General features: G+C 41.7%; 1 protein-coding gene across 9 annotated transcripts; it reads right to left on the bottom strand.

The window, feature by feature from the left end:
• Window positions 1-83,587: 83,587 nt before the first annotated feature.
• Svil (supervillin) lies at window positions 83,588-231,723 on the bottom strand. 9 transcript variants are annotated; one of them, XM_077802869.1, is made up of 41 exons: window positions 231,156-231,723; window positions 181,149-181,206; window positions 176,813-176,904; window positions 170,828-170,852; window positions 169,026-169,080; window positions 168,767-168,918; window positions 165,556-166,261; window positions 151,906-151,986; window positions 148,759-149,634; window positions 148,227-148,397; window positions 147,497-147,531; window positions 146,873-146,934; window positions 146,027-146,166; window positions 144,114-144,209; window positions 142,151-142,394; window positions 141,143-141,716; window positions 140,100-140,325; window positions 132,079-132,208; window positions 127,347-127,394; window positions 126,234-126,311; window positions 120,806-120,953; window positions 116,575-116,664; window positions 116,400-116,486; window positions 114,862-115,039; window positions 112,564-112,736; window positions 110,778-110,933; window positions 109,404-109,540; window positions 108,817-108,964; window positions 108,543-108,688; window positions 107,141-107,316; window positions 104,438-104,582; window positions 103,775-104,051; window positions 98,101-98,252; window positions 95,533-95,638; window positions 94,644-94,851; window positions 93,317-93,450; window positions 89,817-89,972; window positions 88,109-88,252; window positions 86,963-87,087; window positions 84,735-84,890; window positions 83,588-84,639 (listed from the first exon to the last, which is right to left on the bottom strand). In XM_077802869.1, the coding sequence occupies exons 5-41, from the start codon at window positions 169,031-169,033 to the stop codon at window positions 84,553-84,555; spliced, it is 6,756 nt and encodes a 2,251-aa protein (XP_077658995.1). In that variant the 5' UTR covers window positions 169,034-169,080; window positions 170,828-170,852; window positions 176,813-176,904; window positions 181,149-181,206; window positions 231,156-231,723; the 3' UTR covers window positions 83,588-84,552. The 9 variants fall into 9 exon arrangements, with proteins under 9 accessions (XP_077658995.1, XP_026258121.2, XP_026258125.2 ...); XM_026402336.2 differs by lacking the exons at window positions 170,828-170,852; window positions 231,156-231,723 and adding an exon at window positions 218,897-219,055; XM_026402340.2 differs by lacking the exons at window positions 170,828-170,852; window positions 176,813-176,904.
• Between the last annotated feature and the right edge of the window lie 56,635 nt (window positions 231,724-288,358).

Genomic DNA, 288,358 nt, shown 5'->3' with positions numbered 1-288,358 from the left:
GGGAGCAATGCAAGCAAGGCATGAAGGGCAGGGGGTTTCCTTGGGCGGGAGAGAAGACGGGGATCCCCTCTGAGGGATGAGTGTTGAGAAATGAGGCAAATCCAACCTTTTCATCATGTTCCCTGAGACAGCAGAAGGGGGGCCACTCAGAGAGGATTCTTGCTTGCTCTGAGTTTCCAAGCTCCTTTCTCCTTTCCAAATTGCTTGCTGCAATTTAGTTCTTTCTTTAGGGACAGGCGGGGCTCCCTGTTTTTTTTTCGGTTTCCAGGGTGTGCCCTGTGGGTTACTCAGGGTGGGTGGAGCAGGCCTTCGGAATAGCCTGGGGCAGCTGCTTTCCCACTTGTGGAATCGGCAGATCCCAAGCAACCAACTACCAGGCAAAATCTGGGGAGTCCACAGCTTCCACTCTCTTGGGCATCTCCACAGATTTTTGTTCAAATATTAGAAATGTGCCCAGAGGCTACTGCTTAGGCTAGCAAGTGTCTAATGCGTACCCACTGTGTGCCAGGTTCTGAGCTGGACATTGGCAGAGAAGACAAGTAGTCAGGACAGGCCCAGGTCCTGCCATCAAGGAGCTCACAGTCCTGTGGCAAGGTCCCATGACACCAGGATATCTGCCTGCTCTGTGCTCTCGGGGAGGCAAAGCTGTCCGTGTTGCCTTGGTTTCTCAACTTTTTATCTGCTAGTCTGTGACTGGCCAATTCCCAACTGCCCCTCTTCCTTGACTGCTATGGGGAAAGAGTCCCCTTACTGGGGTGGCTCTTGGCTCTTCAGGGTTTCCTAAGATTCCAATGAGAAGAGATGAAAGTTCCTCAGACTTTCCCAGCTGACAGCTCTTCATGCTGAGATCTACAAAGTGGCGACTTCCTGTAGCTATGCATATGGGGAAGTCTGAAATACTTCAAACTTTGGGTGGAGAGAACAGGGCAGGTGGAGGTATATCTTTCACTTAAGAATTGGGGAAAAGGGCTAGGGATATAGCTCAATTGGTAGAGTGCTTGCCTTGCGTGCACAAGACCCTGGGGTCAATCTTCGGCACCAAAAAAAAAAAAAAAAATTGTTGGGGAAAACATAAATTAAGAAGAATAGGAAATATCATGGGGTGAGGACGCAATCATGCAATTGTTTAATTGAATATCCCCAATTTAAACAGGAATTTGGAGGTGAGAAAGCAAGCAATTCAGACAACCAAAGGAGTCCACATTCCCAGAAGAGATGCAGAGACCTGGAGGTGGGAGCATTCTAGGCCTAGTGGGAGTGAGAGGGGAGCAACAGCTGAAGTTGTGGAGTAGCTGGGTCAGTTAGGGGCCTTTTGTTCTTGGCCGGCCCTTGGAGTCAGTGTAGAGGAGGGCCATGATTGGCTGTCATGGTAAAGGGCTCCTTTGGGGCCGAGCAGTGGGGAAGCGAGTATAGTAGCGCCACATTAAGGAGGCCCCAGTGACTGTCCAGGCTGAAAGCCTTGGTCATGGCCTAGGTATTAGCCATGGAGCAAAGAGCAGGTTTTCAGTGGAAAACTTCCAGAATTTGCTTCTAGATTAGATATGAGGTGTGGAAGAAAACAAAAAAAGACTCAATTGAAAGGTATTGGCATCAGCTGAGAATGGGCGAGATGGGCAGGCCTGGCATAGGGCCATCAGGGTTCGGGCATGTGAAGGTTGTAGACATGGATCTGGGAATTTTGAGGAGAGGTGCTACTGGGCAGAGAGACTTGGACTCACCATCAGGTCAGCAGATCCATGAAAGGGAAAGAGGCTGGAAGAGGCCAGGCTGAATGCAGGGCAGGCCACTGAAGCCTCTCACTCAGGCTGCAGGATCTGGTTCCCGCTTGGCTCCTCACCAGCTCCCATGACCCCAATCAGGCCCCAGCCCCCTCACCACAGCTCAGGGCATGTTGTGGGCCAGGAGCAGCAGTGATGGCTTGCAGAAAGAATGCCACACGGGCCCTCCGGTGAGTGGCAGGAGGCTGCACTCTGACCCATAGAAACACTCAATGCTGTCACCCAGGCACCAGAGCTTCCAGCACAGACCCCAAGGCCTGCCTGGATTCCAGGTTCCAGGGAGCAGTCAGTACATGCGGGCATTTACACTTAAACACACAGTGTGTCCTTCTTATGCACTGATAAGGATCAATAGCAGGTCACAGAAGTGTCCCACCAAACCCTCAGTACCCACACTTGGGGTTCCCTGGGTACTCCCCTGCAAGGCTTGAGCTGGCTTTCTCTTTCCTGCATCGGACCTTAGTACAAAGATTAAAGAAGGGCCTCCCATCTTCCCACCTACCTCTTGTCCTTCTCCCCCAGCTTCCTAGATCTCCTTTCTTTGGGCAGGCAGTCAAATGCCTAAAACCCTCTCACCAGGAGAGGCATCTAGAATCTCAAGCTAGTCTATCCTCTATTCTAGAGGATACTTTTGATTATCTGAATTGATACTAAAAATTCCTGACTATAGAAATCCATACATTTTGTGTTTTTCTTTTTTCTTTTTCTTTTTCATTTTTTTTTTTTTTTGAAAATTTGAACACATGACCAGAAAGGATATAGCTCCTGAACTTGATCCTTTGGGGAGACAACGTAATGGTTAAGAGTTTGAATCCCAGCTCTGCAATTTAACAGCTCTGTGACTTTGAGTGAAATTTAACCTCTCTGCACCTGCAAAATGGGTATAATAACATTCCCTACCTTACAGGATTCAATGAGTTAATAAATGTGAGTTCTTAGAATAATGCTTGACATCTAATGAGTCCCAGGGACTGTTATTATTCCCTGCAGGAGAGTGATAAATGGGCAGAGCTCTCCTTCCTAAACCAGGTTGGAGCCATAGTCAGAAAATAGAAAGCTTTACATTATTTAAGCCCAGCCACTTGCGTATGCAGTCTTGTATCATGTTAATCTGCAGCATTAAAGGGTCAAACAGAGACCTATTTTGAGTTAACCAAAGGAGTTCTCTCCTGCATTTTAGTTTAAATACAGCTTCTTCCAAAATTGTGCTTGTGAGTAATGCGAATTAAGATAATCTCATCAGTGAATTAAATGCAGTTCTTGAAATCCAAGGGGACAGAAGTCAGATCTGAAGGCTTTGGTGAGCAGGAAACTACACACCTTCTGTTATTTTCTTTTTGTCCCCGGACTTTCTTACATATCCTTGCAGGGGACAGAGTAAGCTGCACCTCCCTAGCCCAAGGCCAGCTCTGAAAGGCAAACTTTCCAAGCACTCCAAATTTCCCTGTGTTTACTGTGGTTTTCCTTTACCTGTTCTCATCATTGCTACTTTTGTCCCCACCTGCAGAGAGTGAGGAGCTGTCATGTGCAGCCCCTGGGTCTCCCAGCTCAAGCCTCCATCAGAGAAAGAATATCTGGGAGAGGAGGGACTTGAAGTCCTCATTCATAAATGGTCAAGCAAATACAAAGTGATTAAAATTAAAATGTGTATCTGAGTGCCAACTCCCCAGCACACCTCAAACAGAACAGCTGCATACGGAGGACCAGCAGTGCAAAACAGGGCCTCACCTTGTCTGAATGGAACATCCATGAACCACCTTTCCCAGTCAACCTTCCTTTGCTTGCTTACTTTCTCCTGCTAAACAGAAGGCTCACTCTGCCTCTCCTCAGTCTTCTGGGAGCTCTGCTAGGGGGTATCCTCCTGGCCATGCCCCTACATTAAGGTGAACCCACATGTATAGATGTCTCCTGAGAAGCCACCCTGAATACACAAGGGAATGAAGCCCAGTCCCCACCCTGCACATGCAGGACTATGGGGAAGATTCCTCACACCTGGCCATTGGGGTAACCCTCTAGCTCAGCCTCTGCACCAAACTCACTGGGCTGGCCCAAGGTCTTAACCAGGAACTTTCTGGAATGGTAATTCCAGAGCTGTAAGCTCTTCGTAACTGGTCATTTTGGGGAACCAGTCCATAAAGGACAGTACTTTCTCTGGTTAGAGACTGAATAAAGTACTTGAATAGGGTTTGATCGGTTAGCTGCTCCCAGAAGCTAGAGTCCATGGAAATTTCTAGTGTCCCTTCCTTGAAATGTCCCATGACAAGTAGGCTCTGTGTGACATCAGGGAAAACTGGAAAGAACTACTGACTATACTTGCCTTTTGAGGAGTTACAACCACAGTATCTTAGAATAGACTGTAAGAAATCCCTCAGGAGAGAAATTTGTTTAACATAGCAGTTCCCTAACATGTCTGATCACAAAATTCTTTTCTTCCAGAACACTGGATTTATATTCAGGTCCTTCCAGCCCAATGCCCCAATATCTTGCCCCCTCTGGTCTGGTGGTGAGTGCTCACTCAACATTTGGGACAAACATACTGTTTTTTTTCTGGGAAGGTAACAATTTTACAATTAGGATCTTGGAAATTTTCCTTTCCCATCCCTCCCATAAGAAATTCAAACATAGGGGGAAAACACAGTTCTGTCCTCAAATGGAAGTAAACAGTTGGAGCTGATGAATTCCAGAAGTATCTTTTTCTCTTATAAGCATGAGAGAGAGAGAGAGAGAGAGAGAGAGAGAGAGAGAGAGAGAGAGAGAACACACAGAGGCTATGTAAATATAATTATTTCTGAGTACCTTCAACACTTTCCATTAGGTAGCAAGGAGGTCAATGTGAGGCCAGCTGTCCAAATATGGCTGTTGATTCCCCTGAGTCAGCAAAGTATATAAAAACATTTCTCTTTGGGGACAGAAATTTCTTGCTACACATGCAAGTAAGTATCTCCAAATGTATGGGGCATTTTATTTAGGAATGTGGTTTTCAAACTTTTTTTTTCAAGGCAGGAAAAAAAACACCTTTTTTCAGGGGAAATTTTACAGGAAACCCCTTTGCACATCCGTCAGTCCTGCTTCTGAGGCATCTTCAAGACACCCCTGGAATCTAGCCTGGAAACCTGTGGTCTAGGGCCTCGAAACTCAAAGTGTGGGTCACAGACGAGACACTTACACATCATCCTGGAGCTTGTTGGAAAAGCTGAATCTCAGCTCAGTCAGACCTACAGAACCTGAATCTGCATCTCCACGCTGTCTCCAGGGGATTTGTGTGCACATTAAAATTTAAGAAGCAGGCCTAGGGGTTTTAGTTCTGAATATTTCTTCTTCTTTTGGCTTATCCTAAATACCTGAATTCAGCTTCTTAAAAATTAGTCTGGAAATGTGAGCCTCCCAACCCAGCTACAGCTGTCAGTAGGGTAATCCAGGATGGTGATGAGATGGGCTTGGTGCTTTGCATCTATAAAATTGAAACCTTAACTCTCCTCTCACAGACACAGAAGCAGGAGTAGTAAAGGCTTAGACAGAGAGAAGAGACAGAAGAGAAGGTGAAACAGAACCCCCATACCCTCCTCAGGGTGACCTTGCACAGGTTGAACTCTCTGTGCCCATTTATCCCCAGGGGTCCGCAGGGGTAGGAGGTGATAATGGTGATGCTGGTAATAGAGGCATCATCAAATGAGCTGAGAATCCCATAGGTCTTTGATAAGGGCTTGCATTCCTGTATCAGAAGGAGCTAGCTCCACCCAGGGGGCCCCACTTTAAGGAACGGACAAAAGAAAATCTGGGTCTATCAAGCAGATAAAATAGAAGGAACTTAAGACTCCCTATGGGCTTCTTCTTTGTCCTGCCACTTACAGTAAGATTGAAAGAACGAATATAACTAAAACTTTTTGATTTACATGTAACTTTTTTTTTTAGACTAAGTCAGAAAAATCTGGGCTTCTCTACTTATCATCTCCATGATCTTGGGCAAATCCCTTAGAGCGCTTATCTCATTTTCCTCAGGCAGTGTTGGGGTAGTGATCTCACTCCATCCAGCTCCCAGGAATCCTGGAGGGTCTGGGTTAGAGGGGACACCAGACGCCTGTCCTGGACCACATCAGAGGCAGACGGAAAGGCTGCCCATCCCCTAACCCCTGGCCTCTGATTCATCATCCAGAGAACTGAAGAGGAAGAGCACACCAGGGTCCTCCTGCCTTGAGGGCCTAGGCTGTGGCAAGGAAGAAAGACCTCACAGGAGAGTAAAGAAACCCATGGGCATGGATTCTTTATTCTGTCGGAGCTTCATCCTTTGTTCTATAGAATGCCAGGTGGGGCCACCTGTACCCTCAGCCTTCCTGCTTTACCTGAGATGAAAATAAGCCTCCTCCCACCCCCACTAGAACCATGGCTAAGGAAGCCACCAAGAGCCATGACTGGGAGAGCTACCAGACCAAGCCAAGGAAGGGTCCCTGAGCAGTCCTTATTCATCTTTGAGCTGTGAGCCCTGTGGGACCTGGGTGCATGAGCAGCATCACCCCAATTGACCCCAGGGATCACATGTACCTGCTCCAAGGGCAGCTCCTTCAGCCAGGTAGTGCTGGCAGCCAGGAAACTTTGATCCATGGTGCTCCGAGCCTCTGCAGCCTCTCTAGTTTCTTGGCACCATGAACTGCTTGATCTCAGTCCAATGATTTGCTCTCAAATAAACAACAGAGAAAAAAAAATTTAAAGTTGTGAAAAACAGATACAGGGAATTAGGTCACCCTCGACATTCTAAAACATCAGCAAAGCTCTTGTTTAGCATGATTAATTCAGTGACTTCTGGCCACAGCCAGACCTTGAGCGTGAAGGCAAAGCAGAGTCAAGACTAAATGGGGCAGGCGGAAGAAGGTCATGGGCAGCTGGGGAAGCGCTGTTGTTCTGATGCATGGACAAGCAGCAAGGCACACTGGAATGGGGAGTGTGTTAGATGCTATTTTGAATCTGGGGGTTTTGATCCCGAGATATTAACTGAAGCAGGCTGGACCCCTTTACACCATTCAGCATCATGAAGCTCTGTGACTTGCAGAACACTCAGCCAAGATGTTTGAATGGGAAGGCAGCCCTCCCCCATCTCTGTGAACTTCATCACTGGACTTCCTGTTTCCTTGATCTTGATGCCAACAGGCTATTTACAGAAGACAGAGCAATTCCCCAGATTTGCCCTGCAGAAACAAGGCTACGATGGAAGACAGGCTTTCACTCTGCTGCCACTTAGTAGACCATTTTTACTCTCAATGCATCTTTCTGTAGGCAACTGTGAGCCGCAGGGAACAACACATTTACACCTTGGAGCAAGGAACTCATTTTAATTGAGTTAATAAGGGTTGGAGCAGGAGTAAGGACAAAAGGCTCATTCTGTACCAAATTGTTTCTTTGCTCAAGATCCTGTGTGGACAAGAGCCCAGGAGGGCAGCAAATGAAAGATCTGAGAGGTAACAGAGCTGCCTGGTAGCTGCTAAGGCTCTGGGGGTGAGGGGCTTGCAGGGGTGGCTGGATTTAACCGAAGGGGAAAATGCGTGGTGATGTTGTAAAATGTGTACTGGGCTTTAGATTAGCTTGGAGGTAAGTTATTTAAGCTCTCATATTCCTTACCTATAAAATAGGTATAATGATGGTTATTGACTAATATGATGAGATGAAATGAAAGGAGGGATGGGATGTGTTAAGACACATTAAATGCACTCACACACCATACGACAATGTTTCTGTCAACAACAGGTCACATATAGGATGGTGGTCCCAGGACGTGACAATAGAGCTGTAAAGTTCCTATCACCTATTGACACAGCTGTCACAATGCACAAGGTGTTCCTTCTGTGCTGGTGTAAAAAGATCTACATCCCTGCTGGTCATTTAAAAGTAGAGCATAGGGGCTGGGGATGTGGCTCAAGCGGTAGCGCACTCGACTGGCATGCGTGGGGCGCTGGGTTCGATCCTCAGCGACACACAAAAATAAAATAAAGATGTTGTGTCCACTGAAAACTGAAAAATAAATATCAAAAAAAATTCTCTCTCTCCTCTTAAAAAAATAAAATTAAAATAAAATAAATAAAAGTAGAGCATATGTGAACATACTTGATGAGGGTAACAAATGACCATGTGACTTTTCTACATATTTTACTGTTATTTTAGAGTGTACCCATTCTATTTAGGAAAAAAAAAGTTTACTGTACCTGTGGTACATCAGCAGCAGCCTCATCCAGCTCAATTGTACCTGGTCTCTTCCTTGCATCAAGAGGCCATGAACAGTGATGGACACACCCATCCACCACCCAGGTTTGTGTAAGTACATTCTAGAATGTTTGCATGATGAAATCAACTAACAACACATTTCTCCAGACATCCCCTTTGTGAAGTGACATGGGACTGTACTATGGACAAGCGATACTCTTTTTCCCGGTCTTCCATGGATCCTGCACTCACCATGAGATGGGCACTGGGCTGCACAAACAGATTTTATCCCTTTTCATGTTTTCAGTAATACTGAAAGGAAGACAGTTTTACAGATGAGCAAAACAAGCAGGTCAATTAGCTGTCCTGGCTGTTCCGTGATGGAGCTGAGCTTTGAATGTGGGGCTGCCTGACTGGCATTTCATCTTGGGATGGGCATGTTCATACTGTGCTTTTCTAACAACTGCAAAGGGGCCCAAGTGCCATGGAACCAGTCTATGAAGTAGCCTCCTACCCTGCTTCTGCCCCTACTTCCTGTGCCCACTACCAGGGCGTAGTGAAGAGCTCTGCTGTTGCTCCCTGTGCCAGTCCCCAGCCGGGACCATGAAAAGCTTGACTCACGGAAGCCCATTCTCTACCAGAACCATTTTTAGCCTTGGTTAGACTTCACATGGAACCAGAAGTCTCCAGTCCCTCCCTGATCTCCCCTGGTGCACACTGACTCTCTGATGAGTCTACATTTCCAGGAAGGAGACTGCAAACCATCTCATATCCATGCTGGGCAAAATGACAACCCTGGTCGTGGTGATGTTTCTTTAGTCATTCCCAAAATGCCAACTGAAATCTACTTCTTTCAAAGGTAATCAGCATCAAAAGATTCTTGTCCCCATTTTCCAAGAAAGGACATCAGGAAGCCACCCACACCCAGTCTCCTCTCCTGTTAGCAAAACCTCCCTTTCCCCTTCATTTGTGGAGCTTCCAGACCCAAGTTCTCAGAATGGGCTCTGCCAGGGAATGGGAGGGCCCCTTCCTGCATCCAGGGCTCCTCTCCTTGCCCTCTCCACCAGCAGGACTGACCCCCATTCTCACCAGCCACATGACCTAGTGAAAATACCTTACCTGGTGAAGCCTCTGCTGCCTCATCTGTGACTTGAGGACACTCACCTGAGGCAGGAAGGTGTGAAGGTCCAGGAATCTTGAGGCAGAGTTCCATCCCCAGGATGAAGATGGGTCTGCTGGAATCATCCATGTAGTCATGCTGATTCTCCTTCTGCATTTATGGAAGCTCCCTTCCTCCCTTAGCCACAATTTCTGGAAAGTTTGGAAATTCGGGACACCGGATCTGGAAATCTGCCAGTCCTTCCTCTTCCAGAGCCTTTGGCAACAAAGATCAAAGTTGCCCCGAACTCCATGACTCTATGTGAGTGAAGGGTGACTTCGGATTTACCGAGGACATTCTGTGAGTGGGGCATGAGAGAGAGAGGTTTTCCCAACAGTAAATGAATGAGCAGGAAATCAAATCCAGACAGACTCCAAATCCCATGCCTTTTAATCACTATAGCTCCTCTGGGATGTGCAATTTGTTCATTTAATGAGAGGCAAGTCATATTGGGGGACTAAGTCCCACTGGGGGGGTAGGTGGCTCTCTGTGTCTCTCAAGCCAACTGAAGGAGAACAGGTCGCCTTTTCCCTTCACTTCCTCTGAGGTTATTTAAGTACCGTCATAGAATTAAAACGCAGTGAACTACAAGTGATCAGTTTTGACCTGTGTGGCATCCAGGGTCCTCTCCTGGTGCATTGAGTGGCAGACTTGGTCCTGCCTAGCCTTGCCCCTAAGGAGCTTACTGTACTGGGAGGGACTGAGGAGGACCAGGGTCTGGCCAGGACTCTTGGGAACCAGACTTGGAGAACACTCCAGAAGCAAACATATATTTGCTGGTTTTCATTCTTAAAGGGAAGCCTTAAAGGAAAAAGTAAGAAGAGAAGAAAGCAGAAACCCAACAGAAGAAAGGTATAATGTGAATTCAATTAAACCAGAGTTCCAGTTTTGGTCAAATTGTAAGATAATGCCTGTCTCCTAGAATATTTAATTAAAGGCCAATCCCACAAGCCACCTGTTGTTTTAACCAGGGTCCCCCCACCACCCCGCCTCTGACAGAGACACTGGGACACTTTGCAACAGGAAACATCGGGCAATACCCAATGCTTGGCTTCTCTTGGGGGAAATGAGGGATGAAATGAATGACAGGCATCTTGTCTTAGAACATGTTACATTTTTCAATCCCAGACCCAAAACGCATTAGATTTTCATCCTTAATTTGAATGCAAACTAGCTTAGATTTCCCACATGTGTGTTTTATTTGCTTTAGGGGGTGAAGAAAGAACGAAGAAGACAGACCTATCCCTCATTCTGTTTGTGTCTGCACAGTGTTACCTTCTGCTAGTTTTCTTTGATTAAATCATTATCTCCTCTCACTTTGCTTCTCCACACAAGGGAGGAACATGAATCCGTTTTGTATGCTTATATACATACCCTAACAACAAAGATTTACATTTCCCATCTGTTTTTCATTTCACCCTCCTGAGTCCCAGAAGAGAATTCCCCAAACCAGGACAACCATGTGTGGCCCAGGGGCTGAAGTTCTCAGCTAGAAGGTGGTCTTCCTGCTGGACACCCTGGGAAACAAGGGGCCAGGATGAGTGTTCATGTTTCTTCACTTCATATTGTCAATAAGCAGTTATCCCAAACCCAATGGCTAGTATGAATTCAAATTTTAATGACATGGATTGAACACCTGTTTCAACGGGCCCTCCTGCCATGTGGTTTTGCAAAGCAGAATTTAGTTCTCACAACAAGCTTTGAGGGTCAGAGAAATGAGGCCTCCTGCCATGACCTCTCAGAAGGAAGCCACCCCAGGCCTTGTGCCTCGGTTCCCCCACCTTCCTCTGCCAGAGCCCTGGTAGCGGAACTTCACTCCTTTTGAATCATGACTTGCTCTACCACGTATTGTCTTAATAATTTTTGCTACAGGATTCTGATAGTCACTCCATCTTTTTATCTTTAAATCGACTCACATTTTACTTCATTGTTTTCTAAGGAAACTTCCTGCTACTACACTAAATGGGAGAAGCAGGTTTGTTTTTTTTTTTCATAACACAAAAAAATACAAGATGGTTAAATTCTGGAGGCTCACTATATAATGTCGTGCTCATGGTTAATACTGTATTGTGCACTTAAATTTGTTCAGAGGGTGGCTCTCCGGTTAAGTGTTCTTACCATAACAACCACGGCAAAACCAAACCAAACTCAACTAAGTCTAGAGATCAAATTAACAGCAGGGAACACTTAGAATATCCTATTGTTTATTGGAATTTTGCTAAAGAGATTGTAGGTGTTCTTTACCACACACATACACAAGATGTGTACATGAGATGATTGGTATGTTAATTGTCTTTTCGGCTGCAGAAATAATTTCACTAAATATACATATAGCAAAATATCATGTTGTTTACCATAAATACACACAAAGAAAGGTTTAAGAAATCAGGAGGGGCATAAGGAAACTTTGGGAACTGATGGGTGTTTGTTACCTTGATTATGGCGATGGGTTTAAGGCTGTTTAAGTCCAAACTCATCAAATTGTATACTTTAAACCTGTGCAGTTTTTTGTATGTGAATTAGACCCAATAAAGCTTTTTTTTTTTTTTTTTAAGTGCATTGGGGAGCTAAGGTGTAGCTCAGCAGTACAGCACTTGCCTTGCATGCATGAGGCCCTGGGTTTGGTCCCTAGCACTCCCACACCAAGCGTACGGCTACTTCTAGAAGACTCAGGCGTGAGGCCTGCTCTCTGCTGGTCATAAAGACAACTGGCCAGTGAGGAAGGCGTACTAGGGACACTGTCACCTGAGCAGAGGACTTCTGATGTCACCAGGGGACTGGAAGAGAGGTGAGCTCTGTACTAATATTGGGGATGCTGTTCCATCCCCAGCATCCTGGCTTTCCACTTCTCCTCAGATGACTGCAGTGTGACTTTGGCCCCTCAGGTATCAGCCACTTCCTGGCTATCCAGTTTTATGCCTTCCATATAATCTCATTAGACTCCAGCTCCTTGCAGTGTTCAACTCTCCTCCCTTCCTAAACCCCTTTCCCTGGGGCTTAGCATGCTCACCCTCCTTTCCAGATGGTTCCTCCTGTTGACCCCACATGTGCAACTCCTCCCTCTCTCCCAGTTGGTTGCATACTGGTGGAGCCAGTTGCTCAGAGCTAATCAGTCTTCTTTTATCACAAGAACCATGAGACTCATGACCTCTCACTGCCCTTGGATCACTACCTATAAGGCTGTGTTCTGGGTGCACAAGCTGGATCAGAAGGGTGACAGTCTGTGGGTTCCCAGTCTCAGTCAATTGATTCTGCAGTTGACCAGTGTGGTTTGTGTTGGCCATAGAGCCTGTCAATGTTCAGGCTCTGCCTCATGGCTTCCGCCCAAAGGGTGACTCTTTATAGGGCTGCCGCTGACCACCAGACTGTCTGTCCATAGCATCAAAAGCAGAACCCCATGCTGTTGGCTTCCTTGGGCCAGACTCATGTTTATCCAGGATACAGGAGCTTCTTGTCCACCTGCAGGGCCTCCTTCCCAAGTAGCGTTCCTACTTTCAGAGTGTGGCTGGAACCTTCTGGCAGGTCCAGTCCCCTATGGAGGTCTTTCCTGGGTAGACTAAGGGGTTGTCTCCTTTCCTGCCCTTTCCCAGGGTTAATATTCTGCAGACTTGCTTAGATTGAGCTTGGGGACTTTCTGTCCCCTGCATGCCCAGCATTTGTCCAACCCACTCACAGAGGTACAGTCTTGCCCCTGAGGGGACTGGGCAGTGTCTGTCCCCTGAGAGCTCCCTGAGGAAGGAGGGCCACTTGGACAATACCTCTTTCCAGTGCCTCAGCAGGCTCCCTATTGGGTCATGAACAATGAAAGTGGTGCCTCTTCAGATCCACTCAATGATCTGTTTTTTGTTTGTTTGTTTGTTTGTTTGTTTTTTTCCCCCAGAGGGCTGGGAAGGCCCAGACCTGGTGATGTGAGATGCACAGAAATAAAACTTGCAGAGGTCAGCTCTGGGGACTGTAAAACCTCAGGTGGATGCTTCCGAGGTGCTTTTCAGTGACCGCTCCTTCTCACATACCCGCCTTGCAGCTGCTCTGCGAGTCTGTTTTGAGAACAAGATGACTCACCCCAGCTGACAGTCAGGGCTTAACCAGGGGCATCTGATCCCAAAGCCCTAGCTCTCTCACCCTGGCGGGTACAAATGAGCTCAATGTGAATTTCATGTTTTGACACTATCGAAATGTTAATAATGCCAGAGTATTAACATCACTAGCTTAAGATGCTAGGTAATTGTATGAACTCCATTTTCTTTTGCCTAGCCAGTCTTTTTGCTAGGCTGTCCTTGCCCAGGGACAAGAAAAGGAAGTACGGGAACAAGGCCAGGGCAGAAATCACCATTCTCCTTTAGGTCTGCATTTGAGAAGTTGGAGGGAAAAAAAAAAAAAAAAAAGATCTTTTCCTATTAGACTTGGGTTACCTGCATATTGAGAGCCTGCGGGGGAAGGGCTGGTGTCAGGAAGTCTATGTGCAGAGCTTCAGGGTGCTATAGAACGCTCACCTCAGTCTCCATCTATTGTCACAATAACCCTTTAGTCAGTGCTGCCCCACCCCCAGCCCCTTGTAAACTACTCGGATCTTCCAGGTCTCCAGCTTGTGACCCATGGAGCCTGAGGGCTTAGTTAGCTGCAGGCAAGATGCTGGGCTGACACAGTGCAGCCTCTAGGACCCTTGGAATGGATTGTGTCGACCTGGGACATGGAGATGGCAAGAAAAACACAGCATTCAGCTGGCCTGATTTATAGACGTAAGACTTTAATAAAGCAGTTCTTTGACACAAAACATAGTAATGGTTACTTGGATCCATTTCAATATATCATGTCACCCTTTGCTTTTGGAGATGTTACAAAGCTGTAATGGACATGGTCCAGAGCCTGGTTTTACAAGTTTGTTGCTTAGAAGTGCAACTGTGTGTTGGCTCAGCTGATACTCAAATCTTTGGAGGAGTGCAGGAGGAAAAAAAAAGATTAAAGTAACTATAAAACCACAAACTATGTACAAAATGTATTATGAACTTTAATTTAAAAGCTGTTCTTTTTTTTCTTTTTTTTTCTTCTTTCCTGCTTCATACAGCTGGAGGCAGCGGCTTGCACAGAGTCTGGTTTACATTTAAAACTGCTCTTTAGAAATGCTCCATTTTCAAAGGTTCTGTGGGTTCTAAAACAGTTGGTCTGAGTCCTGGCTGGGTCCCCAGAGGTGGTTCTCTGTAATTCAGGAGTGTGTTGAGGCTGCGCAACATGTTCCAAGAGCCCTTCCACAGAGGAATCCTTCCCACCCGGGGAGGCTGCCTGGGTGGGGACAGGTCATGTTGGGGACAGTGCAGAACCTGAAAACCATTGTGTTCTAGCTCCATGCACACCCTTCATCTGCCTCCCTGAGTTTATACTGAAGAAATTAAGTCCTAGAGTTTCGTCATTTGGTTGGTTTTGTTATAAAAAGTTAGGATTCCATAAACCTCATAAACTACTCTGACCTTCCAGGTCTCCAGTTGCTTAGAAGGCAATTGTGAGCGTGCAACATAATGTCAGGGGGACAAACGGGGCAGGAAACCTCAGTTTTTTTTATCGATGGCGCTCAAACCTTATACTTCTGGACTTTTCCTCCTCTCTGATTCGTGGGAGATGGGAGTCTCATAGATGGCTATATGGATGTTGCTTATTCCCCTGGGAGTATGTCTTGCTTTAACACACAGAAGGTAAACTTTATCACATAACCATCATTTCTTACTTTGCCCTAAATAGTAAAAGGACTCAAGCCACCATCTGGAGTGAATTAAATGTCCAGGACCCAGCGTTCCTGTCTCAAGACATGTGGGCTTGGAGAAGGAATTCAAAAAGAGTCCAAATGCTGGTCACAGACTTGCATTTTAGTCTTCACTAGAGAATTCTACATTCAAGGGCAACATGGATTCTTTAAGCCTGCACTGTGCAGTTCACCCTTGTGAAACTCATGCTCAGGTTAGAGAATTTTTAGCACCTGTTTTCATCCATGAATATCACCTGGTGATTGAAGCCCCTTCAATTCCAGTCCAGGTTTCCATCTCAATTTGGCTGGAAATTCAGAGTAAGTTGTGTCCCAAATATGAATATCACACAAATCTCTATTCAGAGAGGGTCCAAGAGTTTATTTACCTGAAACCTCTCCTAGACACCTGCTGGATGCTCAAGGGCCTTAGCACTGGGCTGAGAGTCAGCGTGCCTGGGTTCTAGGCTCTGCCTCCCTCCTGTATTCATCCATCGGCAGGACAACTGTGACAAAGCACCGTAAGAGGGGACCACAAATAAAGGAGCTTAACAACAGAACTTGGTCTCTCAGTTCTGGAGGCCAGAAGTCCAAGAATAAGCTGTCAGCAATATTGGTTCTTGGAGGGCTGGTGGAGGGGGCGACCTCTCCTAGCCCTAGGTGTTGGCTGGCTAGCTTTGGCATTCCTTGGCTAGTGAATCCATTGCCCCCAATCTCTAACTTCATTGAGTTCCAGTGGCATTCTCACCGGGTGCATGTCTGTGCCCAAATTTCCCCTTCTTATAAGGAAACTGGTCACACTCAGCCAGTCGTCGATTGGATTAGGTCCCATCCTAATGACCTCATCTTAACTAATTGCATCTACAGTGACAATTTCCAAATAAGGTTATGTTCTGAGGAACTGAAGGTTAGGACTTCAACACATGAATTTTGAGGGACACGATTCAACCCTTTACATCACCCACCTCTTAGACCTGCGTAAGTGGGTAAATACTTTGGAGCCTTATTTTTTCCATCTGTGACATTTCTGATCTTTAAGATTCTTTCTAGTTCTTAAATACAGTGATTTAAAAAGTCATTAGAGTAAGTTAGCCTATTTCGTTTCCTTTGTTAACAGTTTCTAAGCAATTTTATTCATTGAATGTCAATTTTGAAAATACTTTATCCTGGCTTTAAGAAACTTTTTTTCTTCCTATGACTTTAGCTCTTTGCATGGGTGATTTTAAATATGACTATTAACTAGTATGTCAGAGCCCCAACCCATCAAAGGACGGATGGCCACATGGCTACACGGGGACATACTGGAAGATACAACTGTATACTGACTGAATAACACCACTGGTTCTTTTTATATTGCCTTAGTTTTCCATTTAGATTTAATATTCTTCTTCCAAAAAAAATCAGATTTTTTTTTCTAATTTTTTTTTTCCCTTACAGTTCTTGGAATGAAACCCAGGGCCTTGAACAAGTTAGGTGTGTGCTCTACCACTGAGCTATACCCCCAAGTGGTGTTCTACTGATTTTAAAATAGACATGTAATCATAATGAAAATTTTAAAGGGATAAAATAAAAATACCCTAAAATACCACTTCTCAGTGATATATTTTGGAATCAAAGCAGATTTTTGTGTGCATTCTACTTTTTCTGAAATTCATCCCAGATTTTTTTGTGTGTGCTATTAAGTATTTTGAAATAAGATATTTTTTATTTCTGCAAAAGATTCTCTTCTATGAATGTTCCCTTTCTATTTTTTGATACTACAAATCACTCTAACATCATTGGACTTGATCTTTGTGCACATCTCTGATTATTTCCTTAGGTGAAGCTCCTGAGTGATAAATTACTAGATAAGAATCTATAACATATTTTAATGTATATTCTTTAATGTATATTTCTACTCTCCAGAAAAGTAAACAATTGAGTACTCTTGCTGCAGTACCTGAAATTACTTTTGTTTTCTATAGAGATATTTGCTCTTTTTGATTTGTAAGAGCTCTTTTTATATTTAGGATATTAAATCTCTCTCTATAATCCACATTGAAAATATGGACTTCAAACTTCTTAAAGTAAGTGTCTGTGCCCCGTTTAGTGGGTTTCCCACCATATCAAGTTCTTGTGATTTGTGAACAGTAGCACCTAATAAATGTTCTTTGGATGGAAAAGAACAACTCCTTCTGTAACAAGGCATGTATTTTAGTCAAAGGGAGATAAACAAATACCAGAATGCAAAATAAAATAAACACCATAATACAGGCACCAAGCACTGTAGCTCGATTGAGTGCTGCTAGGAAAACTGGGGTCACTGTCATGGGAAGTTAATTTCATTAGGTCATTTTTTTTTTAAACCAGAGAAGACATTCTAGGCCAAGAGGTGAGCATAAATATAGCCCATGGCACAAAAATGCCTGCAGCATTTGGGAAAGTGGGCAGTTCACAGCCACCAATTGCTATGAGGGCCTTAAAAACTATACGGCTCTAAATAGACAAAAGGGACAGGTGGAGGGCACCCTATTTTGTCCAGTGTTCGGGGAAGATAGTGCTGGCAGCTATGTGAAGGAGGGATAGAAGAATGAGACTCTTAATTAGCTTCAGAAGAAACTATGTAACATCCACAGCTAGATTGCACACACCATCTCCCAATTGCAGTACCTTCAATTCCTGCTTCTCTGGATGGGAGAAGGCTGTGGCCTCCACCCACCTGTAATTCCAGCCACAGAGGAGGCTTCCAAGTTTGAGGTTAGCCTCCACAACTTAGTGAGACCCTATCTCAAAATAAAAATACAAAGGGTTAGGAATGTAGCTCAGTGATAGAACCACCCTACGTTCAATTCCCAGTAGCATAACAACAACAAAAACTCTATCAAATGTATAGGATCACCAATTGTGATTCTCTATTACATGATTGGCAGTGTTCAGTCCTCTCCCATGAAGCTTAGCAGCAACTAACCTACTCTACAGTCATCCAGAGAGCCCCCTGACATTATGCACAGTCTGTGAGAGTGTGTCTTATACCCCTCTGAGCCACTTTCTACAGTATCTTGGAGATCCTTTTTAAGAAGGCAGAGTTGTCCCTCTAATATGTCAAAAATGTTTCTCCTTGAGACAGTTGAAATGTCTGTGTGGAAAAAAACCAAAGCAAGCCTTGTTGCAAGTTACCCTGTTTGTTTATTTCAAATTTTCTCTCCATTCAAGAAAGAGACTCATTCACATTGAAACCATTGCCATCTGATATAAAATAACCACAATGTTAAAATAATTGATGTCACCTGGTTACCTAATGAAATGGGTCAACACACTATGGATTTGAAAGTAGTTGTTCTGTTATTAATGATACAGTCCATAAGACTTTGAAAACAATTTGAGTGATTTTGAATATGACTATTAACTAGTATGTGAGGGTCCCAACCCATCAAAGGGCCGATGGCCACATGGCTATACATATAATCAGAACTTTAACGAAAACTTCCATGTTTAGGCTCTAAAGAAAATCCTATTTTGGACATATGATTACAATGACTAAATTGTGAATAACAAATTTTAAACAAGGGCACGTCTGTCATGGCCTCTAATAAACACTTTAGAAAATATACTTAGATCCAGAAAATATATGTCTTTATGGATTTCTGTAGATTTTTCTTTAGGTGCATTTCCCTCCAGACTCTCCATGACACTTGCCCTAAACTGTCCCTCGTGACTCAGTTTCCCCTTCAGCTCTTCAACGGGACTGAGAAACACAAGGGTGATGTTCAGGATGCTGACATGTTTACAGGATTCACACCCCTTGGCAGAAGGCAGGACCTGTCACTGCAGTTTCTCAGGGTCTTGCATCTTCTCTTACTCCTTCCTTATGTGGTATCTCTGTATTAAAATAGTCTTCTTCCTCCATTTCCCTCCAGAGCATGATGACAAGGAACGGGGAAGAAGATATGAGGTCAAGGGTTGGATTTGGACCTGCCATTTTCCATTAGTGTGACCCTCAGCAAATTATTTAATCTCTCTGGGTTTCCAAACCCTAAGCTGCAAAATGGAATAATAATGGTGGCCTTATCAGATCACGGCTAGATATGTTGATGGGTACAGTGCTAGGGACAAAGAAGCAGGTAAGCTGTGTGTGTGTCTCTTCCTCTTTTTATTTCTAAGAAACAGGTAATTAATTACCCTGTCATCCTAATTTCTAGGGGACATGACATTTATACTCTTGCATTATTGACTATTGCCCCTGTGGTCAGAAACCTTTCTGTCCTGACTTCTCCCAGCTCCCAGCTCCCAGCTCAGGCCTGCACACCCTGAGGATACACAGGCAAGTCCTGCCAACCAGGTGACAGATCACTCTCTTCTCCCCTGTCCCAGGGAGGGAGATCACTGCTTAATGTCACCGAGCGTGGAGAGTATTCAGATGTATGACCAAAGCCTCTGCCTGAATCAATTATTTTAGCAGGATTCTAGTGTCTACACATTTCCCTTCCCCTCCTTTTCTAGCTACGAGGGTGAAAAATCCCCCAGATTCATCTGTGTGCCATTTCCTGCTGTTCGAGGAGAACAAAAATGAAGAGCAGGCTGCGGTTCTTGTGAAATAAATAGTTCTTGTAAAGCCGAAATAAGTAAGGTGATTTGCAATATGGATTTTTCCCTCCAAGTTATTAGAATATGTTCAGTCAGCACATTCAACCTCATTCTCTAGAGATCCATTAAATGAACAGCACTCACCTCCAGGCTTTGGATGGGGCCCTGCGTTTGTCTTGGCCTGTGGGGCTGAGGGAAGCAGGACGTGTATGGTGGGGTTGGGAGGGGCTCTCTGGCTCCCTGCTCTCCTGAACAGCCCAGCCTGGCTGGGAGCAAGCAAGGAGGAGGTAGAAAAAACACTGCAGTGTCCCCACCCTGCCTGCACCTCACTCAACAAGCCTTGCACATAGTAGGTGTGATCCATCCAGGCTTCTGCCCAGCAGGCTTGCCTGGGGTCCACAGAGTGAACCCTCCAGAGACATTACCCACCTCATTGGCCTGGGCCCCTGAGAGTGTTGGGGGAGAGGAAGCAGGGCAAGGTATCAAGCTGGGTTGCAAATTCTTTTTCTGTTTTTCAGTGCTGGGGCTGGAACCCAGGGCTTTGCATATTCTAGGCAAGTGCTCTACTGCTGAGCTGGGGATACCCAGTCCAGTGTGCAAATTCTTAAACCAGAAAACCTGATACGTAACAGTTCGGATTGTCCTCTATAGCTCATATGGAATCCATAACATATAAAGAACCAATAATAATAAAAATGAATACTAAAGAGCCAAGTTCTACATGGGGCTGAGCTGGAGGGCATGGGTGCTGCCTCTCTCTGGGCTGATCACCCACCTGGCTTCCATCCCTGTGTCTGTGAGTGGGGTGTGTTCGAATTCTCAGCACACCATGATGCTTGGCTTAGCTTCCCCACCTTCTGGCATTAGTGGATTCCATGACCTTTATTTTCTTCAATTGGCCTAAGTGGTGTGTGCTTTCCTTTACTTTCACTGAAATTGGTGTTATGTGCACAGGCATCTTTCATCATCCTGGAAAAACCAGTTGTGACTTGCAGGCTTCAAGTTTGAGATATCTCCTTTAATAAGGCTCTTCTTGCACTTACTGGGGGGGGGGCACATAGGTTTTATTATACTCTTATCCTAGAATCCCAGGACATGAGGGCATCCTACTAGCAAGGATATTCTTGATGTCTTTTGATGAAGTGCCAGAGTACCCCTGTACTGCATCCTCTGCTATCACAGACATCTTGGTCAGCAGAAGCCACTAAGTTGACCCTCTGATCTTCAGAGCTATATCAAGGATATCAGGTATATGAGGTCTCAGCAGAGCTCTGGGCTTGCCCCATACAGCAAAGACCTGGTTTGTGGTGCATATTGGCTTCCCTGAGAAAACAGCCCAGCAGTTGGAAGCAGGGTTGAAATTGTGAGTTCTGATGGGGGTGGGTGAGTGGGATGGTGAGTCCTGAGAATTAAATAAGACTGGTGAGAATAAGGTAAAGTCTGACCTTGCTTCAGGACCCTAGGAGTCTGTGCTAGACTTTCCTGATGGAGCTCATCTGAGATTCAAAACAGCATCCTTACTCACCCTAGTTACCCTCAACAGCATCAGATCTGCTGGATCCAAATCTGTAAATGGCAGGAGATATTTGCAATGAAACCTAGATCTGCTGCTGAACTTCTTTACTTCTCAGCCCTACTTGGAAGTCTTCCAAGGTACCCAGTAAGTAGAGAATAATGGGATTCCCAAATCCAGTAATATATTGCCTCCAAAATCCAAAGTGGCTCACCAACTGGTTCACCAAGAAAAAGGAATGATGTGCTGCAACTTGTCTGTCATCTTACAAGAGATGTTCTGGAATATCCCAGACGGATGGACCATAAAAACTTCAGCAATGTGACAGTATCCTGCGCATTCTCTAGCATACCCCCATTTGACTAGGCCTTTTCACTTTTTGCTCACTAGGTCCAATTAGCAGGATGTCAATATGGTAAATCAGCAGGTTGTTCTTTGGAATGTCAAGGTACTCAAGGACCCTTTGACTCATGTCATGTCAGAAAGATGGAGAGTTAACACAGCTCTGATTTTGATTCTTCTTACTGGTAATGACTGAAAATAACCCAATTTGCCAAGTGCCAGAGGCTATGTTAATATGCTCCAGTAAACACACAGCTTTGTTGGGACTGCCACTTGGTCAGCACTTGTAATAGTTTGTTTTCATCCAACCACGATCCATCTGGTTTTTACACATGGGCCAAAGAGATGAGTGGAATGGGGAAATGAGGGGAACAATTTCCCAAGCATCTTTAAATCTCTCTCTCTCTCTCTCTCTCTCTGTGTGTGTGTGTGTGTGTTTTATTCTTTTGTGGTGTCAGGGATCAAACCCAGGGGCCTTATGCTTGCTAAGCAAGTGTTCTACCACTGAGCTATATTCCCAGTCCTCTTTTAAATCTTCAACTTTAATTGCATTAACCATTAAAGTTTCTCCTGAGATGCTTCTGATTTGCACAAGGTCAGAGACTTCCATGTAGCCCTTCTATCAATGTGAGGGGTCTGCTAGCTCTTGAGATTATGTATTCCAATATATCATCAGGACTGGGAAAGTAATCAAAGGGTGAATTATCTGAATACACTGGATATATTACAGGTCAGTCTGAGGCCAGGACTAGATTTATCACCTGTATAACTTTCCTAACTAGCTGGAGCTGACTTCCCTGGGGTCAGCATCCACCCAATTCCCATACCCAATTGTCTTTGAAAAGACTGGGCATCTCCCTTTCCTCACTGCATAGCTACACTGGTAAAGGTCCTTTTGGAGAAGGATTAGGGGAGTATTTATTGTATATACTTGAGGTTATGGTGCAATGATCTATCTCCAAAGTACCTCTCCCATCTTTTATTATTGGGCTTTGGGACTGAACCAACTCAGACCTACAGACTGTGAGGGACTGTGATTTTCCACACTGGTATCTAATCACATCTCAAGTGACCACCCTGGTCAGCTATACATGTAGCTGGCCTCTCAGAACACCAAGGTCTATTGGCTTGTAGGTCAAGGTACTCTGCCTACCACTCTGACCTCATTGACCATTACTGAATTTACATTCACCTCCCTTTTCCCTTTCCAGAATTCTATCATGTCTGTTAATAGAGTGAAGTACAATTTCATGGAAGTTTCTAGCTCTCAGAGGAGATTCACCACCAAGCTTCTTAAAAATTTCACTGCCTTCACCCTTCCATCTTCACCTGATCACCATTATAGCCCCTTTTATTTTCATGAAGGAACTGTCCTCGGTGTCTTCTCAGATAACAGAATCCAGTGAAGAATTAAATAGGTTTTCCTAATAAGTCCATTCTAATATTCCTACATCCCTGACCTTCCAGCCACTTTCTCAGTATTATGCAAGGGCAACTTCACATCTCTACCTCAAACAATAACCGTCTACCATTATGCCTAAACTTCAAGAGGGCTTCTGGCAATATGATGACTTGCTCCAGGTGTCCTTACTGTGACCTGAAAACCAAGTCATGAATGATACCCCAAATCAATTCAATAAATTTGTCCCCCACTTTTAGACATTTATTCTACCTACTCAGTCCAACACATTCAAGAGCTCCTCCCATACCTATTCCTTCAGTTCTTGCCAGATTTAAACTATTTTTCTCCTGAAGCAGAAACTTCTTCCTCACTTGGCCATAAGTATCTTCTTGAATTAAAAGAGAAGGATGATGAGGTGAATCTGGAAAAGGAAAGATGTGTCCTCTTGCAAGTTATTTGCCTCAAGTAAGGTCCTTGCAAGGCCTCCAGGCAAGCAGAGACCACTTTCCTCTAGTTCATAAAAACTTGGAACCTTCAGGGAATTAGGGTTCAAAATTGGGGGGTTTAACTACATAAATGTCTTCATTTCAGACTTTAGGGCCCCACACTTTTCCTGTAAGTGCTCTGAATTTGAAATGGGAAGATCTCTCAAAGCTGGGAATTCCATTTTTCTTTGTGGTTTGGCCAATCTTGCAATTAGATCATGGGTCCAGTTTTCAGTACATTCTTCCCTGAGAAGTGCAGGTGATAAGTGTCACATTCAATGCTTCCACACAGGTCCTTTGATTTCTACTCTGTGCCTTGAGTTGGTAACTGACCAGGACCCAAATGGTAACAACACTTGGCCAACTCCACAATCTTTATAATTACCATTGTCTCTGTACTTATCAGGTGTGACAACCACCACACAACCTAATACTTTACCTTCCACCTGCACTACATCCCAAAACACCTGAATAGATATGATGCGATTATAATCACATGTTATCCTCATCCACTTACTACTTACCACTTGGCTACCATCACAACCAACTGGTATTCTTTTCCAAGGGAGTTTTGAGAAATTTATAAGAGGTGTCTCAAAACTGTTGGCCAGGACAAAAATAGAAGCTTTTATTCATCAGTTTCTGTCCCCATTTTTGAGGATAAACCCACAGTCTCTCATATTGCTAAGTTGCACACGTGTAAAGTCCAGCAGTTTCCTGCTGTGGGCACAGTAGAGGCTATGAATCAGGAATGGAGAGGTTCACTGCAGGGGCCTGAGGTGATGTTGTCAGATTGCACCTGTCAAAGCCAGTCAGCATCTTTGTGGAACTGGCCACTGCATCAGGGACCCAGGGTGAGAGAATTGGAAATGATACACAAAAGGATGTCTGATACAACTGGCATGCCAATGGATGACTATATCATCACAAAAAGTATATGTACCATACTTAATTTGGGGGAGGTCTTTAGCATTTCTTTTCTATGACTCCTGCCTTTTCAATTGTTTGGCTCAGATTGTTATTAAATGAAATTGCATTCCATCTGCATAACCAGTGGCCAGGATGGGGATCAAGGGGACATCCAACCTACTTTGTGAAATGCCCTGCTCAAAAAAAAAAAATCCATATATGAGTCATTTGTTCATCAAGTAAGCACTGTTCTAAGCATTAAGATTACAATAGTGATGGAAACAGAAGGAAAAAAAAAACTCTCTTACAATATGGGGGGTAGAGATGATGAAAGCATAAATAAGTACATTAAGTAGAACACTAGGAAGTGAGAAATGCTTTGGAGAAATATTAAGGCAGGAAGAGGGTAGAAAGTGCAGGTGAGAGGGGCTGTCATTTTAAGCAGATGCTCAGGGAGGGCCTCCCAGGAAGATGACATTCAGAAGACACTTGGAGGGAAGACATACCAATACACGGAGACAGCTGTTCCAGACTGGAGACACGGCAAGGACAGAGGTCTTGGTTGGGAGCACGCCTTCCTGGTGGAGAAGTGCAGTGTGGCCAGAGTGGATCAGGAGAGAGAGCCAGAGCATTGGTAAGAGCTACTCCATGTGGCACCTGAGAGCCAGAAGCGCCTCTGCTTTCACTAGCCGTGAGGGAGGCAGGAGTCCGCTGGAGGGTTTTGAACAGAGGTGAAGGTGAAGCTCTGGTCTTATCTGAATTGTACACCACTTACACACATCAGTGTGAACACACCTGGGTCCAACACAGTTCAGTCTGACATTCCCCAGCTTTGCCATCCTGCAGGTGCAGCAACTAGGCTCATCATCTGGGCATCCAGACGATGGGGGGACTTTGGTCATAGATGAGTCAGGGCTGGTGCTGAAGAATCCAAGACTCTGATCAACTTCCAAACTGCAGAGATGGTCCATGTGGAAGGGTCCAGGTGTTGACATGGACACTCAGGGAAGCCCTGGCCACCCCTCGCACTGGGCTCATGCATTAAATCTCTTGGCCTTTCGGTGGCTTCCCTGTCCCCAGCAGGAGGTGCCTCTGCCCTCCAATGTCCTGTAGCATGTTGTGCACAGGATTGTAACTTGTAAGCTCCCTGCCAGCGACAAGCATGGCCATAAAACTTGATTGTTCCTGATGGCAGTAGTCTGTTTCCTTAACCTTTGGCTTCCTTCTTTCCTAGTGCTTCTATACATCTGGTTCTGGTAAAATGAAGAGGTTCACTCCATTTACAACTGTGCTTTTTGTCCGGGGTTGAGTTTTTTTACTCTCAAACTCTCAGCAGCTGAGGTAGAAGGGACAGAGCCCCTTGCTGCAGAGGAACCTGTTGGAGACAAGACAGGAGAGTGCCCCACCCCCCACCAAGCCCTGGTGTCCAGAGAGGCTATCGGACACCATCCCTCCCTGGGATGGGCCAAAAAGCCCTGTGGAAGTCACCATTCAGGAGTCCAAGGTGGTACACAGGGCCCCTCCCCATCTTTACCCAGACCCCAGGCAGCACTTGGCTCTGAAACATCTTCCTTGGTACCATGACGCCTCCTGAGAATGTGGGTCCTTGGTCCTGTGCAGCTTCTACCTACTATTTCATATACTTTGCTGTGTTTGCTGATGTTTGCACAAAATGCAAAGTCTTCAGTGGGGGAAGCCTCTTACCTGCAAGTGTCCCTTAAAGACTGTAGAGAAAGAAGAAGAGAGCTGCCAAGAGAATGTGGACCTCCTTCAAGGCCCAGTGACTACAGCTCTATGGGGAGAGGAAGCCAGGAGAGAGGTGAACAAAACCTCCTGCTCTTGATGAGGCCCTTTAACTGTGAGTGAGCTCACCTTCCTCTTTTGACCCCCTAAAGAGGTTCTGGCAAGGTTCAGCAAGCCATCTGGCAGGCCTCTGGTTGTCCTTCAAGGGTCACTCTGCTAATGGGAAATTTCTCAGACACCTGGGCTGATTGTGGGAGAAGCACTTCTCCAGCAGGGTTCCACAGCCAATTGCATCTGGTCACAGGAAGCCCCCACTAGGGGCGGGAGTTCTGGACATGCATCTCTGAAACACTGTCAAACTAACATAAAAAGACAGGCAGATGCCCATCTCCTCATTTTACAGAGGAAAAGACTACCTGAGACATAAAGGCTTAAGTTTTCACCAATCCATATGACCCCAGAGTGTGTGGTCCTAACATGAGTGTGTGGGCATAAATGCACCCAGTAGCCACCTCCTCTAGCCATGCCCTACCTGCCTATAGTTACCAGCCAGTCAGTTCAGTCAAACTAGAGTAGATTGATTAAGCTACAGCTCTCTAATCTAATCACTTCAACTCTAAATATTTCTGCATCAATAGGAGCTTTAGGGGGATACTTCATATCCAAACAATAACACATACCAAGTGGTCCAGTAACTCCTATTTCCAGAGGACATAAACAGAGATGTACTCACAGTAGTATTATCATCATCATCATCATCATCATCATCATCATCATCATCCTGGGTATTGAAGTAGGGGCACTCAACTACTAAGCCACATCCCAGCCCTATTTTGTATTTTATTTAGAGCAGGGTCTCACTGAGTTGCTTCGTGCCTTGCTGTTGCTGAGGCTGGCTTTGAACTTACTGTCCTCTTGCCTCAGCCTCCCAAGCCGCTGGGGTTACAGGCGTGCACCACCATTTCCAGCATGCACAGCATTATTAGTAGCAAAAAAAAGAAAAACATGGAAACAAAAACCTAAAGTTTCTGAACCCGGAGCTAGAGTATGAGCTATCCTCCAGGGCTGTTCAAGCAGGAAACCTTGAAAACGTTCTTTGTTCCTCCCTGACATTCAGTGAACAATCAAGTCCTGTTGTTTCTACCTCCTCTCTCAGGAATCTGACCACTTTCTGCGTTTAATCCCCAGGGCTCTGCTTGGCCATGACTTCCTCAGTGACGCTGTGCCACCCGCTGTCGGCCACTGACCCTGTGGTTGCTGGTAGAAGGCTCCATCCTTTTCTCTCTCACTTGTCCCCTTTGTAATGATCGTGCCCCACCTCTGCTTCTCCCACCAGATTACAAGTCCCACAAGGGCTGAGATGCTGTCTTATTTGCTATTATGATCCCAAAGCCTATGGCGGTGCCTGGCACACACAAAATTCCCTGACTGAGGAATGAGCATGTGAAAGAAGGGATGGGATCCATTCTCCAGCCATACTGTCCAGGAATCCATATGGCAAAATGCTCCCAACATAATTTTAAATGAGAAAAAAGTCTGCACAATGATATACACAGCATGACATTCACATTCTTATACATAAATATGTGTATAAAAATCCAGACGAGAGGCACTAAATTGTTAGCAGTGGTTAGTTCCAGTCACTTGCATTTTTTTTAATGGATAAATATATTTTCCAGATATTTTAAAATAACCATACGTCTCCTTTATAATCATGAAAACAGTGAGTAAGATACATCTAGTGAAGGATCCGGGACTTTTGGAATGAAGCATAGTTTGAACCAAAGGCCTGACCAGGTATCCACATTTGAACTTGGCCATGACGGACAGCTATTGCAGCCACTGTTTGCAGACGGGCTCTGCAGGATCGCCAGTGATCCTAACTGTCTCCTTCCTTCCTTGTGGGGACCCATTAGGCTGCGTGCAGTGAGATGACAGGTAGTGGTTTCAGAAAAAGAATATAAATTTCCTTTTCCTTAACAAAAAAAATCAGGGTAAACAAGTGTTGTCCCCCCCGCCCCCCGCGCCCCAAGTCAAGACACTCACATGCTCAGGGGAATATCTTAGAAGCTCTCATAGGAGGCTTATTCCCATGATCCCACTTCAGTGTCTCTTACTGTTTTGCAACAACAGTTGAAAGATGCCAGTGTGACAGCAAGCAGGCCAAAGTTCCTTGGGCTTGGGAATTGTGTGGCTCTGGAACTAGCACACAGACTGGGAGTCCCCTGAGTGGGTTCAAGATTGAGCCAGGTAGAAGCAGCATCTATATGAACTTGGAGGTGTCCATGGTTTCACATCTTTGATCCAGACCCCAATTTCTTCTATTTCCTCGACTGCTTGGTGTCTCAGTTCTCCCATATGTCAAGCTGGAATTTATAAACCTCTCTGAGACATTTTTGAAGAGTAGTGAAATTTCAGCACTACCATTTGGGGACATACTATAGAATGAATTTTGAGTCACCCAGAGGCCCATATGTTAAAGACTTGGTTCCCAGCTTAGCACTATTAGAGGTGGTGAAAACTTTAAGGAGGAAGTTAGGACACTGGGGGTACCTCTCCTTCAGTCATGTCCCACCTGCCCACAGTTACCATATAGTATAGTTGTCCTCTGACATTATTAATATTGGGACACTGGCCTCTTCCTGTCTCTTTGCTTTCTGACTGCCATGAGTAGGTTGCTGTACCACATGTTCCCAATGTAATTATGCTGCCTCACCCCAGAGGCCCAAACAAACAGAGCCAATTATCACAGACTGCAACCTCTGAAAACATGAACCAAAAGAAACCTTTCCTGTTCTAAAGTTGATTAGCTCAGGTATTTTGTTACAGTAACAGAAAGTGGACTAACAGAATACATCCTTCTGCCCTTCTGCCTGAGAAATGGAGTAAAAAGGATGTTCATCCTAGAAAAGGAGAAAAAGAGGACAGGCTGGTGAGACATAAAAAATATGTCATATGCATGAAGGGCAGATTTGTTCCATGTGGATTCCCAGGGAAGAAGAACTCAGGCTACTGGCAGGAGAAAGCCAGGTGAGTGCTAAACAAAAAAAGAAAAAGGAAAGAAATGAAACTTTGAAGAACAAAAAGTGATCCAAAAGCCTGCCTTGAAAAGCAGTACTGAGTCATCTAACCCCATGAATAGTTTCGAGGGACTAATCTGAATGCAGGACAGCTTTGGCAGAGGGGATTCGGTATTAAGTTGGAGATTTAAACAAAAAAACTTTTAACTTCCTCCCAACTCTAAGAACCTGTTTTTGCCACTTGGCCATTTCACTTTTGGAATTTGTCTGAACATAATATATAATTCATCCTCAACATCATTTGATCTAAGTCTTGTCAGAGCTGAAGTTGCCAGGGGGGCTCCTTCCCTGATCACTTGCAAAAGGGGACATTTGTCTTGTTCATGGCTGTCTTTTTTTTTTTTTTTTTTAATGACTGTCTTCTATCTTCTCATTACAGAAAAAGCTCACAGTGTGAGTCCTGCCTTCCCAGAATAAAAGTCAGAACTCAAATTCCCATCCTCCTGAGCAGGAAGAATGAGGTCTTGCAGCTAAGCCCACACTTCAAATGTTCTCGTGCAAAACTTGAACTTGGAAGCAAATAACCCTGTGTTAGTCAGTTTTTCATGGCTGTGACAAAATATCCAACAAGAACAATTAGAGGAGAAAAAAAAATATTCTGGGCTCATGGTTTCAAGAAGTCTCTATCTACGGTGGGCCCGTTTCCTTGCTGTAGGCCCGAGGTGAGGCAGAACATCATGGTGGAAGGGTGTGGCAGAGGGAAGCTGCTCACCTCATGGCAGCCAGGAAGCAGAGACTTGGGGAAGGGGGCTGAGGGAGGAGGAACCTTCCAGAGTATGTCCCCAGTGACTCATCTCCTTCAGTCATGCCCCATCTGCCCACAGTTACCACACAGTACATTTGTCCTCTGATATTATTAATCCATCAAATGGATCAGTTTACCGATGAGATCACAACTCTACCATCTAATCATTTCACCTTTGAGCATTCCTGCATCAACACAGGAGCTTTTAGGGGACACCTCATATCTGAACCAGAATAAACCCAAAAGGAGAAAAAAAAATGGGGCAGGAAAGAGAGTCATCCTGGAGCATCAGCATGTTTTGGGTGATGGTAATAACAGTGGCTTTCAGAAGTGGCAGTTGGTTGTTGTCTTGCAAACATCGCAAGGTCAAGCTCCGGGACTGGATGTATCATTAGCTCTAGCAGAGGTAACATTTGCCATAAAGCTGCTTTCCAGTGTCTAGTGCTTGCAAATGGCACAGGCTACTGTAATTGCCTCATCAAGGTCTGGGATGGGGTTTGGCAGCACTCCTGGAAGTTGAGCCTCAATGTCAGCTCTCACCTGCCTGTGACTCTGAGGTGTGCTTCCTAATGTCACCCAAGAGCCTTGTCATCAGAAATATTTTCTCTTGTTTTTAGGCACACAGAATTAGAGTGCCCTTCCCAGCCTTGAGGCTCGTAGGTGTGGCCACATGACTGATTTCTGACTAAAAGCAGGTAGGGAGAAGTAATGGACTTCTATGCCTGGTCCTTAAACCCCTCTGAAATCCTCCATGCTCTTACCTCCTCGCAGGGTGTAAGAGGACCCAGTGGGACCAGATCCCTAGAAGATGGTGAAGCCATTAGAAGGAAGAAGCCTGGACCCTTAAATCAACCGAGTGGATGTGAACAGGAAGTTAACCCCTTGCTGTTTTAAACCACTTTGATTTTGCCATTGTTAAACGGTAGGTCCATCTTGACTAGTACACAATGAATTCATTTTCTCGAATAGATTTCATTTCCCAGGATCGAGAACTCTGTTTCCCTTCCCTATTTGATCTGCCACAGCGAGGTCTAAAGTGCAGATTTGATGGTCACATCTGTACACAGGTCCCGCTTCTCTCAGAACTGGAGGCATTGGGCTCATCTTAGACTCTCCTTGTAATGCAGAATGGAGGGGAGAGACCATTCTGTCCTTCAGGCCCAAGTCACAGAAGCTTCCCTGAGGAGAAAATCAGCTCTCCACTGCTTCTCTGCTCTGGTCATGGTGGGGACCTCCTGGCTTCCTGCTAAAAGCTGAGGGAAATCAGCCATGTATTCTTAGTGACTCTGAACTCCACATAGGAATTCCTGATCCCTCCTCTTTATTATAAGATGAAGCCAGCTCAGGATCAGGAGCCCAAAGAGTTGCTTTGAAAGAAACACTTAGTACCTACCTGAAATCCCTTGGCCTTGCCTGGCCAGCTCACCCTTTGAGTTCCCTACTCACCCATAGGGGCAGGCCTCTGGTGCCTAGTATCATGTGACTGGCCCTCTGGCCTCAGTTGATTGGACCAGGGCTGAGCATGTGACCTAAGCTGGGCCAATCCAATATTTTATGGTTCAACCCTGGAAGTGCAGTTTTAGACCAACCCCACTGTTGAACAGAGCAAAAGTAAATGGTTAAATGGGAGGGGAGGGGACCCTCTCTTATCCTACCTTCTATCTCATGTGAAAGGAAAAACAGGCCTAAAGGAGGGCCAGTCTGAAAACAAAAATAAAGCAGCAGGAATAGAGAAGAGAAAAAGGCTGACTGCCTCAAAGCAACCCTTCTGTCTGTAAAACACATTGGCTCTAGTTTGCTTAAGCTAATTCAAATTCCTTTGTGAAGTGTAAAATGTAAGGACCTTAACCCAAGAAGTAGAAAATGTTCCCCCACACTTTGTCACCTCCTGGGAGCCTCGGCACCTTCAGGGATTGTCAGGAGCTAAAAATTATTCAAACAAAGCTGGGGAAAATAGGTGGGTTGGAGACATCTCTACATTGTGTCTGTAGGTGGAAAGGACGTGGCCATTTCCCTTGTCCAACAGCCTCACGTCCTAGCAGAGCAAACACAGAGAGCCCATAGAGGTGGAGTGACTTCCCCAGGACCCCACAGTCAGTGGTGCTGGGGGCTAGAACTCTGTTCCCCGGCTCCCAGTTGCAGACAGAGCAAAACCCCAAGCCTAAAAGCCCGCTTTGAATTAGCATCCCTTTCCCACATTCCTGGGGCGCAGAGGCCAGGCTAAGTAAGCACATGTTGCTAGGCTGGCGACAAATGACGCGGCTAATTCTCTTCGCCCGCCCGGATGGTCCCCGCGCCCCAGGGACGCCCTGTCCCTGTGCACAGGAGCAGACGCAGGCTTGGCCCCCGGGAACAGCTGCAGAGGCCGGGCGGCTCTGGAAGTCGCTGCGGGGCGAGGGGGCCAGGGGCTCCGTGTCCCCACCCACCCCTGTGCCTGGCAGACTGCGGCGCTCGGCCGCCAGGTGAGGGCCAGCCCCTCCGGGCCTTTCAGAGTTAATTAGCCTTCATGAATATGGATGCCACCGCCGATTTAATACGGTAGAGAGGTCATAACCTGACCTCGGCGAGGCGTGCATAAAGAAAAGGCTACTTTTCTCAGCTCGGTTCCTAATTGAAAGGCCGAGTTGTCAGACGAAGCGCAGTGGGTGTGATCGTGCCGCCACCCGGGTTTTCTGCCCACTGGGGACAGTGACCAGGGCCTACCAGGAGCAGTGGCTCTAATCACCTACAGGTATACCCAGGCCGTTCGCGGTTCCCAGTGAAATGTTGCTGTAATGGTATCTGAACTGGGAATTGATTCTCGAGTTTTCCTTTTCCATGATGGTTTTCATTTCCTGTAATTTAGAGCTGGAAGCATTTATGGAATATCACATGGTTTTCGTTTACACAGGAAATCAGCTGCAGTTGTGAGAAGATACTGACTTACTTTTTTTTGTTTGTTTTTTAAATCCAAAAAGAGAAGAGAGGGCGGGAGGGAGGGAGGGAGAGAAAGAAGACTAGCTTGCAGCATTTGGTTTTGAAATAGTTTTCCTTTTTGATCCAAAGTCACTGTTCTCCAAAGTGAGCTGTGATTACAAGGAAAGCAGCAGTTTATTTCTGACACGTGGTAATCACTTTCTGTGAAGCAAACCCAGCGCCCGATAGATATTTTGCTTTTTTTTCCCCCCCAGAGCAAAAGAGTGAGCCAAGAGGGGGGCGGGGCGCGCGCAGCTGCCGGCTGCTTCCCTTCTGGGACCCGAACGATTTCCAAAGGAACGCAGAGGACAGAGGCTGAGATACCAAACCAGATTAAGCCAAGAACCAGGCCGCTTTGGGGGTTTACTTTACATCCTCCCAGAGAAAGACAGCACTCACTGCCCAGTTAGCCCCATTATGATCACTGTTTAAAACCTGAAAATAGCCAATGTCGCCACCGGTCCAGTTCCAAGGACCACACTATAAAAGTCTCTTCTTAATCCAGTTTTAACCAGTCTCCCCAGAAACCATCAGAGAACTGCAGAGCTCCCTAACAGAGGTTGAGAACGATGCGGAAGAATTCGCGACGTGTCTTTTAATCAGTGCCCTCGGGCTGCCACAGCTAGAAGCACCCCATAAAGCCAGCGCACTATTTACCTCCGTCTCTCCCCCGGCTGGTTGGGAGCTACTTCTTTCTCCACCCTCAGCTCTGAGGGCAACTAGTCCGCCCTGGGCAATAGCACCACCCAGTGGCCAGCATCCCTCCCCTAGCACTTGATCATATTCCTTTTTCAGGGTCCTGGACAATCCGAGTGGGCGAGTGGGCAGAAGGAGGCTGCTTTTAAAGTTCAGAGTGCCCCGCCTGGCTTTAGGGTGGCTCAGGCGCCCCCCTTTTTCTTTCTGTTCCTGGATTGCGCTGAAACACAGGGGGGATCAGTGGCTCTCCTTTCATGTCCTCTACTAAACATTCCACAATTACAGATCCGTTTCTTTGATTTAAGGTTTAGCTCCCAATTAGAAGAAAAGGGCTCATGAAGAGATATAATCCAGGCACCTATTTTAGGGTGAACCAGCTCATTATCTTTTCCCAAGGGCAAGTGGGCTCCTAGAGAAGGGAGAGAACAAAGAGATCCAGTGGGGGGCAGGAGCCAGACCTAGGTCATCTTTCAAGGACAGGGGCTTGTTCATTCCAGGGGAATAGGAGTCTGGTAAGTCTAGGAGTCTGGGTAAGAACCGAGTAGTGCCTACATATTAGAGATGGGGAGGGAGCCCTCAGAGAATGTCCGGTTCTTATTGGGCCTCTAGGACCTAGGTGGACCTTGATGGTTGCTGTGCCCCTGAGCAGCTGCGACCTATTTCACTGTGACTTTTAGGCAGCCTCACCATGACCATCTTCTTCCGCCCCTCTCCCCCAGCCCATAAAACCAACAGCCATCTGTGTGAACCTGAGCCCCACATTTTTATGGGCTGTCTAGTGGCGGCTGCAGACAAGTGGGGGATGAAGGCTTATGGCTGCAGCTCTTCCAGTCTCCAAATATTAAACTGTGTAACATGATCCATTCTCTGAAACTAAATATTTGCAAGGACACCCAGCAACCACCTGGCTACCAAATCTCTTCATCAAGAAGTTTAGTTATTTGTGCTGTGAAAACTCCACGTGGGGATTTTTCTTAGCTTCTGTGGGGTCAGAAAGCGATGCTCCCTTCCATTAAGTGGGGGAGCCCACCCTGGCTTGTCCTGCTTCTGCAGGCAGGCACCTGATTTGGGGTGCACAAAAGAAATCTCAGTTGGGCCTATGAGCTGAATGAAAGAAATCCTGTCCCTTTTTGAATGGTGGCTCTGGTCCCTGTCTGAGACTCTTGTTTTCCTCCCAAGAAACTGCATCGACCTCTTGTTGCTTATTACCTAATTGATGAACTATTTGCATCAGTATGATGCTACTTGGAGCTTTTGTTCAGGAGCTCAGAGAGCAAGAAGATTGTGGACAGCAGCATCTTCTCTCCCTCTCTCTGTTTTGATTTGAGGGTGGTTCCCAATAAGTTGCAGGCACCTCTTCTCTCGGTTCTGTACCCTTCCAGGTCCCCTTGGCTGGACCTTTTGGAAAATGGAAGGATTTTTTTTTTTTTTGAGGGAGTGAGAAGTTTTGAGAAGAAAATTAGATGCCTCAGAACCTCTCTCCTTCCCAACCCCACAGACATTTGAGCAGCCCCCATGTTCCTCGCCAAGTATGGGACTGTCTCTTAGGACCAGGACAGACACAGGTCTGGGGTCTCACCCAGATGGCCACTCCCTATCCTAGAGAAAGTCTTCTGTGGAAGGGTGAGTGAGGAGCCAGGGGCTCCTCCACCTATGGCTTCACTTCCTGGGCTCAATGTTGCACGAATCAACGTTTCAATATGTATTTATTCCTGTTGAGTTCACCAAAAAAAGGGGGAGGGGGAAGCCTTGCTGGAAGTATGCCAGAATGAGATATGTAATGATGTTGTTTAGCAGCAACTGTGTCATTCCGTGTTGTTGACAGTAAAATAAATTAACATAATAAACATAATTTGCTCAAAAAAACGGCTAAGGGAAAGCAGATGGTTAGCACATTCCGGCAGGACCTGTTGGTCCAAGTTTGCACGGATGTTTAGACGTTTGTGCTGCCTGCGACAGATGCTCTCTCAGGTTCCAGGCGCGCGCACGTGATGGGCACTGGCGGGCCTGGGGTTGCTGGTCTGGGAGCCGGCGCCTCCCAGCTGGGGGATCTGGTTCCTGGAAAGGGGGCGCAAGGCTGCCGCGCGCACAGCGGTGCGGGACTACAGCAGGTCCAGCGCAGGGCGCCCGGCTGGCTTCCCGGTGGCGCGGAGCCTGGGCCTCCAAGCGCCAGGGCCATTAGCATTCACGGCCTGTCGCCTGCCTAGTGCCCATCCTTTGTGCGCCTGGAACAAGGGAGCTTTCTTCCAGGGAGGAGGAGGATGGCGCTGAAGCTCTCCCCCTCCTGCCGGCAAGCATCCATTGGCTTCCGGAGCCAGTGGGTTTCTATTCTGCCCTCAGTTCCTGCACCCATAGCACCGGAAGGAGGAGAAAAAGTTATTTATTTATTTCTTTTGCAGAAAGCTATGTGGTGCCCGTTGGGTTCTCGTTTCCTTCCAGTTTGAAGGGGCTGAGACCATTGTTAATACTGACTGAAAGATCAGATGATAATGTTGGAAGGACAGCCTTTCCTCTGGGGTGAAAGGATACTTAAGACCTTATCCAATTGTCTAATGGGCCCCTCAAAGACAGCATGGCCAAGTCTTGAAGATCTGTCCCCAGGTTTGCATCTCACTGGATTTTCCCCGCTGCCATAAAATATCTCCATCTACTGTGATGTTTAGCAAAAATTTGCCATCTTCCCATCCTTCTGCAGTCACCTTCCTCTCCCCAGATTCCTGCAGCAGCTCCTGAAAGATTGATCTGCTTCATCCTGCAACCTCCAAATTGGAACATCTCTCTCATCTGCTTAAAAACCTGCTATATCAGGCCAGATTCTCTGGGAAGTAGAAGGCAAGATGGAATTAGAAATGAAAGAGGTTTGCTAAGGGAAACCTGTGAAGGATAAAGGAAGAGGAAATAGGAGAAGGCAGGGAGAGACTTCAGACCAGAATGCAGATCTGATCTCTGAGAAGGGTCAGCTGAAGGAGAGAAGATCATGAGAGAGGAGGTTTGGCTCACAGTGCAGCTCTGAGAAAGCCTGGCCAGCCCAGAAGGAAGCTCCGTAGTGTGGTCCCAGCTCTTGTAACCCCATAGGGGTCTGGCCTTGATAGAGTATGGCCTCAGGTCGAATGCTATGAATGGAGCCTGGTGACACTGGAGCTGGAGGCCTTTGGCTGACTGCTCTGTTCCCTGCAAGTTCTCTCCTGCAGGAGAGCTAAGTGGTGCACCCCCTGTCCGTCACACTCACCATTGGGTTGCCCTTGCACTTGGAGTGATACACTCTGGCTCACCAGGCTTTGCCTGCCTTATGCTGCCACTCCTAGCTATGGTGCTCCAACCCCACGATCCTCAAACAAGCCAAGCTTCTCCCATTGTTACTGCTTTTATGTCAGTGTAGGGCACTCACCTCATCTTCCAGTGGCAGTTTTCATTTCAAGTCAAATGTCAGCAGGGCCTTCTCTGGAAACTTCCTTTTTAAAGCACCACCCATACCCCATCACTTTTCTGTAGCATCTTATCTTATTCTGGTTATGTGCAGTCCTTATCATGGTCTCCCCTTTGTTTTTCCTCCTCCTCTTCTTCTTTCCTTGTGTTTAAATATGTATGTGTATTTATGTTTACATATGTATTTAGTGCCACTTTTCAAGATCAGGGGATTTTTCTCACTTGTGTTCCTAGCACTGCGTTGGCACACAGTAGGCACAATCACACATGCTATAGGCTTGGCATGCAAGGCCTGGAAGAGTTCTGAGCACCAAGATTTGGTGATTAAGTATTCTAGGGGAGGTTCTGGGCACTTTTCAGAACATAAAGAGTTGGGAGCTGAGAGTTTATAGGCCTCGACTTAGCTCCTCTCATCCCTTAAGCCAGGCTGATAAGAAAATTGAACAAGGAAAGTGCTTTAAAAACTCAGGATGCTGGGTTGGGGTTGTGGCTCAGTGATAGAGCACTCACCTAGCATGTAGGAGGCACTGGGTTTGATCCTCAGAAACACATAAAATTAAATAAATAAAATAAAGGTATTGTATCCAAGTATAACTAAAAAAATATAAAACAAATAAACAAAAAACTCATGGTGCTACACACTGAAGGCATTATTCTGGATCTGAACTATTCAGGATTTTAAGCATAACAATTAGTGTGATTTGCTGATAAGCGAATGAAGGATAGATTACAACCTCTTCCCCAAGTAGCTTTTGAACAATTCTTTAGCATAAAAGGCCGTGTTTTTTGATGTTTAGCACAGAAGCAAGGCTTACCTGTTGGTGATTTAGTTGCTATCAGCAGACTTAGTTCTAGAACATTCCAGCACTACTGTAGTCTGAAGGTTGGTGTTCCTCCCAAATTCATCTTTTGGAAACTAATACCCAATGTGACAGTATTAAAAGATGAGGCCTTTGGGAAAGTGATTAGTCATGAAGGATCCATCCTCAAATGGGATTAGTACCCATGTAAAAGGCTGAGGGGAGCTGCCTTATCCCTTCTGCTTCAAGAGAACACACAAGAAGACATCTCTGAAGCAGAGAGCAAGCTCTCATCAGTCATTGAATCTGCTGGTGCCTTGGTCTTAAATTTACTTCCCTCCAGAACTATGAGTAATACATTTTTGTTGTTTATAAATTACTCAGTCCAACGCATTTTGTAATAGCAGCCCGGATGAATTAAGACAAACAGTCTGCTCTGTGTCCTTGGGCAAATTACTGAATCTCCCTGAGCTTGTTTCTCTAGCATGGCACTAAAGGGGTTGTTGTTTTATTTTATTCTGTGTCCATAGAGGAAAAGGGAAGATGTGTGGAAATGTTAAGAAATGTGGAAAGTAGAATCATGTTCTCCTTGTCTCATGGTCCCGGAGAGGTGGCTGCCATATGCCTCCACTTGGAGCCTTCTCCAGGGCCATAGATGTGATGGGGTGGGAGGCAGATGGCGGAGATGGAGAAGAGCAAGCTCCCTACAGTGCCCAATTTAAGATGCCACAGAGTATACGTCTGTAGAAAAATTCTTGGTTGATTCTGTGGGGGCAGTGGGAGGGTAAATCTATGTGAAGTTCTTTCTGACATTTACAAATGTTTCCAATTGATCCTTGTATACCTCCAAATAAGCAAAACTTCCTTGCTGGAACCACACCCAACAACATCCTTAAAACCCCTGAAATTTCCAATTATCCTAAATCCTCCTGACTAGCAGAACATGGTCCTTCCAGTACTGTATGTACTGTGCTAGCGAATCATCCCAAAACTATTACAAAAATCTCAGCCTGAGTGCAGCAGCTGTGACACAGATGTTCTGCACAGCGGCTGGAGCATGTTTAGCATCAATAAACACCATCTCTAAGAAATAAAACCTGAGAGTCGAGCTGCAAATGGTGATAACAAGAGCCATGAAGACCATTTGCCGGGAGGTGGATTGAGATGCGGGACTGAGGGTGGACGCTGCCTTCCCACGTTCCATGCCCTCATCCAGAGCACGCTGTGATGGAGGTGCTGAGTGCTGCTGGTGCCAGGCTCAGCTCTTGGTGCCACATGGCCAGCTTACTCTTAGGGATGGAGGTCCAGAGCTGTGTGCTAAGCATGAACACCCTAATTTGTGCTCTCCAAGCCCTGAGTCCACCCTTGGCATGTTGTCTGAAGATTTAACTCTGCATGTGCTGGTCTCAGAAGCACCTCAGGCTGGACTCAGCTCCAGATGTTGTGGACTGGGCCACAGTCAATTTAAAAGCAGTAACTCTCCAGGACACCCGGTTCATATCTGATTTCATTTTCCCCAGAGCACCCTTTAGAGAGAATAAACTGCTGTGTTGAACCCCAAAGATGTTGAACCTCAGCTGTCATTGGCAAGATGATCAAGCAGTTCACATGCCAACCAGCAGGGGGCGTTGAAGCCAGAGCTTTGTCTCAAGAGTCACTGGACGTGAGCCCTGAAGAGACCTAAAGCATGGGCCCGCCTAGTCCTCATTTTGTAGATGTGGAAACCAGGACCAGAGCCGGGCCATGACTGTCCAAGGTCCCACGGCCAGGTAGAAGAAGCTAGAATTGGATCCCAGGCCTGATATCCATGTCAAAATCCATTTTCCTTCCGTCCTTCCGTGTTTGTCTCCCTTCTTTTAAGTATAAATCATTGTGAGGTGATTAGCACATCATTAATTAAAGGAAAATTCTTCAACCATTATCCTGACATTAAAACAAACAAACAAGCAAACAAGAGTCAACAAAAAGTGGGGCACTAGCCCTGAGGCCTTGGGTTAAAATGTTCTCCAACTCTGTGACACGGGAAGAATGCAGGAAGAAGGAATGAGGTCTGGTGACAAACTCCAAGGACACGTCCCTAGGAAGTATCGATCTAGGGTCCTCCAAATTTCTCTGAAAGGTTTAAGATTCCAGAAGGTCTTGCTTGGAGCTATTTGAGACTATGCCAAGGTGAGTCCAGGCCCCCTATTAGAATATCATGCGCTGCTCTGAATGTTGGAGGTGGATCAAAGGAAGGCACCTTCCAAAGGATGGCCTCCTCAGGCCCCTGAGAAAGGCCTCCTGAGCCTATTTTCAGGAAGACAAGGAGCAGTTTATGCTTTCTGATCTGTTATCCTGTCTTGTCTGCCTGCTGGTACCACTTGGAGAGCTACCCAGCTTTGAGAGATGTCCTTGCCCTTCCCTGTCCCAGACTCTGGTTGGAAACCCCTTTAAAGGCCATTATCCTCATTTCACTTGCATCAAGACTTCTTTCAGGAAACATGCCATGTCAGCCCCAAAGAGGCCAAAACTTAGGACTTCTCCTAGTAAGGAACAGGAGGTCCCAGCTGCACTCCGCTTAATGTCACTAGGGACTTAAAAATTCTGTATCTCTTAATATCCCAGCATGTGGCTCACTTTGGTGTTTATTCAATCCTAGTTTGTCTAATAACTCTCAGCCTTTTAAGAGTCACCAGCAAAAAGTATCTTTCTCAGGACTCTGAAGCTACAAGTTTGCAGAAATGTTGATGTGAAATCTCTAGGAAAAGGGAGAAGAATTATAATCGACAAAGCAGCTGGTAAGGAGTGAGGGTGCAAAGGACACTCGCACAAGGACAGCTTCTGTACTTCTCGGTGATGACAGCCCCAGCATGAGGTGAGGAGTGGGGCTGATGACCCAGAACACTGTGGCATGCAATGCTGAGGCTCATGGAAGACAGGGCTAGGAGCATCTATCCTCTTTAGCTCAACATTTGTAGGAGCATCTACTATGTCTTATGCATTGTGCTGGGGGTTGGGGCCATAAGAACTGGGAAACAAGCTTCAGGTCCTACCTGTATAGTGAACTCTCTGTTACTGTGATAAAGTACCTGAGAAAATCAACTTAAAGAAAGAAAGGTTTATTTTTGCTCTCAGTTTCAGAGATTTCAGTCTATAGTTGCTTTGCCCCATCATGTCAGCTTGTGGTGAGGCAGAGAGCATGTGATGAGATAAAATTTCTCACCTCATGGGAACCAGAATGCAGAGAGAGACAGTGAGGAAGGGGTCAGAGATAAGAGATACTCCTCCAAGGCATGCCCCCAGGGACCTACTTCCGCCAACTATGCCTCCCCTCCTACAATTTCCACCACCTCCCAATAGTCCTTTCCATTGTGAACCTGTCAGTTGGTTAATCCATAGATGAAATCAGAGCCCTTAAAATCCAATCATTTCTCCAAATCTCTACCTCTGAATATTCCTGCATTGAGGGCCAAGCTTTCAACACATGATCTTTGGAGGAACATTCTAGATCCAAATCATAACATTGCCTTTGGTAGATGCAGATTCCTATTAGAACCACAGTTCATCAAAAAAAATGTCCCTATGTCCCAAAGAACATCTTGGAGGGTTGAGGCTGGAGCTCAGTGGCAGAGCACTTGCTAGCATGTGTGAGACACGCGGTTCAATCCTCAGCCCCACATAAAAATAAACAAAACAAAGGCATGTTGTCCATCTACAATTACAAAAAAAAATTTTTTTAAATAACATCTTGGAAAGAGGAGGCAACTCAACTAAGGTGAGCAAGGGCGGGTACAGGGCTGTCAAAGCTGGTTCTCCTCTGGACCACTGGGGTAGGTCTGGGGACAGACACCCTGATGTTGGGCCAGATTTCCAGGTGTATTTGTGCCTGTCTGTTCTCCTTGCACTAACTTAAATGTTTGCAGGCCAGAGAGAGTTTCCCGAGTGTCTCCCCCTGAGTTCTCAGAAGGCGGGCAGCACTCAAAGGCCCTCCCTGCCTCCTTCTCTGAGCAGGTGCCTAGGGCAGGTGGCTGAGTCCCCACGGTAGCACCCAGCCTTCCTTCCAGAGCAACTTCTCTTGGCTGGTTGTGCAGAGGACTAGCCAGGACAGCCTCTGCACAGGTGAGACATACATTTGGGGTGCCAGATTTTGCAGGTTTATTGGATTAAATGGAACCTAAATTATGAGTGAGACCAAAGGCCAAGGCTGAGCCCTCCCAGGGGGAGGTCTGGGGTTTGATATCAGGCATAGATTAGCTGAGGCCAGAATCTTCCCCTCCCGGCTTCTGTGTACTGCTCCTGGAAGACCAGCAGGCACTGGGGATGACCACCTGGACCTGGTCCTCACCACAGGCAGGGCCCCCTTCTTTGTCTCCTGCCAAACTCCAGCCAGCCTTGGTCAGGGTCCTTCCGCCTCTCAGCGATGGGTCCTGGGTGCCGCTGAGGGAACATTCCCCAACACAAGCACTTCCCCAAGCCTTGTGGATTAATAACTGCCATTTAAAAATAATGAGAAGTGATGGAGAATTAATTTCAGAAATAACCCTTGCCAAATAACTCATTAAATGGGATCTCCCTGGGTGTCACTTCTGCTCAACGTCAGACTTTCAGCACTCATGAGAAGCAATGCTGAGTTGGATCAAAGTTTCCAGTCAGAATCTTTGCCTTCTCTGGCTGCTTTTCTTATCCCCAGGGCCATTGGATGTCCAGGCAGGGTCCTCTGCAGGCTGGGATTACAGGGGGTCTCACCAGGAGTTGGGTAGAGGGTACATTGTGTTTTTCCCTCAGGGACCAGAAGCAAGTGAGAAATTCTCATTCCTAGGTTCCTGTTCTCTTTGGTATTTGCTCCCAATTGTTGGGCAAAATGCCGATGCGGGAACAAAAAATCCAGGCAACCAGGACATCTTGGTGACCCTTCGGCGTCAGTCCACAGGTTAAGTAGAAGCTGAAGTTATTCGGGAGCTATGAACGGCCCTCTGCGCTTCTGTCCTTTGGAAATGTTTGGTGGAACAGTGATTCTCAGAGGGTGGACTCCCACCCACGGATGTCTATTGAGTGAGAGGGTGAACTTGGACCAGAGTTCTGACCGTGCCATGGAGGTGCACAAGAGCTAGAAGGAGGTGGCTTGGTGGACTACTGTCATCTTCTTCCCTTTCTAGAATGGCCAGCAGTTGGCTGTGCTGGTGCCAGATGTGTGGCCTCTCCGGAACAGGCTGGCCCTGACACACAGACCCCAAGAGCTGTGACCCAGTCCCCTGCCCTTTGGCGGCTCCTACCCTAGTTGGAGAATAGGATGTATGCACCACATGGGAATAAAAACAACAAAATCCCTCCATGGACAGTGGAATGTGATGTCCAATGAGTGGTTTGGATAATTGTTTGAGTGAAAGTTCAAAAGAGGGAGAAAGTCTTTATTTTGTGATCCTGGAAATTCTTCATAGCAGAAATGAGATTCAAGCTTTGTTTTAAAAACATGGTAGAATTTGGGAGAGAGAGAGAGAGAGAGAGAGAGAGAGAGAGAGAGAGAGAGAAGGGGGTGAGGTGGGACAGCAAGAATAAATACCCCTGGGGACAGGACAAGGCACAGCAGGACTGTGGGTCCACCTGTGAGTGGTGTGGAAGAGGAGAAGGAAGGACTCAGGCTAGGAGGTGCATCAGGGCCAAACCCTGAGGGCCTTGAAGACTAAGAAACTTTGTTCCGACGGAGGTGACGAGATCAGAGTGTGGGACCAGGGCTCTTATGATGGAAGGACCACAGGAGACTGTCTATTACTCCTGTGTTGACAGTGTGGGATGGGAATTCTGGTTATGGGGTGTGGGATGGGTTGTGGAGGTGCAGAGGATATACTAAACCCTCAAAAGTTAATGGTAGGTATTGGGTTCTAAGTGACAAGGAGTGGTCTGAATAGTAGTGACTTAAAAAGGTTTATTTTCTGCCATGTTTTAAAATTTCAGGGATTATATGGGGTTCTGAGACTCAGAGTGCTTCTCACTTGTTCATCTGAAGTGAATGCCTTTTTTCCCCCACAGCTCCTCGTGGTATAAGATGGCTGTTGCAACTCCTGTTTTCACATTGTCATTCAAATCCATAGGAAGGAGGAAGGGAAGATGTAGAAGTGTAGAAGACTAGAGATGACTAGACATTCTCTCATTAACAAGTGTGGTTTACACTTTGGGCCATTCATTACACCAAAGTTTTTTTATTCTCATTTTTCAGGTACGTAATAAATACGTCTCTTTAGGAACCACTAATTCTGTGACAATTCCAGTACATCCTAACTGTGCAGGTGGAAACTCCTTCACCTCTGTCGTCTGTAAAGTGATCATTATGCTATCAAGGTATGTTTTCTCCTCTACTCTCCCAAATTACTCCCAGTCAATTTTTTTTGCAATTCTTTAAGAAAATGAGGTGTTTTGAATCAATTCATTTTAGATAATATTCATATAATGTATACAATGAAATGTCCAGATCTTCTTTGTACTATTGAACGAGAGGGACCATCGCCTTCATGACCAACCTAATGTAGACACAGGACATTCCCATCACTTCAGCAAGATCCAAGGGGACACTGCTCTCAGTCATCCCCCACCTCCACCCACCACACAGGGTCAACCACTTTTACCATGGCTTTCTTATTCTTCTGTGGCGAAAAAAAATAAAACTTAAAATGATTTTATAATTTAAAGCAGAAAAAAATAGCATTAGGAACCATACACTTCCATCTTGTCCATAGGTGTTCTTTTTCTCAGGGGTGGGGGAGTCTTCAGGGATTGAACTCAGGGACACTCAACCCCTGAGCCACATCCCCAACCCTATTTTATATTTTATTTAGGAACTTGGTCTCACTGAGTTGCTTAGTGCCTTGCTGTTGCTGAGGCTGGCTTTGAACTCACAATCCTCTTGCTCAGCAGGTGCTCTTAATATGCTTTAATCCTCTACCCAAAATTTTCTGATGTGTGATAATAAACAATGCAAAAAAAAAAAAAAAAAAAGAAGCGTGATTTATGTCCCTGCCCTTGAATCTGTGGCTACTTTGTCCTTTGGGAGATGGCAGAAGTGATGTGATACCAGTTTCTAAAAGCCTTAAGAAAATGGCAGCCTCTACATTCTCTAGGAACATTCTCTCTGGAAGCCTTGAGCTTCCATATGATGTACCCAGCCACTCTGCAGTGCTGGAGAGGGCACTTGTAGGAACTCTGGTTGACAGTCTCAGTTGATCCTAGCCTTCCAGCCATCCCAACAAAACATCAAGTATGCAAATGAAGCCACCTAGGCCCCTTTAGAACAGCCCAATCCACTATTAGAATATCACCAGGTGACCTCAGTGGAAGAAAAAAACCTCACATCACATAGTTGAGCTCTGTCCGTGTTTTTCATCAATAAAATTATGCAAAACAATAGAAATGATTGTTGTTTTGGGATTTTAAACACTAAGTTGTGCAGAAAAAAAAGGTAACCAGAACAGAATTCGGTACTTGGAGGTGGGTTGCTGTCATAACAACAATAACAACAACAACAACAACAACAAAAAAAAAAAAACCCAAAAACTTGCACATGGCTATGACTTTGAGATGAAGCACTGGGCAAAAGCTGGGGACCTCAAGAAGATTGTCCTTAAGGCTATTATGAATACTTAGAGAAAAGGAAGGAAAATGTTACTGAAGGATGGAGAGAAATTTTAGTCATGTTATCACCCAATGAACTGGTGATGGGGTTGAGGAGACTCCAGGAGATTCCAGGCAGAAGATAGAAGTTACCACTGACTTCTTCTAGGTGCTGTAAGCTACAACAAGAGATGAATGCAAGAGGGAACTATTATGGTGCAAAGCAGAGTTCAGAGAAAATATAAAGGAGCTAGGGTTTTCTAGCTGTAATAACAAATGTATTCCTCATTCCTATTCTCTTTCACCATAAGTATCACAGTAAGAAATGAACAAAGATCAAATCTTGGTACCACCTGGCCTCAGGCTGATGGTCTCATTCATGTGGTTGTAAGCCTTTTAAAAAGATCTCTAGGTGTAGAAAGAGCTGACTTAAAAAACAGACAGTACTTTGGTCTAATGGAATTGACCATCAATGGATTCATATGTAACCCACAGAACTTTTAAAGGAATTGTATCAGCTTGAACTGAAAAGGCAAATACAATGCAAAAGGAAAAGAGGCCTTTGGACCCCAGGCTTTTAGAGTGGGAAAACAGTCTGAGAAGGCTACTCAGCTGTACGATGTTACATTTCCTACCAGGAAACAAGAGTCCAGAGCTCCCTGGGAGTCACTCCTAGAGGGTAGGACTTTGCTTTCATTAGAGAACTGGGGACATATTCTTGGTTGAATTTCCAGACTGCTAAGGACCAATCAATGCTAATGCTGCAACTCTCTCTTCCTCAATTTTGCACTGAGTATATAAATTGGAGTCTTTCTATTCTGGTATTACCATCGTTGGTTGATCAGAGGTTGGGGAGGGGCAGCAGTCATTGTTTCTCTGGTTCACAGGTCTTTAGCACAAGAAGAACCAGATTTGATGGACTAGTCCCTGAAGAACCTGCTACAGGAGATGAGATCCTGACCCTTCGGCCTGTGTCTAGAGCTGTGATGGGAAGAGACTCTGTGGGGATGGTCTTTGTATTTCATATGTGGAAATAATGTAAATAAATGGTGCCTAAGGGTGATCTGATCTGCAGCGAACTACATAGAATGATTTCCCTGACAGCCCCAGGGTTCTGAAGTGCAGAACACTAACTAGCTGGATTTGAGTGGTTTTCATTTGAGATGATTTATAGCCCAGTTTAAATGAAAATGAAAGCATTCTGAGTTAATCCTTGAGGTCTTGGGATAACCTAGCAGCACTTCAGTTCTAGAAAACCCAAGCTGGGCCCTGAGGGCTAATAAATCAGCACCACTGCATGGGGGAGAGAGTGGCCAGTACCCAGGTCTGTGCATGCCATCTCAGCTGGCTGGCTGCCTTTCCTTCTTCTTTGGTCCTGGGATGGAGCCCAAGTCCTTGTGCATGCCTTGCAAGTGCTCTCCCATTGAGCTACGCCTCCAGCCCAGTCTTAGTTGGGGCTACTGAGGATGTAGAAGGGGACACAGTCCCACCAACTCTGCGGTAACCCTCCAGGAATAGAATGCATGGAAGTTTGGTGTTAGCAGTTTAAGAACTGTGCACAAGCTTACAGAGAGCAGGGCAGCATGTGGCTGGATTTCTAAGAAACAACTTAGAAAAAATGGTGTTTCCAGCTCCAGTGGGCTTGTTCCTGAGCTCTCTGCCATGGGATTCCAAATATCCATCCATGGGAACACGAAGTACCATGTGAAGGTGACCCCAGGACAAGGCGGGACCTACCCCCATTGGACAGTTCATATTGCTCTGTAGTCCCACTTTAAATATCACCCCCCTGCAGCTCTCTGACTGCATCTGGTCCTATCTGCTCATCTGTTTTTCTAAAGACACATTGACCTCTCTCCAAAGAGCAGTTTAGAAGCAACAGTTAATTCAGAATCCTCAGGTCAGGCCTTTGTGATTTCCACTGAGGAGCAAGAGGTGCATATGGAGGAGAGAGTCCCTGAATTCTATTCCCCTTGCCTTCTGGAAATCACTGCTCCTGCTCTCTGTCTGCCAGAAACTTGGTATTTGTTTTCTAAGCCCTTCTTTAAGTCACTGAACTAAACGGATTATGTTGCACACAATCATAACTGCCTCGAGTTAAACTGCAAAACAGTTCTCCTCCTCGTACGCAGTTTAGTTATTATAAGGAAAAATAAAGCAAAGTGTGCCAATTTAAGAGCCCAGAACTAAGGTATCCCTGGGGAACAAAGGCTGGAGCTGCCAAATACCCAGTTGCCGGTCATGGCTGCGTGTCTCTCTTTTAGAGACGTGACAGCAGAGAACTGCAGTGACAGAAAGAGGACAAGGAGGCTGGAGAACTGCCCCTGGTCGAGGACAGCAGGCTCCAAAGGACTGGCTCAGGGATCGAGGCCTCATCTTCTCTTCGTCATTTTTTCCTAAATGAGCAAATGTTCTGCTATAGAAATGTCGAGCATTTTCCAAATGACGTTCCAGGGAGTCAGTCAACCACATTTCTGAGAAAGCACTTAAAACTAGGCTTCGGGAGCAGATGCCAGCATCTTGGACCCTCCTGATGTTATTAAAGGTGCAGGTGACAGCTGGCGCTGGGGAGGGGATGGGGCCAGAGCCCACAGGGTGACATGGCTCATCATCCCCCCACAAAAACACTACCATTGGTTAATGAAGGAAGCTGGGGAAAAGTTGGCTATAAATTCGAAAACACATATTTTTACTCAAAATTAGGTGTGAACGCCCGTTAGAAGAGGGAAATGGATCATCCCAGATGGCTGCTGCTCAGGACCCCCCGGTGACGGAGCGCAGGCTGCCTCTTCCTGTGTTGGTCTCACAGACCTGGACAGTGCTCAGGGACCCCAGCCTGGCCCATTCTCCCTGGGCCTGTGGGTCTCAGACAGAGCGTGGCTGAAGGGAGCAGCCAAGCGGTGTCTGTCACCTCTGGTTGGAGCACAGCGAGGGTCTCAGCTCTGAGCCCTGTGCACACACTGGATCACTCCAGGGGCTCTTCCGTCCCCCTAATGATGCTCCAGTAGAGAGTGCATCCTGCCTGGAATGAGGGGCTGAAGTGCAGGTCTTGTTTCAGGAAGAAACACAGCCTCCCCCCCCCCCCCCCCCGCCCTAATTGTAGGGGTGGGAACACAAAAGCAACCACAGTCCTTGTGTTTGCCAACAAAAAAAAAAGGCTGCAGTTTGGACCTCTGTGGTTTCATTTCAAAGAGAGCTTAAAAAAAAAAAAAAAGGAAAAGGAAAAAAAGCACCCAAAAACCCCTCATTTTACTTAAGTGCCGCCTTCGCAAAGTGAAATGCAGACTTTTATTTGTCTCTGTTGCTTTTCCACCCCACCTGCTTCTGAGGTGGTCTAATGGGTAAATTACTCATGTCCTGCTAATCAGTTCCAGGGACAAGGACAGGAAAGTGAACAAGGCCAGCGACCGCAGGGCGGGCGGGCAGGCACGTCATTATACGCTCCTCCCCCCACAGCCCTAAACTGGTGCAGCCCTCTGCCCTGGGCTCCCTCTGAGCACCTTCCGGGGGACCTCTGGTTCTGACTGAATGATGTTTAACTCAGTCCCTCGATAGAACTGGTGTTGGGATCTGATCTGAGGTAGCAAGAAGCAGTTTCTGGACACCCTCAGCAGCTGCTGATGAAGGACCTGGGCAGGGCTACAGGGCAACGTGTGACTGGGGTGGATTCTATTTTCAAAGGAATATTTGATTCATTAAAGTCAGAAAATTTGAGAACCTCGTCTTATGCACGGAAGCTCAACTTACAATAAATCTAGCGAGTGAACAGCATCCATTTTCAACTTAAAATGTGTGATCCCATTCTGAGCCGTCATCTTTCCCAGCTGGTCCATTTGAATACTTGGATACCATCATGGATCCACTATAATATTCTTAGTGTTCTCTGTAGTTCCATCCAGGCAGCCATTCTCTGCCTCCTTCTCTGCCCGAATGCCCATGATCTCAGAGGAAGAGATATGGCTTAGAAAATAGTGCACAAAGGTGAAGTTTCCACAAATGGAAATGTTGAGACTTGGCTCTTGGTGTGCTCCACTTGTAGCAAGTGTGTCCAGACCAAGCCACCTCATTCTCTACACCGTCCAGAACACCTTAAGCGGGGGGGCTTCTCTTTCTGTGTCCCTCCTTCTGGCTCGTTCCCCATCTGGAAGGCAGGTTCAAGGTGGTCCATGGGAACTACACACCTCAGAAACAGTGACCCATTCAAGTGGCCCACTTTGTCCATGCCAGAGCTGATTGGAGGGACAGACTGTGTCCTCAGCTGTTCCAGTCTCCTTCCAGGCCTGGGACTAAAGTGAGATGACTTGCTCATCTTGGGGTATCCTCTCACCCCACCCAGCCGTATTCTTCCGAGCGTCACTTCTGCACCCTAACTCAGCTGTTATTCAATATCTTAGTTTCACCAGCACATGGTTGATGTGTTAGAAATTCTCCAATGACATATGTTTTGTAAAATTATCTTTTCCATGGGAAGTGATTTTTCAGGTCTGATTTGGAGGAAAAATTCATGGCTGGAAAGTCAGGAAATCTTCAAACTTTAAACACGTGCGCCATGAACGTTTACAATAATAGATTTCTTAAGGAGGACTTTGGAGGGTTTTTCACGAGTCCCCTTCCCACGTTGTCCCTGGACTATGAACAATAATCATTAAAAGCCATCGGGGGAATTGAGTTACAAGTTAAGGCGTCCAGGGCGTACCCCACTGTTTACGGGCTGGACCATAATAACAATATAGGGTTGGTGTGGAGCGGCCTCGATGGGGTCTGTTGAAAACCAGTAGTTGTGTAACACTCCGACTAGTGAATCTGAAAGCCGCCCATTGGGATCTATATATTTAATTTCAAGACCTTAATTCATGAGAAAGTTTATTCAATGAGGAACAGGCCTGGGGAACTGAGCAGAGCGAAGGAAAATGTCCACCAGGCCCGTTCCACCAGCTCTCTGTCGTTAACAGCTCTGTACTAGACACGTCGTGGCTGCCAGAAAGTGCGCGGTCACTTCTCTGTGTGTTTGTGTGCGTGTGTCAGGAAACGGGGTTTCTGCTTTCACTCAGGTTGATTTATTTTGCTTTTCCTTGGTAATTGTAAAAAACAAAGTAAAATCTCCTGTGAGCTTTTGGGAACTTGTGGGGGAAAAAAAATCTCTCTGCTGAGGATTGCTGAATCTGAGAAGAGTTCTGAACCCAGCTAGAAACCACTTTTCCACAACCCTTTCTTTCCTGGGGTGTGTCTGGGTGCTAACAGTTGCCCCTAGATGCTCTGAGCAAGCAAGAGGCCATTGCTGGGCAGCCAAAAAAAAAAAAAGTCAAAACAGACGGAGTTTGTATTGGCAGGAGGTACAAGAAAACCTTGCGGATGGCATGCAAGACAGCTATGCCACAATGGGAACGAAATCCTCCTCCTCACCTCTAATTACAAAGAAGAAAAAGTCACTGAAAAAAATAAATGTTGAAAGTGTCTTAATATGAGGGCCACATATAACCCAAAGCCACCACCTTAAGCTTTGAAGGCGAAGTCCTTGGGAGGCACTTCCCAGTCACAGCCCATTTTCAGAGGATTTGAATTGGTCACGGTGGGGACCATTTTCATTCCCGGGGTGGGATTCTTTGCTCTGACTCCATCGGTGACATTCAACAGCGACCACCAAAGATACCCAGGCACCTTCTGGGACTCTCAATCCAGTGCTTGACGGATGTCCTCGGAGCTGGAGGGAAGTGTAGATTCAGTCTTTCTCCCTCTTCTCTTGGATCTGTTTGGATCACTGGAGGCTTGAGAAGACCTTGAGATGTGAGGATGATTGTGGCCTCAAAATACCCAGCCCCTGGGCTCTGTGTAGCTCCCAAGAGTCAGAAATTTTCCATCTCCTCAGAATTCCTGGATTTCATTTTTCTACATTGATGCAGCTCCATAGCTCTCAGTATGACCTTGAGAAGGCAGCAGGTGACTGGATAAAGTGCTTCCATGCTGATTGTGTGCAGTGATAAGAGGACCTGGGGTCAATAAGGGTCATCTGACGTCAGCATTAGCATCTTAGGCAGTTAGAAGATTTTTAAGTGGTCCCTTGTGCATCTGATTTCAGTATCTATGGCATCATCTTGATCCCCCCCAGTGCTTGCATCTTCTGAACTCTTACCTTCTTTGTTGGCATAACTACCTGATTTAGGCTGTTGGGATTGTCATAACAAAATGCCAGAGACTGGGTGGCTTATAAACAACAGAAATTTATTTCTCACTGTTATCTGGGAAGTCCAGATAAAGATGATGATACAGATTTAGTGTCTCATTGAGGGCCAACTCCCTGGGTCATAGATGGCCCCTATCTTCTCACTGTGTCCTCACATGGTGGAAAGGATGAACAATCTGTCTGGGATCTCTCTTATAAGGTCATGCCTCCCATCTTTAGGAGTTGACCTAATTACTCCTGTATTGGTCAGTTTTCCCTTACTGTAACAAATATCTGAGCTAGCCACATTTTAAAGAGAAAAGGTTTATTTTGACTCACAGTTCTGGAGTTTCCTTTCCAAGATCCTTTGGGCCAATTTCTCCAATTGCCTCATGGCTAGGAAGCACAAAGAGAAAGAGGAAGAAGCTAGAGAACTGCTTTTGAGGGCTTATATCCATGACCTACCGGCCTCCCAGGAGGCCTTACCTCCTAAAGGCTCCACAACTTCCCAATAATGGTACTTTGAGTACCTTTGGGGGACATTTGAGATGCAAATTATAGCACTTTCCAAAGGCCCCACCTGCCAATACCAAACCTTTGGGGGCTAGAATTTCAACATATGGATTCTGAAGGAACCCAGACATTCAGACCACAGCACCACCCATGGGACATTTTCTCATGGGCCCTTGCTTATTGGAAGACTATGTCACATCTTTCTATGAAATGAAGTCCTGCTCTTTTTTTTTTTTTTTTTTTGCCATCCTCCTGCCTCTGTTAACCTCCCAACTACATAAGACTGGGTATGGTCCTCTGTACTCTGAAAGTGAACCACAAATATTACTGAATCATTTACTCTTTTAAAAAATTCATTTGTACCCACCTTCTTTTGAGAAAGCATTCAAAGTGATTCATAAGATTTACAAAATGCAGCCAGCTGGGATAGATTATTTTCTGGCCAGATTAATTCTAGTGCTTTGCAGATCTGAGAACCTGAAGAGTTGACACGTGAGAGACCCCTTCCTCACTAAAACAAAGATGTAGTGCTGAGAATGGTTCTCCTGAGTCTGAAAAGAAGACTCCCATTCTGGCATCTCACACTTGATTATGTAGAGACTCACATTTTTCTCTCCTTTCCTATAGGTAAATCTTTTTTATTTTTATTTTATTTATTTTTTACTCCTTGTAATATATGGCACTAGGAGAGAGGTATCACCAACTACATTTTTATTCACCAAAGGGCATATGGAACTCAAACATGGGCCCACAGAAGGTGTTCGAACCACACTTTGGCCTGATTTGAGCCTAGAGATAGAAGTTGCTCATAAAAACGATGGCGAACGATATGACATTTTCATTGCCTGCTCCCATGATGGGGGCCAGTTGTTACAGGCCCCTAAGTCCTTTTAAATGTTTATAGTATTTAATGGAATATCCAATTTCTGTGCCAGTTAGGAATCTGGATTTCAAGAACAGAAACTAAGTCTTGAGTTAGTTTATACAGAAAAGGAATTTCTTGGAAAGATATGTGGTAGCTCACAGAATCTGTGGGAAACTCTGAAATCAGACTCGAGAAATGAGCAGAAAGGAGTGAGTGGGTTTGGTAGCAAGGCCACACTGCAGGGACATAGTCTCATTGCTGCTTTTGATTTACCACCAGGGGTTCCTGCCATTGCCTCTCTGGAGTCACACAACTGTCATTGCTACAGTACTTCCCCAACAGTCTCAGTGACCACGGCTTTCTTCCGTAAGAGTTAAGCCCTGAGGTTTCAGTCACGTCTGGAGAAGCAAAGTTAGTGATTTGATTTTGTCTATCTCTCACATAAGCTCCCCAGTCCCATGATGATCCACCTCCACACCCTATAATCCCGAGTCCTTCATGCCCTTTACACCACCTAAGGCAGACCCCCAAGCCCTGTCCTCAAGGAGCATTTCATTTCGGATGACTCTTATAATAATTCAGCCAGCTATTTCCCATGGTGATTCTGAATCCCACGTTGGAGCAATGGAGTTTTTCTATCCTCAACCAGATAACAACCTAACATCTCCCCGTTTCCCCAGGAATTGGTAATTGTCAACCCACGCACAGTTTGCAATGTCTCCCCTGCTAGATTGCAAACTTCATGGAGGAGGAATTTATTTTTGTTGGTTAGTGTGGTGCCATTGGTTAGATTGCTGTCAGATAAAAAAAACAACAGGTGTTTGATACAAGTTTTTAAAAAACGAATGAATGGTTTCAATAGCATCACAGAGCTATGTTTGGAAATTATTTACTGGAATTCTGAAATTCCCCAGGTATAGCCAAGGTCAGCCATCAGAGAGCATGTATATGGCTTTAGGGAAATAGAAACATTGAAAGTAGGAAGGAATCTTAGTTCTTTCTTAAAGGCCAGTGAGTAACAATCTCTGGTGATAATCCCCAAGTCCACCACTATTTCAAACCAGAGCCTGGATATATGGTGTAGCGGGTTTGTTAATCTGAACCCCTCTGCTAACCAAATTGGAGGCTATTTGCTTACCTCCACAAATGAAGTAGATTCAGGCATGGCCTGGGCCTTGTGTCCAGGTGGAAGCTCCCAGTCCTTCATGCTAAGCTATGACTGCTAAGTGATTGACTGAGACCACCAAGAGATTCAAATCTGTATTTGTAGTGGCAATTATTTGCAGAGCATTGCTTAGAAATTTCTGTAGATAAATGATGGACTTGAGTGTTTTGTTGAGTCTTTGCTGAGTGATTTGTAAGGCATTACTTAGAAATCATCCAAACAAAATTCCATCAGTTCTGCACATATATTTGTTCATTCCAAATATCAGCAGCACAAATAGTGTTCATAGTAGTCTACTCATTGGTATCTGACTTCTCCATTTCTGGGGAAAGAGTAAGTCAAGTACTACCCAGGGGAAATTTACTGTGGGTTAATGCAAATCCATAGAAAGCTACTTATTGGTCAAACAAATCACAGTCAAATTTGGAGTCTTTGAGAGACTTAGAAAGTGACCACAGAGATTATCCACTCCAACTTCTTGATTTAAGAGGACACTGAGGACCAGAATAGGGTGATTTTACTTAAAGGCCTACGCTGGACTGGAACTCAGATTTACCTCTTGGAATTCTAAGACTGGTTCTGGTTTTGGCCAATGGGACTGTGTTAGTCAGCTTTCTGTCTCTGTGACAAAACACCTGAGGAAAAACAACTTCAATAAGGAAAGATTTATTTTGGCTCTTGGTTTCAGAGGTTTCAATCAAGGGTCAGCCAATCCCCCATTGCCTTGGGCTTGAGGTGAGGCAGAGCATCGTGGTGGAAGGGTCCGGTGGAACAAAGCTGTTCACTTCATGGCAGCCGGGAAGCACAGAGAAAGAGAAAGCCAGGGGCCAAAGGATAAGAAGATAGTACCTCCAAAGGCACTAATGATAGCACTTACCCCTAATATATAACTAGGCCCCACATCCTAAAGTTCCCACCACTTCCTGTGTTGCTACCAGCTGGGGAACAAGCCGCAACACATGAACCTTCGGGGAACATTCCAGATTCAAAGTGACAAGGATTGAGGGATTGATGGCATGAACAACCTCCTTTAAGCCTAAAGTCTAAGCAGTTCTCAAGTACCTTCTAATGCTTTCATGGGTTCTTTTCTTTTGACCAAATGTTTGCTTTTACTGGTTGCTCTCTCCCTGATGCACTGCCTTTGTCTCAGGAGCCCCCCAGGGCTCTCTACAGTTGGCCGGGCTGCCCTCTTGTACAGTCAGATTTTTGCTTCTGGCCATGACCCACCTGTTCTCTGTGCCTGTTTCCTAAATGCCCCGGCATTAGGCATTAGGGAGGGGGAACTCTTCTCTCCGAGTGGGTGGAAGGCCTTCCGTGGGCCAGAGTCTGCACAGCGGGGATTCATTCCGTGTGGGCCTGGGGAGGGCAGGTCCATCCCTAAGTGGAAACTTGTTCTCGGTCAAACATGAGCCAAGTCCATCTGCCCCACACCTTCTTTACACGAATGTTCTCCCGGCTTCTTGGGAAAGTAACTTTATCCTAGTCCCTCCAAGCTGAGGCCAAGAAGTGAAACGTTAGCAGAGGCTCGCCGGGAAAGCAGGAACAAAAATTAAACAGCTCTGAGATGTTATCCTTCTTGCCCATTCCAACCCCGGTGGCTCGACCTCCATCAGGAATGTGGAAGGCATACCTCGTGGCACGCACTGAAACGGCTGGAACTCATACCTGGATCCCACACCAACCCCTCGTTACCGGGAAGCTGAGATTTCCTGTACCCAGAGCACTGGTTTTTGTCATTTTTCTTCCTTTCTTTCTGTTTTAACCGTTCCTTTCTAACTTTTAAGGAAGTGAGGAATGTGTGTGGGCAGAGAGGCCGATTTGGTTAGCAGCAGATTTCTCCTCCACTTGCTTCGTGCAGTGAATTTAGGAGCTCAGAGGGAAAGGAAAACACAATTAGAGTAGCCCACTCACTTATTGTTCCTGGCAGGTACGCTGAGGCCTCTGTGTTCCTGTCTAACACAGTACCTTCGCCTCTAGCCTTGGGAAAACAAAACCCTGAATAACATTGACCTCATCACCCCTCCCTGAACGGATGAAATAAACAAGGAAATCTTGGCCTGGAGAGATGAAATTCTCCTTCTCCCAGGAGGGGTAGAGGCAGGTCCCCGGAGAGCAAAGCTCCCCCTGCAGCTGGACCTCGTGCAAGCCAAGGCCGAGGACCGGTCAGTGGGTGCACGAGCTGGTGTAGTCTGTGGGTGTGGGGGTGTCCAAAGAGGCCAGAATGAAATAGGCACTCCTCTTGTGCTCTTTGGCCACTGGTTTAATGTTTCTCTTGTTCCCTCTTCAGAGAGCAGCATGGAGCTCACCGAGCGCTGGCTAATGGTGAGACCATTAAAGGAAACAATGGTGGGTTTTGGATGGCAAATTCCCACCCTAACCAGGTGATCTGTTTCCACATCTTCAAAACAGCCACAGACTCCCCCACCCCAAGTTCTGGGGCCACCGTGAGGGATAACCTCCTACTCCAGGGTGGCGCACATCCACTGGGGGCCAAATCCATGGCAGCTCTCACCGCCCACGAAGAGGTTTCTGCACCTTGAGTGGAAACTTCCCCACTGAAGGTCAGCGCCAGGTTCAGACGTGTGGTTCTGCGGTCCAGCTGGTGAGTAAGTATCGCCGGTCTTTTCCAGTAGGCTGCAGCTGCTCTGCGCTCAGGGGTGAGCTCTGAGCATGCCTTGCCCTCTTTTACTTTTGCTGCCTCTTTCTTAGCCACCCCGACTCGCCTTTTGTGGGTCCCTGGAGGCAGAAGGTGAGGCACCAGGAATTTGTGAGACGGCAGAGGCCTGTTGTTGGCCTGTAGAGTGGGAGATGGGGAGAAGGAGTTCTCACACTGAGTATGGGGCCTTTTTCAGACTTGTGTTCTGGGGCCTCGGGGATTCCATGCACATGTGTGTGAAAGGCAGCTGACTGGTGAACACAGTGGCCCATGTCCCGGTTACAGGCTGGGGATGATGGACAAGGGGGTGGAGCTAAGTGCTGCACCACCACAGGAGGGACAGAAGAAAAGAACTGGAGAGGGTGTAGGGGACAGTGGCATTGCCACTGGGTCCAGGGCAGGGGACCCTCTGGGCGATGTTCCAAATGCTATGACATAAGGGACCCAGGAAACAACCAATGGCTGATGGCCGTTCTCCATTCCAGAAATGGTAGCGTGGGTGCAGAGCTGGGTGTCCCGCCCTCTGGGAAGGGCACGTTCCCCAGGAAGGAGGCACTGTGGAGACCTGTGGGTTTCCTAGGCCATTTTCCTCCAGGACAAGAGTTCTGGGGTGTCGATGGGGAAAGGGAAAGAGAGAAGAGAGGAGAATGTGCTGCCATATTTTATTTCCTTTACAGATATGCCCTGAGCAGTCCAGAGTCAAGTGGTTTTGAAGACAAAAGAGAAGGAAGCAAGAAAAACGAATACTTTTTTGCTCAGTCCTGGCTTTCATTTGCCTGTGAGCACCCTAATGACAACCGAGATTTATGTATGAGATCAGGATGATGTATAAAGAATTAGAGAAGCAGACAGGAAAACAGCAGCCCGGGCAGTCTTGTAAATGAGATGGGGAAACGTGAGCCCCGGGCAGCTGCTGGAGACTTTGCCTCAGCACCCACCCCCCCTACCCGGGGATGGGCTCCATGTCTCTGTGGGGGTTGGAGACAACAGAAGAGATACCCAGGAAGCCAGAGGCTGGCCACACTGATGCCCAAATGCCCACAAATTAGACACCAGACCCACAGCCTCATTACCAGGCATAGCACCAGGCTGGAGGTAAAATCTGTGAACTTGATGCTAGTGCTGCTTGGAGATCTGCTCTGATCATTAATAGAAAAGAAAGGTAGAGAGTATTGAATTTCTGATTAGGCTTGCTGCCCGATGCTCATCAGCCTGGCTCTGATTCCTCAGGTGCCATTTATCATTTTTATTACTAGTAAATAAATCATTATTATCTACATAATGTTGCTTTTGCAAAACAGGCTGGGCTTGCAGGAAGTCTAGCCTCATCTTGTGGTGGGTAGGAGGTGGGGACCTGCAGGGTACAGCAGCCATTCTGTGCTCGGTGGTGGCTCCAGGGCTGCCCAGCAAAATCTGACCTGGGATGGTTGTGGGTGCTGGCAGCCAGGGCCTAGCCAGGGAGGGATGGATTTGGAAGTGGGCTGTGAGGGGCGAGGGCCAAGGTGCTGCCCATCGATGAGCAGCTCTACCCGTGTTCCCGCCAATGCACCATGAAGGATTCAGGCTCCCACCCTAACCTGGGAGGAAGGATCAGAAAGTCACAGAATCACCGATTTCTCCCTCAGAAACCAGGCCTTCTTCCTAAGAGGCATCCAATCAACCTCCAGGGCCACCTGCAGGCTCTGAGGCAGGAACTCATTTGAGTTATTTGGAGCGAGAAGGGCCTGCTTTTACATCTGATAAGCAGATGGACATTTAGGTTTGAAAACTTAAATGGACACCTGTCACAGCTTGTTCTTGTCCTGCTGTCCCTCCAGGCATTGTCACTGTAGACCCCAGGGCAATAGGAACCCCCAAGCTGCCTGCTGAGGCCGGAGAACACCCGTACTGTGCATTAGTTACATTGAATTTTTTTACGCTGTCACATCTCACAGGCCCTCAGCCCCCAGAGAGAGCTCTGCTTTGCCTTCATGGTCCCTCTTCCCAGTGGCAAATGACTCCAGCTCCTGACCTCCTGGGTGGAGCCATCCATTAGCAGAGTGCAGTCAGAGAATGGACTGCGGGCCCTGATGGCAGTTCGGGGTCCTCCACCTTCTGTTCCTCAATATACAATTTCACCTTCACGATTACCAGTAGGCAAGTGAAATAAGCCCGACTCAGAAAGACGAACGTGGTATGTTTTCTCTCACATTGCAAAACTAGAGAGGAAAGAAGGGAGACTTTTAGAGCAGAGGAAGAGGATCGAGGGAAGGAAGGAGGGAAGGGCCGTGGAGGTATTGGGGAATGAAATCAAATCATGTTATATGTATGTACTAATGTACCACAACGGAACCCACTATTCTCTATAAATAACAGGAACCAATTAAAAGGAAAAAGAGAGAAGAAAAGAATTACCGATGTGTAATTGGTAACACAAATTAAAGAGTCCGGGGTGAGGGCACCTCCAAAGGCCAGCACAGACGCCACAGGCCTTGGCATTGTCCGTGAGGCCGGCTCTAAGCAGAAGAAGAACTTCCTGCTCCCTGTTCTGCCTTCCCCTCCTGCAGTTTCCTTTCTCTGGTTTTGTCATCTCTGTTAATTGCCAGGCACTTTCCATTGTCGGTGACTTCATCATAGACAGGAGGCTCCAACGGTTCAGCAAGTGAAGATCAAGCCAAATAGTTTTCTGATCAGCTTCCTCCTCCAGTGTGCTGGGGCCTGGCTCTCTCAACAAGGCCTTTCTTTCCCAGCACTGGCCCTTGCTCCCTGGCCAAGTCTGAGGCCCCCTCTGCTGGTGGCCTGCCTGCATGGCACGCAGTGAAAGGCCTCATGCAGTGCAGGTGGGTGGGGCGAGGTGTCTGCCCTTAGAGGAGATGGAAACTCAGAAGTTTAAGGGCGCTTAATTTTTTTTTTTTTGGCATCGTAAAATGAATGATAATGGGAGATAATGACAGAGAATTTGTCCAGCTGGGCCTATTGAACTTGGGCTTTGCTTTCCCAAGTTGAAATACCAACCTTCTAGTTGCCTGGGTTTGGGCACCTCACCTAGGTACACATTTTTGATGCCTCCTTACCCTAAATGGGCTTTGTCCTTTTAGGGCGATTTTCTGTGTTGCTTTCATTCTTCATTCTTTCTGAGATCCAGCACGAAGCATGGAACCTGGCACACAGCAACGGCTGAATGTTTCTTTAAATACGTGCAAACAATTCAGTGATCAGTTCTTCATAGCCATGAAGGAGAAAGATCTGGTTTACTGATAGACAGCAAAACAAAAAGGGCATATTATCTTACACGCCATCGGGATTATTGTCGATTGCTCTCAAAAGTGATGCAAGCTGGTACTGCACACACAGACCACCTGTTACCAAGGTCTGACCTAGGCTAACAGCCCACCAGAGTTCCCAAGCTAGAAATGATAAAAGCATCTTCCTATGCGCACTGCTAAAATGTTCACAGGTAGACAGAGGGATGGGCAGGTAAGCACAAGTCAGGCCTCTAAAAGTAGACCAATGAGGGGCTGGGGTTGTGGCTCAATGGTAGAGGGCTTGCCTTGCATGCGTGAGGCACTGGGTTTAATTCTCTGTACCACGTATAAATAAGTAAAATAAAGGTCCATCAACAACTAATAAAAATAGTAAAAAAAAAAAATAGACCAACAACCTGCATGCTGCTTGTTGATCTACCATCTATCTACCTACCTACCTACCTACCTACCTGTTGGTTGTCTCTGGACTGGATTTACTAAAGTACAATAGTATGGAAGCTCTGGGCACATGCCACTTGTGTTGGGCAATCCTGACCTTCACCTCCTAACCCGGTGGTGGTTACAGTCATCGCCCCTTCATCCCCAACCAGGAAGAGGCCTCATCAAAAGCCCTTTTGCTTGCTGTCTTAGAAGGACTGGTGGGACAAGTGCCATGACTGTGTGTTAATTAGCTGGTCTTGGCCTTGGGGGAATGATGGCCACTACTGAGCAGAGAGAGATTCAAAGCTGCTGAGCTGAGCTGGACCTGCCAGCTGCCCCCCTGCTACGCTCATCCTCACGGAGCTCTGTGTCCTCAGTGCCTTTCTTTTGTGACCTGGCTTTGGTGGCCAGCTGTGCTCAGGCCAGTTGTCAGAACTGTAAGTGGGAGACAGGAAGGTGCCTGCCTCTGGTTGGGGGGGGGGCTGTTGTTCCAGGTGAATCTTTCATACCAGGCTGGCTGCACGCTCCTGCCATCCCTCACCCCGAGGACCAGCCCTGCCCGGCCCAGGAAGCCTGATGCTTTCTGCATCAGACCCAATCCTCCCAGGTAGTTCCCGGAGGCCTGTACCCTCCCTCCCCAGGCCTTATCCAGCTTACCTCTCCCTTCCTCTCCCTCCTATCCACAGTGGACTTCTCTGTCCTCACTGAACCCACAAAGGTCCCTTCTGGGTCTTCACCTCTTGTTCCCTCAGTGACTACACCTCATACATTCTTCCCTCTGCCCCATCTTCTCTCTAGCTTGGAGCACAGAGGCCACACTCAACTGTTTGGGTCCAGCCTGGAATTGAATGCATCACAGATGCTCTCTTTTTGAGCTCCTAAGCCATTTATGTATCAGGCAGAATACTCCAGGAGGCTTCTGCCACTGTGGTGATAAATCCTTTAAGGAGGAGCACAGTGTTGGTAAAGAGGACCAGTCACTTGCAGGCATGGGGTTCCTGGGCTCTGGTCCAGGCCTCTCTGCTCTTCATTAGCTCATGAACAAATTCTCTCTTCTTCAGTGGCCCTCAACTAGGGGGCAGTTTGGCCCCTAGAAGACCAGAGAATTGTCATAGAATTTCATAACTGGGATGGTGTTCCTGTCTTTGGGGCCAGGGATGCTACTCAAAATCCTGCTGTGTAGCCCCCACCCCAACCCCAATGTCAGGTACCCTGTTTCCTGAGTTTATCTCCTCACCTGTTAAGAGGATGGTGGTAAAACACTCAGCCAGGTTAAAATGTGTGAAGGCAGAGGAAGATGTAGACACTGCAGCCGCCTAAGCCCTCCCTAGCTTCCCTCTGCCGACTACACTCTGTATACAGTCTACTTTCACCCAGGAAGCAGGGTAGGTGTGGGGACAACAGGGAACATAGAATGAAGGCTTTGTCATTCCTTTGCTGCTCAGAGAAGCCCTCCTGCATTTCCATAAGCATAGCCCCTGCCTTGTAGAAGAGGACTGGGCTTCACTGTGGACGTGGCGCCCAGGACACACACTTGGTGGATATGGGGCTGCTTAGGCCACTCTAACCACTACTCACTGATATGAGCGCAGCGTGCACCCACCCTTGCAGCTGGCAAATGGACTCAGAGTAACCAGGGCCCACGGACACTTTCCTTCTGGTGACGATAGAGAAGCAGCTGGGTGCACAGGCAGCGGTGCCCACACTCAAAAGTGGGGGGCGGGGAGCCTACAACCCAACGCTGTCCCCCGTAGCAATGCCATGTTCTCTGTGGAGATGGATGTTAATGTTCAGGGAAAGTTCGCTGCACCCCCTTCAGGACATACATACACCAGGATGGAAGGCCCAGGCTCAGCCAGATTCCATCTACCAAGCCACGGTTTGCCACTGTCTTTTAATATTCGAAGAAAAGATGCAGCGGCTGCGGCCTGCCTATCCCAACCCAGCCAGCCTTGGGGAACAAAGTCACTCACGGCCGTTCATCATTCCTATTTGTTTTTCCATTTAGGAAGTAGGAAGTTAAATGGCATCTGAAGGGAAATCTCTTTTCAAGGTTCTCCTCTGAAAATCATTCTGGAACTGGGAAGGGTGATTCCTATGCCCTGGGCATTAAAGCCTTTAAGGCTAATAACATTGGCATGATTCCATGAGTGATGAGCAGCGGGGATCATAATCCTTCTGGTGGCAAAAACTTGGTAGGGAAAACATCAGTCCAATGAGAAGATAACACATTGCCCGTTCCCCGGTAAATAAAACAGGCCACATCAATTTCTCTTCCGCCTGTGAACGATGACCAATTTGTCAAGTATACACTGAATAATGACTTTCCTCAGAGACAGCAGCTCTTATGATAAAGTGTTACTGCTCTAGCTGCATTATTATAAACAACATCCAATTTATGAAGTTAGGAAGCAGATGCGTTTCTCAGTAATGTGTCACCATTATCTAGAACGAGCCATAAAATCGAGGCTGTCATGTATTCTCTGGCTGCAAACTTCAGACAATTAATGTTCCAATGAAGCGGTCCTGATCACAATCCCAATTTTGAAATTAGTTGTTCAATCTGATGATTAAATTCCAGAGCTGGGCCTCGCTGTGGCCAAACGTGAGTGGCCAAATGTGACAAATCCTAATGCAACTTTTCAGACAGAGGGAACTGTTGGAGACATTGGAGTTTTGGGGTGAATTTCAAATGAGGCATCTTCACCTCAAGAGAGTGCCACTGATCTTACCTAGATGTCCAGAGGAGAACGAGGTCACTGACAATATTTCCCTGCATCCAAATACCATGGCTGTTCTCCAACCCTGAGTCCATGTATAGAGGTGGTCTCATGGTGGATGGGCCCACCACCTTGATGGATGGTGGAGGCCCAGCACTGTTTTCCCCTAAAGGTCATGAATGGGCAACCCCTGTCTCCTCACCAGCCCCCTGGTGTGGGGCGGGGGCGGGCATAGAAAGCTACAAGTCTACAGGATCATAGATGAGAATTAGGAGACAGAGACGGTGGGAGAATTAAGTTTAGAGTGATATTTGAAAACGTGACCTTCTGTGGTGCAGTGGATGCTGCTGGAGATGGCACGTTCAGTGCTGGAGACATTGTCCCTGTCTAATGGCTTACTTTAAATATCTGAGCAGGGCCATGTTAGACATTTTCATTCATAATATGTCAGCAAAGACAGTTTTGTTCTGTCAGTTAGTTTGCAAAACCTCTTTCAGTATTCAGTTTGCATTGAAACATGCCCATTTATTTCCTTTGTCATTTCAGAAGTGCTGTTCTTTGTGCCTCTGTGGGCTCCTGAGGATGGTGATGGATTCTGAAGATGGATTTCACTATGCTGAACATAAACCATTGTGTTTAAAATTGAAGAACTAGGAAAAGGGTGGTGGTGGGGGGGGAAACAGGCGGAGTGCAGTGGTACACACCTGTAATCACAGCAGCTCAGGAGGCTGAGGCAGGAGGATCACGAGTTCAAAGCCAGCCTCAGCAAAAAGCAAGGCGTTAAGCAATTCCGTGAGACCCTGTCTCTAAATACAAAACAGGGCTGGGGATGTGGCTCAGTGGTCAAGTGCCCCTGAGTTCAATCCCCGGTACCCCCTTCCCCCAAAGAACAGTACTCACTGATTGTAAGTGTCTGAGGAAATGGACACTTGTCCACACTGATTGAGAAGGTGCACACTGTTAATGAAACTTGATGCCTTGTTTCATTTTTTGCTGCTATAACATAATGCCACAAGCTGCGTAATTTATAAACAATAGAAGTTTATTGGCTCACACTCTGGAAGCTGGGATATCGAACATGGTACCAGCACCTGGAGAGGGTCTTAGTTCTGTGTCATCATGAAGTAGATCAAGCAAGCATGTGATAAACAGAGAGGAGTTGGGGGAACTCAGCTTCTTGGTTAAGAACCCGCTCCCATGATAATGAACCCACTCCTGCAATCAAGGTATGGGGCTCTGCCCTCATGACCTAGCCGCCTCTTTAAAATACCACTTCTTAGAACTGCAGGGAAGCAGCAATTAAATTTCTTCTTCTTTTTAAAAAAATATTTTTGTAGTTGCAGAGGGACACAATACCTTTATTTTGTTTATTGTATGTGGTGCCAGGAATCGAACCCAGTGCCTCACACATGCTAGGCAAATGCTCTGCCACTGAGCCCCAGCCCCAGCCTGCAGCAATGAAATTTCAACATGAGTTTCGGAGGGGGACAGTCAAGCCAGAGCACTTGAAAAAGACAATCTGGCACAAGTATCAAAATCCATATCCTCGGACTCAGCCATTTCACTTCCAGGCATTTTTCCTAAGAAGTTAGTAGGGGGTTGCTGCATAAATTACCCCTTGCATTTCTAAAAACTGCATGGAAATACATGTCTAGCATAAAGGGATTTGTTACGTAAGCCCCGGGACCCCCATGAAATGCACTGATACACAGCTGCAAAGTCATCCTAGGGAGCATGTTGTGAATCTATTATTCAATGCAAAAATCCAAATGATTTAAAAATGTAAAGAGCAAATGTATCCTAGAATCTCGATTTTATATATGAAAGGATGTATAATATCTGCTTTGGGGAAAAGAATACAGATGATCTCTGTATGGTGAAATAGGGAGTGGATTTTAATTTTTCTTATTTGTGTTTTTCTGAATATTCTGTAATAAACATGCTAATACGCTTGTTATCAGAGAAAAAAGAAATACTGTGATTATTAAAGAATCGTGACGTTAGCAGAATTCTTACAAAGGATTCATATGATATAGTGTACTATAAGATTCTATAGTTGGGGGAAATGGATAGGGGGACTTTTTCTTTTTTCTTTTTCTTTTTGGTTTTGTAGGGAATCAAACCAGGGTTTCACATATGCTAGGCAAGTAGTCTACCATGTGCTACAGCCTCAGTCTCTTAGAAATTCTATTTATGATTAGGTGATCTTGGAGAAGCAAGGAAAAACTAAGGTCATTCAAGCACAGGAAATTCTCTAAAGAACAAGTATATGATTGTTTCACCTTGCAAAGATGATGTGAGAAGTGTACAGGAAATGTTTTGGATTAGAAGTCATCATAAACTAGAGAGAAAATGGTCAAGTTAGCTCATAAAATGGCTTTTAATTCTGATATCATTAGTTATCTATCCCTGCAAGTTGAAGCAGTGAAGCCAATGGTAATTATACCCTTACCATGCAGAGTGGGTCTTGTGTACAAAAATTCAGAATGAGAAGAACCCAGCCTGGGGAGTTCTACCCATCTGGTTGGTGGCTCTGTGAATTAGTCAAGTTACTGTTACTATAATAAAATACCAGAGAATATCAACTTATAATGAAGAGAGGTTAATTTTGGTTCACAGGTTTTGAGGTTTTTGGTCAATGACAATTGGCCCTATTGCTCTGGGCATGTTGCACAGTATATCATGATGAGAAAGCATTACAGAGAAAGTCTATCCACTTTATCATGGAGTATAAGAAAAGAAAGGAAGAGGACAGGACAGGATCCCATAGTTCCCTTCAATGGCACATCTCCAATTATCAGAAAACCTCCCTTTAAGCCCCAACTTTTAAAAGTTCCAAAACTTCCCAATAGCTCATGGACTGGGGCCAAAGCCTTGAACACGTGCCTTTGGGGGAATACTTATCCAAGCCATAGCACTCCGTGAGAGCAAGCCCTACATCTCCAAGTGTCCCCAGTTAGAAATGATAGGGAAGGTGGGAATGTCCTTGTTCAGGAGTTCCCATAAACACTGCCTCCTTTGCCATCCATATCCGTCCACATGTGTGTATGTGTGTGTACATTTGTGCCTGCATGCATGTGCAAGTGTGCCAGTCACACCTATCTGCCTACGTGTAGATGTGCATGCTGTGCCAGCTACAGCCTGTCCTGTGTGTGTGTGTGTGTGTGTGTCTGTGTGTGTGCTGCATATGCCTGCCACACCAAACGATGAAGATCCTGCTGCCCAAGCTGGTAAACCCAGGATGGGACACTGTTAGTACCACTGCCTATTCCCTGTCCCTTAATACACAGCTATGTCCTCTTTTCATGGTGCTGAGTGCTCAGTTCCTTAGAATCCTATGGGTTGCAATTGCATTATGCTTGACACAAATGCTCAACAGAGGTGGAACTACATTAGAGCAGGAACATGTTCAATATGAAGCACTTTTTGTTTCCTTGAGCCTCCAAATGAAAACCAGCAGGGCTCTGATCCTGCGAAAACCAAAAAAAAAAGCCCCTCTAATTCTTCCAATGCCCCTGGAGGAGCCCTGCTGTAATAAAGGTTCAATATCCAAATAGAATTGGATGGATTCTTGACAGCTTTGGACCCAACTCCTCTCTTAACCTGTGACTTCTCCTCTAGGTGCCAGACAGTGACTTCGAATGCCCTTGCCTTTGTAAGACGACGGCTTTCCTATTCGTCATTCCTAGCTTTACAACACTCCATCCCTCTGATAACTTATCCCAGTTGGATATTTGGAACCTGGAACCTTGACCAGTTTTGTGATGTCATAAATCTTGGCATATCAAAAGTGGAGTTCAAGGCCCTATTATTTTAACCTACTCATTTATTCGTTCATTCACGAAAATCAATATTTGTTAAGAAAGTACTACTAATTAGGCATGGCCTTGGATGTCAGGATATAATAATGAGCAGAAAAATCAATCAAGCAATCACATTAATAAAATAAAATTACAAACTGGGATGCAAGTTCTAGGGAAGGAGAATAATAGGCTAAAGGAGAATTGTTTATAAAGGAGCTGGCAAGTTCAAGTGGTCAGAAATGACCTTTAGTAAAACAAGGTTGAAGCAGCGTTCAAGGGCCAGGCAGGGCTAGCTGGCCGAAGTGGTGGTGGTGGTGGTGGTGGTGGTGGTGGTGGTGGTGGTGGTGGTATTTGATTGCTCTAGGCAGAAGGAACAGCGTGTGCAAAGGCCTATTTGAGAAAGCCACTAGGGTGTGGGAGGAATTGAAAGAAGCCAGTGTGGCAGAACACAGAGAACAAGGGACGTTTGAATAGGGGCCTTGTAGGCTTGCTAGAGAATTGGTATTTATTTTAAGAGCAATAGAAAGCCCTCACGGCCTTTAAAATGAGGTTTTAAAATCTGATATGCATTTTGGAATGATGATTAGAGATGCAGTCTGGGGATCCGATTGGAAGTGAATTCCACTGAATCCCAAAAGAAGGCCACCACAATCGTCCAGGAGATAGACAAAAGCAGTCTGAACTAATAAGATGGTAGTTGTGGAGTCCATGAGCCGTGGGTGGACTTTAGAGCTCCTTAGGAACTTGGAGATGGTTGTTTTGTGTTGTGAGAATAAAGGAATGATAAGGAAGGTCCTCAGTTTTCCTGCTTGGGTGACCTCAAGCATGGATGTTGGTGCCATTCGCAAATGTGGAGCCTCAGAAGGGATTCCTGGGGGATGGTCCTGAGGGCTGGGGGATGCCTTACATTTCTCTTTGGATGATTGAGGTTTGGAGTATTTTTGAGACAATTTGAAGAGAAGTCAAGTAGGGAATGGCCTTGGTGAGGAGGAGGAGGAGGAGGAGGGGGAGACTACAGGAGGTCTTGCAGTCTTGGGCTTGCAGGTCTTTGAGAACATTTGTGTTTGTCATATTTTCCTTTTCCTGATGATTGTGCCACATGCTGGGGTGACCGTTTCGTGTGACAAGTGGTAAGAGAGGCTCAGAATCCCGCTGGCATGAGAAGAAGAAACTAAACCTTCTCTTTAAAGATAGATTTAAGATAGGGTTAGAAGTGATAGGTGTCCTTCGGGGTACCTGAAGCGACAGCAAATCTGGGCTCTTTTAATGACTCTGCAATGTTGATGAATTATGAATCAAAATCTTAGGAAAAAAATGTTTGGAAGCATCTGAGTCATTCAGATTCCCTAAAGTATGCTAATCACCTAGCTAGATGGAAAGATGGGCTCTGGCTTTCATGAGGCGGAGGCCTGTGTAAGTTTTGAGGAAGGTTCTCCGAGGACCTGTCCCTGATCGCTTTTCAACCCTGGCCAGTGGCCATGCATGAATGAGATTGTGCTAGTGATGGCTCCCTGACTTCTTGGTGGGGGTGAGGGGTGTGTGTCTTGGTTACTTTGAATATTTAGGTAGTGGGGTGTTTTCGGACATTGACCACCCATTCTTTGATTCTCTGTCACTACCTGTGTGTTCAACCAAACAACTCATTCCTGACACTATCTGGATTTAGCACAGACCCCACAGATTTGAGATGCCCCCACTTCAGATGCCAGTCACAAGTCCTGAGTCTCCTGTTTCCTGAAGGACCGGTTATCCATCGAGAGTTCCCATAATAATTTGCTAGAAGAGTTCTCAAGGACACACTTGATTGAGGTTTACTGGTTTGAGGATGAACAGCCAGATGAAGAGGTATATAGGGTTAGGTCCTTAGCATTGGAGCTTCTGTTCCCATGGAGTTAAGGTGTGCCCCTTCCTGGTACCTGGAAGCGTTCACCATTCCATAAACTCTTTGAATCCAGTCACATAAGACATTTTATGGAGCTTTTATCACGTAGGCACGATCCATTACTAACTCCATCTCTAGTCCCTCACCTCTCCCCAGAGGTTGACGGGTGGGGCTCAAAGTTCCAGGCTCCCAATCAAGGCTTGGACTTTCTGGCAAAAACTCCCCATCTTGAAGCTATTTAGAGGTCCCCACAAGAGTCACCTCATTAGAACAAAGACGCTCTATCCCTCCCATAACTCAGGAAATTCCAAGAGTTTTAGGAGCTCTGTGTCAGGGACTGGGGACAAAGACCAAATACATATTTCTTATTATGCCTCAGGGGGGTCATTGCACTCTGGCATGTTCCCTGGGTCGGGGTGCTCTCCTGGGAATCCTGGAAGTGATTTAGAGCTGACTTCAGCAGCATCCTCCTCCTGTCCCCCTAAGCAATGTCTTCCCATGGGCCCTCATTGCCAGCAGAGGGAGCCAGGTGCAGCTGCGCCTGTGCCTGGGGCCTGTGTCCTGCCTTCCACAGCGCTTGGCTGGGTCAGAGAGCCCCAGATCTGGGTAACTCAGGACACGAAGCAGAGGACCCTGGGATAGGGAGGAGTTGTGCACAGGCCATGTGTTTGTGTCTCTGGAGAATGGCTGTCTCACCACAGTGGGAACTCTTCTATCTTAGTCACGATTTCAGCAGGAAGAATAAGAGCAGTGCTCACCACTCAATGAGCTTCTGCTCTGGGCCAAACATCTGCACTTTCCTGCTAATCCTCAAACCCTGGAGGGAGGCATAAGGCATAAGGATCCCCCATTTTGTAGATGTTCCAAGAGCTTTGGAAATTTTCTCAAGGTCTTAGAGGCAGAATTCAAACTCAAGTCTGTTAGTTAGATCAATGTCAGAGCCCCCACCCTTTATTTTTGCAAGGTGGGTCTTTGAGGCCCAGGGCCTTGTACATGCTAGGCAAGTGCCCCACCACTGAGCTACATTGCCAGCCCTTGTTCCTTCTTGATACCCTCAGATTCACAATAGAAGGACAGAAGTCAGACCCAAGAGGTGCCCCATGGAGGCTGGCCATACTTAAAACAACATCTGATTGACTTACCTCATCAACTAAATCAGAAAAATGATAACCCAGGAACACCCAAGAGCTTTAGTTCATAGCTTACAGTGGTCCGAGGTGCAGCCAGCAATCTCCATTGGTCTGATAGGTGGAGGTGAATTTCCTCTACCATCTGAGTTCATATTCTGGTGTCTAGAGGACCCTGTTTGTGTATATTCATAAATGCAAACTGTCCAGTGGAGAGAACACTGGCATGGCCTCTCTTCTCCCAAAAGCACAGCCAATCAGGATTCTGGCCTGTATCAGGACCCCGACTCTCCATCAGATGGAGCTATCTGGGCAGGCCTCCAGGCAAGAACCTGGTATAAAGCCAAGCCCTGATGCCCCAGTATGCAAATAGCTTCACCTCAACTGTCCTTAGCCTCCAAGGAGAAGCCTCAGCCACCCAGTTCTCTCCCACATTCATCTCTCCCACTGCGGTTAATAGTACTTAACTCCATTTCTTTAGCTAAAGAGACTGGTAGGGGAGAGGGTCACAAATGGCCCCATGGAGATAACTCTGTTCCCATCATTTAAATCCACAAATGCTTTCATATTTGCTCAAAACACCATTATTCCTGCAAAGCCTTCCTCAGCCCTCTACTCCATATCTTACTCCCTTTTCCAAACTTCTCTTAAGATGTTCAAGTTGTAATATTATCTTTTCTAAACACAGATGCTTAAGCAACTTTTCAGGGGGTGGGGGAAGAAAACAGATGTGCATTCGATTTTCAACTACTTCCATGCCTCCAAGTTCTTTTTGGACCTTTGTGGGAGACTTTACATATATTTATACATCTTGAGAAAGTATGCACATACCATTTTGTGATCTCCTTTTTAAAACATGCCTTTCCAAGGTACCTTTCCATGTATGGACATCAGCCGCATGCCCGCCTTTTCCAACGGCTCTGCAGTGGTCTGGCGTGTAACGGTTCAGGGTTTGCTTAGTCATTACAGGATTGCTGGGCATTTGGGTTCCTTCCAGCACATTGCTATTATAAATAGCATTGCTGCCTCCTCCTAGTTGCTTTTTCATTTAATCACCCACTGCTGCTTAGCTGTTTAACTCTTTCTTGGGAATAGCCCTGCTTCACCAAAGGTGGGGACGGGGCTGAACTTCTGTATTCCCCTCACCGCTCACACCAGTGCTGAGCTCAAAGAAGAGCTCTGTAAAAAAAAATACAAGCCATTCACAGAGCTCTTCTATGTGCCAGACAGGGGGCGGTAAGCACTTTGCATTTATTATGTCATTTAAACCACATAGCAGCCCTGTGCTATATGTGCCATTATGATTCTCATTTTATAAGTACAGCAACTGGTATTTTAATTCACGGAGTGATTGTCCCAGACCCACAGAGCCAAGAAAAGGTGCGGTGTGATGCTGCCCAGGCTGTTTGACACACAGCTGCTGAGCCCATCTCCTATTCAGTGGGCCAGTGCAGACGGACTCCCGTGGTCTTTGCCGAGGGGACTACAGCTCCTCTCAGGTTAAGGCTGGGCAGTCTTTTTTGACACGTGGCTTGGTAAGGACATTCTTCAAGATTAGCCCCATACAGGATCACATGACTGAAAGATCCCTGTGTACCTGTGCAGCTAATTGCAATTCTGGGGCCACCTCTGGGTGCCTGCACCTGTTTGTTCCTGAGCCCCTTGACAGCCTGTCTGTCTCCAAGTGGAGTCTGCATTTCATTTTCATTCCAGCTCCCAGAGTCCCAGATGAAACATTCAGAACAGAAGACGTGGCCTTCCTCTGATTCATAGCCAGTGAAGGGAGAAGGGAGGCAGGAAGGACGTGGAATTCCGCTCATGGGGCCCTTTGCTCTTGAAATATTTTAGAGGAAGAGAACTGCAGATGTGCCCCCTGCCAAAGAAGCTTTGAGGGCCAGCGTCAAATGGCCTGGAGTGAGCAAGAGCTGGCAGGGTGACAACCCAGGAAGAATAAAGGACAGAGCTCCAGGCCCCTTCTCTTTCCGAAACTCCCGCTGAGAGAGCTGGCTCAGTGGGCCTGGGGGGCTCAGGGCAGCTGCAGCGACTGAATTGGTGCTCTGTCGTCACCTGCTCAGTGCCCTGAAGTGGAAAGCACACAGCCTCCAGCCAGCCCCCCTCCTAATCGTGGATTTCCATACTCGAGAGAAGCAGCCCCACAAAGAGGTCTCAAGGCGCCAGGACTGGAAAAGCCTTTCATCTGGCACCTAATTTGAGCACCTGCCCTCAGACAGGTGCAGATTAGTGGGGATTAGTCCACATTTCACAGGTGAAGCCACTGAGGTCCAGAGAAGCAAAGGGACTGGCTCTTTGTTGAGCTCAAGGTCACATATTTCAGAAACCACTAACTGGGCATCACTGAACACATAACACTGGGTGAGTGCTGCAGTATCAATCTGCTAGTTACCAATCATCCTCTGAAAAGTAGTCCATTCTCTCCATTCTCATTTTATACACGAGTGAAAGGACCAGAGAAAGAACAACAAGGAAGGAAAATAAAAACGGTCTGTTATCTCCCACCTGGAGAGAATCCAGAATCAACACTTGGGTTTACGATACGATCTTCATGCATATACTTTTAACATAATTATGTTCATTTTTGTAGCTTACTTTTCTCACTACAAGCCATTTCCTCTCGTCATTAAGAGATGGTTGTAAATAAGCGTTTGCATATAACTACCTACATTTTGTTGTATATCATGCCACATTTTTCTTAAGTATTTCCTTAGCTGATCCATTTATAATTTTCTGCTGTTGTAAGTAACACTGGGATTAACCTTTTGGGAGTGAAACTTCTCATGTATTTTTGTAAACTTCCATAATACAGATTTCCTAGAAGTGGAATTACTGGGACAACTGATGTAAATGTTTCAAAAAGTTTGTGGTAAATGTTGCCCAATTGCTCTTTGGAGAAATGGAATCCTTTCACAAACATACCAATAGTCCTTGCTTCACTGCTCCCTCTCTAGTTTAGCTGTTATCTTTAAAGATTAAAAAAAAATACCTAATAAAATGATCAAAGTCATCAGTATCTTTAGTCATGAATCTCTGTATGGCTTCCAACTCTTAGTCACTTGACAGATAATGACTAATTTATAGTTTCTTATATGCCTGGCTCCAGTGCCAAGAATCCTGCATGCATATCTCATTTAATCTCCCAGCATCCCTGGGCCAGTCTTATGATGCCTTTGCTTGGCAGATATGAAAACCAAGACAGACACAGACAGATTAAGCAAATTGCCCACAGCTAGTAGGTGATGAGAGTTCAAAATAAGAGTCACACTTGTATCTCATCACAAGTGTTGGATGCCAGGGATAACTTGAGGGCAGGCTTGGGCCTCTCTGAGCTCCACAGACTCCACTCCTGTTTCTAAGTAAGGGGCCCATGAGTTGCTTTCTACTTAGTGCATGATGGTGAAGTCTAGGGGTGAACCTGCCAGGGTCAATCAACAAAACCAGCAGGCAGCCTTCTGTTCTGCGTAGCATATTCAACTCTCCCAAAGAGTTGAGCTATTCTACGGGGCCAACTTCCCTGCAGGAGACTGAGAGATAAGAACAGCATCATTCTTTCCCCCAATAGCTTACAAAGGTCAATATTCAGATGACTGTTTTGCAAGGTGGAGTATAATGAGGGCCACAGGAGAGGTAAGACTGGAGGGCTCTGGGCATTCAGAGAATGGCCATAGGGTGGCCATAGGGTGACATTAAAACTCCTAAAAGGGTGAGAAGAAGTTTAGTTGGCAAAGAGGACAGGAGAGAATCCCAGGAAGAAATTCAGGGTGATCCACTGGATGAGAAAATGAAATCTTCCAAGTAAGTACAGGGAAATGGACTCAAAGGTTGGTGTTTGCCAAGTTCAGGGGCCTTGCCCTTGATGTAGGCTGCAGGGCCAGATGTGTTCACTGTCCAGGGGACAATGACAAATGCATATGGAGTTGGTGAGAAATGTCAATGTGGAAAAGAGATCTTGAATTCAAGTGAGACATGAAGAGGCTTGAAAGAGGGAAACGAATGTGGAATGAGACTGGACGCTTGGTGTTGGGGACCATTCATGATTGCTTGACTCCCCATCTCTTTCTTTTGCCCCCACATAAATTTTTGGCAGTCCTGCTGGTTCTTCTTGTGTGACACATCCCTAGGGTATCAGTCCCTCCAGCTCCAAGGCCACTCCCCATCTAGGTCCCCATTATGTCTTGTCCTCTGTACAACATTCACCTCCAACTGACCTCAGAACGCCCTCCATGGTGGCCCCTGCATCTTCTCCGGTGGCCAGTCAGGGGGGAATCTTGCAATTTGTGGTTCAAACCAGGATACTTATGCAAAATGAAATGGAGTACTACAAATAATTACAACAGGCAAGAGATATAAACCAAGATTGTCCTGAGCAGACCTGGACATATGGACTCCTACGGAAGGAAGGTTCATTTGCAAACAAATGTGATATCACATCACTGCCCTTTTTAATAGCTTCTCTTCGCAATTAGAATAAAACTCTGTATGTCCTCACGCCAGACCTTTGTCCTTACCTCACCTCCCTCTCACCTTCATTGTCTCCATGTTCCAACCACACATGCTTTCTATCAGTTCCAAGAAATTATACCTGCTGATCTCCACACCCTGCCTCAGGTCTCCATGAGCTGGCTCGTCCTCCAGTTCAGGTCTCCTCCAAATGCCATCTCCCTCCCCATTATCATGAATTCCCTCCACAACATCTGTCTCATTCATCTTTGCACCTGTGGAGGGCAGAAAGGGCCCAGCACGCAGTAGATGCTCTGAGATGGGGTCTTTTTATTCTTCCCCGGCTGGCTGTGAACCTACACCTCAAGCCTGAGTGCCTTCTCATGGGGTGATCCCTGTTGTAGTGCTCAGCACACAGTATTTTGACTGGCTATTTCCTCATGCCTCTGCCCCCCCTAGAATGTCAGCTCCCCAGAAGAAGTGTTAATTATCCAAAACTTGGAACTGAGACACAAAGATGACTACTCGCCTCCTACCAGAGCATTATCCAATTCTCTAGGGACTAAGGCCTTGTCTGACTTAACAGTTTACCCTATATTAGGCCTATGTAACTCTATGGTAGGTAGACAAATTGAGGACTGGGGGTATATAGCTCAGTGGTAAAGCACCTGCCTAGCATGTGTGAGGCACTGAGGCACTGGGTTCAATTCTCAATACCACATTAAAAAAAGAAGTAAAATAAAAGTATTGTGTCCATCTAATATATATATGAAAAGAAAATGGATAAATTGAAAATAACTTCTGATAGGAAAGGATAACCATAAAAGTTACAGTTTCGTGATCTTGCAGGATGGTAACCAGTTCTGAATATAATTTTGATGTTTTATTCTGTTGTTACTTTTTCCACTCTCTTCCTGTCTCCATATACATAAACATATAGGTGTATATGTGTGTGTGTGTGTATTCATTCTGTATCCCTATTATCCATCATTAGCATCTAAATGGTTTATGTAAGTCCTTGTGCCTAGGGGGTGGTAGAAGTATGCTGCTCAGCAATCTTCCAGCAAGCGCCTGTGTAGGGACTGTGGTCAGCTAGCAGCTAGGTGCGATGCCTTCTAAACCTATTTACAGCTTTCCTGCCAAGGACAGGCCCTGAAGGTGACAGAGCCCAGCTGGTCCCGGGGCCTGATCATTTCTGCCCATTTCCTCTAAGGTGCAGCCTCTGCTCTGGAGCTTCCTGTTTGGTGGCAGAGACTTTCTCAGAGCTATTCCTCTGTGTGAGGTTCTTTCTTCCCCACCCCACGGCCTTCCCCTCTCATTCTGGGGAGTCAGACCTCTGAAATACCTCCCTGCCTTCTTCTCTCCCTTTCTTCTTAACCCCAATAATTGCTCCCCCTAATGATTGTCTTACACCCCTAACCCTGTCTTGGTGCCTGCTTCCTGGAGGCAAAATGACACATGTGTTCACCATCTATCTGTTTGATGGTTTTGATTTTTAACTTTTTGGAAATGATATTTTACCAGCAAGTCAAAGACAGTCATCCATCCCTGTTGAACATGCATATCTAGCATAACATTTATACCAACAGCAGGTGCTCAATAAATATTTAAAAATGAATGGATGAGAACAAACCTATTTTGGTCTGGGTGACTTGTGTGCACAATATAGTATCAAGGTCTTGATGGGGTCAGAGCCCTGATTGGAAGGTCAATTATGGGGCCATGTTTGACTGACTGTGTTAGAGCAAATGGAAATGTCTCCAAATCAGCTTCAACTTTGTCTTTGATGTGAAAATGCTCAAGTCTCCCACATGATCCAATTCCTCATCACTGAATCCCTGCCAGGGAAGAAAGGGGCAGGAGAATGGCAGACAGGAAGTGAGGAAACTGCAGAAGAAATGATGTGCCTTGCCAGGGCTGAGGGGCCAGGGGCTGGGAAGTGAGGACTTGTCCTCCCTGTAAGCAGACTTCCTGGAGGTTCTGCTGCCACCTGCAGGCAGGTTAATCTCCAGGTCAGGTGTGAGAGGTCAGAGTCAAAAGGCTGCGTGGGAAGGGAGACTGTTTCTTTGGGTCCCTCAGCAAGAGGGGAGGAACTGGAATGCTAATTCATAGTCTTGACAGGTACAAAAATCAATGAAAATCTGTATTAAAAATGATGTTTCTGATCATGCTATTTTCTCTGCTTGGTTATTCAGCAAGTTGAATAGATGATTATGAGTCATTCCCAAGTGTGCCTGATTAAATATTTGATAAATAGAATTTAGCACTTTTCATCTGTAGAGAGCTTACCTGACATTATCTAATTGAGCCTAACAAAAGTATCACCTTCATTCTATGGATGGCAAAACCAGCAAAGGGAAACCGTTTTAAAAAGCCAAAAGGAAAAAAAATAAAATAAAAAAGAAAAAAATGAAAGTTCGTGTGCCTATAAGATGGAGGAATCCCTAGAGCAAGATGCACCGTGGCTTGCAGAGTCCTTAATCTTCGGGCAGTTTCTTTCGATTGCCCGGGTTATCACGTCTTCCATCGCAGCACTGGGACCCTCTGTGGGTCAGTTTCTGGGCACATTCCCCGGAGCCCAGGACATATCGAAGGGGAGGCAGCTGCATCGTTTCACCTCTGGCACAGTCAGCCCATCACGGATTCAAGTTCTCCTGTGCTGGAGACAAACTAATGAGAGGAGCAGGAGTCAGTGACTAGGGTCTTGGAGGGAAGATCGCATCCACCCCAATTGCTTAAGAGCTGGCACTTCCTTAGGAAACCGTGACTCGGTGAAAAGCTCGGAGCCCACGCATTGCTCTTGCTGATGAGCCACAGCGCCACCTGCTGGTTCTTCCCTTAACGCCGCGGACCCGAGGCTTAATTAAAGGTTTTTCTTCTGGGATTCCATATTGTTCTCTGTCCAATCCCACCTCTGAGTCTTGGGTTCTCCAGCTGAAGGAATGCAGCTGATTATTATTATTATTATTATTATTATTATTATATTTCAAATATAATATAAATCAGTTAGAGGACCATTTCTATATTAACAGTAAACACCTCACCCTAACCCTCTTCTGGATTAAAATTAGTGTTAATGAAGATATTTAAGAGGTATTACTTAAATCAGTGGACTTGAAGGAATGTCAATCTCAGGGGGTTAGGGGTGCTCTCCGACTGGAGGTGGATGGCAGGGGCTGTCTAGGAGCTGTGTTTCTCAGCAGGCACTCTGTATCCTTTCTTAGATCATGTGCTTGTTTGAGGGGATGTCTGGGGAAGGGAGAGGGGTGGTGCTGATCTTACAAGTGGTACAGCCACTAAGTATAGCTTTGTGAAGACCCCACATATGAGGTGTTTGGTCATCTTGCCATCCCTCTCAACCAGGGCCTCAAGGAGGGCTATCAGGGTAGTGGGTTCTGCATTAGCTTTCTGTAGTTATGACCAGGTCCCTGAGCTAATCAACTTAAAAGGAGGAAAGGTTTATTTTGGCTCACGGTTTCAGAGGTATACATCCATAGTTGTTTGGCCCTATTGATTTAAGCCTGTGATAGCTCAGTATATTATGACTGGAACACGAAGCAGAGGAGGTCTGTCTACCTCTTGGCAGCTGGGAAACAAGAAAGGAAGAGGTGGGGCGAGGGTCCCACTATCCCTTTTGAGGGCATGTTCCCAGGGACCTAACTTCCATCCACAGGCTCCCCTCCTGAAGTTTCCACCACCCCCCAGTAGCACCACAGGCGGAAGAACAAACCTTCAAGCAAAACCTTTCTGCAGCCTGGCATCAGTAGAGAGAGAAGGTGCCAATCTTTTTCCCACCTACTAGGAATCAGCATAGTTCAGGCCAAGGAACTGGGGGAGGAGCTTCCCTTGCTCCATCCAGGTTGTAGAGAGGACTGATTCTCAGGACAGCACTCTGAGGCTACTGTAGCCCTGCACAGAGGATTCCACCAGGAATGGAAGGATTTACCTGAATGCTTATCTCCCTCCACCTTACACCTGATGGGGTCATCCTGAAGACAGAGCTGAAGCTGTAGGTGATGTAGTTTTGATTTCTAAGAAGTTCTGGGAGTAAGTTCTTTAAATAAGGTCAGTGTTAGACATTGGCCAAAAAGCAAAATGCCAGATCACCTGCTGATTTCCTAGGCAGCCTGAGATCTGAGGTTTTGGAAGCTTTGCTGGGTTCTCCATCTTCTTCAGTATCTTGTGCCACCAAATGATCTGGCTTAAGTGGGCAAAAAATTTCAAAGATTGTACCCTCCATATGTTATTGAGCGACTGCTATATGTAAGCAACTTCTATGTGTAAGCCCTTTCACACATTGTCTTATCTGATATCATTAATTCATTTTTATAGATGATATTGAGGCTGAAGCACAGAAAGGCTAAGTAACTTGCTCAAGATCAATAGCTACTAGTGATAGGGCAGGGCAGGAGTTGGAAGCCAAGCTGGCTGCTGGTGCAGGGCTCTTTCCTAAGTTCCTCTCAGTATTAGGAAGAGGTGATAATGGGTCTGAGTTTATATGGATTACATGATCAATAAATCTTTTTATTTTTTGAGGGGAGAGCAAAATTCAACTCATAACAGAGTTCTCTTGCATCTTTATTTATAGCTCTTGGTGAATTATCATTATGCTCTCCTCCCCTGGAATGCAGGCTTTTTGGGATTGGGCCTAACTAGAAATCATATTTGTGATCTGTTGAGCCTTATCCTTAGCACACACCCAATACTTACTTGTATGAGCAAGTAGTATGTACATGAGCTCATGGATGAGAGTGGACATTAAAGTAATGACGGTCTGGAATGTGCAACATGAGGCTAGAAACACATTTCAGCAATGATGGGCCTGTCACAGTGGTTAGCTTTGAATGTGTGGGAAGAACCTCCCTAAAAACCAAAAGGAAAGTCCCACTGGGACCTCAATGTCATCACTGACAAAAGGGAATTTTGTGATTTCCCGACTTAAAAAACTGAATGGCCTTCTCCAGGAACCCCTGAAGGGGACGGTGGAGGAGAGAGGGGAGGATCCAAGAAGGGTGGAGCCTACTTAATCCTTTCTTCCTAGAATGGGCACCAACACCACCCAAGACCTCAGCTCCCAAAGCCATTCTTTAGTCACCATTTTCCACATGCAGACACCACTCTCATACTTGTCTCATTTCTGTCACCTTTAATTTTTTTTTTGCTTCTTTATAGTTGCAAGTTGCCTCGTCCAGTAGTTGTTCAATATTTCTTTACTTTTATAGACCTAGCAATTCTGGTTACAACCATTTGAGGATGAATGTTAAAGTGGTGTTTGGACAGTAATAATTCAAATAAGATTTAGTAACAATTTATGTCAAGGTCCAGATAAGTCAGTTCCAGCATCGCCCTTATGAGACTTCCATGGTGTCTTGTGACTGATGAGACTGTGATGGGATCTTAAGGCGGAGGTGTCTCCGACACTGCCTTTCCTGACTTTAGCTTGCTTTCATTCTGGGTCTTGCAACTTTCTTTTCAATCTCAGCAGCAAGATAGAAAAGCTCAGTAGAGGTTAGTTCATTATTAGACACGTGGGAAGCTGGTTGCTAATCTCTCTTCTCTATTAATCCTCAAGCCTCAGCATTATACACTGTGAAAACAGTGGGATATTTCCATACAAGCTCAACAGGCACAGCAGATCCATGGTACTGATTATAGGAACAGAAAGCCTCCAGCCTTCTCCCTTGCAAATCCATCTTTCTGATCTAATCCTTGGGTACATCTATAGTAGTAGCCTGGAGCAGCCCTGATAGCATTCCTCTGATGGGGAAAGAGCAAGTGTGTGAGATGCAGTGTATTTGCTTTTTAAAAGCAGGAAGTTTTCTTTGGGCCAGATGCCATAATAATAAATAGTTGGCCCTCATCCACAGATTGAACCAGAGATTGAAAATATTCAAAGAAGAAATTGCATCTGAACTGAACATGTACAGATGTTTTTTTGGGGGGGATCTGTATTTCCTAAACAATACACTTATAACAAGTTTTTACATAGCATTTGTATGGTGTTAGGTATTATAAGTAATCTAGAGATGGTTTTAAGGAGCATGTGGGCAGGTTCTATGCAAACATTATGCCATTCTCTACAAGGGACTTGAACATCTGCAGACTTTGGTATCCACAGGGGGTCCTGGAACTAGGAACAACTGTAGTCAGTTTTCAAATGTTTGCATTCGTATTACTACACTTTGGGTCCTTCCTCTGGCTCTGAGATCAAGAAAGGCCTCTGAAAGCTAATCCCTACCTTCTGTCTCTGGGCCTTTGATTGATGTTGCTCATGGCCAGCAGGAAATGAAGAATGGACAGAGAGGATGAGAGTTTGTTGGTGAGGTTGGGGTCCTGCACAATTACCGATTTAGGTCTTCACTCTGTGTCCCATGTGACCTCAGAACCAAATATGAACACAAAACATCCAAGGCTACTGTCCAAGAAGAACCAAATAATTTTTATTTTAAAATTATATGGATGTACACATCTATATTAATAGATGTAAAGAAAATTCTCGAAATTTATGTGTGTTTGTGAAGTGGGATTATCCATGATTTTCAATTGCTAAGTTATATATCCAAGTAATGTTGACAGTTTACACATAGATCAAGAGTTACTATTTTTAAGAACTGTATATACCTCTCTTGAGGTATACCGCATAAATTGTGCTCATCTAGGTGAACAGTTCCGTAACTTTTTGTATCTTTGTAGAGTTGTGCCACCATCAGTACAATCCAGTTTTAGAACATTTTCATCATTCCCCTACAAATTCTTTGTGCACCTTTGCAATCCTGGCCACTCTGGGTATACTTTCTAAGTAGAATTGCCTTTTTCAGAAGTTTCATGTACACAGAATCACACAGCATATGACCTTTTGGACTTGGCTTCTTTCTCCATTATAGCATAGACCATGAGTTCTTCGTGGGTATACACTAATATCTGTCCCTTCCTTTGTTAGACAGTAGTCAATTGCATATAAACAACACATTTTGTTTATTCATTTCTCAGTGGATGGTCAGGTGATCTGCTTATAGATTTGGACTTTTATGAATGTTGCTGCCATGAATGTATCTGTACCAGGCTCTGTGTAGACAAAGAGCACACCAGTTATAATTAGAAAATCAACAAAACTGGAGACATAAATTTGATTCTCAAATTGTTTCTGGAATACATTTTCTTTACTCAAATGGAAATTCTTAAGAGTGGGGCAAAAATTCTAAAATAAGAAAGAAGGGGACTCCTGAGTAGGTTGTCCCTCCCTCTGAGCTGGGGAAAGCCCAAGGGGAACAAACAGGTCATTCCACTCTTCTGGAAACTGCTCCTGTTTGTGCAAAGCTTCAGAGCAAATGGACATTCCATCTATCCCCCTGCAGCTTGTGATGTGGATCTCAAACACAGCCCCTCAGTCCTGAAGTAGCAAACTAAGGAGAATCCACGTCTCTGATCTTGCCGGGTTCAATCAAATCTTCCTAGGGCAGTGGCTTTTGTAGGGGCCTTTGGCCAAGGGGGAAGTCCCCTGGAAAACTTAAAGGGCCAAGTCTCATTAGGATTTAGCAGTTTAAATTTTTAGGGTGGGTCCTGTTCAGGGATGCCAAGGAGAAAGGCAGCAGCGGAGACTCCCAGTGCATCTGAAAACCCAGGTAAGGAAGAGTCTGGTTTGGGAAGCAGGGAAGAGAGGCAGGAGACAATCCAGAGGAAAAGAGGTGAAAAGTGAGCTAGTGACAGAGGATGGGGTGACTTGTTTACAAAGAGGCCCGAGGCACACTGACGGCTCTTCACTGGGGGGCAGTGTTTAATACAAGCAGAGACACAAGATTTCAAGCACTTTCGGGGTGATCTGGCTGTAATGGATCTTGATGATGAGGTCTGTCTTAAATTACAGGAGACTCTCCACGGGAGGTTCCTATAGCAACTTGTTACTGCTGTGAGGTTCAGTTAAGGTGTCAACCTGACAGGATGAAGGAATACTAGGGAACTAGCAAAGCATTATTTTGGTGTAGCTGTGAAGGTTACAATCTCCAGAGGAGACTGGTGTATACATCTGAATGGACCAAAAGGGGAAGATCTATCCTAAGTAAGAGCAGGTACCATCCCACCTGCTGCTCCCTGCCCTCTGAAAACCCCCAGAGAAAAGTGAATTGTCTTTCTCTCTCCTGGAACAAGAATAGACTCTTCTTTTATTGTGGTGGAGATCAAAACTCTAGGTTCTCCAGTCCTTGGGCACTAGGACTTGTACCAGCAGCTCCCTGGGCTGTCTCTGGTTCTGAAGCCTTTATTCTTGGACAGCCAGGGTCTCCAGCCAACAGACAGCCTAAACTCCCTATCATCCATTTGTCATTTCTATTTATCAATTTTCATCATCATCATCATCATCTATTTATCTATCATCTATATCTATCATGTATTTATCATCTATTCACCCATCATCTATCATCTGTTTCCAATTATCTGTCTCTCTGGAGAACCCTAATATACTTTCTGTGCGTCTAAGAATGTAGGTGAATTCCTAGTCGGCTACAGATGCTGGCAGCTCAGTCTCCCTCTTTGTGATACTCCCCAGGTTCTCCTACGGAGGCCACTTGGTTTTATTTAATCTATAATTTCTAGGTGCACAAGGTCCTCAATGCTCATGCTTTCTTCTTTCAGCTATCATCACAATAATATTAATAACAGCAGGTATCTAGCACTTGACAATTTCTTAAGAGCTTGCCAAGAATCCCGTGATGCAGGCAGGAGAGCTAGTTATTGTCGCCTTTTCTTAAGGAAGCCACCATGGGTAATTTCAGTGCTTGCCCAGTATCACACAATCATAATGTGATAGGACCAGGAGTGTTTCATAGGCCTCTGACCCCAGTACAGTCCTGGGATGGGATACATAGTTATAAAGTTTAAGGCAAATGTGTGATTATAAAATATGTTAACCTTGGACTAAAAAGGATAGGGAAAGGACTGTAATGATTCATGGTAGAATCCGTTCAAAACCATGGATATTTTTTTCTCTCTCTCTCCCTCTCCCTCTCTCTCTGCCTTTTCTTTCTTTCTCCTTCTCTCTCTCTTTGTTGTCGTATGTGGTGCTGGTGATGAAACCCAGGGCCTTGAGCATGCTAACAAAGTGCTCTACCACTGAGCTACATTCCCAGTCCTGGATTTGGTATTTTAAGAACACAGGAACTTGCAAAGGAGTTTCCATGTACCTTAAACATCCACTTTTTTTTTTTTTTTGGAAAGGTACCGAGGTCCTGAAACTGAAATGTATGTAGTTATAGAGTTAAAAGCTTCTGATGATGGTCTGTAAAACTATGTCTTCACCATAGTACTCAGAGTTGATTTTCTGGGTCAAATATCTATGTAGCCTTACGACCTTGTGTACAATACTGCCCTAAACTAAATTCAAAGTTACAACAGATAATATTTAATGGCAAAATAGTGGTACAAGGTTGACAATTATAAAAACAAAATCTGTCCCCCAGCCCCATAAAAGAACAGGCTTGGAATTCAATGTGAATCAAAATCAGTTAATTGTTGTGATTATCCTGAAGTCTTTATTTGGGAGTCCTGTCACAAAATGACATGTGTAATGTTTACAACAGTTATTAGAAACTGAGATGTTTTTATTTCTACTATTTGAGAGTAAAACTGTAAATAATGTTCCAAACCATCATCAAAAAAAAAATGCAGAGCAAACATTTCTGTATATAAACTGTACATAAAAACAAGGCACTATACATTTTGGGGGAGATATTAAGGTAGAAAGGTTGGTTTCACACAGACTCGCCAAAGTCCATGCTCTTAAGTACAAATGCTTTGTTCATTTTAGCACCGGAAGCAGTACTCAGAACAAGTCAGACCTAACGCCAAAGGAAGGCTTCTGATCGCAGGTGAGCATACAGATTGGTGGCAGACCTAATTCAACAGAAGCAACTCCATCTACCTTTTAATAATAATTTGACACCAAAAAACAACAACAACAAAAAAGTGAATGAATACATATTGCTTTGTTAAATACATATTGATTTATGTGGTGTTTATATAAATATATATATATTTTAGAATCCACAAACTATCAAAATAACACTTTTATAAAGAGAACTGCTTCAAAAACAAACAAACAAACAAACAAAAACAACAACAAACGAACCAAAAAAAAAAAAAGGCAATGCTTTTGCTGGACCAAGAGGGCAGTGCTGTAGCCGTTGCTGGGGAATCTCTGCATATGAACGATGCTTTTATTGACATCACCCCTGAACTGTGGAAAGGTAGTTTCCAAAGAGTTCTCTTAAACATTTACAAAATGCACAACTCTGGGATGCGCAGAATAGTTAATAAGGTCAGGTTCTGAAAAACTCTGTTTTAAAAATACCATTCTTTAAAAAAAAAAAAAATACCAGTCCAAAAAAATATTCATTTTTTTTTTCGGGTCCAGTGGTATTGAAAGTGACCACCACAGTTCCTCTCCCACTCAGAACAGGCCTTTTGCTTTCTTGAGGTTCACCTGCTTCCACGTGGGCAGCGCGTTGTATTCGTCTCTTGTCATGTCCAGTGCAAACTAGTGGGAGCACAAGAAAAACCCAGTGACTAAGTGAAAGGCTGCTCAGACCAGGGGTGCTGTTTCCTTCCCATCCCACCTGAAGTAATACTTACCTCAAAGTCTTCATCCGTGAGATAAATCTCAAGCTTTAGAGGATCCACTCCTTCCGGGAGTGGCCTGGCGAGGAGATCAGCCAGTGGATAAATGGTTTTACAGAGCTTGGCCAACACCTCCTCCACAAGGATAATCTGATTCGAAACTTCCATGTCCTGAAGAAGAGGGAGCAGAGAGAACTCAGTGTGTCCCACATTTGCACACGTTTTATCAAGTGCTTGCAACCACTGTCAGGGAAGAGGGGGATAGCCCATGGCCCCAAGGTTCTCCTGACTTCTAGATGATTTTTTGCCCTACATGAAGTTTCAAATAAATCCTGTGTCAGGGCTGCCTCCAAAAAATGTGTTGAGAAGGTTGGGGTGCGACTCAGTGACAGAGTGCTTGCCTGGCACATGCAAGGTCCTAGGTTTGATCGCCAGCACCCCCAAGAAAAAATAAATGTTTAGGGACTCTCCCAAGAGTGAATTGTGGAATAAGATTATTGAATTTGAAGTCTAAACATCCAAATAATAGAATAAAATTAGCACTCACAGGGCTCTGGATTCACACACACACACACACACACACACACAACAAATGTACCTAGAACATTCTGAAATGGATGGATTTTCTTTTGTTCTTAAACAAGCATGTGCATTTAATCAGAACAGTTTTCTGGATAAATTATCTTCTTCCATTAAAATTGGATCCCTTTGGGCAGGTGGATGGGGGAAATGAATGACTGTGATCTCTTGTCAAATTGAGACCAGTGGTCAAGAGGGGTCTTAGAAATGAGCCCGCCTGTGCCTTTCACTGGCTCTGAGACATGGGGCAAGTGACTTTATGCTTTCTGCTCCTACACTCGAAAAACAGGGATAAAAATAAGATGAATCCTAATGGACTGTCCTGATAATTAAATGAGAAAAGTAAATGTAAAGTACTTGGAGCAGTGCCTAGCACAGAGTGAGCGCTCTGAATCTTAATTTCCGGTCCAGTCTGCTGGTGTGGGAAGCCTAGTCCTTTACTGGCTGAGATCCCACAGGCCTCATTACATGACCCATCTCTGACCCCCAAGGTAGTGAGTACAGAACTCTGATGACAATTCACATTCTTCAGCTTGGACAGTAGGAGGCAGCTGAGGTGCTGGTAATCCTTACAGCTTTTGGGTTTGGAGAGCCCATATTTACTATTTATGTATTATTGTTTATATTTATTATTTATAACAGGACCATCTTGTTCTTTGTCAGAGATCGAGCTTCAATCAGCCCTTTCCTTATGTAGATCAAATCCATTTGGTTAAAGAAAGACAGGTTAAAGGGTACAGGGATGTAGCTAAATGGTAGAGTGCTTGTCTGGCATGTGCAAGGCCCTAGGTTCCATCCCTAGTACCAAAAACAAAAAGAGAAGTTGGACGAAGCAGCAACATTTGCAGTACTACATAAGCTCTCTCTATTGCTATGCTGCTGCAGAGTCTTTTTGTTTGTTTAAAGCTACTCAACATTTCCTATAAAATACAATCAGGTTCTTTCTCCCAGAAAAACTGTTTTCTCCTACATAGCAACCAAATCAAAATGGAACGAAACTCTGCCATCAAACCAAAGAAACCCTTGGAATTGGTACAGCTAGCGAATTTATCTCATAAATTAAATTCTACATAGCTTTGCTAAGCTTCTTGTCTCTGTGGTTGGAAAATAAAACACTCTGGATAAGAATATCTTTCTGTAGATAAAAGGTGCGGTGCGATGGATATCTCATGTATACCAGGCAGTCGCATAAAGGACAATAATTTACAAGATACAGAGCAATGCCTTCTCGTGAAAGTCACAACACATCCATCCCCTGAGTTATGTGAACATACGCATTCATCACCATTTTATTCTGTGTCTCTTCTACACAAGGCTAACATCTGAAATGTTCTGACTTGGCCCACATCACATGGACCTTGAGAAGCAATAGATTGCTAAGCTAACAGAATGAAGAGGCAGCAGCTTTTATTTATAGATAGTCTTCAAACTAATTAAATTCATCTTTGCCTGTAAGTATTTGAAATCTGAGTACTTGTGTAGAAAATAACCAAAAGAGTTCAACTGACTTCCCATTAGGCTTCTCCATTTCCTAAGCGAATTCTATGTAGACAGGTGAGCATGTTGCAAAAGACAGAATGTGTTCCTACTCTCAAAGTGCAATTGGATGCTTCTTCCCCAGGTGACATCCACTACTACAAGGCAGGGACAGGGAGTATGCTCACCATTTCTGTGATCTCAGCAATGTCCTCCCTGTGCTCCCAGCTGGGAAACATGTTGGTGAAAGTCAGGGGTTCCAGACCAGCATGGATAAGGTAAGACTTGGGGGGCGGTTTCTTGAGATTCTTTCCTGTAGTTACACAGAATGTCAATGTTGGCAGACCCCAGGGCCTTGTCTTCCTCTGTTTTCCTTTGAAATCTCTTTCTTCTTTGGCTCAGAACTCTTATGCTCAAAATGTGGGTTATGAGGAGTTCATAACAACACATAGATGAAGTTTGTAATAAGGTGTTAATTTCATGACGATGGCTATGGCAGAAACATGGAATCAACCTGACTCTCCCTCCTGAACCCAACAAAAATGCTTCTGAGTCCCTGGAAGGACTGAAGTCTCTTCCTGATGGGACATTTGCTTCCTCCTTATTCACCTGTGGAGGGTTTCCTCTGACTTCCTAACATAGGACAAAGTTGTAATAGTATTAGGCTGCTAACGACAGCATTTTATACATCCACTGTAGCTTCGACATTTGGTGCAAAGTTTAAAAAGCTATTTATTATGAAAGAGCTTTTCAAGAAGAGAATCAACTGCATATACTTAGTGATATCAAGCTAATTGATAAAACCATAAACATTCAGATAAGAAATTAATTATTGGCATCTTTATGTCATCTGAAGGACCACATATTTCAGGAGGATGAACTATAAGTCTTTCTTTTTGGATATGATACTAAAAATAATAACAAATGACAAAAAAAGGTTGACATCAACTTTTCGGTCAGTGTGGGGGAGATTTCTCTTCCATGGCTGCCTGCAGATAATGGGCATGGCAGAGGTCAGCTTGTCTCAGGGCATTATTGATCCCCAGGGCAATAGGAATTCGTTATTCTGGAGTGTTCCACAATACACCTTTAGGCTAGATGATGATACAAGTTGGAGGATCTCATAATAGGAAAGATAAAAATGAATGCCCATTTATGCTGACAGCCAAGAAGGTACTGATCATGAAATTCATCAGCCTCAAAAACAGAAAGGGGAAAAATTGGTTTTGCTGCCATCTGCCTGGCTTTATCAAGGCTGGCGCGCAAGTGCAGAAAGGTAAGATACACCTGGGCCTCTGGAGGATCCCCATCCCATCCCTGCCGACAGTTCTCACCTCTGGAGTATTGGAGGACTGTCTCCATTGCGCTCTTCCGGTCGGAGGCCCAGCGGATGCGGGCAGACCCGGTGATCTTGTTCTCGATGGGCCACCAGCCTTGCCAGAGGTACACCTCATGGTGATTGTCAACAAGGAAAAGTGCTGGGAGTGTGAGAACAGAACCACATAATCAGGAGCTGCTGCATGCCACTTGCTCTCCTCTGCCCTAAATGTAAAGTGTGCCTCCCCCAGTCCTTCCCTGTCAGGGGGTGACATCTCCCTGAAGCTCAGGGGCAAAGGCACACATGGAAGGCCCTAGCAAACCTCAGCCCTTTGGTAGTTAACCTGGGAAAACCTTTTAGGCAGAGAAGAGAGGCGATAACCATGGGGTGTATTTCTTTCCTTCTCCCTCACCCCAGCGCAACCCCAGGCCTGCCCAAGGCCCTTCTGGATATAGGTAGGGTCCAGCTAAACCCTCAAGGGTCTGTCAGCCTCCCTGTGTCTCCAAAGAGCAGAATAAAAGCTGGAGAGCACATCTTCCTTGCCCTCTGGCGTTCATGCTCTTGTCTGACTGCTAAGCAATAATTTAAGTCTGTGGTCTTCTTAGAGAGGTATGGGCTTTAAAGATCATAATTGTTCTGCCTCTTCCTCCTCATTATCTCTTCCACAAGTTTTGGCCTGAATAATATTCAACACGGCAAAAGGGATCTCTAACTTCCAAGCTCATTTCATCCTGAGTTCATTCCTGATATGCGTTTTGAAATTCTGGGGACACAACCTGCTTTAAAACAGTAGCCCAGTGGAGGCTGATAACTCATCCTGGGTCCCAGGATAAGAGGGCAGGGTGCAGCTCCTTTTAGACACTTGGTAATGTCTCTCACAGCATGACATATGTGCTGGCCAAACTTTCCATGGTGACTGGGATGACCAGTGTTAAGGTCAGGTGCCTGGCTGCGGCTTCAGGCTCTTGTAACACAAGATGGGACAAACCATGACCTCGGGGATTGCTGGCTTCAGGCTTGATTGACACGATGGGGTGAGGGTTTATAAAGCTCAGGCTCCTGTGATGGTCTCAACAAGATTGAGAGCCCTGAAATGGGGGGCTGGTGGAAACAGCCCTGACCTTGGGATCAGAAGACCTGGGTTAGTCTGAGCTTTGCTGTGAGTCTTGCTGTAGCAGACACTGTTTTCTGGCTAACTCAGCAGATGCTTGCTTTCCCAGGGTGGCCTTGCAGCTGGGGTGGCCACATGACAAGCTCTGGCCAATGGAATGTGAGCAGAAATCTGATGAGGGATCCGGGAAAAGTTTTGGCTTTATCTGTTAAACAGGAGAGAGACATGGCTAACACTGTCCTTCCCTTCTCTTTCTGTTTTGAATGCAAACATGATGGCTGGAGCGAGGGCAGTCCACTCGGGGACCATGAAGCAATAAATCTGAGAGGAAGGTTAGGACAATAGTAGAGACCCAAAAATGATATCTGCACTCAACTTATTAACTGGTGCCTTTGGGTAATGAAGTCACTGAGCTTTAGTTCTTTATGCTATAATATGTGGTTGATCTCATTCTCCTTCCTTTCAGGGTAGGTGTGAGGACTAAATTAGACAAGAAAGGCAAACATTCTGGCAGTGTACTTGGCAAACAGAAACTGCCTGATAAATGCTAATGTAAAAATACAAAGGCCTTCTGGAAGGTACTCAGCATGCGCTGTGCCTGCACAGGCCTCACCTGGTTGCGGGGCACTGTACAGATCTTCCTGCAGGAAGGGCATGGAGCTGATCAGAGTGGGGGCGCTGGCGGGGTACACAAACTCCGTGGCTGAGAAATCTCCAGAGGAGCTGCTGAGGATGAACAGGCGGGGAGCGAAGTTAAAGCTGCCAGGATCTTTGAAAGAAAAAAGAACAAAGCACCGTGTGTACACCAAAGTAAATTCCAGATAGATTCAAGAATTAAAGCAAAACATGACATAATTCAAGGAATTAGTGGAAACATAGGTAGGATTCATCTGAGCTTGGAGACACAGAAGGCCTTTCTTTTCTTTTTTGTGTGCTAGAGATCAAATCCAGGGCTTTGTACATGCTAGGCAAGTACTCAATCATGGAGCTACACTCCCCACTCCAGGAAAAATCTGTTTAACTGCAAAAATAGAAGAAGTAATCCCAGGGGAAAATATTTATACATGAATTATATAAAAACTAAAAAATTACTGTATAAAAATTTTAATAATGAAATAGTACCTAGAAAAATGGGAAATATTTATAATAGAGCAACTAGTTAGTATCCTTAATATATGAAGGTACATAAATAAAGAAAAGTTAAGCCAGGCACAGTGTGGTAGGTGTCTGTAATTCTAGCTACTTGGGAGATTGAGGCAGGAGGATCCCAAGTTCAAGGGCAGCCTCAGAAATCTAGCAAGACCCTCAGCAACTTAGTGAGACCCTGTCTCAAATTTAAAAAATATAAAGGACTGGGTATATAGTTCAGTGGTAAAGAGCTCCTGGGTTCAATCCTCAGTACCCAATAAAAAATTTTAAAAAAGGAAAAGATAAATAGCACAATAAAAAGTACAAGAGGCATAAATAAATAGTTGCCAAAGTAGAAATACAAATAGCTAAAAATGTGCATTGGTAAAGGGCACTTTGTTGCAATGCAGATTCTGGCAATTCAAGGGAGTTTTCTGGAAAAGATTACCAGTTACTCAGAACTAAGTGAGCTCCTGTTAAGTTGAAGATGCTCTTGCAAACTAGGAAAGGCAATGGGAATAAACCATTGTCTGTCAAGTATTTTGTCACAGCAATGGAAAACTGACTAAGGAAGCCTTGATTCTATAGCAGCAAGAAGTAATACGGGGTATGGTAGGGTAGCCCACGCTAGGAGAATGAGTGTCCTCCAAGGTGCTACTTCCCCACTCCACCCATGGGTCATTACAGTTATTCTGACCATGGAAACAGACAGGGAAGCATCTCCCCATCCCAATAACTGGCACCCTGATTCCTGATTCCCATGATTGGAATGCCCAGCAGTACCTCCCTGAGGCTGTTAAGATAATTATGCAGATGCACTACCTCGTTTCCATAGTAACGTCCTTGGATGTGAGAGGCTCTGTGTTTGTATTAAGCTGGACCTTATCTCTGTTAGCTAGCACTCAGGGTTAAAGAAATACCGGTTAGAGTGTAGTCAGGTGTGATGTAACCTTTTTTAAGTTAATAAACTTGGCAGGAGGGAGGAGTGGGTACTTCATTCTACACTTCTCTTTCTTTGCTTCTTCACTTCACTCCTCTCTGCTCCACCTCCTTATACCCTCTGTGTCTGTTCTTTTGTGCACCTCCTCACAGGCTTTCTCCCCAGGTGGTCCTTTATAGGTCATCAACATTTGTCACCTCTCACTAACAATGGGCATTTTCACAGGCTCAATTCATAACATTCATCATAAAGTTGGACACAAAGAAGACGTTCAATAAGCAACAAAGATGTCTTCTTCCTAAGGTGAATTTCCCTTGTCCCGTTAATTCCTGCCACTCATGGCTTTCCTCCTTTAACCATCCATTTCAACATCCATGTCTACATTTCAACCCCTCGGGTGGATTCTTTTGCTCCATCCTGAAATGGTACCAAGGACAGGTAACAAATTAGGTCATCTAGTGCCTAAAAATCATCCTTTTGATTCTGATATCCCTCCTATTACATGTTGAACATCCCTAATCTGAAATGCTCCAAAATATAAAACTTTTTGAGTGCTGACATGATGCTACATGCAGAAAATTCACACCTGATTTCATGTGATGAGCTGTAGTAAAAACACAAGCGCCCCAAAAATATCCTATGAAATTACCTTCAGGCTGTGTGTTCGAAGGACATGTGAAACAAAAATGAATTTTGCATTTAAACTCGGGTCCCACTTCCATGACATGTATGGGCAAATATTTCAAAATCTGAAAAAAAAATCCAAACTCCAAAACACTTCTAGACCCAAGCATTTGGGATAAGGGATGCTCAATTCATACGGTTTTTCCTTCCTTTTATTATTCAATGTTTCCAACTTCACGCTGGCTTCTCCTACCTCTGGAAGGTACTCAGCATGTGCTGTGCCTGCACAGGCCTCACCTGATTGTGGGACACTGTACAGATCTTCCTGCAGGAAGGGCATGGAGCTGATCAGAGTGGGGGGCACTCAGCCACTGCTCTCTGTTGGGCTGATGTGGCATTGGTTGGTAAAAAAAACCTCTGATGAGCAATTTATCATCAATCTAACAAGGAAATGTTGGAAAGAAATTTCCTGATCCCTGAACTCTGTGCCATCAGCAGTGGTGACTGTCCCCTCTTTGATGACATGTTCTCTTGATGTCTGTGACATTCTTCTGACCTCACTTCTCCTGTGTTCCATCTTTGTCCTTTAAATGATGGGTTTTAGCTGAAGGGCCTTTAATATAAAAACCTTAACCAACACAGTCCACATTGTCTTACGATGCCCTTTTCTAAGGACTGTGTCCCTTACTTTCTCACAGGGATCTACCAGTGCCTCAAGTTAAGAGCTATTGCATGAAGCACAAGGTCCCATAACTGCTTCCTTGGTCATATCCTCTATGACTCTCTCACAAGTTCTCAGGTGGTTGGCAATTTTCACATGACCACTTATTTATTAAACATCTGCTAAGTATGCATTATTCATTAAGTGTCTATTAAATATGATTGACACTGCCCTCCAAACCTTCCCTTCCTCCTGTGACTTCTGTGAATGGCAGAGCCCCGTGGATGGCTCAGGATTTCTGGTCCCTTGTTCAAGTTCAGGATCCTTCCTGATCTGGTTCAGACGTACTCCTTCACGGAACTCCCACCTCTTCCCTGCATCCTGGCTGCCGGCCAAACCAAGCATAATCTTGTTCTACTGGTTTACATCATATTCTTGCTCATATGCTTTCCTGGAATTTTCTTTTCTTCTTCACCCAACTCTAAGGCACTGTGCAAATCCCATCTCTTTTCCATGGAGCTGTGTGTGATTTTTCTTGATAGAAGAAATCCTTTTTCTTTTCCATGTTCAGTCTCCTTCACATGTACCTCTTTCATGACACATAACAATTTCCATTTTGTAGGCCCCAGGGCGGGGGCGGGGGAGGACATCCCTTAAGCCGGTTCATTGTGTTAAATACAGCCCATTTTTCACACATGTTTATTGAATAAATAAGTGAGTGAATCTTAACAAGTGATGGAAGTTTGTGGCGGTGCTTTACCTTGAAGCATGCAGTCGTAGGCTTTCCTATCTCTCCTTCCTAAAGCGTCCCAGAATCCCAGTGGCTCAGATCCTTCGTCACATTCATGTATTGTCACATTGCTGCTACTGTGCAATCCTGCCTCCAGGGGACATCTGCTCAGAAAAAACGTCAATATTATAAGTCCAGAAAGTGTTGACAGCACAAAATTATTCAAGACTAAATCTACAGATCAGCTCACTATCTTTTACTTTCGAATTAAAAGCAATTTTTACTAATGAATGAAAAAACATTCTGTGGTTTATGAGTATGTTTGTGTTAGAAAAGGAAGGGTCAGCCGGCTCCTGGGGAGGAGAATGTATAATTATATATAATATGCAATGAAAACAATATACATTTTTATAAATAACACAACTTTTTTTTTTCACTATTTCTTGTCCTCTTCTGCTAGAACACAAACTTCAAGAGGAGAAAGACAGGTGCACTGACTGCCAAGTCACCAGTCCCTAAATCTGTGCTTGGTATCATGCAGATGCTCAATAAATATTGTTGAATGAATAAATATATGAGTTCTTCACTACTTTGTTTTTGTTTTTTCCTTAGTAGTCCAAGTGGAAAACTTGATGAGGCACAAATGTCCCTGGATACCTCACTGAGTATCATTTACCATCCCTCCATGCTCCACAGCCCAGAGTGATGTTCTGAGATTCTGCTTCTCTCTCTCTGCCTGATGGAAGGCCACACCCTCCTTTCTCCTCTCTGCCCTCTCCATGCAATACTAAGTTTTATAGCAGTCGCTGTTTTGGTGCCCAGAGTATAAGCTAAACCAAACTGCACTCTGACAGCCTAAGAATCTTCCTCTCTACTTGCTTTTTAAATATCAAAGGATTCCAGGCTTATCATTCACCAGCTTGCTAGGTCATTTTCCTTGCTCTTCTCAAGGTTATATTCCTCCCTCTCTCCCTCCCTCCCTTCTTTTTTTGGAGACAGGGTCTGGTTATGTTGCCCAGGCTGGCCTTGAACTACCGACTCTAGTGATCATCCTGCCTCAGCCTCCCAAGTAGGTAGCTGTGACTCCTCCTGGCTCAATGTTACCTTGTATTGAGGAAGGTAAATACTCAGAAAGTGGGGGAAGCCATCAGATTGAAGTCTTGGTTGTCATGTGTATCTTATCTACCTACTTGGGATGTCTGAGGTCCTTGATGATGTTCATAACCATCCCTTGCTGAAGTTGCTCTAAGGACACTGGGCATCCATGGGATGTCTTGGGAACCCTCTGCAGCTTAGCCTGCCTGTGTCCCCCAGGAAGCCCCTTTTGTGGAGAGCTCCACACACACACAACACTCACTGTTCTTTGATTTTATTTGCTGCAGTCCTTCCAACCTCCTTCGTGTGGGCTTGCGCTTTGCATCCGTGCCACAGGTAAATGAGGGCCTTATTTACGTTGAGAACAACCATGGAAGTCCTGGACCTCAGGCTGCTACAGTGACAGGCCACTTCCAGCAAATTCCCTTCCATGGGAACTTCTCCACGCACACAGTACAGTCTCCACTCACCTGTAGGGGGCGTCAGCAGCACAGAGTTATGACTGAGCTGGGGACAGGGAAAACTGCCCTTTCTGTTCCCAGCTGTGCAATCAAATGCAGCTACTACATTGCAGGGACTTAAGGGACTGGTGAGACTGAGGCCCCTGCAGCCTGAAGTCATGCTGAGCAATGACAGCATGTGGTCTTCCCAGAAAACAAATACTTTTGGAATTAGAAGCAGGCTGCTAAAAGTCCATAATGCAGAAAAACCTTTTCCAAAATGTAAAAATAAGCCATAAGGCTGTAAAACTAACATTCTCTTTCCCTTTCTCTCTCTCTCTCTCTCTCTCTCTCTCTCTCTCTCTCTCTCTCCTAACAAAAAGATTCTAATTTTTAATAGAAGATCTACTAATTTTTAAAATTCTCCTAAATCCACAGCAGACAAGAGCCACCATGAGAACTCAGTTCAAGGTGAAATAAACTCCGGCCTCCTGCAGACAAAGGTGGATCCCAGAAGAACTTCCATGGGGTGACAGGGAGGTTTATGAACTCCCCATAAAGCTGATTTATCAGGCAAACATTAGGAGACTTTAATGGTAAAGCCACAGCTATATGAAGACAGACTAACTTTATTTAGATCCCCTTGCCTATAAAAATACCTTCTGGGAGAAGGAAAAAAAAAATCAAATTCCAGTAGTTAAAGTGACTTACTTTGTGCATTTTCTTCTTCCTCTTCCCGTCTCCCTGAGTGCACCACCATCCCCCCCTGGAAACACTGTAGAAAACAGGGGGGCTCCTTTCCCTGCAGAACCTGGACCTTCAAATTCAAACACAAATAAAACAGATAACAATGGTGGGGCTTTCAAAGTCACAAACACAGTACCTGCCTATGGTGGAAAATCTGAAAAACATAAAGGCATACCCACAAAAGTCAGTGATACTTCTGCCATCTGAAGATAAGCACTATTAAAATTCCTTTCAAGTGTTTTTCAGTTTTGTATTTTCTCCTAAACAAAGTAGGAGTGATATTTCGTGTTGCCTTATAACCTCATTTTCATCCCTAGTTTTCTAACACTGAATATTCTTTTGAAACATGAATTTTGATGCTTTTATCAGTGGTATGGATACAACATTATATAACACAATTAAACACATTTTTAAGAAAGTACATTTCTCAGCAATAACAATGACTAATCATGACTTAGTAATTCTGGGGAGAAAAATGTATTCTTTGCAAATACATCTGCTACACTTTGGATCTTAACTATTCTCCGAAGGGCCATGTGTGGAGGACTTGATCCTCAGGCTGGTGCTGTTGGGAGGTGGTGGAACCTTCAAGAGGGGGGGCTGGAGTGGGAGGTCTTTAGGCAGTGGGGGGTGTGCCCTTGGAGGGGAGAGTGGGAACCCAGACCCTTCTCTTCCTCTCTTTCACTTCCTGGCCGTGAGGTGAGGGCAGAGGTTTTGCTTTACCAAATGCCTGTGCCATGATGTGTTACCTCACCACAGCTAAAAACCAACAGGGCTACCTGATTATGAACTGAAACGCTTGGAACCATAAACCAAAATAACCCTTTTCTCTTCTTAAGTTGATTATCTCAGTTGTTTGTTATAGTAGGGAAAGCTGACTCCCACAGCATCCCAGCAGCGTCTCACAAAGCAATGTGCCTCTCCCACAGCCTCCTGTGCCTGTTCATGCATCGTCTCATCAGGTGTTAGCTGCACCCATAAATAAGGTGAAAGTAGAATCAACTCACTCTCACTTTGGCAAGACGTTTTCTCTTAAAAAGGAACTATTTTGTTGAGCTGGCATTTGGGGGGTCCAGAAAGGTAGGAACAATTCACCTCATGAGTTGTCAACCTCAGGGCCTGTTTTGTGCAATCAGGTGCTGATTTGGGGCAGCATTTCATCTGTCTAAAATGAATTTCCACTTGTTGGACTGACAAAAAATGAGATGCTCCAACTAAAAAGATTAAGACTGAAAACTTTAAGAATGCTTTTGAAGGCATGATTAAGATATAGTCATGCTTGGCCTTTATTTAAAAAAAAAGCAGGTGAAATTATCAACTATTAGGAATAAATTAAAATACAACCATTTCTAATCATTATTTCTAACATGTGATCCATAGTAGAAAATATTCATTATAATTTTTATTTTAGGGAATATGATTGGTTCCCAAGGCTGTGGAAAGCTGAATGAATGTGGCTGTATTTCTGGAGAAAATTTCTCTGCTCTCTTCACATAAGTGTGTTAATCACACACTCAAGATGGAAAAAATATTTACATAAGGAGTCAAGTTTTCCGAAGTACCCAGAGTCTACTCTTAATTACTGGTATTCAAGGATGAGCTGTGTGGCATAGATCATCTAAACATTGATAAGAAATTCATAAAATCTTGGATTTGGGCTGTAGTACCAATAGGCATTATGCAGGTTCTGGGGCTAGAAGACCAGGTCAGACAGTCTCTTTAATAAATACATAAAGAATGACTATGCAGTTTTAGTGTCCTGAAAACACACCAAACAGGGAGATTTGGACAAAATAAGGGTGATGTGAGCCAATACCTGCATCACAGGAGGTATACAATTATGCACATCTGTACATGGGAACATGGTCCAGAGGGGGGAAAGAGCACCCAGGGCCTGAGGTGAGCAGGAAGAGGGCTCCTGGATCAGCGAGCAGGCCTAGGTGGGGGGAGTGGGAGGAAGAGGAGTGGGGGGAGACGGGTGGGGACACCCACAAAGGTACTGGAAACCACTGGGAGTTCACTGGGACTATAGTTTATGTGGTAGAGATGTGCTCTGATGTGTTCTAGAAAAATCACTTGGGGGATTTTCCCCATGGGAATACCCCATGCTCTAAAGAAGTCTCTGACATTTCCTTCAGGTGGATGGTGTGAAAATGGAATAGTTGAATTTTTAAGGCTCTTGAGCCAACACTGCTCTGCAGGATGGTGGTTCTTTGGGAAATCTTTTCCTATTTTAGAAGAGGATAATGGCCACCATTGTATTTGTAACACCGGTGGAAACCTTTCAGAAACACTCACTGGCCATTCACACTTGCTCTGTGGATCTCCCATTCGCAGACAGTGTTTTCTTTCCTTCTGCTCAGATTACAATGCGTGGGAATATGAAATGTGAGGCAGAGTCTAAAATCTACAGAACAGGACCTGGATTAGAAGTGCCCTGGATGATGTTGTCTTTGTTCATTAGAATCAGGTCCTCAGGGACTGGACCAAGTATCATCTGGAGTCCCTGCGTAGCAGCTCCTTGGGACTTACCTGGGCCCCCCTTTCCTCGTCCAGCTCCACGGTCATCAGAGCTGAGGTTCCCTTCTCACTCACAGTTGAATGCCGGCCTTGCCAGAAGAAATACACACATTTCTCTTTGCCAGTCACTCTTGCTGAATGCTCTCCCTTTTGTCGACTTCCCACTGCGAACACACAGAATGGCAGAGGGCAAGGTAAGCCGCTGAGTCACAAAGAGAGAACACCTGGCTTAATTCTCCAGGGTCTGCAAGGAGGTAAGGTAAAGAAAGCCTGAGGGCACCGGACTGAGGAGAAATCACTACAACTGGAGTCATGTCAATCATACTGCAGGGGAGGGAGGCCACCTTCCGCCCAGCTCGTGAACCAGAGCCTCCAAGTATGAGAATGATGCTCCAAAGGGTCCTCTTGATACCCAAAGGGAAACATGTGTCATCCTAGAGGGAGGTGACAGATCCCTCCAAGTGTGTGGCAGAGAGAAGTAGTGACTGGCAGAGCAGGACCAACGGCTCACACAGACACACATGTATTTTCCAAATTCCGCCATTCTTTGGCAAGAATTAGCTAGTGGAGAAGCGATATGGAAAACAACAGCTGGACCAGCTATCAAGGCAAAGGAAAAAAATTAGACTGTTAAAACTACTCTAGTTTAAAAAAGTTTTTTTTAAAGATGACTCTGTCAGAAATGGAAGAGATGCTTTGCTGATCTATTACTCTCACAAAATAATAAAGGATTTCCTGTCTGTCACCAAGGCTTGGCCAGGATGCAGGCTCACCGACTGTCTTGTCTCTCTGGCACCTCATAGGCACTCAGTGAGAGTCTGCAGCAGAGGAGACAGATGTAGCTCCCTGCCCTCAAGAGCAGTCAGAGTCAGCTGGTTGAATGTCATTTTAAAATAGCATTTCAAACCACAAATTTCTACTGTTAGGAAGAGATCTCACTCCAGATTCTATTTATTTAGCACCTACTGGGTCCTAGGAACTCGAGATACTAAGGCTACAATGATGAGCTAAATGTTTCCCTGTTTCACTTTAATAAGCAAATGAATGAACAAAACAACTTTAGACAGTGAGAAATAGTAAGAGAAAAATAGAGGGATTCGGAAAAATAGGGGGATGTGACAGCCAGCAGGGTGGGAGACTGTAGGATTGTCTATTGGGGGAAGGTGCATAAGCTCAGGGCACTCAACTACCGAGCCACATCCCTATCCCTATTTTGTATTTTATTTAGAAATGGGGGTCTCACTGAGTTGCTTAATGCCTCACTTTTTCTGAGGTTGGCTTTGAACTCCCCATCCTCCTTTCTCAGCCTCCCGTGCCACTGGGATTACAGGCATGCACTACCACACCTAGCTTGGATCCAAAATTTCCTAGGCAGAGTAAAGTCAGGAGACCTAGTTATTGATGCACATGCCTGGGTGGCTCCCAGTAATTGGGGGTTGCTATCGATCTGGAATATTCCCCAAAGGCACACAGGCTTGGTCCCCAGCCTAGTGCTGTTAGGAGGTGGTGGAGACTTTAAGAAGTAGGGCCTAGAGAGAGGTCTTCCAGTTACTGATGGCATGATTTTAAAGGGGACAGTGGGACCCTACACCTTCCTTCCTCTCTCCCCTTCTCTCCCTCTCTGTTTCTCTCTTTCCATGTCCCAGCCAAGAGATGAGCAGCTTTGGTCTACCATGCTCTCTCCGCCATGATGTGCTGCCTTGTCACAGGCCCCAAAGCAATAAGGCCAATGAATCGTGAACTGGAACTTCCAAAACTGTGAATAAAAAACCCTTTCTTCTTTATCGTTGATTATCTCAGATATTTTGTTACAGTAATAGACAACTGTCTAACAATAGAAGAATACAGTTCCTGGTAATACACACATCAAAAATTAGCAATAATAGCTGGGTGCGGTGGAGCATCCTGAAATCCCAGCAGCTTAGGAGGCTGAGGCAGGAGGATCACAAGTTCAAAGCCAGCCTCAGCAACAGCGAGGTACTGAGCAACTCAGTGAGACCCTGTCTCTAAATAAAATACAAAATAGGGCTGGATATAGGGTTCATTTGTTGAGTGCCCCTGAGTTCAATTCCTAGTACCAAAAAAAAAAAAAAAAAGAAAAAGAAAAGAAAAAAATTAGCAATAACAATGGGATTCTCTAGTTCTATATTTACCTCAATTTTTCTCAGTTCCATTCCCATCAACATATTCATAATTGCTTTTTGATTTTGAAGGTAAAAGAAAGTTCATTTGAGTTTTTAAGAGGTCAAGGACTAAATTTATTTGATTTTTTTGGCTCTTTGTTTAGCAAAGTCCTCTATTGCAGTTTTCATATATGATTGTAATAATTTCTTAAAGTATTTTGACTAAACACAGCCTTTGGCACCATCACCTGTGGATCTCAACTGGTCAAGTCTGTGTGGTTTTAAGTGGGCAATGTGAAATAGGAACCATCAATGAATAGCTTATAAATACCCACAATTAATCTGGAAGCCATGCAGTTGGAATTTCTGCTCATTTAGATAGCAACAAAACTTTGCCTTTCATTAGTAATCCCATTCTTCAAAGTAATGAAAAGTCATGGTATCAGCTGGGGAGAGATGCTTAAATAGACCACAACAGTTTATATATGCCTTGGACTCTGTTAGCACTCATTGTGTAAATATACATTCACACTGAAATAACCTCGTATTCTAAAACAGACACAGGTTTCATGTGCCTAAAATAGAACTGAGTTTCCTTAAAGATATTTCATAAAACAGACATTGCACAGATTTTCCTCAATATATCCAAATTTAGTTCTATACAAATAAATTTTTAATATATTTTACATGTTAGTAATGTAAAGGTTAAGTTTCTAACCTTTAAGCCTCTGGACTATAATCTTAACAGCTTGATCAGATGCCTCATTTAGTGTTGAAGCTTGGCATGTGCATGTTATCCCAGTAGCTCAGAAGGCTGAGGCAGGAGGATCACAAATTCAAAGACAGCCTCAGCAATTTAACAAGGCCCTAAGCAACTTAGTGAAACCCTGTCTCAAAATAAACAATAAAAGGGGTGAAGTTGTGGCTCAGTGGTTAGGCACTCCTGGATTTAATCCCTGTACCCCCCTCCCCCCAAAAGTGTTGCTATTATTACATCATCAAAGCACTTTCAAGAACAATTTTGTTGCTAGTAATTGTGTTTGGGAATTGCAGAAAACTGAGGTGTGAAGAACTAACTGCTCATGGTCAAGTAGTCTTGCACCAGAATCCCATTTATTGACCAATTACGGCCAGAAACTCATCTATATCACTCTCTGGAGCAGCCCGATCCTGTGTTTCTGGGCTCCTTGAGCAGAGTCTCCGGATCCTGCAGGGACATGAACTGGTTCCCTATAGCCTACTCTGCAGGTGGTCACTGGGGCCATGCAGACTGGCCAACATCCATCAAGGGGATGACTGTGCTGCCTTTACAGCTGCTGTTTTCTGCTCATCCTATCCTGGAAGAACACCCAAACCCAAGTTCAGCCTAGTTTGCAAGTGCAGCCCTGGTGGGATATAAATGATGGGCGTCTTGGAATAGCAGTCACCCAGGGGCCAGTGCCTCTGTGATGGCTACAGAACCACTATCAATACCATCAGACTGTGCTTCTCTGCTCCCAGAGGGTTGCTCAGGAGTCTGGATGCTCCTTGCTCTAACTTAATTCTCTGTAGCTGTGCTAATAAAGATGCTGGGGAGCTGGCTATGAGACACACATTATGTTTACTTAGAAGAAATACAGAAAGAGATGGCCTGGGTCAAATCATTATTTCCTAAGGGCCTCTAAGAAAATCATCTCTGAAGGTCTTGGAAAGCTCAGGTTGATTTTCTTTTTAATTAATTCACTTCAGTATAGCTTTTGCATTCATTCTCTTTCTAGTACTTCTTGCTCATAACTAACAGCTAAGGTTCTAAACATCAGATTGTGTTTTCCCTTTGTTGCATATAATCAAACTTGCAGTTTCCTTCCTGCATTTTGGTAACTATAGGTGCCTTTAAAGTTTATTTTTTAAAGGCCCCAGTCCCACAGTTCCACAGGTTAACACACTTCACCCCTCTAGCACACACTAAAGTCCCTGCTATTGTCTTCATTGCCACCAGCAGCACAGATTAGTATTTCAGTCTGCCACCTCCACATTACATTGGGGAGCTTAGACTCCTTGGGAAATACTATTTTTTGGGTAGCTGCACGTTATTTTGTGTTTAAATGGAACTAAGTGATGCGTGTTCTCCATACCTACAGTATGAACATGTGTCAGGCACTGTGCTAAACATCACAGATATCTTGACTATAATGTTCTGTGAGTTAAGTTCTGTATTTCCTATTTCCCAGGTGAGAAAATCAAGGCTCAGACAGGTTCCATCATTTTCCCTATCATGCACAGCTGGGAAGCAAGGGCTGGAGCTTCTGATTCTCAGGCCATATGATTCTGGTGCCTGTAGACTCTCCTCCAATGAAGCAGCCTTGTTAGGAAAGAGGAGCCGTTCAGACAGCTCTAAGGAATGAGTTAGACGAGGAGCACCTCTCCCATCAGGGTTCTTGCTCAACACCCCACTACTGCCTGGAAGGAAGGCCAGAGCTGCCTGGACAGGGCTGTTTAGAAAGTCCCAGAAGTCTAAGAAAAGGACTGTCAAGTAGCGTTTGATGTCAAGGACTAAACATAAAACACAATTGGGTGTTGAGTCAGCTCTGCTGCTAGGTCAACCCTGGCCTTCTCAGGGGTCTGGTGACTAGGTCCCTTGGTTCTTCCTTATGGCCAAACTCCTGTCTCCTCACATCTGACCAAGGCCCAAACTCTGACTCCCTCCTGCAGGGTGAGTGGGGGCACACCCCACTTGGCTTTGAAAAGAGTCCAGCCTGGACTTCAGTGTCCAGCTCTGCTCTACTGGTGGTGCTGTCCTGTTCCTCATCTGAGAAATCACTGTGAGGTCAGGGTAGACCTCCAGCATCATGCCTAGGGCATGGGGGGAGCTCTAGGCCCACAGCCTGCTCTGCCCTGCCTACTGGTCACTGCCACCTGCCAGTGATGCCCACTGTGGGATGCCCAGGTCTTGGTTTGCTGGTCTTTCCCCTCTGCCAGAAGATCAATGGCCAAGCAGTCAGCTCTCAGCTCTCCTCATACACCCCAGACACAGGACACGGGACCTCCCACTCCCACCCCAGCCATGCCCTCTGAGCAAAGCATCCAACTGAGTGTTTTGCTACAGAGTGTTTCTCTGACAGGAACCATGCGGATCTCTGACTGCCTTTATAGCAGACTCCTATGGCACTCTTAGGGCTCCAAGCCTCAGAGGAAAAGAAACTTGTCATTTTTTTTGGTGGTGCTGGGGATGGGAACCCAGAGCCTCATGCCATTTACAATCTCAGTGCTCCCCTCACTTTAAAAAATAAATCTTGTACGTGTGTATTTACTAGCAATGTCACATCACCATTTGGTTCTGGTTTACGTCACCCAGATGTGATCTATTTAATGTATTTAAGCATCATACAGCCACGTGGTAAAGGAAGCAAGTGACGACTTTCCTAGAAAACCCTGGGGATGGGGACAGGGAGTCCTTAAAGCCTCTCAGTGGATGCCCGTGTGCACTGAAGCAGCTGAGGACACCCAGGTGCGTGCAGGGTGCCCCGCTCCACACAGTGCGACTCCTGCCTCTCTTTGTGAAGGGAACGGAGGCGCTCACTAACCTGTGGTGCTCACCATGTACTTCCACTTGACCACATAGGCGTCACCCTCGTGGAACTGCCCGATGCTCTGCCTGGGGAGCCTGCTGTAGTCGAATTCTAGGATATGCCAGACATCCACGGAGATGCTGGCAATCTCAAAGTGCCTTCTGTCGTCCCCTTCCACCAGGCCGTAGCCACGGCCAATGTTTACCCCATCCAGGATGGTGCCAGCTGTCATCTGGGGCACTGCCACCATCCGCGTGACATCGTATGGCCTGATGTCGGTCCTAGGGTCTTCCTACATGGGGATATAAAAATGTTTGTCCACTTACTTGTGATCCTATAGTTATACTTAATGATGTTGCAAACATATGTATTTTAAACAGTGCTGGGATGAAACCCAAGGCTTTGCAAATGCTAGGCAAGAGTTTTACCACTGGGGTAGGTCCCTGGCCCTACTTCAACTGCTAATGGGACCATGTGAAAGTGCAGCTTTCCCATGATTTTCAGGAATGTTTAGCTGCATTTAGGGGAAGGATTCTGGGAGGCCCGAACCCATCACAACAGACTTTAACTAGAAATCATTTTGCTGTTCTCTTAGTGGCCCCTGCAAAGTCTTCTGGTATCAAGGCCACTTGTGTGAGGACCTGAGTTAAGCCCTTTGAGGACTGATCCCTGGAATACCTTCTGCTGGACAAGATCCCCAGCGCACTTCTCAGTAGGTCTCTTCAGTTCAGTCCAATCGAGAAATTTCTCTTTGAACAAAATAGTTTCATTGTGTTCAGTAAGTCTCCCAAATATTGCCCAATCAGGCCGCCCCTGTCCTTTTCTGCAGGGTGGAGTGGACAAGAAAAGAATTTGGATTCAGCGATGCTAAACAAAGGAAAGCAAACATGTCTACTGAAAACAAAAATCAAAATACATTGGGTGGTAAATAGAACGAATGATTTATTTTTACTTATTTTACCAAATAGGTGATCTGGTATTATTTTAGCCTGGTGCCTGGCAAGGCTTTGTGTCTGTGGAGCTGATGTGCCTGAAGGTAAAACAGATCAGGATTGGGCTTTTCTTGCAAGTTCTTCTAACAAGTTCTTGTCAGGGACACCTTTGGGGCTGGTGCACTACACTGGGAGCTCTACAAAGGCATAGCCACATGTGTATCTCGCTTGCCCACTTTCACCCAGTTATATGCAGGTGCGCACTAAGTTCCTCCAGTTAACCAACAAATGTGAGGACGATGAGCTTACCCTGAATTCTCTGTGAATTTATGCCATCTTACAACAAAGCTCTCCAGGGAGATTCTTCTGTTTCTAAAATGAACGGACTGTACTTTCATCTATCATAAATTGAAAATTTGCACATTTATTTCTAGGCTCCTGGACACAGGAGCCACAGTGGCAAGACAGGAAAGGCACAAGGACAGGAAAGAGCACAGCTCATCCAGGAGGGTTTGTGTACTTTTGGGATTTTAGGATTTGACTCTGTACCAGAGAACACGGGTAAATTAGAAAAAGGCAGAGCTTGGAGCAAATACATGCTATATAAGGTACAGCAGAGAGAAGAATGGGTAGGTATTTCTTCTCCCTCCAAACCAATCTTTGACTGTGAATTGAGACCAAGATGCAATTATCCCATCAAACCAATTTCTGTGTTCTACTATGCACTGTTTCTAACATTTCTCATTTTGTCCCTTAATTTTTCCATTGGTACATTGTAATTATACATAAGAGTGGGATTCATTGTGGCACATTCATACATGCATATAACATAATTTGGTCAATTTCATTCTCTAATAACTCTCCTCTCTCCCCGCCCCCCACTTCCCTTCCTTTCTATTAGTCTCCCTTCCATTTTCAAGAGACTTTTTTGTTGTTTTCTTTCTTTATTTCCTTCCTTCCTTCCTTCCTTCCTTCCTTCCTTCCTTCCTTCCTTCCTTCCTTCCTTCCTTCCTTTCTTTCTTTCTTCTCTCTAGCTACCCACATATGAAAGAAAACATGACCCTTGACTTTCTGAGACTGGCTGATTTCACTTAACAGTCCTGGGCAAACATGGGAGCAGGGCTTAGTGGGTTTCTCTACCTCCTTCCTGACTTGCATGTTTGCCCAGGGCTGAGACATCACACTTGGAGGATTTTACCTCCTTGTTTATAGAGAAGGGCTGGGTTTACAATCTTGCTTGTACCTCGAAGTCCCTGGGGAGCTTTTAAGCCATACTGACACAGAAGCCCCATCCCTCAGGAGCTGGGGACACCTCTCTGGGACTGGGCCTGGCATATGCTTTTTTTTTTTTTTTTTTAAAGTTCTTCCAGTGATCTGTTGCTGAGATGCTGGAAACCAGTGAATGAGATGCTGAGTCATTCATGTTCAGATTTGTGAACATGGCACTTTTAAATATAAATTGACCATCATGTAGATTCTATGCTTCATAATTATGTTTTAAGATAGAATAAAATTAGGTAAAATAATACAGGCTTCATCTGAGATCTTAACACTGGTTGTTATAGAACTAATGTTAAATGGACATTTGCTAAAGAAGGATTTAAAAAATTTTTACGACATTCATATAATTTAAAAGTGTTTAATTATAGAAAGAAACTGATAATAAATCAATAATTTTAAAGCATGAAACAAGGTAGGGAGGTTGAAGTTTATATATTATTCTATGTTGTTTGGTGGCATATCTATTTCTATTTTATTATTATGTAGCACAAATACTTTAAATCATTTTTGGGGGTCTGGTAGTTTAAAAAAAAACAATCCTGTGCATGTAAGAATTCTTATTTTTCATGATGATATTTCTTAGAGTTTGTACATACTCTGAATTTACAAAAACAACTTTCAAAGGTCTAACGCACTACATGGAATATTAAAATTACAATTATTATTTCAATACCATATTCTTGTCCTTCTCTTCACCCCAAAAGGCAAAAGGCACAAAATATACTGCCAAATGCCAAATAACTCTTGGGACTCAAACGCTATGCTCAGAAGATAGGGAATCAGAAGGAAACAAATAGCTTTGGACCTTCAGATCTTTGGCAAAATTGCAGATTCTGGGAAGCTTTTCAGATTGGCAGGAAATTTGTTTAAACAATTGCTACTCGTCTGCTGCAACAGTACCTGGAATGCTACAGGGGGAACTATTTGTCTACTTCAAAAACTTAAATGCAACACAAACATCTTCCTTAAGACTACAAAATCCATAGTTCTCTATTAGTTAGATAAACGCTAAAGAAATGTTTGTTTTGTGAATATTCACAGTCCAGGGCATGCAATCACTCATGAGAACTGAAACCTTTATGAAAAGAATGACAGTTAGATGACCGTGAACTGAGCCTGCACAGGGATTCTGCTCACTCTGCGTGCTGCATGTGGACCGCGGGAATACCTGGGAATAAGTGGATTGCATTCTCCAGGATCCAGTGGATTGATGTCACAATTCTCATAGTCGAAGGTTCCATTCCACAAGTGCTTTGCCAGCTGAAATGCTATTTTGCGTTGTGCTAAGGTGACTTCTTTCCCATGCCACACGTAAACTTCACTACCAAAGTCAAACACCAGGACCTGGGGAAATGGCACAAAAGAATTTGCTCACTTCAAGGATATGCTCCAGCTGAGTCAGGTCTCCAAAGACAGTGAGTCAAATGGGTGATGACAAAGCCTAATGGGGCAACCCATATAAACTCAAGAAGGTCACAAGATCTGACCAGCTGGCATCGCCCTGCCAAGCCAGCCTCTGGCCCTGGGGTTCGTGGGGCGGTGGCGGGGGTTTAATTTCCTCCTGTTGTTCTAAATGCCCAAATTAATGATTCCTTCTCTGAACTCTCAAACCACTTAAGATGTCCGATTCATAAAGGAGTTATTTGAGTATTCTCTTTTATCTTCTTTCTCCCTTTCCCTCTTGTTTCTCCCTCCCTCACTTGTTCATTCGTTTGCTTCATACGTGCCAGATACTGATGATCCAATGAAGTCTTCTCTCTCACCTACAATCCAACATCCTTAAGGGCATAGATCATATCATATTTATGGTAAGGGCTTACTCCTGAGTGTTTGCTGAACGAATACATGAATGTAAAGCCATTTCTCGTTTCCATGCCTGTAACTGTGTACAATCTTCTGAGAAGTTTCTTCCTTCATTTCCAGCCATCCAAGCTCTACTTAACTCTAAACTAGGATAAGTTTCTTTAAAATGTTATTCCTCATTGTTTATTTTTCCATGCCTTTTTTTACTCCCACTTTCATGCCCATACATATCATCTACCCAACTCAGCTTTGGATTCTAATCTTTCTAATGTGCTTCTGAAACCCAATAAAATTCAAGGTCCTTTTGTATCTTCTGCTTTTTTCTCAACACCTAGAATATTTATTGTTTTTAGAAATGTATGTGATGAATAAATACTTACTGGTGTGAGTGGGAAAAAAATCACATTACTGGCAAATCTATAAATTAAATATATATCAATATATTATTCCTGGAACTTAAGGACTAAAAAATGTTTTATTTAATCTTTATACAAAATTCAAGAGACAGGGCTAAGCAATGCTTCCATTTTGCCTAAAGTATAAAAGCCTTCAATAATCCATGCCATTTTGGCACAATATTCTGAATTCTGTATTAGTATTTCAGATGGCAGTAATGGTTTAAAATTCCAAATAAATATCCTCTAAATAGCTGCTGTGTTTGACAACTGGCACTAACTCCAGCTAACCTTTCCTGGGCACTTCCTGACTATGTTGTGAGGTGGCCCTGTGCAGAGTGCCCTAGGTGTGCTCTTATTGAAGCACTGTACCTCTTTTTGTTGCAGAAGGGAGCACTTTGGGATTTTCCCCCAGTAGTTATCATCAGGAACAAGTTTGTCATCCATCAAACGGTAAATACAGTTTGTTTCTATTATGGCTGTCTCATACAGCTCATCTTCTTTAGGGTCTCCGGCACCTTCGGGATGGGAACAATAGGAGAGCATCATATTTAACATCGGAAACTTGCTGCTTTAGAAGAATAGATTCAGGGAGAAGAAAGGAAAGTCAAGTTTTATCAATTTCTGAAATACAGTCGGTTCTTACACTGGTAACTGGTTTGGCCACCCAGGAGCTTCCAGAAGTCTTTGGCTGCATGAGTGTGTGTATTAATTCCTTCTTCTAAGGTCTGGATGTATGTAGCTCTACAACCAAGTTCCCTCTTTGTCTGAATTAAAGTTGCAAGTTCTGAAGCCTAAACAAAGAGAGAAACATAATTACCTGGCTAGAAAAGTCTGTGGCTGGATGGAGAGGCACATAGCAGGAGTTCTCAATCTTTAATATTCAACAGATCACATCTGATGCTTTTGAAAACTACCTTTTCCTTGGGCTTTACTGTTTTTGAGATTCTCATTCAAAAGGCCTGTGGCAGAACTTCTTAAGGATCTGGGATAAAGGGCTTTAAATTGGTACTCGTTCCTTTTAAACACAGGAATAGGGAATAAATCCAGGACTTTAATACTGGAGGCAGAGGTTACAGTCCTTCTGGAAAATTCTACTTCAGCCCTCACGAAAGCTCCTTTGAGAGACATTCAGAGGATATACTACCTGTCCGTTCTCACTGAAATGAAACACCCACCAATTGGATCTGGTTTTAGGCATTAACTAAAGCAATTTATCATGCAGACACCCACCTTTGCCTTCTCAATGACGTTTGCGAACTCTCCCACCCAGAGGAAGCAGAACTGGGGAGAGAGCAGAAGGAAGCAGTCCCCGCTGTTGAGTGACGAGGCGCGAGGTTCCACCAGCCTTGTCTGTACGTGTCTTCTTCCTGAACAGGAGGCCCAGAGTCACCGTTTGCCCACACAAGACTGGGGCTAGGACACACCCACGGCTCAAGCATCACTGCCACAAGTGGAAGAACTCTTGTCTACTAAAGGACCTCTCCTAACCCTGGGTGGCATGGAGAGGAATTTCAAAGGGGCAACAGGAAGATAGCATTCAATGAATTCCCCTAGCTTTCCCAAATGTCACCATGCTTCCTAGGACCTTTGTCCGTGTCTTTGTATAGTATGTGCGTGGATGCATTAAGGTTCCCTCCTCCAGTGAAATTGGCAAACGTGCTCCTTTTCCTCTTCTTTACTCTCCTAGAGCTTTCCACCCAGCCCACCTCCTACCCTAGATATCTCTGGCTGTGTTCCAGGGAAGGGTAGGCCTTTCTATAGGATCTCTTTCCTGTGGAGTTTTCAATACCTTTTCCTACATGATTGATTTTAAGCTATCCACAATCACACACATGGCATGGTCTCTAGGTTAGACCACAGGAACAGAGACTGGCTATTGGAGCTGGTCACCAGTCTTTTAAATACACTAAAAAGGACGGTGGTTTTGCAGATGCACATAGGAAACCCAGGCAGAGGTAGAGGATAGTTTATCCATCCTTCTCGCAATGACCCATCTACAGGGGTTGCCACGAGGAGGCAGCGAAGCCTCTCTGCTCCCAGCCCAGGGGCTCCCTGTGGTCTTCTGAGTCTCTGGCTGGCTGTGGATAAAAAAGGCAGGAGAGTGAAATCTGCTCTGCCTCATTTGCTTCTGCTTTCACTTGATTCCTGCCCCAGTAATGTGCTCTCCTCCTTCTGGCCTGCATGGGTCCTTAGCTCAGTAAGGAGAACCGAACAGAGGGTGGACTTAGGGCACATCTGGTGGTTACATGGCAGTATTAGGGCATGGGCCATGGTGCCATGGTGCCAGAGAAAGCAGAAGCAAAAGCAAGGAGATGCTGGAAGAGGAAGAATCTCCACTGATTCCACTCCAGCTCTGCCACTCAGTAGCGGCCGTGACCTTCAGCACATTACCAGCCTCTCAGTCCCTGTGAGCAGAGAATTCTTGCATTATGGGATTCTGTGACATTGAAGCGAGAGGAGGTAGCAGACAACTTGGTCCAGGGTAGTCTCAGAACACACGCAGGCCCTTCCCCTCACAGGTGACAAAGGGAGCAGTCAGGACCAGACAGAAACTACTGGTCAGCGTGGGTAAGCATGTCATTTCTCTGTGTGGCTCAGAGGTACCTTTGATCTGTAACAACATCAGCTTCTTATAGGGCACTGCGCTGTTGTTAGAATTCTGCTCCGTCAGGTTGACGTTCCGCAGGATGACGCTGCTGAAGTTCTCCTTACTGGCTAAGCCAGCCAGAGTAGCTTCGGTGAAGTTGGAGTTGGAGGACACTGGGCGGGTCAAAGAGAAAGTAGCTCAGAGGGAAGCAATACATTCGGATAAGGTGACAGTCTTCACAAATCAGAAATTATTCCTGACTCACTACTTTTGTCTTTGAAAATTGATCTGACAGGTACACGTGATCTAGTTTGATTATCTGTGCAATTCAATACTCGATCACTATGTAAATAACTAAATATGCAGTGTAAGTATATGGTATAAAAGAATAAACTGCTTATTAACAAGTGTCACACCTCACTATGCAGAGGGACAAATGAGTGGCAAAGAGGACCAGCCACTTTGTATAAAAGTAGGTACTGAACTCATTTGTTCCAGTTCCACTGAAAGCTGTTATAATTCCTAATAACTGGTAGATGCTGGATGTATTCCCAAGGAAGACTATTTATTGATGGCTTTCACCAAAAGTCTTGATATGCAGAAAAGTCAACACTATAAGGGAGCATTCGGTTCTAACCCTTCTCTGGAGGCAGTAATCAACTAGATGATCTGGAGGTCCTCCGCCCTTGGACCTAAGACTGTAATTACAAGATGCTGGACTAACAAATATGTGTGGATCAAATGGTCTTCATAAAGCCATCCTCTGAGCCCCATAACAATGGAGGTAGTAGAAAAAGTATGTAAAATATGTGAAAATAGATCTTGATTTCTCCAATTCATTGCTTTAAAAAAATGTATATGCTGAGCTGTCTGTGATCCCAGCATCTTGGCAGGCTGAAGCAGGAGGAAAGTGAGTTGAAAGCCAACTTCAGCAATTTAGCAAGGCCCTAAGCAACTCAGCGAGACCGTGTCTCTAAATAATATATTTAGAAAAGGACTGGGGATGTTGCTCAGTGGTTAAGCATCCCTGAGTTCAATCCTCAGTATAAAAACCAACTAACCAAACAAACAAAAAACATACGTTGAAGCAAAATTCAGAAAATTATTTCACTGGGATTATGGTCTAATGCTAAAGAAATATAACTTGATACTTTATAATTCCTTAGTATTATAATGAAAAAAACTCACTTCATCTAAATATCATATTTCTAAGAAAAACTTGAGGAAATTGGTTTATGAATGCTACAGGGAAATAAAAAATGTAGTGAGAATATTCAAAATATCAAGATATGCCTGCCATTACCTTCACCATGAAAATCACTATTTCAGAGCAATGAATCCCAAATTATAGGGTAGATAACAGGAGAGACGCTTGGTGTGAAGTGGAGGCAGCAGCCCACCAGCTCACTCTTCACTTGTGACCCTCCCACCCAAGTAACCCCTATCTCAACTCCGGCAGCCTGAGGGGCCTCTGTCAAGGACAAAAGGAAAGCATTGCTTTGTGTGTTAAAAAAAATATATATATATATATATATCTAGGATTAGGAAAAACAGTAGCTTGGGATGTTTTTTCATAAGAGATCAAATAAATAGTGTGCCCTTAAAAGTGGAGAATTATTGTGTTGAGATTCTCTCTACGGGACTGAAATTGAATGGGCAGAAAACCTTTTTCCTCCAACTTCTTGAGACAAAACTCAAGAATAACTTAAATTACCCATACTTAATTGGTGTCCTTTGAGCACCTTTAAACAGGAAATGATTAAATGATACTCAGGTCCCAAGTGCAGGGTACCGAATACCCACTCTTTTCTACTTTCATCCTCTTTGACTCCATGAAGGCAACGTTTAATCTCTGCTCAGTGTACTCCTGAAGGAGATCCTCTCTTGCTGCCAGCATTTTCAGGGGGTTCTTGGAAGCCTGGACTCGGCGTTTGGGTCTCACAGCACGCTTGTGCTCAGCCACGGAAGACGTCAACCTGTGGGGCGAAGCACAGCTGCTGCTTAGTCTGTAATATCGGCCACACCAGTTTGTGTTTCTTGTATCTACAGCAATGGGCTCCACAATTATAAATCTCTCATTATAATCTGACTGTTCGGCCCACTACCACTCCTCTGATGTGTATTCACAGAATTTAGTTTAAGATCCTAGATAATCCCAGAAGCCCCGCCCACTCACGTGCCCTGGTCTCTGCCTGCAGGGTCTCCCTGTGCTTCACCGGGCAGCTCACTCCATCACTTAGGCAGCTCTGAAGTTAGGGTTCTCCTTCTCATGCCCATGTCCTAATTCTCTCTTCGGAATTATACACCCCTGTCTACCTTTGCATTACCTGCAGACAACCATTGCCCCGCCATTCAATCCTCCTTGCTCCAGACTAAAGTTTCTCTTTACAAAAGAGCTTTCCAGTTCACTCACCATCCCTCAGTGGCTAGCTTCTGTGGAAGCCACGGGTCCCTAGAGAAAAGTAGCCCCAATTCTGAAAAGTGTATTGAAATAAAATAGGCCTGAAAAATCATCTGTGACATGTCACCACGCTTTCACAAATCTGTGGGCTAATGCCCAGCCTGGGAGGTGGTGGTCTATTTATTACTGAAAATGTTCTCTTCCTGGTCATTGGCATGTTTACTCAGAAATGACAGTGGTACCACACTGTGCCCCCACAGCACATATTAGGTTGGAGAAGGTATTTATTCTCAGAATATTCTCCCCAGTTTAGAGACTATGATGTCTCAGCACAGTCTCACTGCTACATTCAAATTCCAAGAGCATGAGTCCCTATGCCTGAAATTCTTTCTTATAATACCACTGCCTCTCTGTTTATAAATATAAGTGTTTGAATTATTATTTATAAAAATTTAAACAATGACGATATTGGGTGAAGGTTGAGAAATGGCTAGATAACCATGTATACAAATACCCCAAATATTATTTTAAGGTGGAAAATGGCAAACTGCTTATTTTTTAAGGTAGGAAATATAAATGTGCACATATGCAAAATATGTATCAGGAGTGTATCAGGAGTGGCATACAGAAAAACTTTGTGACTACACAGATTTCTAGAAGAGATGTGATGGGTTGCTGTGCTGTAGCCGGGCCAGCAGGGCTGCCGGGTTCTGCTAAGAGCATCTGGGTTTTCCCTAGGGACAACCACCTCACCTCACCCCTACCCTGGCTCTGAGGAGCTCTATAACTGGCTCTGACCAATCAGCATCTCTTTGGCTGTGATGAAGGCCTTAGGGATGGACTTAGGATCCAATGAAAACTAAACCTGGAACTTCTGCTGGAATGACTGGGAAAAAAAGCTGCCTGTGTTGAGTTGGCCAAAGAAGTGACCTGTAAATTCAGAGCTTGGGGTGGCCACCTTCCATCGCCTGGTTACAGCTCTGCCAAGAATGGAAAAGCTCAAGGGAGAACAGCTATGAGAGGGACTGCGTTCTGAGGGGCCTCCTATAACTTGAGGTCACTCCTGCACTTTCCAGTAATGTGAACCTGTAAATCTCTCTATGCCTTTCTTTTGCTAAAGTCAGTTTGACTTAGGTGTTTTTCTGGCAATTGCAACTGATAGAATCCTAATTTCAAAAGAACTTTTCTTAGGTGGTTTAGTCATGTTTTCATGTGAATAAATTACTGAGAAAACCCTAGGATCTATTGATTTTATATATTATGGGAAGATAGGTAACATTCTTCCTATGATATTCTAGTTATTTGTACTAATCTAAGCTCATATCATCCATATATTTTTCAGTGATGAATAGGTATCCAATATGTCAAAGGAGAGAGGTATAGAAATATCTGCTAATTTATGTTAGACTAAAAAACTGCAAAATAATATTCAAGTGATGTGAAAAAGTCCACTAACACCGCTCTTATGGCATAGGGCAAACATCTGTGGTACACATGGTCTATCCAAACACACATCTGGTCCAGAGCATGCCTGTTTTATTGCTTGGCAGAAGGATGCACCTGGCTCTAGAGAAACACTGAGGTTGTAATGACTTCAGAGAAGATAACACGGTGACAACATTCCCTGAGAAAGGACTGTGTGGACGCAGGGGAAGGACGCCCTTGCCAGTGGAGGGGAGACAGAGATGGAAATAACTCACTTGGGTGCAAAAGGATCAAAAATAACATCAAAGTCCTCCTGCAGCTCCACAGGACTTTTTGGTGTATTACAATCCACGCTGCGGTAAAATTTGGCAAAGGTTTCATCATCATCCAACTTCATCACCTCCTTAACAGATTTACGGGTGACGGTGAGAATCGTTTCCTGCATCCCACCAACTATCAATAAATAAGCAAATAAAAAAATATGAATTTGGTCAAAACAGTTGCTCTGACAAAAACTTTTCAGTATTTCAAAAAGTATCTCCCTTCCCCAAATTCCAGGAGTAGAGAAAACAGGATAGTAATGCATGTGATCCTCAGGGTGCTTGCTGGGCCCTTACCTGACTTCTCTCGTAAGGACTTCCCACCTACATAAACCTGGCACAGTGCAATGGTGGGAGGAGGGAGGCTGAACTTGTGCCACACAAGCCCACTGAGCATTTTTGATCCTGACCTCTTTCTGTTGGTAGGACAACTAATCTCAGCCTAATTCCATATTAGGGATCAGCAAACTTTCTGCAAAGGACCAGCGGTAAATATTTTAGCCTTTGCCTGGGGACTCACATGGCCTATGTTACATCCACTCAGTTCTGCCCTGATAGTGCCAAAGGGGTTCCTGACAATCAGGTCACAAATGAACACAGCTGTGTTCCAATAACACTTTATTTATAAAAACAGGTGAAGAGCTCGACTTGGCCTTGATAACCGTTGGCTGATCCACAACCTAGATTACTGTTACCTGTATTCAATAAACATTTCACTCTTAGGATTCCTTGCTTAGCCAGTTTAGTTAGTGTATTAAACTTTCATGTCTTCGGTTTATAATGGTTGTTTTTTCAAGCTTTTAGAGGTATTGTCAAAAGCATTGGCCTCCCATGTCTGGATTTGATAAGTTGCAATTCTCGACATGCTTTATCAAGTGATAAAAGGCTATTTTTGCATATTACTATTTTTTTGGACTTTCATTGACTTTTGTATTGAAATATTTATTTAAATATCTATTCACTAGGATTTTCTTTTAGAAATCCTTGTGATTATAGGAAAGAATATGAGCTTTTAACCAATTAGAAATTAATATATGCAATTTACAGTTTACCCAAGATCATGTTGATTTTGCATAGGTATATCAATATGAGTTCAGGGTTAAAAGTAAAATTTACTCAGTTCACAATTCTGACTGGATAACATCCCAAGGTTTAGATTCAGGAAAAAAAAATATTTTTTTTATTAAATTGGGGTGTCCCCAATTTAATATATGACCAGGGGAATCACAGCTTGATAATCTAATTGGTCTTGATCAAATTTCAGTTTTTGAATGATAACAACAAGGAAAATGCTTACAATATGAATTAGTAAAGCTATACTAGAAAGAAGACAATTAATTTGAGGTGAAAAAGCAAACAATTAAGATTTAGAGATTTTAAGAGAGAAGCAGGTTTTTAAGGTTTTCTTAGTAAATCATTAAAAATACAAATCTTGATGTGCTATAAGGATTTAACCCTAACCCCCCATCTCCCTTCTGGCTTCTGGTATGTACCTTTGTTATTCAGCCTCCTTAGAAAGGTTTCCAGCCTGTCCAACTTCAAGTCTGATTCCAACTGCATATCTGGTCTGGCTTCAATATCTAAGCACGTAGAAACCATCAGTGAGAAAGGTCATGAGGACTCTTCTGATCAAAAACTCAAGACATACTGGGCACCTTGGTGACTCACCTTCTTGGGGTTTGGTAACTGGCGTAGTACCCCTTGATTTATTGCAAATAGGGGATGCTACTGGAGTTATGGCCGTGGGTGATGCTAAACCTGCAGAACAAACGAGGAGCGATTGATTTAGCATCTTAAAATTACTTCTCTAAATTCTGTGACCCTGATGCATCTCCATGAGTCCTAGCATAAATTGTACAACTTATAATAATCCACGTCCATGCATCCATGTGTACATACATGCACGTACATTGGGCAGGTACCATGACCATGCAGGACAAATGCAACTATAGAGAAAATTTTTATTACATCTAAGAACTAAGGAGCCAGCAAGCTGATATTTCAAAATGAACCATGAAGATGTAAAAAACATGTTGATATGTAAAAAACAGAATATTCTTGAACAAATGGAATTATGAGTTCTGAAGGCCATTTTGGAGTGTCAGGGGCCACTGAAGAGAAAGCATATTTGCATTATCTTCCATGGAGGAAACAGAGTAAATTATGTCACATTAGCCAGCAAGTGGTTCCAGCACTGGTGTTTTCCTCCAGGCTGAGGGGAGGCAGGAACAGTCTACCCTTGTGGGTATTCCACAGTCAGTCACCCAGAGTGCTGACCAGTCAGAAGAAAGATATGGAGACTATGCATTTAAACTGATGTTGGAGGGCCATTCCCAGCTCAGATGTGGCTGGAAACTGGAAATGGGTTTTCTCATATTATTGATTGAGATGCAGGTGGGTAATCTTTAAAAGGGCATATTTCAACATCAAAGAAGATATCTTGCTGGAACCAGAAAACTTGGTAAAGAGAAAACAAGTATTTTTTTTCCTAACCTAAGTAGAAAGAACTGAGAAAGGAAGTAATTAGTGCATTTATAAGGAACAAAATGAGATGTTAATGTTCTTTGCATTCTTTCATAACAAATGTGAAATCTTTGGATGACATTGCCCCTTTATGCATCCCCTGGAAACAATCGGAGGATACTGTAAATCACTATCACTTACAAGCAAAGTGAATGACTCTGCTCCTTCCTCCTGTCAGCTGGAAAAGTACTATAGCATAAAAAAATTTAAGGCAAAACACCAAGAAGTGGCTTACGACTTAAGTTTAGGTAATATTCTGAAAACACTGCTCAATATATACATATATTTGCATATATATATTTGTGAATATATGTACATATATTTAAAAATTTGTTTCAATTGCCAGACCTGCAAAGGGTTTATATCAATGAGAAAGTAGACTTTCTTGAAAATTTCTGCCAGAATGGGGCAGAAAATCATTAACTATTGAAGAGATGCTTAAAAGATATTAGGAGAATCCACTAGCGCAGAGGTCATTAACTCTAAAGCTAATAAAGAGGACTGACTTGGAAGCCTGTATTTCCAAAGTAGCCTGCAAAAATCTTCCCTTTCTACTGTCTGGGTACCCGGGAAATCCCTCTGCAATGGTGCCCCCTGCTGCCCATTGGATGCTAGTGCACAAAAGGGCTACCAGGCTCTCCCAGCTAAGGATTAAGGATTTTGCTTTAAGGAAGCAGGGTGTACATATTTAAATGACAAAATGTTAAAAAAAACTGAAGCCTTCCCTCATACATCTTTTAAATTAATTCTAGAAGCAATATGCAAGTGACCTTTGGAAACATTTTTACATTTCTTATTCAAAAGCATGCGTTGAGTATCCTTTTCCAGGATGATCCTAGGCCACTACAGAAACCTTGTGGGGAGCTGGTTGTTACATGGAACGTAGGGCTATGCACAGGCAGAAGGTCCCCCCCGCCTATTTTTTATTGGTTCATTATAGTTGTGCACAACGATGGGATTTGCTCTTACATGTTTGTACATGTAGACAATATAATAATATGACAATATAATTTGGCCAATATTGCTCCTCAGTCATTAAATACCTTTTCCCCTTCCTTTCTCCTTCACTCTCTTTCACCTTCTACTACAAGAGAGAAGGTTCTAATGAGGTAAGGGGTACCAAGAGCTTCCCAGGGTGAGATCATGAAAATAGAGTCCAGCATGCCTTGCTGATAGGTGGTAACTCCTAGTTGGTTGCTGCAGGTACCATTAGAACTTGTGAGATGGGAAATCTCTGTGGTTGTCTTATAAGGGGATATTTTATTCTGTAGTCAATGTAAACTGGATGCCATATTATTGTAAATCAAAAAGTGGTAGTGGTTATAATGGTTGAGGGCTGGGGACATAGCTCAGAGATCTTGCGTTGCATATGCAAGGCCCTGGGTTTGGTCCCCAGGACCTCAAAAAAAAAAAAAAGAAAAAAAGGCTAATGGTTAAAGTGAAACCAGTAAATTGTAACAAATATTAAAAAAATAGGATATAGTTTTTTTCATTTCATTAGATTAAAAATGTAAGAAAATTATTTATTGAATAAACCATATGTGTTTTAAATAAATATCCCAGATTTATTCAGGAAAATGGGAAAGCAAACTCATCTACTGAGGAGTAGGAACTATTCATTATTCAAACCTGCATAAGAGTAAATCTATTTCCTCTGACATCAACGTAAACAAGGACACAGGGACAAAGTTATTTGGTAAGAAGAGCCTACTTAAAAATAAAATATGACTCTTAAGATTGGAGAGGAAAAAAGAAACCAAAGAAAAAAGTCATTGGGATAAATCTGGAGCTAGAAGTTGGAAGACTTGAGCTGTGTTTCTAGTTCTCAGCTCCAGTTATATTTAATCAATGTGCACCCAAGGATTTGTTTTTATCACCCAAGGGTTTGCTTTTGTAAAATGAAGGGATGGGGCTCATACTAAACTAGTTTAAACATGATTATACAGTCCTGTGATTTGATAAACAAAAATAGTCAAATACTACCTCATTCTGCAAGAGTAAATTGTCTTCTGCTGTCCGTGGACAATTCTAGGATTAAGTAAGAATAGATTTGCTAGAAAGGATTCTTTCACTAAGATTTGAGTTAATCATAACTCCAACTCAGGGGTTACTGCTCCCTCCCTTGCTCCTTTTTTTCTGCAAACATTTATTATGTGTCCACAGTGAGTCGGGATTTTTATTCATCAAAATAAAAATCTCTAAAGTGAAACCTACAAAGTTGACAAAAACATACTAATGTTAAGACTAAGTGAATGTTAAATCTTTTACCATTAACTCAGGAAATTTTATTTTAGAAAATAGCTTGGAAATTGCAGAGCACAATGATGCATTGCCTGTAATCCCAGCAGCTAGGGAGGCTGAGGCGGGAGGATCTCAAGTTCAAAACCAGTCTCAGCAACAGCGAGACACTGGAAAACCCAGTGAGACTCTGTCTCTAAATAAAATACAAAATAGGGCTGGGAATACAACTCAGTGTTTGAATGCCCCTGAGTTCAATCCCTGGTCCTCTCCTGACACCAAAACAAAAAAAAAACAAAAAACAAAACAAAACAAAACAAACAAACAAACAAAAAAACAGAATAGCTTGTATATTTGTACATAGAGGTGACAAAAGGAAACCAAAATTTAACCAAAACTTTCTGGATATAAAATAAAGTCTCAAACATTTCCATTGGGTCTCAAAGCTCTCCAGCAACGCTACTAACCACATGATATGTTAACTTCATGTCTTTGGATATAGGTTTCCAAGCAGTTTAACTCCTCTGCTTCAGAGAAATGGCTGACTGCAAGGAATCCCCATATCCCAACCCCTTTTCTTGGAAATGAAGAAATCTTTTAGACATCTATTAAGCATATCTGGAAACAGACTTTGTAAGCCAGAAAAGTCTGGTTTGATGGAAAGGAACACAAGAATTAGCTTAAAAGGGAGAGGAGATAGACTCCTTTACTGCTAAAGACTTATTTGTGGTAACCAGATGCCAGGGCACAAGAAAGCAGAAACAATTTAAAAGTAATTATGGGAATGGGTCAAGATTTGTTAGCAGATTGGCAATTGCTTTTGAAACCTATAATTGCACTCAAATTCCAAGTGGGTAAGTTTTGAAATAGTGAAAAACTGAATTATACTTCTTTCATTGAAGATGACACAAACTATGAAGAAAGGCCATCAGTAGCAATATTCCACAAAACCTACCCAGGAGACATTTACACAATGCTAGGAAGGTTAAGCATTTAAAAAGACCACAGATTTTTTTTTTTTTTTTTTTTTACTGATATGTTACACACATCACCTCACCTTCATGGTGAACATGCCCACATGGGTGTTCATGTGTGTGCACGTGCATACACACACACAGACACACACACAGGCTCTCACCTTTCTTCACCATTTTGCCAGCCACAGTGAACTGGGTGGAGTCGTTGGCGGCCCCCCTGCCCTTGGTCTTCCAGGCCTCCTCTCGCACAGAGATGAGGTGCTTCCTTTCCTCGATCGTCATCTGGCTTTCCGGACTTTCTGTGACCCACTGTCCATAAAATGCATAGAAAGGAAAATAAGAGAGAGAAACGAGAAAGGTGTAAACTTGAGCCTGTATCATTTCCTGAGTGAAAAGACGGGCCAAAAACATGATAAAGTTGCTCTCTTCTGCCCAGCTAGGTAAAACTTGGGTTAACTGGTGGATTTTATCCCTCTGTGCTCACAAAGGGCATGATCTGGAACTTGATCCATGTAAGCTCACAAGGAGCCAGGTCAGTTATAAAGCAGGGGGAGCTGATTAGGAAAAAAGGTGTGCTACGAGGCTCCCCGGGACTCCCATGCTTTCTTCTATAGCAAAGATGTCGCAAGGGCAAGGAAGCATCCAGGCAGCCCATGGAAATGACTACAAGTCATATCAACACTGAGGATGACCTGTCCTGGAGACACAACCTACATATATAATACTTCTACTTTAAAACTGCTTTCAACAATTTGGGCAGCTTGGGAGGTTGAGACAGGAGGATCTCAAGTTCAAAGCCAACCTCAACAAAAGCAAGGTGCTAAGCAGGTCACTGAGACTCTGTCTCTAAATGAAATACAAAATAGGGCTGGGAATGTGGTTCAGTGGTGGAATTCCCCTGAGTTCAATCCTTGGTACTAAAAAAAAAAAAAAAAAAAAATTCGGGGGGGTGGTTTCTGAAGATACACGCCTCTTACAATAGCCTCTTGGGTTTGCCTATTTGCTTTCAACCTTCTTAGACCTGAGGGCTGCCATTTCTGCTAGGGCATTTGCTTTCAGACTGCAACTGAGCACTTCTTAACTTCTGCCAGTTTCCCCAGCTTCTCTTCCTTCCCAAGGAGCTTTCCTTGGATAAGAAGTCACCATAGACCAAGTCTCGAAGGGCCTCTCCCTGGCAGCGCGGGGAGGGCTATATCAGAGAGCCCTCAAGGAAATGCATCCCAGGGGCTTGGGAACTTTTGTCCTCCTTAACTTTCCATCCACATGGGAATTTAGCATCCTTAACGACCCCACCCCCGCAAAAAAAATAACTTTCAGATTCATGAAGGAGAGGGTGAAAATAGAAATTGGCAAAGGTCATTTTCTTAATGGCCTGGCAGGATGGAGGGTGACAGAGGAAAGGAGCCTTTCTTCCTGTTGAGCAGCAGTGAAGCAATCCTGAAAGTGGACTTCTCCATTATCTAATTTATGAGTCTCCCTTTTACAGGATCCTTCTATAGACATCCAGCCAGAAGACATTTTGAGATCCTTGGTAATTTAAGGTTATTTACTTAAAAATCTTTTCCTGGGGGGTTGAAATATGGCAATTAAATGCAATGCAAGACTGGATTAGATCCTACATGGGTTGTGGTTAAAAAGGATATTATTGGTGGGGGGAATTGACACAACTTGAACATGAATGTGAATTAGATAAACATAATATAAATGTTAAATTTCTCTTTTTTGACCACGGTGTCACTGTATTGTGGTTATGGGAGAAAATATCTTTGACTTTGGGAAATACTAACTGAAGTAGCAGGAGGATCATGGTACCTCCTCCAAACTACTCAAACATGGTTTGGAAAGGGGAAAAAATACACACACACACACACACACACACACACACACACACATCCATAAGATGGGGGAGGGGGGAGCTAGAGGGAAGAAAGGACAGCGAGGAATGTCAAGAGGCAGAGGATGTCAACATTTGGTGGATCTGGTAAAGAGGAGAATGATCTGCTTACTATAGAAACTTCCCTTTAAGTTTTAAATCTTACCAATCTAAAAAGTCACCACAAACAAAAAACTCTTTTCCTTAATTCTCCACACACGATTGATAAGAAGGCCTTAATTCCAAAAAAAAAAAATAATAATAATTACTTTGAACCATATACCCTTATTAAATAAACTATGAGGTTGACTTGCCAGGGTGACCTCATACAATTAAAAAAAAAGTTTTCTTTAAAAATGAAATTTCAGGAATGAAGTTTAATCAAACCAATACAGCACTTGGCTAAAAATATTTTCACAAGACAAATAAAGTGCCAAGAAAGTCGGCTCTTCCAAAGGCCCCAACATCACTAGATGGTGAACTCACTAAAACATTTCGAAAATCCAGGGTGAGGTACAGGGGTGTGGTTAATGACTCAGAAAAGACGTATCTCCCACCCAACAGTTTCACTCCCCAAGAACTCCTTCATGGACACGATAAATAGGAGCCCTGGGACAATACAACTTAAGTAGAATTTGAAACTTCCATTTGTTTGCCATTTATCCTTCTAAATGATAATAATACACATAGAAGTTTTGGTTTCCCTAGAAGTTTTTACTTAACTTTATTACTTAGGGGGGTTTGTTTTAGATACCCCTAACTTCTGCTATCTGATTTTATATGGCTCTATACAGAGGTAACGAATGAATACAGTTTGTGTATTTAACTGAAGAATCTAATAAAATTTGCCATAAGTTGCTATTAAATTATCAAACTCAAAATGTGAAAACATAAGATGAATCTTTGTCTATTTACTTTTTATATTTTTAGCTTATAAGTTTATTATTATCTTGTTTTTCCCTTCTAAGTTTTTTTTTTTTCCTTGTTTGGATAATCTTATGTCATGTCCCGAGGTTAGCTGATAAATGTTTAGGATTGCCTGGAAGAGTAAGAGAGAGGATACGAGAAGATGGAGATATCTATTATTTCATAAATTTAGTGGGGAGAGGCAGAGAGAGAGGATGGGAGAGGTAGGCCTGGACAGAGACTTGGGATACAGCTGGATACCTTGGAAAGGATCGATCAGTAAGAATGCTTTCAAGGTTAGCTTTTGTCTCTGAACTACTGATAAATCATAGAAATTGTCACTTAATACATTTTACACAGGGATGTGACACAGCGAGAGACTGGAACTATTACATTTAGTACTGATGTTGGGGAGACTTAAGGGTAAAATGCTTTCATAAATGGAAAGCTTTTGAAAAGAAAATGTTGGGATCTGACTTTAAAATTTTTGTCTTATATCTAGGTAAACTCAACTATCGGAAGCAACTATTAGAGCAGATGTTTAGTAATAGACATAAGTTCAATTGACAAAACTCTGTGCACTCTTAAAGAAATTTAGCTTTGCTTCCTCAAGAGAGATTGTCACTTCATGCAGCTTCCAGAGGCCTGAATGAAAGATGAAGAAAGACTCAAAGTCCTATGCTCAGACCGCGAAGGAATCATAATCCAATCTAGTCACCATCTACTATCTCTTAAAACAAAAGGACTGAAAGAAAGCAAAATCTTGTTCTGGTACATCCTTGAGACACTTGAGGAAGGAGAGCAATGCATGTTGAAGCCTGCCAGAGAGATTAAATAAATAGTCCTTTCAGACAGAGGTTGTGTAGTGTTTAATACTCTCTTTTCTTCTTTGAATCCCTGTATCATTCAATATTAAGACACCGGCATGGCTGGAGGAAAGAAAAGGAGAGATCTGAACTCTGATAATACTGGGGAAAACATTATTTTTTTTAATTAAAAATATATGGATGGATATTACATGTTCATGAACAGGAAGACTATTTTTTCAAGATGTTGGTTCTTACTCTATCTATAAATTCACTGTGATCCTAATCAAAATCCCAGGAAGACGTTTTGTAGATATTGACACACTTATCCTAAAGTTTAACATGGAGAGGGGGGGAAAAAGATGATTACTTTTCTCTCATTCAGCTTCACAGGTGAAATCCTGAGCCTCTCGTCCCACGGTTGCTGGCCCTGAAGCAGCGGTGAAGTCAGACCACTGCTACTTAGAGGCAACCTGGAGGTAATAAAGTCCCAGTCCTGATGAGGGGACTGAGCTCTAGAGGGAAGGCCCCAGTCCAGCTCCCACAATGGAGGGAGATGAGAACCTGGGAGTCATGGAAATATGGATGTGGCCACTTAACACAGCCATCATGACATCAAGGACATCCTGAGGGAATAACAAACAAGTGTGAACATTTTTAGCTTTAAAAATGATCACACATCATTTAGCCTGGCCAGGTCTCCCTTTTGGGGTGGGGTTTAGTCAAGATACAGTAAAGATGGAGGGAAGGATGCAGGGAGGTCTATAGTTTCCTCATTTCAACAGGACCAATGTAAGCAGCTCATATCAGACTGCCTCTTTCTCCCTGTTCCACACATGAATGGCCTCTACCATATCCACATATACTTCTAAGCTAAGCAAGATAGCATCCTAACCTAGCTAGGGCAATGAATACCCTGGTGCAGGCCATGGGCTCCTGACTTGACTTAGGATTCACAGCTTGGAAATGGAAAGGGGAATTTTTTCCTTAAATCAGTTTCATGGAAGCAAGGTTAATTCATACTGTCAGGTCTACCTAAAAATCAGAGCTAAAGGTGTTGCATGTGTGTGTCAGGGGACAGACGTATGTGAATGGTGGGAATAATTCTATAGAATGGGCCCACTGAGCTGACTCCCACATGCTATCTTTTCTAAGAAGCAATTCTCCTGCAGCTCTGTCTGGCCTAAGTGGACAGGACATATCACATTCTTTAGCAAACTACCTGTTATCTGCAGGAGAAATGCAGGCCTGAAATAAAGTTGATAAGAGGAACTCAAGTTACCCTGAAGGGGGAGGCTTTTGTGACCCTTTTTGAGAGACCAGATCCTGAAACTCTGGGAAATAAGGATAATTCCTCCTAACCATAAAATCTGTGAGAATGTATGGTTAAGAATCCAATTGGAACCAATCATTATGGGCCATGGTGACCTAGAGTTGTCACGGCAGTGAGAACTTAATAGTCTGACGTCATCCTGCTGCCAGTCAAGAGGTGGATCTGGGTGGGACTCTCTGGAAACTTCTCTGGTATCCCCAATAAAAGTGGAGTGCAAGAGAGGCACATTGTCTCTCATCTCTGAGAGGACCCACTCTCTCCTTTGAGAATGTCCCCTTTCCCTTTTCCAATCCCTTCAATAAACTTATTCCTGTTACTCTGAGCGACCTGTCTGAAATCCTTCTGACCTGATCACAAGGATCAAGGTTTGAAGGGGAGGCTTGCACTGCCTCAGTTTCTCCAAAGTCCTCATCTCCGTAACATGTTGACTGACCCTAAATATAGGAACTGATTAAACACACACTATCAGACATACAAACAGACTGGCACACAATCACAAGACTCCCTTATATACAAACACACATGTGCATGCGTGCGCTCGCGCGCACACGCACACACACACACACACACACTCATGAAGCTAATGAGTTTCTTCCCCAACTGAAACCAAAAAGTCCTTCCCCACTGCTCAGAAATTGCAATGAGGCTTAACATGAGTAGTGTTTCCTCACCTGATTAATAGATACAAAAGACAGGTATTTATGGGCAGCAGGTATAGCAGGAGAATAAGTAGAAGCATATACAGGTTCCTATAGAGCAAAGCAAGAGGATTAGAGGTGAAAAGAGAAGATTTATCAGAGCAGAGAAGGGAGGGGAGGGTTGGGGGGTGAGACAAAAACAATGAATTTTCTAGCAGAAAGTTAATTTACTCATTGCAATTTCAGTTCTCTTTTCAAGAGGGTTCCTTTCTCAAATGGGATGCTAAAATAAATCCTCACAAGCACAGAGTGCAAATACCTGAGTCAGTTTTGTGCAGTAATTGACGGAGTTAATGGGAGGATTACCTGCAATCTATATAAGAAACTCAGTGACAGACAGGGAGCCAGGACTTTCATCGATGGTTTTAACATTTAGCAACAACAAAAAAAATCACCTTCTTTGAGGTACTTTCGTTATGTGATTAAAAAATAATGTAAGAATACGGGATCCTCTTTCCATGCTGGATAAAGGATGCATCCTGCCTGGAAATATGAAAAGCAAACAGAGAGGGCACGGAGGCTTGCAGGGAGGTGTAGCCCTGGCCCCTATCTAGAGGAGATATTGGGCACTGGGCAGGTAATTTTAGGAGCAATTTCCAAGCACACAAGTGTGTGCATAAGCGACTGCCCCTTGAAATTACACTTAATGCTCCTTTAAAGTTGTTTCATTTTGTTTAGAGATAAGGCTCTTCAGAGAAACCAAAATGGCTGAGTCACTCTGACTTCCTCTTTTTTGATGACCTAGAATAAACTTTGCTCTTTATAATACTAAATTCCCTGCCCAGAGGCAAACTTGTATACCTTTTTTTTGAACACAGGAGGTTGTTAGATTTCAAACTGAGCATGCTCAGCAATGTGCCCATCTCTACATTGGATAACCAGCTTTTCTTATATGAATATGTGCGTTTCCCCAGCAAGAGCTCCTTGGTTTCTTTGTTGGAAGAGGCATTTCTTAGAGAATTCTCTTCAGTAACCTTCTTTCCTTAATCTTTTATCTCCTGGTTGTGCCTATTGGCTTTGCACTCACCAAAGGAGGAACCCACTGAGTCAGTTACAGAAGGAAACCTGTGTTAGAGTCAGGCTTACCCAAAGCAGATTAGAAATGTCATTATCATCTGTAAATCCTCCTTCTTCCTACAGGTTAAAACAAATAGGAGACATTGCAGAGGATTGGAAGAGAAGAGTCTAGTTAGGGTCTCACCATCATTTTCAAGTATTCGGTGCCCTGTTTCAATTAGACACATGCAGCACGTGCTCACAATCCAGTGGCATAAACATCAAGTGAACTCATTCCCCAAGGGCAGGGCAGGAGGACAGCCTTTAATTTAGGGCCTTGCACTCTCTCTCAGCCTTGCTCTTTGAACTGACAATTGTGGTTTGGAATTCTGAAGAATAGCAGGCAATTAGAATATAAATGTGGCAGATTTACCTCCTTCGAATTTTCAAGCCTTGTTTTAGAGATAGCATAGTACCAGATATCCAGTCCTCATCTGGGACTCAGAAATAGGTGCATCCAATTCTGTAAAGGTTTTTAAAATTCCTGGAAAGGTCTTATACACTGGATAATTATCTTTTTTTTTATGATTATCTTAACAAGAGGACATGGGAATCATATGTATGTTGTAATGTTGAATAGATTAAAATGTGTTTGGAACTTAAGATAATTATTGTGTTAAAATAAAGAACTATAATTTAGTTGTAATAGACTTCTGCCAAATCACTTCTTTACGACTTTGTCTCGTTTCATTTCTCTCTCTCTCTCTCTCTCTCTCTCTCTCTCTGATGGAATGAGTTACTCTGGAGGAAACTGGACACAATCCATGCTCAAGTGCACACATTCCATTCAGGGTGGACCCGGCCAATTTACAATCCAAATGGCTTTACTATCATTAGAAGTAATAATTATATGCTACAAGAAGTAAAAATGTATAAGTCAGGTTAGCACTAACCTAGACTAAACCAAGTATAGGAGAAAGAAAAAGAAGGGTGGCAAGAGAGAGAGGTAGAGAAACCAGGAACCTGAATGACTTTTCATAAGAAATGACAGAGTTAGCTAGGTAAATAATTAGTGCTCTTAACCTCCAAGTCATGAATCCTGATTTAGAGGGGAATAAAAGTGGAAAGCAAGGAACTGTTGCTTAGTTCCATTTTCTCTGAGGATGACTACAATTTCAGAACAGAAAGGAAAACTCCTAGTTCTTCCAAAGCTATTTATGGACTAAAATAGGACAATATTATTATACAGGATTTCAAATTGAGATGCCTCGATTTTTTTTGGGACAACACCCTTGGCAGAAACAAAACAATTACAGATTGTCAGGGCATCTTTTTCTATTTTGTTTTTTAAACATTTATATTACCTGTGTGGCTCTCGTGATATTTTCCTTGGACCTCTGTATGTCGTGGATTTTCATAGTAGCAATGGAGTGACTTACAGAGTCCTCACTCCAGGTCCTGCCCCTTCTACATTCCCACATTCTACACTCATTGCACACAGAAGGATGACAAGGTATAAAATGTTTGGTAATCATGATATGTGCTGTTTGATGAATTCAGAAATTGGGAAGTAAGTGATGAGCTGACTCTAAGACCCGCTCCTTTCTACCCTGGGTGGTAAAGATGGAAGCTTCCCATACCCCTCTGCTGAGCAGCTCTCTATGGTGAGCCTAGATATCCCATGCAGCAAGCCCCCATCTTCATGTGCATGTTATCCATGTCTTTCTTGTTCCAAGGGCACATTTAGACAGGCAAGCAGTGGCACTTCTCAAGCACTCCTCAGCTGTGTGTGGGGAGTCTCATGATAGCCCGGGTCTAACGCACATGGCCTACCACATCTGCGTGCTGTCAAAGTGTGCCTGAAATGCACAGCCAGCTCTTGGGATGGAATGAACCAGAGGGTTGTCAGAGGCCACCCGGAAAACAACCTGACCTCAACGGAACTTGAGATTTCCCAATGAGCACAGCAAAGGCCTAAAATAGATTGACTTGGTTTAACTTTAAAGAGCTTATTGTCTGGGGTCCAAAGTGAAGTAGGCCACCAAGAAGGAGTAGGAATAGTAAATTCACTGTGGCTAGAGAACTGGTGGCACCCATGAGCCTGGCAGCATGTCACACTGAAACCCACGAGGCGCTCAAGTCCTATTGCTTTGTGTCACTGGATTTTCTACTCTCAGAACAACCTGGCGTCTCTTGCCTTCTTGCAATCTTAGCGATATGTCTGGACAGTCCAGGTTCATCCTTTCCCCACACCTTTCTGGAACGTACTGTCTAAGGTCACCCTCACTCTCCTAAGGGGACAGTAGCATACTTCACCATCCACAGGGATCTGTCTCACCTTTTGATTCTTAGCTTCATTTTTATATTCACCTGCTGTAGGGGACAGTCTGCTAGGGAAGGGTGGGGGACTCTCTGCATGTTTTAAAATGATGAACAAGATATCTGACACTGCTTGGTGCTACCACATATTAGTTGACAGCTTTTCTAATGAGGTCCATCTTAAAAGTTTTTGGTTTTTATTTTTGTGGTATTAGGTATTAAGCTCAGGGACTTGAACAAGATGGGGAAGCACTCTATCACTGAGTGGCAATTACAGCTCTTAATTTTTTTTTTTTTTTTTAATTTTGAGATGGGATTTCACTAAGTGGCCCAGGCTAACCTCAAACTTGCAATCCTCCTTGCCTCTCAGCCTCTTAAGTAGCTGGAATTATAGGTGTATACCACAGCATCCAGTTTGTTTTATTTTATTTTGGTACTGGCAATTGAACCCAGGAGTGCTTTCCCACTGAGCTACACACATTTCCATTTTTATTTGTTATTTTTTATTTTGAGTCAGGGTCTTACCAAGTTGCTAAGGCTGCCCTCAAACTTGCCATCCTCCTGCGTCCCAAATTGCTGGGATTACAAGTGTGTGTTATTTTTAAACCAATGATTTTAAGGTCCTTTGTTTTTGTGGCGATAAGAATTGAACCCAGGGCCTTGTGCATAGTAGGTTAAGTGCTCTGTTACTGAGCTTTACCCCTGGCCCCAAGATTTTTTAGAAAATAAAGTTTGTAGGCCCTGGGGATACATTAGTTGAGGGATCAAGTTTTCTTTTACATTGAAATCTAGATTTCAGGGCTGGGGATGTGGCTTAAGCGGTAGCGCGCTTGCCTGACATGCGTGCGGCCCGGGTTCGATCCTCAGCACCACATACCAACAAAGATGTTGTGTCCGCCGAGAACTAGAAAATAAATATTAAAAATTCTCTCTCTCTCTCTCTCCCCTCTCTCACTCTCTCTTTAAAAAAAAAAAAGAAATCTAGATTTCATATGTATGCTTTTCAATATCTAGTTGGTTAGAGGGAGAACTTTATAAGTGGCAGAGAATTAAATGTCTTTGGTTATTATCTTTAACACCATGTATGTCTCCAGCTAGAGAACTCAAATACTTTTTAGTGTCCAGTTATACTTGAGAACTTCACACATGGCTGAGAATTAAACATCTTCAGACATTATCTTTAACACCATGTGTTAAAAAAGAATTCAAGTTTCCACTTCAGTGTCACCTCTGTAGACACAGAAGTTCTGTACATAACCCAGGTTTAGTGGTGCGTGCCTAAAACCCCAATTTGAGGCCAGTCTTGGCAATTTAGCAAGACGCTGTCTCAAAGTGAAAAATAAAAAGGGTTAGGGATGTAGTCCAGTGGTAGAGCACTCCTGAATTCAATCTTCAGTACAAAAAAATAACAGACAACAAAGAAAAAAGAAGTACTATATAAAATAGTGTCAGAGCCCCTGACTCAATGTTCTGGATCTTCTCATTTTTATGTAAGTTTCTTAACACATAAAGGTCAAGTCAGACTTTCTCTTTTCCACAGATGCATAGTTTTATTTTTGAGATGGGGTTTCTCTTTGTTGCTCAGGCAGGTCTTGAATTCTTGGACTAGTGATCCTCTGACCTTCACCTCCTGAGTAGCTTGGGACTAAAGGTCATTGCCCCCAGCTTCAGATGCTTGTTTTAGAGTGAGAAGGGGTTCAAAGGATTGACTAAGTGGAACATTTTTTTCTTTTCTTTTCTATTTGAAGACTTTAAACCTTGGAACTTGGCCAGTGGGTGTGACTCAGCTGCATCATTTCCCCTAGAGGCAGCAAGCACACTGCAGTGGTAGGGTCAGCCAGCAGGGAAGTCACCATCAGCTTTGAAAGCCTGAGGTCAAAGGCTGGTCATCTTTACATTTCTAATTTAACAACCCAGCAATATTCTCGTATATGAGATGCTTCTGGTATGGATCATCATGCATAATTTGATTTTACTTAAGCTTGTAACACATATTGCTATACATTCTCAATAAAAGGCATACTTCCTCATCATGAAACAGGCTTAAAATTATAAAGAATGTAACTTGCAGGCCACAGTTATGTCCTTATTTTTTTTACACGTAGGTCTTACATCTCTGCATGGGAAATTCAAGTCCATGTTTTTATATGCAACTTACAAGCTGTTAGTGGTGAATTAAAGTTTTTCATTGGAAAGCCTTAATCACATTCTAAAAGCCAGATTTCACTTAAGAAGGTATGAGCTGTGTACATATTTTAAAACTCAGGCACTTGCTTGCTGACGTACTATGTGGTGGTGCTGTTACTGATTCTATAACATCTCAAGGCTTGACCTTTTGATCAATGTTAGCAGCTTTGTGACAGATGGAGCGTGCACCCTAAAGGCAAGAGAGTGCTCAGGTTCCACAGAGCAGGAATCAGTGCAGCTTCGCATGCTGTTCCACCTGGCGCACTTGCAAGCGTGATGCTAGTGAAGATGCTTTCTCCTAACTTGGAAACCTTACCTTCTTCTTCAGCGACTGTTCCACTTCCTGGATGTGCAGGCTGTCACTGGCAGATGCTTTGCCATACTCCTGCTTTCTGTTAATTCTGCTCTTCCAGTCTTCCTCACCACTCTTCTTCAACAGTGCCAATCTAGGAGGAAAACATGCCAAGAATTCAGCACCAAACTCTGAAAACATAGGAAAGTCTCTTTTTCCAAGATGGTCCTAAAGATGCACCATCATTTCAGCAAAGGATTATCTCTGCTTTTTCCTTGACCTTGGGCTGAGAACAAGAAAGAGATTTAAAAAAAAAAAAAAAGTCACCATCCTCAGAGAAAAATATCTTCTAGTGGCCCATTCTGGTCACATGATGAAATAACACTAAATCAGGAAAACTAGTTCTATTGCAAAAAATATTGCAGAAAAAAAGTGTTTAAAAAAACATCAAGGTATAAAACACTGAAAATATCTTAATATCATGCATTTCAAAGATAAATTATGATGTTTATAATTGTTTTTCTTCCTGTATTCTAAGCCCTGTTCTTTTTTCCTCCAAATGAACTTGTTTTTTTCCAATGCATCTTAATACAAAAAACTATTTTCTATAAACCCACTTAAAAATTATTATTGCAACTTTTCTCAAGGGAAAGATATATACAGAAAAAGAATCTAATTAACTGAGATCGTTATCTGACCTACTTTAGCTCAACTATGATTCGACTTGCCATAAAGCAGCTTAGATATTATAATATCGGAAAAGTAACATTCATGAACATGAGCTGTTTCAGCTAACTGTATTAAAATAACTGAGTTAGTCTTAGGCATCTAAGTTGTACATACATGGGATAGATAAAAGGCAAAAAGGCAGTGATCATTAAATTTATTGGGGCTGATGCTCAAACAATTTAAAATTAAGGTAAAAAAAAAAAAAGACTAGACCTCTGTTTCTCTGGGCCCAGCCTAGTGGGCACCATGCACAAACAGTGACATTGTTAAGCAGCATGAGCTCTAGTCTATTATCTCCGTTCAAGGATGTTGCTTCCTATCCTGATTTGTCTTATCAGAAACTGGACAAGAAAATCTCTAAAGGCCCTTCTGTTGCTAACTTTCCTGATTCTGTAAAATATTTGAGTAGAAAATGGGATAAAATATATTCTGTGATAAGTTTTGTTAACAAATGAGAAAACAAATTCAGTATTACTTAAGCAAGAATTTACGGCTGGGGATGTAGCTCCGTGGAGTGTGTGCTGCTAGCCAGCATGAGGCCTTGGGTTCAATTTCCAGCACACACACACACACACACACACACACACACACAAAATACAAAAAATATTTATATCTAAAAAAATCTGTCCATAATCATACTTTATACTTTCTAGTCATCCAGTCAAATAATGGAAAGTAAGACATAAATTGCCTGAAAGAGGAAGGAGTTCAAACTTTGGACCTATCTCTATCTCCAAATCTCTTGCTTTGTTTTCTTTTTCTTCCCTTTTATTTTCTTTGTTTCTGCTATGGGGCAGCAGATAAGATCTCAAGTGTTCATTCAATGAAACAGGTATAAAAGGCAGATCTCACATAGCTCAAGATCCCATTTAGTCTTATATTCTACAATGTTGAGAGCACTCTGCAGGTTGCAAGGGCAAGTTCATGAACTTGGACACAATATCTAAATTCCATTAAACGTTTTAATCTGCATTTCCTACTAGATGATGACTAAAATTTATCTCTTTTCCAATTATTTTGGATGAGTCAGTTTTATTCTAGTATAGAAATAGAATCTCACAAACTCAAATCACTAAAAGAAATAATTAGTATCTGGCATTCTGCACTGGAGCTTTCAAAGATCTCAAAGCATCAATAAATGAGACTTTTGAAAAGTAAGAATATCAGAACTTTAATAACCAAATTAAGAAGGAAACACTCCGTTAAGAAGGAAACATCCATTTCATTGATGCTCTCCTTTAAACTGAATCAGCTTCTGTCTCTAACCTCACCTTTGACTCAGACCAGTAATTATTTATCTTGACATACACCTTGTTAACCACGTTGGATTCCAAATGATTTAAGAGAATTAAAAATCATCAAATTCATCTTTACAAATTGAGGTTCTTAAAAATAACAGGGTATGATTTTTGAGGACCTTCTAGAAATGAAGCTGCCAAATGTTTGAGCAGTGACAATACCACCTAAATAATGGTGTGGTTTCCCTGGTGGCTGGTTTGAGGAGTATGGAACTGATTCAGAGAAAACAAATTGAGGAATCTGGAATGACTTTATAGTCCACCTTACACTCTGCTGATCTGTGCAAGAATCTCTAAGAAAGCGGATATTGTTATTCCTGTCTCGACAGAGAGGGCCCCTTGGGAAAAGGGCTTTGTGGAATAAGGTCCCACTGCATCTTAGTGGGGCAGGAGGTGTGATTCCAAACCCTGTCCCCCTGATGGACAGCTTTTTTTACTCCATTAGTGCATCAGCTGATCAGAGACGGTTCGCTTTACTCTTTCAGGAATAGCACAGTATTCTGGCTTTTTTATAATATTTTCCCCACTCTTCCCATGATGGCCTTGAAAGAATTCTTCCATTCCAAACTCCTAAAATTTTGCTTCTAGATGTGCTGGCAAGGTCATCATCATGGACTTCCAAAGACTACAGAGTAACCAAAATAATATGGAAGAAACTGTGCTTCAATTGAGCCCACATGGTACTTGGACCCAGCCCTGGCATACAGAGTACAAATGATGAATAACTTCAAATGACACACACTGTAAGTTAAATGCATGATTCCTGTCCCTTTAGATTTCCTACTTGGTGTTCAACAAGCTGAGGAGGGCGGGGGATCTTTCCAAATGTGTTCTTTCCCCCTGCAGTCTCCCAGCCCTCCAACTCATTGCAGACCGCCATATACTGGAGAGGGCTGAACGTCGGGGCCTACACATGACATAAATTCCTGCCTGTGCAATTCAAACAACTGTCAGTGCTTTCAACATCTGCCAAGTCCAAGTGCTATTTGCAAGGCTGCGATGTGGAGAGCGTGGGCATCTGCTTAGTCTGAGGCTGTGGAGCCAGTGAGTGGCACTGCATTCGCCTATGAACCCCAAGGCATGGCCCAGGGCCAACATGACATGTGTTTGCCAGACTGCCCAGGGAAATGTCTGCTCCTCTTGCCGCAGCCCACACTTTTTCAGCAGGGAATTCTGGCCTGTGAGCCCTGCTTGGTCCGAACAAGTTTTTCAGGCTCATAAAAGTAAGGACTGGGTCAAATATGGGACAAGAAAACATGTGTCCCTAATATGGTATTGTTTTTGTTTCTTTCTCTTTAGAAATTTCCCCTCATTTCAAAGAAACAGAGGCACCTAAGAGATTTCGGACAGAGCACAAAAGCACTGATTAGTTAGTTATACTAGATCTTGATCTTGACTAGTGTGCAGGTTGGCAGAGTTAACAAATAATATATTTTATTTATTATTTATCTACTTGATACTGAGACTGAACCCAGGGCTCTGGGAATTTAAGCATGAGTTCTACCACTGAGCTGCACTCCTAGTCCCCAATATATCTTTGAAAAGAAAAACTGCTATGGTTTGAATATGGTCTATCCTCTCTGGAACTCTGTAATTTGGTTGCCATGTGGCAGTATTGGGAGGTGGGCCTTTAAGAGGATATTAGGTCCTAAGAGGAATTAATGTCTTTCTCCCTGCATCCTCTCTTGGGACTGGATTAGTTACCCTAAGAGAGGGTGGCTATAAAGCAAGACTGCCCCTACTGCTTTGCCTCTTCCACACAGTCCTGGGTCCCCTTTGAACTTCTGCCATGTTATGTGAAGCCCTTGTCAGACGCAGCTAGGTCTTGGACATTCAGCCTCCACAATCTCTTTCCTCTATATAACTACAGAAAATAGACCAAAAGAAGGGACAAATTAAAGATGAGAAAAGGAGAGGAGGGCAGAGGCAAATCATGCCTCTATCAGTCCTTATTCTCATTCACATCAATCTGGGGGGCCTTTGGTGGTCAGAACCTGGAGTTTGCTGGGGAGACACGAATGTACCTCTAGCTGAGTGGGGTGCAGAAGGTGGTGGAGGGGCATGCAGAGAACTCAGGGGACCCCAGCTGGCCCTCTGAGGCTGGGGATAGACATGGGCAGCTCCTTCAACATTCTAAGGAATTCACTAAGTCCTTATACTCTTTTTTTTTTTAATATTTATTAATCTTTTTAGTTTTTGGCGGACACAACATCTTTGTTGGTATGTGGTGCTGAGGATCGAACCCAGGCGGCACGCATGCCAGGCGAGCGCGCTACCACTTGAGCCACATCCCCAGCCCAGTCCTTATACTCTTAACGATTTCCTTAGGTGACAGGATGGCTCTTTTCCCCCTTTTCAGTTATCTCCCCTGACCCAACAACCCTCAGTATGAGAACTCAGATGCAGTAGTTTCAGAAATTGTGGAAATAAGATTTCTCGAGGCGAAATATGCTTTTTAACAGATGCCAAAGGTTTTATCCCTAAGAAATTGAATTATGTGGCTCACAGTACTTACCAAAGAAGTTCCCAATGGAACTTGGACAATTTAAATCATTTGGACAACTATAAATCGGTGGTTTTTATTGACCCAGTGGAAAAAAAGTAGATTGCATTCTAAGTTTTCTGCTGATTAATGGTTCAAGCTTGGCATTCTAGATGTCAGAAAACATGTGAGCAGGAAAACATTCTAAAATGGTAGCCTATGGAGGCTTTTCTATAATTCCTTAGTTTCTACACATTTATTCTACAAGATAGGGATAATGCTTTTTCCTTTCTAGAGGAAACAGCAAATGAGATACCTCCAGTGAAATGCCAAGGGAAGCACAGGATACTTGGTGATACTCCTGTGGAGAACTCCATAGAGTCAAGTCCTCAACAGGAAGGAGGCCAATGCCAGAAGGTTTAGGAAGAAGAACTGCACATTTGAGGGTACAGTAAGTTAGAAGATAGGATCATGGAAATCTGCAGATGCCAGGCTCTATTTCTTAGAAGTTCAAATTTGAAAATAAAAGTGAAATTTTTAACAATACATGTAAAGAACATGTGAATTGAGAAAATTAATACAGAGGGAGAGTGAAGTCTTTCTGGCTAGAATTTCTGTTCCCTTGTCATATATTCTCCTAGTTAGAACAAACACAGCTGCTAAACACCTAACTGAACAGGAGGCAAGCTGTTCACAGGTACCAGGGTGTGAGACCTGCCCCTGGGGTCAGTCCCATCACTACCATGGTCCTAAAGACTGCTGGGACTGATGAGCATAATTAGGCATAATGAGGCAGTCAGGAGGAGTTGGAATAAGGTTTAAAAGTCCTGTGGGCATATGTCACCCCAAGAAAAAAAAAAGCCCCATAGACATATGAATGACATTCTTATTTGAAATAGGTCAAACTTGGTCATTTTGCTTTAACAAAAGGGAAGAATTAGAGCAGTTATCATGAATGGACTGCTTGGTATTTCCAACAAAGAAAGAATAAAAGTACTGTCAAGGTAAGGAGGAAATGATCCCTGGCAATATATTTCAATATATTTTGCTTTAGCAAAATCCACTATAAGCATAGCTGCTGAATAAGGTGGTCCTCGTTTTTTTTTTTTTTTTTAAACGAGGTCTTGAGTATTGAATTTAGGCCTCACGCAAGAAAAGTGCTCTACCACTGAGCTATATCCCCAGTCTTCCTTATCCTTTAAAAAAAATATACCTTTTTAACCATTCAACTGAATAGCTAAATATTTTTTTTTAATTTTATTTTTTTAGGTGGACACAATATCTTTTATTTTACATTTATGTTTGCTGAGGATCACACCCAGTGCCTGGTGCAGGCTAGGCAAGCGCTCTACCACTGGGCCACAACCCCAGCCCAACTGAATATTTTTAAAGCATTCCTAACTATCAGTATTCTGAACTGACTGGGGTCAGGAACCTCTTCAGGACTGTGGTGAATTAGGGCTCCTAGTAGTTGACAGGTACATAGCACATACATTCACAGAAATCTTATAGTTACCCTTGAACTTCTCAGATGTCCACAAAGCCAGGGGTCAGAAGCTACACCTTTACAGTACTTCACAGTTTTAAAAATGAGAATTTTACCTTAGGATTAAAACTGCATTTAGAAAAATACAGATCAACTCAAATTTGCTTAAAAAAAAGAAAGGCCAGTAAATCAAGAAATATTATTGCATAGTGGATAGACACAAATTTCTTCATCAAAAGTCCTACGTCCCAACAGAGAGAAGATACTTGCAGAAGAGAAGTCCTCCTTTAGAAGCTTTTGAAAGACAATGGCATGGTATTAGCATTTGCTACTGGAATTTTACCCAACAAATATTTTCTGATCTAGAAAACATCAGAATATGATATTTATCACTATTTCCCTTAAATTATATCTCTTCCTCTTCACCTGATTAGTCCTTAATACTTAAATCTCTGGGATCAAATGTGTGGCTTGTTTTTTTTTTGGAAGAGGGATTGAACCTTGGGACTCTTAACCACTAAGACACATCCCCAGACCTTTTTAAATATTTTATCTAGAGACAAAGTCTTGCTAAGTTGCTTAGGGCCTTGTTAGGTTGCTGAGGCTGGCTATGAAATTGCAATCCTCCTGCCTCAGCCTCCTGACTCCCTGGGATTACAGGCATGTGCCACTGTGCCCAGCAAGCCTGGTTTTTATAAAGATGTCAAGATGAGCCAAACTGTGTCCCTCATTCAAGACATCACTCTTCCTATTAACTAACCCCATCAGTGCCTTCCCCTGTTCCCCTTCAGCCTACCAGGGCTTGTTTATTGTGGATTTTAAATAAGTAAGGGTGAAAACCAAGAAGATTTAAAATCTTATTAATTTGACAATTGAAAAAGGCTCTATCCATTTAAACTTTGATGAATAATGTTGGAAAACCTTATTTTGAAAAATAGAATTTTCATTGTGGTTAGACATATAATCCTAGGCATCATGAGAGACATCTAGAAAAATAAGAGTGATCCATGCCTGACAAAGCCAGAGAACTTCTGTTTGGTTGGGGGTCCAGGTGGACAGAATCCTAGGAACAGACAGTGGAAACAGCTTTGCTAGTTATACAAGGAAGCTGATGTAGCTTTTCCTAATCCAGTTTTCCTAACACTATTGCATTTTTTTCTTTTCTTAATACCTTAACTCAACTGTGACTAGATATAAGAAAAATACACCCTAAAATGATTTAGTTTCTACTCTTTGTATATGTCCTGTTTAAATATATTCTCCCAAACACATCAGTCTTTTGAATGAAATGAGGCTACAGTGTTATCTGATCTTTAAATGTAATCTGTTCAGAGCTATTACCTGACACAAAATTTCTAGGGCTGGGGGTGTAGCTCACAGGTAGAACATTTGCAGAGCTTTCATAAGACTCTTGATTTGCTCCTGAGCTTGTGAGTTGTTGGGAGATATGGATTCTAAATAAATGCTGTTAAGAAAAGTCATTCATCTTACTTTCTATAAATAAAAGAGTTAGAGATTCTAATTCCAAAGCTGCAGATTGTATGTACTAATTTATCTTCATTCCCTCTGTAATTATTTTACAATCAGAAGTGGTTTGGGCATTTGGTTCAAACCATGCGTCTCTGAAACAGAAAGAGCCAAGAACTCAACTCCCATACTTAGATAATCCAAGAATTTAACATAATAAAAGAAATGGGTACTGCAAATAAATAAAGCAATGAAAAATCTTTTCTGTTTGTTTTTCCAAGAATTTAACATAATAAAAGAAATGGGTACTGCAAATAAATAAAGCAATGAAAAATCTTTTCTGTTTGTTTTTTCATTGGAGTCTGGAACTGGGAGCCTATCAGCATTGCTAAACCAGGCACTTGGGGCAAAGGCAATTCACTCTCAAACATCTTGATTTTCCAGAATTATCCTAGTATCACAGCACATTCTCATATGTAATTGAATTCTTGACTTCATCTTGGTCCATTACCCAGATCTTTTTCTACAACCAGTTGTCAGCTCCTTCCCCATAGAATTACTTCCAATCATTAACTCTTATTACCTTTCTTTAATTGACATGGTTTTGCTAGGCGAATCAAGGATGCCTTCCTCCACTGGCGCTTTGGTCTCTCCCACAGCAAACATGCTACATGGATTCTTATAGTACTTCTCCTGTACTTGTTCTGAAGAATCTTCTTGCTTCCAGGACCCTGGGGTTGCTATTTGAGCAATAGTTTTCCCAGCAGCTATCCCTGTCTGCTCAGAAGCAGGCTCCCCGAACTCTGAGGCTGGGAGAAAAGGAGCGACATCAGCATTACTCCTCCAGCTAACATTCCTCCAGCTATTCACCTCCCAACAGTACAGCCCTGGAGTTAATCCGTGGGCACATGGCACGTCACCCAGTGCACTTGGATTTATGCAAATCTGCAGCTATACTCTATGAGAAAATTAAACTTCCTAGTGGATTGCTCCACACAGCAGATCCATCTGTCTCCTAGGCACAAGACCCAGGTTGTTAGTTTCCATTACATACCATGGGATGTTTCTACTTCTCCCAAACAATACTTTGATATTTTAAGTGTGTTGTACTCAAAAGCCCAAACCTTTAACTTACACAGTATCATTGTATGCAAACATAGAAAGAGGATTAAAGTCCCATGCAGTAGAGTTTATTAGCCTTCCAAACAGGAGTGTAGAAAGAAAGAGCCTAGAAATGAGAGACTAGTTCAAAGTCCCATTCCCTATGCTTATCCAGCTCTGGACCTTTTGGACCTTCAACTTATAACAGGGGTCAAGAGAGCTAAGTACCCTAGAAGACTGTTGTATAAGTCAATGACACCAGTTGCCACGTAAACCAGGGTGTGTGAAAGGGTTTTAGTCATTTTTATTGTTGAAAAAAAGTTGATCACTCCACTGACCATGCTGGACTCAAGGGGAAGAGAGGTCTGAGGAGAGAAGAGGATTCACACTGCACTTTCGAGCCATACTAGTTACGAACTGTGTTTATAATTTAGTTAAAAGGAATCACAAATATACATGTAACAAATCAAGCAGAAATTTAAAATTTTGTTGTCATAGAAAACTGGAGGAACAGTAGTAATTTACCTCTGAGTGAAAACTTCCTTTTTGTGACATTCTCCATGTCCACCTTTTCCTCAAAGGGCTGCCTGTCTTTCAAGTCCAGGTTTCTTTGTGCACTGCTTTTAGCAGTGGAAAATTCCTTTGGTTCTTCATCAGGATGAGCGATATGGGGGTTAGCTAGTTCCAGGCTTCCTTTCCTTGGAACAGGGTATTTAGAGTCCTTATGGCCATCCCCTTCCCTGACTCTGCCAACGACAGGGTAGGATAGTTCTGTTTCCTCATAGGACCCGTACTTCTTCATACCACTGTCTCCAGCCAAAGCTCTCTTGCTTTCTGTCTCTCCAAATTCTCTCATCACTCCTTTGCTCCCACTACCCTCTGCCAAAGGCTGCCAGGCTTGTGATTTCAGAATGCCTTTTATTGGAGAGTCTGCATTTTCTATCGGAGAAGGAAACTTATAGTCAGTGGTATCTGTACTGTCATCAACAGGTGGCTTTGTCCGAAGATCCCCTGCATACATGGGGGTGGCAGTAGAGGCCATGGTGGACACAGATGTGTTCACAGTAGGTGAGAAGGGAATGAGTTTCCCATTTTGAACCTGGGAGGACACAGTTAAAAAGTAAAAAACAGGTGGAAAAGCAATATTCACATAAACTTTGGTTTTTGGATTGACACAAACTGAAATACGACATTTGGTACATTTCACTTCTTATCTCAGTGATAAACCATAATACATCTCAAACAAAACCTTTGGGTGGGGGAGGGGAAGAAGGTTGGCATATATATATATATATATATATATATATATATATATATATATATATATTTGTCTCCAAAAATGGACTCAGAACTCACATGCAAATTACAAAAACAAGAGAAATGTAATTCTTAGGAATGAAATTATTATCAAATTACCTGTCCATAACACAGTTTGCTGGCAGACTGCCTTAATTATATCAGCAACCTAAGAGTATACTGTGCTATGTTTTAAGAACATATGCACACACCAGAACGAAATAACAGTGTACTCACCTGTTCCACCTCTTCAAGTGTGACGGGCTGGGTTTGATAGCGGGCATTCATTCTCCTCTGTCTCATGTCTATTCTGTTTTGGGTAGAAATAGTTCTTGAGACCGGCTGGGACAATTTGTTAAACAAGGCCAACTTCTCTGCTAAGCTCAGAGTGGAGGAATCAGGTTCCCCTGGTTCAGCAGAATCTTTGCCCTCATTTGCCTCGTCCCTGGTTAAAGCCTTTTGGTGAACAGATGCCTGTAATCTGAAAGGGAAGGAGTGAAAGTCAGGGATGTAGGTGAAAAGGAACAAAAGCCCACTGCTAATTTTATATGTTAACTTTCTTCAAAGTGTCACTTAATTTTGCAAAGGGCTTATTTTCCTCTACACAAACTTAGGACGAGGGTAAGCAATTGCTTAGATATTAAACAAGAAGTGAGTAGCACAGTAGGCTTGGGACACTAGCATTAATTAGCATTTCTACAACAAGCAGATTTTTAGTTCTGAATTATTTCTAAACAGTAAATTTCCTATTAAAGGAACTGAAATTGGGTAGGACATACTCTGAGACAGATGCATTAGTGTCATAAGAAGTAAGGCTAACGGAGTCAGAAGGCATTACCTAGGGCATGGACAGATATTCTTCAAAGATGTCCAGGAGATAACCATTTCATCATTTCATTTCCAGTTACTTATTTTAAATAACTGGAAATATGGTTATCTGTCAACAACAGAATCTGCAACACAGATTTTTAATTTGCCTTTGTGTAGCATTTTCTCTTATAGCTTTCTCTACCAGTTCTTTTTAAAAGGTTCTAAAGTCTCATTCTCAATAACTTTAAAAGTGAATAAAATTTCAGGTGATTATTAATCCTTCCAACAAAGGCTGGGGATGGAACTCAGTGTTAAAACAATTAATTGCCTAGCAGGTGCAAGGTCCTAGGTTCAATCCCTAGCATCCCCACCCAAATAATAATAATAATAATAATAATAACAATAATAATAATAATAAATCCCTCCACCTTCCAGTTAGGAAAAGTAAGGCTTTGACTTCCAAGGTCACTGTGACTCTCCAATGGTTTCTAAGACAATATCCCTTTTGCCACCAGCAAATCTAATTCTCAAATCTAGTAAGAAGCATATTCTGTCTTCATTGCAGTTGACCACTGACTCACAGGCTGTCCCAGACCAAAGAGCAGTCTCTGTGTCCAGGTACAATGAGGTGGTGAGAAAGGCCACTTGAAGCTTCGAGGCTTTCCTGAGCCCAGTGCCACAAGCTGGGAGGACAAGAGCCTGGTTCCCTGAGAGCCTTGCTCCTGGGTACTGCCAGTTCATTCCTACACTGTCATTTCACTTCTTTTATTCTTATTTTTAGCCTTTCTGTGCTGGCTCATGGGAGTAAAACAAAGGGGATATTTACATGGCTTAAGGGCATAATTTTAAAACGCTACAATTTGAAATGTAACAGTAAAATATCTATGATCAGACACTATAAATTATTATCTCAATCCTAAAATATAAGGGCATTGTCTCTCTATAAATTAAAAACAGGGAGGATTGTTTTTAATGTGTATTTGTGTCCATGCTTCAAAGAAGTGGGTCTTATCAAAATTTCCACTTTCATGCTGATGCCCATTTCTCTATTCATCTTTAAGGGCTAGTATTTTAGTTGATGAAAAATGAAAATTTTTAGGACTGACCATTCTTATAAAAAACAGAAGCAAAACAAATGGATAAGTGAGTTAGTGCGATTCTAATGCCAACACAGGACGTACACAGATGGGCTACGTGTTGTCTCATGCAGAGCCTAAATGACATTATCAGTAGCTTGCAGGATGACAAAACAAAATGCCACACATTCCGGGAACAACTCACTGCCCCAACGTGTTTGTCAAACAAATGAAAGGCATTCGAGGCTTTCAAATGCCTCTGCTGCCCAGCACCTTTGCACCCGGTGCCACGCGCAGCTATTTCTATCCGGTACCTGGCGGGCTGCACAGAGCTCCTAGCTACAGTAGGACTAGGAAGTCTCGTCATAACAGGTTGGGTGACCCCAGAACACGAAGCAGCGATAGATTCACTTTACAAGCAATTGCCAAAGAAGGAACATTCATAAGGAGAGAGAAGAAAAGAAGCATTAAAGGAAGCATGGTTTCAAATTCAGAAATGTTAAATATTTTACCAAATTATTTGCTAATTACTTTAGAGAAAAAAAAAACATAAACGAACTCAAAAAGCAATTATAAACTTAGAAAATAAGAGGCTGCCCAAAGTAAATGCACTAAGCATAGCTACAGGGCTTATAAATTTACTTTCATCTTTAGCATAAACCTCCTTGTTGAAAAAAGCAATTTAAAAAAACGAACAACAACTAGCTATCAGCAAATCAATAGATTATGCCCACATTTTAGAATGGTGTTCTCAATCTCTCTCTTTTTTATAAGAATTTGTATCCTCATATGCTGATCCATAATGGAGATGGTGGGGGGAGCATGGGAGGAATAGAGGCACTTTAGATAGGGCAAATGGTAGGGAAGGGAAATGAGGGGGCAGTGGAGTAGGAAAGACGGTGGAATGAGATGGTCATCATTACCCCAAGTACACGTATGAAGACACAAATGGTGTGACTCTACTTTGCGTACAACCAGAGACATGAAAAATTGTGCCCTTATGTGTATTATGAATTGAAATGCATCCTGCTGTCATATATAACAAATTTGAATAAATAAATAAATTTAAAAGTTCCCCCCAAAAGAATTAGTATCCTCATGTAAGCTACAGATATATCAAAGGAGTTTCGATGAGCCTTATAAGGTGCTGATTCTTCCTCTATTTACTGTCTTGCTTCCAAGGGTATCTGTTTCTTATTTTATACCAACAACTCTATAATGTATTTTAACAAACTGATGAGGCCTTTTGGGATGTCAATTGCCCACAAAAACAATTTTTAAAAAATTAATAAAAATTTTCATTTGATTGAAGCCATTATCTTTGAATGAATTACTTTGGGAAATTAATTCTGCACATACTGGAACATATTGCTCAAAAGAGACATCCTGTGATTTGGAAAGTCATCAAACTTCCAAGTAATTAAAAAACATATTTGTTGGCTATTCAAAAACAAAATGAATCTTTATCTTTTAGAGATAAATAGTGAAATATTCATGGATGAAGTGATGTCTGGGATTTGCTTGAAAATAATGCAGGAGGAAAGGGGAGGGGATGGGGCTACAGGAGTTGACAATGATTCACTGAAGTTGGGGGTTCGTTATTTTTTATCTACTTTCATGTTTTACATTTTAAATAAAAAATGGAGACAAAAACCCCAAATTGCATGGATAAAATTCCTCGATATTTTTCAAGGAGCTACAATAAGTGGTGCATCTCATTACAAAACTTAGAGAGATGGTTGTAGTAAAGCAAATCTTGAAAAACCAACTTCTCGGGCTGGGGATGTGGCTCAAGCGGTAGCACGCTCGCCTGGCATGCGTGCGGCCCGGGTTCGATCCTCAGCACCACATACCAACAAAGATGTTGTGTCCGCCGAAAACTAAAAAATAAATATTAAAAAATTCTCTCTCTCTCTCTCTCTCTCTTTCTCTCTCTCTCTCTCCTCTCTCACTCTCTCTTTAAAAAAAAAAAAGAAAAAAAAAAAAGAAAAACCGACTTCTGGCCAACCTATCTCCCAACTATCTCCTTTTTTAAAAAATAAAAGTCTTAATTGATGCCTTATAATTATAAGTAATAGTGGGTACATGCAACATATTCACATATGCACTTATTATAATTTGGTTATATTGCCTCATATTTATCTAAAATTCTTCAAATCTTCCCCCTCTCACCCCCACCAAGAGGAGACTTTACAGCCGAGGCCAAGCAATCCCACAGGAGACTCACGTGGTGGCGATGACGACTTCCTCCGTGGTGATGGGCTGGGTGTGAGACCTGTCCTGCAGGCGGCGCAGCCTTTGCTCCACGGCTGGGTTTCTGGAGCATCTCTTTGGGACATTTTTTTCCTCAAATGATTTCTCCATTTCCTAAGATTAGAAACATTAGAGGAATCTTCTAAATCCAAGGAAAGGAAATCGGGCTAGTGAAATGTCTCTACTCTGTCCTCCTCTAAGATCCACAGGAGGGGCAGGCGAGCAATGAGAACCATGCATCCTCATCAGGAGTGAACGGGTCAGGCTGGGAGAGCTGGGACAAAATCTGTCAAAGCATATGCTATAGTTTGGATCTGAAATGTTCCACAATGGCCCATGTGTTAAAGGCTTGGTCCCTCCAGCTTGGCACTATCGGGAGGTGGTAGGATCTTCAAGAGGTAGGTCCTGGTGGGAAGTTTTAGGTTATTGGAGGGAATGCCCTAAAAAAAGGGATTGCGGGGCTCATTCTCTTCCTCTCTGTCTTTCATCTCTGCTGCCATGAGGTAAGCAGTTTCCTCCACCACATGCTACCCACCATGATGTGTTGCTTCTTCACAGGTCCAAAGCAATAGGACAATTGATAACAGACTGGAACATCTGAAATTATGAGTCAAAACACACTTTTTTCTTTTTAAGTTCATTGTCTCAGGCAGTTAGTTGCAGCAATGAAAAGTTGACTAACACAGCATAGGAAGAGAACAACAGGTGGGCCAAATGAGGAGAACTTTCGGGCTCTCAGAGTGTTCGAAGTAGCCAGAGCCTTGGGAGTCTCCCTCTACAGGGGTTATGATTTCTAAACAAGTTTTTCTACACATCTTACCCTGAAAAGCAGCCTCTTGGCAGCAACACTCAGTTTGGCTCGTTCATCTACCTTTTCTTCATCTGTAAAAAGCCGTGAAAGAAAAATTGAACATCGTTTTAAAATGTAAATGTCTCCAGACCGTTTTCCAAGATTGACCTGGAAATCCCTTAAAAACAAGCATAAGTGAACCAAAATAACTGGTAATATTTTCCTCTTGGGACTAGCCCATTCTTTCTGTTCAGTAAAAAGAAACTAATTCCCAGTGTCATTCAAACCAAACCAAACCAAACTGTGTTCAGATGATATTTAACCAATGGAGATTCAAGCATAGATTTTATGAAAGGGATTTCTCTTATTGTTGTACAGGAGCAAGTAACAAGAAAAACCTGCTTCTTGGGTTCAATTAGTTGTTTCTATATTGTTCACTTTGTAATTTTTCTTAACTCATCAAAAATAAGGAAACTCATTAAAAATTTTCTCCTAGATTTTATTATATTCACAGCACATTTGCTGGAAAGTAAGAAATAAACAATTTCCATAGTCTTATTCTCCCCCACAAAAAAGTAAAAAAAAAAATCTTGTTTTTTAAATCTAATTTGGATAGATCAGAAAGAAGGAAGAAAAAGGAAAATGGATACTTGCCTTCAACAGTTGGCATTTCTGAACTTGAAGTATACCTAGAAGAGAGATTAGCAAATAATAACAGTGAATTAGTGGTGGGATTGGAAGATCCAAATAAGACATCACATTAAAGTTAAAATACAGATGCAATTGACCTCTCTTAAAGAATATCATCCTAGCTGTGAATGCACACACATATAGTTGTTAACTGACACTGTGGAAAGCGTGTACACAAAATCCCAGCCAAGTGAACACTTCGTGGAGAAAACCCAGGATCACAAACAAATTATTAAACAGGACTCATGATAAATTTTTTTTGACAAACTATCATTTCTATGAAAGAACATATGATAACGTAGAAACTTAAATATATCTTACCCTGAAAATGAGTATAATATAATGAATATAAAATTCCTTTCTTATTTTCACTGAAAACTTGGCCAATACTTAATTCAGATTCTACTTGAACAAGAGTGGAAAGAAGTTAAAAACCTCAAATGAAGAAAAATAATGTTTCTTCTTACCATCTGGACGTAATTTAAAACCATATGGTGATACTGTTGAGAAGGTCAATATTTCTTTTAAAATATATTTAAGTAAGACAAATAAACATCCCTAATAGATTAGATAGAAGAGTAATGGAATCACCAACATCCTTTGTCAATAGCATCAGGACTATCAGTTTTGGTAAAAATCCTGCATTCTTTATTTTACATTCCTATACGATGGAACTACACAGAGGCATGCCTACCTATCCGATTCCTTTCGTTCTGCTGAGGTTATAGGTTGAGTTCTAAATCGCTCAGAAGTTTTTCTACTTTCACCAGGAGAAAAATAGCGTCTTGGTTTCCGGGACCCTCTCTCCCGTTCCATACGGGTAGGCAAGCCAAGTCCTTCAGATGACTTCTCAACCCGTGATTGGCTTTTAGAATCACAGGGCAGAGATTACACAGCAGGGGAATGGGAAGACAGAAAGAGAATAAAGCAAACAAAGGTTTAGGCATCTCAGCGAGTCAAGGCACAGATTGCTAGACCCCTCTACATGCCTCTACCATGCACGGATGGAGGTGGAGCACTCCCGAGACCCACTCCTCCAACTCCCCATTAGTAGGCAGAAGCAGAATGGTAGTTTGTGAGCCATTTCCTGTACAGTCTGCCCTGCACACACTTGTGAGCTAAGCTAACACGATTCAACGCAGTACACAACACAAGTTGAGAAGTGAGTCATTCTGCCAATGGACGTGCAAGTGACACATCAGGAGGACGTTTGCAACATCACCTACAGTTCAGGTTTCTTGTTGGCTCTGGCAGACTCCAGAAACATATTTCGGAGCTGGGCCACGGAGACCTTGGTGTCTAGGATGCTGGCTTCTGCACTGGGCCCTTCAGTCTTGGAACTCTGTGGCTCCAGCTCTCGCTTTGGAGCTGGGTCCTTACACCTCAAGGCCTGGAGCTGAGGGGGACCCGTGTAATCGGACAGCGAGCGGGTACGGACCTTGTGCTTCTTCGGAGGTGCTCCCTTTTGGCGACTGGTTAGTGTGGCCTCCTGGGACACAGGCTCACTCTGAACATACAAAACCATTTCACTTCGGCCCATTCTCTCAGCAGGCTGGAGCTGAACTTGAGGTTCCTTCTGAGGTTCTAAGGAGACTGTGCTAACAGCAGGCTGCTGCCCCAAGTCTTCGTTCCCAGAGGAGGCTTTGTGACTGCTTGCAAGCCCATCCTCCTCCAAGGTCAAGAGTGTTTTCTGGTTTTTCTCCAGAGCTTCAGTGAAGAGCACATCATCTTCTTTAGATTCAGAAATATGAAGGATGGGGGCATCTCGTTTCTCATCTTCTAGAACCTTTGAGGTGGAAGGCTTGATGACATTTGGGGTGGCTGATCCTGCCCCGCTGCACTCAGACGCACTTTCTGGGGTCTCTGCAGTCACCAGCTTGACAGTGTGCACGGGGTCCACTGGCTGGACGTAGCCACGGCTCGGCTGTCTCACAGAGCTCACTGCTTTGCTCGAGACCCTATCGAAGGCTGAGTTTTCTGACTGAAAGGATAGGTAATGGACTGACAGCGGCTGATGTCTCCTCTGAGCTAAGGACTCTGAGGCAAGCTCAGGGCTGCTGCGAGCACTCTCCTCTTTCACCAACTTTTCTCTAACTTTAACTCTTTAAGAAAGAAAAGGGATTTAAGTTGCAACGTGCAGTAACTGCAAAGGGGAAGAGAGCATGCGTGGATCACAGATTACCAGTGAATGGAAATCAACTCAGGAAAAAAAAAGGCATGTGGCCTAAGGCAGAAATCCAGTAAGTGCCACGTAAATGGTTTTGAGTTAAGTTTACAAATCTGCATACTTATGCCAATATGGTGCGAAATTAATTCTACCCCCTGTAAAGCTGAGAGGGGTCAGACGCTGTCCTGGAGGAGATTGGGTTCCTTCTGACTAAATAAATACCTAGAAGCCACAGAAAAATCCATTAATGTACACCACTGGTATGCAGTTGGGAACTCTGAGGAAGATGCCTTGAGTCAGTAAGCTTTCTGCAGGTTCACCCAGTAAATGGACAGTGGGTGGGAATGGTGGGAGTGTTTCCAGATAACCACTGGCCATTGCAATTTCATTATCTCCTGGAAATGTGAGGGCACTTGTGATTATTTACTTTTTATGGAGCTCAAGATAGGATAATCACTTCTCTTTTGAAGCCCTCAGGGAAGCTTTTTCATGCAAACTATATTCATACATCATGCAGACAACAGTCATTCATTCATAAGACATCCTTACTAACACTGCAGCGCCATGAGTGTTAGATAAAAGGCATATGTTGAGAGAATTAATGAAGCAACCATTTCCCCTCTGCAATTGCTGTTATGCCCTCACTTGCAGGCTAATCTAAAAAAAAAAAAAAAAAAAAAAAAAAAAAAACAACGAAGGCTCTTTCTGTTTCTAGAGTTATTTACAAATCTGAGAACAAAACTGAAATCCAATTTAAAAGCCACAGACTTTTTTTTCCATTACTGCAGAAACAAACTAGCCAAGAGTTCTGGCTGTGGGGTCCTAAGAGTCTTGGGCAACTTGCTTGCCCTTCTCAAGCGTCACTTGCTTTATCTTTTAAATGGGAATAATAGTGGAATGGGGATATAGCTCATCGGCAGAGTGCTTGCTGAGCGCGTGCTGGGTTCATTCCCTAGCACCATAAAAGAAAAGAAAAAGAAAATAATAGTGATGTAATGTACACAGTATGTTATTTGCAAAACACATGGCTTAGTGTTCAGCAAAGAGTAAACATTTGGAAGTATGATCTAGTTCTTAATTTTACTTTCTGAAATACCATGTAGTGAGAAAGGGAAAACCATTCAAACTGAGAATGGATTACTGATTGGCTCTGACGTTTAAAAATAAAAAAGTAAAGAAGACATTTGGAGTGGGAGAAGTGATTTCTTGGGAAAATGTATAACTTTGATTTATTTAAAATGAGTCAGCAAAAGTAATTATGATTCACACTTTACAGAAAAGAATGGTCCATTTAAGGACAAGTGTACCCTGATAAATATATCGGATAAACACCTCTGTGGTTTTTAAGCAGGATATTGGTACAAATTCTTTTAAAAAAAAAGATACACATAAAAGGCAGTTATTATGAACAATTCGTGGGAAACAAACATTCTGAGTTATTATTTTTCTCAGAGACTAGCCAGTGTTGGAGGTTTTCATATTTATAACCTTTGTTAATCTTTTAAAAGGAGACTGAAATGTGGTCAAGTTCTCCTTTGGAATGTGTGCTTCTAATCAGAGACAATCTGAATGTTGTCCTCAGCTGAGAACAAAGTCACTGTTAGAAACTCAGTACATGGGTGCTTTGTCCCTCCAATGACTTACTCATTCTTACTTCTTTTGCCTCTCCCTACCCCCAATCTTAAAAAATGAAATGATAGGGGGTTTTGTCTGCTTTTAAAACCACATGCCCTAAATTTACTGTTGAAAATTAACTACAAATGCCAGAGTTTAGAGACCAGGAGACATAAAACAAGGAGCCAGAGTGCTGGACAGAGAGGGCTCTGGCAAGAGGAAACACTGGCTGGCTGTTCAGTGAAATTCCAAGGACCAACGTCTGCTTATGCACTCACTACTGCCCCCAACTGGCCAGTTCTATGTGAGTTGGTGAGAAAGGGGAAAAGCAAAATTTATAGAAAAGATCCTCAGAGAGAGGGAAAGGAGGAAGAGAAATGCTATCAGCATGGATTAGGGTGATGTAAGGAGAAAACAATGATTTGAAAGTAAGTTCTTTTTGAACACATGGTTTTCAAATGCATTGCCACTAACAAGAGGGCAAGAGGAGAGTCAGCATTAGCTAAAGTGTGGAATAGCAAAGCCAAGTCCAAGGGAAAACAGAAAAGCATCCATTAAACATGAGCCACAAGTTTTACAATGTGAGATGTACCTGGAAGGCCAGTTGATAAGAGAAGGTGTGTCCCCTTCAGAATCTTTCTGGAGAAACCACTCATGTTTGAGCTTCCCTGTGCTACCATGTACAAAAAAACAAGACTTCAGATAATTTCTATTAAAATGTTAATAAATACATAGAACTTTATTATCATATAACACTTAAAGGCATTTTTATTAGGTAAATAATAATCTTGGCTTTTGAAAATATGCAAGTACATTTTGGCATAGGGATTATATTGGCTTTACAGAATTGCCAGGACATTTGGCTCTTTTCAAAGACCAAGAAATAGAAACAAATATATCTAAAGTCACCAGAGAAAGTGTATTTCAAGTAATTTTAAATTATTAGGAGAGAGTCTGTTAAAGTCACACTCTGCTAACAAATGCCAGGTAATTATCCACAAGAGGTTGAAATAAAATATATAAGGCAACTTAACTTCCATAAATGTTGAGACAAATTGGTAAATAGACAAATATAAAAAGAGTGTCCATGCAAAAAAATGCATGCCAAATAAAGAAAATGAATAAAATAAATAAAAACAAATTCAATGAGATCATATCTTTAGTTGTTATTACACATTTTCAATTCACTACTGGATAAAGCAATCAATACCACAGTTACAAGTGCTTATTCAGGTCCATTAGACAAATGTTCATTGAACTCCCATCCTGTACAAAATACTGAATTATTTAAATAAGCTCTGAGAGGTAACAAACGTAAAAAAGGCATCATCCTGGCCACTGAAATCCTTGCATTTTGTTAATATAACATGATGTACAAATTCATTCCTTAAGCCTCAACCAAATACAATGCAAGGTACAAAGTGATGAAATAATTGTGAGAGGATGAAAATATTTTAGAGAACTCTTAGGCAAGGATATCCTTGTGTTAACAATGTGAAATAAGTCACAGGAGGAACACTCCCTTAAGATGCAGAAAGAAAAAATGGCAATTCTGCATGCTGTTTTAAATTTTACTGGCTCAATACCTTATCTGCAAGAGTGTTTAAATAGTAGGCTGGAAACATTGCAGTTCCCAGCAATTTCCAAAAGAGTAGAATAAGAATTATAATTAACTCAATTTTCTAAAATCATTTTAGTTTTGTTCAAGCTGCCAGGCAAGAGCCCATCACTGGAGTTATATAGCTTGCTGTGACCACTGAACTCTGTAATATTCTACACTTGGACTTAGCTGCTTCTCAGTAACATCCTTCAGTCTCTCTCCACCCAAACCTGTCAATCTACCTCTTGATTCCCAACATTACAACAGTCTTATGCAAAGCAAACAAAAATTAAGATGTATGTACATTTTCTTTTCCAACTGAACTCTCAGCATTCGTTGGAACCCAGGAATAGTTCAACCTATCATCTGCAGCTAAGAAAGGAGACAATGCAACATAGGACAGAATGCAGAGTAAAAAGGGAACAACACACCAATGCTTTTGAAAACAAGCAAGTTAATATAACTAGTCTGCCTATCTCATACTGATTGCAAGGCTCAAATACATTTTTGTATAAAGGAATGCTTTGCAAACTGTGAACTGCTATCCAATTTTTTGAACACAACTTTCGGGGACAAGAATAAGACTTAGCATCACCATAAAACATTATCAGGGGCTTGCTTAAGAATAGGTTGAGTCAGCATTTATAAAATGAAAATCATACACAGAAAAGGCTGGGGGTGGGAGACTTACTAGACTCCATTGATTCATTAAAACTCAGAAATGGAACTGGCCAAAAAACAATAACTATTACCAGGGCAATGAGCAATGCAAGTCCAAATTGTTATATATAATAAACACACAATGCATATAAGAAGAAATAAACAATTTTATGTGAAGGCATCCTGCCCAGAACCTGGTGAGCCCTTCCAAACACTAGTCACCTCTGTTTTTTTTTTTCTTCAAAGACAACAGAGCACTGCAAGTTTATGAGTTTTAACAAGATGATATATTTAGAAACTCCATTCTGAAGTCATGTGATTTTAGTAGGCACGGGTTGTGCCTCACCAGGAGAGTTCACATTGGCTTAAGTAAACTTCAGGCAGCAACAATTTAGAACATTTCTCCAAGTAAGGCTTTCAGGACTCATGTACCTGGGGGAGGTTTTCCACCATCCCAAACAGAAAAGAAAGCAAAGAGGATGAGGAGAGATCTAAATTAGTTAAACACTCCTGGCGCATAGGACATCTGGGGTACTTCTATGTACTCTCTCATACAAAGTGGTCAACCTCAGTTGTACTAGCAAAGCTGGATGCTGATGGTCACCCCCTTATCTCCCAGCCTTCTTTATTGATTCCTCCTCACCACCCCCACCAGAGAATCCTCAGAGTGATGTCCTGCCCTCCTCACTTCTCCATCAACAATTGAGGCCTTGATCCAGCTTTCAGTCTGTAAAGGATCCTCTAGGTTTATCTCCATGTGATCTCCCACCCATAAATTCCAGACTCCTGGATTCAACTGGATACTTGACATTTTGAATATCTAATGTAGACATGCTAATACCTAAGAGAGACATAATATGGACATCTTAAGTTTTACATGTGCACAGACTTGGGGTGTAGTGTAAAGTGGTAAAGTGCACCTACTTAATGTGCAAAAGGTCCTGAGTTCCATCTCCAGCAACATCACCTCCAAAAATATGTAGCATATCTAGAAAATGAGCTCTAGATTTCCCTCCAAACCAACATGTACTGGAGTCCTCCCTATATCAGTGAATGGCCAAACAATGGAGGCTAACCTTTGCCTTCTCTGCTTTTCCCACACTCCACGTCTAAGTTATCAGCAAATTTGCAGGTTACCCTCAAAATATAAGCTCATCCCATTACCTCTGCTGCTATTATACTAATTCAAGCCACCACCGCCCTTCACCCTAATTGCTGAGATGACATAATTATTCTACCTATTTTCATCCTTGCCTATCTATAATTTAGCATCAACTTAGCAGACACAGTAAATCCTGGAAAATGTCAGGTATATTGGTCATTCCTCATTTTGAAACCATTATATGGCTCCACCTATCATTTAGGGTAGAACCCAAAGCCCTCATAAAGGATTCCAACCCACATCCATATATCTCACTGACCTCATCCCCATCCCCCTCTCCCTCCATGATCTCTCTCCTCACTAGGACATGTGAAAGTCTTGAGAGAAGAGACTTTGTTCACTGTGATTATCATCAGAATTCAGCACAGTGTATGTGGCAAATAGCAGATATCAGTAATATTTGTGAATGACTTGTTGAATAATTATTTCCACAACTCCATGAGGCAATCTCTTTGTGGCGTTGGGGATTGAACCCAGGACCTCACATACGCTAGGCAAATGCTCTACCACAGAGCTCCATTCTCAGCCTATTATGAGTTATTCTAATCCTCATTTTATAGATGAAGAAAATGATGTGCAAAAACAATATATGAACTGCTCAAGTTTGAGCTTGGACCGAGAGCGTGGATCCCCCAGCCTACGTTCCAGGCCCAAGCAAGAGGGCCATCAAGGAGTTCCTGGTCATATCCACAACTGTGACCAGATTAATATGTCTCTCTTGGGTGTCTATTCTGCCCCCAACAAAGAGTTACCCAAATACCTATAAATTCCACAAAACCCAATTACCTTCCTTCTCTGGTTCTCCAGCATATACCTCAAATCAGAGGAGTGAGGCAGCAAAAGCTCTTGGACTGACTTTTCCTCCTTGTAGTACAACCTGATTATTAATGTAGTATGGCTAAGAGATGCCCAGACTCAGATTTTAAGATATATATTTTATAAAAGTACAAAATTGATTTCTAAGACCAAAGAGATATTGCTTTCAAGAAGTAGCTCAATAACAGGTGAGATTTTAAAAATATGAACAAAACAGAGAGCATAACTGAATAGTGCCAAATACTGCTTTCTTTGGTTTGCTTTTTTTTCTTTAAATTATGCATGGATGCTGTAATTTTATAGTGTTATTTTGCACTGTTCTTTAATGTAATATTTAATTATTTTTGATAATTGAGGCTTGGTTAAAAAACAATGGAGAGGCAGTAAGGCTAGGAGTGTGGATCAGTGGTAAAGCACAGGCTTTGTATGTGTGCGGTTCGATCCTTACTTACTTCAATCCATGCACACACAAATACCCAGCACGCCACACACAAAGTAATGGGAAATAATTTACTTTATACAACATAATGAGCCAAACTGAATATGTGATACTCTTGGGCTACAGCAGTTGTTAGTTGTATAGAGTTGAGAGTGAATGGTGGTAAACAGAGGCAAAATGAATAATGGGGACATTTTCTATCTTGACTAGAGTAGTTGTTATATATTTACCCAAACTCATCAATCTAGGTTGGTGCTACACCAGACATTCTAAGGGGATCCAGTTTCTGGCTAATGAATAGATGTTTCCTTGCTGTATTAAAGGAATCCAGGCAATGGGTAGCTGCTATGGTTTAGAAGCATACCCCAAAGGCTCAGGTATTAAAGGCTTAGATCCCAGCCTGTGGGGGTAGGGGGAGGTGGTGGTACATTTAGGAGGTGGAGCTTAGAGAAAGTAAGTTAGGTCCTAGAGGTATGCCATTGAGGGGATATTGGGTGCCAGCCTCCTCTTTCTCCTTTGCTTCCTGGTCTCCATGTGACTTCCTCTGTCACATGTTACCATCAGGATGTATTGTCTTGCCATGGACTTAAGCAATGGGGCCAATGCTATATTTGATGGAAACCATGAGTGAAACCAACATTTCCTCCTTATAAATTATTATCTCTGGTATTTTGTTACAGAAAACTGACTAATACAATAATCTTACTCATGAGAGTAGCCAAGACTCAGTCCTTCAGGGCTGAGAACTGAAGTCACCAAAATAGCCAATGATTTATCACTCACTTATCATAATTCACACTTGGAGCTTAATAAAATTTATGACAACACTGACTCAAGACATAAAAAAGAATCCCAACCTCAAACAGAATGGAAAGAGCCTTGTGATATGAACAAGTGTGACTCAGTGTGTTCTGCTAATTGGAGTCACTGGTCTGTGATTAGATAAAAGGCTTGCACCAGAATGAAAACTAACATCAGTAAGCCCGATGGTTAATTCAGCTGACATTTTCCTTATAGCATGACTTTCTCAATGAAGGAAACAATCCACAGTTTACATTCAAGCACAAGTCTCATACAGTTTGCAAATTGGCTGATGAACAGTTTGCAAATTGGCTATTTCAACTGGCATTGCTGTAGTTTGATTACACTTAACCAGAGAAAAGAGCAGAATAATCATTCAAAAATGATTTGTTGAGCTGGGGATTTAGCTTAATGGTAGAATACTTTTCTAGAAAGTGAAAGGCACTGGGTATGATCCCCTGGTACTGCACAAAACAAAAATGATTGATTGAGTCACCAGATATATGCTGGATGCTGGGCAGAACCTAGGAAGAAGATATGAAAATGAGTCAGCCAACGTATCCATCATTCCTTAGGATTCAAGTAAAGAAGGGCTATTACTGAAATCATCCTAAGCAATCTTGCAAACTGGTATAATACCAAATCCATGGTGCCATGTTTGGGGAACCCTGATAAAATAACTAAAATCCTCTTATGGGTATGGCAGCTTGGTTGTAAGGTAGTGGGCATCTGTCTATCCTTCCTAAGATGAGAAGGGCAAGGAAAGCTGCATTTGTGGAAGCTCATTTGAGTCATCATCTCCTTCTCCTCATTTCTCTTCCACACGAATCATCATCAACCACAAGCCACACTCATAACATTAGGGCTCCCTTCACCATGCCTGGCTTCAGCACCTAATGTGTCTGGGAAAATGACAATCTGATCACGGCAAGAAAAAGACTGCTTTGAAAGAATAAACACCAGAGAATATGTAAGAGAGTCCAAAAGTGATTCAGAGGACTATTAAGACAGTGAGAAATCCACAAAATTCTGGAAAGGTCAAGAAACCAGGGCAGATGGGAAGGTGGACTCTCCCCTGGACACGTTCTCATTTGTCAATGGCCTTATTGGAATTCGATATCGAGATGCAATCTGAGCCCTGCAGAGCACAAGTGGACTGTTACCTACCTGTGCTACAGACAGTTCCCTTTCATCAACGTATCCCAAGATTGGACTAACTCCTTTGGCAGTCACATAAAGAACTTGCTGTCAACTAAAACTCTTAGGTCTGTTTCCCATGAACTGCGGTTAAATCTGGTTTCTCCAACCCTGAACTCCTACACTGATGTTTCTTTCCTCTCTAAATACAAGACTTTTATTAAATTTCATCTTGTTAGTTCCCAAGTTCTATCACTGGGAAGAGTGTCCCCCAGAGGTTCATGTGTCAAAGGTGTGGTCCCAAGCGTGGCGCTACTAGGAAGTGGTGGAGGCTTCGTGGTAGGAAGTGGTGTGGTAGAGACCAGTGGGGGTCCCAAGGTCACTAGGAGCATGCCCTTGAAGGGGAATGTGGGATCTTGGCCTCTCAGTCTCTTCTTTGCTTCCTGTTTTGTGAGGTAAGTGGTTTGCTTGCTCACTCATGGAGCTCCCACTGTAATGTGTGATCCTTACCCCAGGTCTAAAGTGAGGGGGGGCTGCCTGATTTTGGACTGGAACCTCCAGAACCATGAGCTAAATAAAATTGTTTTTCTTCATAAGAGAATTGCTTCAGATATTTCACTGCAGATACCACAGGTCCATGTGCTCTTGTCCTCAGAATTTCATTCTCTTTTCTTTCTCTTTCCTCCACGCTCTCATCCCTGTTCTACCTCCGCTTCTCTCCCCTCCCCTTATTCTTTCGATCATCACACTTATTTATAAATCTGACCAGAAATCTGATCACTCTACCTTCATGTCCCCAGATGATTTAAAGAAATGCCAAATAGGAACAGGTGAATGACAAAGTCCAGTGTGGAACCAGAGACCTTGTTCTCTCAGTGGTCTGAGACTCATTTTGGCCTCCCTGACTATAATTGATTTTCCTTCAGAACAATTCTTCACATTCCACCAGAGTGATATTTCTGTAGTACATCATCTGTTGTCCTCCCTAAGACACTCTTTAGGCACCTCCCTGAAGAAGACACAGGTCAATGCCTTGTCAGGGCATCCAAGGTGCTTTGTGACTCACCTGGCTGTCCAGTCTTTCCTCATCCCCTCTTGCCAGGGATACCTGGGTGTCTGTGCCTCCTCACCTGCAGCAGCCTCCCCTCCATATCCAGCAAACTAACCATATCCTATGGATTTAGCTATGACCACTTCTCTAAGGGAAAATAATTAATACCCCATCCCTGATACTCCTATAACACCCAATACTGGTCTCTAGAACCATAGTCACCCCTTGTGTTATAATTATTTTCCACATTCTTAAAATGATATACCCATCTAGGAACGCAAGACCTGTCATATAGAGGGCTCAATATAATATTCTTGAATGATTAGCTAAGCTACCTTAGAGCTGAAATTGAACTGTACAGATGGACAGCCGCCCAATGAGTTTGAAATCATCTCAGATTATAAATTTCCATTTTGTTTATGAGGACAAAGCTTTTTAAATGCCTTGTCTAAATCTAAATAAAAATTTAGATTTCTGTAATGTCACTGATCTGATCTTTTTTTCCTGAAATTTCTATACCTTCAAAGGACAAAAGTAGCAAACTCTTTTCTGCTATGATGGAAAATAACACTGAATTAAAAATAAAAAGTGAGGTGTAGAAGAAAAATCTCTTCTTTCAGAAGAAAAGTTCTTTCAGAGAACTTGAAAGAATGGATGGATGATGGATAAAAGTTTGAGTTTTATTAAGGTACCCTATTGTGTCAATTAAGTTACTTTAAAAATCTTTAGGTTTTTCTGTCCATGTATAAAATAGATTTTTAAACTAAATAACCTCTAGTTACTTCTGGTTCTAAAAGTCTAAAATTCTTCACACAGAGAATTTATTTTGTGATTGTGTGAGTTGAGTCATTTCTCCATAAGGCAGAGGTGATATCCCCTGGAAGAAAATGGTAGGGTTACCCAGGAACAGAACAAGGAAGTGTTGACTTCAGATATAACAGAATGATTTTTGATGTGGCGAGTGGCCGATGCAGAGTTATATTACCAGGAAATAAGAACTCACCCTAAGTTTTCATGGAAGCTAGGAGTTGGTTGCTTTTGGTTTGTACCTTTAAGTACATAACAACAGGCTTTGGCTCTCTATAATTCTAGGAGTTAACAGAAAGTGCCTCCTGCCACCACAACAAAGTAACATCTAGCACAGTAAAATTAGCTCCAATAATACAACATCTTCTAAAAATAACATAATATTCAGCTTAAGAAGAATGTGCATTAACTTCTGCATCTCATTAAAATTAACAATTGATTTTCTAAGAGTCACCTATTTGGGGAAAAAATACCTGTGTTCTATATATGCATGAGTATGTGCATGTGCAAGGGCACACTCAGACAAAATTTTACACCTTTAAGTATAAAAATTTTTACAAAATTTCAAGAGTTTGGCACATGTGAACTTTTAGCTAGCATAGATTACAGGCTGGTAATCTGGGAGACATAATCATATTTAAGTCAATGAACAGGAATTGCCAGTGAAAACAGAGCTATATGGAACAAACAAGCAAACAAACAGGAATGATTTAACTATCATTAACAGCCAAAAGTTGGCACAGTAAGGTGAGGAATGCAGATTTTGGGGTACACAATAAGGGACTGAAAGATGAAAGGGGATCCTTTCTCATAATAGAACAAATGTGTGAGATGCGTTGAGGGTTACTCTTTAGAGATGGATCTGAGATCTCTTTTCCATGAAGCTCTGCCCTGGCTCCTGGAGCATGTTACAGAGTCTGCAGCCAGAGTGGACAGGAGCTGAGACAGAAGGCTGACCGCCAAGCAGTCTCCTGTCCTGTAAACATCTCTATTGGTGTGTGGACACAGACAATCAACAACTCAAACCAGGAGAACCTGAGTCTGAGGAAATGGTTTTGAGATTCAAACTTCTCATTGGGAGATGAGCAAATACAACAAGAGGTAAACTACAAATGCCTACACTAGCCCCTTTCTTTCTTAGTGGCTCAGTTTGCAAGTTAAGGTGTTGCAGAAAAGCTTCACTCTGGAGGGTACCCTGCTTCATCTTCTTGAACCAAGCTGCTTTTTTCTTTTATCACTGAATCATACAACAATGCAATGTATACAAATACTAATTCAGGTTCACTTGACAAATGTTCATTGAACTCCTACTATGTTCAGAGTACTGAGCTGAAAAAGCTCTGAGAAGTAACAGGTGAATCAGATATCAATCTTGGACATCCATGAAAAGCCTTGCATTATGTTAGGGAAGAGAGCATTGATTTCCACATCCCTCAGAGTTCATGAGGAGCCTGCAGAGTCATCGTCCACCAATAGCCACTCTCCCAAGGTCAATAAGGAACAAGGATCCTCTAGAGAGGATCATCACTAGAAAATGAAGTGTAAGTTCCCTTTCACTTTCTCTTTGCTAGGCACATAGTTTAATGAGAATAGTGACAGTTGATGCTCAAGCAAAAAGCAGCTGGGGGCCCAAGGCCATGAGTTTCTTACTCACAAAAGTAACAAATATGGTACATTTCCATTTTTTTTTCTTTTAAAATAATAGTTGCACAAGATAGCAAATTTAACAAGTCTTGGGGTCAAGATTTCTAGTTGTAGCAGGAATTCAGATATTTAAAAATTTGAGTAATCCATAGGATTATTCATTTATATTTTTAATAAATGAATAATCCTATGGATTATTCTAAAATTCACTGTGGATGAATTAACAAAGAATGATTCATTTCAGTAACACTACCCTCTCCATAAAACATAATATCTAAAATTCCATATAGGGTTTGGAAGGATTGGAGGAGTATGGGTGTATATTCTTAGTTTTCTTCAGAACAAAGTGTCATCTGAATTCTTGGGCAACTAACAGGATTTTGGGGCTAAAGACCTTGTAACAATCCATCAATATACTAATTAACTTTTAAAACCTTCTTTATCATATAAGCTGAATACTAAATGATTCCAAAATAAATACACGCCTTAGGCAAATACTACCCTAAAGACTGTTGTTTAGCCTACAATGTTTAAAAACAGCTCAGCACAGTGAAGTATCCACATACTAATGATTCTCCTATCCACAGGCACAGGCGTGTGCCAACGGGACTGTACACAAGGGCTCTCAGCAAGAGACTCCGGCTCACATTTGAATTTCGAGGGCACTGTAGATAATCTTTGGATGGTATATTCATGACTAGTGTGTTCATACTTAATGGAAGAAAACAATCTCCTGCTATTTAGCACAAAATTGTGACATGGGAATGTGTTGACTCAAAGATTTACCAGCCAAAAATGTTGGCAGAGCTCAGTGATGAGAGAGTAAAGCAGAAAGAAAAATATTCCATTTCAGGATAGAATACACCCATGAAAAAAATGAAACATTAAAACTGTCTTGTGGGGGCTGGGACTGTGGCTCAGCGTTAGTGCACTTGCCTTGCATGGGTGAGGCACTGGATTCGATTTTCAGCATCACGTATAAATAAATAAAATAAAGATCTATCAACACTAAGGGAAAAAATATTTTTAAAAAAAAACTGTTTTGTGGGCTGGGAGTGTAGCTCAATGGTAGAGTGCCAGCCTAGAATGCACAAAGCCCCAGATTCCAACCCTGCCCCGCAAACACAAAAACAAGACAAAACCATCTTACAGTTATTGTTACTTTATTTGTGGATACTTTTTCTCTTGCTTTTTAATCTTCTTAAACTTTTTTGCTACATATTTTCATATCAAATAACATTATTATTTTCCTTTATGGTTATTCAGGTCACAGGGTGTGGTTTCTTTTGTTAGTGTTTTAGGTTAGAAAGTATTTTTTTTGTTGTTGTTTATCTTGCTTCCTCCCAAATAGAAATCAGACAAGAATGACTTTCTGAAGCTTGAATTTCATGATTCTAGATAAAGGACATCTAAGCAGAATATTAATCCATTTCAAATGCACCTTTACAAACTGAATAACTACAGTCACTAAAAAATAAACTTTAATTTTTAAAAATATCATATTCTTGGGGCTGGAGATGTGGCTCAATCAGTAGCATGCTCGCCTGGCACGCGAGGGGTGCTGGGTTTGATCCTCAGCACCACATAAAAATAAAATAAAGATGTTGTGTCCACCGAAAACTAAAAAATAAATATTAAAAATTCTCTCTCTCTCTTAAAAAAATATCATATTCTTCACACATTATTTTCCATCTCTCTTCATGTTTACATAAATAGATCTCAGGTGTTTTCCTCATATATATGATGAATGGGTTTGTCTTTCTTTGCCTGTGAATAATAAGATTGTACACCTTGAATGGCTTTAAAAAATAAAAAGCAAGTGCCTGTACTGGCATTCTTTTATAATGTGATTCTTTCTAACTTTTCTTTATGAAAGTGAAGCTAAGACTGGGCTTATGAAGACTCTGGTAATATGGCTCTTCAAATCACCTTTAAAGAAGTGGCTCTTTGTTGCTATAGGGCTCAGCAGGAAAACAAACCTCTTTCCTACGCCTAAAGACTTTCAGTTTTTCATATCTTTGCATATTAAGATTTTAACATGGGGCGGAGCATGTGGCTCATTGGTGGGGCACTTGCCTAGCATGTGAGGCCCTGGGTTCCATCCCTAGCACAGAAGGGTGAGGTCTCAGAGGGTAGGGTTGGGTGGGGGTGGGGGGCAGGTAGAGATTTTAACCCACAAACTATCAAGTATATCAAATATCCTATCTTTTACCTGGAATGTTCAGCAAAGTTTTAATTATGATCACAAATGATTCAAAATCTTACTGAGCATATTTTCAATTCTTTTGCAGCACCTTATGAATGCTAGACAGGTTCTCTACTACTGAGCTAAGTCCCCAGCCCACTGAGAACCTATTATATGTGACCTAGGTGACTAACCTAGATACCTTGACAACAACTTGAAACAGCAGTCATTGTATGACAATTTGAAATTAGATTCTTCTTTTTTGGGTGCCAGGGATTGAATCCAGGGCCTTCTACCTACTAAGTATGTGCTCTAGTGCTGGGCTAACTCCCAATTGTCCCCCACCCTGCCCACTGTTTAATCAACATAATTGTATATCTTTAGTATTTTTTCTAAATTGGAATCTATTAGGTTTCTTTGTCCTATCTACAAAACACACAAAGGATTACCTTTGACAGAGAGTGACAAAGCTAAGAACACTGTTTCTGTGGTGAAGTGTTAATTTACCAAACAAAATATCTCCCCTTTCAAAATGTGAAAGAACAGATTACAGTCTCTCAGATTCAGGGAATTAAGTCCCAAGTCTGAACAAAGGTCCTCAAACATACATTCTTGGGATGAACAGTATTTATTTATCTTAGAAGCTGACATCTTCAAATATTTCAGTTCAGATGATCAAATAAGTAGGGACAGATCTTTGGCTTAATAAACTTCAATAACTAAAATGATCTGCTTCAGGCATATTACTGCTACTTTAAAAAGAGACCAGGTGTTGTTCATCACTCTGTCCCAAGGTGAATCACACAGGGGTATTTTCCAACACACACACACACACACACACACACACACACACACACACACACTTTTCTAACACACATGTATACATATTTTTCATACAATTAATTTGCTTGACTGTAGTTTCTCATCCCTCCTCAATCCACCTGTGAAAGTACTGCTTGTTTGAAGTGAAAAACAGACTTAGGAATCTACCTAGACTATGACTCTAAACCCTTAAAGAGGATGTCTTAATAAATTGTGCTTTAAATATGATCACCAGGCTTTTTCAGTTTAAATTTAGAGGCAAACACATAGGCTCTCCTGGCATTTGACTTTCTGAGTTAGCCTCTCTCCCAGTTTTCCCCCATAGGGAGCTGTTATTTTTGGTAGGTCCTTTTCCACAATGGTTTCTCTTAATGTCTGTCCTTTTTAATGATGTGTCCTTATACACAACTGTGTCTTAGTGTGTTGACACATAGTGACATGCAATGTATACTACAGACATTCTGCACCCTAAATTGAGAGACTTCCACTAGTGGATCTTGCTCCTTCTGCTGTGATTCTAAACATCAAAGACGAAATCAATTGTGAAAAACCCTAAGTCTTAAGCATAACTACAGAAAAACAAAAAAGATAAATTATGAAAAGCAGGTAAGAAACACAATAAAAAGAAGAGTCCTGAAGGGAGACTTCCATGAAAGTTTAGAGACACCTAAAAAGTTTGTTATTTTCAAAATGAACATACAAATCGTACATACAAAAAGGATACGAGCCTCCTTGTTTTAGTAGCACTATTTTGGGGACCAAGGATTGAACCTAGGGGTGCTTAACCACTGAGCCACACCCCCAACCCTTTTTAATATTTTATTTAAAGACAGGGTTTCACTGAATTGAAAGTGCCTAAGTTACTGAGGCTGGCTTTGAATTTGCCATCCTCCTGCCTCAGTCTCCTAAGCTGCTGGGATTATAGGTCCTGGGCTTTGCTTGTAGAACTTATTTTAATATTGTAGAAGTTACAAAAAATATCATTGTTCCAATAATAGAATCATTGTTCCTGAATAGAATGCCAAGAATATGCAAACTCTACCACACAGCAAGGCAGAGAAAGAGGGTACAGGTGTTTTCCTGGATTCGGGATGGTTAGTGCTGGGCTGTGTGCTTACCTGGACCGAGCCTCTGGGGCCAGTGTCTGGTCACCACTGGAGTGGCTCAGGGAGGCAGGATGTTGAAGAGAGGAGCTGGACATTTGCTTTGGGGACCTTGGCACTTCAGTAAAAGAGGAGTCTCGCCCAGCAAAGCAGGAGTCTCGCCCAGCGAAGGAAGAGTCTCGCCCAGAGAATGAGAAGGATGAGGAACTCTCAACTGTTGGGGACAGGTCTTGAGCCTGCCGGGTGGCACTCAGCTCTTGACATCCTCTTTGGTTTTCTATATTTAGCAGCACCTCCTTATCAGAAACCTCACTTCTGTGGAGGGCATAGTCCCTAGATTCCACTGCACAGGTCCTGAGCCCCATAGTCTCAGTCCTGGAGTATGGAGAACTCAAATCTTTGCTTGATTTTTCTTGCTTCTCACATTTTCCTCCCCGTTTCTCAACAGCATCAGGGTCTTTCCTAGACTTGGTATACCGAGATGAATATTCAGAGTCTACTTCAGGATCCAGAGTCAGCCCATATTTTTCTGCCAGCTGACGTCTCCTTTCTGCTTTGTACCTTGCAATTCTTTCAGCTTTGGACTCAAGATTGTGGGTGTCCATGGTACTTGAACCATACGGTGAATCGCCATGGACCCCTGGGGTTTCTGTGCAATATTTGGATTGAACTTGTTTTTCTAAAGAAGATTTAGACGTTTCTTCTTCTTCGTTTGATCGACCTATGAGAAGACCACATGGATAATACATACAGGTTCCAGGAAAAACTTATAGTTACAATATTTACACACATAAAGACATTCTATGCTGCACATAATATGCACTGAAGTGTTTGTGCTGTGAGGAACTGATTTCTTACGTAGGTCTACAGACCTAAAATGATTCACCTGGGCTGCTGAACAAGTCTGAGAGCTGGGGTATAGTGTGTGAAGGTCACACAGAAACCCAGTCCTGCACTCCCCAGGGCCTCCTCAGGCCTTTTTATTTTCCCTTAATTCTTTTCCTTTTTTTAAAAAAATTAATACTTCACATGTGAAGCCAAAGGACAATTTTAGATTTTTCTAGAAAATACAGCACATATGGTAACCGCTGTACTTTGACAAGTGATAGGTTGTGGTTTCATAGGATCTGAGAGTAAGCACAACAATATGGCCTGTCTCTCTCTCTATAAAACCTAACAATATGTAACATATATAATTATATGTATATTTACAGAAGTGGCTTTTTTCCAACTGTAGCACATATGTATGATGTAGAGGATGTCTAACAAGAAAACACATAAAGGCAAAAGCCCAAGTCACCAATAATCACACTATGTACTAATATACTCACAACTTGACATTTTTATGTATTTCTTTAGTCTTTTTTAAGCCTTATAATATTCTATCCAACAGGCATTCCATAATCCGTTTAACCCTTGCCATATTTCTGGGCTTATGTTTCTAACTTTTAATCAGCCTGATTTTCTGATAATCATCATAGCAGAACAATGTATAACAGTAGAATTGCTTTATGAAAGGGTACATCATTTTGAGACACATGCTAGACTGTTAAATTTCTATAAGTGTGCAGAAACTTAAACTTATATCTGCAATACATGCTTCCTTAGAAATACTGAGTGCTCATTGCTTAAAAAATTGCATTTGACCAAAAAAAGAATATATGTATTTTTCTCACCTGTTTATTAGCCCTTTATATTCTTTTTATATTTATTTATATTTATATTCTCTTCTCCTTCTAGGGAATGCCTGCCCAGTCTTATTGCCCTATACAATACTGGCAGTGTCATTTTTATTGGTTCATGTAAATTTTTTATAGGAATACTAGCCCTGTGTCTTCTTCAGGAATATTTCCAAAATTACCTGGGCTACTGACAAGTCTGAGAGCTGGGGTAAAGTGTGTGAAGGTCACACAGAAACCCAGTCCTGCACTCCCCAGGTTTAGTTTTGTTTCCAGTGTACATGAGTAAGATTTTCTTTGAAGTGCAGGTATTATCTCTTAAGTAGTCAGGTCAAGTGACTATATACTGCTACTACTACTATCATTTATGATAACCACTACATTCAATTGTTTCTGTGCTTCAAATGTCACTTTCTATTTCACTTGAATTAAATATTTGACCATATTTTCATGTTTCAAATTATTTTGTTTAAAACAATCACATGAGTAACTGAATCTTATTTTGGGGTTTGGACTGAAGCAGAAAGAGGAATATGTCCCCTTTTTCTCCCCTCTTGGTGAGCTCATTTCCCCAGTACTATTCTATGAAATAATTCTGTTCTCACTAATATGTGATGCTTAAATTACTATATGCTGCACAGTTTAATATTTTATGAATACTTGGATTTGCTTCTGGCTATAAATTTTGGTATTCTGATTTATTATTGATTCTTCATGTATGTCATTAAAAAAAAAAACTTAGTTCTCTATAGTTTTCTTGCTATAGAAAACCAGAAACCATAGACAAGCAAACTGGTAACATTACAATGTGAGATCAGCATTCCTCTCTGAGGGAGAAACCAGAAGACACTGGCTATAAAAAGTAGCAACGCAGGCCTCAAAGCCAGGGACTGGGGGTGGGAACATCAGCCCTGAGAGCATTGCTTTTTCCTGAGGTCAAGCTGATGTCCATAACAGTGACTCTGAATAATCAAGGAGAAGATGTCATGTTTGACACGCTGCTTAGTATATGAAATCAACATGCAGTACATTTACATACTCCAAAACAATTTTAAAAGAATGCTTTGTTGCATAAACACTTAGAGTTAAGTTTCCTCATCATTCAAGGTCCAGCTTTGCCTTCCAACTCTCCCTGCTGAAAGCAGTTGCCTCTTTTGCTGGGTACCTGGGCATCTAGTTCAAACCTACTGTGAGAACTACGAGGCACCTGCCTTATTCATTCCTTTACCAAACATAGTTCCTAAGTATTTCTGACTGCAGATCCTGTGCTGAGCACTGGCCTTTGAGGAGTCCCAGTCTGGGGGGTGGGGGGGGAATGGCTGATCATCAGTTACCCTGCAATATGCCAACGAGAGTCATTTTTTACTGCTGTGACACCTGAGGACCACATGCATGATGATTACTCTGGCTGTTTTTAATAAACACATTTAATAAAGAGTATATACACATAATGCACTTTTGTTGAATATCTCTCCAATACCAGTAGATTAAAAAAGCTATGGGTAACATGCTGAGCAGCCTGCCTGGTGATGGTCACGCATGCTCACCAGTGTGGGGGCTGGCAGGGTCTGTGGCTCTCATGTATCTGGGCGTGTCTTCCTCCAGGAGGCGATGAGTCACTAATCCTGTGCAGCTCTGCAAGAGGATGGGCTGGGTTTCATTTTCAATCCCTTCCAGGCGCCTAGCAATTCTCTCTTTTCTGTGCAATATACCAAAAAAAAAGTCATAGTGAGCCCCCAAAAATCAATGCTTAGGGACAATTGAATACTGCTTTGCCACACTGCCACACTCTTCTACTTATCTTACCTTTTCATTTCTGAAGGTTCTTTCTTTGGTTCAAAGAGTTTTCTTAATTCTGCAACTAAAACAAAGAAAGTACAGTAGTTAGTGGTCAAGCATTCATTTCATTCATTCATTCAACATATGCTTTTTCAACTCCAATTTCTGTTCTTGGCTCTCATGAGCAGAGATACATGACACTGACCAAATTCCTACTTTGTTGGAGTTTGTTTTCTAGTAGGGCAGGCAGATGCCAAATGAATAAGCACGTACACACAGCCATATTACAATCACAACACCCCCCCACACACACAAATATCCTAGGCTAAGAAATAAACTAATTCAGGCTAAAAATGTTCTCTGTCACTCAGGGGAGTCAAAGGAGGCCTCACTTGCAAGATCTCTCTAGTAAGGTGTTTTTTTTTTTTTTTTTTTTTTTAGCAAAATCCAAATATCTCTTACTAACTTTGATATAACTTAATAATGTATTTTCAGCTTATAGTCTGGAAAACTTTTACAAAAGTAGAGACTAGTGCTCTGAAGAGCCAGAGGGCCATTAGAAAGCTATAGTCACCAATTCATAGTCACTCCTATTTCACCTTATTATTCAATCTGTAAATATCTTAACTACATGATTGTGTTACCTAACGTGGTATACCTTGACTAAATACAGTTCAGGTCAATGCAGGACCTACACCTCCCCTTACAGACTTTTACTGGAAGGAAATGCCAGTATTTGTTTCCAGCTATAATTTAGGTGGATGATGGATAAAATGATTACCCAATTCTTCTGGCAGCACTGGATGAACAAAAAAATGTTTTGCTGAGGCTGGGAGGTTCTCATGTGACACCAACTACAGGAATATGACTGACCTAAGATCCCAGACAATTGTTTCTTTGGAGAAATGGCCCAAGTTGATAGAAAATAAAGGTCTTTATTCTCTCCTCCTCCTTCAATTCATAAGGGTTCATCTGAGTGGCTCTTATTGAAGACTCAGGAAAGGGTGGGAGAGAAAGAAAGACAGAGGGACAGGGGTGGCTGGGTAGCCTGCAGCCAATGACAGTGCTAAAAGTCTGAGTCACAGGAGAAACTCAAAGGGTGGAATATGAATATGTTGAATTTAATTTTCAATTTCTTTAATTTCTGATTCTTATTATTATCCAGTGACCTTCAGATAATATCAGATGTGTCACCCACCTCCTAAAGCAGTCAGTTTTAGGAATGAGTCTAAAACCACACAAATATATATGCGACTTTTATAATGCCCTTTGTGTTGGGGAATTTATTACTTTTAAAGGACTGCCACCTAAAACTTTAGATGTATTAGCATTTGGCTTCAAAATACAGTCTTCTCTCTCTCTCTCTCTCTCTCTCTCTCTCTCTCACTTTGAAATCTCTCTGTTAGCTTCAACAGGAATCAGAGTAGATGGAGGCTGAGGTGAACTTGCTCTACAATGTTAATTATATTCCTATTTAGAAGACAAGGGCATAATGATCAGGGTGCATCCTGCCTCCTGCCTTGCATAAGGAAGTCAGTAATAGCTTCCCAATTAACAAATTAGCTCTGATGAGATTATGGTGATAAAACTTTAATGCTGATAGTATATATTATGAAAATATTTTCAAGGATATATATACCAGAGAATTTTAATTAATTATTTAAACCCCAAGAAGAGAATGGGGCTGTGTTTTTGATGAGACTGCTCAAGAGTTTTATTGAAACCAAATTCCAGGGTTCCTGAAAGAGATGTCTTAAATCCATGCCTCAAATCACAACGGAGACATACATTAGTATATTACTGCAGTCCTGAAGTATAATGAAACTTACCTTTTCTATCCCCAAATTATTTCAACTGGATAAGATAAAAAACATAAACAAAAACAGTGTCATATAACTGCCACTGGAAAAAGTTAAGACATATATATTTTTTCATTCTAATTAGAAACTACTGAAAATTACTATCATTTCAATAAATCTTATTTTAAAATTTTCTGTAGAAATTATCTTTTAAAAAAAGATCTCTACAGTATGTGAAAAAGTTGAGCATTAAGTTGCTACTGCTATTTTCATTTCCATATTCCAGCAGGAAGATCAACTCAATGGGAGGACACGCTATCCTCTCACCCACAAAGCTCTACTTTTTCTAGTGCCATTATGATAAGAGAGTGGCTGCTCCTTTGCCACTCTTTCAGAGAATGACTTCTGCTTTCCATCCCTATGCCTATCTTTCTAAATTCTAAAGAAAACCCTTACCTAGCTAACAAGATATTAAGATTTATAGAATCCAGAACATCCAGTGACCTTCAGATAATATCAGATGTGTCACACCCCTTCTAATTCTTGACTAATACAATGTTGTGCTGTTAAATTGTAGAAAAATAACATGTTCATAACTAGCCCTAGGAAATCAAGGCCAGCCAAAGGAGGGGAAAAGGAGACGCATGTCTGGAATGATGAAGACTTTGCTCAGCATGTGGTCTTACTTTCCTCAGTCCTATATACTTCCTTTCCCTCCCCATAAAATCCATTTTTTTGTGTACTTGAGTTCCCCAAGATGGTGCTTTGAGGACAACAGCCCTGTCCATCTTCTCAGGGATAGTCCTTGAATAAATCTGATTTCCACTCTACCAACTCTCTTCTCCTGAGTATTGGCTTTTGGGCGGTGAGCAGAAGGACTTGGGTCCAATAACATTAACACCCTCTTTCAATAAGGACTGATAAGGTAAAGAGGGGGCAGGCAACAGTCAAAAGGGCTGGTCATCACAGAAGCTGAACCTCAGTCTGGAGCAGTGACAGCAAAGAGAAGGATGGGGTTGATCAAGTTGTCCTCCAGGGACGTCTGTGCCCCTTTCTGACAGAACAGTCTGGCCAGTTCAGAAGGAAACATTACCATCTGGTAGCCACTGACTTCTGGGCAACAGAAGGAAAGTCTTAGGTTAGCATTTAACAGATGCACAGATGTATGCTATTAGGGTCACAGACTCAGAAGACTGGCTCCGGAATATATTATAGATCACTGTGGGGGTGCTGATGGCCTTTTATGTGAGAAATGTAAGCCCTGCGTGTTGAATATCCCTGGTTCTCTCCTATTGAATGCTAAATCATCCACAGTTATGTGACACAAAAATGCCCATGTTTTCAAAGCCCTGTTGGAACTGTCTTGGATTGAGAACCATTGATTGTAGTACAAAAATTTCAGATCGGCAGCCTGATTCCCAGACTCCAATGCCACAGATTATCCAAGACAAATCCGACTGCCCGTTACTGTGTTCTTCTCCATCACACACAGACTCAGACTCAAAACTATTGCTCCCAGAAGCTAGTATCCACCCATGAACATAGTGGGTGCTTGAAACAACACCTTGCAGTCTTATCTGATCATTTTACTGAGCAATGAAATGTGGCCATCAGTTAAAATAGACTTTCAATGTATTGGTGAACTTATTAATTCTTAGTTGAAATCAATAGTGAGTATTTTAGTGAGGGGAGGGGAACCCTCCAGTAAACAGATAATTACTTCTCAGTCTATTCTTTCTAACAAATAAGTAAGATTTGTCTCATTCCTATAGACATGAGATTATAAGAAAGAAATTATGTGCAAGACAAAAATCATGTAAAAGAAATTACACACAAGACAAAAAAAGGATTTGAGTTTGGCTTCTTCTCTCCAAGTCCATAATTTAAAAGTAAAATTAGTAAAACAAATGTGTAATACAACTACTTTTATATATCTTATGGGAAACCACCTTAGTTGTAAAAGAAGGAATGACATTTTATATGGATTGCTGATGTGTGTGCACTTTCTTTTTTTTATTCCAAATTTTACATAAGCTCTTATGGTCCTCGTTAGGCCCTCTGGTTGAATTTCTGTACAGGTTTATTATTCTGGAGAATTGTAAAAGACATAATAATACTAAAAGTCATGGAGTGAAGTTAGCCCTGCTGTGGAACTCTATATTGTAACTCCATTGTTTCACATATAGAGACCATTTACAGTTCTACTGAAATTATCTTCTGATAATCTTGAAGGTTTCTTTCCTTTTAAAATTTTTATATAATTTCACGTAATATTTTTTCTGAATATTTGAGTAAGTTGCAGCATGATGCCTCTTTATCTGTAAATTCTTCCATATATATTTCCTAAAATTAAGCAATAGTCATATAGGTGTGTGTGTGTGTGTGTGTGTGTGTGTATCTTAATAGGAAAAAAATATATATATAGTATATGTGTGTGTGCATGTGCATGTATGTATGTGTTTTCTGGTAGTATTAAGGATTGAACCCAGGGGAGTTCTACTACTCAGCTACCTCTCCAGTCCGTCCATCTATCTATTTATATTTTCAGACAGGGTCTCTCTAAGTTGCCCAGGCTGATCTTGAACTTATGATTCTCCTACCTCAGCCTCCTGGGTCACTAGGATTATAGGTACCAGGGGCCCATCAACAATAGGAATATTTAAAAAAATTAAGATTCTAATAGCTTTAATTTAATTGACTGTGTGCTGTGTTATAATTACAATTCAAAACCGGTTCAGATTTAGTAACACTAAATACATCAAGCAATCCAGATACAAACACGCATAGATGGTCAAATTTCCTTTGTAGAGAAATGTTCTATTTTGCTTTCAAATAGTTTGAGACTTCCGTGCATAGGATTTTTTTCCATTTACACCTGCTACCTTGGTCTCCTACCCATCTGAATAATTTAGAGTGGTACTTCTATGACAATATGGAGTCTATGAATTCATTCTGGAGTTATTGTTTGGAGGAGTTGGTTGGTCAGTTTTCAGGTAAGGCCATTTAAGGAAAGTTGACAGTGGGGCCATAATATTCTATAATGGTATCTATCAAATATTCTTTGTAATGAGAATATATAACACCAATACTTAGGATATTTTAGTCTTCTGGGTGATTTTCTTTGGAAATATAGTTTCTTCAACTAGCTCTGAGAAACAGAAAATCTCTGGCAAAGACATTGTTGAATTCAGTTCTACACACCTGAGAACTATAGGATATTCCAAAGAAATACAAGTGGTAGGATAGTGCCAAGCACACTTCTCTACTTCTCTCTCCTCTGTCACTTGACAGCCTGGGAGCTCAGGCCAGACCAGCCACATTCTGAACACTGATCCGTCTTCCCATAGGAGTAACACACTTTAATTTTCACATTTGGAAGGCAGCCACTAATATAAAGACAAGCAGCTTGTAAAATAATAATTACCAATCAAGAGGAATGAGGGGAAGGAGTGACAGCTGAAAGGTATAGGGTTTCCTTTTTGAAATAATGAAAATGTTCTAAAATTGACTGTGGAGATGGACCTACACCTTTGTGAAACTACTAAAAGCCAGTGAATTCTATGCCTTAAATGGACAAATTCTATGGTATGTATAAGTTAATAAAGCTGTTAAAGAGAGTAATGCATTTGGTCCATCCCATAATTCCAAAATGGAAAATCTATTCCAACAATATAACCTTTACGTAGGCAAAGTTTTTAATTCCTTGATTTCTCTTTTGTGATACACACTTAAGGAAAGTCCCTGAGAGAAAAAGAAACCACCATTTTAAGACCCAGTTTCATATGAGCAAGAATCCCTCACTCAGTGAACAGAAAGAAACTTCTGCAAACTTATAAACAGACATAAAACTCTATGTCTCTGAAACAAAATTTAATCAGTTCCATTTTTAACATTATATTGCTAAGAGCCAATAGATAAAATCACTAACAGATTTAAGACAGAGAGATTGCTGGTAATACCAAATGTGCCTACCTCAAGTCACAGATAGCAAAGACTATGTGAAATAAGACCACAGGGAACTAAGATAAAATTCAGGGGAAGAGGGGCATGGGCAGTTTTAAGCACACTTTGAAGATTTACAGCCTCATTAATTTAGAAACAAAAATTGTGTTAATATATAAAATCATCATCTTTGTGAAAATTATACTTTTATAATCAATTAAGATACATTCCATAATAAAATGTTAATAAGCATGTCTTTAAAGTTTTTGTTATATATGAAATTATAATATGATGAGTTTTAAGGTACCTGGCATCTTAAACCGTTCCTAATTTTTTTGGTGGTGGTATTATCTATGGTGCCATTTGTCAAAAAAGAGAACTTGGGTAGATAAGGGAGAAGAGGGACCCTTTCTCCTCATGGAAAAACTTTTGTTATATAGAACTGTGCCTAATCAGTCTACTCTTCTCAGCTATTGCCAAAATCAATCTGTTCATTCTTTTACTTTGCTTCGATCATATTCACAGATTTTAAACATTTAATTTTAATTTAATTAGGTTTCTTTGTCTTTCACAAGGAATCCTAAATATTGGAAGGGCCATTTCATTTTGTACCTGGTCCACATCCCATCCACATAGGAACCTTCCAGAGCATCTTCCCAACTCTAAACACATGGCCACATGCTTGTGCCTTACAGAGAGCTTATGAGATCATAATGTGGCTCATTTCCTTTCTGGGTATAGCAGTATCACCTTCTGTAGTTTCAGTTACTGTGGTCGATTGCAGTCTGAAAATATTAGTATTTGTTTTGGCTCTTTGAAGAGAGAGAGATGGAAACTGTATTACAAAAGTTTTAGTACAGTATCTGGTTATAATTGTAATTATAACTGTCCTATTTTATTAGCAGTTATTACTGTTAATCCCTTACTGTGCCTAATTTATAAATTAAACTATTGTACGTGTGTGTATGTATAGGAAAGAACAAAGTACACATATATAGGGCTTGGTGCTATCTGCAGCTTCAGGCATCCACTGGGGCTCTTGGAAAGTATCACATACAGATAAAGAGGGACTACTGTACCATGAGCTATTGCAGTTTTCTTTTTTCATGTGAAATCTTATCTACCTCCTTTTAATTCTGCACATTAGTCTTATTTCTTGGCCCCTGGGGCAAACATAGAATAAGCCTATATTTCAGTGAACAGCTTTGTTAGTATTTGACAATAGCAACGTGTCCCTATTTAAGTTTTCTTCACCAGGTGAAATCCATGGAGTCTAGGCAAATCAACCACTCCGTTCCTCAGGATATATTCCAATTTGTCAGTGCACCTTTTAAACTAGATTTAGTTCCTATTAAAAGATTATTTCTTTTGATCTAATTTATTTGGGTCTTGATTTTTTCCCCCCTTTCAGAGTAGAGAAAAAAATCTGCCCTTCCATCCGACCTGGTTTTCCTAATGTAAAGGCTATGTAGTGAACTAGGGATGAGGACATTTTGTGAGCTATTACTAAATGATCATTGTACTAGTGTTGCAGTTGGTGGCAGACAGATCAAGCAATGCTTACATCATGTCAGAGACAAAACTAGAGGGGGTCAGCCTAGAGTAGGTTATATACGTTTTTACTGATTGTGCACCTTTTACAATGGAAACATCAGCCACCATATGTAAGTAATGACTTAGGGAAGAAGGATTATGATATGTTGTGCACCAGCTGTTGATTGCACAGTAGGGAGCTCTAAGATATTGAGTGTAAAGGGAAGAATCCAAGGGCAAGGGGAGAAGACCCCAGAGGGATAAGTGGATGGAGATGAATGGGGATAAGGGGGGCGTACTGCACTTGGAGAAGGTTAAAGTAAGGAGTGAAAAGAGGGAAAGTTGACTCTCCCCCTCCTCATGAAGCCTCCAGTAAAATCTTGAGGATGCCTAAGGCTAGAAATGTGAGGATTCAAAGAAGGCACATGACTTGAAGCTCATTCTTGGATGAGGTGAGAAGTGAGAGAATCCCTCCAAAGACTTAGATCATGCTATCCTTGGGTGCCCAGACATTGGCTAGCCATTTAGAAAAAGTCTTACCTTTAGGAAGTGTAGTTAAAATTTCAGCATCGAATCTACTTTTGCGGGAAGTGAGTTTTTCTTTATTGTCAAATGAGAACTCTTTCTGAAAACTAAAAGTCATTCCATTAATAAAGTGTTGAAAGACCATTTAAATCAATATATAGGTTATTATGTGAAAAAAATGCAGAACATAAAGAATCACGCTGTTGTCACACATAGTGAAAAATGTTTTCTTTTGGAGGATGTTTTAGTAAACTTTTAAAATTTGTACTTTTTTTTTTCAGTGCTGAAAAACCAGCCTCACACATGCTAGTTATGTGCTCTACCATTGAACTATTTTGTTGTAGTAATTCGAAACTGTCTAATATACCCTCTATCTCTTCCTATTTGTCTCTATAGGGGTACATTTCCATACAGCCCTAAGAAAATTCTGAGTAAGTTGCTGGGCATACTGTCTAAGAGGGACACTTGAACAATCTATCCTTTATGTACAAATTAAATTGGAAGGAATTTCATTTTAATGCATGGTGCACCATCAAACCTTTGTAGAACCAAACCCATCTGAAATTTACCTCATGTAAATGCAGAAAACTTATATTAAAAATTTGGACTCACATATTTAATAAAAATATTGAAAATAATTAAGCTTTATAAACCATGTACTAGATTAGCTTAAAGACAATTTGCCTAATCAGAACTAATATCAATGAGCTGGTATAGTGGCAAGACACCTGTAATCCCAGCTCTACTCAGGAGGCTAAGGCAGGAAGATTGCAAGGTTCAGGCCAGCCTGAGCAACTTAGTAAGATACCCTGTCTCAAAATAAAATTTTACAAGGGCTAGTTCAGTGGTACAGTGATAGCCTAGCACATGCAAGGACCTAGGCGGAATCCCCAGTACTGGGGGGAAAAAAAATAACCTCAGTGTCTAAACAGTGAATTGTAAGGCAGAGATGATTATTTTCAGTGTTATATGCAGGTGTGTGATTTAGTGTACTCCTAAAAAAATTAAATAACTGCAGAAATGTATCCTACTTAAGTAGCATACCATTTTAATTGAGTATTTAGTTGCTAATTTAAATATTTTGATAGGCTGTGTGTGTGTGTGTGTGTGTGTGTGTGTATGTGTGTGTGGTGCTGAGGATCAAACCCAGAACCTCATGCTATGCACATGCTCTACCACTGAGCTATATCCCTAGTCTTAAAAAAGATCAGTAAATATCTATTAAATGAATGAATGACTGCTATAAAATACTTTAGCTATATATTATAACTTTTCATAAAGTATCTATATAATTTATATACATTGATGTGATAACCAGGGACAAAAATCATCACAATTATTGAGAATAATATATTCAGCAACATCAGTTATTTTTTTCCTTCTTTCCTTCCTTCCTTCTCCCCTCCCCCCTCTCCTCCTCTCCCTTCCTTTCCCCTTCCCTTCCCTCCCCTCCCCCTTCTTTCCCCTTCCCTTCTCTCCCTTCCCCTCCCCTCCCCCTTCTTTCCCCTTCCCTTCTCTCCCTTCCCCTCCCCTTCCCTTCTCCCTCAACTTCCTTTCTGTCCTTCTCTCAACTTCAGAATAGTATATGATTGGAAAAACTTCTCTCCTTACCACCTTTTCCCACCTTGTACCTAGGCATGAAATATTAGTATATTAGCATACATTTATAAATCTCTTTCTAAAAGCTACATCTCTACATATATAAGCTGGAACCCATGTGGCTGCCTTACTCTGCTCCTGTTCCGGGTGCCTCCCTCCCCCATTCCTGCCACATGCCTGATAACTTCACAGGAAGCAGATGGGCAGAAAGGAAGAACAAACAGACCCAGAGGGAACCTGGGGCTTGGGCTCAGGGCTCAAGGGAATTGAGAAAGCTGTGGTAAATGCAAGACCTTTTAAATCAGCATGAGAAACCAGGTTCTTAAAAAAACATCGGTATCTCTTCCCTGGACTTTCACCAGCAGTGAAAATACTGTTGGGCTGTCCTAATATGGCTGATAAAACACATACCCCAAAGAGCCCTTACACCAGACTCTTCTCTTTCCTGAGTTGTCAGAAGTGCCAAAGCACAGCTCCCAAGATGGGGAACTCCACAGCCTGACCTTGGATGCCAGATCTTGTTCGTCCTCTTTTCATCCCTGGGACAAGGGGACCCTGGAGAGACAACCTCTGCAGGCCATGGTGTGCTTGCTCCTCAACCAAAAGTGTCCTGAGCCTGTACGTCAGTATGAAAGCCTCTCTCCATTTCTAACTGAAGTACACGATGGCCTTAATTTTTGCGATTATAAAATTCAAATGTTCTAATATTAAGAAACATTGCATTTTTATGCAATTATCTTCTCTGAAATAGTGCCCATTCCTGTGACTCATTTTGTCATTCCTGTACCTTCCTTCCTTGACTTCAGTCAGTGCAGAGGACCTTGCCTTCTGCTTCCATGATACATTTTTTTTAAACATGTCCCATTAACCTACTTACATGCCCAGCAGCAGCAATAAGGGCAGATTTTATTAAAAGGAGAGAAGGATGCGGCGCTGCTATCCTCAAACACTCTCCAGCACCCTCGCTGTCACAAGGCTCCCTTACAGTCTGTTTGCTCTGCTACACAATTGTAAATTACAAGATAAGGGAGGTGCAAGCCCACTACCTCATCTACCTCATCTCTCTAGCTGGTGTCTACTGGACCAGCGGGTAGGCTCTTAGACCTCTAGCACATTTTGTCCTTAGTCCCATGCCGAGTAAGCCAGAGATTTTCATAGGTATCCATAGAATAATGGCCATGATTTTACAACTGCTGTATCCCTTTGAATTGCTATCCACACTGAAGTGTCTGACTTTTGTATTTCATGCTTTTCCTGTCTTTGAATAAGTGATGCTTTCCTGATTCCTTTTCCTTTTCTTTCTTTTTTTAGTCATTTATTATCTCTATTCCAATTAGGCCAAAATGCTGAGACGTATTGGGAAATGAGCCACAAGTTCTATTAAAAACATGCCAAAGATGCTGAACAGGGGTAGGTCAAGTACTCTATCAGTGATTTCATCAGTCAGTCGATGAGATGACCTTACTAATGACCCTGAATCATTATTGCTCTAATTTATCTTATATTTAGAAGTATATGAAATACACCAAGGATTTGTCCTATCTAGAGTGTTGTAAAATCAACTCTCCAATTTTTGAATGCAGAGTTAGGCTCTGCCTGATGAAAACAGGAGTCTGACAACTATTTTTTCTGATGCTAAGAAAATGCAAGTCCTTTCTAGTAAAGTAACAATGTCACAACACATTACGGACAAGAGCATCGGAGTGAAATGGGTTCTTCTAGCACAATGAAGTATAAGTCGGGATCCCTGCCTGAGTGTGTAGGGAGGGAACAATGACTTGGTGCCTCTACTTGAGAATACCAGATGGTATTAGTGACAATGTTTTATGATGGAACACCTGCGTTCGAGCCACTTATCTGGCATGCACTTTCATTTTTACATTATCTTACATCAATGATGATGGGCCATGGAGTCTTAGCACCTTAGGTAAATCAAATCAGCACCCATAATATCCTGCAGCCAAGAGAAATGGAAGTGCAGACAGGCTGAGAGAGATGCTAACACCAGGCAATGAAAACTCCTCATGGACAGAGGAGTGGGTGCAGACAGGGAGGGAGGGAGGGAAAGAAGAAGGGATGGGTGGAAGGAAGGAATGGTGGGCAGGAAAGAGCGGGGGAGGGACAAGGTTAAGCTCCCTTACTTGATGGACAGACTATAAAGGGATAAACCAAGCTTGGAGGTAGATGTGAGGAAGAAAAAAGAAAACAGCTCTATAAGTTTGCAACTAGTTATAAGCCACACATTCAATTCCCTAAACAGTTATCATAAATAGTATTAAATCCAAAAAGATTTAAATCTCTGCTGCACAAGTATACTGTTAAGTCAGTTTGCTTGTGTTCTCTCTCTCTTTCTCTGTATGTGTCTATAGAGTGTGTGTGTGTGTGTGTGTGTGTGTGTGTGTGTGTGTATCCTCCCCCCATCCCCGGCTGTGATGCTGGCAGTTGAACCCAGGTCTTTGCACATGCTAGGAATCTGCTAAAGCTTTGAGTTATATCCCTTGCTCCATATATTTTAATGAATAGAACTCTGGGGAGAAAACATATTGCCAAACACATAAAAGACTTAGGAATTTAAGAGACTATGAGTTTGGGGTATAGCTTAGTGGTAGAGTGTATGCTTAGCGCACAGAAGGCCCTAGGTTTGATCCCCAGCACACAATTAAAAAAAAAAAAAGGAGGACTTTTAGAGAATCATTTAAAAGCTGTTATGAATCTCCAAACTTTAAGATTCCTTGAACAAAGGCTAAATTACCTTGGAACTTTTCTTTGATGTGGGAATCCCACGAAGTTTAAGTTTTTCTTGTTGAAATCTAAGGGAAAAGAAATAATGTAACATTGAAAGAGTTACACAGTAAGTTAAAAATTTCCATTGGAAAATATCTTTCAAACTCCCTTTGACTATATAATTTAAGAAAAAAGAAAACCACTAGACAGACAAGAAATACAAAAATTAAAAAGAATAAAATTCCACATATAATTCTTACATAGACAAATCTAATTTTTTTTCTTCTACTGAAAAGTAACTGATACACTTCATGAGTTAAAATATTCGGACACAGTTCAATACTATTATTTAATTTTTTATGACAATAAGAATAACTTGAAGCAATTAAATGCCAAATGATATAGCTATCTATTCCAGAAAACAAAAAGGAGAAAAATTGAACAGTTTTAGTGAAGGTAATCACAAATGTTGAAAGTAATCTCCCTGAGAAATTTGAGATGTCTTTAAAGAATGGGAGATTTGGGGGACTAAAGAGCAAGAGAAACCCCAGTTGTATTGTTTTTGCTTTCACTAGAATCTGAACAGTAATGACACATCAAAATAACCACTGGCTTACTTCTGAAGATAAGATACCTATTATGTAAAGACAGCTGGTAACAATTCCATACAGGAAAAACACACATCCCTGGTGAATGGGTTAATCAAAGCCAGGCATAGACAAAATTTATAACCAGTTTAATAGCAAGTAATCTGTTTTATAGTTTTTGGCTAAGTAACTATTTGTCCACCCAGAAAGCCACAAGTAGACCACTTACAGAAACCGCTTCCCCTAAGGAAGCACCTTTTACTATTTAATATTTAGGAGCAGAAGCCTGAGGAAAAAGTGTACAAAACACACCAGATGCTGACACTTCATTATCCATCCAAATACATTCTTAATCCCAGAATCTGGAAATCCTGACCAACTAGAGAACACAATAAAATGAAAGCTGAATGCCAACTAAACATCCGGATTTTTCTTGTAAATAAATACACACGCATTTCGTTAGTTATTTAAAGGAGAATTCGGTTCAAAAAGCCATCAAAGATTGTAGAAGAAAATTCCTGAATCTGAGGTCTGAAGTGTTTCAGTCACTTCTTAATAGTGCATTTGTGCTGTCAATACTTCTGATATATAGTGGCTAAATCTCAGATCTAGCATTCAAAAGAACCTCAGCAGCTCATATTTGTTCAAAGAGCACATTGAGTCTGTGATATCACTTTAGCAACTAAATTAAAAGCAAGTATCTTCCTCTGGGCTGGAAAGACAATGTTTTGTTTCAAACTGTCTCATATGAAGAGTTAATAAAAAGAGACTCACTCACCACTGCCTACTGGAAATAATTTAGTACGTACAGCATTTGGTTTAGAAAAATATTTTAGCTAAAGCGCAGCACATCCAGGATTTGATCCAAAGTCTGGGCATTCCAATTTAATTTGCAATTTTTCCTATCTAAAGGCTTTAGTGGTTTAGCAATGTCTTTAACTTATTAACAGAAAAAAAATGTACATTTTCAACAATTACAAGATAAGCTCATTTATAATTTGAATTAGATATTTAAAGCATCCTTTGAGAAAACTGTATAACTAACCCGACACAGGAGAATACAGGGTAAAAATGTAGGATTCCAAGAGATATGTTACAAAACGAATACATGAGTGCATTCGCTATTTCTCTTGCCTTACCTTGTTTCTCAAATTTGTAAGTTCCCAAGCTGGAAAACCCTGGACTTCTGAACATGGTTGCCCACAGAAGGTTTGGTAACAAAGCCTGCTCTAGGACAGATTCTCAACCAGCCACCGCCTTGGGCTGGTCTAAGCAAAACTGGGTTGAGATCGTTCCCAGTGCAGGGCTAGAGCGACCAGGCACTTGTGTGTCCTTGAGCGTATGGTAAACTCAAAGCAAAAGGCTGCAGGCTGGAACAAATCAAACCCCTTAATCAGATTACAAGCAGCAATGAGGCCTGGAGATGCCGAAACAGACTGGGTTCCAAGTGATGGGACATTTATGATATTGCCACTGCAAAGCCGTGGCTGAAACGCAGCGCATGCTTTGGTTGTATAGACAATGTTGCAACCTAACCATCATGGGGCAGTTCCAAACAACTCCTCCTTTCTTTAAAAACAAACAAACAAACAAATAAACATAGTAGAAGGAATCAAACAAACATACTAGAAGGATCTCGATGTACTGGGAACAAGGGAAGCCTCCTAAGCCCCCCCAGGCTTCACCAAGTTTGGCTTTGACTAAGTTAAATGAAGTATTTTATCTGACAGGGAGCCAAAAATTCATACTTAAGAGTTAAGACTTATGAACAGCACATGAGTGGAACTGTGGGAAAATAAAAGGGCAGATATTACTAGAGGTTCAAAAATTTTAATTTGAGACAGAAGGTGTTAAGCTTTACCAATAAGACTGTTCCCTGTTTATTTTTAACCGCAGCGTGTCGCTGGTGGGCTTAAGCAGTGAATGCAATTCAAGGAACAATTTATAATAATTAGAGACTGAATATTTCACAGCTAAAAGGGGCATCAAAGAGAACCAAGGGAAATGGGCTCAATTACAAAAGGAAATAGAGCTAGAGCAATAACTTGCTTCTGGGGAGACAACTGGTTAGTGACGGGGACAAGGGATCTTGTGGATGTAGATGATGATTATGATTCACTCACCCCAGGCCCACCCAGAGGCAGGAACCCTGAGCTTGTCTTTCATCCTCAACACTGTACCTGGCACATAGTAGGTCTAAATAAATGTTGGCTGAATGACCATATGAAATCATGGAGTAATGTTTTTTTGAAAGCCGGAGATCACATTCTGAAAGAGCTTTGTGGATTTTATATTCTACATTTAAGCCAGACTGAGTTCTAAAATATAAACCCACTGAAGTTGCAAATGGATTAGACACCAAATTAAGGTGCATAAACATAAAATACCTCAACACTGGTTACTACATGGATCAGTGGCAGCATTTGGCATTTTCTCTATACTTCTCATTACCTCTTAGAAAACTGAAAGGAAATACAGCAAATAAGGCAGCTAAGAAAACTCTGCAAGAATAATTAGGTCATGTGGATAACTGTGGGGGAAACTTCATTGTAAAGTTACAGGTAACTAGGAACAAAAAGGGAAAAGGAGGTGTTGGAAGAAGAGAGCAGGGAGAAAATAGTGGAAGTGGTGATTCTGGATGGATGAACTTAAACAATATCTAAAATAATCTTTTACAAGGAACTTAATTTATAGAACATAGTCTCACTTGTTCTTTACTATTTAGTTTCCAGAAAACTACCATTGTAAGTAGACTATTCAATTTTCATTATCCTAAAAGACTCTAAATATCTCATTTGAAGTATTATTAAGGAATGAGTCTATTCTAATTTTTTAAAATATGCTTCAAGTACACAAGATAAAGAATTTGAATATTCTCTTTAAGTTGGCAATAGAATCTTATTTCACCTCCCAATTATCATACAGAGCAAACTGATTTAAATACCGCTTCACTGTTCAAAGAAAAAAATCAGAAAATTCTTCATGAAAATAGGAACATAAAATTTAATCTACTATTTAAATATTTCATCCACTGGAAACCAAATAAAACTGTGAGGAAACCAACATTTGACATCAATAGAAAGTACCCATGAGAACCAGATTTGGTGGTGAATGCCGGTAATCTCAGTGACTTGGGAGGCTGAAGCAGGAGGGTGGAAAGGTCAAAGTCAGCCTCACAACTTAGTGAGACCCTGTCTCAAAATAACAATAAGAAGGACTAGGATGCAACTCAGAGGTAAATGCAACTCTGGTCACCTGGTCATTTTGCAAAATGTTAGATGACTCCCTCAAGGTCATATAATATATGGTACGGAAATGTCAATCTAGAAATCCACATCCTTTGACTCTCCCCAGGATAATTCCTATATTCTTGATCAGTCCAAACACAAAATAATAGGGGCCATTTCTGTAAACTGGTCCTGAATTGAGATCAGGGTCTTGTAGCCTCATAGCCCCTGTTGGCTTAACTGGTAAAGGGCCAGGCTGATCCGAGCAGGAGTGGTCAGGTCAGCCGTTGGCTGTTTTTCACAAACCTCATGTAATTTCTAGGTCCAGTTTAGGTCTCACACATGTTCCTCAAAACTAGAACTGAACCCAGTCTTGAGTAACTGAGGCAGACACAAAACAGCAACTTGGATGGAAAGCATAAAAAATGTGCAACTGAGTCCTCTATGATTCCTCCTGCTCTCCCTGTGCTTCCACCTTATTGGAGAAGGGCAGGCGGATGTTAAATGTAGGAAATGATGATTTGGTAATTCTACCATAAATGAACATGAGGATGTTTACCATGAGTTTGCTTATGTATGTATAAAACTGGAATCAGTGGGCAAACGGGAACATATTTAAGATGGGTAAGTAGAATGCAAAGAAAATCAAGTCTGACACTCAATTAGTAATTTAGAAAATGTTTAATATTATGCTATCCCAGGGATATACACATATACCTGCTCTGAAAGACAGTAAATTGATGCAAATATTTCACAACTCAGATAACTGTGTATCCCCTGCCATTTCTCAAAGTATCCAAATAAACAAGATTTACTTCTATAATCACCAAAACAAGCACAAATAAAAAAGAAGGCAATTTGACCTCTTAATTTCCCCAAGGCTTGGAACTAGGCTAAACATCCAGCAGAAATTCAAGGGTGAAAGAAATTGTGCTTATGGACCTATGCACCTAGCAACCTGCCCATTTCTTCTATGCTCATCCATGTTCTTGGCTACTGATTAAGGAGTTGACCCAGACAATCACCAAAACCCATGGTAACACAGAACACAGCGTTTCTCAACTCAACCCCATGCAGGTCATGATCCTAAAGAAGTACATAGATAACGCTCCTTGCCTACCAACACTGAATTTACCCGGTAATGCCTTTTACACGTTTCTTTCTCTCCTGGTACTTCTCTGTTACCAAATCTTTCCTGCTCAAAAACGTTCTCTGTCTCCTAGCTACAGGATTATAGAAACTTGAGGAGCAACCTGAGACACTTCTGGGTGCATTTCTAGTCCAGTGTAAGACTCAGAACAAATAATAAATATTGGCTGGGAAGAAGATTACCTCTACCTAGGGCAGAGAGATGGGAGGGAAAGAGAAGGAGAAAGGGAATTGCATGGATGGTGGAAGGAGACCCTCATTGTTATAAAAATACATGTATGAAGATGTGAGAGAAAAAAAAAAAGAATAGCGTCACCCTAGATTAGGTAGAGAGAAGTGATGGGAGGGGAGGGGAGGGGTTGGGGAGATAAGAAGGATAGTAGAATGAAACAGACATTATTATTACTGTGTGTATATATGTGAATGCATGACCAATGTGATTCTGCAACCTGTATACTCAGAAAAATGAGATATTATATCCCATCTGATTCAAATAAATGATATGTCAAGATCATTGTACTGTTATGTGTAACTAATTAAAACAAATAAAAAAGAAAAAAAATATTGGCTGAACCAATCAATCAAGCAGGACAAGCAATGACACAAATTTTGCTCTTTACCTCATTCTTGACCAATTCTATTTCCTAAATAGGTGGCATAAAAGGGAAGTATCATTACTTCTTTTGTTTGGATGTGAAGTGTCCCTCGAAGACTTGTAAACTTGTCCTGAATTGAGGTCAAGGGTCTTGTAGACTCATGTGTTGGAGGCTTGGTCCCTAATGCAGTGACGTTCTGAGGTGGGACTTCTGGAAAGTGACTAGATCAGGAGGGCTCTGACCTCATCAATGAATTAAGCCACTGAGGGACTCAGAAGTTGAACAGATTATTGGGAAATGGTGGAAAGTATAGGAGTTGGGACCTAGTAGAAGGGAGTGAATCCTTAGGGATGAGACCCCCCTCAGTACTATATCTGTGCCCTTTACTATATCTTGTCCCTGGCTCCTTCCTGTTTATTTCTCCCTCTCCCTCTCTGTTTCTTGGCTGCCATGAGCTGAGCAGCTTTCCTCAGTCATGTCCTTCCAGCAAGATATTCTGCCTCATACCTCAGGCCCAGAACAAAGGGGCCAGCCAACCATAGACTGAAACAGTGAACCAGATTCAATCTTCCCTCCTCTACGTTGTTTATGTCAGATATTTTGGTAACAGTGATGAAAAGCTAATACACTACTCTTTGCTCAACTTGCGACTCCTAATGAAATCCCGTCTTTCCTACAACGTGAAGTGATGCTGTGGAGCATAAATATTTGTGTCCAGGAAGAAATAAGAAGACGATATTGGAGATTCACTGGGGACATCATGTATTGGTTAAAACAGGGAAGATGATTCCTGAGGTCCAACTATTGACATGTCAGTATGAGTCTAGGTAGGAAGGATCAGCTCCCCAAAAAGCCAAGGTCAAAAGATAAAAGTGTCAGATGACAAAGGATAGTGGTATTAAACCCACAGGGACTGTGCAGCAGAGTTCACTGCTGTGGCTCAGGTTACAGGGAGGCCATCTGAGGAGCCAGTCCCCTGTCAGGTGTCATGCTGAGGACACTCCAACACCCTGCAACACAAGTGACAGCTGTCCTCTGGGGTCGTCCTCTTGGAAGAGAAAATGGAAATAACCAATGACAAGGGAAATTACCGTGCACCACAACTGATAACTGGATATTTTCTACTATAGCTGGTGTGACAAGGTAAAGCACAGGACCTGTGCCCTTTACTCCTTCATCACCATACTGAGTCCTGGGGGGACTGAACTCATTGGGTCCTCTCCAAACCTGCTAGGGAGATCCTATTACCACCTCCATTTGCATATGAGAAAAGCATGCAATCTAGGATAAATAGTGAAGCCTGAATAGACAACTCTAAAGGCAAAATCCGCATTCCCTGGCCAACCAAAATAACATCAGAGAAGTAAGTAGGCAGGTAAGGTCAGAATTAAGTCAGAGAATGTGCGGAACACTCTGATACTGGAGCATATCTCACCATCTACACGTGGAACTCCTTGTTGGGAAGTGATTCAGACTGGGTCTCGCTCTTCCCAAGGCCCCTGTGGTGCCATCCTTACTGAGTTCTCCTGAATAAATATGGAAGTTCCCCCCACCCATCCATGGGAGAGTCAGCTGAAATATAAATAGGTAACATAGTACAGGGTGAAAATTTCACCAATAGTTGTCTGCAGACAAACTGTTGTGAGTTACCGGTACATTTTTTTTTAAATTAAGTGCCACGGAAATCATTTTAATGAAATCACCTATAAGGTACTACAGATGACGGCTGGACTGAAATTCCAAAGTTAAAGATGTATTTTTATAGCCTACTAAAGGAGTATTCTGCATGCCAGAAACAGCTTTAAATGGTCTTCTCGTTTTCTTTGGTGGATTTTATTTATGTGCATAGACCCTTAATCTGAGGCAGAACTGCCTGACATGAGGTAATCCCATGAGTGGGAAGCCCATTCAGTCCTGTTCATTTCCCCTTTATCACATACTGGTTATTAATACATTCCAGACTCCTTATTTTAGTTCAATTCTCCTCCTGTGTGTGCTGCAAAATGCTCTGTGAATTCTAGTTAGTAGTCATATTTTGGACAAGTCTGCAAATAAAATTTTGCGTTACATCACTACATAAGGTAATTTAAAACAGGCCACATATGTGGAGATGAAAGGGCAAAAGTACTTTCAACAATCAGATATATTACAACTCACAGCTATTTCTTTATCAGATGTGTTGAAAGGAAACCATGCCAGCTTTTCTATACTTAAGAATTCTTTTTTTGAAAGGAAGGCTTATTGCAATCTCCTCAAAGACTTATTAATGTCTCTAAAATAAATGTTCAAATAAGTAATGCTTGCATTTATAGTGAAAGTGATCTCAAATTATTTTGATTTCTGGCTGATTTTGAATGTATGGAAAATGATTCTTGGGAAGAAAAATATAGGTACTACAGCGAATGATTTTCAGAGCAAGAATACAAAACAAAGGTCAGTTCCATGTTTGAAGTGTACACTGAGGGCTGGGGATGTACCTAGTGGTACTTTCCTAGTGTGCACAAGTCCCTAGGTTTGATCTCCAGCATCACAAAAATTAGTAAGTAAATAAATAAATAGTGCACTGAAATATGCAAACAATGGAATATTATTTAGCCTCAAAAAGGAATGACATTCTGACACATACTACAACATAAATGAATCTGAAGATATTAGGCTAAGTGAAATAAATATTATATGATTCCACTTACATGACATTCTCAGAGTAATCAAAATCATACATTCAGAAATAGAATGGTGGTGGCCAGGTGGATAGGAGGGACCAAGGAGTTGTTGTTTAAGGGGGACAGAGTTCAGTTAGGGATGATGAAAACATTCTGTAGATAGATGGTGCTTATCACTGTACTACGTGAAATGGCCTTAATACCACTTATAAATGATTAAGATGGTAGATTTTATGTTATGTGTATTTTATCACAATAGAAAAAGTACACTGAAGGCAAATCACAAGCTGACACAAAAAGCAGGTTCCTGCTGAGCATCCAGAGGACACTCTGGTGAGTGACACTGGACCAAATAGGGAGACCAATGGGCACGGGGCTAGCCCACCACTCCTGTAAGGTTAGGGAGATACCAAGATTGTGACCTATGCATAGCACCAACCCACAAAAGTTTCTTAAACAATGACCTGATGAATAAATCCCAGATGTTAAACTGTATAAAATCTGCAGCTTTCCCCAAGAATATCATAAGGTGCAAAACTGTCCCTCTTCAGAGCCACAGGGGCCCAAGCCTTCCTTTCACTGAGAAAAAGATCTCATGCAGAGGGAAGAGGGCTAACACAATTACAACTACCCAGGGATGTTAGGGAAGGTTTCTGCCAACTTCTATCATTCAATACTCACGATTTGATGGTTTTCACATGAACAGACAGCAAGGAAACACTGAATCATCAGATACAAATAAATTTTTATGAGTCTATAAGTCCAGATGGCAGACAAGTAAATATATAAAATGACACCTGCTAGATCATGGCTCTTCTGGAGCTATACTTGAATGACTTGAAGGATAGGGCTATGAGTAATGCCTGTGCCTCTTTGACCTCTGAAGGGCATCTTAAAAACAGCAACAAGGACAATTTCAACAATAATCAGTATGAAACTCCAGGAAAATCCCAGCAACCTGACATCCCTGATGTCACCGATCACATTAACTGGTACCCACGTGTAACTTGGACTCTCAGAACAGGTTCCCAGAATGTTTGCTGACTGATGTGGGTGGGAGACAGTCCCAGTGGGATTTCATACATTCACAGGACCTTGTTTGGTGCAATCAGAACAGAGAAAGCAGATCTTGAGCTCACAGAGTGGGTGGCATGGAAAGGTGGTAGTGAAAAATATCAATGACATAATCTTCACTTTATGCACTCAAATGATGAGAGACATGTTTATACGAATAAGTAGGTTTAATAGCTGTTTGAGGTCAATGACATCAAACCTGGGTGGCCCTCTGTGTCATATGGGGTGCTCATTAAACACAAAGGTACTCCTATTCCAGAAGATTATGATAGACTCTAAAGTTCAAAAACCAGAATACAAACCATTCCTGATATTAAATCCAGAAGAAGTGAAAAATAGACTAATGAGATGGGATGAATTTGATGAAGGAAGGCATCTCGGAAAAATTGACTGGTAAGCTTTGTTGTGAAGGCAGGGGTGGCTGCAGGTAAGTGGGGAGGAGGGGACTGGACATACCAGGAAGAGGTGGCAGGAGCAGAAGGGCTGGGTTATGCTTAAAGCAGGCATGAGCTTAAATGGTCTCATCTCACAGGGGTCCCCACCAGGCCATTCAGAGGTGGAAGAGAGGCAGTGGGGTGTTTATGAAGAAATATCAGCACCATCTCTTGGTTCCACTTAGAAAAAATAATTTCCAGATTCTCATCACACCCCAATACCAGGCTGAATCACATCACATGGAGTGGCCTATAACCAGGGAAAAGACACCTTCTTAGGAACATAGATGTCCTAACCCTATTATTTCATCATATGTGGCTTCAGTACTTCTATTATTCAGATTTTGAACTGGGAGTCTCTATAGTGAAATGGAGAAGCATATACAAATCTTATACACACACACACACACACACACAATTGCTACATATCTAAAATACATGTATATATGTAAACTTGTTATCATGATCTCTCTGCAGGTTGCAACCTGGACTGTAGTCTTGAATCTCTATTAACAGATGTGATCTACCAGCCATCATGTCACTGGCCATCTGAAGCTAGTGGAACAGAAGGTAGTGACACAGGGAGATTCAGTGCTGAGAGCAAGATGTAAACTGGAGGCTGATATTTTCGTTATCTGCATAACATTTCAAGTTAGATGCTCAGCCAGCATATAACAAATGTCAAAGCCTTTATTTCTATACACGCTTGGCCTTTTCTAACTTTACTGCCTTCCACAGTGTATACCGTCAGCTCTCCACATCCAAAAACCTAGTTAGGCCCATAATGACTGTGTCTATACTGAATATGTAACAGACTTTTTTTTTTGCCATGATTTTCCAAACAACACAGTATAATAACCACTTGCATAGCATTTACATCATATTAGGTATTTTAAGTAATTTACAGATTATTTAAATTATGACATAAATTATTACATGGGGGGATAGGTGTAGGTTATATGCAAAACACTATGCCATTTTGTACAAGGACATCCTTTAATTTGGGTATCCACAGGGGGTCCTGGAAGCAATTCCCCATGGATACTAGGAGATGAATGAATTCACTTCATATTCAGGACTCATCCCTTCTTCTTGCACAGGATTCACAGAACAACTAGTAGAGGTCAGGCATTAGGGTGATCAGCATGTGGAGAGAGTTCCTGCCCTCGGTGAGTTCAGTCCAGATAAGAACATCACCCCATAAGCTATGGATACATTTTTGAATTTAAGTGCTAAGGCTACCGTCTTGTTATCTGCTGGTGCTTTTGAAGATTCCCCATTCCTTCTTATGTTCTGATCAAGTAGAAAATAAGAAATTTCTCCCCATACATGCGAATTCTTCCTAGGTATAATGAGACACAAGGTCTATAGAACTTTAGACCCACCGAGAGCCCAAGCAGAGTTGAAACAAGTATCGCTGCAGGATGACTGTGAAGACCTGCTTCCTAAAACAGAGAACACTGAGCATTTCCTTCCCCTTTTAACTTCAAAACACTAATGTATCTGAGACAAGCATTTTAGCTTTGACGATGCATGTCAAATGAGCCTGTGAGCTGCGGGTGTCCAAGCCAAATGTAAATTATCATGTTGTTTTTTACATGGAGACTCATTCGGATTGAAATGTTTATTATTGCTCCACTGTAGCTGTAGTAATTAAGGAATAATTAAACACAACTGATTAGAGCAGTATGACCCATTTGGGTCAGGGATTGGGTCATTTTCCTTCCCTAGCAAAGCAAAACATGGGCTGGGGTATGTGGCTCAGTGGTACAGTGTGTGCTTCAGCCGGCCGAGTGAGGTCCTGGGTTCAAACCCCAGAACCAAAAACAATACAAAAGGAAAAAAAGCAAAACAACGAACAATCCAAAATTGTGGTCATCCCTCAAAATCAAATAATCTTTTATCATTCAAGGCATATACATAGAGCACTTTGCCCAGTATGCCCAAGGCCCTGTGTTCAATTCTCAATACTGGAAAAAACACACACACACACACACACGCACTTAAAAATCAAATTGGACAATCCAATTGCTCATGTGCTAGGGTTATAACTTACTCTTTCAAGATAATTAAGAAGTGGGGCTGGGGTTGTAATCCAGCAGTAGAGTGCTTGGCTTGAAGCACTAGATTTGATCCTCAGCACATCATAAAAATAGTAAATAAATAAATAAATAAATAAAATACAGATATTGTGTCCATCTACAACTAAAAATACAAAATTAAAAAAAAATAATTAAAAAGGTGAATTTCAAGTCATCATCTTGGCATTTGCAATGCAGTAGACTTTTGTGGATTAGAATTCAGGGATTCCAAATCTATGTTCTATCAAGAAGTCCTTGCTGGCAGGGTGCTATGGTACACACTTGTAATTTCAGAGATGCAGGAGGCCAAAGCAGGAGGATCCCAAGTTCCACGCCAGCCTGGGTATCTTAGCCAGACCCCTGCCTCAAAAATAAAAAATAAAAAGGGCTAAGGATGTAGCTCAGTAATAAAGAGAGTCCCTGGATTCAATCCCCGGTACTAATTAAAAACAAGACAAAAAAAAAAAAAAAAAAAAAAACACAACACCTTGTCACCTCTGTGATGTGTAAAGAAAATGTAACCATTATAGAGACATCCTCACTGCTCCTTGTCGTGGGACCTATTTCATTTTTCTCTCTTTAAAATTTGAAGTCCATAATCTTCCCTTTAGCCCAATGAATTCTGCATTGAGTCAGGGGTCTTCTGAAGTTCTGGGGAAGCTTAGCACCAGGCTAATGAGTTCCTTTTTATATAGATCAAAGGATCATGTATTAAGAGTAAGTCACTCAAAGTCACAGCCCAGCCTTCAGGAAGCCAATCACCCAAGCAGTCAGTAGAGATGGAAACAGATATTAAGGTCAGAAAAAAAAAAAAATTACCAGGGAGGGAAAAAGTGCTGACAAGTCAATGAAACCAACAAGGACACAGCTCCGTGGTCTACATAAACACCTTAGATGCCATCTGCCACCTGTGGGAAAGGTCCCTACTCTGCTTCATCTAACTCCAGCAGTAGGAGCCATCCCTGTTCCCGTGAAGTAGCCAGTGAGCTTAAAGGAGAGATCTTAACTTAAACACTCTTGTGCATGCTCACCTGTCGCATCATTAACAGATTTGATAGATTCAGCCTTCAAGGTTTAAGTGGGTAGAGAGTTCTCTTAGATACTCAGCTGTGCCCAACACTCGTTTTTTTTTTTTTTAATAGAAGAGAACAAGAAGTGAGGGAAAAGAATAATTCATGTGATTTTAATAAAGAGATATACAATAGAGAGATAATTTAAGAATTCTGACACTATACAGAAAGCAACGGAAGTGGACCGTCGGGGTGACTTAGAACACAGGCCCCCTCTTCCTGGGACTCTGGCCTTTGTACTGCGTCATCTTACTGCCTGATGATATCTCTCCCGACTACCCACATGACCTTCTCATTGGAAGGATATTACTATAAAGTAAGATCAAGATCCTAAGAGTCTGCTAAACATCTTGGATTCAAAGGAAACCAATAATCATCCTGATGAAGTCTATACTCTGCAGGAATTGACAGTCGGCTACACAGGAGAAAGAGCCCCCCTGAAAATGAGATGACCCACTCTGTCCTCTAAGAAGTCCCCTCTGCCTATAGACTCGCCAATCATACCATCAAGCATTCTGCCAAGGAAAGGGCATATTCCTGTCATCACGGAACACTATAATTAATTGAACAGTACTAGGCCAAGTCTCCAGGGTTTGGGCTCTCCAGCTCCTTGTAGGATGCAAGTCTGCTACAGCAGGCCCTGCCAGCCTGTCCCTAGACACCAGCCTCCTGGCCTGCCTAATAAGGCCATCTGCAAGTTGACTGGCTGGCTTATAGGTCACCCACTGTTTACCGTGCAAACTCTGGTCTCACAAGCAAAGCCAGAGCCTACCTTTTGGCAGACAAAGGGTCACCCTTTGCCAAAAACTCTTAAAGGGCTGCACTGTTGGTCCATTTACATAATAATAGAAACTTGTGGGCAGTCAGCCAGACTCCAACCACAGGGTACAGTTTACTGGGTTAAAGAAAACTGCACTTCATCAGGGAGTGGGGACATGTTAAGTTGTTAAAGGGAAACTTCTTTTCCTCTCTGACTTTTCTTCCAGCCTCCCCAGAAAACTCACAGAAAGTCAATCTTTGCAGGAACTTACTTAGCATGCATCTAACTCTCTGAGGCTCCCCGACTTCAAAATAGCAACCCACTGTCTGCAAATAGATGGCATGTCCTGGATGCTTAAAAGGGAGTCAATCACTGGGTCAGGTGCAGTGAGCAATCCACAGCATTCCAGAAAATAAGTGCCAGTGAAAAATAAATCCATAAATTTCTGTATTTTCAACTAAGGCAGCCGAGTTATTGGTCAAACCATCTGAATGCAAACATTCATTATTCTTAATTCTATTAACTGGGCTCAGAGACTCTCCCGGCTTCGGGGCCCTTGTACTTCTATATAAGGAAAAGAACAGATCATAGTGATGAATTGCAGCACATTCATCATTGACCAAATTTCCTCTAGCTTTCAGCCATCGGTCCCTTTGTCATTCAGAAGGCATTCCACCCACTGGCTCCCTAGAATTCGATATGTCCCAGAAGAGTTTTGAACACAACCAGCATTCCAAGTTTCAACCACGTACTGGAGATGCTGAACTGCAGCAAACTTAGGAAAGGTCAGGAAGCATGAAATAGTAATACCTTGCAGGACAATATTCACCAAACTACTACTTCAGAGTCCTGGGAAGTCCAACATGTAGCTAAATTATGGCATGTAACCATGAGCCCATCAGCCTTACCCTTCCACTCTTTCTTCCCTCTTTGCTGTGTCCAGTGTGGTCATGTGAATATGTTGTTTACGATGTCTCAGTGACACAGCAGTTAACATGTAGCATCTGTTCTTTACTTCTTTGGGAAATGAAGCTTATGGTGCTCCAAGCAAGAGATATAAAAAAACAGAAGCCTATTAAATGCTAACATATTGGGGATGCAAATGAGATGAATTCTTAGTTTTCACCAACCCAGGATTTACCCATTCAAAATAGTACCTAGGGATTCTGTAATTGAGATTATTGGAAATTCCTGTCTACATGTTTATGGCAAACGAGAAAAGCAGCCAGATGTAATGGCACAGGTCTGTAATCTCAGCAACTCAGAAGGCTGAGGCAGGAGGATCACAAGTTCAAGGCCAGCCTGAGCAACTTAGTGAGGGCTTAGCAACTTGCGAGACCCCCACCTCAAAACAAAAAATAAAAAGGGGTGGGGATGTAGCTCAGTGATAGAGCACCCCTGAGTTCAGTCCCCAGTAGAGGGAAAAAGGGGTGGGGGAAGAGCAAAAGATGTGGGATGTTCCACAATGAAAGCCAGTCCTCCCTTTAATTCAATGGAAAGTGGCCTTAGGAAAGAGTTTTGAAAAGTAACATCAGGGCTGGGGATATAGCTCAGTTAGTAGAGTGCTGCCTCCCATGCACAAGACCCTGTGTGCAATCCCCAGCACCAGAAAAAAAAAAAAAAAAGTAATATCAACCCCCTAAGGAGCTAAGGAGCTGTGCTCTCACAGGTAAATCTGGGGAAGAACCATGGCTGGCCAACAGGTGAGCAGGACTCTGGGGAGGGGATGTAGAGTTGCTGCAGACCCACTGTAACACTCAGAAACTACAGGGGTTCGCTGGTGGTGTTTATTTGAATCACAAGAAATGAATTTGCCCTTGTTTAAGGGTAAGTTATCACTGAAGCATTGTGCCCCTCCCCCCATTTCTTCTTCAGTAGTGGACTTTTGTGGCCCTTTGATTCCTTACCACACTTTCAAAGAGACCAAACAAGGAGAAGAAAAGAATGTGAGATGACTGAGCTCTTTTCAGCAAGTTCTGTCAACCAAGTCTCCTGGAAGACAGTGACGTTTTAAAGTGACCAGGGTCAAACCGCAGAACCTTGGGAACTGCAAACTTAAGATAGTAATACAAGAATCAATTAGGTTCCCAAACCATCAGCAATGTCTATGAAAGTAATATTGAGTTTATCCTGATTAAATAGAATGCTGTAAAAGAGAATTCCTCCATTGTAGTCCCTGTGACTCTAACTCTCTCCTTAACAATAAAGATATTACTGGACTTACCCTCCTGCACGCATTTCTATGTCAAGCAAGGCTGTCCAACAGGTTTTCAGCACAAAACAACTATTCATACACTTGATTATATTAAGCCACCAACTGCCACTCAGTTTTGAAGGTATATATTTAGTCACTGTATATTTAGTATGGTAGCAGAACCAGAACCACCATATTTCCCACTAATGTTAAAAGTGCCCCAACTACACAGATAGAAGGATGGGTTTTTATTGGGTCTTTTTCTGTTCTGAGGAGGAAAGAGTGTTTTTTTTCATGTTCACATGTAAATTACATCTTTTGACTTTTAGATCATACAAGCACAGGGCTCCCAACGTAGCAGAACTGGTCCTAGTGCCTGTGGAGGCAAAGGCAAAAGGATCACAAATTTGAGGCCAGCCTCAGCAACTTAACAAGACCCCGTCTCAAAATAAAAAACAAAAAGGGTTGGGATATGGCTCATTGGTAAAGTGCCCCTGGGTTCAATACCCAGCACCACACACACACACACAAAAGAATGAATAGATCACATATGCTATTTGATTGGGTGACAGAAAATTTATAAAATGATCCTAAAATGATTAAAGATTAAATGGGGAATGGGGGCAGAACACAGTGGTAGAGCACTTAACTAGCATGTATGAGGTCCTGGACTTCATCCCCAACACCTGGGGGTGGGGGGAAATGAGTAAATCAGGACGCTACCTATTTATATGAAACTTTATTTTTAAACACATTATCAGGTTATTTTTATAAACATATTTTTAACCCAGATACATGCTTACCCTGTGTTAAGCTTAAACTATGCTGATAGAGCTTTAAATTCCTACAGAATTGCTTTAACTTAGTTGCAGTTATCCACACCTGAGAGTATTTACTAAAGTACTAACCTTTCTTTTTTAAAAATGGAAATTCCTTAAAAAGCCGATTCCTTAACTTCACGATGTCGCCCTCTAGTGGCAGAAGGAAATTGATGCAATCTCCAAAGTCAATTTTACAAACAAAACTCATTAGAAAGCCTGAAAGGAGGCCACTTTTGTTTAAAATAGCTTGAACATCTCCAAGATATGTAAGAAGTTATAAGTTAGAAAATTATTTTACTTATTTATTCCACAACTATTTATAGAGCACCCTAATAGGCCAAGCCCTGGGACTGGGAATACAAAGAGACAAACTCCCTGACCCCTGAACTTAAGTTCTAGCAATAAACAAATAAACAAAAGTATAATGTAATATTTGACGTGCTCATTGGTCTTTTATTTTCATGAATGCATAACTGTTTTTTATATGTTAAATATCAAATAATCTGGAGATACCAATGATCTATGTATTGTTGCTTTTTCTCTTTGATTCTCATCTTCAATCTCCCTTATTTTACCTCCACCTTCCCCAGGCAGGCCCAGAGCAGTCCACCCCATGCTCTCAGCAAGTATCTGTTGAATAAAATGACTGTGGGCCAAGGAATCCAAACTAAGAGTCTTTGTTATCGGCAAAATATGAGGACTTCAGCAATTTTCAACTACCTACAATATAAACCAAAATATTTACAGTTATAAAAGGAAGTCTCATAAAAATGTAATAGGTCTCTATATAAAAACTGATGCAATAATGTACCATAATAAAAGTTTTGTATGTAAATATTACAACTGTGTGAACCTTTTTTTTTCAGAATCTCACATCTGTCAAAACAATAACTATTAACTCCCAAACGGCAGAACACTGATAGTCCTCATCTTTACTCAGAACCTTGTTATTGTTTTTCAAATTCAAAGTATCAGAACTAATAATTTCCTAAATATGTGAGTTCTGATGGTATATTGAGAATAAACCAGGGCAGCAGCCAGGATTCATATACCAGCTTGGAGCACTGATCATGGTTGCATGAGACTCATGCTGTACTTAGGTCATCCCAAGTGGTCTGAGTGGTTGCTGATGCCCGTTCTGGGCTCAGGAGGGAGGATAAGCTGGCACTGACTGTTGCTGGTACTTTACACTGGCCCTAAAAGCTACTTGGTTGCCCAGAGCAGGTGAAGAGGTTTTGCTGAAATTATGCTACTGTCTTTAAGTGTTTAAATGTAATGTATACTATTCTATTTTTCAACATATTGCCTATCTCAAAATGAAATAAAGCCACTTGGATATTTCATAACACAAGGGACATTTCACAAAAACTTGAATATCTATAGATCCTTGTTTCTGTTTACAATTTTACCTAAACTGCACAGGTATTGTTCAGTTTCCTGTTACAGAGATTCTTCCGGTTAATGGTAAGGCCTCTGTAATGGGGATTCCAATGTCAAGAGGTCCAAAGTGACAGTGACATAGGTACATAGAAAGTAGGAGGTAAAGCATTTTACTAGACCTAATATGTGATCCAAAATCATGGTAAGCATAAACAACCAATGTTAAAATATTCAAAGGGAGCTTTGTTAGGTAAAAATTTTCTCTTTGGAAGAAAATAGCCTAGTTGATTTTCAAACAAAATCTGTGCAGTTATTGCACCGTAAGTCTCAACGAAATTCAAATAATTGATTTAAATATTTCCTTCATGGCCAAGGTCTAACATTCATTCTACTGATTTATTTTCTAACTGGTTCTTTAGGGCTAGAAGAGGGAAGGTGGCAATAGGTTTAAATTCACCTCAGTTTCCAAATTTAAGGAAAACAAAATCTTCAAATTTCTAATTTACTGATCAGGTTGAACTGAACTTTTAAACAGAAGCAGGACTTTGGATGTTCAAGGTCACATGGAAAGTTATCAAGTATGATCCAGGTTTAAACATTACCATGAAGACTGTGGTTCTAATCTCTATGCTATGCTTAGAATTTTTTGATAGCAGCCAAGGTACTATTTGTATAGTTAGAGGGCACTTGTAAAAAAAAAAAAAAGATAGGTACTAAATTTTATACTAAAACTGTTATTACAATGTGATACTTTATAAAAATCCTACCCTATTTTAAAATACAAATAAGACACAAGCTGTCCCTTGGTCCTGTGCCTGCTGTGTCAGGAGCCATTTGGAAGTAAACTCAAATGCCTGCAATTTTCCCTGAAGCCCTCAAAGGAGGATACAGGCTGATGCCCCTGAAGTTGCATCAGATATTTTAACAAGGAACTGGAGGGCATTTCTCACTCTCTGCCTGTCCAGCAGGAATATTCTAGACCAAAGGAAGGCCATGCATAAGGGATGTGGTTGCCTGTCTATCAGACTCCAGTCCTTACAAATCAGGTCATGGTCACTAAAATGGAATGGAGTGGTTATCTAAATCCAAATCTGTCCAGTGCCTGACATTCCCCTATACACTTTCCTTAGAGGACTGGAGCTATAGGTAATTGGTCCCAACCCTTGAATGCTTATGCATGATAGGGAGAGAACAACAACAAAAATATCTTTTGGGCAGGCAAACCTTTGAAACTTCTTTTAAGACACAGTGTTGCACTGGGGAAAATCCATAACTTTGGTGCTTCTCCGTTTCTAGCCCAATGAGCAGTCCCCACATGCCACCAGTTCACAAGGCATCTTGCGGTGCTTGGAAGTTCTCTGTGATGACACTTTCCCTTCCATGCTCCTCACCACAGAGTGAGGGTGCCAAGCCACCAGTCCTAGTGAGCAGATGAAGTGACCCATTCTTGAAGGCTCCCTCCTGCTGGCATTCTACATTCACGCCTTTTTTCCCCTCACCCTAGACAGAGGTCTGTGGAGGTATGCTGCCCTTCTTGCCCTCAGCCACATTGCTAGGGCTCTTGTCTCCAAGTCTCGATGTTCCCCAGGATACGCTCAGGGGCCAGTCTGGACACTTCTTTTTCTGCAGTGTTAAACAAAAGGTCTTTACAGGTCATATGTGATGAGGCCAGCCCATGTGCATGAGAGCAGGTGTCACATCTGAGAAGACAAAGATGTGCCACATGTCACCCCTTAAGGGAGATTCCTCCTTCAGTGAGTTCTGTTGTGCCAGTGACCTTTGTAGCTATGCACCGATCTACAATTTGTCCTAAAATCCCTTGCCCTATGGATGCAAAGATCCTGGGGAGACCATTTCAGTAAGCCATCCAGCAGCAGAGTGATTAAGGGGTATGGAAATGTGCAAGTGGGGAATGTCATACCTGGGGGTATTAGGGTATAGCCCACAGGGCACTCTGTTAGAGGGGGCCACTGACCTCCTCCTGCTTCCTTCTTTGTCTTACCTTCTCACACATGGAAACCATGTTCTCACTCTGTGCTGAGTTTAGAATTCTTCCCATGGTAGGCATCAATTAGTCATATGGTCACTTTCCATTTATATAGTATTTAATTGCATAGGAAGTGCTTTCAATATCTCATTTAATCTTCACTCCAATGAAATGAACATCCCAACGCATTTTATAATTTACAAAGTGCTTTAGTCCACATGGCAACATGTGATCCTGCTGTCATGAAGTTAATTATCACTGTCCTTATTTCACAGATGAGGAAACTCACCTCCAGAAAGTTGAAAACACAGGGCTAGTGACAAGAGAACAGCAAGTGGGGTCTCAGAGAGGTGTTGGTACACTCATGTTCATGGCAGTGTTATTCACAATTGTTGAAACATAGGAGCAACTCAAGTGTCCACTGATGAACAGATAAACAAATTATGTCCCCAATGGAATATCATTCAGCCTTAAAAGGAAAGAAATTCTGATCTGTGTCACAACATACATGAAACTTAACATGATGCTAAGTATATAAACCAGTCACAAAAAGACAGATAGAGGTGAATTTAAATCTATTCCCCTCTTGCCCTTATAAGACATACCAGAGCAGTCAGATTCATGGAGACAGAAAGTAGAAGGGTGGCCGCCAGGGGAGAGGGTGTTGGAGAGATACTCTTTAATGAGTACAGAGTTTTAATTTCACAAGATAAAAAGAGCTCTGGAGATGGATGGTGATGATGGTTGTATATTATGAAGGTATTTAATATCACTGATGTATACATTTACAATGGTTAGCATGTTAAATATCTATGTCATGAGCATTTACCACAATAAAAATAATTGAAAGGGGCTGGGGTGGTGGCTCAGTGGTAGAGCACTTGCCTAGCATGTGGAAGGCACTGGATTCGATCCTCAGCACCACATAAAAATAAAAAAAATAAAATAAAAATAAAGATATTGTGTTCATCTGCAATTAAAAAAATATTAAAAATAATTGAAAAAAAAAGTCTCACAGAGTTAGTGAGAGATAAGAAAAATACCAAAGGATAACAGGTGGGTTCTGTACCTATGGTTGGGATAGGAAGGGCTCTGTGATCCCTGAGAGCTGCACAAAGTCCCTGGATCCTGCTGGTGCCTTCATGGGCAGAATGACCAGCCTGAGGAGCAGCCATCATGGCTGCCCCAGTCTTGTCTGCTGTCCCTGGTTTCAGGGGAGACCAGTGGACTTCAGGGACAGGATGAGCCCATCTGCTCTAAAACAGCAGCAATTACCTCTGGGCAATAGGGCCTAGACCTGTGTGCTGGGGGCTAGCAGAATTTTCTTAGGGCCTCCATTTCCATGTGAAAAGCTTATTTGGTTTTATTCAAAACTGCTGTTTTGAAGCCTTGGCCAAGGTGGCCGGGTGGAGATGCTAGACTCTGGCTCAGAAAAGGGTGAAGTGCGAAAGAAGAAGAGATTGAAACAAGATTCTCCCTGCATTCTTCTGGTGACAGATTTGGAACATGAGCTAATGCACACACCAGCCCAGCCAAAGTTTAACAAAAACAATGCTCTCTACAACTGCCTGGGGCATCTTTCTGAACAGAAAATAGCCTCTCCCCACTGGCTCCCAGCAGCAGCTCTGGTTGTTTTTTTAAATTGATGGGAGGGTGTGGGTGATCCTTGCAAGCCAATGTGTCATTTTGTTTGGCTGTAGAAACATTTGATCATGATGATTTGGCAAAGAAAAAAAATTTCTATAGCAAGAATACTTCATCTCTGTAGTAACTAGACTGAACAAGTGAGAGATGAGTCGCAGACTGAGCGATGGTCCTCCCTCTGACACCCAGCACAACACCCCACTGCTAAGCCTGGCCTTGACCTTCACAGGACTCATGACAAATAGTCATTTTTTCCCCTCTCCCCTGGAAATTTAGAACAAGTTCTAAATCATGACAATCTGTTTCTGGGTTTTTGTTTTTTTTTGTTTTGTTTTGTTTTGTTTTGTTTTGTTTTGTTTTTGCAGCTGGGGACCAAACCCAGGGCCTTGGGCATGCTAGACAAGTGCCTGCCCACAGCCCATGAGGATTTTTTTTTTCTCTACTTTCCCCCCTTTTGGTGTTGTTTAGTCTTTCCTTTTAATTTCAAAATTTTTTGTAGTCTTCTAGGCAGAGAAAATTAAATCAATTTCCCAAAGGTCAGAGATATGGGTGGATTGGAAAGTGAATATACTATACAGTAAATGTGAAATTCATTGATTACCTAGTAAATGAGATATTATTAAAGACAGCACTCTTGCATTTGGTTGGCTATCCAGAAAGTTTGCTATTCTAAAGGAAGGAGTAGAGGGAGGACCAGGATAATCACATACATGCAATCCATGACAGAACTCCTAAAATATACTGTACGGGGCAAAATGATTGCTCTACTATTTAGTACTTTGAGCTGGATAAGATTTTTATAAGGATCACTTAAAATTTTTTACTCTGACAAACTGGGGATATAGTTCAGCAGTATAGCACTTACCTACCATGCACGATGCCCCCCCCCCCATCCTCAGCAGGAAAAAAAAAATAGTTTTTTTCTCTGAATTCTGGGCATTAGTTGTAATGCTAACTAGAAATCAGAAAGAAGAAGTCAAATTTATCGGAGACCTCATAGTAGAATTAAATTTAGTGAAATCCTTTGATTTAGTAAATCTCAGCTATAGCTAATGGTCAGACTATTATGAGAAGCCCCACCAGGTCAAACCCTCGCCCAAACTCGGATGATGTTAAAGTCTCTAGGTGAGACCCTGGCACTAGAGGTTTTTGAAGCTCCCCAGGTGAATCTGTGTAGCCCATGTGAGGGAAGAAGCCTAGGTTGTCTAAAGCACTGTCAGTAATTAACTATTAGAACTGTAAGGACTGTTTCCTTTTTTAAACACCAGCATCATTTTCAGTCAAGTCTGTCACGTGGTGATGTATTTTAAGCAAATATTATTGGAGAATCGGCAACTAAAATTTTATCAGTCCCAGAGCATGATGTGTTGAAGGGGGAAAAAAAACTCTACACAAAAATTAAGAAATGGAATTATAATAAAAACACAACTAAACAAATTACAGTGAACCAGGGGAAGGACAAAATGAGGCAACGAGAGACCATCTTACCTGAAATCCCATGTGGCATACATAGCCCCCTCCCAGGGTTCCATGCTTTGGGAGACTACAGTTAGAATGACCTGACCCACAGGAGAGTCAATGCCAACCCACTTTCTAGAAATCAAGTCTAATTCAACCACATGCACAGACACTTCTGGTGTCAGCTATGCTTTCTTTAAAACCATTTTTCCAGGCTGTACCTCTCCCAGTCATTAATATGCCTCACTCATGTGCTAACTTGAAAGGTTTGTATTCTGTTGTGGTTTTCATCCTCTGTATCTCAGAAACATGTTACGACAGTTACGCAAGTTTGTCATCCAGGGAAGATCGCCAACAATCCCAACATAAGTAAGTTCCTCCAGCAAAGGCAGAAAAGGAGAATCCCCCCAAGACTTTCATTTGTTCGCTTTGTTTTCCAAAACATTACATGCCATGTTTTAATCTAAAACCAATGCATGCATCAGATTTACCCAACCCCAGAGCTGGAGTTCAATCAGAAAGATCAAAATATGTTATTCTTTATCTGTGAGGAGGATACTTGTAAACCCTTCTTAGGGAGACTAGTGCACTGTTGCATTCCAAAGCATTGCTGTAAAAGTGGAAATGGGCTCAGGCTGAGCTAAAAGCATTTTCTCCTTCTTGCACCTTGTCGCTTCTGGTCCCAATTTGGGGAAAGGTGAAGTCTGAGGTACCATTGGCAATTATATAACAAGGTGCTTGACACAGGCCCATTTCAGGAGGGAACCTGAGACTTTAAGCTCCGATGTAGAGGCAGCTGATGACAAGATAGATGATTCTTAATGCAAAGAGCAGCCAGGGGGTTGAGAGTCCGCACTCTTAAGACAGTCTGAGTTCAAGCCACAGCTGGGCTTGAACTCTTAGACCAGTGGTCCTCTCTAAGCATGGCTGTTCTAAGGCCTGATGACATTTATTCATAGTAGCACTCAGCACAATGCAGGCTTCCTGACTCCATTACTAGGTGGCAACCACCACCTGCTGCTCTGCACCAGTTAACTCTTTCCCTTCCCTCTCTATTCTCCTCTTCCCCCCATGCTCTTTCTGGCACACACAAACAAATGGGTGCCTCTAATTTATCACTGTACACTCACGCACTTGATCATTATCCAGTTGCTTGATTGTTGAATCCTCTGCTCTTCCAATTCTTTCTCTTTTTTTACCAGTTTGTTGCTGGTTAGGATCACTGTCATTCTGATTCAGCTAAATCTGAAGCCAGTGTTTGGTATGTCTGTGATAGATCTGGTAGTGCTCTTCAAAATTTAGGGTCCTGGTTATTAGGTTATATTGCAATGGGTTTATTCTCTTACTAATTTTATGGACCCATTAGCAATTCTAAACAGCTACAAAAAGAAGTGCTGTTGTGCCAACATTTGGAATTATTTTGCAATAAGTTAAAAACAAGAACATTTGGGGATGTTTCTTTAACACATGATACACCTTCCAACATGTCTGTTTAACCTGCCAGGCTTTGTCTTCCCTGCTGTGGGGCAGCCTGGCTCCCCAGCCCCAAAGGCCCAGGAGCATTCCACTCCTCAGAAAAGGATGGGCAGGTGAAGTATTCACCACAGGGATGATTTGGGGAAGAATGAAAATATATAAATGTTTCCATGCATGAATACAAATGCTTACTGAGTCAGGCCTTCTAAGTAAAACCTGTAAACCTAAGAATTGTGTAAATCTGGAAGCTGCAGACTTTCATTGGCTTTGCAATATAATGTTTAGAGATGCAAATGGCCAAGTCTAGAAAACTAAATCTAATTTCATAAGGAATGCAAAAGAGGTACAATTATTTAAAATCTTTTCTATTGACGCTATAATGAAGGGGATCGAGGGAGGGCCCATGCTTCACATGCATGAGTGAGACTCTGGGTTGAATCCCAACACCAAGAAAAGAGAGGGAGAGAAGGGGAGGTGGGGGGAGAGACTAGCACAGAGGGAGAGGGAGAGAGATTATACTAAAGGACTTCTCACCATTCCAACGACTGGAAACTTTCAGTCTTCTTTCTCTGTTGAATATGCACTACTTTGGAAGTAAATAAATTAAAGGTAGTGCTGAGCTTCACAAGGTTGTAGCTGTGATTGGTAATTTAGTCCCAGAGGAGGAATACTTTGCAAAGGAGCCCCCCCCCCCCAAACCTGTCCTCCTCTCTCTTCCTCTCATCCAATGCACAGAATGAAAATGCAACTACTATTTGTAACTTTCTTTATAAGAAAAAAAAAATAAATAAAAAGAGAAGAGATAGGAGGATAGGAAGAGACAGTATTCATTTTGTTTGCTTAGAGACTAAAATTTAAAATGGTAGTATTTCCAAGAAAGAATTCTGTGAGGCATGGTGTGAAGTAAAATAGGTGCTAATATAGAGCTTTTAAAATGAAAATGGAAAAGTATTCAGCATGCAGATGCTTGAAATTAAGCCTGAAACACAGTGAAATAGCTCTGGCTCCAGGGTACAAAAATCTCCCAAGAATCATGATATAATTTATGGCCAGACAGTTCATCTAATTTCTTCACCAGTAGGTCTAAAGCATACTTGGTATTCATATTTAATAGAGCAGCTGGCTGGATCACGAGAGGGGTGATGAAATGATAGAGGAATGAGCTTTCGTTCTCAAAGCAGTCACAATACCTGACTCAATCGCAGGACATATCCAGGGCCGGTTAGACCACGTTCAGAACAGAATGTACATTGAGAAGACTTAATGGGCACCTAAGGCCTATGTTTTCAAATGACCTAATTGTTATTTTTGGAATTTCATTCAATTCACATAAAAGTTAACTGCTAATAGATGTCATACATAAAGCCAGGACTTCATCTGCAAAGGTGACTCTATGCAATAAGCTCACAGTACAGTCCTTTAAAATCCAATTTACGTTTGCAATTTCTTGATGCATGTGATGAGGATATAGCTAAAGAGTAGAAAGTTCACAAGGCAATATTCTAGTCTTCTCCCTCATTTCCTAGTTGCTGGTTATTAGTTTCTTACTTATCCTTATGCAGTTGCTTTTAGAAAGCAAATATAAATAAATACTTATTTTCCCTTTATACACAAGTAGGAATGTAAAGTGCACTCAATGATGTCCCTGGGAGACCTTCCCAAATAGGTCTACATTTTCTTCATTTTTTATAGCTGCATAGTATTCCATTGTCCACAGTTTCCAGAATTTAACCAGCCCCCGATTGATAGGCCTTAGGGTTTCCAGTCTTTTGCTATTTCAAAGCTACAGTGTAAAGCCTTGAACAGAAGTGCACCTGAAAGAATTCTGACGGAAACTACCAAAATGCTCCTCTCAGGCATCACATCATTTCACATTTCCATCAGCAATGGTTTGTTGGTGCCCCTCAGTCTCATCAGTAGCACATCAACTGCTAGATCTGATATTCCCAAGCCACTTTTTTCTCTTACTATGAATAAAGTTGGGCATCTTTTCATATGTTAGCCTATTTGAATTCCTCTTTTATGGTCAGATTCTTTGCCTATTTATCTAGAGTTGCTGATTTCTAAGGCTTTCTAGAAGTTTCCGTATCTGTGTATCATCCATTTATCTGTGATATGAGTTGCAAATAACTTTCCTTTCTCTTTGGTGATGTTCGCCCAACCCCCATCCAGCACAAACATGCCTTTAAAAGAATAAAACATTGTTGATTTTTTATGAATCTTATTTTTCATGGTTTCTGGTTTCTCAATCAGTTGACAACGTCTGCCAAACCCATAGCTATGAAGAAGTTCGCTTGTCTTATCTGGTACTTATTTTTTTTTTTTTTTCCAAAAAATTCAAACTGATACAAAGCAGAGATGAAGCTTCAATGAACCAGCATGGCCTAGATTCAACAAATGTCAAGATTTTGCCTTATGAGCTTCTTTTAGCCCTTTATTTCTAAAACTTTTAAAGAAACCCAAGATATCAATTCATGTTTACCTCTATATACTTCACTATCCATTTAAAAAATTCTGGATAATTCCTTGCATTGCCATGAAACTATTATTATATGTAACAAAGCAACAAGATTATTTTGTATCTAATAATTAATCCACATTGGGGTTTTTTCCAATTGCTCCAAAAAATGTCTTTTTACAGTTGATTTGATCAAATAAGAATGCATCTTGGGGGCTGGGGGGTTGTGGCTCAGTTGTAGAGCACTTGCCTAGCATGTGTAAGGCACTGGGTTCAATTCTCAGCACCACATATAAATAAAATAAAGGTACATTGACAACTAAAAAAATTTTTGAAAAAAAAAAGAATGCATCTTGGTTTCTTTTTCTTCTTAACTCTTTAGGACTGGGAGTATAGCTCCGTGGTAAAGGGATTGCCTAGCATAGAATATGCAAGGCCCTGGGATCCACCCTAGCACCACACACACACACACACACACACACACACACACACACACACACACAAAACAAAACAAAACAAAAACACCTATTTAAATAGTTGGTCTACTAGAAATTTGTCCTGGCATATGGAACAATTTATTGGTCATCTAGTTGCCCTAGCATTTATTGGGTAGTCCATTTCACTCCATTTATATTAAATGATACTCTGCCACCCCATTTGTTTATTCCTACATATATTTGAACAATTTCTGGCTTTCTAATCTATTCTACTGTTCTATTTTTTCACTTGTCAGTACTAAAAATCATTTGAATAATTGGGGCTGTGTAATGAATTTAAAAAAATGATAGCTCTTGTTTATTCATGTGAACTTTAGAATTCATTTGCCTAGTTTTGTTGTTGTTGTTAACCTTAATAAACAAACTTAGGAAGAGTTGATATATTTATAACCTTGCATTTTCCTATAAAAAAATTTTTTTTAAAAATTCTTTGAGAGCATTTTACAGTTTTTATATTATACATCGCACATGAAGTTCATTCTGAGGTATGTCATCTGATCTGTTACTGTGGTAAAAGTGGTCTTTTCGTCCTCTGAAGACTGAATGGGTTGTTGTGTTGGTGCAGCTTTCATCAAGGTCAAGTTCTTGCTCTGCCTCAAATGATGCTCAGAGAGGCCTGGCTCACAGGCCCTCGGACAAGCAGGGCACATCTCTGAAACCCAGTAGGGAGCAGATAAGGACAGCTCAAGATCTTCCCATCCTTACTCCCAGCCCACGCACTGGGTAAACAGAGGACACAAACCGAGTCTTGCAACAGCATACTCTGGAAGCTTCGAGATTCTGTGTCTTTCAATCTTTAAAGGAAGCTTGTTCTAATATACAACAAATGTGCTATGTGATGAACGGTTCTGCAAGACATGCATCTGCTGGATAATTCTTTTGAATTCCTAAGAAAAATTTTCCCAAAGAAAAGGTCTTCTGCAGTCACTGCACGCACAGCTCTGGATTTGGTAGTCATTTTGAGCACCAGACTCTCCACCTCCCAGCCTTGCACCGGCTCCATCCTGCCTCCTCATTGTCAGGTGTCACTCATGGCCTCCCACCACACTTCCAGCCAGGCCAGGCAGGATCAGCTCCTCTATCCTGAAAGGGACCTCACAGGCAGCGGGGGCAAGTTGGCAGTTACCTCCTCAGCAAGATCCTCTCCTGAGGACGCTGTCTCAGCCTGCTTTCCTGCTGACCTTGACCCATCACCACTGGGATGGACTAGTGAGAACTGGATAGGAAGGTCACTGAAGTCAGACAACCCCCATCTTTTTCTTGTTTCTATCCCATGGATCCCTGAGGATATGAGTGGCGTGTCCCACTCATGTCCCTTGGGTTCTTGCAGGTCTCTATCTCCAACAAACTGTTCAACCCGGCCAACTTTTCCCTCACCCTTCTCTGGTCCCTTCCTGCTGCCATCATCCTAGTTTAAGACTTGTAGGATCACACCAGTTCCCTCTTCTGCCCCATCCTTCACTTGGCTGTAACTGATCTATTTGAAACTCCAAAGGTTTGCCTTTGCCAAGAGACACACTCTGCTTATCTTACCATTCAAGACTCTCCATTGCACAAACAAGCTCCATTCATTCTGCCTTCAATTGTCCCTCCCTCCTGCTTACCAACCCCCATCTTTCCATGTATCAAAATCCTATCCATCCTTAATGCCTATGAACCTTCCTGGACTCCCTCATCCTCTTGCCCCTCCAACTCTTATAACTCATGCTGCACTACGTCAAATTGTGATCATTGTGTGCAAACTCACCTCTGAGCTCCTGAGCTACCCAAGCTGGCTCTCAGGTACCCAAAGAGCAGCTTGCTCTTAAAATCTTCCAGTTCATACTTGTGTATGGAGTGATGAGCCATTTCATATTTGCCATGGATACTACTCATAGGGATTATCACAATTTCTTTTTGCCGTTCTGGATAGTAATAAATGACACTAAATCCCACTAAGTGCCTGAGAGGAATGAATATTGTCTTGTCCTTCTTCATCAAGCCTTCTCAAAGTGAACAATCTCTATAATCCCACCTTCTACTCATGCCTCACCTAAATCCCTTTTGCTGGAATTTTTGGTTTACCTTCACATTCTATTATAGGTCAAAGAGTACTCAATAAACTGTTTTAAACATGAGAGCTGCATTAAGTGTGGCCACAGCCCACATCTCAGACTGGCATCAAGGCAGGGAGAACTAGCCACTGTGTCAAGTGGTTACTTGTCCCTACCGGCTCCTGAGCCAATACGCAAATGTGTTGAGACTCACTTTCCCTTGAGCAAGTGAGTGTGCACAATACAGGATGATTCCAATACCATCCCTTATTGAAAACAAAATTTCTTGACATTCTATGACATCCTGGAATATTCTGGCAAGGAATGGGAAGCAATGAATGCTAAAGGTAGAGAAGATTGAAATCAAAGGGCACACACACAAAAAAAAAATAGGGCTAGTTACTGTCAGATGTGGTTAACAGGCAGGCAGGATCCCAGCTCTGCTCTTCTTTGCAGGTGGGGAAAAGATTAGGCTCTGAAGCAAAGGAACTCTTTGGAGAACTTGTGGTCTCTACCAGGAAGAACTCTGAGTGAGTCCTTCATGGTGATTGGAACCAGCTGGTTCCCTGGGATCCCCATACTTGTGGCAATTTAGAGGTTCAAGGTCACATATGAAGAAAAAGGGGCCAGGTCAGCCTAAGAGGAGAAGCTCTCATTGCATGGACATTAAGTTCCAGGAGATAAAACATGGCCTAGCACCAGGGGTTGAGGTGTGGACTAGTGTGAACTCCATCAGCAATATGTTTGATCATTTTTTTTTCTCTAGAAATATGCTATCTTCTCTAGGGGGCAGCCAGATGTTGGCAGAACTGGCCTCTTTAGAAAAATACCAATTTTCATTCCTTCTTCTCATTACAAGAAATAAGAGGATCAGCTTTGACCCCAGGTGGCATGTGTGTGTCAGCCAGGTGGTGAGATCATCCCAGTGAGTAAGGGTCTCAAGGAATCAGAATGGACTGAAACCACCCACTGGGTACTCAATGCCAACAGAACCATGGTCCTTGTTCCAGTTGTTCTTGGGGAACAAATCTTAGGGCTTTCTGTTTTCCTTTTGCTTCTCTTCCAGGTTCTCATATGTTGATAATGACATCAGGTAAGAGAATGACTGAGTATTCTTAATATCACGCATGATGGCAGTGAAGAAATTGGAAGTGAGCTCCTCTCTGAGCCAGGCTGAATTATTGTTAAATCACTTGCACTTGCTATGTAAGTACCCCACTTTTGAGACTCGGGGCTTAAGGGCAGCACTGTCACTCCTCTGCCTAAATACACTGCAGTTTAGCAAATGATTCGTATTTCAAAGAAATAGCTCTGGAGCTTTGGACCCAATAAAAATAAGAAGACATCATGTGCTCTCTTGGATGTTAAGTACGGTTTTCTAAGAAATTTATATTATGAAGTTAAGAAGACAAACTTTGCAAAGAAAAAAAATTCAAAATATTCTTAAATCTCAGGAAGTGTGCTTTTCAGAGTCACAAATATTTTAACAAGCTGATCAGAATGATGCTCACAAAACCCCACAGCGAGTGGGTTCAAGCAGGCAGGATGATGAGTGGCACTGGACCAAGATGCTATAGAGGGAAGGATGGGGACCAATGCCAGGGATGCCCCCAAGGCTGTACCTCAGAAGCACTTGAGGAAGGTTTATAGTCCTGGTAGATTTACTTACTGATTGTTCAAGCAAATAGTTCTGGGTGGGGTCAAAACGAACTTGTATTTTTTTTCTAAGAGTTTTATCAAGTGATTCTCTTTTAACTGAATCTTTAAGTTGGTACATTATTGGTTTCTCTCCTCAGTACCTCCTCTGTCCCTTCTCTCCTCCCTCCCCAATCTCCTTCCATGACTCTGTTGGTCTCCCTTCTATTTTCAACAGATCCCCCTACTTTTTACCTCCATTTTTTTCCTAACTTCCACATATGAGAGAAAACATAGGACCCTTGATTTTCTAATGCCTGGTTTATTTCTCTTGACATAATGGTCTTCAGTTCCATCCATTTTCCTGCAAGTGACGTAATTTCATTTTTGAAGGTTGAATAAAACTTCATTATGTATATATACCATATTTTCTTTATCCATTAATTCCCCGATGGACACCTAGGCTGGTTCCAAAATTTGGCTTTTGTTAATTGGGCTGCTATAAACTTGCACATGCAAGTCTCGCTATAGCAGGCTGACTTGAATACTTCTGGATGAAAACTGAGGGGTGGTCTAGTTGGGTCCTATGGTGATTCCATTCCTAGACTTTGTGGAGCCTCCATAATGATTTCCATAGTGGTTGTACCAATTTGTAATTCCACCAAGAGTGTATAAGAATTCATTTTTTCTCATCCTCACCAGCATTTATTATTATTTGTATTCTTGATGGCTACCATTCTGAATGGAGTAAGAGGAAAGCTCAGTGTAGTACTGATTTGTATTTCCCTTTTATCAATCGATTCTAATGATCATTTGATTTTGGAAAACAATGACCTTGATGAATATGATCTCTTCTAAACCCAAGGTGACATTACTCTAGCATACTTTCATTAATATAGAATTTCTCCTTGATGAATAAATATACAAATATTCATCTGTAATTTAATAGTTTAACCAAAAAAAAAAAATTTTCTTCTTTTATGTGTTTTTTAAAGAACCTGCCTAAGGATTCCAAATGCCAGATAAACTTCGAAAGCCCCACCAAGTCCACTCCAGGAGGACAGTTTTCCTTTCCCCATGTGGAATGTAGAAGACTATCGTGGCCAAGGGTTTCTCAGTGTAAGTCAGCTCAGAATGGTGGTTACATCCAAGGTTCTGAGCTTGCTCCTCAGGAAACTGGCTTTGATATGGCCACCCAGGTACCAGGTGAAGGAGCTTTTTCTACTATTGATACCAGTATTAAAATAAAACCTTTTAAAATAATTTTTAATTGAAGGATGTGAAATCATTTTCCTAAATTTCATGGAAATCTTAGAGTCAGATCATCCACGTTTAATACTGGAGTTGGCAAAAAATTGCAATTCAGTTTTAGTTAGAAAAGTCCTTGCAGCTTAAGGCTAAGAATGAAACCTACAAATCCTCTTTCTCTTAATAAGGATTAATAATCTTCATCATCATCACTCAATAAACACAGCCATGTGGGCAAGTGGGGCGTGCTGCTTAAGATAGAAGAGGCTGTTTACGAGGATGACCCCATCTGATCCTCGTAACAACCCTAGGTGCTATGTAGTGTTATCAATCCCATTTTACAGAAGAGGAAATTGAGGGCAGAGGCTCAGTTACCAGCCCATGCTAATGAAAGTAGTCATGAAAAATGTTATAATTTGAACCAATACATACTGGCTTCAGGGGCCACTGGAAATCCTACAGAGAGACAACAGGTTACTCAAACTTTAAAGTAAATAACAGTATCTATTTAAGAAACAGACCAATCAATTGTTATTTTAAAAAGCTGTCAACTCACAGTCTAAGGATTGACCTCATTTCATTTGTTTTAGCTTCAGTTAAGCAATTTTCTAGACATTTGCACCTTGTTTTTAAACCTTTTACAATTATCCTAATTCTCCCAGCTATTCAATGGTGTATTATTTAGCCTGTTTACCCCACCAATTCATAAAGCAAATTCAACACAGTCCTGGATCAAGTGACATATCTGATTTCAATTTTATTGGCAGTACCTTCTGTGGTTTAATTACTCATTTTGCTAAAAGCTAAAACTTGTTATTCCTTGCTTGTCATCTACAGCATAAAAATGGAGCTGTCTAAAACAAAAATACTTAATTACTTTCCTTCTGGAAGGTCTGAATGAATCTGAAGTGTTACAAAGCCAATTTTTACCAGGAACCTTGGCAGATGGGGAAATCAAGCAGGCTTTCAGTTCTTACAGCTCAGGGGTGTGTGTGTGTGTGTGTGTGTGTGTGTGTGTGTGTGTGTGTGTGTGTGTGCGCGCGCGCACGCTTGCTTTCATTCATTAATTGCTTCACTCCACAAATATTTATTGAGCACCTGCTACATGCCAAACTTAGTGAATTATGGTCACCAATCCTCTATATCACACATAATATCCAGCATATCAAAATATAAAAACATTTTCCAAATCCTGTTCAGATTTCTGCCTATTTGAAACACCCCATTTTCAGAATAAAAAAAAAAAAGTTCACCATATTTCAAACAAACTTCTACCCTGACTTCCTTACATTTCATTTCAGCCTACTAAGTTTAAACAGATGTTGACACTTTTCCTATACAACTTGCAATGACATCATATGATACTTTCTCTAAATGACATGCTTGTAAAGAAGACCAAATTTAGTTTTTGTTTAAATCTTCATGGCCTAAAGATTTTTCAAGCATATGGGTAGGTGGAGTTATTATAGCTTTACTATGTAAGAACACTGCATTTCCATCTTTAAGAAAAAAAAAACAACACATAAGCCTGTTCTGGAATACTAGGGTACAGGCAATTACATGGGCAAGTTGTTCCAAAATCAAACATAAAATACAACAAATTGATAAAGAAAACAGATTCTAGATAAAGAAAACCTCACAGTGAATACTTGGTAATCTCACATTAGGATTTACTGTTCAGCATTGATTTTTTTTTATGTAAAATGTTAAGGGATCCTAGTTTTGCCACCCCGCTATAGTTTGGACCTCAAATGTTCTTCAAAGCCCCATGTGTTAAAGGTTTGTTCCCCAGAGAAGTGCCATTGAGAAGTGGCAGACTGTTTAAGAGGTGGAACCTAGTGGGAGGGCTTTGGTTATTGGAGGGCATGTCCTCAAAGGAGATTGTGGGACCCCAGTCTCTTCCTTCTTCAGGATGGCTTCCACATCATGAAGTGAACTGTTGTATTCTACCACGCACTCACCGTCATGATGTGCTAACTTGCTACAAAGGCCCAGAGGCAACAGGAGCCAAAACAAACTGTGAGGCAAAACAAACCTTTTCTCTTTATATGTTCATCATCTCGGGTATTTATTACACTAATGGCAAGTTGACTAACATACCTAGAAAATATATCGCTTTGACATACGACTGATTCTGAGCTGAAAGCAACTGAGAATCAGCAGATGCAGGAAGCATTCTCTGCCCTCTGCTTTCCTGCCTAAAAGCAGGGCATCAATTTCCCATTGTGATGGTATGCCAACCCCATCCTGTACCAGGAAGAGAAGAGCAACTCTTATCACTAGAGATGGAGAGTTGGTCCAAGATAAGTCTGCATGGACAAATCTTACTATATAAATCCTTATCTTTCATTAGTTCTCCCCTGTATTTCCTAATCACTTCCCATGATTTATTTTCCCTTGAAGTCAAAACGCTCTTTCCTTTATTTAGAAGGGCATAAAAGTTCCTAAGTCTGACTACTTCTTTGAGTTTCACTGCTTTTCTGTGAACTTCCATGCATATAAAATATTAATAAAATTTATATGTCTTTCCTTTGTTAATCTCACTTTTGTCAGTTAAATTTGAAAGCCCCTAGTTACCCAACCCAAGAGAGTAAAGAAAGTTTTTCCCTCCTGACAAGTGCATGGAGAGTCTAGCAATTCTCTTGAGAGTAAGAGATTTTATTTTAAATTTCAAATAATATGTTAATCAATTTATTTGCCCAATCCTAAAATAGTGAAACCCAGGGTACATCCAAGCAATGCTATTCTTCTACCTGAGGCTAGGCACACACTGAGGCCAAGTCACTGGTTAGTTCTAGAATATTCTCTCATGTGTCAAGGTCTTCAACACTGGTGTTTATGGGAGCATACATAATATTTTCCATGATGCTGTCGGGTTATTTAGATATAAGTTAATTAGAGAACAAGCAAATTCATGTTAAGAAATTCTGCCCACCTAACTAGAAAATGGCCATTGACTATGTAAAAGTAAACCATTTCTGGAGATTCCTGTTGGGTTCCAGTGACTGTGAGGTTTTTGTGTATGCTTCAAGTATAGTCTACTTATCCTTGGTGGGCTCCATGTTTCCAATAGAAATTTTTCTCAAATTAGTTTCTATGCGGCTCTCCATAGAAAAAAACAAAGCTAGCCAATGCAGGCCAAATTTGCCAGAAAATGGGCATATTGGACTCAGAAATAGATATCTTCTAGGATATTCCAGTCTGGCCAATATGTTGAGAGATTTTCAAGTCCTAAAACACCAGTCATCATTATCATGGGTCCCATAAAAGTGTCCTACTAACCTCTCATCGGTGATAAACTGGACACGGAGGCACTACTGTGGGGCACGTGTAGAGACATCAGACAGCTTCCAGAGAGCCTTGCTTACACAAGATGAGGAGGAATGTTCTCCTGGGAGGCTGGCTAATCCAGGCCTCTTCAGGATGGGAGAAGATTTAATACATTTGATCTTCATGAAAGCTCTATCAGGAGCCCAAAACCCAACAGCTGCACACAGTTCCGATTAAGAATCAAGACCTCAATTCATAATTCTTGAGGAAGGGGGATTTATTACGTAGTTTGTCACACTCAGGTTTTACTTTATGTCATAAAGCTGTGGAAAGGAAAACACCGTCTTTTCTGACTACAGCAGGCTGTTTGCAGCTCCCTGACAAGACCCTGCTGATGAGAAGAGACACAGCCTCTGAGGCCTCAGGAAGGATTTTTCTGGATTAGTGGCTGCACAAAGCAAAAGTCAAAGCAGGGTCAGGCCCAAGCCTTCTTCAGCTCTGCCTCTCACACAGACTCACAATGCCTGACTCCACTGGGACCCTCTCCACCAAAGCCCAAATGCCTTCTGGCTACTCACGGGTAACTACTAGGATACAATGGCCCAGGCGCAGCTGGGGAACCTAAACCCTCTACTGCTGCCCCGTCCCTTCTGGGCTACAGACAAGTTTTTATTTTAATAATAATTAATAAATTAGTTAACTTTTGGTGCCAGGATGGAATCCAGGGCCTCACACATGCTATGAAAGCTCTCTATCATGCCACACCTTTAGCCCCCAAATGAGCTTTTCCATTAGATATTTTAATGCACAGATCAAGAATGATCACCCCGGGCTCCAATGCTCTAGAAGCAATTTAGAGGCAGAGTTTGTGCTGAAAATGGCAATTTATAATCCAGGTTAAATTGGCTGCCCTTTGTGTGGCCCAGGATGGCAAATCCTTCCATGAAGGATAATCCAACAGAGCATGGATAATGGTGATGGCCTGATGTTCTAGAATTTAAACTGTAAAATTAATGATTCTCTTTGAATTTCTCTGAGAACTGAGGAAGACACTGTGCACATGCACATTGTTTTTTGGTCATCTTATTTATTTTCTATTATATGCTTTATTTGCTTAAAGAATACATTTTTCAGAAGATTCTCAACACCAGAGAAGAAATATTTCCAAATGGATTGTGAGCCCCTGTCCATGCCTATGTGAGAAAATAGATTCCTGTGATGTTCAGGATTTTGTGTAATTTGTAGAGCTGTCAAACTTTAATGACTCTTCTGCCAAAATGATTTTGTTCAGTTAAAACTAAAACTAACCAGATGTATGACAGATATTTATGGTCAGGGTCAAGAGTGTTTACTCTTAGGCAGCTGGCTTTTAAAACAAAAGAGTTTTGACCAAGGATGAACTGAATGCAGACAAATGTGGCATGTGTCTCTGTTAGAAGAATCATAAACTAACAGCCTCTGTTTCCAAAATCTACCACTTCACCGGAATCAGCTAGGAATGCAGATGATGAGGTGTATCCTTACAGGGCAATATCTATATTTAAAAGGCCAGCACATACACACATACAATATGATATGGTCCCCCTTAGCAAGTCTGAACTGCCAAATAATTACCACATTTCTAATTTTAAATTTGAGTTTAACAAACACCAAAGGAGAGAATGAGGTTTAAAATTAAACTAGAATGTCATGTACTCGTTTTCTCCTTATTATCAGGGACAAATTACATTAAAAATATATACACACATAGATATTTTGGTTCTTATTCATTCATATGCACACAGATAGATATATAAACAAAGATAACCAAGAAGAAATGATTACCAGTTCACTCTAACAAGAAATAACAGCCTCTTTCCACAAAGTATAATTATGCCTAAAAGTCTGATTCCATATTTCAGAATAGAATAATTTCTAAAAGACCACTTTTAGTATTAGCAGCATTATAAAAACTGTCAAACTATGTAAAGAGAGATTAGAGAGAACTATGTTTAAAATGTTATCATGACATCCATTAAAATCAGTAGAACTTACAGATCTCCATGGCTGTGTTGTTAGGTTTGGAGTTATTATCTGAAGATGAAAGAGGAGAAGTAGCTAAAGAAAAAAAGAATATGAGAAAACAAGAAAAATAGGAAGAGATAAAAAGAAGAAGGAAATAGAAAAGAAGAAGAGAAAGAGAAGAAGGGAAAGGAGGAAGAGAAAGGGGGAGAAGAAAGAAACAGGAAAGAGGAGGAAGAGAAAGAAGAGGACTCTCCTTATATTGTCCCTAAATACTCACTCTCCCCTCTGACACACCAAATAAGGTCAGGTGATAACTCGGATAGTCAACTGGGTTGGTTATTTTAAAAAGTCCAATCAGCTCAACAGCTGAGCTGAACTGTTTATGATACACAGTCACTAATCCATTTAAACCTATTTATTCATCTACTCTTGATGCAAGGGTTAAATAGAGGAAGTGAGGGATTATTCCTGCCTTTTTATTCCATCTTTTAACAACAGATTACTGCATTCTTTTAAGAAAAAGGTAAGCCTTCTTGTACGTCTGAAAAAACAGTCACTCTAATCTATTTTGATTTTAGTTGGAAGGAAACACAGTGGAGAATCACCTTACATCCTGTGTTACAAGGGCAGGGTACTTTTCCCTGAGACTGCTCAGAACTAGCAAAGCTCTGTGAGAAGATAGCAAAACGAAGATAGCAAATTCTCTGAGGCTGGGAGCTGAGAGGGCTGGTGAGAAGAACCAGGATGCAAAGCCAACATGAGAAAGGCCAACAGCATCCAGGAATAGGGGGCTGCCACTAAGGACTCAGCCCCAGGCACACAGGTGGAGTTGCTGGCATGAGAGCATGCCCAAAGATAACAGGAGGAAAGATTACCTGTTTATTCTAACAAGATACAATGGCCTCTTTCCACAAAATATAATGATGCCTAAAAATCAGATTCACCAGGCTTCCAAAGACTGTTAACATACGGACTGGGATGAGATTCACCTGCGTGCTTTTTTAGAGAAAAAAAAAAAAAAAGAAAAGAAAAGAAACAAACAGGAAGAGATCCACCGCTGCTCTGCGGCCCGAGTGCTGGCCCGTCTGCCACGCCAGGGACCGGCCCAGCTGCCCAGAGCCCACACTCCGTCTCAGCCCGGCGGCCTGCGGAGGAGACCCGTGGCTGAGAGGGCAAAGGCCACTGTCTTTGAGGGTCCTGAGGCCACCCCGTCCTCACCTGGAAGCAGGATCCCCCTCCCACAACCTTGGACATCTAGCTAAACTGCCTGGCACTTTCTGGATCTTATTCATCCACTGGCCCTACAGAAATTCCTGCATTGCTTAAAAGTTTGCATCCTTCTCCATTGTGGGTTAATTTTAATAATAAAGGTTATGGGGGAAAGCTTAACACACACACACACACACACACACACACACACACAATCAGAGGGTGGAAAAAAGCAAAGAACTTTAAAGATGATGTTGGTCAACATCTCATTTTCCAAATGTGAAAACTCCTACAGGGTAGTTTCTTTTCTTCCCATTGTACTGCACAACTCTGTACATGTTACAAACTGTCAGAGGTTCATGAACTGTGGACATTTAAGGAAAAATGCATGAATTTGGTTTTTTCTCAGTGCTAGAGATGGAACTCAGGGTCTTGCACATGTGAGGCAAGCACCCTACCACTGAGCTATATTCCTGGCCCCAATACATGATATCATTTGAAACCACAGTAGGTACTCAAAAATCACTGGAATGAATGAATAAATGAAGAGCATTTGGCACGGCTCACTTGGTAAACACAAGATCTCACACAACCAGTATCACAGAAAAGTGTACATATCACATCCCTGGTTCCTGAAGGACATCTTTAGTTTATATCCATACGTTTTGGAGAGTTAAAAACAAAAACAAACAGAAGAACATTTCAAATCATGTTTCACAGAGCCTCATGACCTTAATTCCAAACATAAAATTAGAAGAGAACAACAAAGCACATGATGTTGACAAATTAAAGAGGACAACACCCCCCCCCCCCAACTCAAACCACTTTGTCCCTGAATCTATAGCACTTTTCAGCCTCCAAGTTCATTAAGTAAGTGCTGCCTGGCGAGGCTGGCCTGAAGGATTCAACCCGAATGTAATTAGCAATGGCGAGACAGGAAAGCATGAATCTTTGAATGCATAATTCAGAATGTGAAAATGAACATTTAATGTGTCTGGAGACACAAAAAAAACCCCCACAAAACCGTAACATGGGGGTATGTGTGTGTGCACACATTTGCATTGGGGTGTGTATATGTGGATTGGTGGGAAGAATGGGGAATCCCAAACATTTTTCCTCTGATATAGGAAGCTTTGATTTCTTCTGAAAACACAAGTTTTAAAATTTTTCCTTTGTAATCCCAGCATCATGAATTACATGGATAAGTCAAACTGTAACGTACTGTGGTTCTTCTATTCATATAGGCAGATGTATAATGCCCAAATTTACTTCCTATGGTTCTGTACTGCCCAACACTTAAGGTGATGGCAACTGACCAAGTTAAAATGAAGTTGGACTTAAAGTTCAATTCTTCAGTTGCACTTGCTGCTTTTTTCTTTTTTGAGACAGTTTTGCTATTTTGCACAGGTGGGCCTTCAACTCACAGTCCTCCTGCTTCAGCCTCCCAAGTAGCTGGAATTAGAGCTGGGTATCACCACACCTGGCTGTCCTCACATCATTGTCAAGTGCTCAACAGTCACCAGTGGTTAGCAGCCACTTCTGCTGAACAACCCTGAACCAGACACTTGGGCTGCCCTCATCTTGACTCAGTGGATAGATGACCTCCGCCCCAGAAGCCCTAAGGTGCATGAGGGTGAGGTATTAACTGCTATATAAATAACCAGCATGAAACTTCAGCTGCCCAAGAGTTATAACCCCCTTAAGAAAACTGATGAAAGCAGGGTGCACCTGTAATCCCAGCAGCTCAGGAGGCTGAGGCAGGAGGATCAAGAGTTCAAAGCCAGCCTCGGCAAAAGTGAGGCACTAAGCTACTCAGGGAGACCCTGTCTCTAAATAAAATACAAAAACGGGCTGGGGATGTGGCTCAGTGGTCGAGTGCCCCTGAGTTCAATCCCTGGTACAAAACAAAAAAAAAAAAAAAAAAAAAAAAGAAAGAAAAGAAAAGAAAAGAAAAAGAAAAAAGAAAGAATGGAAAAAAAAAAGAGATCATTCCTCTGTTAAATCAGCTTTCAGAAAAAAAGCATTTCTGATACAGTTTTTGCCAGATAGTCTAACCTTCCAAAAACTATTCATGGACCTCAGTTTAAAAACATTGTTCAACAAAATCATCTTTTACAGTTCCCTGCAACAAGGACTTAGCTTTCCCTACTGGAAGTTACCTGTAAGTTTCTGTTTAAAAATGTGAGTTCATTCATTGTAGAAATCACCATCAGCTCTCATTTTAGCCAGAGATGCTCTGTGCATAGAAATTAGCTGGGAAAACTCTTTCCATTAAAATACCAAGGAAATTTGTTCCCTCAAATCTTAGAGCATCCATTTACCCTCTGATTATTACTTTCATGTAGAGCTCCTGAATAAATTCTAATTTACTTTTAACGAAATAATTATCTGGTGAAGGACAAATGTTAAAATGTTTATAGCCCCATGAACCAAGCAAGCTCTTTCAATTTGTATAAAATTAAATGTAAAAATAGAATACAAATTGGGGCATATGTAGCTCAGTGGTAGAGCACTTGCCTAGCATTCCTGAGGCCCTGGGTTCTATCCTCAGCACTATTAAGGAAAAAAAAAAAAAAAGTATTCAGACAATGTGAGCAGGAAGGCAGCTAATATACTATTTTGTACAAAATCAGCTTCCCTGGTAATAGATAGCCAGAAGGGTTAGCTTAAAGAGAAAAACAGCTGGATAAGGTGCCTCCCACCTGTAATTCCAGTGATTCAGGAGGCTGAGGCAGGAGGATTGAGAGTTTGAGACCAGACTCAGGAACTTAGTGAGGCCCTAAGCAACTTAGTGAGACCTGTCTCAAAATAAAAAATTTTTAAAAAATTAAATGAGGGCAGGGCTAGGGATGTGACTCAGTAGTTAAGCACCCCTGGGGTTCCCTGGTACCAAAAAACAGAGAGAGAGAGAGAGAGAGAGAGAGAGAGAGAGAGAGAGAGAGAGAGAGAGAGAGAATAGATAGATAGATAGATAGATAGATAGATAGATAGATAGATAGATAGATAGATAGAAAGATTATAGAGTTGAAAGACTGTAAGACAGATTCTCTGACTCTGCTAGTAATACAGTAATGCATAGTACTTCACTTAACATTACTATTGTCTATGTGAAGTCACTTCAGACTCTTCAGGCAAAACTACTTTCAATTTTCACTAAGTTTAATAAAGTTATGAGACAAAGCCTGAAAATAAGAAAGAAGTTGGTTCCATGATTTATTTCTGTCACATTCTGGTTGTGAGATCAAAGTCAACCTTTGCCTTAGCAATGAATCAACATTTATGGATGGTACTTCATGACAGTGGAGAGAATATGGATTAAAAAATGAATCTGTCATGTTTTTGATGAAATAAAACATTTTTTTAAACCTCATAAACATGATCAGTGCAAGTTATAGGGGAGAATAGAACTTCAGAATATAGAAATGCAAAAAGTAGGTAAATAGTCAATCTAACAAAGTATCTACTTTGAGTTAGGATCATGACAGATTTTCTTCAGTATTATTGAGGTATAATGAACACACAAAAATTGTATATGCTCAATTCGTGCAATGTGACATTTGGATAAAAATATCAAACTCACAGAAGGGTGGTTGCTAAGGGTTGGAAGTGTGGGAAAATGTTGGTCACAGGGTACAAACTTGCAGTTCTAAGATGAATCAGTTCTGAGGATCAATGTACAGGGCGGTATCTATAGTTAACAATACTGTATTGTATACTTGAAATTTTTTAATAGAGTAGACCTTACATTCTCCTCCCACACTTATACAAAAGGTAACTGTGTGAGTCCATGACAGATATATTAAATCCTGTCATTTAAGCAAGCATTTGAAAGACACATGTAGGCAGGAAGATCAAGAGACCCACTGGAGGGATTTTGCATTTCATTGCTCTTTCCCCAACACCTGGCACATAGTGAGGGCTCAGAAAATAATCCTGGATAGTGAATGAATGCCTGGCCCTGAGCTAATAAATGGCAAAGAAATTGAAGGATACTCTATCATGCTTCGAGTAGGAAAATTCTGCCTATCTCAGGCTGTGACCACTTTGGGATTCACATCAGGAGAAAAAACAAAAACCAAACAAAGTCCTAAGTAAGATAAGACTATATTAGGTTAGAGAAAAGAAAATTTAGGTATTTAAATAGGCAGAAAAGAAATGATAAGAGCTTAGTCTGAAGTGATGAAAGAAATTTTCCAAAATAAAGGATGAAGATAAAGTGCTGAAAAAAATAGTGTACTCAGTTCAACAGAAATAAGCAAGGACAGGGACACACACACACACACACACACACACCCCTAACTTGTTCCTTGGTTCCTACCTTGAACCACCTTTCAGGCATAGGATCTCTTTTCCAGAAAATATTAAATATTTTCAAGCCCCAAAACAAACTTTTGTATTACAGAATCCAAATAAGTAGAAGGGACCTTAGACATGTTCCATTCCAACCCTTTTTTGGGAGATGGGGGTGTGGAGTCCTGGGGATTGAACCCAAGGGGGGCACTCTACCATTGAGTTACAACCCTAGCTGCCCTCCCCCACCCCAGCTTGCTTGCTTGCTTGCTTGCTTTCTCTCTCTCTCTCTCTCTCTCTCTCTCTCTCTCTCTCTCTTTCTTTCTTTCTTTCTTTCTTTTTTTTGGAGGCAGAGACTCACTAAATTACCCAGGCTGGCCTTGAATTTGTAATCCTCCTGCCTCAACCTCCCAAGGAGTATCTGAATGAATGAAGCCACCGGAGGTTCAGAGAGGTTAAAAACTTACCCAAGGTCCCATAGCTGGTTATTACCGAAGACCAGTTGTCTTCCCTCTTACTCTAGCCATCGCCCTAAGCATCCTCAGGATCAAACACCTTCAACCTCTAAATAAAATGTCCTTCCTCCATGGAGAGCAGGAACACCTTCTTTTGGAGTTGTGGGGAGGTGGGTGAGGCGAGTGGAACGCGGGTTTGTCTGCTGTCATTGCCTCTACATGGCTTTGCTCCCATTTGTTCTCCAACCCACTTTCTCATTGCATCTTCCTTTTGGAATATTTAAAAACAGTTAGGTGCTTGAAAGCTCCTGGAAGCCTCAGGAGAGAACTGATAGGAATCCAAAAAATTAAATTTCATCTCAAATGGGAGTATCCTGTGTGGGGGTAAAACATCGCCTGAAGCTTAGTCACCCTCATCTAAAGCACCACTACAATTTTCATCTAATCAAAGAATTTTTAAATATTCAACACTTTCAATCAAAAATGTATGAAACCATGAAGCCAAATGACTATGCTATGTACTTGGCTAAAATGAACATCTGGTGGAAATTAAGACTATAAGCACGATTTGGAGAGCAGTCTACTTCTTCCTGGCACACCCAAGCCTTTTTTTCTAACCTGGTTCAAACCTATAGAGTCATAGCTGGGTCAGGTATCTGAAGCAATATCTGTAAAGAAATAATAGACATTAAAATGCCATTTGTCGCTGTGTTTCATAATAGCAACTGCTAAAGGAATGAGCCCATTGCAAAATATATAAAAGTAACTGAATTTTGTGGCCATACTAACATCTGGTAAAACTAAAATATTGGCTTAACAACAACAAAAAAAAAAATTCTAAGAAAACGTGTACACAAAAAACGTTCAAAGGTTATTTTAGCTCCCATAAACTACCTCTTAATTCATATGTTTTAAGCTACTGAAAATCAACAGCTTTCTTATTTGGGATCTGGCTGGAGTGGTTTGTTTTTGTTGGGTACGTAACACGTGCACAACTGCAGCCTTTGCATATTTTAAATTTGTGATTAAATGGGGTAAAATTGGGTGCAATGTTTTTGAGTATATAAAAAGAGTAGCAGCTTACTAAAATTTTAAGATATATAAAGCATCCGAAATATAAAAAATCTAAAAACATCCGAATGTTTTTTTTTCCTGTTCAATGACTGTATATAGCTGAGCCAACTTTGCATATTCACAACATAATTGAAAATCTAGAAAAAAACAAGGGCCCTCTGATGAACTAAAACACAGTCCATAAATTGTAGGTATAGTATTTACAAAAGGCTCTTTGGGTCTTCATTTAGAACCCAAGTGCTCTGTTTCTATGCATAATTCTATCATCACTGGATATATAGAACACAAAGCCCCATGCTGCTAATTAGAAGCTGACTTTCAATTGCAAAGAGAAAAATAGCTTTAAATCCCAAATGAATACATCCTATCTAAAATGGACAGGTCACAGAACTCACCTTGGAAAGAGCAGCATGAGAATTTTTATCTTAAGTAGAACTTATGAAGGGACACTTGGGCAAGTGAGGAGACAGAAAATGATTTTTTAAAATAGAAAAAAAAAGTAGAATAGAGATGACTAGGGATTGGGAAAAGAAGAAGGGTGGCTGGATTGGATCAGTACATGATATATACATGTATGTAAATATCACACGGAACCCCCATTAACGTGCATAATTAATATGTGTTCAAAATAAAACAACCCTCCCCGCCCCACAAACACACACAAATAAAACCCATAGAACAACTCAGGAAACACTGCCAATCCTGCAGCCTGGAGCAGAGGCCAGAACTTCATCAACCTGCCTGGGCCTCAGATGGGATCCTTACAAAAAGATGCCTCAAGGTCAACTGCAGAGAGGTCAGAGAGATTGGGAGACCATGAATAGATCCCGGAGAGGAGCCACCAGAAAGGCTCCTGTGGGCGCTGAGGAGTGACTGGGCAGAGCAAGAAAGAAGTGGTGGCTTGAGATCGAGACGAGCTTTATTTAGGATGCAGGAAACTTGAGTATGTTTTCAACATGAGGAGGAGTCAGAGCAAGGTAGAAGTAAAAAGGGGGAATAACTGGGTAGACACAGAGGGGGAAGGGAGAGCATGAAAAACACAGAGGAAGGGACTAGCCTGGGAAGTCCACCTCCACCTCTACCTCGGGAACTCTTTTCCTACCACCCTAGCCCACCTTCTGGGAGTTTCCATTTCAGTGTTTCTAGAAGCAGTTTCAAGCAGGTTTATTCACAGCTGGTCCTCAGACCAGGAGTCAGCAGCAGCACCTAAATTTTTAAAAATTTTTCTTTTTATGATGCTGGGAATGGAAGCCAGGCCACAAAAGTGTGCTACCACTGAGCTAAGTCCCAGCAGCGCCTGGATCTTGCTTGCTGAGTCTGGCCCTGCCCCAGCCCTCTGACTCAGAACCTGCACAGTATCAGGACCGCAGGCCGTGGCTTGAATGTGTCCCCTAAATTTCATGTGTTGTAAACTTAAACCCCAAAGTCCTGTCAGTGGTACTTGCAGGTGAAACGTTTGGGAGGTGAATGATGAATCCGTTCCTGGATCAATGGATCATAGATGAGGATCTCTCACCCTGGCACACTGATTCTGCATCCCCATGTAAGGCCCCACATTGTCTTGAGTCCCTGCAGAGCTCCAGACAGCTAGGAGGCCTCATCTGATGCAGCCACTAAGCCAGCCTCCAGAGCTGTGAGAAACAAATTCCCTTCCTTTATAAATTACCCAGTCTTGGAACAGACTAAGACCACAGGCGACTGTGATTACAATTTGAACCGCACTGGTTTACAGCAGTGTTTACAAATGTGGGCAGTGAAGTCAGAGAGATCTGGGTTCAAATCCAGCTCTCCCTGGATTCCATGGTATAGGCCCTTGGCAGAGCCTCTCTGAACCTCAGTTCCTGTCCCTCAGCAAGATGGGCACGGTGATACCAACATTTCTTAGGAGCTATCACATAAATTAAATGATATAATGTAGAGATTAGGAGCCTGGCATTGAATTTATACATGGTAACAATGGACGCTTTGTAATCACTGTGCATCCCCTCCAGCGTGACTGGTGTAATGGCTTCATTTTGTCCTGTGTCTGCCCCTCCAGGGAATGAAGTCCCCAGGATGAGGAAGCATGCGTCAGCACCCAACCCACAGTTCTGCACAGGTGAAGGTGCTCAAGAAATAAGTATTGAAATGAACAAATCCAGGGCTGCAAATCAAGGGTAAATCAATGATCCCAAAGCAAAGATCAAAACTAGGTATTTTACTACATTTACACAAAAACCAGTTAGACACAGGTTATGAAATCATTTGGAATTGAAGGATCAACTTTCAAAAGGGAATAAGAAAGATATGTGGCAAAATGCATGCCACTTTCCAAAGGTCCAGCAAAAGGGAGTGTCCCCATGGGGCAGAGATCTTTCTGAACCACATCAAGGTGATGCTGTCCTCAAGGTCAAAAATGTAAGACACACCCGAGATATGTTTCCAAGGGTTAAGTTTAATGCTTGAGAAAAATACCTAACTCAAGTACCCAGATGAAGTTTCTCATTTCAGGCAAGATTCCAATAATGAAGTGGCTGACTTCACCGAATGCACCTCAATTTCCTGTGTTGGCAAAAACTTGTATGCAGAAACCCCATCAGACTTGTTACAGTAAGACAAATCTTTCTGCTTGTATTATTAGATATGAGGGGTGGGGGAAAGGAGAACTTATAACACAGAATACCCGTCTCTTCCATAAATACTACAGAAAAATGACAAAAACATTTGATGGAATATGTCATTACATGCAATTCAACTCAGTAACTCACATTATGGAGTGCCCGCTGGTGTGGTGACAAAAGGACTGAGACCCAGGAGCCTGGTTGAGCACCATCCCAGAGGAAAAGAGTGCCTGCATGTGTTGCCAGCAACCCTACAGTACAGGCTGGTATCAGGGACCTGGAGCCAAGGGCAACCGGTCCAAGGAAACTTCTGGGCACATCTCACGTGATATCACATCCCTGGCAGTCAAGGAGAAGCAGAACATTTGGGGGTAGGTTGCAAGCAAAAAGTGCAGTGGGATGGCATCCCTGAAGGTGAGGCTAAGGAATCAGGGCTTTACCATGGAAGCAGAGAGGAACCCTGAGGGATTGGCCTTTGAGGAGTGACATGGTGAGAACTTTGGGGACAAAGGGCAAAGCGATGATCCCAGGCTCAAGAGGAGATGATAGGGCAGAAGCATCATGGAGGAATAGACAGAGAAGCCTTGCAAACTTGTCACAAACTATAAAGCCAGAATGCCAGGTAGTTCCAGTTTGGAGATATGCCTGGTCACAGCAAGAGAACCCTCAGACTAGGCTTTAAAATAAAATTGCAGTGAGGTTCCTAAAGGTCTAGATGGCCCTAGCATGTAGAGATGACTTCTTGCTGACAGAGCCAGTTTCCAATCATAGCAAGAGTTACATTCCCTAACTGCACATGCCATGTGACCTCTGTTTGGTGCAGCCCATGGGGCATCCTTGTAAAAGCCAGAGTCCCTTTCTTTACATACAGTTTTAAACTGTAGAATATTAAACAACCCCAGATGTGGCCAAAGATGTCCATTCCGAATTGAAATTCAAAACTTCCTGAGGTCTGGCTACCAAGAAAAAGTACAAAGTACAAAGATGTTTGTTGAATGAAACACAGATGTCCACTACTTTAACCAGACTTTACTTTGAAGATCATGCTCTTGGCACCAATTTGAATATTTCAAATATGCTTTCCCCTGAAGGCTACCTCTCTTGCTTCAATAGAAGGACAAACATCAATAACAAACCCCTTCTCTCTACCCATCGGTGTCACCCTTACATGTCTTCATAAGAGTGACACAAGTGATCTTTCCTGGCAGGACATTCAACTGCTTGACTCCTCAAGAGTTCACCTGGCGTGGTGGGAAGAGGCAGCCCAAATGTGTCTCGCTCTCTGCCGGGTAGAATTTATGCCCTGTAGTTTTTCTCAACTGGGGATACCACCAGCATTCTAGCCAGAGTAGTAGTGTATGTACGTACACATAGCATGAAAATGCTGCACTTACTTACATTTCTTAACCACATCCCTCTAAATGCTAGCAGCAGTTACTGGGAAAGCTGTCCCCACACATGACTCCCCCTAGATTGTGATACTACTTCCGGTGGAGAACAACTGCAGTATTCACCCATGATGTTCTTCTCTATAAATATTCTGTTTTTCTACCTGACAAAAATAATTACTGTGCATACTTGTTCATCTGATATGGCATAAAGAAACCATCTTTTTTTTTTCTAAAGGAGTACTATGTCAAATAAACCTTAAATGTTCTATTACTTATTGCTGTTTTTCAGTGGCAAATCACCAAGCTCCATGACAAAGAAACTGTAGCTATCCCTAAGGATTTAAAAGGCTAATATGGTATTTTTTTTCCCTTGGAGAATTTAAAAATGAATTACAGTACAAAATTTGGAGGCTATTATGTATAACTCTAATGCACTAATATAAACATTTAGAATATTAAAAATAAGAAAGTCTAGAACTGAAAGTGAGATTTTTCTTATAAAAGCTGGAACAAAGAGGTTCTATAAAATCAAGGCCAAAAATCCAGAGTAGCAAGACAAAGAATCTCAAAACAAAGATTAGACAAAAGAATCACTGATGATGTATATTTCCACATGAATTAATCATAGGGGTGAGGACTGGGGGTTTAAGTGTGTGTTTAGCATGTCTGAGGCCCTGGGTTCGATCACTGTATGACAAAAAAATTAATAAATAATAATAGAAATGTCACCTGTATGATCAAAAAAATTAATAAATAATAATAATGTCAAGAGCTTTGTAATGTTGTGAACAACCAATAAAAAAAAAAAAGAAATTTACTCTGCCAGGTTAACTAGTTCATAAAAAATAAATAAATAAATAAATAATAATAATAGAAATGAAAGAAAATTTGCCTTTTTGAACTCTACCTCCATACTTGGGAAATGATTAAAGTACTTTGTACTTGTAAATGTACTTTAATTCCAAGACTTCAAGGGCTAACTAATATTTAGAGAGAATGTACTTACTAAGTTATATTAAACAGATCGTTAACAATAAACCTCTCTGTATCATAAGTCCTTTTGTTTTTAAGGAAAAAAAATCCAATCCTCCCAAATCCCAAAATATGCCCAAGGGTATCTGCAGGAGTAATTGCAACAACTAGCAAATACTGGCAGAACATTCCAGTGCTTGAATTCAGCAAATCCTTAGGAAGCATGCTCAGACAGATGGCACTTTAAAAAAAAAACAAAACCACTGCATTCAGATGTATAGGAAGCTTTTTCACTTACTTCAAATTTCTGTAAAATCCTTGTTCCTCTAAGCGAAAGGGGTCGGGGAAATCACACTGCAATTCCTTATTTTTTTTTTTTTAATTGAAAAAAGAAACACACTATATCCTCTAATCTGACTTTGGATGTCCTTAAGTAATTTCTTTTGAGTCTCTATTCCATGAAAACTACTTTCAAATGCTAAACAAAAAGTAAAATATCCAAAGTTAGCCCAAGTAACGCTGTACAAAAATCAAATATCACCATGTAAACAAGGCAACTGCATCTATCAGAAGCGATGATTCAGAAGAGGATAAATTTAGAACGGTGCTTTCCAAAAGGCGTTTGGATGTCAGATTCAGGAAATAGGTGAAGGCTACATCCCAAAAGTATCTCTGAAGAAAGAACTCCAAAATATTAATAAAAAGAGTCTTCTTTTTGAAGTTTTCAGTCCCCTGGTGTCCTCGAGGCTGTGCTTTCCCAATCTGGCCTTGGTGGTGCCATCCATTACTGGGTAAATCCACGTGAAACCTGAGGACTCGCCGGCCTGAGGACGTGGTCAGAGGCAGTGTGGCAATTCCACATGGGACCGGCCTTTTATGGCCTGAACTCCAGAGCCTTGATACAGCTAATGGACCAGAAATAGCTCTTGAAACTCAGAGGAGCCCATCAGCTGTTGCCACAGCCCTGGCCAGCAGCCACTTCAAGTGCAACTCAATTGTCCACATTGTCTTTCAGCAGGTTTTAGAGAGAAATTAGAAACACAACAGCAGTCTACTCCACAGGCTACAGCAATACGGAATTGGAGGGGCAAACAAGTCTCTAACTCTGGTTTTTAGATTAAAGGAAAAGAACATCTTTCATAAAGTCAGATACTAAAATCCCCCAAATTAAGCATATCTCCCTCTCTTTCTCTCTGTGTATACATATATATAAATGTATTTGTATATTAAACAGCATGCCATAGTGGCATGTCTCTTTACAAGTTAACAATTATGTAGATCCCTATGTATTTCTTACCACTTCCAATAATTGTAGAAAAAAATTAATCATCATAAGAAACAATTGTGCTGCAAGGACTATCTTTAGAACAAGACAAATATTTTGTCCTGAAACCAAAGTCAGCCCTCTGAACTGGCAAAAACCTATCTTCTGATGGCTCCTGGGCTACTTATTTCACTTAAAAACCAGATGGACCTTAACTAATGAAAAAAAATGAGCAATGACTCATAACCACTTCTTAAAAGGCCATTTACATTTTTTAAACGTTTAAACTAAACATTACAACTCCATTTACAAAAAAAAAAAAAATACTTACAATGGTAGATGTCCCTGTTGTTACCAAGAATAACAGAGAACTATTCTTAATTGTCTGTGCTAACTTCAGTATAAATCACAAACCTCATTAAGTCTAGGGCTGGAAGAAAGCTGTGTGCTGCGCAGGGCCTCTGGGTGGTATGCCTCTGAATGTCAGTGTTCCCAGACCACCAGCTGCAGCAGTCGGTGGAGGGAGGCCTCACAAGGCAGGGTCTGAATTCCTGTTACTAATTAACCCTCAAGACAATGCCTATCCCTAAACAGGCCTTCCCAGGGCCAGGTGAAAAGATGATACTGTATGGAATATTTCAAGATAGTCAGAAGAGAGGATTTTGAATGTTCTCACCACAAAGAAATGCTTAATGTTTCAGATGATAGACTAACTAAATATCCTGATTTGATCATTATACAATGCATGCATATATTGACATATCACATAGTACCCCATAAATATGCATAATAGGCATGTGCCAATTAAAAAAAAAAAGATGAAAGAATACATGGACAGACCGACCTGACACTTAGAAACAGGCTCTATGACTATTGTGTGCAAGGTTTAAAAACAATTTGCCCAAGCCAAGTTTTTTTATCCACTTCAAGATGACAGATAAAATCTCACTGCATGACTTTTGCATCATAATCTCATTCCTGTCCCTCATCTTGTTTTCCCTGTGACCCAGTTTGGCTTTTCCCTCATTTTTAAAGTTTATTTTATCTTATTTTATGTATTTATGTGAGCTGCTTGAAACTCCTTCTGCAGCAAAGTTGGGTGAAAATAAAAACTTATGTAAAACAGTTGACTATCTGGGAAGACAGGAGGAGCGTAATGAATCACTGTTACCACAATAATGCAGTTTGCTTTTCCTAAAAAAGATTTGCTGCCACAAAATAAACATCTAACTCTTGTACGCCTGTTAAGTTGTTGCTCACTGCTTCCCTGGAGCAGCCAAACTGTCCTAGATTAACATGCACTGGAGTCTAACAGGGCGATTCTTCTTAGTTACTTCTTTTATAAAGCCTTTTTATCTCTGATCATTTGAATTCCAGCTAATTCTAACTTTGCAATGCATTTAAACACTTTCCAAATTTTTTTCCTATCTGCCTGACTCAGAAAACCCCATCACACCCACTTCTTTCCACAAAAATGACATAAGAAACAGAAAATCATACACTGTGAATTAAAATTACAAATAAGAACTAGACTTATACTAGACACAGACATCCAAAATACCTGACAACTATTTTTTATTTGCTATTATTTAATACTACTAATATAACAGTGTTGCAGTCTACTATTTCCTCTAGTAACTCTTCATTATATCCCCATTACTATTAATTCTAACAGTGACTACTGTGGGCTGATCTAGGAAGCATAGCTATTTATGATTTAGGGTCTAAGAGTCACTCATTCTTATTTCTATGATAACTATCTATACCAACAATGAAGATATGAAAACAGAAATTAAAAACATATATTAAAATAGGGTAGAAATTATAATATAGAGCTTATATATAATTTTATTAATATTATAATTATATTGTTATAATATATCATATAATATGTTGTATAATCATGCATTATATATTATATTTAAGTTTTTATAGGTGTTTCATATCTGGAATGATGGGACAAAATAGGTCGACAAAGGGATAGATACATAACAGATGATGGTAAGAATAAAGAACCCAAGGCTGGGGCTGGGGCTCAGTGGCAGAGTAATTGCCTCACAGGTGTGAGGCACTGGGTTCGATCCTCAGCACCACATAAAAATAAAAAACAAATAAAATAAAGGCATGCTGTCCATCTACAACTACAAAAAAAATTAAAAATAAAGAACAAAGAACCCAGAAAAAAGTCCATGCAAATATGCCCAACTGATTTTCTTCCCTTTCAATAAATAGTGCTAGAGCAACTGGACATCCACAGACAAAAACAACATATAAAAAAGGAACCTCAATTTATCCCTCACTGTGGCACATCCATTCCATGAATACTACTTAGCCATGTAAAAGAATAAACTATTGATTTAGGCAATGACCTGGATAAACATACAAGGAATTATGCTGAATGAAAGAAAGCCAAAGAAAGCCAAATGTTAGCTGTCAAATGATTCCATTTAGATAAGATTACCCAGATGTTAACATTATAGGAATAGAGAAGACAGAGGTCATCAGAGGTTAGGGATAAGGGTAAAATGGCTATAACAGGGCCACATAAGGGATACTTATGAAATGTCCTAATGCTCTGTTGACTCTGTCAATGTCGACATCCTGGTGGTGATATTATTCCACAGTTTTTCAAGACGTTGCCACTGGGAGTGGCGAGTGAGTGAAGGTACACATGAAATTTCTCTGTTATTTCTTACAACTGCATTTAAATCTGTAAGTATCTCAAAATTCTTGAACACTGCCCCCCAAATCCCAGAACAAACCCACTTCAAATGAAACTTCCAAATACAATCCATTTGTACATGGGTTACTTACTGTAATTATGCTTTAAATAAGTCTATATGGATTCACCTATTATCAGTGTCATCTTAAAATTTAAAATTGGAAATATTTATTTTGCTCTCCCACAATAAAAGTAATTGATCCCAAGTAAAGTATTTGATATAGAATAAGAAATGGGAAGCATTACTTTCTAAGTGAATACATTTCTTCCGCAGGTGCTATAGTCTAGATGTTGAATGTCCCCAAAGGCCCATTCATCAAAGGCTTGGTTCCTAGGGCAGTACTACTACTGGACCTTTAAGAGGTGGGGACTTATGGGGAGTCCTGAGGTCACTGAGGGTGTGTCCTGGAAGGGGACTGTGGGACTGGCCATCCTCTTTCTCTTTTGTTTCCCAGCCATGATGTGAGTGGCTTGCTCTGCTATATGTTCCTGCTCCTGCCATGAGGTGCCACCCTGGCCAGAAGCAAGGACACCTCACAGGAACTTGACATACAAGACAAATAACACTTCACTCACAAACAACTGTGAAAACTGATCCTGTTTTCCTGACAGACCACAACAACTTGGCTACCCTAACCAGAAACCAGGGCTACTGTTCTCTGGAGTTTGTTATTTAAACCTCCGCTCCGTCATCAACAAGTCCTGTCGCCTGAACACTTGCCCCCCTCTTCTTCCACTTCCTGTTCATGGCTCAAGTTGGGATTGCCACTGGAGACTCCAAGCTAGCCTTCCCTTCCTGGCCACCACCTCCCCTAACCATCCCTTCCACTGCTTCCAGAATGGCCTGTAATTATCCAAAGTCTGGTTTTGCATCCCTCCCAGCGGCGGCTCTTAAGCATGGTTCCATCAGGAGCCGCCTCCCGTGTGCAGCTAGGTAACCATTATTTTTCACTGATGGCAGCTGTTTGACAATGTTTTTGAATTAAGTTTTCCAAAGGGCAAATGTGAAGATGTTCTTGTAAAAGCATCACAGTGATCCTTTAGCATTTAGATAATCATTAGAAGAAAGAAAAAGGAACGCAGTTACAAATAAATATTCTGGGCTGGGATATAGCTCAGTTGGTAGAGTGCTTGCCTTGCATGCACAAGGACTCTGGGTCCAATCCCCAGCACCATATAGACACAAAAAAAAATTGGCAAATCTTACTGTATGTTAATTGTACCTCAATAAAACTGACACAAAAATTGTTTTTTTTAAAAAAACAAATATCTGGAAATCATACTTTACCCAGAGATTATCTCATATAGACTAAGATCTGTGATGATTTTTTTCTTGGGGTATATTCCTACCTAATTCTTGTGAAGTTTATAAGGAATTGCAATGCCTTGCTTTATTACCAATCTCCCATTTAGATAAATCTAGAAGGTGTATGACATTTGTGGATATCATCCAGCAGACTCCTATTGGTGGAAAAAAAAAAAAAAAACATGGCTGATCTGCTGGATAAATTACAAAGTCATTAGCCTCTGTGACTTGTCCCTGTCCCACCTCTTCTTCAGTGGTATGTCAGGCCATCCTCCCAGCAGATGATCTGCACCCTACGTACATGGAGCAGCCTTGCTATGTCTGGGCTGTTCTTTCTGTGGAGAATACACTTCCTTTCTTCTCACTTAAACAAACCCTAATCATCTTTCAAGACTCTTCTGACTGTATTTCTCCTATAAATCCTTTCCCGACCTCTAGACTTCTGACCTCCCTTATCTCTTTATGGGCCCAGAAGCAAGCAACAACTGTCACTCCATGATGTAACAAATGTTTGTGATGTGAAGACACTTGTGGTTGGAGGTCTTTTTCTCATTTTAATTCAGCTAAAATATTCTCCTCTTTTTTGGGGGGTTGATTTATCTGGAGCTGGAGACAGAGTGACATGTTTTCTGTTCCTCAGTTCATAAGCAGAAAATAAAATAAGTATCACTGGATCAAGTGTTTCTGTGTAGCAACCTCACTTTCCCTGTTTTCCCCTCCTGCTTCTGAAGTAACAGTGACATCAGAGCTTGACCAGAACTGTCAGCACAGGAAAGCAAGACAACAAGCTCTCTGCTTCTGCCTTGTGGAGAGTTCTGCTTTCTAATGGTAATGAACTTAGGCAATCATTGGAAGTTGTTTTTAAACTGCTCATTTCCAGAGGATAAAAAGTCTAGGCAGCCAGGACTTGTATTTTGTTCAATTTCTGCTAAGACACAACCAGACTTGGAATCATTTTGTTTTCTCAATAAGTTTAGGGTTTTGACATCTATAAGAGAAGACAGGGACACGCATGGTCTCCTAATATCTACACTGATAATACCAACAGAAATCTCAGGTTGTGACCATCTGCACCATAGGAAAATAATCTTTTTTTTTTTTCCAGTAGAATTTTTTTAAAAGACAAAAAAAAAAAAAAAGGAGACTTTATTTTTTTCAGCAGCAATGTCTTTCAACCAATGGACGACCCTTCTCCCCAATAATATTAATCAATCAATCAATCAATCAGTGGAGTCTGCCTGTCTGGTCTCTCTTCTTCTGACAGCTTACGGTTTTGGCTTTAGATAAAAATCTTGTGTGCTCCAAGGTCATCTGTAAGTCACTGGCTTGAGCAAGGGATTCTCAAGCCAATCCTCTCTCCCAGAGCAATGGGTGTGTAGCAAAGCTCAGCACGAACAGAACTGCTGGCCTTACAGTCAAAATGAAATGCGAGTTTGCCAGGGGTGAACCTGGTCCTGGCTCCAGGGACACAGCCTCCCATTCGGCTGGACCAACATCACATTCCTGGACGCCAGGCTCACAGTCTTGCGAGTAATTGGAGATGTACAAAGTGTGACATGCTCCAGTTAGGCTGTTATATGTCTAAAAATACGGGGTATTTGTCTGCTCTCAAGCAGTAAGTCATTGCATGGCAGAACCAAAGAGGTTTCTCTTAAGTGCGGACACAGCTGAAGGTGATGCTGCCCGTGGATCAAGGATTCCCTCCCTATATGAGAGAAGACCTGGAAAGGTCCCCTTCTCTCCACTCAGTTGTTCATATCATCACACTTGGTACGACAGGCAATTTCCTTTTTTGTCCCCAATACTAGGAGGGAGGGAACCATTCTTATTTCTGAATGGAAAACATGGAGTATCTACACTTCTTCTGAGGAAGTATGAGAAAAGGCAAACACCCAGGCTGGGTCCCCAAGGAGACCAATGAGCACTCACACCAGATACACTGTAAGACACTTTCCAGAGGCATGCTCTCCAGCCCCCAGGATACCCCCTAAGAACCCTGCACATCCCAGCTGGCAACGCAGGATGCGTGCTCTCCAGTCCCATAGGGATCCATCCTCACCTTCCTCCAAAAATGGAGGCAAAAATAATGGCTGTACCCTGGGCCAACCCACAGAAGCCCCATAAGCCTGCAGTACAGTGGATCACAGTTGAGATAACTCTAAAATCTGAACTGCAGCATGTTACATTTTCCCATGTGTCTGTGGCTCCAACTGGGCATTCAAAACACATCTCCCTGACAGCACAAGTTCAAGAAAAGAAAACATGGAAAAGATACGGGAGTCACTTGGATAAGTTCAACTTTATACAAGATGGATTTCATTGTCTTAGATTTTTTCACTCTCCTGCCATCAGGTGAGACTTGGTCTACATCCAGGCTCTGAATATCACTGGCCTTGAGTAAGACTCCTGAGGTTGTATCCAGACTTAAAGAACTGAGACTCATTCAGATGCAAAGTACCACCTCATATGCCTCAAAGAAAAATCACAATGTAAAGAAAGGAGTGAACAAAGAAGGAAGGGGATCCAAGGGAGATGAAATAGGTTGATTCAAGACATTCTGAAGTGAGAATTTTCAGACTGGAGAGTAAACAAAGACAAAAACACTTGGTTGTACCTCAGCTTTCCTCTAATAGAGACCCAGTCTATAGTAGACAATTCTTTCAAAGACCCTGAAGTCACCTGATCCCGATACCAAGCAGGTTAACCATGGGCATGCATGACTACCAGAACCTACTAGAAAATGTCTTATAATCTTGCTGGTGGCATAGAGGGTTTTGGAAAGAAGAAAGAAAATAAACAAGTATATTTCCAAAGAACTACAGTTATTTAGGAGTTCTCCCAGGTAATTCCTAATTCCTTGCTATGGCTCTTTCTTCCACCCACACTCCTACTCCCAGTGACATCACCAGTTTTGAGGATGGCAGTTCATCTCCAGAGCCTAGAATAGTGCCTAGGATACAGTAAATGCTCAATAAGTCTTTGTTGAAAGAATAGGATGAATAATGTATGTTCTACATAGAAAATGCCAAAATTTAGAATTTTTTTTTTAAAGGCACTTTACCCCTCAAAGGCCCTGCTCCCCATCCTGTGATCATAATCCCTGCTGGCTTTGGGTAGATGGTTCCACATGCTTGACTTAGGTTGCCTCCTTCCAAAATGCCTCTTTGGCGAAGACTTCTCTCATTAAGCAGAGTCTGATTTCAGTGCAGGACTCCCTGACAAAACCTTCCATGTATTCTGGTCTTGAAGCCTTGGCATCACTTATGCAAATCCACTGTACAGGGACCTGCTGCACACAGAGAAACAGCTTGCTGGCCTTTATGGAAAGCTAATTGACGTGGTAAGCCCCGAAGGCAGGATTACTTTCAGTCAGGCCCTCTCTAACGTTTTCTGATGATGGCCAAGTGGGCAAGTCCAGTCCTTTCTCCCCAGAAACACAATCCTGCTTTCTATACCAGCAAGTATTAATTCAGATCCCTAGCGGGCAGTCCAGGATATGAAAATTACAGTAATCTAATCTTGTAGAGGAAGAAGTATGAATCATCATTACACGGTCTGACAAAGAGTGAAGTGATTAATGAAAGGCTACACAGAGGGTAGGGACCACAGCGATGATTCCCTGGGGGGGGCCACAAACCAAACAGAGGGACCCACCGGGCAAACATCAGAGAAGCAACATCCTGGTTTCCATCCCAGGGGAGGAGAAGAAAGGAATAATGAATGTCATGTCACTTGTTTCTGATAGTTAGGAAAATTCCATAATTGAGGGTGCAAAAGAATGTGGGTTTGGATTTCAAAAATCCCAGTTCTGCTCTGTCTTCCGACCCTGGGGTAAAGTACTTAAGCTTGGCAGCTTACTTGTAAGCAGGAACTGTGAACAATGTGCAGGATGGCATCTCAGGAAATGACCTACCAACCTCAAACAACACGGGAGCTCCCTCTCTCCCATCTCTAAGAAACCCCAGCTCCAGTGCACTGGGAAGATGGTCAGGGAACCCGCTGCAGCTCTGAACCATCACTTGACTTTTTTTTTTTTTTTTCTTTTTGCACAGCTGTATTCAATTTTCTGTCCTTAGGGTTTTAAAAGGAACATTTATTCCAAGGCCAGGATTCTCAAGTTTTATGGTTATACAACTCCCTCCCAGGGCCAAAGAATGTTTGAAAAGTCTTAAGCCCAGCAAAGTGAATTAGTAAAAGCATCCAAATGAAAGTGAAATAAAAAATTAAGACATTCCGATTTATATGCATATCCCCTTACTTTATATCCCCTTACTTTATATCCCCTTACTTTATTGCACTGTACTTTCTGTTTGCCTTCAAAGCTTTTCCTACCTATTTCTCATGCAAATATAAGTGGGGTGTGTGTGTGTGCATGTGTGCCCAGAGACAGAGAGCAGGTGAACGGCAGGGAAGTACAAAGGTGTATTTAGAATCTTCTATGGTTTCTGTTTCCTTGTTTATGGCTTTTTTTTTTTTTTTTTTTTTGGTATCAGAGATTTAACCTGGAGGTGCTTAACCACTGAACCACATACCCAGCGCTTTTTATTTCTTATTTTGAGATGGTTAAGTTGCTAAGTTGTTTAGGGCCTTGCTAAGTTGCTAAGGCTGGCTTTAACTTGCAATCATTCTGCCTCAGCCTCCCTTATGGTAAATTTTATTTTAAGTTAAATCTACAGATTAATTGAAGTTCATAAAGGATCACAAAGAAATTCCTTTAGGATGTCTATATGCTGGTTTGTTTTCCTAGTTGGAGACCTAAATCCTTGATTTTTTTGGTAGTAGACAGCAGTTTAAAAAACAAAACAAAACATGTATTTTTGCCTAAAAATGTAAACAAGTGACATTTTAAATTGAACTGCTATAAGCTAACTTCATTATCAACATACAAAAATAAGGAAATAAAAGTGGGGGGATGGGAGATAGAATGAGCCTCCCATCAGCTCATGAAATGCTAGCTAGTTTTCAAAATGCAACCAAATGGAGGTATATTAGAAAATCCGCAAGTGCCTTACCTGATCTTCTGTCTTCACGTCACCAATCCCCACATCTCAGCCATCTTCCCCAGGCTGGCTACACAGGTTACAAACACCCTTTTCTGTTTGCCCCCCAAAGACTCCCAAAGCTTGCTGACTGTTTCATCCACTCATCTGATCTGACAGACAAAGCAGCATTCAGGCTTTGGTGCCTGAGGTTTTCGACACAGCACACACCACCCACATTAGAGACCTGGCTACTGCCCAAGACAAATAAGATGTTTTTGAGAAACAAAGCAATTTGCACAGATCCACCCGAAGCAGAGAAAAACTGCCATCAGTACTCCTCCATAAAACGATCTGCAGCATTGCTAGTAGCACCTGCTTAGTTAAATCCTATTCTCTGGAAAACAATAGAAAGACAAGGAAACTGACCTGACCCAACTCTAGCCATGATGAGGCCTGCTGCAGGCTGCTCTGGAGTGGCTGGCAGTCCTGAGTAGAGCAGACCAAAGCTCTTTGCAACCTTTTTCTTATGCTCTTTTAAAATCAAGAAATCAAAAGTGGCCTTTAGCATGGCCTTGTAGCAAAGATAAGAGGTTGAAGTTCAAATGATTCCTTCCAGACAATCACTCTAATTCTCCTATGATTGGAAGTTGTTAGAAGTTAGTGTGAGCCCTAAACTTAGGGCACAGGACAGCTAAAACCACAAACAACAACAACAACAATAAAACAGGATTTTAAAATCTGGGCTTTTTCTAAGTCAGTGATTTCTTCATAGATAATAGTCTAACTTGTAATCAAGTAGTATGCACTCCCAATATCACTATCTCATAATAAATAAAATTTAAAATCCTCTGTATGTATGCTCTACTTTCAGAATGTTTCAAAGAAAGTAATACTGGGAAATTCTTATTTCAAAACCTCCCATTCATGTTTTCTACATATATGATCAAACTATAACCTCAAACATAGGAAAAACCCTTATACTAGGGGCCTTGAACCAAAGTTAGAGAAATGATGACATTCTCCAATTTCATGCCAACCCTATTGGGAAAAAAATTGGATTTTTAACACATTGTGTTATCAGAGATCATCTATATTCTATGTAAGATGGAAATTTTAGCTAATAACACTCAGATATAACACTTTAAAAATCTGACTCACCAAAATGTGTGTGTGCTTGCACATGGGTTTATACACACAACTTGTTAAAAACAAAGAACAGGGCTGGGGATATAATACAGTTAGTAGAATGCTTGTCTCCCCTGCACAAGGCCCTGGGTTCAATCCCTAGCACCACCAAAAAATAAACAAACAAACAAACAAATAAATGAATAAAAATAAAAACAAAAAACAAACACTGCTCAGACTCATCCAAAATGAGCCCTCTCTGGTCATGTAACACTGTGATGTTTGCTCAAAACACTTTGAATGGGCTTTATAGCCTAAGGAGCAATCTTTTCCCAAGGAACATTTTCATAAGAGAAGGGGCAGATTGGATTGTTACTTGAAGGAACATATATCTTAAAAAGTCATTTCCACATACTTTAAATGAGTAAAGAAGCCTGGGGAAAGAATGCACTAATAGAAATGGTAAGATCCATGTTCAAGGTACTTTAGGGGTTTTTGAAAGAGTATACCATGAGCATTTGTGTATATGTGTGTTTGTGTGTGTGCATGAGTGAACTTGTGTGCGTGGTTTTTCCTCCACCTTGCTTCAGGAACTTCTACAGTCTCAGTGGTCCAAACACTGGGTTCCAATAAGGTCTTAGGAGATGCAGAATAGCAAGGCCAGTACATCAGGACTTTGCTTCATAAATGCCTTCGCTGCAGGGAACAGCTTTACTCTTTAATCTGTTTTCAAATGAAGAGTTTTCAACAAGTCTATCTAAACTTTGAAAAGGCACATCTTAGTAAAAAAATGCTTCTTTCAGTTTCCTCCTAGACAAAACAACAAAACAGGGTGGGGCATAGGTTAGCATTTGGGAAATTCTGGGTTCCATCCACAGCACAAAACAAAAAGAAAACAACAACAACAAAAAATCAAACTCTTCAGGGAACAAAGCTCAGAATGGCTCTCTTCTGGGGACCCAGGCCTAGCAAGTCCTTTCTGCACGTCTTGTCCCCCGCCCAGGGCCCAGGGCTATAGGTTAACAGCTACCTATACGCATGGTTGGTCAAAAGAGCTGGCTCCCAGGGAAGAGACTGGCCTTCAAACCTCTTCAAACCTTACCAGCTTTTTTTTTTTTTTTTTTTTTTTTTTGGTACCAGGGATTGAAACCATGGGTGCTTAACCACTGAGTCACATCCTTAGCTCCACCTCCCCACCCTCCATTTTTTGTATTTTATCAGAGACATGGTCTCATTGAGTTGCTTAGAGCCTCACTAAGTTGCTGAGGCTGACTTTGAACTCTCGGTCCTCCTGCCACAGCCTCCCAAGCCGCTGGGATAACCAGTGTGCACCACCGCACCTGGCCCTATCAGCACTCTTGCTGGGTGTTTCAGCAGAGCAGGAAATGATCCTGAATCAAGTTTTGTCATAACCAGACTCTGGTTAGGTCAAAAGTTCGAGAAACAGTTGTACACTTCACATTCCCTCATCAGCCCGCTCTGATCTCCAGTACTGAGCTACTCTTACCAAGTCATGCACAACATCCACCTGGGCAATTCCAGTGGATGCTTGTCTTCCTCTTACTGAATTCTCAGTAGAACCTGACTTTGTGAACCGGACAGATGTTCCTTTTAAACAACCTGAGTTCAGTGACCACCCCAACCCTAATCTACTTTTTCTTCCTCCACCTTCTCAGTTTTCTTTACAGCTCTCCTCAGTTTCACTTCATTCTGAGCCCCTCTCCTCCACCTCGCCTCTGTTTTCATCCTTTCCTATGGATTTACATATCATCTACTTATCTCCAGTCTGGATTACTTCTCAGAGTTCCAGAATCACATCCAACTGTTATATCTCTGTTTAGATACTTAACAGGCACCTTTTGCTTAACATGTCTAAACAGATCTGGAAGCTGGCCCTCCACATAAAACAGAATAAACCCTCCTCCCCCATTCCTAATTCCTCTCTTGTCCTTACTCCCCCACACTCATCTATTAAGTGCTAACATGTCCATATATATTTCCATATGCATATATGATTTTATAGCATAACACTGTATTGACATAATTGTAATTCACATACCATATAATTCACCAAAGTGTATAATTCAATGTTTTTAGTATATTCACAAAGCCAAGTGACCATTACCAATTCAATTTTAAAGATTTTCATCATTCCAAAAAGAAACCACAGGTCCTTCTAATTTCCCACTATATACCCTTAGTTACAAGCACCCATTAATCTACTTTCTGTCTCTACCTATTTGCCTGGTCAGGAAATTTCATATATATATATATATATAGAATCATACACTATCTATGTGTTCTTTTGGCTTCTGTGACTGTCATCCATGTTGTACCATATATTAGTTCTGTATTCTAGCTAAACAATTTTAAATTTTACTTATTTATCTGTTCATCAGTTAATAGACATTTGGGTTATTTCCATTCTTTGTGTACTAAAAATAATGTCATACTATAAACACTGGTGTTTTGGCATAAACATATATTAATATTTCTCGAGTGTGCACCTTGGGATATGCATACTAACTAGACTATGAAAGGTAACATTATGTTAAACTCTTTGAGGAAGTGCCACACACTGTTTTCCACAACCACATTAGAAATATTTTTCATTCCCATCAGCAATGTATGAGAGTTCCAATTTATCTATATCCTCACCAACACTTCAGTTTATCTGTATTGCACAATGGGTATAAGTGGTATCTGACTGTAGTTATGTTGCCTTCCCCTATTGGCTAATGATGTTGAAAATCTTCCCATGTGCTGCTGCCATATAAGATATAAGCATATCTTAGACCTGAAATATCTGTTCAGGTCCTTTGCCCGTTTCTAATTGGTTTGTATTTTTATTACCAAGACATAAGAAGAGGTCTTTATATACTCTAGATGTAGTCTTTTATCACATATGATTTAAAAACTGGTCTTTTGGGTTGTCTTTTCACTTTATTGATACTGTCCTTTGATGAACAAAAGTCTAATTTTGATAAAGTTCAATTTATCTATTTTTCTTTTGTCACTTGTGACATTAGTGTCTTATCTCAAAAACCATTGCCAATCCAAAGTCATTGAATTTATGTCTATTTTCTTCTAATTTATGCTTAAATTTTCTACAACTTTTAAAGTTACAGCTTTTATTTGTAAGCCTTTGATCCATTCTGAGTTAGTTTTTTTATGTATGATGAGGAATGGGTCAAACTTCATTCTTTTGCCTGTGGATATCTAGGTATCCCAGTATCATTTGTTGAAAGAATTATTCTTTTCCCATTGAATTGTTTGGGCACGTCTGTTGAAAATCAATTGACCATAAACATATGGATTTACTTCTAGATTCTCAATTCTATTCCATATGTATATATCCTCATCCTTATGCCATAACCACATTTTCTTGATTACTGTAATTTTGTAGTTTTGAAATCAGAAAGTTGAATCTTCCTATTTCATTATTCTTTATCAAGACTCTTGTGGCAATTCTGGGTTCCTTGAATTTCCATTGTCAATTTCTGCAAAGAACCCATTTGAGGTTTTGACAGAGATTGTATTGTACGTGAAGACCAATTTGGGGAGTATTGCCATTTAAACAATATTAAGTCTGATTCATGAACATAGACATTTTTCCAATTTTTTAGGTTTTGTAAAATTTCCACAATGTTTTGTAGGTTTTTGTTACTGTCATCGTTGTTATTATTACTATTTTGTGGTACTGAGAATTGAAACTAAGCCTTGTGCACGTTAGGCAAGTATCCTACAACTGAATTATATCCCAGCCCTTTTTTAAAATTTTTATTGTGAGACAGGGTCTCACTAAATTTCCCAGGCTTGCCTCAAACTTGTGATCCTTCTGCCGCAGCCTCTTGAATAGCTGGGATTATAGGTATGCACCATTGCACTGGCAATGTTTTGTAGTTTTAAGAGTATATGTTTTACATTTCTTTTATTAAATTTATTCTTAAGTATAAGCATTTTATGCTATTGTAAAATTATTTTCTTAATTTCATTTTAGATTATTAATTACAAGTGTACAGACATACAATTGATTTTTGTATATTGATCTTATATTCTGTACCTTTGGTGGATTTATTAGTTCCCATAATTTAGCAGATTCCTAAGGATTTTCTATATATAAGATAATGCCATCTGCAAATAGAGATAGCTTCAGTTTTTCCTTTCTAATCAGGAAGTCTTTTATTTTATCTTTTTGTATAACTGACCAGGCTAAAACCTCTAGGCACAGTGCATATTAGTATGCTAATGTCATCAGTTTTGAGGAAGACTTTTGAGGTTCTCAAGGGAATAGTTCTCAACCAATAGAATGGATGGATATTGGGTGGACAGATGGATGGATGGATGGATGGATGGATAGACAGACAGAAGATGGGTAATTTACTAGGAACATTGGCTCTTAGTTATTGCAGGCTAACTCTCACAATAGGCTGTCTATAACCTGGAGAACCAGGTATGTACATAGCATGGTTCAGTCCAAGTTCAAAGGCCTCAGAATCAGGGGAACCAGTGGTATAAACCTCAGTCCAAATTAGGTAGAAAGCCTGAGAATCCAAGGGACACTGAAGACCCTAGAATTCTAATGTACAAGGGCAGAAGAATAAAGGTGTCCCAGCTCCAGGAAAGAGACTAAATTAGCCTTTCCTTTGTCTTTTTTTCTATCTGGGCCCCTCCCAACTGCATAGTGTCTGCCCACACAAAGGGAAGGTCTTTCCCACCCTGTTTACTGACTCACACACCAATCTTCTCCAGAAATACCCACACAGACATGCTCAGAAGTAATGCTTTACCAGTTATACTGATATACCTTAATATGGTCAAGTGGACATCTAGACTTAATCATCACAAACACTAAATGGCAGTGATGAGAGTAGGCATCCCTGTCTTGTCCCTGACCTTAGGGGGAAGCTTTCAGCCCCTCATCGTTCAGTATGATATAGCCCTGAATCTTTTATAGGTGTCCTCTGCAGAGTGAGAAGTTTCCTTCTAGTCCTCGTTCGTTTTAGTGTTTGTTGTTTGTTTGTTTTAATATGATGAAGTATTGGGTTTTGTCAGGTGCTTTTTTTTTGCATTGACATACACTTTTCTGCTTGCTTTCCCCCTAGATGCTTTTCTTATACCTCTGCATACTTTGCTATTTCTCACCTTTACAAGGTCTCTACTTCAGAGCATCCCCAGATCATCTTATCCAAAAGCCTCCACCCACTGCCTTATCTTCCCCAGTCAGGTAATCATGGAACCTTCAAAGTACTCAGCCATTATCATTATATGTACAAATTCTGATGACCTTTGTATAGAATCTAATATTTGCCAGTGTATATTGCATGATTTTAGTCCTCACAGTAATAGACACTATTTTCACTGCTCTTCAGATAAAGAGTTTGAAAAAGAGGTTGGGTGTCTACCCAAAGTCATGCAGTTTGCAAGTGCAAGACTCAGGATTATAACCAGGACACCTAGTTCCAGAAACCATTCTCTCTCTCTTTTTCCCTTTTTTTTTTTTTTCTAGTGCAAAGGATTGAATCCAGGGCCTCGCACATGTTAGGAAGGCTCTCTGTCACTGAGTTAAATCCTCAACCTTAAGACCATCCTCTTAAATGCTTGGTATCATATCTCTCAATAGCTATTTTTACTAATTAACTTATTTACTTTCTAGTCATAAGCCTTGTCAATCTAATTTATTGATGTCTCCCTAGCATCTAATACCATACATGGCTTAGATTTTTAAAAAATTCATGAACAAATGGAACATTGGTTATGATAAAAGAATTCCACAGGACTATGGTGAGTACCACTGACCACACACATCATGTAGATTAGCCAGGCCCTTTATTTATGAGAAAGATCAATTACCTTTAATACAACATTTCCCAAATTCACTTGGGCATAGACCCATCTTTCACCACCTGCCCCCATTGAATTAATAATATGGGAGCTGCATTTCAGGGAACACCACTTTGAGAAGTCCCTGGAAGCACATTCGAAGCCATAGATCAGTTCAGAAAGAACTGAGCATCAAGTTTTCCTTTTCTTTCCAGGAGTTTCTAAAGGGTACACTGGGATACATACAGGACCACTGAGTAAATGTGTTTTTTCCAAGTAGCATAATGGCTGTAAGGTTTGTGGGCCCACTGATCCTCACAGGGCAGCTTTCACTTTCTTGAAACTCTGGTTCATTGAATGTGATTCAGACAGGCCACTCTTCATGACGTGGCTTAACCCAGTCTCAGAAGACAGGCAAAACTAAAAAAGCATTAACCACAACTCTTCTTTTTATTTCTTCCTCCAAGACTTACCTTAATGCTGGTATTTAAATCATGCTTTCAGACGCAGATGGGCTTCAAAATCATTTCATCCCAGCTTTCCACGTCTTTATCTACTTGAACTCTCTGAAAAAGGAGAAAGAAAAATCTCTGCTTTGAAATCTAAGAAAGAAAAACACCAATTCATATAACTGTATGTGTGAGCACAGCAGGATACTCTAATTAATTTGCTGTTTCTGAACAGCTTTCCCCCTTTCAATTTGTCTACCTCAGCCACTACAAATTATAGGCAGGGGTTAAAGAATCCTTTTAAACCTGATTTTGAAAGTACTCAAAAAAGAATACTTTTTTCTCTTTCATCTTAAACTTGATGTATACAGTCATTTCCATGGAATGGTTCTACAAAGCTCTTATTCTTCTGTGGCGACTGAAATTTTATATATTTAGTCAAAAGGTGAGAATTATCTTTGGTAAATATGAGTACTTTCTAAATTCAAATTTATATGAGATCCAAATAATGGGCCTTGGGAAGAGGAGCCTTGTCATACATGGAGAACTTAGAAAACAGAAAAATGTGGTAGAAATCATCCTGGAGCTGGATGTGTACACCCAGAAGGAACTAAGGCCTGATTCCTTAGAAAAGCAGCATTTCAGGAGGCAGAGAAAAGAGGATCACGAGTTCAAAGCCAGCCTTGGCAATGGCGAGGCGCTAAGCAACACAGTGAGACCCTGTCTCTAAATAAAATACAAAAACAGGGCTAGGGATATGGCTCAGTGGCTGAGTGCCCCTGAGTTCAATCCCTGGTACCAAAAAAAAAAAAGAGAGAGAGAGAGAGACAGAGAGAGAGAGAGAGAAGAGGGAAAAGAAAAGAAAAGAAAAAGAGAACTGCTTGGCAGGGTAGTGAGGGCACTAGAATGACCTGTCTAAGGCATCCAGAGTGGGTGACTTTGCTAGAAGTTGGTCCACACCATTGATAATAGGCAGCAGCCATCTTCAAAGGCTAGGGAGGAAGGGAGAAACCCACTTACACTAGAATGTGCCAGAACAGAATGAATACCAGTGTGTGTTTCCCAGTGTGATTTGCCTAGTGAGATGTAACGTGTAAGGAAGTGACTCACCTGGTATCAGTCATTCCTCACACTCAAAAGAGCGAAGTGCCTATATGACATTCTGATGACCTAGCTGGGAGAAGTACTACAGACAGCAAGGACCCAGCTCCAAGACCCCAGACTGCAGAGGAAAGCCCCTGGGTTCATTCGCTGGTTAGTAGTTAAAAGATAAGTGGCTTCTGGGAAATCTTTTATCTTCGGCTACTGAAGTATTTCCTCCTTCTCCCTTCCCTTGTCTATTCAGCACTTCCTTGTATGACCTTTTTAAAATGTCAGGACAGAGTTCACATCTAACCACAGAAAGCCCTGAAGTGAACAGCAGCCAGCGACACACCAGCATTGTGAGGGCCCAGAGCTGGCAGCTCTTGTTCTTGGTTTTCATAAATATATTTGGGAAGCTTGTTGTGAGAAGCCTGCTTTATCTGTTATGGAGAATGGGGCTCACTCCAGAAGCTCAGGCCCAGAGGCAACTTATAAGGAAATCATCTTGTGATGGGTGAGGGTGGTGGGGAGTCAGCCCATACGAATTTCCCATAAGGTATTAAAAAAAATTAAAATCACTACATAGTGATATTCAGATAGCCATTAACTTATTATTTTAAACCATAAATATGGTTGCAGTACACATAATATAGTGTTTAAATAGATGGCTCTTGGTTCCAAAAGAAAAAAAAAGTCTTTTTTCCTTCTCCCATAAATCTGTTTATTATATAAATTATTATATAAATTATATTATATTATATTATTATATAAATCTGTTTATTTATTAAGTTTTGGAGCCTTGTGAACTGGGATAGACCAATTTAAGCCTCTTTGGGACCCTGGGGCTCTTCCTTAGTATTCTAAACTTCAGAGGAACCTGCGTACTTTGGAAAAGGAGACCCTCACACTGTGGCAGTACAAAGAAAGGAAATTATTTCAGAAAAGGAAATGCCCGAGACCCATGAAAAGCCAACAGGGAAGGGTAGGAGAGGAACCAAGGGTCAGGGGAGGAATTCTCATCCTTCCCTCTTCTCCAGAGCACCACTCACATCCCAGACATCATGCTGTGTCTGGCCCACTTCCCTCCAGAGCCCTGGGAACAAAGACTTTCAAACTTGGAGCGTGCAGAATCATACTGGGGCTCTAGAACTGCAGGGGACTTAGAAGAAATTCTGCACTGGAGAATATGAACCCAAAGACCAAGAAGAAGCAAGAAAGCTGGACATGAAACACTTGGTTGAAGGCATCTGACTTGTTCAAAGACAAAGGGAAGATCTTGGTGACTAAAATGATAAAATATCAGAGTTTAGTACGTGAACTAGAAAACAAAACTGTGAATCAGCTTTAATGCAGGCAGGATCATTGGGGAGAAAGAACAAGAACATAATTAGAAAAGAATTCAAATTTAGTGGTAGATATAATTGAAAAACTGTTCAAACTAATATTAAAAAAAAGTAAAAAAAAAAAGAAACTCCAGAAGAAAATGAGACACTGGGGAAAGAAGAGCCAAGATGGTAAATGCCAAAGGAAGAAGAGGTAGAAGAAAGCTCAAGGCCAGATGGAATGGCCTGTCCCATTTCTCCAGTGCTCTCTGACCTTGTCAATATGTACCAAAAACAATGACAAGACAAATTCTACACAAGACTAATTCCTGACCAATTCTAGACCAAGTGCATCCGGAGGGGAGATGTGCTAGAGAAAGGTTTTAAGGTGAACATTTCTAAAGATTTCTTGGTTTGACACGAGGTGCTAGTGGGGTTGCCCACAGCATTTTCAACATATCTTATTCATTTACTACTGAACAATTACTGCTGCAAGTGACTCTAGTCTTGTTCCCTCCGAGTAGGCATCTAATGGAACCTCCATGGCATAGCTTAGGGATGAGGCTGCTAATGAGTCCCAACTTTTACCCTGGCTACGTTCTTCCATTCTTTTCTAGATGCCTAAAGAAAGTAAAGAAAGTTCTCCCAGATAGTTTCACAGAGCCTTGGTACTTCCTCCCTACATTAATATGAATCTCAGGATGTCATTTAGGATTCAGCTCAGATACCTCCAGTTTCCAGGAGACTACCTCTCACTGCCCTGCTTCCCTCTCAGGGGCCTCTTTCTCTCCTGAATTCATATCAAACACTTGATTATAAACAAACTCTTTAGTTGCAGTGAACCTTTGTTGTCCTTGGGACATTGGTTCCAGGATCCCCTAGTGATACCAGAACTCATGGATGCTCAAGTCCCTTACATAGAACAGTACAGTCTTTGCATTAAAACTGTATGTATCCTCTTAAATACTTTAAATCATTTCTAGGTTTCTCATAATACTTAATACCAGGTGCATGCTATGCAAATAGTTGTTATGCTGTATTGTTGAGACAATAATAACAAGGAAAAGGTCTGTACATATTCAGTATGGAAGCAATTCTCTTTTTTTGAGTTTTTGGAACCCATAGGTGGTTGACTCCAAGGACACAGAACCCAGGGATACAGAAGGCTGACTTATTCTCAACCATTCAGGGTTGGATTAGCCATAATAATAACAGCATAATCAGTATTATTTGAACATTTGTTAAAAAGTACATCAATAAAATACCTCCAAATCAACATAACCATCTACCTATTAGAAGGTTTCCGGTGGCTGGTACTACATAATAATGACCTAAGGATATCACCATGTGTTTGTTAACAATTAGGGACAGCCCTGTTCCATCCCTCCTTGGATAAATACATAATATGTTGGTGCTAAGGACTTGTCGTTCTGTTAGCTTTCATTCTAGGACCAATTAAGTTGATGGAAAAAAACTGTTAGTAAGTGATTGGATTGTTACGTGAGAGTTAAAAGCAAGGAGCAAGGACAACAGCAGAAAGATGGTATGAGGAGAGAGAGAGGCATCAGGGACGGGACGGGGGGGGGGGGGAGGACTCCCTTCAAAAGCCACTAGGCCCACTGCTTTGTCTTTTAGTGGCAAGGACAGCTCTCAATGACACACTAATCATGCTGGGCTTCATCTTAACCTTGTGTGTGTGCATGCCTGTCGAACAACATGGGAAATAACAAAAAATAGAGCATTTTGAGAGTACTAGCCATTGGCCCAGTCTATTTGTTAAGTAATAGATAGAAGGTTTTGGTATCCTGGGCTTGTAAGATTTTTGCACACTAGGATTGTATGTACCTAACAGTGTGGATTTTCCTAATTACTAGATTTTTCAGTAGGTCATTTTTGTTGGTAGTTTTTACTCAGAAGGATATATTAAATTTGACTATGTCAATATTTTTGCCCTCTTACCTCTCTTAATCAAGAGTACCTGTACTGTAATTGTATTTATTCCTCTGAAATTAAACTGTGGGACTTTATAAGCAGGACTCCTATCTTGTGTTGTATGATTTTAGTATTTCATAGCCATGAGTCCAGTGATCCACAGATACCAACAAGATATCAGTGAGCAGAGGGGCAGCTCATTCTCCCTGTGAGGGCTTCCAGCCACCAACATGCCACCAGTCAAAATAGCAACTGACGTGGAGGACATGTGAAGGAGAGGGAGCTAAAATAAGCACCCCAGCCCTCCCTGTGAGGTCCAGACACTTCACACCCCTCTGTCCTTGGGGATATCGTCCTACAGGGACATTCTCCCCACTTTCTGGGATTTCTGCTTATATCGGGTGCCCTTTCCACATAACCCATGACAACACAAGTTCCTAAAAGGAAATGTCAGGTTTGATACATTTTCAAATAGGCTCCTGCAAAATTCTTCGACACTTAAAAAATATGGATATTAATCCCAAATTACAAGTGAACAAATTTAACTTTCCATTAAATTCTCTCTCGTGTGTGTGTGTGTGTGTGTGTGTGTGTTGGCCCAGAAAACCTTCTGTGAGGATTGGAGGTATAGCTCAGAGGTAGGGGGCATGTGAGCATGTATGAGGCCCTGGGATCAATTTCCAGCATCACAAAAAGAATAAAACAAAACAAACAAACAAAACACACACACACACACACAACTTCAGTGGCTCCTACTACTTGTGGAATAGCAACCACAAAATTAATAAACAAGTAGCAATGCTATGTGATAGATACATGTGCTTGTACATAAGATTTGATGTCTATATCATCCAAATACCGTTAAGAGCCAACTTTGTACTTTGTAATTAAACACACACACATGTTGTGTACTTAATATGCTAAGTTGAAAAACAGAAGGGAATATTTCAACATCTTACAGTGTGCCTCAAAGAACACCAAGACTTTCTCCAAGGGTCCTCAAACCCAGGCAAGTCTGTAAAGCATGTGAGGATATTTTTATAGATGATCCTAGAAGCCTCTCTAGTGGTATCCACCACAGCTAACAGAGAGCTAAAAGGAGGTAAATGGTGGTCTTCCTAGTGGACCAGCGTGGGCTGAAAGCAACCACAGTATCTTGGGTCATCTTGGCCTCTTCCTGGACCTCTGAGACCCTTACAATCAATTTGTGCAATTGAGGGCAAATTTTCTCTTTTCTACTGGCTTCATTCATACACGTTTTCACAAAAATAAGATTATGATGCTAGACCTTCCTCTTCTTTATCTATGTGGTCAACACATTTCATTTTAAAAGCCTATAGCATGTAAACCATGGTTGACATGAAAAATACACAGTAGGGTCTCAAGGTCACCCTTGTATATACTCTGCCCATCAACCTCCGTAATGAGGTAAGGAGCTAGGGGTGGGTCCAGGCTGAATGTGGATGACCTTGCTCTCATCATTTAGGTAATGTCTCCTGGACACATATTACCAAGGTGGATCTTCAAGTATAAGCAGCTTCTTTTTAATGTTAAAACTTTCTCAGACCCGTCCCTGTCTCCCAGCCACATGCCAGTGGTTGCACTTTTAATAAGACATTTACAATGTCAAAAGCCTAAAATGAATTCAGTTCCACACCTAACAATTTACACTTTATAAGTCACGGCCTTAAGAGCATTTAAAGTAATTGTGCATTTGTGAGACATCATTTAGCCTGAAGACAATGCTTAAAACAACATAAATTCCTTGACTCCCTTGTGAGTAAAATGCATATGAATGAAGTCAGACTGTGCCATATTTGCACACATGGGCAGCCTACTCCTGTCTCTGTGTGGGCATAGAAAGACTGCTTTTGGCTGCATGGATGCTCACTGATTCTCAGGACTCAGGAGCCCCAAAACACAAAGTCAACTTGACAAATGGCCACTATAGTATTATTCCTCCCCACACACACTTACCTATAGGGGATACACTTTAAGATCCCCAGTGAATGTCTGAAACTGCAGATAGTATTGAATTCTGTATATTTGATAACCCCAACAGCAGTAGCTAAAAGGAGGGTAACATATAAGTGACTAACAGGAGAGTAGCATATATAGCATAGATATGCTGGACAAAATGATGACTCAGCAAAGTGGAACTGTGTGAGGTTTTATCACCTCAGTACATCATACAATTTAAAACACAAAGAGTTTATTTCTGGAATTCTTCATTAGTGTTTTTGGACCATGCTGGGCACAGGTAAGGAGAACATAGAAAATGAAATCATGAACAAGAGGGGACTACTTTATAAGGAGATGTCCAAAAAAAGTTGCTAAGCAATACTAAAAGAAATGACTGTTGGGTAGAAACAGCAATAAAGGAACTCAGGAGAGAGAGACTGAGATAGATACAGAGATACAGATAGAGATAGAGAACACACACTACAATTCTTGTGCCCAAACTTCCAACCCTGTGTAGTGACAAAAATATGGAATAAACGAGAATTGATGGAGGACAATGCACCTCAGAAATCACAGCTTCCTTCTGAGTCTCCACAAGTTAAGAATAAGAAACGAAAACTAGGGCTGGGGTTGTGGCTCAGCGGTAGAGTGCTCACCTAGCACGTACAGGGCCCTGGGTTCAATCCTCAGCAACACATCAAAATAAAATAAAGATACTGTACCCATCTACAACTAAAACATAAAATATTTTAAAAAAGAAAAAAGAAATGAAAACTAGAACAGAACTGTTAACATGTAAAAAGAAGTGACCTGAGTCAACATATGTGAATATCAATGCACACTTCTGAGGCTACTCAGTCACTGGCCATTAGTCCAGGAAATGTCATAAAACTGGTTCTTACTGTCATCTGAGTTTGAATCATTCTTTGGACAGGTTCCTAGTAGCTAACAGCTGGAGAGTGTGACATACCCATGAAAAACACCCATCTTCAGAGTATTGAGGGGAAAGTTAATAACAATAGCCACAACCACAAATACTTATGGAGCAAGTAATACTTGCCAGGCACTATTCTAAGCAAGTATACATTTTAACAACAAATCACCACCACTAGATACAATTATCATCTCCCTTTGTACAGAAAAGGAAAGGCATAGAAAGGCTGCCCAATATCTTACAGGCAGCAAGTAGCAAAACTTGGCTCCAGAATTCTTAGTCTCACCCACAATGCTAGGCATCTCCATTGATTAAAAAATAATATAAAAGCCTTCAGAGATAAAAACCTTTTCATGTGATTCTATATACTTCATAGTATTTCTAAGATAAATCTATATACCTTTTCATAACCATAATCCTTCTGATTTCCCTGCTGGAGCAAAATGGACCATCACCATAAAAGTCCAAACACAGTTTTACAGCCCAGACTCAGTGGTACGTTTCTGCTCTGGGAGAAGTAAGAGAAACCTCTCCTTAGATCTTGGAGTAGGGCTCAACCAAAACATGCAGATGTCCCTGAGCCTGGTACCCTTATACCAAAGCCCCACCATGCATGGTGGTTACCCTTGAGCTTCAGTTTAATTTAATGTACCAAACCCAAGTCAAACAGATGTGCACATAGCATCTACTGAGGACAAGTCACTAAATTATGTTCAGAGAAGGAGAAAAGAAACTCAGGAAATAGTGATGTTAAAAATCACTACTAAAATAAAAAGTAATTTGAAGATCTAAGTAGAAGGGATTGGAACACAAAACTGAGGGGAGAAAAAGGAAAAGACATATTCTGAAGTTTCTCTTCCAGGGATGAGTCCTGGAGGGTTATTTCACAGCTCAAAGAACTCTCATACTTTGCAGGTGGGAATGCAAAATAGTAAAACTCCTTTGAAAAACAGTGTGGCAGATGTTTCTTGTTTAAAAATAAAGTTAAGCATATATTTAACATATTAACCAGCCATCTCACCTCAAGATATTTACCCCATAAAAAATGAAAATTTGTTTCCATATGCCTTTATGTAAATGAATAAGGAGTTTTATTCATGATTCCCTAATAAAATGAAACAACTCCAAAGTCCTTTAACTGGTAAGTGGATAAACAAACTCTGTATCCACACAATGAAATACTAAACAGCAATGCCTAATTTTAACATATGGCCAAATGGACGAATAGCATATGCATTATACTAAGAGATAAATACCAAGCTTGAAAATCTACGTACTGTATGATTCCATTTGTACAACATTCTGGAAAAGGCAAAATTATAAGGGTAGAAAAGAACAGTGGTTGCCAGGGGCTTAGGCTAAGTGGAGGGATTTATTGCCAAGGCCACAGGGAAATTTCTAGGATGATGGATACTCATCTCTTGATCACAGTGGTATTACACCACTGTATGCACTTATCAAATCACAGCTGTACACAAAAATGGGTGAATTTTCATGTATGCAAATTACATATTAGTAACTCTGACCTTTTTAAAAAGCATCTCAGCAATCAAGCCAACAGAATTATCTCATGGATTGGGGCTATTACCTTCTACAAGGTTCAACAAACCATGTAACTAACTTCCTTTATTAATTTCTACCCCCAATTTCTTCAAACACAGCACTTATAGTAAGAGCATTTATAATCTCTGGGTGTTTAGTGAATAGTTTTGCTCTATGCGTGTTTTAGTCAGCTTTTTCGCTGCTGTAACCAAAGGATTTGACAAGAACAATATTAGAGCTGGAAAAGTTTATTTGGGGCTCATGGTTTCAAAGGTCTTAGTCCACAGATGGCCAACTTCGTTGCTCTTGTGCCCAAGAAAAGGCTGAACATCATGGTCGAAGAGTGTAGTAGAGGAAATTAGTTCAGAACATGACAATCAGAAAGCAGAGAGAGACTCTTCCACCCACCAGAGACAAAATATAATACCCTAAAGGCTCAACTTCAGTGACCCACCTGCAGTTACCATCTAGTTAATTAATTCAAGTGGATTAATATACTGGTTAGGTTAAGGCTTTCATAAATCAATCATTTCACCTCTGAACTTTCTTGCATAGTCTCACATGTGAGCTTTTGGGGGACACCAAATATCTAAATCATAACAACATGCTCCTACCATGACATTCCTCCACACACTCAAAGTGAAGAGGCCAACTGATTACAGACTGAAACTTCCAAAATTGTGAGCCAAAATAAACCATTTATCTTCATAAGTTTATTATCTCAGGTATTTGTTACAATGATGGAAAGCTGAATAACATACTCCATTAGTGGACCTTCCAAGAAACAAAGATTTCCAGCAAAGTTAATAAAAGTTACAAAGCTTATAGAATATATCAGAGTATTTTGAAATCCTATTTAACCTTTGCTAAAACAAAAGAATGTCAACAAAATGGCAGAGTATGACTATACTTTACTATATTTCCATCATTAATAATCTTTGTTTATTGGGAAGGAGAAGTTCAAATTATAAGAATCTTAATTGACTTACATGTTAAAATCTTTTAGGCAAACCCTGACAAAATCCATTCAAAGCATTCATCTGCTTTACAGATTATTTTCTTCAGTTGCCCTAAGATTGGTATATTGAAAAAGCTCTTTTGAGTCTTTTGAAGTTGCAGCTTACCTAGAGAGAAGCCAGAAATAATACACAAATGCACAACCACATCAAGTTTGATTCCTGTAAGTTAGAGAGAGGTGCAGTTGCAGGAGGGCCAGCAAGGCTCAGCTTCCACATCGTGGGATGTTGTACACATCCCAAAATCACATCTGTTTTGTCCAAGACAAGATTTGTGCCCAGTATTCAAAACACAAGGAAAAGTTTAAGTTGTTTTGATTGGAATAACTGCAGCCTGCTAACATGCACTTCTTCCAGGAAGCTATCGACTTCCATCTTTTCCTCCCTCTTTCCCCCAATTCAACCTTAAGAGCAACAGAAGAATCCAATGGGAAACCAGATCAAAACACACTTCAGAACACCAGGTCCAGGGATCTCCAGAGACAACAGGCCCAACATCAATTTTCATCTTTTCCTAGTGCACAGGAATGTTTCAATCCAGTTGGAACCACCCAAACTTGAAACCAACTTATAAACTTCATCTGCTTTTCATTTCTTACAAGTTTTACTTAAAAGAATTGGTTCCCCAAAGTAATCTTAACTCATCCACCTCTCCATTACCAGCCAAGAGAGAAATCCTCTAGTCACTTAGGGCCAGTATAGGTGACTTAAATGGCTTCCCAGTATTTCCTTTTAGCTACTTTTTTGAAGCTGTTTAATGATTTTCCACTTTTTCTACCATACCATATTTCTTAGTATATATACTCTAGGAAAGATCTGCCCTTAAAAATTTTTACTCTTCTGTTCTGAAGGATTCCTTACTCAACTCTGAATTCAATAACTTTTCCCACAGTATCAAGAATTAAAGGAAGATTTTTCTGGCTTGTTGTTTAAGGTGTCAAGACATATTCTTTTTTCTTATCTAGACTTGGGTCTGCCCTTCACATAGCCCCTTCTTGTACACTAACCAGCTGTTTCTGCCTTCCACAAGACAGCAAGATCAAGGCTTTATACTCTAGCCTTCTGCTGGGTCATCTATCCAGATATTTACCTTATTTCTTCCCAACAGTCCCAGACATATCATCCCTATTCTTAATTTTCAAAAACCTCAGAGTTAAAACACACATACCCCCGCAATGTCAAACCCTCTGCCAAGACTAGATTACTGTGGTTTTCTTTTTGGACTCCATTATAATGACCTAAAGATGTATTATATCTAGATTCTTAGAGGTCTGTTAAATATTAATCATGATAATGTGAAATGCTGGGAAATTGGGTCATTCTGAATTTCCATTATTAATCCAGTCTGTTATATCATTTATCTGTGAGGTTCTAGAATACAGTCTTAAACAGACACTGATTAAAACTCTCAGTTGTCAATAACTCATTTGAGAAGCCAATGAAACCTATAATTTCCCTCTTGAGAAAATTTTAAAACAAAATAGTATCCACCTATAATTGTTATTCTAGAACAGGGGCCAGCAAGCTGCACCCCATGTGCAGATTTAGCCCTCTGCCAACCTTTGTCAATAAAGTTTTATTGGAACATAGCCATGCTTGTTCATTTCCATATTACCTATGGCTTTTTTCATGCTACCATGGAAGAGCTGAATGGTTGTGACAGGGACTATATGACCCTCAAAGGTGGAAACATTTTGGGGCTGGGGTTATTGCTCAGTGGTAAAACACTCACCTTGCACGAGCTAGGCCCTGGGTTCGATCCTCAGCACCACATAAAAATAAACAGACACTGATTAAAACTTTCAGTTGTCAACAACTCATTTGAGAAGCCCATGAAACCTATAGGTTCCCTCTTGAGAAAATTTTAAAACAAAATAGTATCCATCTATAATTGTTATTCTAGAACAGGGGCCAGTTATTAAAGTTATTTTTTTAAAAAAGATGGAAAATTTAAAGTTCTAGCCCTCTACAGAAAAGGTTTAACAACTGCTTTAGAGCTTTAAAGCCAATGACATCTATGACAATGATTATAAAAATTCCACCCTTTGTAGTTTTGCACAGTTATTTAGTTGGAATATTATTTTTCACAGGGTACATTTAATTAACAATTACCCACAAAAGAGTTTAGCTCAGTGCTTGGTATTCAGTAGGTGTTAATATATGTGCCCCTTTTCTACTCTCCAATCTCCTCCTTGTCCTTCAACTCTTGGTGCAAACACTTCCTCCTCTCTGCTTCATTTTCCCTGCAGTTAACACTGGCTACTCCACATTCTCATTATCTACTTGCTTGTGTGTCTTCCCATCTAAAATGTGGCTTCTTCTAGGGTAAATGCCAATCTTATTTACCTTTTTTCCCCCAGGGCTTGGCACATACCACAATGTTGGTAAAGACTGTTTCAGAGAATAAATGAGTAAAGAAATACATCAACACTAGAAATATCTTAATTCTAAAAGGTGTCACATAAACAACATTAATACTATATTAATAAATAATATCAGGATTTTCCAAACTGAGTTTCACAAATGATAAACACATTTTTTCCATTAGTTGAAGGTCCCATTTTGCCATATGTCATAGCAGTTGTCTTGAACAAGCTAAGAACAGGTTAACACATATAGACACCAAGAAGTTCCCAGGTCTTAAGGAAGTACAGGTTGTGTATTCCTTATCCAAACATCTTGGGAATATTTCAGATTTCAGATTGGATTTGGAATATTTGCATATATAATGAGATATACTGAGGATTGGACTCAAGTCTAAACACAACACTCATTTATATTTCATGTACACTTTACACACATGGATTGAAGGTCATTTTACACAAATTTTTAGTGTGCTTATATTTTCACTTTGATCTATCTTCTGAGGTCAGATGGGGAATTTTCCACATGAAACATCAAGGTGGTGCTTAAAAAGTTTCAGATTTGGGAGAATTTGAAATCTTAGTTTTCAGATTAGGGTTATTTAATCTGCAAAAATGATTTTTGTTTCAAGCCACCTTACATTCTCTAACCAAACCTCTCACTTTTGAATGAAAATGCAAAGTGTGATATTCTGTGTATACAAGAGCCAGAGTTGAACATTTCTAATAATAGTGATATACTTAAGCATAAATTAGTTTCTATGAAAAAGTAATTGCTTTTTTTTTTCATAAATTTGGCTACAAAGAGATTCATGTGCTCAAACATAAACAAGTCAGGTACCGATCTAAGCAGTGAGGAACCAACAGTGAAGAAATCAAGTTCCTTTTATGATGCTAGTAAAATAAATTAGCTTAAAAAATCTCAAAATTAATTCTGACAAGATTCTTCTTGGTGTTATTTATTCCAAAGAATTTTCCATATTGTATTACAAAAATAACTAAGAGGGTTTCACATTTCCAAAAATGGAGACAGGTTTCCACATTGGATTGTTTACTATAACTTGCTGTAACAAATTGCTACACATATGTTGGCTTAAAATAACACATATTTATTATTTTATAGTTCTGGAAGTTACAAGTCTGAAATGGGTCTCATTAGGCTAAAAATGAAGGTATTGGCAAGGCCACATTCCTTCTGGACCTCTAGGGGAGAATCCATTTTCTTGCCTTTTCCAGCTTCTGCACCATGTGGGAGGTACGGGATTTGGGGAGGTCCTGCATTCCTTGGCTCATGGCCCCTTCCTGTATATTCAAGGCAACAATGGCAATGGAGACTGTCATCACATGTCATCTTGACTCTTCCAAGGAGGACAGTCTGGTGATCACAATGATCCCACTTGGAGAACATGGCATGTTCTTCCCCATCTCAAACACAACTGGTCCACAACTTTAATTCCTAATTTCCATGCAACCTAACATATTCACTTTTTATGGACTAGGCCATGGATGTCTTTCATGAGAGAGTGGAGAGACAAGATTCTCCCTACCACATATATCTTTGTAGCAATCAGGCCAATAAGCCCAGGTCACATACCTGATCCCAATGGGAAACAGCCAGATCTTTAGAAAGCAGTACCCCCACCTGCTAGGATTTACTCCTACCCAGAGCAGTCCCCCTACACTTCAAAGAGCACACACCTCTACTCTGCTTCCAATTCCACCAGAGCAAGTTGCTACTTCCAGCTCATCAAGCCATGGTATCTCCTTGTCCTCAACTCTTTTAAATCGTAATGATTTTTTCCAAGCCATACACCCTATAAATGGAAAACCCAATCCCTTTCCTCCATTCTCCTATTCTGGTAAGGGATGTAACCCCCTTCCTCAAGTGATACACAAAAAGATGTGTTCATTGTAGTAAAGGTATAGTTATCTATGTTTTGCTGTTTGGTCTGTATTACCTAACCATACATATATTCATTCATTCTTCTATTTTTAAGTTCAAAGGATAGTGTGTGTGTGTGTGTGTGTGTGTGTGTGTGTTTGCGTATGATACAAACTCCTTGAGAGTAAAGACTTTTTTCCCTCTTTTGGTGCTGAGGGCTGCATCCAACACCTCATGTATGCTGAACATATGCTTTACCACTGAGCTACATCAAAAGCCCCCAAAAGAAAGACTGTTTAACTTGATAAACACAGAAACTTGGTGATTGCTGGTCATCTCACCCCCATGCAGAAAACTTATGAAGCAGTCCTTGATCACGATAATAAAGTAAGGATGTTTCTAGTATGGTCTGTGCACAGAGTTTTGCAAAGATTTCCTCTTGTCAAAACTAACTGGAGAGAATAACTAAGGATTTGGCCAGCTCTGGCCAAAGGGAGGTCACTCTGGGTCCCGAGATATCACCTTGGGGAGCAGCTGGCTCTTGGAGTACTGAGCTGGGTTTTGGTTTAGGGGAATTAGGGCCAACTCTTCTGTTTTTGACAACAGCCTTTAGCTACACAGAGGGCTACATTTCAGTTGGCATCAGCCTAGGGTACAATGCCCATTTGGCCATATGGAGCAGATTTTCCAGCTCTCTGTTCCTACTGGCACATACTTGTGACCCTTGCGCTTGGAAGAATCTACTGACAGCTAGCCCTAGTAACACAAGAGTTCTTTCGAGGTCATTGGAACTCATCCGTCCAGTGGAGATCACTTACCTTAGACACATCTCAAAATAAAGGTGAACATAGTATGGAGAAAAACCCATTGTACAAAAAGAAATAACTGAATAGAGCAGTTATTTAGTTCCCAAAGCAGTAGTGTATTCCCTGGAGCCTAGAGAGGTCTGAGGGGTATTGAAACCCCAATGCTTCTGCTATCGCCCTTCTCTTGCAGTGTAGCATGATCTAGGTAGAATGCATAGCCATTTCCTGACATTGGACTTCTTTCGATAGCTCATATATAAAATTAAAACACCTGGGTTTACAGTCATTTATAGGCAATGAAGGGAACTAACTTACTCCACTAACTTCAAAAATTTCTCCAGTGTGGTGGGAAATACATATTATATCTTCATGAGAATAGCAGCAGTAGTTGGGAAAGCTACTGAGGCCATGGTTTAAGAAACAGTTGGAACTTCAGTCTATAGACTTTATTTCTCTCAGTGGCACCCAGGACTTCTTTATTAAATATTTTGTCATGAAAACAATAACCTAAAACAAAAAGTACCAAGTACAGAATTGGAAGATCTAAAGATCAAGAATCAAAAAAGGCAACCACTTCCTAAATACCTATTCTTTCAATATGATGCTAGAAGCCAGGGATCCAGTCCCACCTTAGCAAAAGTCTGTTTGGTGAGATCAGCAACCAAAACATACAGCATGGCAATGCTCTAACAGTTTTGTCTACCTCCCCAGCCCTGCCATAGGTGCACGTGACCCAATGGCTTCTAGGAGGAGCCTCTTGAATGACATGTTTAGTGATCGGTCAGATTTAGCCAGTTGAGAAGGAAGGGGGAAGTCACTCAAGGTACTAGGAACAGTGTGTTCAAAGCCATAATGTTGAGACTGAGCCTGGTGTTTTCAAGAAGCTCATAGTAATCACATAGTGATTTTTATGGACTAGGCCATGGATGTCTTTCATGGGAGAATGGAGAGTCAAGTTCTCCCTACCACATATATCTTTGTAGCAATCAGGCCAATAAGCCCAGGCCTTGTACCTGATCCCAATGGGAAACTTGGGACAGCATGTGGTACCCATGGAGGGGTGGAGGATGGGAGCCTGCACCAGAAACTCTGGAGATGTCATGCTGAGGTTCTGGACTTTAGCCGGGGGCTAGAGCCAAAGCTGTACAATGTAAAAAGTACATCATGTGTTTAGAAGTGTGATGGGGTTCAGTGCAAATCAAAAATAACAAGGAGGGGCTGGGGTTGAGCTCAGTGGTAGAGCACTTGCCTAGACGTGTGAGACACTGAGTTCAATACTTAGCACCACATAAAAATAAATAAAATGAAGGTATTGTGTCCATCTACAAATAAAAATATTAGAAAGGAAAACTTAAAAAAAAGAATAGCAAGGAAAGAGGGAAGAAGGAAGAAAGAAGGAGAGGAAGGGAGAGAGGAAGGAGGTGGTAGTCTGTACAGCACACCTGGTCTGGCCTTACAAACTGTTGGCACAGGGACAAAAGAAGGTGAGGCGGTAAGAAGCACAGGGCACCACAGTATAGGAAAGAGGTGAGTCTCCCCTGGAGAGGGAGGCCAGGAAAGCTGTCATAAAGGTGCTGTATTTGCAAATGGCATTGCAGGCAATGGAGCTGAGACTGGGGACTCTCCCCATGGGCAGGATGGAACTGTGAAGGAGGAAAAGAACACGAGCAAAAGAGGAGGTGATGAATGGAAGGTGTGCAGGAGAGGCAGGAAGACAGACTGGCAGCAGGTATGTGACATGGGACGCATGTTAGTAAATGCTAGATAATGAAGAAGATCCAGCATTTACTAACGTGTCTCAGTCCAAAACCTGACATGCAAGGGCAGGACATCTCCTAAAGCTGGAATGTTGTGTGACACACAGAAGACAAAGCCGGGGAGAGGGGGAGGGAGGGGTGAGTAGCACAGGTTCCTGGCTTATTCAATTAACATCCTCCTGACTGCCTCAAAATTACATATCAGCTGACAAGGTAACTGTTAGTGCGCCTTAAAGTCTTTGCACCTAAAATGCCTTTTCCAGAAAGACTTTTTTAGCATGGAAGCTGAAGAAAAGCCTGCCTCCTTCCCTCCTCCTTCTTAGGATCACTAGGGAAAGGAAGCCAGAAACCAGAACCTCCCCTCAGGGCACCTACTCAAGGATGTTATTAGATCATCAGAATGAGCCTGTGCTCTTCCATCACCAGACGTCTTCTCTGCTGCGAAGCTCATGGCGCACACAGCAAGAAATTTCCGGGCAGCCTCCTCTCCTTCATGGCTTCAGCAGGGCTTAGAAACCAAAGCACCACCTTAACCCCACATCAGGGATATTCTGCTTCCACGTGACTCACCACATGCTTCCTCCCAGACCTGACCAGAGGGGAAGGCTCAGTTGTGACAACCAGCAACCGCCCTTCCTGCTCCCCACCCCCACCGGCAGCCCCTTGCACTGTTTCCTGGGAGGGGCCGGCGAACACAGCAAGTAAAAAGGGCCTGGCATGGACAGCAAATGCCAGCTCTCGCTTCTGCTTTCCTTCCACATCTCATTTGCCCTTTTGTGCTGGTGACTGAGCTTAACCTACAGTCACCTACACAGTGACAATACAACATCCCTCCTAGGCTCTTCCCAGAGAGAAGCCCCTGTGGAGGTGGCACAACCCAAAGCCTGGTGGCTAGTGAATTGGCCCAGGGACAAATTCAGGATGACTGAAGAGTTCCCATCCCCAGGGAACTTCAGGTTCAGTCAAGGAGCTGCCTCAGTTCATTAAGTAAATGTTCACTGAGCACCTACTATATGCCAGATACTGTTCTAGGGCTTGGCATAAAGTACAAATCAGACAAAAAGAAACCCTTTTCCTCATGGTGCTCAGATTCCAGTATTCAGTAAGGAGAGAACTTTTGCACACTTTATGAATAAAAGGAGCTGAGTCAATGACATAAGAACAAAGTGATGTTGCATTTAAAGGGAAGAAGAAAAAGAAATACTTCTTCCTGGAATTACGGAGATGAGGAAAGAGGAGTCTAAAAATTGTGTTAAGAGTTAAATAGAGCTGGGGACATAGCTCAGTTGGTAGAGTGCGTGCCTCCACATGCACAAGGCCCTGGGTTCAATCCCCAGTACCACACAGATATACAGAAAAAAAACTTAAATACGCCTTTAAGGTTCAAGTATCTATTATCCTTAAAGGACATTCAAGCATTCTCAGAAACATGGTGCTTCATCTCACGTTTAATGACAATTCTCCTATTGCCCCTACAGAATGGTACACGGGAGACTTGGCTATGGAGGCAGACATTAGGAATGCAAGGTAGCAGAGCAGGTAAGGCTCAAAGGTCACAATAAGATCCTCCTAACAGTCAGGTTTATAATCAACCCATAGTAATGGTCTCCCAAGCTAGAAAAACACACACCTACTTCAAACTCTTGTCATTTTTTTCTCCCTTGGTAGCTCCTCGTAGTCACTGCCCTGGTCTACCTGCACTAAGATCCTCGCTGAGAACCAAACCCAGGACTCCTTGCCTGGGCCAGCCCTCACTCTCTAGGCCCTTTGGGCTTCCTCTGGTATGAAGAACCCTCTGAGTAGCACTCCATCCCAGTCCTACAGCAGATATACAAAACCATCCTCTAACCTCATGAGGGCTAAGGGCAAGCTATTCAGAAATAGATCTGAGAAGGAAAGTTTTAAAAAGTAGCCCCCAAAGTACAATTGAAGTACTAATCATTAAAAGTGCAATAATCACATTGAATGCCTTTGTGTAATTTTTAAAATGCACAAAAACGAAAAACTTTGCTTTCCTTGAGCCACTAGTCAAGTCACTGTGGAATGCTTTTTGTTGTTTGGAATGGACCTAGAAATGGACCTCATTTGTGATCTCCCAAATCAGCCAAGCTCCTCTGCTACAACATCCTTGCCAGACAGGTGTGCAGTTTCTATGGCAATAGTTCCATCAATGAAGATAATCCTCCAGGACAGACAAGCTGTTCATTTGAATGTCTGATATTTCAAAGATTCTCCTTATAGTGAGCTCAATTTAGTTTCTTTTCTTTTCTTTTTTTTTTGTACTGGGGATGAACCAGGGGTACTTAACCACTGAGCCACATCCCAGGCCTTTTTTTTTTTTTTTTTTTAATTTTGAGACAGGGTTCTCACTAAGTTGCTTAGAGCCTCACCAAGTTGCTGAGGCTAGCCTTGAACTTGCAATCCTCCTGCATCAGCCTCCCGAGCTGCCCGGATTACAGAGGTGAGCCATGGTGCCCAGCTTCAATTGGTTTCTTTATATCCTCTACCCATTGGCCATAGGACAGATGTGGCTAAATAAGTAGAACAATATAGTAAATACCATGAGTTTCTTTAACTATAAATCCAATCATTAGACAGAGCAATGGGAAGAAGAGGGGGAAATAAATTAATACTTGGAGAACTGGAGAGCAAGAATTGTGATCGCCCCTAATAACAAAAGATTGTGAATGGATTTTGGAAAGGAGAATCTTTTGGAATACATAAGTGAGCTGAGGATGAACCTGGGACTTTGAATGAGATACAGAAGAACTGATGGATATCCAGGTAAGAATTCTGCCTTGGGAATCAGGGAGCACTGCTTTGGGATTAGGTGGCTTCAAGGGGAGTAGTTCCTACAGTCCAAAGAAAGAGATGGTCTTATGGTGATACCATCAGTTATTCTGGGACTGCGGAGGGAAAGGTTGGTTATTAAGCTTATAAAATTTATGAGATTATCAAATTTACATGAGATTAAGGCCTGGGGTGGGGCTCAGTGGTAAAGTACTTCCCTTCTATGCACATGGCCCTAAGTTTGATCCCTAGCACCACAAAAGAAGAAAATAAAATTATATGATTAAAATGAGCCCCTATGTTTGTAATTCTATATCTTATGTCTTAGAAATGAAATTCTTACATTCTCTTCCCACATGTGAGGATGACATTCAGAATATGCATGAGAGGCAGGCAGAGGGATGGGGCATAGGAACAGGGGCTGGGGATGTAGTTCAGTGGTACAGCACTTGCCTAGCATGTGTGAAAGACCCTGGGTTCCATCCCCACCCCCCCCACCCTCAAAAAAAGAGAAAAAAAAAGAAAGGAAAGTAGGAAAGAAGTAAGGAGGGGAGAGAGAGAGAGAAAGAGAAATAAACAGAGTTGACTGTTTAGACAGGTAACACCTTAAAGCTCAGGTAAACCTAGCTGACAAAGCTTACTTAAGAAGAATATGTTGTTGTTGTTTATTAAATACATCTCATATAACTAAATCACAATAGTACTAGATACTTTTTCGTAAGAGAAAACATCCCAAACTCAGTCTTTTGAGTTGCTACTATTTAGATGGTCTCCCCCTAGTACTGCAAACACATTCTAAAATCCTCAATAATTACCTTTTATTCTGTTGGTTGAAACTCAAAGAGAATTCACCATCCCTTCCTGGACTTCTCCTTTGGATTTAGAAAATCGCCAGTCTCCAAGGTAGCGAGGACCTAGAAGGCAGAAAAGGTTTTAAAAATTATAGGATGTAATTTTCAAAGTTGAACTATACAATGTGTGACATGGGATTAACTGGTATAAGTCACCTCTGAAAACAACAGACTGTCTCCTATTTTATCAGTATCCCTTACTGCCCTTTGACCTAGCCTAGCTGAATTTGAAATTGACATACCATTTCTATAACTCTCTAGTTTTTAAATTAATATTGTGTTGCTGGGAACGAACCCAGAGTCTTATGTATACTAAGCACATGCCTTACCACTGAGCTACATCCCCAGCCTGTATTTGCTTATTTAAATTATGACTAAAATTGCCTTGATTGAATCCACTTCAACTTGGCTTCACTTGAAACATTTGTTATTAGCTACTGCAAAAAACAAATTACCCTTATTTCTGCAATGCATAGTTCCCGTTCTTGCCCAATACCCACCTCAGTCCTGTGGCAAGCTATGTGAAATAAGCATTGCAAATAGTTCACCCACATATGCAGAGGAAGCAATGACATACACACCCCAAAGTAGATATGCAGTAAGAAGGCGAAAGTGTCAATTACCTTCCTTTATCTGAGTAAGAGGTGGCTAATCTAATTATAACAGATGAACAAACTATTTCCCCCCAAGGGTGCACTGAACATTTCCAAGATCTTGAACAAAAATGAAAAGTGCCGTATTTTTTTAATAATGTAGTATTAGCTAATTCAGTTTGTGGATGCTTTACCGCTGTGAGCCCATCTGCTCCTGGAGACTGTCTCCCCTCTGAGGATGACTGCTTGCTTTCTTCCCTGCAGTGCAGCTTCAAAAGCCAGAGGTCACCAACCTTCCCAGATAATCAAATGCTAGGTGTACTATGGCAGGGGCAGCCAAGCAACTGAGGATAAATACCACTCAGAGCTCCACCTGGGCTTCTGTCTTGTCATCTTCCTCCTGGACACCCCAGGATCTCAATTTGCCCTGCTTGGCAGCAGAACAAGATAATGTTCTTGCAATTTTCCTTTGTTCCTCCCTCTGCTTCACTTAAGCACGCGCTTGCCTTAGTTTGTTTCTTCCTATTTACAGCAGCAACAAAAGGCATACAGAAATGCACACACAACTGTGCTACAAGTCGGAGAAGCTCTTTTTAAAAAATAGTCTACCTTCAAAGAAGTTTTAGTAAAGTGGCCAACCCCCCCCCAAAAAAAAACTCAAAGTATTAAGATGTTGCCCAGTGGATGGGATATATTTATTTATATGTGTTACAACTCATCCACTCAGTGGACTATTAGCCATTGAAAAAGATACATATGAAGCAGAGGAAGATATTGAGACTGCAATATATAGCAAACACTCGTGAAATACCACCAGCAAATGGCAGAATTTAAAACTACAAAGTGCTGATTACAATTTTGCCAAAAGCATGATTGTGTATGGGTGAAACTATTGAAATTCGAGGATTCTATGAAAACAGAATGATATCACTCGTGATAGGTGTAACATATCCAACAATTTAGAACAGGATGCTGTGAATAGAAAATATAAGTAAATGTAGGTCAAAGAAAGTAAGTGATCCATCCATGATCAGACTCATGGGCAGGGTCTCCTCGCTCATATAACCTCTTTTTAGGAGCACTTGATGATGGATTCCTACCAAAAAATCAGGGGTTATCATTATGAATATTCATTATCCAAATCCCTAATGTTAAAAGTATGCTCAGAAAAGTATGCTTTCAAAACACTCAGGTATTTCCTAATAACCGTCTTATGACTTGAGTCTCCACTCAAAACTGCATCTTTGAGATGGGCATGTTAGCACATGCCTATAATCCCAGCGTTTCAGGAGGCTGAGGCAGGAGAATTGTGAGTTCAAAGCCAGTTAGCAACAGCGAGTCACTAATCAACTCAGTGAGGCTCTGTCTCTAAATAAAATACAAAATAGGGCTGGGGATGTGGCTCCTTTGTGGAGTGCCCCTGAGTTCGATCCCTGGAAACCTCCCACCTCCCAAAATGCATCTTTGTTCAACATCAGCATCTATGCCTAATACAGTCTATGAATGGCTTGTACTCCCATAAAAAGAGGTGTGTCTGCTGCAAACTGAAACTGCAAAACTTGCCCCCAAATACAGAATTACATAAGATAAATAAAACAACATTATAGAATTTCCCCCAACAAGAGGTTAAACAATAGCAAGTGGGGACTGAGCAGTTTGATTAGGAAGCAATTATTTAAAAGAAAAATTAAAAGTTGGTAGCAAGGTAGGAATTTCAAGAAGGACTTTTATATTAAAGAAGTGAAAATGCTCCAAAGGAAAATGATCAACAGGATCCTCAATGTTTTCATAACATCTGACATCTTTATGATGTGACGGAAATGTCAAATGTGGTAAAAAAAAAATACTACAATGTAGCCTGGTGTGGTGGCACATGCCTGTAATCCCAGTGGCTCAGGAGGCTGAGGCAGGAGGATTGCGAGTCCAAAGCCAACCTCAGCAATTTAGTGAGGCCCTAAGCAACTCAGTGAGACCCTGTCTCTAAATAAAATACAAAAAGGGTTGGGGATGTGGCTAAGTGATTAAGCACCCCTGGATTCACTCTCCAGTACCAAAACAAAAGAAAACACCAAAAAACTAAATGTAGTGATTGAATTGATAGTTAAAGGAAACCATATTTAAATTCATTCATTAGCCATACCAGACCTAGGGCCAATAAGTGGAAGACATAAAGAAATAGATTTGAATTTAGAATAAGAAGAATTTAAAAAAATTTTTTTAGTTAATTGTTGGTGGACTTTTATTTCATTTATTTGTTTTTATACTTGGTGCTGAGAATTGAACCCAGTGTCTCATATATGGTAGGCAAGTGCTTTACCACTGAGCCACAACCCAGCCCTAGAATAAGGAGAATTTATAAAATACTGCCCCCAAAACCTTACTCCTCTCAAAACAATCAACACTCGATATTTGTATTCTTATTCTAAGAGCTGGTCACAGTCACACTAATCACCTAAGTTGTGTTAAATGTAAGTTAAAATAAAGCTATTTTCATAATTTTCAGTTGATTCTTTTCAAAACAATCTCCCAAGCTTTTTCTTTATTCACTGTATTATCCCCACTGAAGTGGATCATCTTAAGTGGCCTTTTTCTGGTTCTAATTATCCTGGGGTAACAAAGACCTGCTGTGTAATCTCCAGAAAGAATTTTTTTTTAAGTTTAAATCAGAACTATGGAGTGTATTTATATTATTTTGAGCCAAGTACACATTTTAGAAGTAGGAACTTCTGATCCACAATATGCAATAAATACCAAGGAACATCGGGTTTTGTTTTGTCTGTCTGTCATGAAAACCAATGCATTTTAAAACCTTATACAAAATAAAAATAAAGATTACAAATGACTATTTGTCCCAATTCTTTTAAAAAGTGTAAAATATAATGTATTTGCCATTCCGAATGACGTAAGTTTCCAGTTGAGGCAATCTACTTTATTTGAACAAAACTATGGGGAAAATTTTCATGTGGTTGTTAATAGTTGCCAATTTGCATATCATGACTAATTTTATCACATGCACTTATTTGTGGTTCTGTGAAATTTCTAATCTCAACTTTACCTGAGAACAATCAAGTTGGCTGAGTCTTCCTATGTTAAAAATGTTTATTATATGGAAGTAGTTAATATGCAGGGCTGTCTAGCATTCATTTAGATAATGAAAGCTATTCTAGTATCATAAAAATACAAGGCTTCATTTTAGAAGCATCAATTATTCAGTGGAACAGTTTCTTCTAGAAGAGTGAGAACAGTAAAGGAATATTTTCCCTTTAAATCGAATTATAATATTCCATTGGAGAAAGATGTTTGCCTTTCACTTTTCAATCTGCAACAGGGTTAGGAGTCCAAGTAACTGACAACATTCAATTTGAAGCATATAGGATAATATAATTTTAAAGATTCATTTGATGTGGGCTCTTCAGCTTCTGTGACCAAAATAATAAACAATTTATGATTCAGTTTGTTTACTAATCCTGTCTCAGAGGTCAAGACCAAGCTTAATGACTCAGTGTTTTTGTCCAATTGGCCTATTTCTCAAATGAGTGCAAATTGATGGCTCAGGATTAGGCTGTGACTATAGTTCTTTCCAGATTTCCAAGGACAGATAGCAAATCCTCCTTCTCCCCAGGGTCACCAGAGGATGAAGAGCAAAGATTACAGAATGTCTGCCATGTTCTACTGTAGGTGCACACTTGAATTATCTCACCATTGTTGTCTAGGAACAAGAAAAAAAAAAAGCTCAAAATCATCCTTTCAAATGTTTGAGTTCATGCTAAACAAAAAGGTGAGCTGCCCTGCTCTGGTCCCCCTCCTGGAATGAAATTAGCAAGCTTGAAGGGCATCAGTCAAAGAGCAATGGGGAGCTCGCTCACATAGGTCACCATCAACCTCGGATAAAAACCTCAGCCATTTCACATCTATAAAAGGAGTTTTCTAGGCCGGGTAGCTTCATCAAACCATAGGAAACAAAAATATCACAAATCTGGCTCCTTGTTTTTGGCAGGCTGACTTGCCAGCAGACGTTCGACAACATTAAGACTGCTTTAAAAGGAAATGCATGCCTAGACTTACTATCAACCATAAGCGATGAGGTGATTTTGATGATAGAGCAGAGTAACTCCCCCAGGTTGTGCTGGGCAGTGGCCATGAGCCTCAGTGGTGGCATAGCATCCCCAGCAAGTAAGCAGGTGGGCTCAGGAATTCCATAGATGGCATTCAGCCACTGCCTCCCTGGATTAAGTTTCATGACCTTGCCTAATTCCTTTAGTGTTCTGTAATATGGGTTATAGGAACAAACCTAGAAATTTCCTAACAGCCTCAAATGAGACAATCGGGTCAAGAGCACAGCATGTTGCATCACCTGGAATGTTCAAGGGGTGTTGTTGTTATTACAAATAGAAATGAACAACTTTCCACTTTTTCAGAACCTTCAGGGAGGCTGTATTTGATGCCTTCTCTAATTAGAACTGATCTTTCCCACCCAAACCTGTGGCTAGGAATTAGTTTTTGTTACTGTGAAAATATAGACAAACTAATGATTCAAAATGTAGTATTATATATTTTTGTTTCTAACAAGTATTCCAGAACAGATAGGTTTTGCCTCGATGATCACTAACACTGACCCAGAGCTTCTGATGTGCCAGGCACTCCAAGTCTTTTCCATATGAGAACTCCTGTGAGCCTTATCGTAATCATATGAGGCAGCAACTATGCTCATCCCCATTTTACAGACTGGGAAACTGAGACATAGACAATTAAGCAACTTGGCCAAATGCCAGAGCCAAGCCAGGATTCAAACCAAGAAGAGTGGTTCCAGGGTCTATAATTTGAAGCATGACACAACAGGACCTCTGTTCTGTGCATTTATTTGAGGGGTGGGGGAGAGGAAGGAAAATACAGTCTAGAAGAGTCTCTTCTCTCCTTCTCAACACACACACACACACACACACACACACACACACACTCCGCAAAGATGATTTTAGTTGTGAAGACATCCAAATATATTTTCATTGACTGGATCTTCAAATATAAATTTTAAATTTCTATTCACAGGGCAGTATCTTCCACAGAGATACTTGGAGAAGTAGGAAAGCAGAGAGACCTGAGCACTGAGCAGGACAGAAATCATACAGAAGCTTGAAGAGATGAGACAGGGAGAGCTGCCCTTGGAGAGCAGGGCGGTATGTCACACCCAGCTGTAATCCAGAACCAAGCTGCTGTGTGGGTCATTACTTCACAAATACAAGACACCTATGAATCGCAGCCTTTCTTCCCTCTCTAGTGACTGTCCCCCAAAGCATTCATCTCAAATACCTTCCATATACAAAAGCCAGGACACCCATAGCTTCTGATAAAACACATGGGAAATATATGTGCTTGGCTAGAAAAGTCCATTACCAACATTAACCAAAGTTACACTCATCCTTAAATATCTATTCTCATTTTAGAGGCAAAACTAACAGATGGAGTATTTGGTGCCAAGGTACAGAGTGACTGAGATAAATAGATGGGTCGGTAGATGGATGGATGATGGATAGATGGATAGAAGGATAGATAGATGGATGGTTGGATGGACAGGTATGTATGTATATATGAATGTATATATGTATGTATATATGAATGAATGGGTAAATACATACGTAGTTTCATAGAAAACTGAAAATCCAGTTCTAGGAGTTCTGTGAGGTTCCTGAAAGAACTCAGCATCCATTCACCCCATTCCATAGAGAGATCCCTCAGAATCATTGTGAGTGAACACTGCACCCAGTAAGAAGATGGAGATATCCAAATTTGATACAGGTACTATGAGCATGGTTGAGTCCTGAATGGTTCCTCAAATACAATTTAATGTTCTCTTAATATAGCCAAGAGGAGTGAAAGAAAACTAAGGAGGAATGTGGAACTTGTGGAAAGCATGAGATGAGACTGATAAACACTCTTGAACCAATTGGAACCAAACATCCTCATGGTCAGAATTACAAGAAAATGTAAAAAATTATAGGTGAATTCCAAAGGTCAGACAGCTCTGGTGAAAGAGCGCTGAAGTATCTCTGCAGAGTTAGGCTTTTCTCTATTCTGTACACACCATACAACTTGTGTATGAGCAGAAATTAGACTTCTCTGGTGAATCAATTGACCAGGAGCTGAGAGAACAATTTTTGCTAAAGGTCCAGAGAGCCCTCTTGGGAGCCACAGCAAGAGAATTAGTAATGAAAATATAGCACCACATATGTAGCTAGGTAAAGTATATAGAATGTACTCACTGCTCATTTAAAATACTAAATTGCAGTTCTGGAAGGTAAATATCTTTGATGTCCCCTATAAGAAAACTCTGAGGCATGAATCATCTCACTCCAAAAGTTAAAAAAAAAAAAGAAAGCAAATTTTGAAAGAAAATAAATCATAGATTTTGTAACTGAAAAGAAGACCAAGTGGCTACATGAAGGCAATGGGAAGTAATACTTACACAAACAAATTAAAAATTACTTGAACTTGTTTGAAGTCAAGATAGGTGGAAAAACTGTCACACCCAGTGTTATGGTTTAGATATGAGGTGAGCCCCAAAAGCTCATGTGTGAGACAATTCAAGAATGGTTCAGAGGTGAAATGATTAGATTATGAGAGCTTTGCCCTAAGCAGTGGATTAATCCACTGATATGGATTAACTAGACAGTAACTGTAGACAGGTAGAGTGTGGCTGAAAAAGTGTCGGTCACTGGGGCTGACTTTGGGGTTATATTTTGTCCCTGGTGAACAAAGCGCTCTCTCTCTCTCTCTCTCTCTCTCTCTCTCTCTCTCTCTCTCTGTCTCCTTCCTAGCTACCATGGCCTGAGCTGCTTTCCTCCACCAAGCCCTTCTGCCATGATGTTCTGCCTTACCTTGGGCCCAGAGCTGTGGAGTTGACAAACGACGAACTGAACCTATGAAACTGTGAGACAAAATAAACTTTTCCTTCCTAAAATTGTTATGGTCAGGAATTTTGGTTACAGCAACAATAAAGCTGACTAAAACACCCAGTGACAATGTGGGGAAGCTCCATGACCGATGGGGCTGTACCTATTTCAGGCAAAAAGAGAAAGGTCTGATTGGTTCATTGCTGCAGTCTGGCTGGGCACAAAATAACCAGAGGTCACGAGCCACTTGTAGTTTCAAACAGGAACTACTTTATTGCCCGAAACCAGCGGGAACTCTCCAGAACTCCACTGAAACTCCGCGAGAACCAACGGGAACTCCACGGGAACTCCGAGAGAACTCAAAAGTAGCGGGCACCCGAGACAGCAGGAGCCGCCCCACTGCCGGACAGCAGAGGTCCACATACACAACTGAATACACAGCTTGCCCCAATCCAGCATCATCCAGTTACAGCAATCAGTCACCATCCCAATAATTATACACAGCTTAACTTAATCACCATCATCCCAATGGCTCGCTGGCGTCACCTCCCAACCACTCCTTCTGGCAAAATGCCAGGCGCCATCCCTACTCAGCTGTGGCTCTCAACAGTTCATTAAAGAACACGATAAAACGTGTATATTAATGTCTTTAAAACAATCTGAACAACTGGTTGACTGTCTGCATCTAACCCAGTCCTTCTCTTTGCCCAAAAGCTGAATAAAAGAATGGGTTTTAATAACTTAACAACTATTCAGCTGTCATTGAGTTGTGTGTGTGTGTGTGTGTGTGTGTTTTCTTTTTAGAACAGGGTCTTACCACTAAGTTAACCCAGGCTGGCTTTGATCTTGCAATCTTCTGCCTCAGCCTCCCGAGTAGCCGAGATTACAGGTATGCACCACTGTTCTGGGCTAGTCACTTATATTTTTAATGATAACTCATGAGATGTTGAGGCCAAACTAAATGAGAAAGAATTTCTCTTCCCCAGAAACACTTGTTAAGTTTTTTAACAAGTGGTATTGGTGGGTGGAAGGTGCTGGACCTGAAGCCAGATGGGTCAAATCTTGTGGCAAGCCAGGTAGGCCCAGGTCTCACTGCCTCAAGGCCTCCGCACTCACCTTGCTACTCTGGGGAACATCTATCCTACAATTTCCTCAGGGTATTTATAGGCTGGTGAAAATGGCCAGCTATGAAGAAAACCAAAGAAATCGAACAATGGTTTGGATTTTAAACCTTCCCACTTGACCGAGTCGTAAGGAACTGGAAAGTGATTTTAAAAGCTCTTTCTACATTAATGGCTATCCAGGGAAGGGTGCTGGTAGGTTTCTAAATGCAGAGTAATATTGCTGTTTTTTCTCAACAAATAAAAAGGAAAAGATGACATAATAAAGAGTAAAAACATAGATGAAGAAAATGACTTCACCTAAGAGAAAAGAAGTTTCAAAATGTTGTGTCTGTCACAGACACAGTGCCAAGACTAAGCATGATCCATCCACCTATACCAAAAGCTTCTTACTGCTCAGTACAGAACGGCTAAAATAAAATGGAAGCTTAAAGGGTTGGGTTTGTGGCTCAGTGGTAGAGCATTTGCCTAGCATGCACCAGGCCCTCAGTTCAATCCCCAACTTTGATAAGAACAGTCACGTGTTGCTTAATGATGGAATATACCTGGAGAAGTACACCAGTAGGTGATTTTGTCATGTGACCATCAAAGTGTACTTACACAAATGAAGACAGCAATACTAGTAGGGATGCAATCTTATGGGACCACCGTTAACTATTCAGTTTATTATCATTTTGGTGCATGGCTTCATTTCCATGAAAACACTAGGCTACGAAGTGATCCCAGAGATGCTCTCATTGAGAAGATTTACTGGTAAAATCTTTCCATCCATAGCAGCCTGAAAATGTCACAGGAAGAATTCCAAGTAACCCACTCAGTGAATCCCCTTCCCCAGTTTATAAAGCAGTAAAAACTTCTTACTAGTTCCATTCTTAATATATACATTATATATATATATATATAATGTATATATATATTAAATGAACACAATACCTTTGTTTTATTATTTATTTTTATGTGGTGCTGAAGATCAAACCCAGTGCCTCACATGTGCTAGACAAGTGCTCTGCCACTCAGTTCCAGCTCCAGCCCCATTAGTTCCATTTTTAATGTGAGACAGGATTTAGCTGTCTGCTTCTCCATCCCCAAATTATGAGTTCATTCTTCTTGATATGTGTATTTACATTTTATTTTTTTTAAGTTTGAGAAACACAGTACTTGAGCCCACAACTTCACGGCTCACCCTTCCTCTCCCTGCACTCTGGTCCTGGAAGATGCACTGATGCACTGACAATATTTGCATGCCACAGGGGACACTTACACCCCACTTTTCATTTGGGAATTCTTCCTCTTACCTCATCATCATTCCCAACCCTCACCTTACAGCAAAGTTGGGCCATTCATGGGCACCGCTCCCCTCTGTCCACAGCAGTGGGCACATGACCCAGGCCAAAGAGATTTCCATTAAGATTTGACTTTGCAACTTAGAACAGTAAAAGAAAGAAGGTTTTGTTTTTTGTTTGTTTGTTTGTTTTTGTTTTGTTTTGGTTTGGTTCTAAGGGAAAATCTGAATAACCCCCCTAGCTTCAACTGGTTTTCATACTTGCTTTTACTTCACTTTAAAAGTCCCCAATTTGGGAGGTCACGAAGCTGAGCAACATACTATTAGTCTCCCACTAGCTCTGCTGTGGGCAACACCCCTGACGCCTGGGTCAGGATGATAACGGTTGTCTGGGTTACTTTTCAGTTACTTGAAGGCCACATTTGTTGAAACCATGGACTTTTCACTTGGGCCTGCATGGATGTCCGATGGGTGACCTTTTGAAGTCAGAAGGCCAAAAACTCCACGCTCAGATCATGCTATTGCCAACATTTTTCAAACGTGAAGAGTCATGATTGACTACATGCAGGCAGGCCACTGGTTACTTCACCTCAAATCACCTTTCCCCATGCATTAAACTACCCACTTTTTTATCCCATAAATATCCCAAACCCTATCCTCAGGAAGGTGGACTGGAGATCTGCTCTCCAGTCTCCTTATGCTTGTCCACCTTGGGAAAGTACTCCCTTCACCAAACTGATGATTTACATGATTGACATAATATGCAACAAACAGAAGGGTCCTCATTAAGTGACAAAAGCTGTTAAGAGCTGCCAGTGACCGTCTTTCAGGTCCAAGCCCTGTGAGAGAGAATGAGGCCAAAACCAAAGGAGAACTGAGTCCCATCTAAATCCAGAGTCATTCTGAGAATTTCCTATTAGATGAATCAACCCATTCACATTTTGCTTAAGCAAGTGTGAGTTAGGAAGAGGAGGGATGTATAATCCTCAGGTTTCCTCAACAGGTGCTTTAAAAACAAATAGGAAAAAAAATCATGTCTAAAAATACAGTGAGTTATCATTTCCTATTTTTTAAAAAAAGTTTCCTTGTTTGTACAGCTAATAATTCAACACAAATACATTCATAAAATGGTTACTTATATTTTCATGAAAATTGCTCTAATTTGATTTTTGACTCTTGTAACTAAATGTCTTAATTACAAGTCATCTGTGATAGCTGAAATTCTAATAAATTTGGAAGATCAATTAAGGATATGGTGGTGTGTTAAAAAATAGAGCAAGATATTTCACAGTTAACTGTTCCATGCTAAAATCTGATAAGTAGGCACTACTTTTAAAATAAATGTTGCATCAAAAGAAGAAAAACTATAGGAAAGGAAAAATAAAATCAAAACACAAAAAACAAAACTCCACCCCTCAGAGTACAACCAGAAGTCTTCTTGTAGCATTTTAATGTCTCATGGGATCCAAGTCTAAAATGTAAGAACTAACCTGCCCACTGGATTCTGCAGAAGATGCACAACTTGAGGGGTCCACAAGCAGCCGTGCACCACAGGCTCCATGATCCTGTGCTCACTGCCTAGATGCTGCTTGGAGCTGCAGTGTGATCAGGAAGTCAGCACAGACCACATGTTGATGCAGTTTATCAGATGGAGCAGGAATTATGAGTAAACCCATTCCATTTCATAACTGAATCAAGGTTCTGCACTTTGGCAATCCTACCATCCATTTGAAATTTATCCTGGTAACATGGAAAATGAATCCTTAAACAAACTGCTCACAGCCCTTTGACCTTGGATGACTTTGATGCATCTGTGGACAAGCTGCTCACCTGACAGGCTGCCTCCTCATGGAGCTAGGGTCTTATTAATCTCACTACCTGGACCAGATTCTAATGAAACTTGTTAGGCTGACTAACAAATCAATGAAATCAAATTATTTCACTAAATGAATGACTTTTGTTTCCATTCACTTTGTTGTAAAAACAAAACAACTTGGATCTCAAGGTTTCAATCAAGATGCTCCAAAAAATGTGAAGAGGCCAAGGTAGGCCCAGGTGTCATGTGAAACAATCGAGGCATTTATTTTTAATGAGAGAAAGCTTCATTTTTTAAAACAAACAAGAAAATTTTAACTTCAAAATAGATTCAAGGTTATTCCCCCAGTTTCATGTTTTCTCATCAATATTTACAAATTTCTCTGAGTCCAGTTATTTTAACATTCCCTCTTGACACTGGATTTGAAGGTGACATGTGTCAGGGTCACATACCAGATACTGAGCACATCTGTGCTTCCCCTTCACCAGACTCTCTGTGTGCCACCAGGGAACTGGCATCCCTCTGGCATCAAAGCCACCTGTTGTCAGAAACTCTTCTCTTAAAATTGCATCTTTAACCCAAAATGAATTTCATTTCTCCATTCATGACAAGTGAAGTGGGAGAAGGGAAGAGGGGAGAAACCAGGCTCCTCTTTCAGCTAGTTCTCCAAATAGCTCCAACAGCCCCTGAGGCCCCCAGCCCTGAGCAGAGTGTGCATCCAGTGGTATATGGACATATGCAGCCAGTGGCAGGCTCTACTAAGGGGAGGGTCCAGACATCAATGACCTCAAAGAGGTAGAGGGGAGTGTCACTGGGGAATCCCTGGGTTCTTCTGGAGCCAATGGTACCCTACACCACAGGGTGTTTCCCATCTTATAGGGATTCCCTGGTGGTTTCTAGAAACGGTCCAGGGTAAAATCAATAGTAATGGCAATGACTCTCCTCTGAGGAAACTGTCAGGTGGGTTCTTGAACTGCCTATTAATGTTGAAGTTCATGGGTAATTCCTGCTCCTGTGGACTATCACCCTAGCCTGCCACATTCAAAATGGAAACCACTCTTCTCCTAGCTGACTCTGATTTCCCATTAAATTTCCCAAATTTGTAAAGCTCATATCGATCCCTAAACCTACAGTATTTTATATATGTGTGTGTTCACCAGTAACTGAGCAGGCAATAAATCATGACCTAAAATATGTTATTTTCACAAAGAAAAGATAAATGTTTGAGGTGAAGGATATGCCAGTGACCCTGACTGTATTATTTCACACTGAATACATGTACTGAACTATCACAGTGTACCCGGCCACTATGCACAATTATGATACATCAAATTTAAAAAATTGATATATGTCGTTTTATAGTATTTCTGAAATGTTTATACCACATCTCTCACTAGTAGGGTTGATTTTTCTCAGACTCTTGTGTGTGTGTGTGTGTGTGTGTGTGTGTGTGTGTGTGTATGTGAATGTGTATGTTTTGTGTGGTGCTGAGGATAGAAAAACCCAGGCCTCACACATGCTAGGCAAAGAGTTCTACCATTAAGCTATAACCCCAGCCCCATTTCTTCTTTTTTTAATTCTCCAGACTCTAACATAGACCTGCAGCAGAAAAGATCTCAATTTTTGTTTGTCAAATTTCACTTAAAATTTAATTTGTCAATTATTGATTATTTCCTCCAACCATTCCCTTCACCTACCCCCAAGAAAACCACTTACTGCAGAAACTGAAAAATTAAATATTGTTCTTTTTTATCTGAGACAAGATGGGAAGGGTTTATCCTGGAACACAAGCTCTTCCAAAGAGAAAATCATGATAAAAGTGCTACAATACACCTCTGCCCTAAAGAACCTGCAAGAAAAAGGAAAAAGGAGGTATGGACTAAAAGGTACAGCGAATTCACCTCCATGCTTTCTGTGAACATAAATATGTAAATGCACAAGTGGTGGGTGGTACCTGTGACTGACACTCTTTCTGGGCTCAACCACTCCTTCAAGTTCAGGTTTCAATTCAAATGGCATCTCCTCTATGATGACCTTCCTGATCTCCCAGTTTAAAGGTTCCTTCCACCCTCACTTCCATTATTGTGCTCTACAGAACACATACCATATTTATAATCACATGTTTCTTGGTTCGTTGTTCTGTCTCCCTTTCTTGACTGAAAGCCCCTTGAGAGCGGGGTCAGGTCCACTTCTTGCAATTTGAACCATGCCTTGCCCAGAACGGGCTGAGTGTTGAACCAACACCCTGAGCAACCTACCACCATGGTCAAAAGTGAAGGAAGTCAGAAAAGCTGCCCTAAACCATAGAGAGAGCGGTGAGAACAGTCACTCACAAGGACAAAGACAGACCCAAGTGGTTCACCTTTCTCTCCTACTTTTACTTATAAGAAATGGGTATAACTGCCACCCCAAGGGGTTGCTGTCAAAGCCCCTAATATGGTGCCAAGAATACACTGCCAGAGCAATTCTGCCACTTTTTCCTCTTTTCTGGAACCAGATTATTTGGGAATATACACACAAACATATGCAAAGCAGAAAATCATTCTGAGCTCAATTCAATGGACTCAAGCCCTTGAAGGGTGTGGCCCTGGGTGGAGAGGTAGGCAGGTGGAAAGGAGTGAGGGGAGGACTTGAGTGGAAACTGGAGGTCACAGCAGGATTACATTCCACACAAAACCCTGTGCTGGACATTCAGGTACCTGTTCAATTTCACTGCCAACCCCCACCCCACCCGCCACTCTTATTTCCTCCATCAACAAAGACAGCCCAGAGTAACTCAAGGTCTAATCGAAACCAAAAGACATACACAGATCTAGGAGTCCTGGGGATAGGAGGAGGATACTTTAACTCATAATAGACTTAAAGAAGTAAATTCAAAAAATTACCCCTGACTTAAGCAGTAGATTGAGATGCTTACAATGAATCAGTTCAAACCATGTAAATTTGGTACCAATTTTTAAAGTTTACTTGAAATGTAGAAGAATAGTAAATGAGAGAGATTTTCTTTGATCTTTAAAACACATACATTATAAAGCATTACAAGTTCTCTATTCTTTGATATTGGTAACAAAGGTAAAATTTAGGGGGGGTCATTTTCTCCTTCAATTTTTAATTTTCCCAAGAAAATCTTTGGTACAGCCAAAATTAATGTGGGCTGTATAAATATTCATGGTCAAAGGATATATAATTGGCTGAATAATAAAATCCCCAAAGATATTCATATTTCAATCCTTGGAATCAAGATTTTGCAGATGTGATAAAGTTAAGGGACTTGAGATGGGGAGATTATCCTAGATTATTGAGATAGGTCCAAAGTAATTATCAGTATCTTCACAGAGGGAGACAGACTATGGACTGTTCTTTCCACTTTTCTGTAGGTTTAAACATTTATAAAATTTTAAAAATTGCAAGAAAAATTCCAAGAAAAAAATTAAATGTCTTCCAATCTCATGCCATTAATTGTACCCTAAACTTAAATTTTCCTAGTTCCTTTTTCTGCTTGTTTGAAGATATCTACAGTAGAAGTGCTAATAACAATGGCAGCAATAACAGTAGAATTTTAAAAGCCAAAGAAATAGTATTTCTCCTATTAGAAGTACTTTTTAAGTAATATTAAGTGGATTATAATCAATGGAAAATAATGTAACACATTTACAAAAACTAGCAGCTGAAGTTATCATTATAGCAGAAAATACATGCCAGATACTGCACTAAGTACTTTTTGTGTATTATTTAACTCTCATAATACTTATGAGAGCATCACCAATATCATCCCCACTATGCAGATGAGACACTGAAAGCTTAGAACAGTGACACAGCTCTAGTAAATACCAGAGCTGTGACTTAAACTTAGGTAGTCTAGCCCACTAAAATTATAATCAAAACAATTTTCCTTTAAAAATGTAAAAACTTACATAGTGAAGGGAAAGAACAAAAGGAGGCATGATTCTTCCCTCAAGAAGGCAAGAGGAAGAAAATTTAAAAACTCAAGGGAAAAAAAGCACCATCAACAAAAGACAAGCAAGACATGGTTAAAATGTGCCTTGATTTTGAGAAACGTGTGAACCCATTTGAAAGAGACATTAGAAACTCTCTCCTCTGAGTGAGGCCACAGTGTGCTATAAGAATCACAGAGCAGAAGTGTATCCACACCACACTGCTTGGCTCTCCTTCAAGCAGGGTGTATATTAACATTGCTTGCATGCAACCTTTAGACTCAAAGGTTACACTCCCTGCTCCATTGGCTTGCAACCTTTAGACTCAGCCAATGACAAAGTAAAGAAAACATTTCCAGAAGTAGAGACAGAGCTGAGAAAAGCTGAAAGACAGAGAATGCCCATCTTATAAAATATGGCACTTGAGATAAAAAGAAGAAAAGCTGATGGAGTAAGACACAGAGGTGTATGGAAGTTAAAATTGCAATGGTGATCAATACAAGAATTCAATAGTGATAAAGCAAAGAAGTTGTGCCTGCCTGTGTATGAATGTGTGCACACATGAGCTTCATCTATCATAGCAAAAGCACCAATAGATTAAACCCAAAGCAGAAGCATCAAAAACAATAAGTATATTATTTGAGTTATAGAAGAAATACTACAAAAAAGAGCTATTAAAAATGTGTTTGTTGTCTCTAAAAAGACACTATTGCTTTTCACTAACAGCTCTTCTTTACTCTCAGATTTTTTTCCAACTATGTTCATGAATCACGTTTTTAAAAAATCATCTAGTTTAGGAATTATTGACTGTAAATAACCAGATGGTAAATATTTGTGGGCACACAGGTCTGTAATACAGTTATACAAATCTGCCACTGGAGCTCAAACAAACAGTTCGTAGATGAATGGGTGTGGGCTGTGTTCCAACAAAACTTTATTTACACAAACAGGTGGCAAGGTAGATTCGGCTCAAAATCTCTCATCTGCTGACCCCTGATCTAGTCCAATATTTCGCAAACTATGTACTACAGAATACTCTAATATATTCAAGAGTGTTCCTCCTCTTCATAGTCAAAGAGTTCAGGAAAAGCAAGATTTAACTAAGTGCTAAGTAGATTTCTTTACTTAATGGCTTCTTGTAGCTTCTACTGTGTTTATGAGTTTCTGAATACCTAATGTGGACGTAAAGTGTAGTAATGCACAATTGTCACGTTCTACGTGACTAGAACACACAGGATCACTCCAGGGGAACTGGGATGCACAAAATAACCACTCAAAGACAGATAAATATCTTTTTCTTTGGGGTCCTCTGACCTTAAGGGTCCACAGAAAAAGAGAGAGAGTGTGTGAGCATGCTGAACCCTTTTATTGAGGAAAAGTCATTCAAATGAGGCAAGGTCAGGCTTCAGGGGGTTGAGTCCAGCTTCATAATGTCTGCTGTCAGCAGATTGACTGACATCTAGGAAGGCCACACCCAAAGGCAGAGCAAAAGAAGGGGACACACAAAGGGAGCTTCCATGGAACATTCTATCCTAAACAGGGCAAAGGGGTAATACCAAAAAGGAACAGGTGAGCATCGCTCAATACATGGAGCGACACGCCTACATCTGAAGACATGCCCTCAAACTTCCTGGACCAGGGCAATGTCCAGGTCACTATGAGATGCAGTGAGCGGCCAAAGCCTCTTCACTCCAGGATGGGAGGCGCACATCATTCAGAGTGGCTCCACACACACAATCTTTCTCCAAATCATTTGAATACACTGGAGAAAAAAAAACCAGACTAGCAATATCTCAGGGCCACTGATGTTCAGTGAACAGACTGGGAAACAGTATTACAATCTAATTCCTACTTTGATGAATAAATAAGGCTTGGAAAGAGGGAAGTTGTTCACAAAGTTATTTGACCAGATGGTGTCAGAGATGGGAACAGGACCTAGATAGCTTCTTATTGTTCTCACTGCATTTCAGAGGGTCACACTCATTTATCCCATGTAGCCAACCAATGCAAAGCTATCCTGAGTCATCTCTATTGAATGACTTGATAGGAAGTTACTGTAACTACATTAATAAAATAATACTCAAACCTTAAAAAGACTCTGGTGTGTAGATTTTATTTTTTTCCTTAAAAACAATATGAAGCCAGGTGAATTTATTGGACACATTCACTGTGGATCTATTTTCTAATTCCTAATTCAAGAGTAGGGGAGTAGAAAAAATGGAAAATAAAGAGAATGACATAATCTTTTTTCCTCGATGTTTTCAGGATTCTAAAGCATGCTATTCAGTGGTAACTAAGCACACTTCATATTTTATGACATGTAAGTAATGAGTAGTTATGGATTGAACTCTCTCTGAACATACATCAACATACAAAGCACAGAACATGTGTTTGGGAGATAAGAAAACATGGAGAAGGATCAGGGAAAAAAGAAAAGGATTCAAAACCTAAGAGTTAGTAAACATCCCAAATTTTCCTATGAGGCCAGTAAAACAAACTCAGAAATTTTCAGGATATAAACTGAATTTTCAAAAAGAGAAGGAAATCCAAGGTTTAATCAAGGTCCAAGCTAGTTAGCATTAAAGAAAATCAGGTGTACCCACTCTGAAAATAATGTCCTGGTTCATGAAGGTAGCATCTTAATTCTGAAAATTTCACTGCATCATCATTTTCTTTACAACAGACAAATCAATTGTTCCATTTTCTCCACTTTTCTCATGTGTACTTTCATAGTCTGGGATGATGATGATGATGATGATGGTGGTGATGATGATGATGATGACTTTTATGATTTGGTATTGAAGATAGAACCTAGGAACACTTAACCACTGAGCCACATCCCCCAGTACCCACTCATGGCAATTTTTTTTTTTTTTCCAGTACAAGGGATTGAACTTAGGGGCACTCAACTACTGAGCCATGTCCCCAGCCCCTCCCACTTTTTTTTAACTTTTTGCATTTGATATAGCATCTCACCAAATTGCTTAGGGCCTTGCTAAATTGCTAAGGCTGGCTTTGAACTTGCAATATTCTTGCCTCAGGCTCCCAAGCCACTGGGATTACAAGTGTGCACTGTGATTATTAATAGAGATGACTTTTTAAAGACATTCAAGCCAACTTAGCTAAGGGACAGCTTTCCCCTAACATCCTAATGGATGGTGTGAAGATGAAATCTACTTTATCCAGAACCAAGAGAATGCAACCTCTACCAAAAGAATCCCCATCCAAGGAAGTGCAAGTCAGATGCTCTGGAGGTCATCAGTCAGTGGCCCATGGGAAGAGGACGAGCAGTTGCAGTTGACCTACAAAGCCTGCCGTGGCCTTGTTCCAAGCTAACACTTATTAGAACCCACAGTCTGACCCAGACAGTCCTTGAGGTCAGAACTTCGGTCTGACTCAAGACTTGCCCTAATGGTCTCACACAGTGGAAAGTTGAAAGTTCACCAACGCTTGCCTTGAGGCACTGTCATCAGATTCTTCAGAGACCACTTACTACTTCCTCTGCTACACTCCAAAACTTCCTGGGTGCTGTGGAACCAGGCAAGGAAGAAATAACTGCAGAACAAGAAAGTAAAAAAAAACATCTAGATATAGGAGGTCCCTAGGTTTAAATGGCCGGAGCTACCCAGTACAAGAACCAATGGTCAAACATGGCTACTAGAAAAATGGTGTGCCATACTGGAAATGTGGAACAAAATGTTAACTTTTAATAAATTTTCTTTAAATTTACAAATAAATTTAAAAGTGCAAAGTATTTTTCTATTAAACACAAATACTTTGCTTTGGCAGTACTAAATTTGACATTAAATACTACATTGCTTAAGATGTTACTAGCAAAGTGTAGTGTGGGGATCTACACAGGACTGCAACACTGACTGGCTGAAATTATTTTGTTCACACAGATTTAACACTGTAGTGCACTCATCTGAATATTCTAAACTGCACAAGTTATAGTA

The sequence above is a fragment of the Urocitellus parryii genome, chromosome 9 (genome assembly GCF_045843805.1).
Source record: "Urocitellus parryii isolate mUroPar1 chromosome 9, mUroPar1.hap1, whole genome shotgun sequence".
Lineage (NCBI taxonomy): Eukaryota > Metazoa > Chordata > Mammalia > Rodentia > Sciuridae > Urocitellus > Urocitellus parryii.
This window is presented reverse-complemented; position numbering and strand designations above follow the sequence as displayed.

Excerpts from the sequence above, each read along its gene's own strand:
- Svil (XM_026402336.2), bottom strand. Across the intron at positions 141,717-142,150 it reads CACTTGAAGAGGTGGAACAG|GTTCAAAATGGGAAACTCAT; the intron begins GTGAGTACACTG and ends GTGTCCTCCCAG. Across the intron at positions 132,209-140,099 it reads ACCATGTCAATTAAAGAAAG|ATTGGCACTGTTGAAGAAGA; the intron begins GTAATAAGAGTT and ends TTTTCCTCCTAG.